We start from the raw sequence: 288358 nt of genomic DNA, 5'->3' as shown, positions 1-288358 counted from the left end.
TTCCACTTAGAAAATGAAGACTCTCTTGGGAAAGGTTAGTCTCATCCTCTTTCGTTTGGGGGGGGGGGGGTTGTGTAAGAAAATGCCTCCTTGGCATGGTTACCCCCTGACGTTTTGCCTTTGCTGATGCCAAGTTATGATTTGAAAGTGTGCTGAGGCCTGCTAACCAGGCCCCAGCACCAGTGTTCTTTCCCTAACCTGTACCTTTGTCTCCACAATTGGCACACCCTGGCATCCAGGTAAGTCCCTTGTAACTTGTACCCCTGGTACCAAGGGCCCTGATGCCAGGGAAGGTCTCTAAGGGCTGCAGCATGTCTTATGCCACCCTGGGGACCCCTCACTCAGCACAGACACACTGCTTGCCAGCTTGTGTGTGCTGGTGGGGAGAAAATGACTAAGTCGATATGGCACTCCCCTCAGGGTGCCATGCCAACCTCACACTGCCCATGGCATAGATAAGTCACCCCTTTAGCAGGCCTTACAGCCCTAAGGCAGGGTGCACTATACCATAGGTGAGGGCATAAGTGCATGAGCACTATGCCCCTACAGTGTCTAAGCAAAACCTTAGACATTGTAAGTGCAGGGTAGCCATAAGAGTATATGGTCTGGGAGTCTGTCATACACGAACTCCACAGCACCATAATGGCTACACTGAAAACTGGGAAGTTTGGTATCAAACTTCTCAGCACAATAAATGCACACTGATACCAATGTACATTTTATTGTGAAATACACCCCAGAGGGCATCTTAGAGATGCCCCCTGAAAACATACCCGACTTCCGGTGTGGGCTGACTAGTTTTGCCAGCCTGCCACACACCAGACATGTTGCTGGCCACATGGGGAGAGTGCCTTTGTCACTCTGTGGCTAGTAACAAAGCCTGTACTGGGTGGAGGTGCTTCTCACCTCCCCCTGCAGGAGCTGTAACACCTGGCGGTGAGCCTCAAAGGCTCACCCCCTTTGCTACAACGCCACAGGGCATTCCAGCTAGTGGAGATGCCGCCCCCTCCGGCCACAGCCCCACTTTTGGCAGCAAGGCCGGAGGAGATAATGAGAAAAACAAGGAGGAGTCACTGGCCAGTCAGGACAACCCCTAAGGTGTCCTGAGCTGAGGTGACTCTGACTTTTAGAAATCCTCCATCTTGCAGATGGAGGATTCCCCCAATAGGATTAGGGATGTGCCCCCCCTTCAGGGAGGAGGCACAAAGAGGGTGTAGCCACCGTCAGGGCTAGTAGCCATTGGCTACTAACCCCCAGACCTAAACACACCCCTAAGTTGAGTATTTAGGGGCCCCCAGAACCTAGGAAAACAGATTCCTGCAACCTAATATGAAGAAGGACTGCTGACCTGAAGCCCTGCAGAGAAGACGGAGACACCAACTGCTTTGGCCTAAGCCCTCCCGGCATGTCTCCCCACTTAGAGAGAAACTGCAACAGCGACGCGCTTCCCAGGGTCCAGCGACCCTTGAAGCCTCAGAGGACTACCCTGCATCTAAAAGGACCAAGAACTCCCGAGGACAGCGGCCCTGTTCCAAAGAAACCAAAACTTGCAACAAAGAAACAACTTTAAAAGGACTCCACGTTTCCTGCCGGAAGTGTGAGACATTCCACTCTGCACCTGACACCCCCGGCTCGACCTGCGGAGAAACAACACTACAGGGAGGACTCCCCGGCGACTGCAAGCCCGTGAGTAGACAGAGTTGACCCCCCTGAGCCCCCACAGCGACGCCTGCAGAGGGACCCCAGAGGCTCCCCCTGACCGCGACTGCCTGCTTCAAAGAACCCGACGCCTGGTAAAGACACTGCACCCGCAGCCCCCAGGACCTGAAGGATCCGACCTCCAGTGCAGAAGCGACACCCAGGTGGCCCTCTCCCTTGCCCAGGTGGTGGCTATCCCGAGGAGCCCCCCCCTTGCCTGCCTGCTTCGCTGAAGAGACCCCTGGGTCTCCCATTGAAACCAATTGCAAACCCGACGCCTGTTTGCACTCTGTATCCGGCTGCCCCTGTGCCGCTGAGGGTGTACTTTTTGTGCTGACTTGTTTCCCCCCCGGTGCCCTACAAAACCCCCCTGGTCTGCCCTCCGAAGTCGCGGGTACCTACCTGCTGGCAGACTGGAACCGGGGCACCCCCCTTCTCCATTGAAGTCTATGCGTTTTGGGCACCACTTTGACCTCTGCACCTGACCGGCCCTGAGCTGCTGGTGTGGTAACTTTGGGGTTGCCCTGAACCCCCAACAGTGGGCTACCTTGGACCAAACATTGAACCCTGTAGGCGTTTTACTTACCTGCATAACCAACCAATACTTACCTCCCCCAGGAACTGTTGAAATTTGCACTGTGTCTAGTTTTAAAATAGCTTATTGCCATTTTTGTCAAAACTGTACATGCTATTTTGCTGATTCAAAGTTCCTATGATACCTGAGTGACGTACCTTTCATTTAAAATATTGATTGTAAATCTTGAACCTGTGGTTCTTAAAATAAACTAAGAAAAGATATTTTGCTATATAAAAACCTATTGGCCTGGAATTGTCTTTGAGTGTGTGTTCCTCATTTATTGCCTGTGTGTGTACAACAAATGCTTAACACTACCCTCTGATAAGCCTACTGCTCGACCACACTACCACAAAATAGAGCATTAGAATTATCTCTTTTTGCCACTATCTTACCTCTACGGGGAACCCTTGGACTCTGTGCATGCTATTTCTTACTTTGAAATAGTACATACAGAGCCAACTTCCTACAGTCTGTTTGTGAATTCATTCTAGGCAGTCACACAAAGGAAGCTGAAGTGTGTCCTGAATATCCTGATGGGTCTTCCTGGGCTAGAGTAGTGGGAGGAGCTGATGCTTGCACCTGAATAGGGCTGTGCCCGTCCTTACACAACGCAGTCTCCAAGCCCCTAGAGTGTGTCTGAGGCCATGGCAGGAAAGCAGGGACTTGTGCACTACAAAGACTTTTCTTTGAAGTTTGCCTATTTCAAAGGTAGAAATGGGTATAAGTACTGGACCTCTGACCCTAAATGTTAGAACACTTCTGGACTGAGGACATTCTGCCAGGAAGAAGAGCTGGAAGCCGGAGGTGGGACTGTCACTCTGCCTGTTGCCTTGTTCTACTGACCTGCTTCTTGCTGCTTCTGTCATGGGAGTGAAAGGACTGGATGTTGCTTTCAACATCAGACTTTCCAAGGTTCTCCAAGGGCTTGAACTAAGCTTGCCTCCTGTTAAGAAGTGTCAGGGAGATTAGAGGCATGACTTGCCAAGTGGTGCCAACTCCACACCCTGGGCCCTTGGAAGTGTAAGCTAGTAACCTGAAAGAGACGTTCCATGCACCAATGCACCACAGCGGAACAATCTAACAGAGCCTGTCCCGCGGCTGGAGAATTGATGCATCACCTGTCTCCCTGCAGCTCCATCAACACAGTGCATCTGTATTTTCTATGCACCGTTCCCGGGACATCAATTTCTCATTGACCCCTTACTGCAATAAGGAACCGAGGCTGCGTTTCCGGAAATCAACACATATCATTTTCTGTAAGAAAAGAATCAATGCACCACCTCACCCTGCCAGGAAAGGACTGATGCATCACCTCTCCTACGAGGAAAGAATCAACACATCACCTCCCCTGTACAGTAAAGAACCGATGCATCACTTTGCTTTTCAGCACCTCACCTCCCCTGCAGTCTTTGTTTTTGAAGCATCCCAGGTACGTTGTGCTAAAAAGATACAACCATTGATTCCTAAGGATTAAGACTCATTGAAACCTTTAAAAAGTTATATCTTTATTTGAGTCGTTTTGGTCCTGTTTTATTCAGATAAATATTAGCTATTTTTCTAGACTTGTGTAGAGTACTTATGTGGTGTTTTCACTGTGTTACTGTGTGTGTGTACAAATTCTTTACACATTACCTTAGAGATAAGCCTGACTGCTCGTGCCGAGCTACAAAGCAGGACGCAGGGGTTATCTTAGCTGTGTGGCTCCCTTACCCTGAATAGAATGAGGGTCCCTATCTGGACAGGTTACATACTACTGCCAACTAGAGACCCCATTTCTAACAGTTATAGAATAATGTATACAAGTAAATCATTTGCCCTGTCTGGAGCCTGCTTGATTGGAGGTGTCAGTGTCTGACACTCCCACCACACTTTCAGGTTCAAGTGTCCCCTCCCACTCCAGTGGAGTGGGAGGAGGATGTTTGGAGAGACCACCACCTATGCTACAAGCGCCAGCCATCCTGCAGGTCACCTTAGTACAAAACTTTAGGCCATAGCAATGTATCCTTATTTCAGGTATGGCTCTTTGGGTGACACCAAGAAAGTTCACTTTTACCAGAATACTTTTCCAAATTTTTATTTTCTGGGCACGTGTACAGAAAAGAGTGATTTGCCAAACAGCTGGTTCATGTGTGCTGCAAACTCCTATATCAACAACTCCGGCTTCTTATCAGAAAATCTAACTTTTTGCTACCATGCCGCTAATGTCCTTATTACCATCATCCTTGGACATGGTGTTGTAAGGAAATATAAATGTCACTGCCATTAATCACACAGGAACACACCTACCTTCCAGAACCATCCAAGGCTTCTGAGTTGTGGCCATACCCTGTATTTCTAAACATCTTGGATCTTTCGTCATCATTCTACATCCATAATGAAACCTTTTTCTAGCTGTAATTTTGTAATTGGAAATCCCATCAGTGCGATTTTCAAATAGTAAATTTCCTAATTGTCAATTGGCAGGAATAGCTAATAGTGGAATACTCTCCTTGATACATCTCATTATGCACTTTCCAAATAGTGAATTCCATTTAATCGCCATTTGGAAATCACAAACAGAAAATGTTGTATATATGGCGCTATGGCCCACATTACAACCCTGGCGGTAAATGCCACTTACCAGCGTGCCGAAGACCGCCAACATACCGCTGCTCCAGCGGAATTCCGCTACAGTTATTACGACCCACAGCTCGGAATCCGCCATAATACAGACACCCACACAAGTCCGCCACACCAAAGGTCAGTAATAAACTGTCGATAACAAAACCAACACCGTCAAGCCAACAGGAATACGCCCACAGTATCACGACCCATAAATCCATGCGGCGGTCTTTCAACCGCGGTATTCCATTGGCGGCGCACACCGCTGCGCTCAAAATACACACACATTTACAAAACACAACCACATTGGACAAATCAAAAGACACACACCTGACACACATACACACAAACCCAATCCAATATAAAACACACACCCACATTACCCACAAACCCTTACAATGAACATTTATGAAGAAGCAGAGAGACAGAAAAGCAAAGACCACACTAGCATCCAGATGCACACAACACCATCACTCATACACCATCCATGCTGAAAACACCTCACAACCCAAAACATCACCCCACACATCAACTCACACATCACTCACACCACATCATGGCACCTCAATGACACCCCAGGTTCTCTGAGGAGGAGCTCAGGGTCATGGTGGAGGAAATCGTCCGGGTAGAGCCACAGCTATTCGGATCACAGGTGCAGCACACCTCCATTGCAAGGAAGATGGAGCTATGGCGCAGAATCGTCGACAGGGTCAACGCAGTGGAACAGCACCCCAGAACACGGGATGACATCAGGAAGAGGTGGAATGACCTACGGGGGAAGGTGCGTTCCGTGGTCTCCAGACACCAGATTGCTGTACAGAGGACTGGCGGTAGACCACCACATCCTTCCCTACAACTAACAACATGGGAGGCCTCGCAGGAGTAGCAGGAGGACTGGACTCTGGTAAGTCAAAGCTTTACTATTACATCCCCCACCATACCTGCATGCCATCACATACTCCCACCCTCGCCCTCACCGCCATCACTCCAACACCTCACATATGCCCCACTATCACATCCCACCCATCCCAACACCAAGCCCTGCATGCAGCACAAAACATGGACACCCATCAACAAAGCATGTCCACTACAGATACCCATACAGACCCCAAAACAAATATCACACAAGGACCAAGACAAGAATGCAAGCACTGGAGTACAGGGTCACTCACCCATTGCACACGATGGCACACACCGATGCAATAATCATGCCTTTACACCCCTGCAGGACCCCAACACAACGTCACCGGACAGGAGGTGCCAGACATGTCCAGTCCCCCCACAGAAGAGACCCACAGTGATGACAGCAGCTCTTCACAACTGGATCAAGATGACCAGCCCGGCCCATCAAGGACCTCGGGACAGTTGGTTCCCCTGACACTGGCACAAGCCACCACAGAGCCTCCACCCTCAGGAAACACCAGCACAGCACCCACACAGCTGACCCATCGCTGTGTCCCCAGGACACGTCAATCAGCAGTGTGTCCACCACTACAGGGAACCCAGGCAAACCCACCAACCCAAGAAAATCAGCGACCTGGGGGCCGTGGCAGTGGGCACACGGTTCAGGGGTCTGAGGCTCAGGAAAACAGGGAAACTGGGAGGACTGCTGTGCGACAGAGGGAGGACAGGCCAAGGGAACCCACTCTCCACTAGGCCCTCTCCAACATCATGGGAGCTTACCATCTTTCCCAGGAGATGATGGCAACGGTACTGGCCATGTTTCAGGAGACCCAGCGGCTGCAGGAGGAACACTATCTGGGGAGCAGGGAGGACCTGAAGTCCATTAACAACACCCTGGTCACCATTGCAGGGGTGCTGCAAGACCTTGTCAACACCAGGAGGGACACTGTGGCACAACAAAGGGCCCCTGACTCTAGCCTGGACGATGCACAGCCCTCCACCTTCGCTGGCGCTAGTGGACAGGAGGTACCGCCACAGGAACACGACACCAGCACCCCACCCTCTGCAGATGGAGATCCACCCCGCAAACAGTCCCTGAGATCCAGGAACAAGACAGAGAACATTGCCAAGACCCCCACCAGGAAATGAGACCCCCCTGAATGTCACTGTTCTGTCCCACTTTGTCACTCTGTCAATCCTTAAACTGCCACTGCTCCACTTCCTATGCCCCTTTGGACAATGCACCTGTGAAACAAATAGACTGGTCTCTGCCTTGGACATTCCTCCACCATCACCCCTGCCCATTTTACAACCCCCTCCACTTATTTGCACAGAAATAAACACACTTCTATCACAAAACAATCTGGAGTCAGTCTGTGCTTTCACAAACGTGTAATTATAATAACCATGGAATTTAGCAATGTCAATTTAATTGTTCACATACTGATGTAACACAGCTGTAGGGCTGGAGGAAATATAGCAGAGGGCACAAAGTGGGACCCACATCTGTGAAATGGAAATGCAAAGTGACATGTCAGGGTCCATACACTGAGTGAAAATGACAGACTTATGCTAGCTCCAACAATAGTATGAGATGCGGGAGGCAGTAACATCTTCTTACCAATGTCTCACTGGAAGTATTGCATGATTATGTTTTTTCTGTTGTCGATATCCTCTTCTTCTGCCTCCTCTTCTTCACTGTCCACAGGCTCCACAGCTGCCACAAGACCACCAGCTGGACCATCCTCCTGCAGAAAAGGCACCTGCTGTTGTAAAGCCAGGTTGTGCAGCATACAGCAGGCCACGATGATCTAGCACACCTTCTTTGGTGAGTAGTAGAGAGAACCACCTGTCATATGGAGGCACCGGAACCTGGACTTCAGGAGGCCGAACGTGCGTTCAATCACTCACCTAGATCGCCCATGTGCCTCATTGTAGCGTTCCTCTGCCCTTGTCCTGGGATTTCTCACTGGGGACAGTAGCTATGACAGGTTGGGGTAACCTGAGTCACCTGCAAATGTCGAGGGACAACTGTTAGACACACACCAACCCATAGGGACAACCCCATACCCAGACAACTATTCACACTGTATAGGGTCCTTGTCCTCACCTATTAGCCACGCACGGTGCCTCTGGAGTTGCCCTATCACATAAGGGATGCTGCTATTCCTCAGAATGTAAGCGTCATGCACTGAGCCAGGAAATTTGGCATTCACATGGGAGATGTACTAGTCGGCCAAACACACCATCTTCACATTCAATGAATGGTAGCTCTTCCGGTTTCTGTACACCTGTTCACTCCTGCGGGGGGTACCAAGGCCACATGTGTACCATTAATGGCACCAATGATGTTGGGGATATGTCCCAGGGCATAGAAGTCACCTTTCACTGTGGGCAAATCCTCCACCTGAGGGAACACGATGTAGCTGCGCATGTGTTTCAGCAGGGCAGACAACACTCTGGACAACACGGTAGAGAACATTGGCTGGGACATCCTTGATGCAAGGGTCACAGTTGTTTGAAAGGAACCACTTGCCAGGATATGGAGGACAGACAGAACCTGCACTAGAAGGGGGATTCCTGTGGGATGACGGATAGCTGACATCTGGTCTGGCTCCAACTGGGCACACAGTTCATGGATTGTTGCACGATCAACTCTGTAGGTGACTATTACGTGTCTTTCTTCCATTGTCGACAGGTCCACCAGCGGTCTGTACAGCGGAGGATGCCGCCATCTCATCACCTGCCCAAGCAGACGTGCACTATGGATGAGAACAGCGAGCAGAGAGTCAGCCAACACTGAGGTATGACAACATGTCATTTGCACAGATTTATTAATCCGCAATGTGCCTGTTACTGTGTGTATTCAAGGCCTACATTGGTGTGACGCAGTTCATATTAATGCCATGTGGCCCTCTGAAATGGCGGCTGCCAGACCTGTAAAGTGGGACAAGGGGATATGAGGTAACTGCGCTGGCGTTGTACACCGTCGCTGTAGGCGGTCGAATACCGCTGCGCAATCCAGCATTGGTTAACATTGGACCCTATGGGTCAGAGGAGCCAATGATGATGTACGCCGGTGGTGACGGTATGCACAGCCGCGGACGTGACCGCAATTTTGTGTCTGTTCACTCACTTGATACCTGACCTTCAACAGGAGAGGACCTACACTGCAAGTGACCTCAGTCTGGAAGCGACAACGGCTCATGTGTCTTGGGAAAGGGCCCCTGCCTTCACTTCGGAGGAGTTGGAGAAACTTGTGGATGGGGTACTCCCACAGTACACACAACTGTACGGTCCTCCAGACAAACAGGTGAGTACACTGTGAGCATGCTGCATGGGCAATGCCTGTTTGGAGTGGTGTGGATGGAAGATACATGGGGGGGACTGACGCCTGCATGTGCGGACGGTGAGTGTATGTGTATCAGGGCAAGGGTGGGAACGGGGGGCAATGAGTGTGACGGTCCGGACGGGTAAAGATTTTCCTTTTCCCCTGTACTATTCCTCTAGGTCAGCGCCCACCAGAAGAAGGCTATTTGGCGTGCCATCTCCAAGGACCTCCGGACACTGGGGGTCCACCACAGACGGGGCACACACTGCCGGAAAAGATGGGAGGACCTTCGCCGCTGGAGCAAGAAGACGGCGGAGGCCCAGCTGGGGATGGCCTCCCAACGTGGGAGGGGTGCCTGTTGCACCATGACCCCCTAGATGTTCTGGATCCTGGCGGTGGCGTATCTGGAGTTGGATGGGGGCTTGAGGGCATCACAGCAGCCACAAGGGGGTGAGTACACTATCATTCAGCTGACTCTGCGCGCATTACGAGGTGTCTGGGTGGGGGAGGTGGGCAGTGGGTTTCCCTAGGCCAGGGCGATCTTGGTAGGCAAGATCCCTCGTGAGGCAGGCTCAGTGGCACCCCAACCCCACTAGTGGTTAGTGCCATCTACACCTAGTCAGGCTCCTGTGACTTCCACGTGTGCATCAATCGGGCTTAGGCCTTGTACCCCATGGGCATGTGATTAATCTAGGAACTATAAGTGCATGGCTTAGTGCAGAGGGCTGCTGTGTCTGTATTGTCCGCCAACGGTAGAGGTGTTGCATTCAGGGAACATGTCTTTCTTCTGTCTTCCCCCCACTTTTTGTGGTCTCCCTGTTCTTGTGTGCAATAGCATCATCAGACGGAGGAACATTGGCACCGGAGCAGGAGGGAGCTGCATCCCACTTGGCCCTGGAGGGCGAAACAACAGAATCTGAAGCCACCAGTGGGAAGGAGGGCGAGGGGAGCTCCACAGCAGGAACAGGAGCAGACAGCAGTGACAGCGACTCCTCCTCTGATGGGAGCTCCCTTGCGGTGGCGGGCCCCTCTGTGCCCCCCGCATCAACAGGTACAGCCGCCTCCCCCCCTACCAGCACCGCCCCCTCCCAGCAGCCCCTCAGCGTGTGTCCCATACCAGCTCACCCAGGAGGGTGGGCATCTCCTTTGCCCCAGGCACCTCAGGCCCTGCCCCAGTCAGCCCTGCTGCCCTCAGTGAGGAGGCTATTGACCTCCTGAGATCCCTCACTGTTGGGCAGTCTACCATTCTGAATGCCATCCAGGGTGCAACAAACAAATGCATACCTGGAGGGCATTCATTCTGGCCAGGCAGCCCAACAGAGAGCATTTCAGGCTCTGGCCTCAGCACTGATGGCAGCCATTGCCCCTGTGTCCAGCCTCCCCCCTCCAACTTCCTCCACCCAGACCCAATCCCCTGTACCTCAGCCTATCCCAAGCACACCATCAGACCAGCATGCACACACATCAACACACAAGGGTGGCTCAGGCAAACATAAGCATCACACATCCCACAGGCACTCACACAAGCATCATACCCATGCACACATACCAACATCTACTGCCTCCACTGTGTCCCCCTCCTCCACGTCTCCCTCCTCCCTCCCAGTCTTGTCTCCACTCACACCTGCATGCACTACATCCTCAGCCACTACCTCCATCACCAGCACGCCCATCACCACACACAGCTCACATGCACTCACCACCCCCACTACCATTCACACATCCCCTGTGTCCTCTCCCAGTGTGTCTGTGAGCCCTCCTCCCAAACTACACAAACGCAGGGACACACCCTCCCAACAGCCATCCACCTCACAACAGCCTCCAGCCCATGCACCTTCACCCAAATTCAGCAGACGTACACCTCCTGCAACCACTACCTCTACCTCCACTACCAAACCCCCTCCATCTACCCATCCCAGTGTGTCTAAAATACTTTTCCTGGCTAATATTGACCTCTGCCCTAGACCTCCCCCCCAGTCCTTCCCCTAGTGCCAGGCTTTCCAGGTCCCAGCCCAGCACCTCAGCCGCCACATCCCCAGGCACAGTGGTGCCAGCAACTGCAGGGTCATGGAGTGCGCCAACAATGAGGGTTGCCAGTGTGACACGGAGCGAGGGCAAGGACATTCTGCCACCTGCCAAGGTGAAAAAGGTGCCCACATCCCAGAGGGAGAAGCCGAAAACACCTGCCATCAAGGGGTCAGCGAAAAACGAAGTGCGATAGTGGCAAGACAGCTGCGCCACCATCAAAGGTGCGCAATGACAAAAACTGAAGGGCAGGTCAGGAGAGGGCATGGTGGCACCGACTGAGGGACCAGTGTCACACCTTCTGTCCACGTCGCTGCCAACCTGTACAGCGGAGAACACTGCCACCTGCACCACCACTTGCACCGGCACAGACCCCACCGCCAGCATCGCCGCCACAAACCCCGCTGCCAGCACTGCTGCCACAGACCCCGAAGCCAGCACCGCCGCCAGAGACCCCGCCGCCAGCACCCCACCACAGACCCCGCAGCCAGCACTGCGGCCACAGACCCCGCAGCCAGCACCGCCGCACCGCCGCACAGACCCCGCCGCCAGCACCGCCGCCACAGACCCCGCCGCAAGCACTGCCGCGACTGACACCGCCGTAAGAACCGCCAGCGGCCACGCAACATCCTCAGCCAATGGCACCACCACAGACATGGCTACCATCCCCAGTGGTCAGTCGTCGGAGGCTGGTGGTGAGCTCCAGGACCCTGGGCAGCTTCCATGAAGCAACACTGTCATCACAGTTGTCACCTGCATATGGAATGCGAAGCCGCAGCAGTGTGGGGTATGTCGCTGCCTCCATGGTGTATCATGCTACCTGTACCTCTGCAATCTCGTTCACACACACCAAGGTGAGGGAATTGTACCGGCCACACTGCATGTGGAGCACTCTGGGCACCAGGACCCCTCCAGAACCAGTGGAGTATCTCATCCACTACCTCAGTCCTTGGCAGGATGAAGCACTCTGGGCACAAAGCACCATCCAGAACAAGTGGAGAAAGGCATCCACTACCTCAGTCCTTGGCAGGATGATGCACTCTGGGCACAAAGCTCCCTCCAGAACCAGTGGAGAAAGGCATCCACTACCTCAGTCCTTGGCAGGATGAAGCACTCTGGGCACCAAACCCCCTCCAGAACCAGTAGAGTATCTCATCCACTACCTCAGTCCTTGGCAGGATGAAGCACTCTGGGCACAAAGCCCCCTCCAGAACCAGTGGAGTATCTCATCCACTACCTCAGTCCTTGGCAAGATGAAGCACTCTGCGAACCAAGCCCTCTCCAGAACCAGTGGAGTATCTCATCCGCTACCTCAGTCCTTGGCAGGATGAAGCACTCTGGGCACCAAGCCCACTCCAGAACCAGTGGAGTATCTCATCCACTACCTCAGTCCTTGGCAGGATGAAGCACTCTGGGCACCAAGTCCCCTCCAGAACCAGTGGAGAAAGGCATCCACTACTTCAGACCTTGGCAGGATGAAGCACTCTGGGCACCAAGCCCCCTCCAGAACTAGTAGAGTATCTCATCCACTACCTCAGTCCTTGGCAGGATGAAGCACTCTGGGCACAAAACCCCCTCCAGAACCAGTGGAGACTGTTATCCACTTGAGAGACTGTGGCTTTGCACTCCCCAGGATAAAGCAGTGGGCAAACCACCCACTGGAGTGACTTGAGAGACTGTGGCTGTGCACTTCCCAGGATAAAGCAGTGGGCAAACCACCCACTGAAAAGACTTGAGAGACTGTGGCTTTGCACTCCCCAGGATAAAGCAGTGGGCAAACCACCCATTGGAGAGACTTGAGAAACTGTGGCTTTGCACTCCCCAGGATAAAGCAGTGGGCAACCCACCCACTGGAGAGACTTGAGAGACTGTGGCTTTGCACTCCCCAGGATAAAGCAGTGGGCAAACCACCCACTGAAAAGACTTGAGAGACTGTGGCTTTGCATTCCCCAGGATAAAGCAGTTGCAAACCACCCACTGGAGAGACTTGAGAGACTGTGGCTTTGCACTCCCCACGATACATCAATGGGCATGGAGCCCCCTCGTGGAGCAGTGGCGTTGTGCGTTCATCAGGCTGAGGTGCCCCCCTCCCCCTGAGGTGCTTGTATATTTTCTATGTGATGCCGCTCCGGTGTTCTCTCTGTTTGGAGTCAGGTATCATGTGTGGGCCTCGACTATGTATTTTGGGCCCAGTGGTCCACGGACAATGATTGGTGCACTATCCGGAATTGTGTAGTTGGTGTACATATTTGTATATACTGGATTTTGACTTTTGACTAATGGATTTTTATTGATTACAATTGTTGCAATCATTTCCATTTGTCCTTGTGTTATTCAAGGGGGCGTGGGGAGGTGAATATGTAATGTTGCAGCATGTATTTGTGTGTATGGTGTTGTGGGTGAGGGTGGGGTGGGGGTGTTGCGTGTTGTGTGTGTGTGTCACTCTCTTTTCCCTCCTCCTCCCCTGTGTTGTAGGTGCAGTACTCACCGTGGTCGTCGCCGCCGTCGTTGGAGCTCCTGATAGAGGAGCAGGAAGACCATCGCCGGCAGGATTTGCAATTCGGGCTCCATGGCGTCCTGGTTCCTCGTGGGGTGTGGAGAGGTGAGTGTTTCCCTTCTGTGTACTGTTTCCACCGTGTTTTTTTATTCGCGTTGGTTCTGCCCCGGAAAAGCTGGCGGATAGCCGTGTTGTGATAGGGTGGGCGGTACATTGTCTTCCGCCTGTCTGTTGGCGGTGTCTGCCGCGCTGTTTGTTTGTACCGCCATGGTGGTCGGAGTGTTAAAGTGGCTGTCTATGTTGGCGGTTTCCGCCACGGTCATAATCCCATTTTTTTCCGCCGGACTGTTTGAGGTATTACTGCCGCTTTAACACCGACCGCCAGGGTTGAAATGAGGTCCCACGTCCCTTAGAGAACCTTTAACTGTAATATGACCGTCTTCCTCCAAAAACAGCATGCCATATTTCTTACGCTACTGCCTATATTTTCACAACTTTGGAAACAAGATAAGGAAAACGTTTAAGGACCTCAGTTTTTGCTAAATTGAAGCTCTGTATCACAGTTTGCTTTGCAAAATAAAAAATCAAATTAAGCTCTTGACAATCTTCACCTTTGTACAAATTACCAATCATGTGTGGTTTTGGAAATCTACAATAACACATTATTATCTTTTCTGTTGGTCACCCTTTGTTTTCTCTGTGGCTGGACCTTTGTCAGGTGTCACTATTTATGTAGTATCCTAGTGCCAAGGAAACCTTGGTGAATGTGTGCTGACAAATGTCAATTTGTGTAAAGTAATGCATAGTGAGGAATAGAGGAGGCCATGCAAAAGCTAATCTAGAAAAACAGAGGGAAGCACAAATGTACATCAGAAATATCTGCTTCATTCAGTAGAACTTATTTTCTGAAAGATTTTTTCACAAATGAACAATTTATTCAAATCCAAAACTAATATTTGTATTTAGACTGTTCTTATTCCTAGTTATGAATATTCCTCAAGTCTCAAAAAAGTGAACAATTGAGCTGATTGTAGATTGCATTCCAATATGTTCATCAGTCTTTCCTCCCTTGATGGAGCTGCAAAGTGTTTCCATCCTCATGGGTTACTGAGTGAAGTGGAAGGTTTTAGATTTAGAAACATGCTCCAAACTCAGGGGCATATAGTTGCTAATATTGCACTCAGTGCAGCGAGTGATGTTGATGCCCAGAATTGTGTGAAACAGAGAGAGCAGGACAGTGACATATTATCAGAGATATGGTGCAGTTCCTTTCTCTACTAATATTAGGACACATGTGGCACCTTAGCGCCAATGCACAGATACATGGGTACAGGGAAAAGGTACCTTTGTTGTGGCCGGGATAGTTCTTTGTGCAAGAAGGGGTACTTTCCTGCAGAAAAACTTTCCTTTGAGGCTAATTCATCTTTGTAAATGTACAGTACAATGCAACATACATGCAAAGAGGAAATAATGAGGAGAAATAAAGATATTCCTAATTGTTACTCCAGTATCAGGTAGGCCTGCCAATTTGGTGCCAGACCCTGTTTACTATTCTTCGTAAATTTGAGTTTGTGTCAAAATATATGGGTAGATCCAAGTGAACGTCCATGGTTTACCCAAGGAACTCCTTTCAGACTCAAGGCATAGTGCTGCCTTGCATTACTTTTCTTACAAAACCACCTAAAGGCACCCTAAACAGGATTTGCTTAGCTTTGAAAATCTGAAATGAAATGTGCACTGGGGCTGTTTCAAATAAGTGGTGCGATCCTGATATAAAGCTTAATAAATCTGGTATATTGTTTGATGAATGTCTCAGCACATATGCATAAAGCACTGCATAGAGTGTGCAGGTGGTTCCAGCCTGAATATTGCAGAACCACATCAAGATATCATCTGGAAAAGAGGCCTTTGTAAAACCTGTCCAGCTAATCAATGTACTGCATTCCAATTCTTTGCTAACACACGAGAGCTTTATTGAATAACTCTGTTCTATATTAATTTTACTTTTCCTGTAAGCCTTGACTTACAGTAAAATTGCATCAGCACAGCACAGGCCTTCAGGACTAAGGGGACGCTAGATTAAATTTAGTGTGCAAGTTTTCCTATTTGAAAAAAGAAAATTCTACTCTGCTGTAGCTCTGTGTCATTTTTAATCAGGCTACCGAGCCAACAAGGAGACAACGTGGGAAACCTCTAGTGCTGGATTTTAGCAGATTTAATATCTGCTTGATCTGTAACAGTGGCATTGATATTTAACGTTTTAATTGATTTACTTATACATTATACATTCTGATTCACGCCTCCTTTAACATTTTGGAGGAGTTGAGGAATACAGGATTAAATGTATGTATATTGAGATTTATATTTCTAAGCAAATTGGTCTGGTGCTGAGTGTGCACTTCCGATCCATCTTATACCCATCATGGTGCAATCTCTAAATACCACAGGGAAACCTCTGGAGAGTCTTTTACAATCCTTACAACTAGATTTATTTGTTCCACTTGTACAGAACATGTATTGTTCTTCATTCCTTATTATGGAATGCCATCTAGCTTCCAACAGCTGACACATCCTTTGCTGAGTTAGACATTCTGCTTTTCAAGCCTAGTTGTTTTATGGTGAGCCATACATTGAGATGATTATGACTAGTTATTGTTGTCACCCTATATTTGTGTTTTCTCAATATACAGACATTATCAAGGAGATAGAGTATGAAGGTTCTTTAGCCAACTTCAATATATATGATCCATTTGAGTTAATTGAACTCTGCCATAGCTGATCAGAAGCCCAGCTCCAATAGCACAAGGGTTATGCATGTGGCTAGCTCCCCCACCATGTAAAACTCCTAGCTACAGAAACATCAACCAAAAAACATCCTGGCCCTGGGAGAGAGGAATGTTCTTCACAGAGATCTACAACAACTTGTCGTGAATGCTAGAGATGCCTGGAAGCTACAAAGCCAATCCACCTGCTCTTGACCAAGACATCACCATAAGGACATACATTGTGAGGCCCATGTATGAGACAGGCAAGACTGCCCAAGTGGCAGCAGAGATGAAAGACTACAACTTGCCCTGGCTGGCATCAGGAAGACAAGATGAACACAGTCTTGACAGAAAAGACTGGTTCCAGGAAGAATACTGCTGTATTCTGGACACCACACACACTCAGGGAGTAGCACTGATGCTAATGCCAGCAGCCAACAGAACTTTGATTGGATAGGTAGCTCACAGTTCCAGAATCATCCAGCAACCTTCCAAACAAAGAAAAAGAGGCTAAACATGAATGTCATCCAGTGCTATGCACCTACAAATTTCAGCAAAGAAGAGAAAAAGGAACAATTTTACAACAGGCTCTTGTCCAACCTGGAGAAATGCCCTGAGAGAGACATCATCATACTGCCGGAAGACATCAGTGCTAAAACTGGAAGTGACAACACCAGGTGTGAAGAAGGAATGGGCAACCATGGCCTTAGAGGCATGAATGAGAATGGTGAAAGGCTTCCAGATCTCTGCCCCCGGAACGGTCTGGTGACAGATGACTGTATTCTCACACACAATAACACAAAGGCGACATTGGTGTCATAAGACCATTCAACAGAAAATCGGATCAACCATGACTGCATAACCAATAGGTTCCAGAGGCCCCTGTGGGATGTGAGAGCGATAAGTGGAGTGCATGAGGCGTCAGACCATGATCTAGTTGTGGCCATGCTGAAGTTAAAGCTGAGGAAAGCATGGATGGAACAGACAAATCAACACCAGCTATAACACTACCCTCCTCAAAAATTCACAGAAATGGAGTGAATACTCAGTCACCATCAGCAACAAGTTTCAAGTCCTGCAAGAACCAGAGGATGAAAGAGACCCAGTAAAAAGTCATTTGGAGAAGATCAAAGAAACAATGACATCAACCTGCCAGTAGATATCGGGTCCCAAGCATAAAGAATCGATCTCCACTAACACTCTCTGCAAAATCCAAGAGAGAAAGGAAAAGAAAGCATAAAATAAACACCAGTCAAACAAGACCAGAAAAAACAAAAGCTCAGGGCAAGTACACCAAAACCAACAAGGAAGGACAGAGAAACTTAAAAGCAGACAAGGGGAGGTTCATCAATGGTTTTGTAAGAGAAGCCCAGGAAGCAGCAAACCATGGAAACTTTAAAAAACTTTATGACATCATGAGGAAACTCTCTAGAAGAGACAGCAAGCCAGAAAAACCTGTTGAAGACAAAACTGGGAAGACAATAATTGGTAATGAAGGCCAACACTGAAAATAGGTGGAGCACTTTGAAGAACTGGTGAATCAGACCTTGCCAAAGACTACAAAAGACATATACCCAGCCAACAAGGACTTGCCAATTGACTGCAGCAGACCAACCAAGGAAGAAATATGGCAAGACATCTCACCTCTGAGAAATGGGAAGGCAGCAGGACCTGACAACATTCTGAGGGCAGACATTGAAACATCAGTAGACATGCTCTACCTTATGTTTGAAAAGATCTAGGAAGGGGGAAGGTGCCCTCAAACTGAAAGGAGGGATATCTCATCAAGATCCCCAAGACAGGTGACCTGAGTAACTGCGCAAACTACAGAGGGATAACACTTCTATCAGCTCCAGGCAAAGTATTTTATAGAGCCATCTTTAACGGGATGTAGGAACAAGTCAATGTTCAGTTGAGAGACAAGCAAGCTGGCGTCTGCAACAATAGATATTTGCAAGGACCAGATTGCATTACTGTGCATCATTATTGAGCAGTCGATGGATTTGAACTCCGCCCTCTATGTCAACTTCTTTCACTGTAAAAAGAGATTTGACTGTGTCTACAGAGAGACCCTTTGGAAACTCCTCCTCCCCTTCCTCCCCTATGGTATGCTAGATAAACTTGTAAGAGTCATCAGGAACTCTTAGGAAGGGATGACCTGCAAGAAGTAGATGGATGACAGCTCATAGAAGCCTTCCAAGTGAGAACTGGGGCCCACTAGGATTGTTTGTTCTTGTATTTTCTTGTCCTGCTGGCCGTAGACTGGATCATGAAGACATCCACAGCAGGGAGAATAAATGGGATCCGGTGAACAACTTGGATGCAGCTCGATGGCCTGGACTTTGCAGAAGACCTAACCCTACTCTTCCATACCCACCAGCAGATGCAACAGAGGAACAACATTGTGGCAGCCACATCAGCACAACTTGACCGCAACATCCATAGAGGAAAAACTAAGATCCTGAATGCTAACTCAGCCAGCACAGCTTTAGTCATTCTTGCAGGTGATGCACTAAAAGAGGTTGAGGGTCACCTACCGGGGTACTGTCATAGACAAGCAGGGCAGTATAGACGCCAATGTCAAGGAACGAATCAGCAAAGCAAAGGCTACCTTCATTCAGTTAAAAAAGATCTGGAACTCTAATGGCATAACATTGGAAACCCTGATCAGGGTTTTTAACACCAACTTTAAATTGGTTGTTTTGTATAGAGCAGACACTTAGAGGACAAAAGTGGCCACCATCAACAAAGTTCAGGCCTTCATCAACAGCTGTCTGAGGAAAATCCTCTAAATCCGCTGGCCAAACACCATCAGCAATAATGACCTATGGCAGCAGACTTCCCAAATCCCTGCCCATATAGAAAAGGCACTGGGGCAAGATCGGTCACAGCCCATGTCAAGCACCATCAGGCAAGCCCTGACCTAGAATCCACAAGGGATCCACACAAGGTCCAGAAAAGTCTGATTTGACTATGGTCGGTCACTATCGCTAGTGGCATAGTGAAAAACAAAATGATGGACTGGAATGTATCACAAGGTAACTACCAAGGGCTGAGATTAATTAGAGAATTCTACCTTTCAGTTTTTTTCTTTCTTAGTGAGATGAAATAAATCCAATGGGTATGCTCAGATGGAGGTCAAGTGGCGCATTTCAATCTTAACCTGTTCTCTGGATTTTTAAAACACAACAAGGCTGTAGCTAGCCTGGAGCTGTGAGTGTTTCTTTTTTTACAGAGGGGACATGGCCTCAGGGATCAGATGGAACTGTTTCTTTTTTGATCAGTACGAAGTCTGAGTTGCACTTGATAGATTCCTGCATGTAATAACTTGTCAATCAATCAATCATGGATTTGTTAAGTGCGACTAATCATCCATAGGGTCTCAAGGTGCTGTGAGCAAAAACTAGACAATGGACCATAATGCTTCATCCCAGAAGCATTAACAATGGCTAAGATTATTTCAAGCAATCTATCCATTGCTTTTATGCTATTCTCAGTGAACCACATTTAACTACATCATTTACAAGTTGCTGAGTTACCAGACTCCTGGTTATTGGCAATTTGAGCACATCTTTTTACCTATAATGGTCCCCTGATGAAAGTTATGTGCAGTGAGTGACATGACAAATATGTGTTGGAGGGCAAGAGCTGTGCTTGGCATGGTGGATCTTTTTCTGACAGTGCTGTACCAAACATGTCTCAGGGTGAGAAAGACAGGTTTTAGTCAAAAGGAAAATGCAGGTAGCTGGAAGCAGCCTGGGTCCATCTATTACAGCATTTTTATTTTGTCTTTTTTAAATAATCAAAAAATGCAAAACATTAAGAATATGCTTGCGTATATGATTCAAGTTGTTAACCCCAATATCAATAATTCTTCAGATTGCTCAGGTGAATACATTGATTGTCTAAAGCATCCGTCCTTGAGAGAATGTGAGCCAAGTAAGAGTTGAAACCGAGCATTATAGTTCTACCTGCTATCCCCTGGTGTCAGTTCCAGGCAACACCAAAGAGAGTCAAACCAGATGCCACCAAATTCCAGCCACTGGCAGTAGTGCTAAGCTGCCAAGAAGTGCAAAATAAAGTCAGCCCAGGCATGGCAAAATCATGGCCTATGGTCATAGTGCTAAGCCACGAGTAGACACCAAGAACTGTAGTCAAAACAGAAAAAGAACACATTGCATATGGTCTGTGGAACGAGGAAGTGGACCCTGAAGTTGGCTGAAGTGATATATAGGTGTACCTGTAGGAGGAATGCAATACATTAACAGAAGGGCAAGTGAGGGAGTATGAGGTGAGAGAACAGGAGTCATGGGAAAAGGAGAGTTGAGGCTATAGACTAATGCCCAGCATACAAAATGCATTCTGCTAAGATAATTGAATATAGGGTAAGTATGGGTGAACTTTTAATTGTGGCGGAGTAATTGGAGTGATTTCAATAATTTTGCCTTACTCCTGTGACTGGAATTTACCAAACATTACGTGATTACACCTGCTCACGCGATTTTGAGTAATGTGAGGCAAAATATTTTCTTAAGAACACAGTAAAAATGGATGATGCTTTTCCTCTCGAGTTGCATTTTGTGCTACTTTCTAAGGGCAAAATCGATCCTCTGGTCAGTTTCAGATGCAATGGAGCATTTTTTACCAGGAAAGTAGTGATAAAGACAGATTATGTCCCTCTGGCAAATCTGCATAATTTTGCTGTAATTTCACATAATTATGAAACAACAAATTGTGGCAGTTACACCGCTCCCAATATAGGGTCCATCCAAAAGTGGCAGAGGGGCTACCTGTGACATTCACTGATTACAAGCAGCCTGGATAACTGTTGATAGGGCCCACCTAGTTTTGAGAGAGGAGATATTGGTCTATAAACAGATGTAGCTTAAATGTGTACAATGTTAGAGATGTTCTTTACAAGACACTTTCTGAAAGGGGAAAATATGGATTATTCCTTATAGGCCTTGAAGATAGTGTCTCTTTTGGGAACCCCCTAGTGGTGTGAATTACTACTTAAGGAGCAGTGGTTCTGGCCCTAGGCCTTTGTACACCGAAATAAGGAGCAACCATTTAAGTCAGATAATTTTACTAGAAGATGCCTGGGAGGTGGAAAGTTCTGAGAGATGATCTACATGCTACATGCAATACCCCACAGTAGCAATTAACCTCCTAAATGTTTTTATGATGATTCAAGCTTGTGAGCTGGATCTTTCCAGCATGTTCCTTAACCACATATATTATTTTATAACCTGAGATTTTGTAGATAAAACATAGTGTTACGAGATGTGTTTCCCTGGGGCCAGCTGCACCAACAGTCACAACCTTCTCTTTTTCCGGGCCTTTAACCCAGAAGAGGCACAAGCCGGAAGTCAGGCATTGCAAAGAGGGACTTGGGCGGCATGCACGCCAGCTTGAGCTAGGAGGAGGAGCCCAGGGACGCCCTAAAGCATGGATAGATGACAGAGGAGGTGGGTGTGTACACGGATCCTGACTCGGGCCAGGAAATGAGAGGGAGTGCCACAGAGAGTGTTGGTTGGGCATGCAAAAGGAATGGGAGATACACAGAGAAAAGGGAGCATGCATGGGGGAAAATTACCTCACAGGGTGAAACCACTGCCTTATTAAACACGTGGTGCCTTATAGAAGGATTTATTTTGAAAACATAGGGGGTCATTACGACCTTGGCGGGCGGCTACCGCTGCCCGCCAAGCGGTAACCGCCGTGTGGCCGCCAATGCGGCCACACTCCCGCGGCCCCCATTACGACATCCCCGCTGGGCCAGCAGGCGCAAACCAAGTTTGCGCCCGCCGGCCCAGCGGGGATGAGGCCGCAACATAGGAGCCGGCTCCTAATGGAGCCGGCAGTGTTGCGGCCGTGCGACGGGTGCAGTAGCACCCGTCGCGCTTTTCACTGTCTACTATGCAGACAGTGAAAAGCTGTCCGGGGCCCTGTTAGGGGGCCCATGCACTGCCCATGCCAGTGGCATGGGCAGTGCAGGGGCCCCCAGGGGCCCCAGGACACCCCTTACCGCCAGCCTCTTCCTGGCGGTGCAAACCGCCAGAAACAGGCTGGCGGTAGGGGTGTCATAATCTCCAGGGCAGCGCTGCTTATCACCGCCCGGGCTAAAACGGCGGGAAACCGCCGGCCCCGGCGGTGCGACCTAATGACCCCCATAGCGTCTTGCCAAGCACTTTTCCAGATATTTTTTTCTCTTTTGTACAACTTGAACGCTAAATACCTCAATACAGAAGATGAGAGAAACAGTTGGTTTTCTTTGTCAAGCTTTGAGTTTCTTTTTGGCTAAGCACCTTGTTTTCCTTTCAATAATTCTTTTTTATCCTCTCACCCTATGAAAGAGGTATGTCAGGGCCACTTATACTAACCACACCTAAATAGACAACTGCCTACTTCCACCTAAAAAACTTACCTGAGATCTCCTTTCTATTGAGGATGCCAGTGGATGGGATTCCAGGGCGACCTAAAGGGAGGCGAATAACAGGTCATTAAAGAAGAGAACTTGAACAATTAACTTAAAGGACCCATTAACACAAAATGAAACCCATAAAACATCATCTGTATAGTCTTAATTCATGAGCCATGCGACACATAGACCACCACAACAGGTGCAATAAGGCTCTTAAGGTTCTTAAAATGCTTTCTTTTGCTGCACATTTAGGAAATCCAGAAGACCTTTACTAACCTTGTTGTCAATTTCTATGAGAGCAGATTTTGTAAAAAAATATACAGATGTGTCAGCATACGAAAGGTTGATTGTCATTGACTTTGCTCCTTTCAATTATAAGGGCCATTGGAATTATGCGGCAGGAAGAACCAAATTACATGGCAATAAGGGCTCATTTAGTTGGCATAATGTGGCACTTTTTGTGAAAGTATTACTTCATTATTTTGTCATTGTTTCAAATGGTAACACTATCTGGGCAAATATTTCACTTGATTTGTACTAGTTTACCAGCAATAAGCTACTGAAAGGTGATCAATCAGTCTTTGTGAATTGCCTGACACTGTGTAGGAATACATGTCCGCAGATTATGTAGCAGACGATGGATTATGTAGCAAACGCGCCAAATTCATTTTTAGAGGTAAAGCACCGCAGCAGCAGTTTTGCAAAATTCCAGTGGTCCTGCTTATGACCTACTCATTTACAGAACTGGAAGGTAGTCAAAAACAGTATCTAATTAGTGCAGGTGGTTGCGGTGGCTGGCACTCTTTTTTGAGGATCAGGACTTATTTTTCATCATCAGACTTTGGGGGTTATTACAACTTTGGAGGAGGTGTTAATCCGTCCCAAAAGTGATGGTAAAGTGACGGATATACCACCAGGCGTATTACGAGTCCATTATGGGGGTCATTACAACATTGGCGGTAAAAGGCGCTTACCGCCGTGCAGAAGACCGCCAATACACCGCAGCGGCATTCCGCCACAGCTATTATGACCCACATCTTGGAATCCGCCGAAATTCAGACACCCACACAACACCGCCACACCAAAGGTCAGTGTAAAGAAATGGCTCCCTGTTGCAGTTACCCCCCACTTTTTGCCTGATACTGATGCTGACTTGACTGAGAAGTGTGCTGGGACCCTGCTAACCAGGCCCCAGCACCAGTGTTCTTTCACCTAAAATGTACCATTGTTTCCACAATTGGCACACCCTGGCATCCAGATAAGTCCCTTGTAACTGGTACCTCTGGTACCAAGGGCCCTGATGCCAGGGAAGGTCTCTAAGGGCTGCAGCATGTATTATGCCACCCTAGACACCCCTCACTCAGCACAGACACACTGCTTACAAGCCTGTGTGTGCTATTGAGAACAAAATGAGTAAGTCGACATGGCACTCCCCTCAGGGTGCCATGCCAGCCTCTCACTGCCTATGCAGTATAGGTAAGACACCCCTCTAGCAGGCCTTACAGCCCCAAGGCAGGGTGCACTATACCATAGGTGAGGGTACCAGTGCATGAGCACTGTACCCCTACAGTGTCTAAGCAAAACCTTAGACATTGTAAGTGCAGGGTAGCCATGAGAGTATATGGTCTGGGAGTCTGTTTTACACGAACTCCACAGCACCATAATGGCTACACTGAAAACTGGGAAGTTTGGTATCAAACTTCTCAGCACAATAAATGCACACTGATGCCAGTGTACATTTTATTGTAAAATACACCACAGAGGGCACCTTAGAGGTGCCCCCTGAAACTTAACCAACTATCTGTGTAGGCTGACTGGTTCCAGCAGCCTGCCACACTAGAAACATGTTGCTGGCCCTATGGGGAGAGTGCCTTTGTCACTCTGAGGCCAGTAACAAAGCCTGCACTGGGTGGAGATGCTAACACCTCCCCCAGGCAGGAGCTGTAACACCTGGCGGTGAGCCTCAAAGGCTCACCCCTTTGTCACAGCCCAGCAGGGCACTCCAGCTTAGTGGAGTTGCCCACCCCCTCCGGCCACGGCCCCCACTTTTGGCGGCAAGGCTGGAGGGAACAAAGAAAGCAACAAGGAGGAGTCACTGGCCAGTCAGGACAGCCCCTAAGGTGTCCTGAGCTGAGGTGACTCTAACTTTTAGAAATCCTCCATCTTGCAGATGGAGGATTCCCCCAATAGGATTAGGGATGTGACCCCCTCCCCTTGGGAGGAGGCACAAAGAGGGTGTACCCACCCTCAGGGCTAGTAGCCATTGGCTACTAACCCCCCAGACCTAAACACGCCCTTAAATTTAGTATTTAAGGGCTCTCCCTGAACCTAGAAATCAGATTCCTGCAACAACAAGAAGAAGGACTGCCTAGCTGAAAACCCCTGCAGAGGAAGACCAGAAGACAACAACTGCCTTGGCTCCAGAAACTCACCGGCCTGTCTCCTGCCTTCCAAAGAACTCTGCTCCAGCGACGCCTTCCAAAGGGACCAGCGACCTCTGCATCCTCTGAGGACTTCCCTGCTTCGACGACGACAAGAAACTCCCGAGGACAGCGGACCTGCTCCAAAAAGACTGCAACTTTGTTTCAAGAAGCAGCTTTAAAGAACCCTGCAACTCCCCGCAAGAAGCGTGAGACTTGCAACACTGCACCCGGCGACCCCGACTCGGCTGGTGGAGAACCAACACCTCAGGGAGGACCCCCGGACTACTCTACGACTGTGAGTACCAAAACCTGTCCCCCCTGAGCCCCCACAGCGCCGCCTGCAGAGGGAATCCCGAGGCTTCCCCTGACCGCGACTCTCTGAAACCTAAATCCCGACGCCTGGAAAAGACCCTGCACCCGCAGCCCCCAGGACCTGAAGGACCGGACTTTCACTGCAGAAGTGACCCCCAGGAGTTCCTCTCCCTTGCCCAAGTGGAGGTTTCCCCGAGGAAGCCCCCCCTTGCCTGCCTGCAGCACTGAAGAGATCCCTTGATCTCTCATTGACTTCCATTGCGAACCCGACGCTTGTTCTAACACTGCACCCGGCCGCCCCCGCGCCGCTGAGGGTGAAATTTCTGTGTGGGCTTGTGTCCCCCCCCGGTGCCCTACAAAACCCCCCTGGTCTGCCCTCCGAAGACGCGGGTACTTACCTGCAAGCAGACAGGAACCGGGGCACCCCCTTCTCTCCATTGAAGCCTATGCGTTTTGGGCACCACTTTGAACTCTGCACCTGACCGGCCCTGAGCTGCTGGTGTGGTAACTTTGGGGTTGCTCTGAACCCCCAACGGTGGGCTACCTTGGACCAAGAACTGAACCCTGTAAGTGTCTTACTTACCTGGTAAAACTAACAAAAACTTACCTCCCCCAGGAACTGTGAAAATTGCACTGTGTCCACTTTTGAAATAGCTATTTGTGAATAACTTGAAAAGTATACATGCAATTGAAATGATTCAAAGTTCCTAATGTACTTACCTGCAATACCTTTCAAACAATATATTACATGTTAAATTTGAACCTGTGGTTCTTAAAATAAACTAAGAAAAGATATTTTTCTATAACAAAACCTATTGGCTGGATTTGTCTCTGAGTGTGTGTACCTCATTTATTGTCTATGTGTATGTACAACAAATGCTTAACACTACTCCTTGGATAAGCCTACTGCTCGACCACACTACCACAAAATAGAGCATTAGTATTATCTATTTTTACCACTATTTTACCTCTAAGGGGAACCCTTGGACTCTGTGCATGCTATTCCTTACTTTGAAATAGCACATACAGAGCCAACTTCCTACATTGGTGGATCAGCGGTGGGGTACAAGACTTTGCATTTGCTGGACTACTCAGCCAATACCTGATCACACGACAAATTCCAAAATTGTCATGAGAAATTGATTTTTGCAATTTGAAAAGTTTTCTAAATTCTTAAAAGACCTGCTAGGGCCTTGTGTTAGATACTGTTTAGCATTTCTTTTAGAGTTTAAAAGTTTGTCAAAGTTTGAATTAGATTCTAGAACCAGTTTTAGATTCTTAAAAAGTATTCCAACTTTTAGAAGCAAAATGTCTAGCACAGATGTGACTGTGGTGGAACTCGACACCACACCTTACCTCCATCTTAAAATGAGGGAGCTAAGGTCACTCTGTAAAATAAAGAAAATAACAATGGGCCCCAGACCTTCCAAACTACAGCTCCAGGAGCTGTTGGCAGAATTTGCAAAGGCCAACCCCTCTGAGGATGGCAACACAGAGGATGAAGATAGTGACTTGGAGGAAAATTCCCCCCTACCAGTCCTATTTAGGGAGAACAGGGTCTCTCAAACCCTGACTCCAAAAATAGTAGTCAGAAATGCTGGCTCCCTCACAGGAGGGTCCAGCCTCTCTGAAATCACTGAAGGTAACTCCAGTGAAGAGGACATCCAGTTAGCCAGGATGGCCAAAAGATTGGCTTTGGAAAAACAGATCCTAGCCATAGAAAGGGAAAGACAAGAGATGGGCCTAGGACCCATCAATGGTGGCAGCAACATAAATAGGGTCAGAGATTCTCCTGACATGTTGAAAATCCCCAAAGGGATTGTAACAAAATATGAAGATGGTGATGACATCACCAAATGGTTCACAGCTTTTGAGAGGGCTTGTGTAACCAGAAAAGTGAACAAATCTCACTGGGGTGCTCTCCTTTGGGAAATGTTCACAGGAAAGTGTAGGGATAGACTCCTCACACTCTCTAAAAAAGATGCAGAATCTTATGACCTCATGAAGGGTACCCTGATTGAGGGCTTTGGATTCTCCACTGAGGAGTATAGAATTAGATTCAGGGGCGCTCAAAAATCCTCGAGCCAGACCTGGGTTGATTATGTTGACTACTCAGTGAAAACACTGGATGGTTGGGTAACTGGAAATGAAGTGTATGACTATGTTGGGCTTTATAATTTGTTTATGAAAGAACACATTTTAAGTAACTGCTTCAATGAAAAGTTGCATCAGTATCTGGTAGACCTAGGTCCAATTTCTCCCCAAGAATTGGGAAAGAAGGCAGACCACTGGGTCAAGACTAGGGTAACCAAAACTTCCACTGGGGGTGACCAAAAGAAAGGGGTTACAAAGCCTCCCCAGGAGAAAGTGGGTGACACTAGAAACAAAGAAAAAGAGTCCCCTGTAGGCCCCCAAAAACCAGACCAGGTGGGTGGGCCCAGAGACACAACCCAAAACAAAGGTGGGTACCAGGGTAAGAGCTGGGATGCCACTAAGGCATGGTGCCATAACTGTAAACAGACAGGGCACCACACCAAGGACACTTCTTGTCCCAAAAACAAACCCCCTAGCAAAATCCCAGGGGTGACCAGTGTAGCCATTGGGGATGACTCCTCAGATGAGGAGGTCTTCATAGCCTTCAACTGGAAAAAGGGCCCAACAGGTGAGTTGGAGATTCCAGAGGGAAGTAGACACTTCCACCACCTACAGGTGAATGGAATCCCAGCCACTGCCCTGAGAGACACTTGTGCCAGTCACACTATTGTGCATGACAGGCTGGTGTTCTCAAACCAGTACATCCCAGGTGAGATGGCCAGAGTAAGAGTTAGCCCAGACAGGGTCACTAATAGGCCTGTGGCTTTTGTGCCCATAGAAGTGGGTGGAACTTTTAGCTGGAGAAGGGTGGTAGTCAGTACAGACCTCCCCCTTGATTGTCTCCTTGGAAATGACTACCCAGAGATTAGTCAGAGCCTAAGAGAAGAACTGGTCCAGGGCCAGTCCTCTCCCAAGGATTCTGGAGTGCCTGCCTCTGCAGTAAATGCAAGTAGGCCCCAGAAGAAAAAGAAAAGGAAACAGAGTAGGAAAGGTGGACAACCTTTAGCCAAGGTTCCAGCAAGCCAAGGAGATTCTGCTCCAGTAGAGGAGAACTCCAAAAGTGGTTCTGATAAAGTCCAACCTGACCCACAAGAAGTCCTGGCTAGTCAGGCAACTGTTAAGCCTGAGTGGGTGGCTCCTCAGCTAACAGAAGAAAGAGTGGAAGAAGGGTGTTTACTACAAGATGTGGTAACCCCCCACTCTAATACAGCAGACAGGCACCCTGAACCCAAAGAAGCCTGTAACTTAGCCCCTTCCCTTGTAGGTGAAGAGCTAAAGGTGTGGTTCTGGGCACTGACAGCTGTCAGTGGCCTCTGCTGGGTGTTAGCCTTTATGGCTGCACTATCCTTGGCATGGTGGTCTGACCCCATGCCAAATAACAAGTTAGGCCCCTTGACCCTGTTGGTCATGGTGGGGTTACTCCAGCTCTGGGTAACCTCTTTGGGTAAGCTAGGGGTGACCCTGGCTAAGATAAGATTAGCAGAGGTAGATACCTCTAACCCAAAAATAGAGAGAATGGGTGAAGACATAAAAAGCACAGACAAGAGGCAGTTCAGACTAGGTTCTATCACTGTGGAAGTGGCTCAGTTCCCCAGAGGGAATGACCTGAACAAGAGGATGTAAGGCAGAGTAGGCCCTGCAACAAACCAGCCTATTTCCTCTACTCTTCCTCGCCTGACAGACTAGGAAGACTCTCCCAGCTTTGGCTGAGTCTCCTGGCCTGTGGGCTGGGGGGGGCTTGTGTAAAGAAATGGCTCCCTGTTGCAGTTACCCCCCACTTTTTGCCTGATACTGATGCTGACTTGACTGAGAAGTGTGCTGGGACCCTGCTAACCAGGCCCCAGCACCAGTGTTCTTTCACCTAAAATGTACCATTGTTTCCACAATTGGCACACCCTGGCATCCAGATAAGTCCCTTGTAACTGGTACCTCTGGTACCAAGGGCCCTGATGCCAGGGAAGGTCTCTAAGGGCTGCAGCATGTATTATGCCACCCTAGACACCCCTCACTCAGCACAGACACACTGCTTACAAGCCTGTGTGTGCTAGTGAGAACAAAATGAGTAAGTCGACATGGCACTCCCCTCAGGGTGCCATGCCAGCCTCTCACTGCCTATGCAGTATAGGTAAGACACCCCTCTAGCAGGCCTTACAGCCCCAAGGCAGGGTGCACTATACCATAGGTGAGGGTACCAGTGCATGAGCACTGTACCCCTACAGTGTCTAAGCAAAACCTTAGACATTGTAAGTGCAGGGTAGCCATGAGAGTATATGGTCTGGGAGTCTGTTTTACACGAACTCCACAGCACCATAATGGCTACACTGAAAACTGGGAAGTTTGGTATCAAACTTCTCAGCACAATAAATGCACACTGATGCCAGTGTACATTTTATTGTAAAATACACCACAGAGGGCACCTTAGAGGTGCCCCCTGAAACATAACCAACTATCTGTGTAGGCTGACTGGTTCCAGCAGCCTGCCACACTAGAGACATGTTGCTGGCCCCATGGGGAGAGTGCCTTTGTCACTCTGAGGCCAGTAACAAAGCCTGCACTGGGTGGAGATGCTAACACCTCCCCCAGGCAGGAGCTGTAACACCTGGCGGTGAGCCTCAAAGGCTCACCCCTTTGTCACAGCCCAGCAGGGCACTCCAGCTTAGTGGAGTTGCCCGCCCCCTCCGGCCACGGCCCCCACTTTTGGCGGCAAGGCTGGAGGGAACAAAGAAAGCAACAAGGAGGAGTCACTGGCCAGTCAGGACAGCCCCTAAGGTGTCCTGAGCTGAGGTGACTCTAACTTTTAGAAATCCTCCATCTTGCAGATGGAGGATTCCCCCAATAGGATTAGGGATGTGACCCCCTCCCCTTGGGAGGAGGCACAAAGAGGGTGTACCCACCCTCAGGGCTTGTAGCCATTGGCTACTAACCCCCCAGACCTAAACACGCCCTTAAATTTAGTATTTAAGGGCTCTCCCTGAACCTAGAAATCAGATTCCTGCAACAACAAGAAGAAGGACTGCCTAGCTGAAAACCCCTGCAGAGGAAGACCAGAAGACAACAACTGCCTTGGCTCCAGAAACTCACCGGCCTGTCTCCTGCCTTCCAAAGAACTCTGCTCCAGCGACGCCTTCCAAAGGGACCAGCGACCTCTGCATCCTCTGAGGACTTCCCTGCTTCGACGACGACAAGAAACTCCCGAGGACAGCGGACCTGCTCCAAAAAGACTGCAACTTTGTTTCAAGAAGCAGCTTTAAAGAACCCTGCAACTCCCCGCAAGAAGCGTGAGACTTGCAACACTGCACCCGGCGACCCCGACTCGGCTGGTGGAGAACCAACACCTCAGGGAGGACCCCCGGACTACTCTACGACTGTGAGTACCAAAACCTGTCCCCCCTGAGCCCCCACAGCGCCGCCTGCAGAGGGAATCCCGAGGCTTCCCCTGACCGCGACTCTCTGAAACCTAAGTCCCGACGCCTGGAAAAGACCCTGCACCCGTAGCCCCCAGGACCTGAAGGACCGGACTTTCACTGCAGAAGTGACCCCCAGGAGTCCCTCTCCCTTGCCCAAGTGGAGGTTTCCCCGAGGAAGCCCCCCCTTGCCTGCCTGCAGCGCTGAAGAGATCCCTTGATCTCTCATTGACTTCCATTGCGAACCCGACGCTTGTTCTAACACTGCACCCGGCCGCCCCCGCGCCGCTGAGGGTGAAATTTCTGTGTGGGCTTGTGTCCCCCCCCGGTGCCCTACAAAACCCCCCTCGTCTGCCCTCCGAAGACGCGGGTACTTACCTGCAAGCAGACCGGAACCGGGGCACCCCCTTCTCTCCATTGAAGCCTATGCGTTTTGGGCACCACTTTGAACTCTGCACCTGACCGGCCCTGAGCTGCTGGTGTGGTAACTTTGGGGTTGCTCTGAACCCCCAACGGTGGGCTACCTTGGACCAAGAACTGAACCCTGTAAGTGTCTTACTTACCTGGTAAAACTAACAAAAACTTACCTCCCCCAGGAACTGTGAAAATTGCACTGTGTCCACTTTTGAAATAGCTATTTGTGAATAACTTGAAAAGTATACATGCAATTGAAATGATTCAACGTTCCTAATGTACTTACCTGCAATACCTTTCAAACAAGATATTACATGTTAAATTTGAACCTGTGGTTCTTAAAATAAACTAAGAAAAGATATTTTTCTATAACAAAACCTATTGGCTGGATTTGTCTCTGAGTGTGTGTACCTCATTTATTGTCTATGTGTATGTACAACAAATGCTTAACACTACTCCTTGGATAAGCCTACTGCTCGACCACACTACCACAAAATAGAGCATTAGTATTATCTATTTTTACCACTATTTTACCTCTAAGGGGAACCCTTGGACTCTGTGCATGCTATTCCTTACTTTGAAATAGCACATACAGAGCCAACTTCCTACATTGGTGGATCAGCGGTGGGGTACAAGACTTTGCATTTGCTGGACTACTCAGCCAATACCTGATCACACGACAAATTCCAAAATTGTCATTAGAAATTGATTTTTGCAATTTGAAAAGTTTTCTAAATTCTTAAAAGACCTGCTAGGGCCTTGTGTTAGATACTGTTTAGCATTTCTTTTAGAGTTTAAAAGTTTGTAAAAGTTTGAATTAGATTCTAGAACCAGTTTTAGATTCTTAAAAAGTATTCCAACTTTTAGAAGCAAAATGTCTAGCACAGATGTGACTGTGGTGGAACTCGACACCACACCTTACCTCCATCTTAAAATGAGGGAGCTAAGGTCACTCTGTAAAATAAAGAAAATAACAATGGGCCCCAGACCTTCCAAACTACAGCTCCAGGAGCTGTTGGCAAAATTTGCAAAGGCCAACCCCTCTGAGGATGGCAACACAGAGGATGAAGATAGTGACTTGGAGGAAAATTCCCCCCTACCAGTCCTATTTAGGGAGAACAGGGTCTCTCAAACCCTGACTCCAAAAATAGTAGTCAGAAATGCTGGCTCCCTCACAGGAGGGTCCAGCCTCTCTGAAATCACTGAAGGTAACTCCAGTGAAGAGGACATCCAGTTAGCCAGGATGGCCAAAAGATTGGCTTTGGAAAAACAGATCCTAGCCATAGAAAGGGAAAGACAAGAGATGGGCCTAGGACCCATCAATGGTGGCAGCAACATAAATAGGGTCAGAGATTCTCCTGACATGTTGAAAATCCCCAAAGGGATTGTAACAAAATATGAAGATGGTGATGACATCACCAAATGGTTCACAGCTTTTGAGAGGGCTTGTGTAACCAGAAAAGTGAACAAATCTCACTGGGGTGCTCTCCTTTGGGAAATGTTCACAGGAAAGTGTAGGGATAGACTCCTCACACTCTCTAAAAAAGATGCAGAATCTTATGACCTCATGAAGGGTACCCTGATTGAGGGCTTTGGATTCTCCACTGAGGAGTATAGAATTAGATTCAGGGGGGCTCAAAAATCCTCGAGCCAGACCTGGGTTGATTATGTTGACTACTCAGTGAAAACACTGGATGGTTGGGTAACTGGAAATGAAGTGTATGACTATGTTGGGCTTTATAATTTGTTTATGAAAGAACACATTTTAAGTAACTGCTTCAATGAAAAGTTGCATCAGTATCTGGTAGACCTAGGTCCAATTTCTCCCCAAGAATTGGGAAAGAAGGCAGACCACTGGGTCAAAACTAGGGTAACCAAAACTTCCACTGGGGGTGACCAAAAGAAAGGGGTTACAAAGCCTCCCCAGGAGAAAGTGGGTGACACTAGAAACAAAGAAAAAGAGTCCCCTGTAGGCCCCCAAAAACCAGACCAGGTGGGTGGGCCCAGAGACACAACCCAAAACAAAGGTGGGTACCAGGGTAAGAGCTGGGATGCCACTAAGGCATGGTGCCATAACTGTAAACAGACAGGGCACCACACCAAGGACACTTCTTGTCCCAAAAACAAACCCCCTAGCAAAATCCCAGGGGTGACCAGTGTAGCCATTGGGGATGACTCCTCAGATGAGGAGGTCTTCATAGCCTTCAACTGGAAAAAGGGCCCAACAGGTGAGTTGGAGATTCCAGAGGGAAGTAGACACTTCCACCACCTACAGGTGAATGGAATCCCAGCCACTGCCCTGAGAGACACTTGTGCCAGTCACACTATTGTGCATGACAGGCTGGTGTTCTCAAACCAGTACATCCCAGGTGAGATGGCCAGAGTAAGAGTTAGCCCAGACAGGGTCACTAATAGGCCTGTGGCTTTTGTGCCCATAGAAGTGGGTGGAACTTTTAGCTGGAGAAGGGTGGTAGTCAGTACAGACCTCCCCCTTGATTGTCTCCTTGGAAATGACTACCCAGAGGTTAGTCAGAGCCTAAGAGAAGAACTGGTCCAGGGCCAGTCCTCTCCCAAGGATTCTGGAGTGCCTGCCTCTGCAGTAAATGCAAGTAGGCCCCAGAAGAAAAAGAAAAGGAAACAGAGTAGGAAAGGTGGACAACCTTTAGCCAAGGTTCCAGCAAGCCAAGGAGATTCTGCTCCAGTAGAGGAGAACTCCAAAAGTGGCTCTGATAAAGTCCAACCTGACCCACAAGAAGTCCTGGCTAGTCAGGCAACTGTTAAGCCTGAGTGGGTGGCTCCTCAGCTAACAGAAGAAAGAGTGGAAGAAGGGTGTTTACTACAAGATGTGGTAACCCCCCACTCTAATACAGCAGACAGGCACCCTGAACCCAAAGAAGCCTGTAACTTAGCCCCTTCCCTTGTAGGTGAAGAGCTAAAGGTGTGGTTCTGGGCACTGACAGCTGTCAGTGGCCTCTGCTGGGTGTTAGCCTTTATGGCTGCACTATCCTTGGCATGGTGGTCTGACCCCATGCCAAATAACAAGTTAGGCCCCCTGACCCTGTTGGTCATGGTGGGGTTACTCCAGCTCTGGGTAACCTCTTTGGGTAAGCTAGGGGTGACCCTGGCTAAGATAAGATTAGCAGAGGTAGATACCTCTAACCCAAAAATAGAGAGAATGGGTGAAGACATAAAAAGCACAGACAAGAGGCAGTACAGACTAGGTCCTATCACTGTGGAAGTGGGTCAGTTCCCCAGAGGGAATGACCTGAACAGGAGGATGTAAGGCAGAGTAGGCCCTGCAACAAACCAGCCTATTTCCTCTACTCTTCCTCGCCTGACAGACTAGGAAGACTCTCCCAGCTTTGGCTGAGTCTCCTGGCCTGTGGGCTGGGGGGGGCTTGTGTAAAGAAATGGCTCCCTGTTGCAGTTACCCCCCACTTTTTGCCTGATACTGATGCTGACTTGACTGAGAAGTGTGCTGGGACCCTGCTAACCAGGCCCCAGCACCAGTGTTCTTTCACCTAAAATGTACCATTGTTTCCACAATTGGCACACCCTGGCATCCAGATAAGTCCCTTGTAACTGGTACCTCTGGTACCAAGGGCCCTGATGCCAGGGAAGGTCTCTAAGGGCTGCAGCATGTATTATGCCACCCTAGACACCCCTCACTCAGCACAGACACACTGCTTACAAGCCTGTGTGTGCTAGTGAGAACAAAATGAGTAAGTCGACATGGCACTCCCCTCAGGGTGCCATGCCAGCCTCTCACTGCCTATGCAGTATAGGTAAGACACCCCTCTAGCAGGCCTTACAGCCCCAAGGCAGGGTGCACTATACCATAGGTGAGGGTACCAGTGCATGAGCACTGTACCCCTACAGTGTCTAAGCAAAACCTTAGACATTGTAAGTGCAGGGTAGCCATGAGAGTATATGGTCTGGGAGTCTGTTTTACACGAACTCCACAGCACCATAATGGCTACACTGAAAACTGGGAAGTTTGGTATCAAACTTCTCAGCACAATAAATGCACACTGATGCCAGTGTACATTTTATTGTAAAATACACCACAGAGGGCACCTTAGAGGTGCCCCCTGAAACTTAACCAACTATCTGTGTAGGCTGACTGGTTCCAGCAGCCTGCCACACTAGAGACATGTTGCTGGCCCCATGGGGAGAGTGCCTTTGTCACTCTGAGGCCAGTAACAAAGCCTGCACTGGGTGGAGATGCTAACACCTCCCCCAGGCAGGAGCTGTAACACCTGGCGGTGAGCCTCAAAGGCTCACCCCTTTGTCACAGCCCAGCAGGGCACTCCAGCTTAGTGGAGTTGCCCGCCCCCTCCGGCCACGGCCCCCACTTTTGGCGGCAAGGCTGGAGGGAACAAAGAAAGCAACAAGGAGGAGTCACTGGCCAGTCAGGACAGCCCCTAAGGTGTCCTGAGCTGAGGTGACTCTAACTTTTAGAAATCCTCCATCTTGCAGATGGAGGATTCCCCCAATAGGATTAGGGATGTGACCCCCTCCCCTTGGGAGGAGGCACAAAGAGGGTGTACCCACCCTCAGGGCTAGTAGCCATTGGCTACTAACCCCCCAGACCTAAACACGCCCTTAAATTTAGTATTTAAGGGCTCTCCCTGAACCTAGAAATCAGATCCCTGCAACAACAAGAAGAAGGACTGCCTAGCTGAAAACCCCTGCAGAGGAAGACCAGAAGACAACAACTGCCTTGGCTCCAGAAACTCACCGGCCTGTCTCCTGCCTTCCAAAGAACTCTGCTCCAGCGACACCTTCCAAAGGGACCAGCGACCTCTGCATCCTCTGAGGACTGCCCTGCTTCGACGACGACAAGAAACTCCCGAGGACAGCGGACCTGCTCCAAAAAGACTGCAACTTTGTTTCAAGAAGCAGCTTTAAAGAACCCTGCAACTCCCCGCAAGAAGCGTGAGACTTGCAACACTGCACCCGGCGACCCCGACTCGGCTGGTGGAGAACCAACACCTCAGGGAGGACCCCCGGACTACTCTACGACTGTGAGTACCAAAACCTGTCCCCCCTGAGCCCCCACAGCGCCGCCTGCAGAGGGAATCCCGAGGCTTCCCCTGACCGCGACTCTCTGAAACCTAAGTCCCGACGCCTGGAAAAGACCCTGCACCCGCAGCCCCCAGGACCTGAAGGACTGGACTTTCACTGCAGAAGTGACCCCCAGGAGTCCCTCTCCCTTGCCCAAGTGGAGGTTTCCCCGAGGAAGCACCCCCTTGCCTGCCTGCAGCGCTGAAGAGATCCCTTGATCTCTCATTGACTTCCATTGCGAACCCGACGCTTGTTCTAACACTGCACCCGGCCGCCCCCGCGCCGCTGAGGGTGAAATTTCTGTGTGGGCTTGTGTCCCCCCCCGGTGCCCTACAAAACCCCCCTGGTCTGCCCTCCGAAGACGCGGGTACTTACCTGCAAGCAGACCGGAACCGGGGCACCCCCTTCTCTCCATTGAAGCCTATGCGTTTTGGGCACCACTTTGAACTCTGCACCTGACCGGCCCTGAGCTGCTGGTGTGGTAACTTTGGGGTTGCTCTGAACCCCCAACGGTGGGCTACCTTGGACCAAGAACTGAACCCTGTAAGTGTCTTACTTACCTGGTAAAACTAACAAAAACTTACCTCCCCCAGGAACTGTGAAAATTGCACTGTGTCCACTTTTGAAATAGCTATTTGTGAATAACTTGAAAAGTATACATGCAATTGAAATGATTCAAAGTTCCTAATGTACTTACCTGCAATACCTTTCAAACAAGATATTACATGTTAAATTTGAACCTGTGGTTCTTAAAATAAACTAAGAAAAGATATTTTTCTATAACAAAACCTATTGGCTGGATTTGTCTCTGAGTGTGTGTACCTCATTTATTGTCTATGTGTATGTACAACAAATGCTTAACACTACTCCTTGGATAAGCCTACTGCTCGACCACACTACCACAAAATAGAGCATTAGTATTATCTATTTTTACCACTATTTTACCTCTAAGGGGAACCCTTGGACTCTGTGCATGCTATTCCTTACTTTGAAATAGCACATACAGAGCCAACTTCCTACAGTCAGTGATAAACTGGCGGAAACAAATCCTCCACCTCCACGCCAACAGAAACACGCCCATGCTATTACGACCCACGAATCCACGCGGTGGTCTTTCAACCGCGGTATTCCATTGGCAGTACACACCACCGCGCTCCAAATACACACACATCTACAAAACACCGCCACATCGGACAATTCCAAATACACACACCTCATACACACACCACTCCCACACACCCAATACAATATAAAACACACACCCACATCACCCACAAACCCCTACGACCAAAAATTAGACACGAAGGAGACAGAGAGACAGCACAGAATAGACAACCCCACTACACAGAGGCACACAACACCATCACCCATACAACATCCACGCGCAAAACACCACACACCACTACACTCACCACAACCATCACCACATACACCACCCCACACATCACACACACCATCCCATGGCACGCCAAAGACACCCCCGCTTCTCCGAGGAGGAGCTCAGGGTCATGGTGGAGGAAATCGTCCGGGTAGAGCCACAGCTATTTGGCTCACAGGTACAGCACACATCAATAGCCAGGAAGATGGAGTTATGGCGCAGAATAGTCGACAGGGTGAACGCCGTGGGACAGCACCCAAGAAATAGGGAGGACATCAGGAAGAGGTTGAACGACCTATGGGGGAAGGTGCGTTCAACGGTCTCCAGGCACAACATCCCGGAACAGCAGACTGGCGGCGGACCCCCACCGTCTCCCCCACAACTAACAACATAGGAGGAGCAAGTCTTGACCATCTTGCATCCTGAGGGCCTCGCAGGAGTCGGTGGAGGATGGGACACTGGTAAGTCAATTCGTAACTATCATATCCCCCACCCTACCTGCATGCTATCACACACCCCACCCTCACACCCTCCCCTATCACTACAACACCTCACTAATGTACCCATGACACCAACCACCCATCCCAACCCCAAGCCCTGCATGACACAACTAAGCATGGACACCCCTCACGAAAGCATGCCCACTGCACATACCCAGTACACCCCCCCAACCATCACCACACAAACTCACACACCGGAATGCTTGCACTGGGGTACACAAACACCCACCCATTGCACACCATGACACACACACATGCAATAATCATGCTCTTATGCCCCTGCAGGAACACAAAGGACCGTCACCACACCAGAGGGTCCAGACAACACCACTCCACCCCCAGAAGAGGCCCACAGTGACGAGAGCAGCTCTGCCCTACTGGATCCTGATGACCAGCCCGGACCATCGTGGGCCTCGGGACAGTCGGTTCCCCTTGCACAGGCACAGCCCAACACTGACCTTCCACCTTCTGGTAACACCAGACCAGCACCCACCCAGTGGGCCCAAACCTCTCTACCCAGGACAGGTCAATCAGCGGTGTGTCCACCACTACAGGGCACCCAGGCTAACCCACCACCCCAACAACAACAGGGACCTGGGGGCAGTAGTAGTGGGCACACGGTCCAGGGGACGGAGGCACAGGAACACAGGGGAACTGGGAGGGCTGCTGTGCGACAGGGGGCGGACAGGCCAAGGGAACCCACTCTCCATGAGGCCCTATCCTCCATCATGGGAGCATCAGCTCCACCCTGGGCACCATCGTAGGGGTGCTGAAGGACATACAGACGACCTTGAGGGACACCGTGGCACTCCAAGGGGCCCCTGACACTAGCCAGGACGATGAAATGCCCACCACCTCCGCCGGCGCTAGTGGAGAGGACGCCCCACCACAGGACCACCACACCAGCACCCCACCCCCTGCAGATGGAGAACCACCACGCAAGCGGTCCCTGAGATCCACGAACGGGACAGAGCAAGATGGCAAGACCCCCGCCAGGAAATGAGACCACCCTGATTGTCCCCCCACCGTCCCACTTTGTTACCCTGTCCATACTTAAACTGCACCAGCTCCACTTCCTATGCCCAGATGGGCAGTGCACCTGTGAAACTAATAGACTGGACTCTGCCATGGACATTCCTCCACCATCACCCATCACCATTTTCCAACCCCCTCCCATTTCTGAGCACTTCAATAAACACCCTTGAAGCACAAAACAATCTGGAGTCAGTCTGTGATTCAGTAAAAATGTATTATCAATGACAGTGTCATAATGGGTGTACCATTCTAAAGCTAACATACCTATGTCACACATTACAAGCCCTTGAAGGATGCAAGCAGTTGACACGTAGGTAACCACACCTGTGAAACCGTAATGGAAGGATACAACTCAGTTACCAAATGTTGACTCAAATCGAAAAACAGGATAGAAGTAGACATGTGAAAGTTAATGTAATGCTAAAAATGAAAATGTTCTCACCTGTGTTTCATTGGAAATATTGCTGTATGACTGACTCCCTGTTGTCGTTGTCTTCTTCATCAGCTGCATCCTCATCACTGTCCACAGGCTCCACAGGCTCCATAGCTGCTACAACACCGTCATCTGGATCATCCTCCTGCAGAAAAGGCACCTGGCGTTGCAAAGCCAAATTATGGAGCAGGCGATGATGATGTCGCACACCTTCCTTGGTGAGTAGAATAGGGATCCACCTGTCATATGGAGGCACCTGAACCTGGCCTTCAGGAGGCCGAAGGTGCGTTCGATCACCCTCCTAGTCCGCCCATGGGCCTCATTGTAGCGTTCCTCTGCCCTGGTCCTGGGATTCCTCACTGGGGTCAATAGCCACGAAAGGTTGGGGTAACCAGAGTCCCCCAATAGCCATACACGGTGCCTCTGGAGTTGACCCATCATATCAGAGATGCTGCTATTCCGCAGGATGTAGGCGTCATGCACTGAGCCAGGGAACATAGCATTTACCTGCGAGATGTACTGGTCTGCCAAACAGACCATCTGGGCATTTATGGAATGATAAGTCTTTCTGTTCCTGTACACCTGTTCACCCTGTGGGGGGGGACCAGAGCTACATGGGTACCATCAATAGCACCTATGACGTTGGGGATATGACCAAGGGCATAGAAGTCACCTTTCACTGTAGGCAAATCCTCCAACTCAGGGAAAATTATGTATCTCCTTACGTGTTTCAGCAGGGCAGACAACACTCTGGACAACACATTGGAAAACATAGGCTGGGACATCCCTGATGCCATGGCCACAGTTGTCTGAAAAGACCCACTTGCAAGGAAATGGAGCACTGACAGCACCTGCACGTCAGGGGGGATTCCAGTCGGATGGCGGGTTGGTGACCTCAGGTCTGGCTCCAACTGGGTACATGGTTCCTGGATTGTGGCATGGTCAAACCGGTAGGTTACAATGACATGTCGCTCTTCCATTGTCAACAGGTCCACCAGCGGTCGGTACACCGGAGGATTCCGCCATCTTCTCATATGTCCCAGCAGACGGTGCCTACGAAGGACAACAGTGAAGAACCAGTCATTATTCATCCAGGTATGTACCCACAGTCACACACAAGACTACACCACTCACAAAACCCTTCCTGTATGTGTGTTGAGTGTAGGCCTAGCTATGTGTGACGCAGAAGTAAATGGAGCCATGTGGGCCCCTGAAATGGCGGCTGCCTGACCTCTAAAGTGGGACAATGGGATTGTGGGGTAACAGCGCTGGTGTCACACACCGTCGCGGTAGGCGGTCGTAGACCGCGGCGCAATGCTGCATTGGTTAACATTGGACCCTATGGGTCCCAGGAGCCAATGAACAGGTGCGCTGGCGGTGATGATGCGCACTGCTGCGGACGTCACCGCCGCGGACGTCACCGCCATTTTCTATCTGTTCAATCACTAGATACCTGACCTTCGACAGGAGAGGACCTACACTGCTAGTGCTGCTGTGACCTCGGTCTGGAAGCGACGATGGCTGCTGCGTCTGGGGAAAGGGCCCCTGCCTTCACTGCACAGGAGTTGGAGAAACTGGTAGACGGGGTCCTCCAGACCAACAGGTTAGTACACAGGGAGCACGTTGGATGGGCTAGGCCTGGGTGGAGAGGGCTGGTTGGAAGAGGGAAGGGGGCAGAGTCCATCGAACATTAATGCATGGGAATGTATGGGCCACATGGCCAGAGTAGGGAGGGGGCCACTCACAACGACGGTGCAGTTGGTAATGACTGTTCCTCTTTCCTTGTGCATGTCATGTAGGTCAGAGCCCACCAGAAGAGGGACATTTATCGTGCCATCGCCAAGGAGGTCCGGACCCTGGGGGCCCACCAGAGACGGGGCACCCACTGCCATAAGAGATGGGAGGACATTCGCCGCTGCAGCAAGAAGACGGCGGAGGCTCAGCTGGGGATGGCCTCCCAACGTGGGAGGGGTGCCCGTCGCACCATGACCCCCCTGATGTTCCGGATCCTGGCGGTGGCCTACCTGGAGTTGGATGGGCGCTTGAGGGCATCACAGCAGACACAAGGGGGTGAGTACAACCTCATTCTGCGGACTTTGCGTGCAGTGGAGGTGTCTGGGTGGTGGAGGTGGGCTGTGGGTGTCCCTAGGCCAGGGCGAGTTCGGTAGGCAAAGCCCCTCCGTAATGTAGGCCATGTGGCACTCTACCCCACCTCAGCAGAGTGCCAAGTCAAGGTATAGTTGCCCCATGGGCATCCATGTGCGCCGATGTCCACCATTGCCATATAGGCCATATCCCAGAAATTGCATGTGCAGAGGGCAGGAGCACGGCGTAATGCAGGGGGCTGCTGCGTTTGTCTCTTTCTTCTGTCTCCCCCCCTTTGTCTGCTCTCCCTGTCCTTTTGTACATCAGCATCAACAGGCGGCGGTAGAGTGGCACCGGAGCACGAGGGAGCTGCATCCCACATGGCCATGGAGGGCCACACCACGGACTCTGAATGCACCAGTGGGACGGAGGGCGAGGGGAGCTTCACGTCGGCCAACGGATCACCAAGCAGCGACACAGACTCATTCGACGATGTGGGTTCCCTTGTGGTGGCGGCACCATCTGTGCCCCCCACCTCTACAGGTATAGCTGCCACCATCCCTACCAGCACCGCCCTCCCAGCACCCCTCAGTGTTCGCCCCATGCACGCTCACCCAGGAGGGTGGGCATCACCTTCGCCCCAGGCACCTCAGGCCCTGCCCCAGTTACCCCTGCTGCCCTCAGTGAGGAGGCCATTGACCTCCTCAGGTCACTCACTGTTGGGCAGTCTACCATTGTGAATGCCATCCAGGGTGTAGAACGAGAGTTGCAACACGGTAATGCATTCCTGGAGGGCATTCATTCTGGTCAGGCTGTCCTTCAGCGAACCCTGCAATCTTTGGCCTCAGCATTGATGGCAGCAATTGTCCCTGTGTCTAGCCTCCCCCCTCCAACTTCCTCCACCCAGACCCAATCTCCTGTACCCCAGCCCATCCCAAGCACACCTACAGACCAGCATGCACACAAGTCAACACACACAAGTAGCTCAAGCAAACATAGGCACCACACACACCACAAGCACTCACGCAAGCCTCAGCCACATACAGAGACAACAACATCCACTGCCTCCACTGTGTCCCCCTCCTCCTCTTCTCCCTCCTCCCTCCCAGTCTCGTCTACACACACACCTGCATGCACCACATCTATAGGCACCATGAATCGCACCAGGACACCCAGCACCACAAGCCGCTCACCTGCACTCACCACCTCCACTGCCATTTACACGTCCCCTGTGTCCTCTTCCAGTGTGTCTGTGACGCCCCCTCCCAAACTACACAAACGCCGCCAATCACTCACCCAACATCCATCCACCTCACAACAGCCTCCAGTACATGCACCTGCACCCAAAACACCTAAAGTTACACCTCCGACAACCACCTCCTCTTCCTCCACTCCCAGACCCCCTCCAGCTACCCATCCCAGTGTTCGTCAGAAACTGTCCCTCTGTAAAGTTAACCTTTTTGCCCCCACCCACCCTCCCCTCCAATTCATCAGTCCCGTCGTAGCACCTCAGCCAAAAAGCCTCCAATACCAGTGGTGCCTGTTCAAGGTTTTTGGAGTGCACCGGCCACCAGGGCAGGCAGTAGGACCCGGAGCCAAGGCACTGGCAGCCCACCCCTGTAAAGGCTCCAAAATTGGAGAGTGGATGACGGGACCGTGTTAAGACTCCTGGTGGGAAAACAACTGACATGGGTTCCAAGGGGATTGGAGAGTCAACTGTGACTCCACCAAAGGTGGGGAGGGGCCAGAGGAAGTCTGCCCAGCCTGTTGTGAGTGTCACGGTGGAGAAGTTCACCATCATTTTTGGCGGTCGAGACACAACCGCCAGCACCGTCGTTACTGGTCCACAGACCACCGCCATAGTCACAGCCCAGGAGGGCCCAAGTATCGTCACTGGTCAGGAGACCACCGCCACCGCCGGAATCAGTGCCCAGGAGGGCCCAGGTATCGTCACTGGTCAGGAGACCACCGACAGAGTCACAGCCCAGGAGGGCCCCACTATCGTCACTGGTCAGGAGACCACCGCCAGAGTCACAGCCCAGGATGGCCCAAGTATCGTCACTGGTCAGGAGACCACCGCCGGAGTCAGTGCCCAGGAGGGCCCAGGTATCGTCACTTGTCAGGAGACCACCGCCGGAGTCAGTGCCCAGGAGGGCCCCACTATCGTCACTGGTCAGGAGACCACCGCCAGAGTCACAGCCCAGGAGGGCCCCACTATCGTCACTGGTCAGGAGACCACCGCCGGAGTCAGTGCCCTGGAGGGCCCCGGCTGCCACAGCCCCGCTGGGCAATGATGAAACGTCATGCCACACACCAATGTCCAGTGTAGAAGACGTCATGCCACACACCAATGTCCAGTGTATAGAACGTCATGCCACACACCAATGTCCTTATCAGAACCGCCATGGCAAAGCACCGCTGAACAGTCCAGAGACCGCCATGGCAAAGCACCGCTGAACAGGGCAAAGACCGCCATGGCAAAGCACCGCTGAACAGGGCAAAGACCGCCATGGCAAAGCACCGCTGAACAGTGCAGAGACCGCCATGGCAAAGCACCGCTGAACAAGGCAAAGACCGCCACGGCAAAGCACCGCTGAACAGTCCAGAGACCGCCATGGCAAAGCACCGCTGAACAGGGCAAAGACCGCCACGGCAAAGCACCGCTGAACAGTCCAGAGACCGCCATGGCAAAGCACCGCTGAACAGGGCAAAGACCGCCACGGCAAAGCACCGCTGAACAGTCCAGAGACCGCCATGGCAAAGCACCGCTGAACAGGGCAAAGATCACCATGGCAAAGCACCGCTGAACAGGGCAATGCACCGGGTAGGAAAGAATGGGCCGCCACATCAGGCATCCTTAACCCATGTGCAGCTGGGACAGTGACAGGACACTACCTTTCACGGGGCGACTCATCCAGTCTGGGCACCAGTCCCCCCCAGTACCAGTAGGGACCTGCTTCAACTTGAGAGACTGTGGCTTAGCACTCCCCAGGATGGTACAGTGGGCAAACCACCCACTGGAGAGACTTGAGAGACTGTGGCTTTGCACTCCCCAGGATGGCACAGTGGGCAACCCACCCACTGTAGAGACTTGAGAGACTGTGGCTTTGCATGCCCCAGGATGGCACAGTGGGCAACCCACCCACTGTAGAGACTTGAGAGACTGTGGCTTTGCACTCCCCAGGATACATCAATGGGCATGGAGCCCCGTCGTGGATCTGGCTTTGCAGTCATCTGGCTGAGGTGCCCCCCCTTCCCCCTGAGGTGCCTGTAGTATTTCTATCTGATGCCCCGGCAGTGTTCTCTCCGATTGTGGTCAGGTATCATTTGTGGGCCTCGCCCATGTATTTTTGGACTGATGGTGCACGGACATTGTTATGTACATATCTGCACTACTTCACGTATTGTATATAATTATGACTGATTTTCAAATATACATCTGTATATTTTTGTATGACATGTATCTTGCCACATTACAAGGTTTGACCAAATTTCGCATTGTCTTTTCATTCTTCCGGGGGGATTGTGGGTTGTTACTGTGATTTTTGTGAATGCATTGGTGTGTATGTTGTAATATGCGAGGGTGGGGGTGGGGGTGTTTGGTGGGTGTCCCCCTAACTTTTGCCTCCCCCCTCCCCCATGTCGTGGGTGCAGTACTCACTGTTGTCTGCGGCGCCTACGTAGCTGTTGGTCGTAGGAGAGCAGAAACACAAGGGCAGGGAGTATTTGGAGTTCCGGCTCCATGGATTCCTCGTTTCTCGTGGGATATGTTAAGGTGAGCGTTTTTCCATTGCAAAAGCTGTTTCCGCCGTCTTTTTATCCACGGTGAATCCGCCCCGGAAAAGGTGGCGGATTGGCGGGTTGTAATAGTGTGGGCGGTACATTGTCTTCCGCCTGTCTGTAGGCGGTTACTGCCGCGCTGCTTGTCTGTACCGCCGTGGCGGGAGAAGTGTTAAAGTGGCTGTCTTTGTTGGTGGTTTCCGCCAGGGTCATAATTCCCTTTTTTGGTCTGCCGGCCTGTTTGCGGTATTTCCGCTGCTTTAACACCGTCCGCCAGGGTTGTAATGACCCCCTATATCCTATGGAACTCGTAATACGTCTGGTGGTATATCCGTCACTTTACCGTCACTTTTGGGATGGATTAACACCTCCTCCAAAGTTGTAATAACCCCCTTTGACTCAAAGTCAGAAAGGCAGAAAAGGGAGAAATGAGGAGGAAGAGAACAATTGATAAACAATGACAAAGGAAAATGAATATGGATGCAAAAGAACCTGCGTAAGTGATAAAAAGAGGCAGAAAGTATAGGGTGGTTGGAGAAAGGGTAATAGGGTGTAATAACAACTAGAAAGCCTTTGTAACCCCAGCATTCAGCAGTTTCGGTGATAGGCTCCACATTTAGGCTTGTGCATTTTTTATATACAAATTAAGTACCTGTGAGGTAACAAGCATCAATTTGCTACCCTGGGGATCTTTCCTGAAAAACCTTCTTATTGCCAAGGGCCCCATTCCTGAGATGGTGAAATGGTGGTGTTGCTCTATGCTAGTAATATGTTTACTGCCATAAAGTTAAGACAGTCACAAAAATCCATACCCGTGTATGTGGGATAACTTATTCCAGAATGGTTCTGTTAGTTGTGTGATTGTGCTGGGAATCGGTCATCATTTGTAACAACAACCTCGAAAGTCATTGATACTTAGGCCTGAGAGTTACTCCAGAATCATCATTATTTCAGGGAAACAATCTTTCCTCGGCAACGATCTATTTACTTTGGGCAATCCATTTTCAAATCCAACAGTAAAGGTTTACTCAAGCGGAAAAGTGATAAATAGATGAGAATGTTATTAAGTTTTAATCTATACGTTTTACAGTCTGTCTCTAGTTTAACCACTAGAGGCAATTAGAGGAGTGAAGTGCTTGTAAAAGCGAGGAAACATTAAAGGAGATAAAGCTTGAAAAAATGGCATTGTTGATTAATCAATTACTTTTTTATACTATCGCAATACAATTACACGTTGCTTTAGCAGTGCATTGACTCTCCCAAGCCACTTTGTATACAAGAGCTATTTTTACTTGCTAGCAGTCTATGTTTACTACTTCATGCTGAAAATAAACAAGGTTTGATTTATGATCAGTCGATGGATGGGTTGGTTTATTTTAAATACATTTTGATGCTTGGTCAGTCTAGTCTAGGGGATTATTTTCATCCTTTAATGCCATTCTCTCTCTTACACACACGTGCACACATACACACACACTCACACACACAGGAAGAATTAATGAATTAATTTGCTTAATGGGCAGCGTAAAGACATATGAAAACATAGATACTTTGTTGCAGTTCAAGAGACTGAGATAGAAAAGAGAGAAAGGAGGAAGAGAAATATGGAAAAAACGATATAGGAGCGGGTAGAACAAGAGCCTGGAGGTGTGGGATGGAGAGGAATTGTAAGTAGCAGGGGAACAAAGAGACAGGAGGTGGACTCAAGGCTGGGCAGAGTTGGAAGGCAACAACCTCGGCATTCAACGCTGCTTGAGTCCTCTCCTAAAACAAACATTGTGCCCCTAAGCATGTTATTCTTTTTTTTTTTTTTTTTTTTTTTTTTAAATTAAGCGCTGTTAGGCTTTGGTTACATAGACTGTCTCAATGATGCGGGGCACGTACATTATTAACCCTGCCCAGTATTTTTATGTTTTTAAGTGCAGCCTCTTGCTTTAACCCTCACTTCTTTTGTTACTTCTGGTGAAAGGTGCAGTCGTGTTCCAACATGAAATGATACAAAATGGACACAGTTACAAACATTCCATTCTACCAACAACAATTAAGTGCAGTTACGTTTCAACCCACGAGCAAGTTAAACTTGTTAATATAGATTTTCAGCACATCCTAGACTTTTGCAGAGAAAATACAAAAAAATATCATTTTTATTCAAATGGTTGCACTTGTTTCTGGTACAATAGAAATACCTTTTAGTTTAATCGTCCAGTGGCCAACATAGTGGCCAGCCTAACAATACCAAAGATTGATTTTATGAAGGGTAGTAAAGCTCACAAATAAAAATAAAAATATTACTCAGGTGAAATCCTGAGTTGCCAAGACCTTAAGGGCCATATTTACTAATATTTGGTGAAACGCCACTCAGCAAGACAACTTGCTGTGCTGTATCAGCTAAACTACGCAGAAATGGGCCATATTTACTTAAATAAGGGGCATTCCTGCTCTCCCTCTACAATGCCATAGTAAATGCAGCCTACCATCAACATAGGCACCCTTGCGCCATGATGCAAGGATGCTTACGTTACAGGCAGGATTTCTTGTGTGCAGAAAGGGACACCTTCTTGCACAAAAACAGTCTTCTCAGGCTCTTTCCGCTTACAATGTGTGCTGCAGAATGCAGAAGACACAGAAAGAATAAAATGAGGAGAAATAAACATATTTCTCCTTGTTATGTCTCACCTGGGAAAACAGCATTATGACATATTCCCAGGTATACTAGTTATAGTATGTCTGGGAATGCGCTAGAAATCATAGGTGGATGCGTGTGCACACACATTCTACACCCATGCAACGCCTTCCCAAAGCAGAGTAATGCAAGGCAGAGATTTGCGCTGCCTTGCCTTACTCCAAATGTACCATGCCATACAGAGTCTTACAAGATGGTTCTTGGTGACAGAGTAAGTCTGACTTAAGGGCTTGATTGGCCTTGCATCACCTTGTCAGATGCTATGGTGACGCAAGCACTTAGTAAAATTAGGCCTAACTGTTAAACATATTTAACAGTATGTCAATAAATTAAATGTAATTTCGAAAATCTACAATCAGGTAAGTTAACACACTTATAAAACTTGCAAACTTGCTTTACTACAAGTCATATCTAGGTGCCGTTCTACTAATTGCCTGTAATTAAGTGCTACGAAACTTTTTTGTACATGAGCTCTCTATGAATAAAAAGAGTACAATACATACAATGCAATGTTAATGAGAGAGAATTCAAACAGATGAGATTTAAGACATCTTTGAAACGCTATTAACTATGTTTGCTTTGTGTGTATGGGTGGCTGAGAGGTTGATAAATATACACTAAGGGCCTGATTTATAAATTAGCGTATAAATTACTCTGTCAACAACAGTGACAGATATCTCATCCGCCAAAATGTAAAACCCATTGGATATAATGATATTTAGATTTCTGCAGAAGGGATACCCGTCACTGATGTAACGGAGTAACTCACCTGCCAATATCTAATTCACGCCCTAAGTCAGTAGTCACCCAATATGAAAAGTCTGAATTTCGTGACACCTCTCCTTTCTGAGGAGCCACACCTGGGTATATTTCCTAAGCCGCAAGAAGTGATTCTTGCCTCCATGGAGAAAGGAAAACATTTCTATCCCCTCCCCTGGGATATGCCTACAGAGGTATATGGACATCTGGATTCAGATGAACCTGCAGGAGAAACATTTACCCCTCCAGGGTATGTAGAAGGGGCACCCTGTCCAAAATCCCCAAAACCAGCCCTCGCAAAAATCTTGTTTTAAAAAAAAATTAATTTGTATTTATTATGAGATATTATAATATAGATCATAGTACTGTATCCTATAATTATCATTATAATAATGCGTAACCCATTGAACATGGATGCTATTAGAAGAAAGAAAATATGAAGACCAAATATTATTCATCACACATTTATAATTGATTAGTTGAGCTCTGTATTTGCCTTGCAGATCTTTTAATTATATTTAATAGCCAATTAACCTAGTTCCCCTCATACCAGCTGTGAGCAGGAGGGTTCTAAGTTAAATGTCCCAACAGTAATTGTCCCTCAGCCTCTGGGTTCTCTCTCTGACCGTCAACAGGAGCAGCTTATATTTTTTCTTCTTTGCACCTATATGAAGCTGATGGGGCCCTCTTTTTCCAAACCCAAATTTTGCATTGTCAGACCTAAAAAAGTTCTTTCATTAAAAGCATTCAGAAATGCTAGTATGGGTGGGGCAGGTTGGAATCAAATAAAATGATGATGCTCCAGATGATTCATTTTTATTGGTCCATGTTACCGGTGAAAATATCTTTTAAATTCTTTAAACTTCTTAATACCACATTGGTAAAGTTCCTTTGGAATGGACAGAAAGCACGTATATCTTTATCCTCACTATGTAATCCTAAAGAAATAGGTGGAGTTAACTTCCCTAATCTGCACCAATATCATTCCTCATTTTTACTAAGGCACATTTTACCTTATATCTACTCTTCTAGGGAACATTTTTTGCCAGTCTGGTACAAATTGGAAAATACTATCATTTCCTTATTTCTTTTTCATTCATTAGCTCATTTGTTACATTCTCCCAGAAAACATACATCTCCCACTGTCACACACTCTATTTCGATCATCTTTCCTATTTTTACCAAACCTTTATCACCATTACGTTCCTTTCTGGATTCCTCCATTTGGCATAATAAGAATATCAAATTATTAAATTGTTCTCTTTTTTGGAAAGAATGGATAGATAAAGGATTTTTACAAGTCAAGCATTTATTCCATAATATGCAACCCCTCTCTCCTTCTAATATTCAATCTAAATGTAATCTTTCAGCCACTGATATATCTAAATATCAATCTCTAATTACTCTTCTCACACAACAAATGCATACCTTATCATGGGACACACCAACTTCAACTTCTTTACAGTTTCCTTCTTCTACCCACACCAAGGCCTCCTATTTATATAAATATCTTCACTATCAGCTCCCAAGCCAACCCAAGCATAAAATAGAGATTATGTGGGAATCGGATCTACAATGTTCTTTTTCTGTCCAAATATGAAACTGTATTTGGTCAAAATCCAGCGGTTCAGGCTGTAGTCATGTCTGAAGGTCCTACTGGAATTAACATGGAAAACACAACTTTTTTGACCCCCCTTTTTCTCGACTCCCGATTGACGGATCACCCCAAAATTTTCCATGTGCAGCAAGAATCACCGGGGCACTTCTTCTGAAAGGTTTTGTGATGGTTAGCTAAAAGTGCCAAAGATATAGGCAATACAAAAAAAACTTTTACCATAGAAACATGGTCCTAACTATAAATACTTACAGGCGACCAAATAACTCTAACTGCTGAATTTCTATCTATATTTAGTTAAAAAAAAAAAAAAAGGTTTCATGGACATTATAGTTAGGTTCTGAATTTACTCGTACGAAACAATAGAAATTCAGTAGTTAGAGTCATTTCAAGTAACTATTACTCCCACCCTAAGTTAAATTAATTGTAATGGTTTTTTTAATTCTGTTTCCTAACTATAACATCCCAGTAACCTTTTTTTCAGTGAATTTCTATGTTTTTTAACAAGTAATTTTAATTACTATACATTAATCCAGCCACTGCCTGCAGCCAGGCCCTGCGGGGAACCCCCCATAATAATCCAACCTTGCATCGTGTATGGCTAAAGGCTGTGCACTGTGGGAGTTGGCCACAGTGTCTGTCTCTCTGGGTGTGAGAATAGGTGTAAGAGCGTGTCCCTGGGTGTGAGAATACATGTGAGTATGCCTGTCTGGATGTGAAAGTGGGTGCATGAGTGTCTGAGTGGGTCTGTGAGTGGCAGCATCAGTGTCTAAGTAGGTCTGTGAATATGTGCGTGAGGGCCTGAGTGGGTGAATGAGTGTCTGAGGGAGTCTGTGAGTGGGTGTGTGAGTGTCCGAGCGTGTGCAAATGTCTTAGTGAGCCTGTGAGTGGGTGCATGAGGGTCTGAGTGGGTCTGTGACCGGGTGTGTGGGTGTCTGAGTGCATCTCTGAGTAGATGCGTGAGTGTCTGAGTGGGTCTGAAAGTGGGTATATGACTCTCTAAGTGGGTCTGTGAATGGGTGAAAGAGTGTCTGAGCATTTCTATGAGTGAATGATTTACTGTAAGAATGAATCTGAGAATTTTGTACAAATCTTTTTGCCGATATTTTTGAATTTGTTGCAGCATTACACAGTGGGCAGTTCTGAGCGTCGTGACATAATCGCGAATATTGCACAGCATGAAGAAAGATCATTTTAAGGTCATAATTTGACCCTTCAAAACCCGTATATCACAGCCCTACGCTTAGGGTAACTTCACCCTGACCCCTTATTCCACCTTTCATTTTATTTTCTAGCCCCTGGGACCATGTCTGGGTGTGAGAATAGGTGTAAGAGCGTGTCCCTGGGTGTGAGAATACATGTGAGTATGCCTGTCTGGATGTGAAAGTGGGTGCATGAGTGTCTGAGTGGGTCTGTGAATGGCAGCATCAGTGTCTAAGTAGGTCTGTGAATATGTGCGTGAGGACCTGAGTGGGTGCATGAGTGTCTGAGGGAGTCTGTGAGTGGGTGTGTGAGTGTCCGAGCGTGTGCAAATGTCTTAGTGAGCCTGTGAGTGGGTGCATGAGGGTCTGAGTGGGTCTGTGACCGGGGGTGTCTGAGTGCATCTCTGAGTAGATGCGTGAGTGTCTGAGTGGGTCTGAAAGTGGGTATATGACTCTCTAAGTGGGTCTGTGAATGGGTGAAAGAGTGTCTGAGCATTTCTATGAGTGAATGATTTACTGTAAGAATGAATCTGAGAATTTTGTACAAATCTTTTCGCCTATATTTTTGAATTTGTTGCAGCATTACACAGTGGGCAGTTCTGAGCGTCGTGACATAAGCGCGAATATTGCACAGCATGAAGAAAGATCATTTTAAGGTCATAATTTGACCCTTCAAAACCCGTATATCACAGCCCTACGCTTAGGGTAACTTCACCCTGACCCCTTATTCCACCTTTCATTTTATTTTCTAGCCCCTGGGACCATGTCCCATTACCTAAAATGGCAGCCGTAATTTCCTGGTCAGGTAATGGCTAGCTAATCACAGCATTTGTGTTGGCAAGTGCATTCGCGAATATGCCTCGATCGCTGAGAAAATGTCACAATGGATCCGGGGCCTTAGATATACAAATTTATTTCCCCTTTAATATCTCAATAACTACGGAATGGATTTACACCAAATATTCAAAAGCATAATCTGCATTTTGAAGCCAAACTTTCTGTCAAATTTGGTGTAATTCCGTCCAGCAGTTCAAGCTGTAGTCATTTTCAAAACTCCTATGATAATTAAAATGGTTAAATGCATGTTTCTTCATCCCCCTTTTTCACAGCCCCCGCTTGACAGATCACCCTGAAATTTCCCATGCCCATCAAGAATCACTGGCATAGTTTTAGTAGATAATTTGGGGAAGATTCGTGCCAAAGATATAGGCAAGTCAAAAAACGCTTTTTCTAACTAAATATGGTTCTTAGTGTAACTATCTACTGGTGACTGCCAGTAGGTAATGTATATTCATTATGTAGTGGCGGTCACCACTAGGTAGATATAGTTAGGACCTTGTTTCTATAGAAAAAGCTTTTTTTTACTTGCCTATATCTTTGGCGCCAGTTGATGAATCTTCACAAATTTTTCCAAAAATATTTGCCAGTCACATCAGCTGCTGTTTGAACATTTTCAGGGTGATCAGTGAAGTGGGGATCTAGAAAAAGGCGGTGGTCCCAAATTGCTTTTTCTCCATTCATTTTTAACACAATAGCTCTGAAACTAATGGACAGAATTATTCAAAATTTGGCAGAATGGTAGGTCCTGGTCCGAAAAGCGAAATGTTTATTATCTGGTTTTCTTGTAATTGAATGGAAACAAATTGGTATATATAGGGACGCGGATCCGTTGAGACCCATATGTGTGGCATCATGACTAGAGCACCAGAAGCAGTACTGTGATTAGGTGGACGCAAGCTGTTCAGAAAGTTGTGGCTGCCATTTTATCAACCGGCAACGGTCCTGGGGGATGGATGTTAACTGAAAAATGAAAAGAAGGGGTCAGGGTAGAGGTACCCTGACCCCATGGGGTAATGAATGGGTTTGTGAGGTATCCATGATGAGTTTAAAAGGGTTAAAACCCCCTTTTGTTTTGATGGTCATTGAGTTGCTACTCTGTCGCAACACTTTGTGCAGCCCACCCAGTGTAACGTAGAGGCAGGGTCCTGAATCCTGCGATAAAGAAATATATACATAGATATATAGATATATATATATATGTATATATATATATATATATATATATATATATATATATAGACAGACTCACTGATGCACACACTGTCAGACCCACTCAGACACTCACTCATCCACACTCACAGACCCACTCACACACATACTCACAGACCCACTGAGACACTTAGATACCTACTCACAGACCAAGTCAATAACTCATGCACCCACTCACAGACCCACTGACACTTATACATCCACTCGCAGACCCACTCAGACTCTTATGCACTTACTCACAGACCCACTCAGACCCTCAAGCACCCAGTTGCAGACCCAGTGACATTCATACACCTGCTCACAGACCAAATCAGATACTCACACATTCACTCACATACCCACTCACACACCCCCTTTCCCCTTCACAGACCCACTCAGACACTCACATACACACTCAAAGACCCACTCAGACACTCAGAAACACACTCAGAGATCCAGTCACACAGTTATGCACCCAATCACACACCTACTGACACTTATACACCCACTCAGAGACCCACTGAGATCCTCATGCACCCATACACAAACCCAGTGACACTCACACACCCACTGAGAGATGCACTCAGATGCTCACACACCCACTCACAGACCCATTCGACACTCACACACCTACTCACAGACACACTCAGACACTTAGATACCCACTCACAGGCCCAGTCACACACTCATGCACCCACTCACAGACCCACTCAGACACAGAGATATCCACTCACAGGCTAGTTGCACCCTCATGCACCCACTGACAGACCCACTGCCACTTTCACCCCTACTCACAGGCCCCCTGAGACCCTCATGCACCTACTCACAGACCCACTCAGACCCGTAAACACACCCTCACAGACCTGTAAACCCCACACCCATCCGTAAACACCCACTCACAGACCCAGTGACACTGACATACCCTCTCAGACACTTACAAACCCACCCACAGACCTACTCAGACACTCACACAATTCATACTCTCATCTACCCAGGCACAGACCCACTCAGACACTCACACACCAGGTAGTAGACCCAGTCAAACACTTGTGCAGCCACCCAGACAACCACTCAGGCACTCATTTTCCAATTCACAGACCCATTCATATTCTGAGACACCCACTCACAGACCCAGTCACACTCTCTCACACCCACTCACAGACCCTCGCAGACCCATTTACAGACCGAGAAATACACTTGTACACCCACCTATAAGTCACTAATGTATCCACACAAAAACTTAGTGACGCACTCATGCACCTGTTCCAGACCTAGTGACACTCATGTACCAACTGAAAGGCCCACTCAGACACTTACACACACATCAAGCTAGAGACATAGTTATGCATGAACTAAGAGAGTTATTCAGACAGTTAGATAGAGATACACTAGCAGTCACTCACAGGGGTGGAGCTAGTTATACACCCACTCATACTCTCATACACCCACTCAAAGATACACTTTCCCACTTGTCCATCTATTAATATACCCAATTATATTTCTACTGAGGTATTCAGAAATGTAGTGGCTCCTGGGAAGTGAAAACAAAGACATATGAAAAATCTATTGGATGTTTATTTGCACTTTTACTTGGAGAATCTGTGACGGAGTCACGACTCCTTTTAGTTATAAAATAAATCAGATTTGCTTTTAAATTTAATTAGTGTTTCAGATATAGGCAGTCATTATGAATACGGCGGTGTGGGTCGCCATGCCGGCAGTGGCGGGAAATTCCGCCAGCCGGCATGGAGGCCCACACCGCCACATAATTAACCCATGGAGGGCCACCATAGGCGGCCCTCACTCACCGCCAGGCTGCCTCCGTCAGGCAGCCTGGAAGTGGTTGGCATCATCATCCGACAGGGCAGCGATGCTGCCCCTCGGATAATGATCTTTCAGCCTCCAGCCTTTTCCTGGTGGGTTTCCCGCCAGGGAAAGGCTGGCAGAAGGGGTGGACCAGGGCACCCCCTGGGAGCCCTATCGTGCAGGTCAGATCTGCGCGACGGGTGCAGCTTCACCCGCCGCACAGAGGCAGTGGTGGCAGCTCCAGGTGGAGCCGTCTTCAATGTCACAGCCAGGCATTCCTCTAGGCCCAGAGGAATGTTCATTATATGGCTGGCGGGGTTCAGGGGGCGCTGGCGGTCACGGAGAAGACCGCCGTGTTCATAATGAGGGCCATAGTATGGCTCTAAGAAGAGCCTTTGTGTTTGTTTGGTTGAAATGATTAGTACATATATAAGAGGATGCAGAGTTTTAAGTTGCTCAGAAACACCCTGTTGCCTTCATCTGTGAAGTGAACATCATCTTTTCTATATATCTCATCTGTATCAAAGTGGAGGTTCTCATTGTAGATTGAGCCCATATTATGGTTTTTATTAACATGTTTCCTGGCTTTGTTTATTTGTGGACAGAATTCAGTAGACCAGTTCCATTTCTGCCTCTGCAACATGTTAGAGAACATAAAGGCGGAACGAGGAAAAAGATGCATTAATTGAAAAAAGGGATCCTTCAATAGGATTTCCAGTCCTACTCCAGTCAGTGTGCTGAGGTCATTCCACCACAGTGCACAATTATGAGATGAGGGGGTTGGCAATCTCTAATGCTTTCAGCCAATGGAAGCAACTGCTGCCACTTTAACCCACTTTGGCCAACCCAAGTAATATCCACATTAGGCAAACCCTGTTATTGCCACTCATTCTAGCAAACTCACTAGCCAAATAAACATTGCTGTGACCTACATTCCACACTCTGAACATTTTGAAAGGAAGGAGCAGTAGCACACAGCAGAAGGCTGCAGCTGAGTGATGGAATTTACTAAATATAAGGTGGTTAAAATAGAGGGAGCAGTGGATTAAAAAAATAATACTTTTGATTGGATAATGCTTGTAGATTGGTACATAAAAATAGGTTGTGGTGTAAAATATTCAGTCAGACAATCACTGATTGGTTCTTGTATTTTTTTAAATAAGTAATTCCCTTTTGGATATGCTTACACTCTGTAATAGTCAACCATACCTGCCACAGCACACATTGAAGCTATTCTGTTGGTAGGAAAAAAATGCAAACTTTTGAACTACTTTCACAGTACAGTACATTGTTCTAAAGGAGGTTACTAAGGTAACTGAGGTGAAAGAGTGATGGGGAAGGTGAACTGTTAAAGGACACATACATTTGAAACAAGATATGTTTTCTTATACAGAGAACAATAAGTAATCATTTTTCCAATTCACTGATATCACAGGTTGTGAAATGTTGAAGAAATTGTAAAAAGAAATAATGTGAAATATATTTTTATACCTCGACTGGAGCTGTGACTCAGTTGCAATGTTACACGGTCGGCTACGCTGGAGGCTGACTCCAGGAATTCACAGTGGCAGATTGGGCCTCTTACCAAAAAAGACAAGAAAGGATTAACAACCACTAACCATTCAGATGTGGCATAAAATAAAGAAAAGATGAAACACAGTTTGTGATTAGTAATTAGGACAGTATCTGTGACCGTGAAGGTCAACAATTTGCCATTACTGGTTGCTTGGTCTAAGAGTAGATACCATTCTTATTCTGAGTTTTCATTGTTATGACAAAAAAAAGACTAGAAGTGATATTGTTACAGCACTTAATCTATCAAAAAAAGCTATAAACAGGTATGTAAATTACCGCATTCGTTTTACACCAAGCGGTGTTTGTAAATAAAAGTCATATAAGTGTATATGATATACATAATAGTCTTTTATGTTGGGTATAGGCAGAGAGGTTTTGATAATTTTATTTATATATGTAGTAATGTCTGTATTGTTTTAGAGAATGAATGACAGTACAAGATTTACAACCATGCTTTAATAATGCTAATTATTTTTTGTGTGTTCCTGAACGTGCAAGTTGAATTGGTATTTAAAAACACTTAGAAATACTTATAGTTCCATTTTATGTACATAGATGTTATATCTGAACTAGAATGTACATTAGTTATGGGAAAGATGGTATGTGCTTATAATGAACGACATATAGGGCCTTACTTACAATGCCAATGCTGCAAAGCAGTGCAGCAAGAGCTTTGTATTGTTGCCCTGTCCCACTTCAAAATGTCAGAAATGTATACAAGATACAGTGAAATTCATCCTTGAAAGAATGCAGCAATTCCTGGGTAGAGATAATGCAAACAAGTTTTCAGGATGGTGCATGGCTGGCTGTGTTGGGGGGATGAATTTTTTTGTGGAGGAAATGATACCATCCTAGACAAAAGCAGTCATGAAAGTCATTCTCCTATTTCTTTGTGTGCTGCAGAATGTAGCTGAGATGGAAAGAAGAAAAGAGGGGGCCAGTTAAATATAAACAACAAAATAGATAAAAAGCTGGTGTTAAGACGGCTTTAACATAATAAGAGTCTGATTGATTCAGTAAAACACTATGGGGCAGATTTAAGAGCCGCTACTGCCACCTTAGCACTGCCATAGCATAATTGTTTTGAAGTTAAGGCGGTGCTAAAGTGCCTTTTTCCCTGTGTCATATTTACAAAGTGGCACAATGCATGCATTGCACCACTTTGTAAACCCTTGTGCTACATTATGCATGTGCCAGCCCGTTAGTGGGGCCAAAATAATGGCGCATGGAAATCCAAGAGATTTGCTTGCAACATTTCTTTGGCACTTTTAAAGCCTGCTCAGAGCATGTGTTAAAAGGGGGCATATCATTATATATATATAATGGGCCCCTATGTAGTCTGCAGGAAGAGCGCTACTCCTGCAGAGTTAATCAATAGCGTAAAATTTTTTACATTATTGCCCCCTACTCTGCACCATTGTGCACCGTATTTCAAATACGGCACACACATGGTGGCAGTAGGGGGGTGATGAGAGGCGCAAGGAAAGTGGAGCTGCACTAGGTGCAGCACCACTTTTCTTAAACCTGCCCCTCTATATAGTAATATGTACAACTAGCACATATAACACCCTTATAAATACACTGATACGCCCACTTGTAATATAATCCAAAAAGTAAAAAATGAATGCATACATTTATATGTGCAATCAAACTCCCAGGCATATTGATACACATGCTCACATACCCAAAGTTACAGTTGTATATAAACTAATATACCTAGAGAAACACTAATGCTGGTGAGAAGATGCTGAAGAGTACATTGATACAAACTGTACTGCATATGATAAAAAAGAGATTTGTACTGTTATTTAAACAGAAAACTAGACATGTACAGTGGTGCATTTTTTTAATAATTACATTGATATGGTTATAATGTAAAATTGAGTAGTATATGATGAGAAGGTATACATTTTTTTATTTTTTTGTATTTTAGAGGTCTATTCCTTTTTTACAAGACATAACGAAAATGCCAAAAAAAACACAAGAACAAAAGAGTCAGACCACAACTAAGAAGTCGAAGAAAGAAGCTAAAAGCTCAACCAGAAGGGAGGAACTGTTCAAAGAAATTAGAGTGAGAATATTTTGTGCCAGGGTAATTCAGAATCTCATTGAAAATTTAAAGAGACACAGAAGGAGAAAAGAAGTAGTGAAACAAAATAAATGTGTTGAGGCTGTAGTTGATAAGCTGTTTGCCTTCAAGAGGAAACTTTTCATTTTGATTACTAATAGAATGAGAACACTGGATAAAATGGTGTTGGGTATGAAGAGTTGCAGCAAAATAAAAATAATTGTTAATAAAAACTAATGGCTGTAAAATCTTCAGTGGAGAATGGAAACATGTGTATAGTACAGGGCCTATCTTTAATGAAGAAGGCTATTTCCAAGAAAACACATTAGTACATGTAGTTGATTCAACTGGTCGACGTTATGAGGTTGAGGATGAGAGTCCTATTAAAAAAGAGGAGATTGGAAATATGGAAGAGGTGATAGCTGAAGAGGTTCAGGGAATGCATGGACAGGGCCCTAGTTACAAATGGAATTGTAGAGGTATTTGTAGCATTCTATTGATTTATTACAAACCTTTGTGCGTGACTTTCCATGTAGAAGTCTGAAGAGAAAAAGAAATATTTTGCAAGGATTAGATCCATGTAAACCAAGAAGGCATACCAATTTAACAAAGACATTCATTAGCATGTTTATTCGAAAAAGTGTGCCAAAGCACCTTTCATCACTTTAGAATGGTGGCAGTTCACCATTCAAAATTCCGAAGTTTAGTTAGGAGACTTTACTATGTGGAGACTGCAGCATTATGTTTAGGAGAGATGAATTGCGTGCTTTTGCATGGTACCATAAAAGAGGTAGAAAACATTTATGAGAATGTGCAGTTTTGGTTCTTTGAGAAGATTCTAGGGAGAACGAGGAATTGGTAGGCACAGAAGAAGAGAGAACAACTTTTGCTACTGAGAATTTTGCACAAGAGATAAAGAAGTTCAATACAACTTTGTCTGAAAAGCCAAATTATGGCCCTCATTACAACATTGGCGGTATTGACCGCCTACCGCCACGGCGACAGCAGCCAACATACAGTTGCCGTGGCTACCAGCCGACCACCTGCATTATGACCGTAGACGGAATTCCGCCAGAAGGCTGGTGGAATACGGTCGACAGTCATGGGGCGGACGGCGGTAAGGTGGCACTGCTGTCAGCAACAGCACCACGCCAGCAAAACACCGCTGACCGTATCACGAACAATGATACGGCCTAGCGGTGTTTTGCTGGCGGACGCTTCCTCTGGCAGCAGTGCTGCATCCCGTCTCCTGCCGGAGGACACCCTGCAAGCAGGTAAATCGGATTCTCCGACAGGAGAGGGGGTGGTGTGTGCATGTGTGGGGATGTTGTGTGTGTGTGTGGGGGGGGTGTGTGTCTGTTTTTGTATGCCTGCATGTGGGTGTGAGTTGCATTGAATGAGTCCGTGAATGACTGAATGTGTGCGTACGTGTATGTTGTGAATGGGTGTGTGTGAGACAATGTATGTTGTGTGTGTTGTGGTGTGTGGGTATGTATGTGTGCATGTGTGGGTGGATGTGGGTATGCGTGTGTCTATGAGTGTGTATGTGTGCACATGTGGGTGTGTAAATGTGCGGGAGCCTCGGGAAGGGAAGAGGGAGATTGGGGAGGAGAAGGCGGAAGATGAGGGAGAGGGGGGCGCGGGAGACCCCTATCAGTGCCAGGGAAAGAATTCCCTGGTACTGATAGTGCCTACCACCATGGTTTTCGTGGCGGTAGGCTTGCCACGAAAAACCATGGCGGTAGGTGGGGTCATAATCCAGAGGGTGGGAACGTGATGGCGGCCGGGCTGGAGACCAAAGTCTACAGCTCGGCGGCTGTTACCACCCTGGCGGACAGAGTGGTACATTGGCGGTTTGGCTTCAGCCAAACTGCCAATGTCATAATTTGGGAAAAGGTACTGCCAGCCTGTTGGCAGTACCTTTCTCCAAATTACCGCCGACCGCCAGGGTCGTAATGAGGGCCTATGGCTGCATTTGCTGTAGACGCATTCGTTATAAAAGTCAAATATGAAATGTAGACATAGGGCCTGATTGCAAAATTGGGACCGCCAAACTTGCAGGGAGAACGTCACCGCCATGGGGGTGGCTTTTCCCCCCTGCTCTATTACAAGATTTCCACTGGTCTGACCTGCAGAAACCTTGAAATAGAGTGGTCCTGCCCATCAGGCCGGCAGGAACAGTGCTACGAGAAAGGAGCCTTAAAGGAGCTGAGTGCTATCTCGTAGCACATAACGGACCAACCAGTACCATCAGTATGAACACTGTAAAGTAGACAGTGAGAATTTCGATGATGTAGGGCAGGGGGGACCCTGCACTGGCCATGCTCTAACAATGGGCAGTGCAAGGGCCCCCCTGCCGGCCCCAGCACTTGTTCTCTGCCAGCCTTTTCATGGTGGGGAAACTGCCATGGAAAGGCTGGCGGAGAACAAGGTTTTAATCAGCAGAGCAGCACTGAGTTCAGCGCCACCCTGGCTGATTACAACCAGGATTGCCATCAGCCCGTCAGCATCTTGGATCCTGGTGGAGACAGCAGTCTGTAGGCAGATCCACCCGCGAAACTCGTAATGTGGCCACAGCCATGGTGGTGTGACCACCACTGTGTGTCTTGCAGTCTTGTGAAAGCCAGACTTTTAATCAGGCCCATATTTTACTAAACATAAGGGGAAAACAGGGAAAAGTGGCAAGAACTTGTTGCTTATTAATTTTCAGAGGAGAATTGTGACGTGTCCAATCTGGAAGTTATATGTGAGTACTGCTATGATAAGTTAGGGGACGAGAAAACATCAGCTAGAGCAGTGTATAATAGTTCAGAACTTATGAGTATTCCAGAACCACTATGAGACTTAAATGTGTATGATTCTATCCTTATACAAACTGTACATCCATTTTAAGCGATTATATGATTGGAACCAAAAACAGGTAAAATGCATCCAACAGAGTTATTGAAAGGCCTTAAAGGAATAGTAGTATATTTCTCATTAGGCTTAAAAAAAAATTGAAACTGTAGGAACAGACAAAGACAATGAAGAGCCACTTATTAACAATTTGGCAAGAGTTGGTTTATGTTAATAAAGTTTAACAAGCCACATTATACCTGCTACAAAATAATGTTTATTACAAAAATGTTAATGTTGAGCCTAATATACCAAACATTGATTATGATGTCAGTTCGCTATTAAGTGGACAAATAGAAAAAGAGGGCCAGTCAAATCGGTAAAAATTCATGAGCACTACAGCATCCATCCATTACATTCTAAGGAAGCCATTGGTGATGCTATCAACTTATTTTAAATTAAGCAAGCAAATGGAGCTCCTATGAGTGTGTGGGAAAAGAGTTTAGAGGCTCGACAATATCCCTACTTGTTTCCACTGGAGTAGGAGGTCGGTATGATGAACTGTCCATACAAATACCAGCAGCTGAATACCGATCAACACGGATTCAGAGTATCCAAGATTCAGACAATGTATCCCATAAACATTTAACCTTCTGTTTAAGAGTGACTTGTCAGGACGCTCATATGCAGTGAATCACAATTTCAAAACAGGAGTTAATCTTCACAAAATGTCTGCATGAGATTAAGTTAACAAAGTGCAAGTAAAGGATCAGAACTTAGAATACAACTTGATTCACGTAAAGGCCTGCTAAAGTGGCACTAATGAATACTGGTACCATTGTCATGGAGAACTGAAGAGTATGCTGAGAAACCTATGACCACCAACCTGTTTTTTTGACACTGAGATGTGTATGGTATACATGGGATGATCTTTTTCAGTTCTTGAAAGAAGCAAACTCCAATCTAAAAGATATCAACTTGAAGGCAGCTAGATACCTAGGCTCATAAGATCCTGCTAATGTTGTATATTTCAACTTCAGGTTCCAAGCTATGCTTGCGTTTATCTATAACAGAAACAATCCTCCTCTTGGAGAAGTAAGTGATTTCTTTGGGCAGAAAGAGTACCAGGAAAGAGGTGCTCCTCACGTTCACATGCTACTATTGATAAAAGACGCACCCATATTTGGAGCAGAAAGTGATCAGTCTGTGTTGCCTTTTGAACAACAGTATTTCACAGTGCTATTCCAAAACAGAGTGGTGAAAAAGGTCTCAGAGAGCAAGTTTTACATTTTCAAACACAAAGATGTGGGAAGTACTGTCGTCGTCCATACAGGTCCAAAGAACATTTTTATACAAAGTGTTGATTTGGATTTTCAAGACCTGTCATTTAAAAAAGAAGAGTGAACAGCTTTTTGTCTTCAGTGAGACATAAACTAAGATGGAAATCACCAAAGAATACATACAACTTAAACAGAAGTTAAGACTCCAAATGTATTACTGACTACAATACTGTGATTTTAAAAATGCGGAATGCTAACATGGACATTCAGGTGGTCATTATGAGTTTGGCGGTCACACTGCCGCCAGAGTAGACCACCATATCATGACCATGACGGTGGTCCAGATGGAACCCAGCCAATACACCACTAGTACTGCCAGTGGGGATGGACCGCCGTGGCAGGCGGTAGGCATCTCCAGACTGGCAGAGACCATGTTTCCGCCAAGCATATTCTGAGGTTGCACACCGGCAGCATTTCCGGAGAGGTTGCACCACCATGGAAAGCCTGGCGGAAACTAACAATATAAAAGGAGACAATCACCTTCAGGAGCACAGACATGTCTGCAGCCGCAATGGAACCTGAACTTGAAGTCTTCCTACTGCTCGTGCTTGCCGTACAAGTGCAGAACCAGAGACTTCGATGAAGACAACAACCATAAGTACATCTCCCTAGCACACACTGCAGGGAAGGCTATTAGTACACACCTACACACAACACACACACGAGGCATGGCTAGCGATGGTCACACACACATGCAAACAAACACCTGTACCAACACACACACAAACAACACACACCACAGCCAACATGCACATGCCATACACACCACACCGCCCACACATACACATCACCGCCACTGTCAAATACATTCATACACAACACCGCCTAGTCACACAGCGACAACACCATCACAACCACACTAACGCATTGGCAGAGAGGTACACTGCACACCTCCACAGGACAACACATACTGGCAGCAACACATAACAACAGCACACAACTAATCCAAACCAAAACACTGCCTGGGCCCCGTGGGCTGCAGCTTCCCCACTCTCCAGTCCCCTTCTCCTTTGCCCGATGATGCTGATGCATACAAAGACAGAGGAGGAGAAGAAGGGAGGGTGGGAGAGAAAGAAAGGGTGGAATGGGTCAATACCTACACATCATTCACACAGAGTGACAAAAAAAAATTCTGCTTGTATGCCTTGGTATGGCATGCCTTTACATTGACATGCATAACTGTGGGAAATCATAGGGGAAACAAAAGCTATGTTGAAAAAAAAATACTAATATGGGGGCATTGGCACTCATTTACTTGATGAAGAGTCTAAAAATGCACAGCTCATAGTACTGGGCACATTCCCATGGTCGTTTACATAGACATATCCTGTACTCTTTATTCAACCGAATCCTGCAAGGTAAGGAAGCATGCCCACAAACACATTAACAATGTGGTCAGTCATTTCTTGGCCCTCTGCAGCCATCTACACATTCAGTAAAAGGCAGCTGATTGAAAAATCACAAATTACCTCTGACATAGTGGTAGAGTAATACCTGAACACCTCAGGTATATTGATACTTACGGAAGAAGCTGGTCTTTCAAAATATGTGAAGGGTGTCCAGACAAACCCAAACATGGAATGCGTCCCCTCATAAGTCACTGTCTGCGTGGTACTGGCACACATAATCAATACAAATCCTGCCAGGGTGGATGAGACCCATAGTCCATGTGCATCTACCAATGATCTACACTACATCTTACCACTAGAAGGCAATCCAAACCCATACAAGCTAAATGTTAGCGAGGTGTGAGTGAGTACTTACCCCCTTGTGGATGCTGTGCTGCCACAACCAAAACGCAGGCCATTGGGCGTGTCAGGGTCCAATGGGCACCCATCCCTTGTTGGGAGGATGTCCCCAGCTGGGCCGCAACAGTCTTAAGGGCCCAACGTCTCAGGTCCTCCCACAGGTTTCTGCAGTGGGTGCTCTGCTGGCTTTGGACCCCCAGGTCCGCATTTGCTTGGCGATGGCACGCCAAATCCCCTTCTTCTGATGGGCGCTGACCTGCATGGGTGACAGAGACAGAAGGAGAAAGTCATGTAGAGTGACATTACAGCAACAGCAGTGAACTTCACACATCAGACACATCTCATGCCCACACTAACATGTCTTAACACCACAAAAGCACCTACTCCTTTGCAACCACCATGCATCTGTCCATTTGCATTGTCACAACACCTTCCAGCCTCACACACCACTATCATACATGACAGTAACATTAGACTCATCTGCTGCTCCGGTGCCCCATACAACTGTCCATACAGGGGTAGGACCCCATAAACTAGCTTCTCCAACTCTGGAAGAGAGACACATCATCCAGACGTATCGTCTGAACCATCAGACCATCATGGAACTTTGTACCCAGTTGGAGCCGGATCTCATGCCTGCCATGCATAATCCCTATGCCATCCCTCCCTCAGTACAGGTCTTATCTGTGCTACACTTCCTTGCCTCAGGTCATTCCAGATTACAGTGGGCTTGGCAGCAGGGATGTCACAGCTGATGTTCAGTCTTGTGTTGAAGGATGTACTGTGTGCTTTACTCAAACACCTGGACAGCTACATCAGATTCCCCCAAATGTGTGGATTTGCCCAATGTTAAAGCTGACTTCTATGATATGGGACATGTCCCTCATTTGATAGGAGCAATAGATGGCACCTGCATTGCTTTGGTTCCTCCCAGGGCCAATGCACAAGTGTACAAGAACAGGAAAAAATGACTCCATAATTGTCCAGGTAGTGTGTCTCGCTGACCAGTATATCACCCAAGTAATGGCCAAGTTTCCTGGATCTGTGCATGAATACTATATTCTGAGGAACAGCAATGTCCCATACACGATGGCACAACTAAAGAGAGAGGGCCTGGCTCATAGGTATGTATCCAATAATATGTGTGCAACTGTAATGTCACCTCTCTTCACATTCTGCCCTGTGTCTCTACCGGTATTGTGATGGGTCCATCCTTTGTGTACATAGGTGACTCTGGCTATCCTAACCTTCCATGGCTGCTGACAGCAGTGAGATACCCGACAACAGATGGGGAAAACTGTTTCAATGAGGCCCACAGCAGGATAAGGCCTATCAGAGAGAGGGCCTTTGGGCTACTGAAGGCCAGATTCCGGTGTCTACACATCTCTGGAGGTACGCTGCTCTACAGACCACTAAAGGTCTGCCAGATCTTTGCTGCCTGCTGCATGCTGCTCTATCTGGCCCTGAGACATCACACACCATTACTGGATGTTGAGCAGGTGGCAGCTGGAACCAGTGGCTGATGGTGCTGTTGAAAGTGATGAGGAGGCAGATGAGGATGCAGCTGACTCTAGAACAGAGTTGATTCACCAATACTTCCAATGGAAATCAGATATGTGTTAACTGTATTGTATGTGAACTGTACTCCTGTCTGCCTTGTGACATTGCTCCTCCTGATGTGTGCCATCAGTGGAGGTGTTAAGTACAGCTAGCTCTCTGTGTGGGTTTGGGGTGAAGACATATTGCCCATCAGGGGTGGTGTTACTGTTCAAATGTCAGAGCTAGGTTTACTATGCTGTTGGCTAGCATCACATCTGCAAAGGATTGGGCATGTTGTATGTTCCCAGTAATACTATGTCAACTGCAAATGGACTGCCAACCAAAGTAGTGTTATCAATATTGCTACTTATCCTTACTGTACACAGTGGACGAATATGGAACCTAACTTATACTGACAGTGGGACGTGGCTTTAGTTGGGAAATGTCAGCTATGAGTGATCGACCAACGGAACTGAATGTCTTGCGAATGTGGTCATGCCATGGTAATATGTGTTAACATTCCACTTTCCAATTCGCACTAATGAGGACTACAATGTATTGCATGTGTGTTGAATGGGCAACATTGACTCCTATTGTGATGGTTGTCCCAGTTTTGGTCTATTTGCAGGTCAGTTAGGTGGTGCTACTCTGGTTCCTGGTTTGACTTGTGGCTCCCTGAGCCACCCTTTCACAATAAGTCTGTTCTACTATTATACTTGCTGCACATTGCTCCCCCTTCGGTCCATCTTACAGACGTTTGCTGGTCAATGGGTTAACTGAAATGACATATTGTACTACTGAAAATCGTACTTGTTACAATAAAGATGCTTACGCAGTAGCTGTGTTCAATGGAGTTAAATGTGATTCTCAAGTGCAATGGATGATGAGTGGGGTCATGGTGGATTAAATCATCACAGCAGTTGGCCCAGCTGTAGCTAGTACAGGTCCAGTATCCAAGGGCCAAGGGAAAATGGAGACATGACAATGACCAGTCAAAAGGGTCCCATCCGCCAAGGATGTAATCAGGCCCTATATATATTTCAGCTTGAAAATACTTTTCTATGGAAAAATGATGTCTTATGAAGCATGTGACATATTGAGCTCAGCAAGATTGTTCTCAAAATCAAAAGGTATTGTCTGGGTAAGTCTGGGTCCATCTACTATAAGAAACAGAGTACTGGAGCATTCCCTGAAATCCAGTACCTATCAGAGTTTGACCCAGAAAATACATATATTGTAATATCCAATATGTTGGATACATACTATCCAAGAAGAAAACAAGTGCCTTTATGAAATTCTTCAAAACTACAGTTCTAGAAATAATCTAACCGAGAACATAGATGAAGGAAAATATGCAGTTCATGGATGTGATGGATGCTTAGTGAAACATAAAAGACAAAATGTAATTAACCACTGAAAACTTAGCTATCAAACTCCTGAGAAAATATAGTTTTTCTATTTAACAGTTCTTAAACTGTTCAAACCTTGGTGTACTGAATTAGAATTACTTAAAGATTATAACTGCTATGAAGATTCTTTCAATGTTGTCAGAGATAAATTCAGTATCCCATGTTCAAAACGTACTTGCAAATGTTAAATGACAAGAGGAAGAAATGATTGCTGCTGAGGTAGCTAAGGATTGTTCTCAAAGCAGCCAAAGTTCAGCACCTTCAAGTCAGGATCCTCTTGGAAAACCTATTATTGAAAATTAAGCTGCAATGGCTATGAATGAAGAAGAAACTGCCATGGAACAAGCTAGACAGGAATCTGTAGATCTTGAACAATTAGTTGGACAACTCAGCAATTAAAAGAAATAGATATACACTAAAGTAAACGATAAAATAGAATATAGATTATGACATAAGAAAAACAAATGCTATTGCTCATCATTTGAGCCAATACTAGTATTAATTAGTGGTCAGGATGGTACTGGAAAAAGCTTTTTAATCAAAGTTGTCTCTACTTACAGAAAACTACAGATTCAAATTTATCATTTGTAGTGGCAGCACCTACTGGATTAGCTGCACACAATATCAAAGGAATACATTTACATAGATTACTAATGCTACTAGTTGAACGTGAGAATAAACTGGAATACCAGAAATTATTTGGTGAAGCTTGTCATGAAGTAGCAAGAGTTTTGAAAGAAAATTAAGTTTTTGATTATTGATGAGGTAAGCATGGTTTCAAATTGAATGTTTGCTTTTGCCCACCTGCGAATGCAAGAGATTTTAAAACTGAATACGACTTCTTGTTTGGACGAAAACATTTAATTGTTTTTGGAGACCTACTACAACTTACTCCTGTAAAATGACAGCCTGTTTTTAAAACTCTTTCACATGAAGAGACTCAAAAGTCATTTGTCAATACTTTCAATAAAAGGAACTTGTGCAAAAATATGCGTCAAGATTTTTACATGGAGTATGGCAACATACTAACGGACATTAGAGTAGGAGTTCTGACACAGAAGAGAAAGCACATGCTGGAAAGTCGACACTTTAAGAAACTCTTTTCCTCTACGAAGACAGTAGCAGAGCTAAAGTATGGGTTTTGTAAAGAGGGAAAAATATATAGTTTGTTTCATACCTACACTTCAAGAGTATGCTGCATTTAATGATGAATTACTAAAACTGAGAATTAATTCATTTTGGAGATTACTGCTATTGACAAAATGGAACACCAAAGAGTAACTGTACTGCTGAGTGAAACATTAGAAGATAAATTGAAGTCTTTGGAGGAAACTGTATCCAGGACCGTTGGACCAGAAAAGTGTTTATGTGTTTATAGAAACTGTAGAGTAATTTTAAGACATAATTTAGATGTAGAAGAAGGATTGGTAAATGGTGCATTGGTACAGTTGTTGATTTAATTAATTTTCCTAATCGTGATCAGATTGAATTCTTAGCTATAAAGTTTGATCAGGTAATTGCATGAAGTAAATTGGGCAATGTGTTGTACACATTTTGCTTGTATGTCCGACAAAAAAAGATTCTAGTTTGTTTTATGTATGTTGCAACAATTTACAAGTCTCAAGGCTTAAGTGTTGATGCTGCATTTATTAATTTGGAAATACAGTTCTTAAAGAAGGAATGTCATATGTGGCACTGTCACGAGTTTGAACCTTAGCTGGTTTGTTTCTGATTGATTTTGAAGAGAAGAAGATTAGTGTAGATGCAAATTGCATGAATGAATACAACTGATTAAGAAGTAAATATGCTCCTCGTTTAGGACAGTATCCTGTTTATGAAAAAAGAGTATTATGTCTTGAGTGGAAGATGAAAAAAGAATTTTCAAAAATTATAGAAAAGAAAGAAAGCAAAGGTAAAGAAAAAGAAAAAGGTGTGAAACAAATCTGTAAAAAGCTAGAGATATTGTAGGCTAGCAATGGAATATCTTTGGCTATCATCTTCCATAGAGGCCTTAATATGACTTCTGGACATTATACTGTATATTTAAAGATGCACACTGGATGGACAGAATGCAACCATAGCAAACTGCATTTCAAGCAAAAACTACCTTTCAAACTTCCTAATTCTTGTTTATTTTTTCTTCAACCAACGTTCTAAGATGGATGAGTGGTATAATATTGGCTACAGTGTCACTCCTATGCAGATCATTACTACTTAAAACATCATTCGGCCTAACAAGGGTGATGTCCTCAAAATGATGTGAAAAGTGTTTTGTGCATGAAATGTAATCAAATAGTTTTCAGGAAACAGGCAGCTATGCATTCTTCTCTATACATTGACTATCACTAGTTAAGATATTATTTGGCCTTTCAAGGGTGATGTCAAGAAAAGCTATGGAAATATTAAATGGGGATGAATATTTTCATAATATTTATATGGAAAATACCTACACAGTCTGTCTATATAAATATTAACTCTTTAAGGGAATATGTTGCCCATTCAGACTGATTTATACAAAAGAAAATGAAAAGCTCTAATGCTGGATTAAATCTGTTTATACTTTTGTACCAGGTATAATAATAATCAACAGTAACACTTCTTTGGAGTAAAATACTGTGAAGTTACAACTCTGATGCATATTAATGTTAATTTTAAATAACGTGTTATGTGTTGTTTTTTTAAGTCCATATGACTGCCCCCCCAAACATTGTACAGTTATGAGCAGTTATACATACTTCTTTTATAGCAGAAAAAGTATAGCAGCTGAGAGCAGTGGATAAGGGAACACAAAATGTCTACATAATGTGTGAAATTGTCATATAAAAAACAAAAGCTGGTTGTGTTTTGTTAATGATAATATATTTTCTATTACAGGTTAATAAGTTTTAATAGATATAATAATTATATCAAACTTTAACTAATATTTGTCTTCTTCCTCTTTAAATACAGGTAAAAGGGCAATTTTGTAGCAGTTTCAGATGTTGCTTCATTACTAGATAATCCATACATATACTTATGCACCCAGCCAATCACCCTTACAGGCACTCATGTACCCATTAACTCACCCATTCAGCCCCTCATGCACCCATTCCCTTACCCATACAGCCATTCTTTTGTATTTGAATTTTATCATCTATAAAGCACAATATATAATCTATAATCTATAGGTGTCAAAGCGCTACCTGCAGAAAACCTCTGAAAAAGGAGACCCTTCCACCAAAGTTAAGGGTGAGAAAACTTGCAAGTTTTAAGTAGCTTGCGGAATGCAATGTAAGTGTCCACTCCTGCTATGTGATCCAGTAGTTTGTTCCAGAGTTTAGCTGCTGTTACAGATATAGCGCGGCCACCCCACCTGGTCTTCTGAAATCTAGGCACTAAGAACATTTTCTGACCTGAGGATCTCAATTGTCTACTAGGACAGTACCAATGAAAAGTTGATCTCAGAGCCAAAGATCCTTGCCGCTGCAAGGCCTCATGTACAATGCAAAGAGATTTAAACTCAATGTGTTTAATGATTGGAAGCCAGTGAAAGGCTCATAGACCTGCAGTAACTGAGGCAGATTTAGGCATATCCAACACCATCCTCGCCACCATATTCTGAATCATCTGCAGTTTCCTTAATGAATCTTCCAAGGGGATGAATGGAAAACATTTTTTAAGAATATTAATAATGCAGAAACAAGAGCTGGTAGTCTTACTCACCTGCCTGTCAAAAGAGAGCAAATTGCCAAATATCACACCTAAATTCTTCTCTGATTCTACTGGAACGGGAAGCGGGCCACATGACTGAGGCCACCATTTTTCTGACCATGTTGAGACTTGTCCTCTAAAGAACAAGACCTCTGTTTTATCATGTTTAACTTTAGACAGTTTTCCTTCATCCAGCTCTCAATGTTAGTCATGCACTGTTTAAACCTATCAGCTACCACTGGTATTTCCTCAGAAGTGGATACCAAAATCCGAGTGTCATCAGCATAGGACCGTACTTGGAATCAAGCTGAGCAAATCAAGGTAACCAGGGGAGCAACATATAGGTTAAACAGTGTGGGACTGAGTGATGACCCCTGTGGAACTCCACAAGGAGCCAATATGGTGCAGATCTGAAAGAACCACAGCTGAACGTCTTTGTTCTGCCTGTTGGAAAAGAGCTGCACCCTAACAGTCATTCATACAGCCAATCATGCACCCACTCACTCACTCATACATCCACTCTGACATGCAGTCACTCACACGTTTTTAAAGTAAAAGAGATGGTTCTAACAAGAACCGTTTTGTGTTTTTCAAATGATTTTGTGGTTTTTTTTTGTACTTAATAAACAATTTTTGAATTTTTTTGGTGTTTGGTATTTTTTGCACAAAATGAACATGTCTTGCAATGGCAAGTAGGCAATAATCACTAAAAGTGAAATACCTTAATTTGGAAAACAAATCAATATTTATGTGCATTTATTATTTACACAAGTGTAGGTTAGGGACTGCTTGCTCTCCTACACTTAGAGTAACACTGCATTTTGGTCAAATACACCAACTTTTGCAATCTCTGGAATTGTAGGTGGCACAGAGGAAACATAAGCAGTGCTGAATGATGTCCCCAGCTGGTTGCTTGATGATATTCCTTTTTCTGTCTCCAGCCTCTTAATTTCCACTCTTGCCAATCGAGTGGAACACATACTGCTAAGGTACTTGTACATACTAGATTTACCACAGCTGTATTTCCTCTCACTGCCCCTTGAAAACACCTACTGGCATATGTTGCATGTAACTTTATGGGCAATTACTTTTTTTGGTCCTCCGAGATACAGAAGACTTCCCACACTGTGCTCTCCCTTTTCTTCTTTGCAGGCTGTTCTTCTTCTTCATCTTCCATCAAGATATTCTGTTCTTCCTCTTACACATTTTGTGAAGGAGATGCCATTTCATTGTCTAAAATCCAAAGTGAAAGAAGGCCAAATCCAGTCAGCAACTCTCCCAGGAACAGTGTGCACGTGTGCTGCCATACCCAAAATGATGGGAAAAAGAGGTGGGACCTTTTGATATTATTGATAGAAGGTGTTCCACCAATCAGAATCAATATTTCCTATGTCACATGGGGTGCGTGACCCATCTGCGGTGCCGTTGCATACAGGTCGAGGCTCCATAAATTATAGTAAAACAACTTTAGAAATAAATAATTTTCTTGACAGTAGTATTTATTTATCACTATTAGTAAATCTCTTTAGATAAAGTAAACTTCAGAAAAGTGTGTTATGGTATTTTCATTTTGTTTAAATGGCCGGAGTCACATACCCGACCCAGTTCTAGAAATACGTGCCTGCAAGATACGCAGTGGCATGGCAACTTCTCCATTTTCTCTAAAACCATCCAAAAACTCAAATTTCTTTATTTTCCCAATATATTTATAAAGAGTTGAGAAAACATGTTCTTAAAATGTAAATGTTCAAACAGTCTATATACAGTTTTTTGTACTAGTCAAAGTATGCCAGAGTCGCATACCCATCACATGGATTTGCGACGGGTACACGACTTCCAAAATTAAAAAAAAAAAAGAAAATCTATAATATATATATATTTATACTCTGAATACAAATGTTTAAAAATCATTAAGCTCTTTCCATTGTTACAACACAATTGATAGAATAATTAAATTGGTTTGATTATCATATTGTCATTATATTAATTTATGTTAAAAAAAACTTGTAAATGAATAAAAAAACAATGATTTCATGGATGTTATACCTATGGGTACAGGGACGTCATAGTTAGGAAATAGAATTTAAAAAACGTAGAAATGCACTAAAAAAACAAAGGTTACAGGGAGGTTATAGTTTGGAAATAGATTAAAAAATATATAGAAATTTACTGAAAAAAATAAAGGTTACAGGGACGTTATAGATAGAAAATAGAATTAAAAAAACCTTAGAAATTCACTGAAAAAACAAAGATTATGATAACATGATAGCTGGGTCACATTACAGACATACAAAACCAGTGAAATTCAGCAGTTAGAATTACCTGAACTAACTGTAATTTACACCCGCACAATGCACTGCTTATGATCTTACATACTACATCCCTCATGATATCGTCCGTGACATCACTGATGACATCTCAAATAACATCACTGATTACATCATCCCCCTGAGTGTTAGTAGTTCTATGGATGTGTGATTGGGTATGTCACAAATGCCCTGGGGAGGTGGTGGTCCCTGGGGCTGCAGTGGGGCTGTGCAGCCCCCCTGAATACAATTAGACAAATGCCCTGGGGAGGTGGTGGTCGTCAGGGCTCCAGGGGGGCCATACAGCCCCACCCACATTACTTACAATTTAGTGCCCCAGGGAGGTGGCGGTCCCCCGGGGTGGTGGAGAGTTCCGATCACACCTCCGAGCAATAATTAAAGCATTTTACCTGGGGAGGTGGTGGTCCCAGGGACATCGGGGCCCAGGCAGGAGACCCCTTTGTCCAATCCTTATTTTTCATGGTGCCCCTGGGACCTGGCCCACCTGGGGACTTTTAAAAACACAAGCAAGAGAGCCCACGTTTGTTTTTTTTATTTTTTTTGCTGCAAATTAGTGAATTTTGTGACTTTCCTGCAAAAGACCTTTGCTGCCCTCTGGAACCCCACCACCAAAGCTAAGGGGTTATGGTGTCACTACCCAGGCCCCTTTTCCTTTTTTTTCCACATTTTTCAGTGGGATTCAGCTGAAACTGAGTCCCAAGGTCCTGCAAACACCTCCTGGCTTAAAGTGCTGGCAGCTAATCAGAGCTGTGCATTTCCTTGCACGAGCTATTCATTATTCGCACATATATCGCAGAGGATCCACGTCCCTAAATACAAAATGTATTTTCCCTTTAATATCTCAGAAACTACTGAACTAATTTACACCAAAAAAGTGAAAGCATATTATGTTTACTGAAAGATAGCTTTCTACCAAATTTGGTTTAATTCTGTCCAGTACTTCAGGCTGTTGACTTGTTCAAAAGCCCTATGGAAATTAACATGGGAAATGTAATTTTTTGACTACCCCCTTTTTCTTTGCTCCTGCTTGATGGATCACCCCAAAACTTGCACAACAAGAGCCACTGGGGCACTTTTTTTGTGAAGATTCATCAGACAGTGCCAAAGATATAGGCAAGACAAAAACGCTTTTTCTCTAGAAACATGGTCCTGTTTGTGTGTATTTATGTAATATCTATCTATCTATCTATCTATCGATTTATCTATCTATCTATCTACCTATCTATCTATCTATCTATTCACTTAAAAAACAAAGGTTACAGGGATGTTATATTTAGGTTCTGAATTTGCTCCCACAAAACCATAGAAATTCAGCAGTTATAGTTAGAGTTATATCAAGCAACTATAACTTGCCCTCTAAGGTAATTATAACTCGTTCCCCCACCATAAACAGTTCTTTCTTTATTAATTTGACTGCTAATGCTTCATCATTGGTTTTGTATGTCTGAAATGTGACCTAACTATGACATTATTGTAACCTTTGTTTTTTTCAGTGAATATACGTATATATGTGTACATGTGTGTATATATATATATGTATATATATATATATATATATTTATATATATATATATATATATATATATATATATATATATATATATATATATTTATATGTCTAGATGTGTGTACATGGGTGTGTGTGTGTGTGTAGATATATAAATATATTATATATATATATATATATATATATATATATATATATATATATATATACATATATATATGTATGTACATATATATGTTACCTACTGGCAGTCGCCAGTAGGTAGTTATAATTTGGACCTTGTTTTCAAAGGAAGAGCACTTTTTGTTTTGTCAAGAACCTTGGCACAGCGTGACGAGTCTACATTATAGGGCATTCCTTGCAGGAGCAATGAATAATAAATTAAGTTTTTCAGTGGGTGCCATGGTACCCACCGGGACACATACACCGTTTGTTTTTTGGGTGGGGTGGTGGAGGGAACTCCAATGCCACCGCAGTTCCTGCTATCTCCCCTGCCAGCACCCATCCTGTCCAAGGCAGAAGCTGACTTCATTGCTTTGGTCTCGTCGGGGGAGCAGGTTATTTTTCTGCTCCTGCCCTGGGTGGGAGAAAAGTTGTGTTCCCTACTTGGGAGATAGTGGGCAGGGAATACATTTGCATTCCCTGCCCCCATGATCCAAAGCAGTGAGCACAGCAGTGTCCTGGTGGATTTAGCCTTGGGCCTAAAAAAGGCTCTGTGGAGGAGCTACATGCCCCACTTCCCATTGAAAGTAAAGCAGATCCAGAGGAAGGAGTCCCCAGAGCCTAAAAAAGCCTCAGGAAGGGGTTGCACCCTCATCCCAAAAGAAAAATGTGGTGCTGACCACCAACCACTGGCCTTAGCCTACAGCAGAGGACATAAAATAGAAAAGGGCAGACCACAACGATTTTTTTTATAGTTGTGCCACAGAGTACTGTTAAAATAATGTTTTTGGCTCCTGCAAATCTTTCTGGAAGCCCCTCATCAGGCCTAGGGAGTAGGGACTCCCTCCCCACTGGAACTATTACATTTTGGAACTCCATAACCATTACTAATCGTATGTTAATCTGACTACCGATATGTTAATCTGTATGATAATGTGTGTCAGCGTACCTCTAGTACAAAGCCACAATTTTATTTCTTCATTAGCTTATAGATTGTTCCAGTTTATTCACATGTATTTCCTTTACACTGGCCTAATTACAAGTAGGCTGCTACTACTCAAAGTATTTGCAGACATAGGGCATGATTTATCAACCTCTGCTGCAACTCAGCCAGACACCTTTTTGCTCTTTATCTGTGCGCTGGTGCACTTGTGGCTGCAAAATGCCAATGCAGGCACTCTTGCACCATGATGGAAGGGTGCCTGCATTACCGGCAGGATTGATTTTGTGCAGGAAGGGACATCGTCCTACACAAAAAACAATCATCAAAGGCATTTTCCTCTTTTTATGTGTGCTGCAAAATGCAGCACATGTAGAAAGAGAAAACAACAAGGAGAAATAAGGATATTTCTCTTTTTTACACTGCATCTGGTAAGGTGTAGGATTTTGACACATTACCAGGTTAACTAGTGCTAGTAAATCTGGAAATGCAACAAAAATCATTGGTGTATGTATATCAACACCCATACTCCACCCATGAAATGCCTTCCCAATGCAGAGTAATGTAAGACAGTGACTTGCACTGCCTTGCATTATTTCAGTTTTACTATAACATACGAGCCACCTTGTATGACCTCAAGGCTTGTGTTGCCTTGCATCAATCAACTGGCGTGATGCAAGGGCAATATAAGGCCTTGCTAAATCTGGCCCATAATGTTGAATTCAAATGTGTTTTTCTGTTTTTCCTCTCTTTTTTGGTGGCTGGCTACTTTACTAAGAAGAGTAGCTCATTGCTTGGCTTTAGAAAGTTAGTTTAGAGAAAATAACGGGAGACTTGTGATTCACACCCTGTGTGGGAATGGGAAAGATCCCGACACCAGTTTATTTAAGTCTTCCAGGACCTGCTGTGTTTGCCTTTGTCTGATGATTGGAACAAGGGTACTATACTTGCTCCCAGGAGACATTGCAACCTGAATGCGCAACATGTTTTATTTGTGCCTTAGAATAGTTGTTAGGAGATCCTGTATTGACTTTGTGGCAGGAAGACTTTCCCCAACTCTGCTACTTGAGATCTCAAATTCATAGCTGCTAGAGTTAAACTCGAACATTTCTACCCTTTACACTGAACCAAATCTTGGTTCATTTCAGGCTGACACCTTCTGCTTAGGATTTCCCCTAGCTATTTCTGATGCCTTTTTTAATAGGGAAATTCCTTTAGGAAACTTATGCAATCTTTATTTTACATTTTGTACCTTGGGATGATTTATATTGTCTGTTACTTTGAATATCTAGGAGGATTATATAAAAGTACTGATTTTTATGCTTATATGACTGATTTATTTACTGGATGAATTAAGCTTATAACTGACTAAATTGCTGTTACTTCTTCATGGGTTTTACTGTATTTTGAGTCTGATGTTCAGATGTAGGCTTCCAGAACACAAAGGTCCATGCAACCAGTGGCAAAATCTATTTGTGGTTACACCAGAGCTGGAAGGTATAGAAAATGGCCCTGAATCACCCAGAATATGTTTTTTTTTTTTTTGCTGGACAGGAGATTGAATCCCCAAGTCCTAAATTGGCTGCCTCCACATCTTTGTTGATGAGGTGGCAGTCAATCAAATCTTATCTTGAGGTCTGTCAGTTCTTCAGATCTTTTGTCGCATGCTATTTAGATGCAATTTGAAACTTAATATATCAAAAACTATTGAACAGACTTACACCAAATCACAAAATGCACATTTTCTAGGCTCAGATTGTGGTTCTAAAAATTCTGGACCCATGTAATTTACTTTGCCACAGCAGTACGATTTTAGTATCAAAAGACCGATAATGACTAGTACACTAAGCATGAGCATTTTCGCTCAATTCCAGCAGCGTTTTTACCTCGAAATCGCCATTTTCGTCCTGCACTCGTGGCTCCCATTTTTAAAAGTTGCCCTCACATAGGCTTATAATACAGTCAGATTTGATTCCAAGGACACGTACACCTTGATTGACTTTTCTCTGACCTGGGCAAGCTGGAACCATTGCCTCAGGCCAAACCTGTTTGGTCAGTCCCTCTCCCAGTGGCCAAATCAGATAGCATCAAGGCACACCATGCCATAAAACCCTTATTATCGCTCACACACCCTGCCTAATCTTGCTCACACCTGCACCTGCTCTTTTCTTCTTCTTACTTTACGAGGGGGAGGTGCCCGTTTTTATTGGGGGTCCACACTTATCTGATGTAAAATACTAGGCCTTTGCCGGGTAATTTATTATGGGTTGGATGACATGAAATATGAGGTTTCATCATGACACTGTTTTTTCCTTTGTAGTGAAAACATGTGAATGACCAACCAAAATGTCAAGAATGTTTGCCTGAAGCTTAAAAAACTGTATATAAGGAAACCTGATTTTGCAATGACAGACAGTCTCCTGAGAACATACAAACCGTGCTGTTGTACTTCTAGGACGCTTGTTACTTGGTTGCAGCCAATAAATTCAATCTTTGACTTCACCTAGAAGACTCTGAGTTTCTGTGGTCTGAATCAGAAAAGTACCCGAGGTCTTTGGGTGTACCCTGGCACCGCTGGGTTACCGGATCAGTACCGGTTCTGAAAAACCCAGTACCTCAGTTGGCGCCCAACGTGGGGCGATACCAGCGGTACCGGTCCAAGCCTGAGGTCCGTGGGGAGCTTCGTGTGAAAATTCTGGAGGAAGGCCGCCACTTCATCGACCCCTGCATGTCGACGTGGTCCGAAAGTCTTTGCTGCGAGGTTCCCCGCTTCCCGACGGCTACGAAGGACTGCTGCCCTGGCTGTCGCCCTGATTTGGACCCTTGATGTTTGGTAGAGCGAAACGATTCGACGAGTCTTCTGGTGTCGTCATCGATATTTTCAGTTAAGTATCAGTGGAGCGTCTCCCAGTCCTTAGTTGGACACTTGGTTTGGTCCTTAGTTGGACATTTGGTTTGGTATCCCTTCGGGATCACTTTGATTTGAAACTTGCAAGTACCAAAGCCGAAGGACTCGTGTATTCACGAGACTATCGTAAACGATAATCCTTTGAAGTTTGAAGCTAGACTAGTGAGCGAAGATGCCTGGTCTTAGCAGACTTGGAAATTTGTTTTGTCTTGGTTGTAAAAGGGACTACCGGTTGGAGGACTCATGTCCGGTTCCTCCGATTGGAACTCCAACCTATGAACTATATGTGAAGCACGGAGTAGGCCCCATCACATATAATGAAGTATGGATCAGTTACACCAGAAAAGATGGTGTTTTAAAATGGCCCCAAAATGGTAGCTTTGACACAGAAATCTTAGATAACCTCGAAATTAGACTTTTTAAGAAGAAAGCCCGGCCGGCAATGTTTGATTCTTTCCGCTTATGGCGTAAGGAAGCCAAGCAAAAGGAAATTAAATTAGCTAAGAAAATAAGAGAGAAAAAGGTATTTCGATTATGCAAGCTGCTATACAGTTTAAAGATAACGAAGTAGAACAGTTGAATGAGCAGTTGCATAGGCAACATAAAATGACAGTAGATAAATGCTATCCAGTTTTGCCGCCTCTTCAGCAAGATGCAGCAAAAGACTCTGAAAAAGATCCCCTAATGTCGCATTTGCTAAGTTCGCCACCACCCTATGCACAGAATGCCACGGCACCTCCGCAACCTCTAGTTGCACAACCATTGGTTGCATTGCCTCCTGCTCCTCCACAGCACCCACCAGCTATTCTTCAGTTGGTTCCTATTCCTCCGGTGCAGCCTCCTCAAGGGCCACCGGCTTTGACATCTGCTCTGCCTTTACTTCCTACAACTTTGACTACTATGGCGACTACCACTCCTGGTATTGTTTCTGACACTGCTTCTGTCTCTGCCTTGTCTCATTCTGTTTTTCCTCCTGTTCATTTGTCAACCTCTCCCTCTATCCGTCAGAGAATGACAAACACTGTGACTAGTCTTTTACCCCCTCTCTTTGGGTCATTAGCTACGACCCCAGTTTCAGAGCGTAAACAATTGCGTAGCCAATTGCCTGATGGTATGGAGAAAGAGACACTGAATTATTTGGCGCATAAATGGGTTACTGAACCAGCGAGATATGAACTAGAGTCTGTTATGGATGTCTTCCATCAGTGGGAAGAACCGAAACAGAGATACGTCTTTGAAAAAATGTGTACTTTTCTTTCTGAGGATTTAGAGGAAAATGGTTTGGAGCCCAATCCGCCTAAGTTGTGTCGTGTACGGTTCGATTTTGCGACAGGTTTGATTGTGGGTTCAGATGTCGAGAAAGCAGTTGCGATGTTATTGTCGTTTAGGACTGAAGGTGTTTCCAGGTTATTGTTTAAATATGATTCTTCTGCTAAAAAGAAAGGGAAACAGTACCCCATGAGAGAAGTTCCCCCACAGTGGAGGGAAGGGGACCCAAATGCTAATCCACCTGTCCTGCCTCATTTCCAGCGTGTATGGGTACACGTTCCATGTAAGCGAGCTGAAGTTTTAGCCCTTAAGCAGAGATTGCCTGATCCCCGTAAGAATCCTACAGGGTATTACAAGGAATTGTCACAGACTGCGGGGTCTTGCATTATGAATTTAGCTGACATAGACATGTTGTTTGGGAATGTTGTCCACAGCCTTTATGGGGAAAGATTCGCCATACAGACCATGCTCAAAAGTTAGGTGACACATGGGCTAATATTGCTGCTGCAGATGCCCGACAAATTGGTGGTGCTAAACCTGAGCCTTTAGTGACAGAGCTTCCTGGTAGGATTATTGATTACATGAAAACTATAATGCCTGCCATGCGTGTAAACTGGGATAGATTGTCTGCATGTAAGCAAAAGAAAGAAGAAACGGTATCAGATTTCTTCACCAGGTTTGAAGAAACGTTTGTGGACCACAGTGGTCAAGATATGAGCACGGAAGGTGGTCAACGTTTGTTCGTCGATAAATTTGTGCATAATCTGCTTCCTGAGTTGTGTAAAAAGTTGAAAGACTCAGAAAGTTCTTGTGCAGTTTCCTCTTCAGCACAGATATTGGCTACTGCACAGTACTACGAAAATAGAGATAAAGATGAGAGAGATAGAGTAGAAAAGAAAACAAAAGAATTGAAAACGAAGGTTCTGTTACAACAAGCGTACCCGCCACGTGGTGGTTAGAATAGTGGTGCACAGAACAACTATCAGAATAACTATCAGCCCCAACCGTTTCAGAGAAACTCGCAAAGAGCCGAGTATGCTCAACCACGTATCCCAGTAGGTCCCAATCAGTGTTCATATTGCAAGGAAGAGGGTCATTTCAAGTATAGTTGCCCTGCTTTGCTACAGCGCGCAAATGGTACTTCCGGTTTAAGAGGTCGAGGTGTTCCACAAGCACCTAGAGGAAGAGGACGTGGATATGTTCCCCAGAGCGCGCGCCCATTCCTCCCTCAAAACTCAATGAACAGATTTGATCAACAGGTTAATGCATCTGGTAGGACGGCTCAGTACTATACTGATGATTACTATACAGAGGATGAGCATTTGGACAGTAATGATTGCTAGGACAGCCATAGACAAAGAGAGGGAGTTGTTTCAGTTCCAGTAGATCAGAGTGGGCCTTATGTTAAGGTGATTGCATCAGGTGTGTCAGAACCTTTTCTGTTGGATACTGGTGCTACCAAGAGTTCTATTATGCACTCAAAACTCCCTGGCGCACCTTTGTCTGGCGAAACAAATGTATCAGTAGGGTTTTCCGGCGCCCCAGTTAGAAATCCGATTTCTAACCCTATATCTCTTTCTGTTGGACCTTGTAAATTTGGAACACCCCTTATTTTGACGACAGGTTGTGGCGAGAACTTGTTAGGATTAGATCTGTTAAAGAGATTGTATGCGACATTGTATTGCTCTCCTTCTGGAGTGCAACTCACATTGGGTAAGAAAGTGGTTTCACCAATGTATTTGTCAAAGGACAGATTTCCACCAGAATTTTCGTCTCTTCTTAATACTCTTTGGGCTACTGGACCTAATGATGTAGGTCTTTTGGAAATTCAGCCATATGTGATAACATTAAAAGCCAATGTTAAAATGCCACGTATTCCCCAATACAAGATCTCTAGTGAAGGGGAAAAAGCGTTGTTGGCAATTATTCGTGATCTGATTGAGAAGGATGTAATTGAAGAGACAAGAGGCAACGTTTGCAATAGTCCTGTTTTGCCTGTCTTGAAGCATACTGACCCTACTCAGCCACCTGTTTATAGGTTTGTAATTGATCTTAGAGAGGTGAACAAAATAGTTGTGCCACAGTTTCCAGTCGTCCCCGATATCACTGCTTGTTGACAATGATTCCAGCTTCAGCCACTTGGTTTTCAGTAATAGACCTGAAAAATGCTTTCTTCAGCATCCCTATTGCAGAAGAGAGCAGGGACATTTTTGGCTTCAATTTGGGAGGACGAAGCTTCAGATTTAAGAGAGCTCCTCAAGGCTATTGTGAAAGTCCATCTATCTATAGTCAGGCTTTGAAAGCACAACTTGACACTCTTATGTTACCTGATGGCGCCACTCTCATTCAATATGTCGATGATTTGCTAGTTGCCGCAGATACTAAGGAGATCTGCAAAGAAGCAACATTGTCATTATTGCGTCATTTGTCTGATTTACACCACAAAGTGTCCCTTTCAAAGTTACAGTATTGTCAAAAAGAAGTGACCTATTTAGGTCATCTCTTTTCGAAGGAGGGAAGGCAACTGACCCCAGAGAGAATCAGGGCTGTTGCAGCAATGAGTGTTCCAAGAACACAAAGAGAAGTGCGTGCTTTCTTGGGTATTACATCATATTGCAGACAATGGATACCTAATTTTTCGGTAATAGCCAAACCCTTGGTGGCATTAACTTGTAAAGATACACCAAATCCCGTCCCATGGTCTGAAGATTGTCAGAAAAGTTTTGTCGAATTACGTGATGCATTATGTTCAGCTCCTGTATTGGGTACCCCCAACTACAGCAAGCCTTTTACATTGTATGTCCATGAGAAAGAAGATTGTGCGTTAGCAGTTTTGACACAACAGTTTGGAGACAGGGAGCGTCCATGCGCCTATTTCTCTTCAACCTTAGACCCAGTAGCTAAGGCACTACCGAGCTGCTTAAGAGCGGCAGCGGCAGCTGCTGTTTCTATCCGACAGTCTGCTGGTTTAGTGATGAATAACACATTAATTGTAATGGTTCCACATGCAGTGGACACGTTGTTAAACAGACCTAAGACACAGCATTTAACTAGTGCTCGATTGTCAGGTTACGAGTTGACATTGTTAGCAAGCCATGTACATATAAAAAGATGCACTACACTTAACCCAGCTACGTTATTGCCAATTGTGACGGAGTTAGATACTTCTGAACAACATGATTGTCTCCATAGAACAGAAGAAGAAACGAAAGGGAGAATAGACCTTCTGGACACTCCCATTGCAAAGAGTGATGGTACTTTGTGGGTGGATGGTTCATGCTTTAAGCTCCCGAATGGTGACACGACTGCGGCGTATGCTGTGACAACTTTGTGTACGATTGTTGAAGCTGCACGTATCCCACATAATTCAGCCCAAGCAGCTGAGTTAATAGCCCTAACAAGAGCATGTACAGTATCAAAAGGAATGAAAGTGACGATCTATACCGATAGCCAATATGCGTTTGGTGTGGCCCATAGTTTTGGGCGTTTGTGGAAGGAACGTGGGTTCCTGACCTCGCATGGAACTAAAATACAGCATGGTCAGTTGGTAAATGAGCTCCTTGATTCACTTACTTTACCGTTGCAAGTTGCGATTGTGAAGTGTAGCGCACATAAAAAGGTGACTGATGATGTTGGTCGTGGGAATGCATTTGCTGACGAGGTCGCAAAAGAAACGGCAAGGAATGTGATGAGCCGAATGTATGTCGCGGGCCCTGCAAGATGGATTGGTGATGTTGGAATGTGTGAAGACACGATAGAAAGCGTGAAATCGATTCAAGCTGAAGCCACAGAGAGAGAATTGAGTGTGTGGAGAGAAAGTACGGGTAAATTGGATGCGAATGGTTGTTGGGTCGAGTTGTCAGAACATCAAAGATGGTTGCTACCTGATGCGTATGTGCTTGCAGTAGTTACAATGGCTCATGGAATGGCTCACATCAGTGTGAAAGGGATTTGTAAGTTGTTGGCCCCAGTATGGCAAAATGCAGGAATTCCCAAGTGCGCAGAAAATGTGGTTAAAAATTGCATGATATGCCTGAAACACAACCCTGGTAGAGGAACCCCAACTCCAGCTGGTCATTTTGCACCTCCTACGTATCCGTTTGAGGTTTTGCAGCTAGATTTCATCCACATGGAGAGGTGCAACAACTTAAAATACGTACTCGTTGTTGTTTGTGCCTTTTCAAGATGGGTGGAAGCCTATCCCCTAAAAGACAATACTGCGCTATCCACAGCCAAAGCCCTTGTGAAAGAGTTCTTCCCTAGATTCGGAATGCCGAGAATGATCTGGAGTGACAATGGAAGTGAATTTGTGGGTCAAGTGATGAAGAAAGTATGCGAAGGGCTAGGCATAAACCAAAAGTTTCACGCTGCAAATCACCCCCAATCAGCTGGATTAGTGGAGTGCTATAATGGCACTCTAAAGCTAAAATTGGCCAAGATACAAGCGAGCTCTGGTCTCAAATGGCCTGACGCTCTACCCTTAGCACTCCTATCAACCAGAATGACTGTGCATTCACGAGTGAAACTTAGTCCTTATGAAATAGTCTTCGCCGCCCGGCCAATATATGGGGAGTGCCTAGGCCCAAGAAGTTTAGCGAGATAGAGCATCCTGTTTTGCTTGACTATCTGTATGAATTGACGGCTAAATTGTGTGTCTTACATCAACAGGTCCACGACACCCTGCCTCCGGTCTCTGAATCTCCAGGTCATCCCATTGAGCCTGGATCCTGGGTTTTAATAAACAACTTTCAGCGAACCAAAAACGAGCAGCCCAGGTGGACCGGACCGCACCTCGTTCTTCTCTCCACAAGATCAGCTGTTCGAGTAGAAGGGAAGAAACACTGGATCCATGGGACCCATTGCAAAAGGGTACCCCTACCTCTGCCATAAGACCGGTGGGTCCAGGAAGGTGTCGCCGACTCAGAGACTGAAACCGTGCCACGTTTTCTGCCTTTCAGCGATGCACGAATAAAAGGAACACTCACTGAGAAAGAAAGTGATGACATTTTACAATCAGCAGTATCACCGTCAGTTCAATTGGACACTACAGAACCTGAACTCTGTTTTCAGGACCACACGATACCTGGGACTAACCGTTATAATCTACGACCAAGAATAAAGGACAAATAAAACAGTTTACTTTTCTTCCCTTTAGCAAAGTTCTCCAATATGGAAAATTATTTTTGAATGACTTTTTGCTTTTTTGTGTGTTTTTTTAACCTCCATCCGGGTTCAGCTGTAGGATCGTGGCTGAAAAGACTTAGGGGGGTAGCCTATGGACACGAGGTCTACAGGTCTGGTTTGTTCTAGGGCGGCCTGGAACATTCAGAACACTCCTAAGTGAAGTAAACCAACCGCCACGAACGGCAACGGTTAGAGGATGGAATCTTTCCAAAATGGAGAACATGTTGAAAGACTGAGTTTCAAGAAGAGAATATGTGAAACGATAACCAGGAAACGGTTTTTGCTGCTGTGCATTTTTATGTTATTTAGTATACTTATGTTTTTTATAGGATATATTTTATTCTGTTTTAACGTGATATTGGCACCCACTACCTCGTCTACACCTCCTCCTTCCACTGTTTCCCCACATTCTTTTCAACTCCTCCCTAAACATGAATCTGCTAGGAGACTAGAGTTCATTAATAACTCCTTCATCCAGCTTTTGCACCAACACCAACTAGTGATAAATACAACTAACTGTTGGGTTTGTGGCATTATGCCTCACACAGCAGATAAAGGTATCCCTTATCTGATCCTGCCTTTCAGCCACAATGGTTCTGTGTGGGCATTCAGAACGATATTCATCTATGCACACTACCCCCTACGTTTTGCGGAAGACAACCCTAAGAAAGATGCTTTAGTTAAAGGTATCATAGACATGATGAAGGACAATATCTTCTACGAGACTATCCCCAGAGATGAGACAATGGCATATATAGGATGGAACATGACCGGATATGAAGCCACAATGAGTGAGAAACAGCAAGCTAAGATATCTTCCCTGATTTGGGTTGTACCCCATCAGGGTCACCTGTGTCTGCAAGGTACTGGCAAGAATCCCAGAGCTCAGCTAGGGGAAAGCGTCTGCACTGAGACATATGTCTTCGCATCTCAGACCTCCCCTCCGCTCTTGGCAGCTAAGGGTACCTATTTCATCTGCCATGATAGAGCCTTTACATGGTTGCCCCCTAACTTTTCGGGCACATGCTTCGTTTCGTTCCTGTTGCCCCCTACCTACACAGCAGTGGCAGATTACCACAAGACAAGGATAGTTAGAGGCGTCTTCAGTGAAGAAGACACTGCAGGACAAGAATTTGGGGACTTCGTAAAGGGTTTTCTGCCGTTCTGGGGACAAATAAGTAACAGCAGGAGCATAAGGCAATTGATAAGAGTGGTTGAATCCACCGTGGCTGAAACCGCTGGTGCCCTTGGTAACTTGACTGCTGAGCTCCAGTCGGATCGTCTTATGACCCTTCAGAACAGGGTCGCATTAGATGTCATACTTGCAGACCAGGGTGGAGTATGTACATTGATCCAATCGAGTTGCTGTGTTTTTGTCCCAGATAACGCTCCAACAGTATACCAGGCCATCTCCAAACTGCATAGAATTTCCGAATCTATTCATTTAGATAAAGGAGATTGGTCATTAATGGGATGGTTCTGGGAACTGATATCAGCATGGGGATGGAAGATTCTGATGGTCATTGGGATGATCTTGGCCATTCTTTTCCTGTTCTGTCTATGCGTGCAGTGTGCTCCTGCGATATGTGGTTTCTGTGTTACATCATGCATAAGGAAACCTGCACCAAGAGACGAGCTAAATACTAGGATGATGTTACAGCAACATCTCAACGACTTTAGAAACATAGACCTGGACTCAGATTAGCATGAGAATAGGTTTATTGCCTATGTAAGGGCAAAAGGAGGGTTTGTGGTTCTAAAAATTCTGGACCCATGTAATTTACTTTGCCACAGCAGTACGATTTTAGTATCAAAAGACCGATAATGACTAGTACACTAAGCATGAGCATTTTCGCTCAATTCCAGCAGCGTTTTCACCTCGAAATCGCCATTTTCGTCCTGCACTCGTGGCTCCTATTTTTAAAAGTTGCCCTCACATAGGCTTATAATACAGTCAGATTTGATTCCAAGGACACGTACACCTTGATTGACTTTTCTCTGACCTGGGCAAGCTGGAACCATTGCCTCAGGCCAAACCTGTTTGGTCAGTCCCTCTCCCAGTGGCCGAATCAGATAGCATCAAGGCACACCATGCCATAAAACCCTTATTATCGCTCACACACCCTGCCTAATCTTGCTCACACCTGCACCTGCTCTTTTCTTCTTCTTACTTTACGAGGGGGAGGTCCCCTTTTTTATTGGGGGTCCACACTTATCTGATGTAAAATACTAGGCCTTTGCGGGTAATTTATTATGGGTTGGATGACATGAAATATGAGGTTTCATCATGACACTGTTTTTTTCTTTGTAGTGAAAACATGTGAATGACCAACCAAAATGTCAAGAATGTTTGCCTGAAGCTTAAAAAACTGTATATAAGGAAACCTGATTTTGCATTGACAGACAGTCTCCTGAGAACATACAAACCGTGCCGTTGTACTTCTAGGACGCTTGTTACTTGGTTGCAGCCAATAAATTCGATCTTTGACTTCACCTAGAAGACTCTGAGTTTCTGTGGTCTGAATCAGGAAAGTACCCGAGGTCTTTGGGTGTACCCTGGCACCGCTGGGTTACCGGATGAGTACCGGTTCTGAAAAACCCAGTACCTCAAGATACAGCTTTCTGCAAAATTTGGTGTAATTCTGTCCAGCCGTTTTTGCAGTATAGCTCTTTAATTTTCCTCTGGAAAATTGCATGGGGAAAATGAGTTTTGTGACCCCCCTTTTTCTCCGCCAACGCTTGACTGATCACTATCAAGCTATCCAAGAAGGAGGTGAATCAAACAAGAATTATTTTGGGAAAGTTTTGTGGCGATTCGTTAAAGTGCGCCAAAGTTACTATTAAACCAAAAAATTAATTTCCTATGAAAATGTAGTCCTTATTTTGTCAGCCGTGGCAATAGGAAAGGCACAGTAGTTCACACCTGCATTCAAAAATATGATTTGGAAATTTCCACAGATTTCTATTTCTCTATTGTACTGACTTATGACAAATATTTCGCACCGGTTTCAGGATGCTTTGTTAGCTTATAAAATCATGTGTTCCCGGTGTATATGATTTACCTCGGTGCGGAGTAAGTAGATGGATGCATATTTTCTTACTGTGGACCAGTCTACTTCTGCTTCTGGACGGACGCATAATTTCCTGTCCGTGCTGCCCCGACAGAGACCGACACAGGCTTTTGACAGACACTAGGCATGGTCGCCCACCTCGATCCCTCAATCTCATCTCATAGTGAGCAGGGGAGCAGCAGCCGCTCCATCAGTCACTCATGCCTGCGATGACAGCCCCTCCTCGTTCTGGTTAGCGGGGTTCATCTTCCACTCATGCCATTAACTCTCCACAAGCACATTCGTCACAATTATGTGGTAAAATTTCCCAGTAATTGCCAAGAGTAAAGTTCTCCATAGCCTGTGTGGGTATCGATGTCAGCTGCACGTACACGTGTCCCCAGGGGATTCTCTGTCCACGTGGAAAAGGCAAAGGAATCAAAAGGCCGGAACAGCTGCAGCTTGTCAGCCTCTTGAAAAGCAATTTCCCCTAACAATATATGACAGTATTAGACATACTGTACAGGACTTTCAGCCTCCCTCGCCAACCAATACGCCTGAGTACAGCCGTCTATCTTGCGCCTGCCACTTGCAGGACTTTCCTCATCCGTCAACATCATCGCTGTGAGAAGTGGAGACGGTGCAAATGGCTGAACATCCATCAAGGAAGAGAAAAGTGCTGGTTTTTGGGCAATATATTCGCCCAGTGTTGGTGATTAATGAATTGTGGGGGGAAGGGGTGAGAGGACTCACACTCTCTGGATACGAAGCAAGGACGTTGATTCCAGACAAGTGTCTGTTATTCTCTTTGCATCTCTCACAAAAGGGGAGGGTGTGAGGGGGGATTCTTGCAGCTTAATGAATGTCTATGGTAAGCTACAAGATGGCGCCCAGAGACGTTAATTTTGGGCTGTCTGTGTCAGGCAGGTATTCCACTGGCTTTTGTCCTTAGATCCCCATTACCACATTATATGAGTGAATCCTCAATTTCCGCCTGGTCCAAAGGTTCGGATTCCAGTCTTGAAGTTTGGCTTACTTTTTAAACTCTTCGCATAGAGACATTAATGCACTGCTTAACGGATTCCTGAACTCTTCAATCCTGTCATTTGTCTGTTGTGCTTCTGTACGCTGCACGTGCCTCCTGCTCAGCACTTCTGTGTGACGAGGTAGATGCCACGTCGTGTCGCGCAGTGCCCTTCAGTTGTGTGGACTGCAATGCTGCCCCAGAGGGAGGACGTGAGGAGAAGCAGGAACGTGAACTTCTCCTTCTGGAGCAGTCTTCCCATACTTATGCTTCTGCAACTAACGAATAACGAGTTGTTGCTCTTATACCTCTATTGTCATGATCGGTGCCTGCTTACAAGGGAGCATTCTTGTTAGAACTTATGCGACAAACCAACAAACTATGAAAGCAGGGCAAAAAATATACCATATTTGTGTATCCATCGCTAGATAGTCTGAAGGTTCAGCGCACAAGCGTAACAAAGGACCCCGCAGCCCCTGCGGTCTGGGAAGGCCCCCCGAGCTCCAAGAGACCCCCTCAGCACAGCGCCCTGGCCCGAGAGCTCATGAGTGAGTGGGGTCCTCCATGTTCCTTCCAGGGGGGGAGATGGACTCCAGTTTCGCAACGCCACTGGTTCAGCTCAGTTTCCTCAGATGAAAGTGAAATAAACCTTGTGTTTGTGGGGAATCTGTGGGTCTCTTTCGCGAAACCACAAAGAAGTAATGAGTGGGACATCAAATTACTAACAAAATACCCTGAGACTATCTTGAGCGTGTATCTGTTTAAAACGTGCTCTTTTATTGATGATGTAAACACGTTAATGGGTAATTTGGGATACGTTTTTATATCTTATGTTTCAGGGAGGAAACATTGCCCAATGTTTATGTTTACTAACACCTCATAGGGATAGGGAGCATGTGAAAGCTGTCCGAGTCTGGTTTCAAAGGTTTCTGGTGGGTGGCAAATTAGCGTTTAAGACAAGTACACAAACTCTCACTAGGTGAAGCCAACCAGCCATGAGAAAGCTGTAGGTGGGAAAATGTGAAACTTGAAAGAAAGAAGAAGAATAGTTAAGCACAAAGGGTCTGATCTGAGGGTTGACTGGGTGCAGCACCACTTTTTTTGCACCCTTCGTGCCCCACTAACAGCATGCGATGCACCATGGCAGTAGTTAGGGGACTAACGTCAACATATATTACGCTAGTTCAGAGCTTTGCAGGATTAGCGTAAAAAATGTTGACGCTAATCCTGCAAAGCTCATTGTGGCCCATTGTAAAAAGTGGTGTGCCTCCTTTTAACGCCTCCTATGAGCAGGCTTTAAAACTGCAGAAAAAAATGCACTTTTTTTTGTCTCCCCTAATGGGGGAATGCCCCCTTTGCATACATTGTGCCTGGTGCAGGCATAATATAGTGCTCAGTGGCGCAATGCATGCATTGCGCCACTTTGTTAATTTGGTGCGACGATTAGCATAAATAAATTACATGAATTTGGCGCAAGGAGGCGCTAGGGACACTTAAATCTGCCTCAAAAATGTTTAGTCAAAGCTCAACCCCTCTGGGAGCCATCTTTAGAGCAATGCTACCAGTGAAAACACACCTGGCTCTGAACTCGGGGGGGGGGGTGCTGTGTTGAGGAGGAATGACTTATGGGTTTAAAGTACCAGCTGCTGAGTTCTTTGTGTGTCCAGGCAACAATAAAAATGTCAAGCTTTTGCTGGTGATTAATGTTCCCGCTGAGGAGAGATCAGAGTTTTGTCCAGTGGCAGTTTTGACTCATCATAAAGTAGCCCAGAGGGTTAATATATCTGCAGCAAAGAATGTATACCATGTAGATCACAGAACTATATTTTATGTGGACAGCTCAGTGGGTTACTCCTTTTGTCACAGGGGTCCTTTTGTCACTTGCACTTCATGAATTACAACCCTAATGTAGCACAGTGATCTATGAATTGTCATCTAATACCTGCATGCCAACTGCATGGTATAGGTTACAACATTATGTTTTACCTCAGTCTTTCATTATCTTAATTTTGCTTAACAGAGTCAGTTACGGTAGAAATACATTCTTATTAGTAAAGTCCGCCCAAACCACTGTAATACATTTTAAATCCTGAGTTTGTGCATATTCAGATCAAACATTCTTAAAATATACTGACTACAAGTATGGATATGGATGACGTGATTCCTACACTTTGTAATCCTGATTGTTGTATGTAACATTTTCTATAGACTGATTTATACATGTACAATTCACTGCCCCTGTGTAATGTGTGTGATGTAAAGTACTCTGAAATCCTACACTGGTGTGAGTAGCACTATAAAATAAATTAAATGCATGTGGGAGAGGGGTTGTGGATAGATGAGGGGCATTGTTGGAGAGTAGTTGTAAGGAAATCATTGTAGTAAAAGGTCATTGGAGGGTGCCAAAAAAAAAAGTTACACCCAACATCACTAGTGGTAAAGCCATGCTGGTTTCTGAGGCTAACCTACAAACCTGGAAAGGTCCAAGTCCTTGACCTTCCCCATCAATCTGTGCCCAAATTGATGGACATGAATTTTGGTGTTTCATGGAAAGAACACACATTTAGTACTAGATAAAGCTAATGTCCCAGAGGACAGAAACATTTTCAAAAATAACTCTATCTCAGCCAAGCTCCACATCTTCCTGAAGCCATAAAATAAACAAGCTGCAAGCAACAGCCAATCAATAAATGGTTCTGAAAATAGACGCCTTCAATATATACAACAGAGAACTGTTAAGGCACCAATCCAGCCCCGGATCAACATGAAAAACGCGAGTTACAGCCAAGCATTGAAGATATCTGAACATATAGGCTTCAAATCGAGCCGCCTATCCCCAACATATCAGAGGCAGTAGCCATGCAATTGCACCACATTTCCATGAAGCAGCTTCAGAGGTTGCAGGAGAAAAAATATTTGGAATTTGCACAATAATTCAGGGAGATGGTCGATTACTAGGCAATGGACAGTGCCACTGATCTCTAGTAAGGCTTTACCAGAGGATTTTGTGTTAAGCATTTCAGGGCACCAACAATGAGGATAAATAATTGACACAACTCAAAATAAATCCAACACCACTTTGTACGAATAGAGCTTATTTTACCTGCAGTTTGCTAGGACTAGTGTCACCAGTCCAGGGGAGACTGAGGGTGCTTAGGCACTAAAATGAACTGAATTGCATCAGTACAATGAAAGTTATAGGTTTTAGAAGTAAAATTAAATCACAGCAAAAATGGGCATTTAAATGTTATGGTGAAGTCAATTAAGAAAACCCACCAGTGACAAACGACCACTTCGGGATTGAGTGACATGGAACCCTTGCAGGGTTAAGAAGGTATGGGTCGTAGGACCAGGCCCCAGTAGTCAGTTCAGATTTACCTAGCCTGGTGTCCAGGTGTAGAGTTGTCCATGCTGTCCGTATGCTGTCCGTAGTGCTGAGCGGGACTTGAGATGGTGCTGATTTTATCACTTACACAACTTTGCAGAAAACAAGATGCAAAAACTCAGCAGGTGCAGGGTTGTCAATGTCAGATGCAGGCTGTACAGAGGGCCCTGCAGTTGCACCATCAAGAGTGGGGGTCAGTTACCGGGCTGGCAACCAACAAACCTTGACAGTGGTAAAGGTGAAGATAAGCTTTGGTAATTTCGCAGGGTCCAGGGGAATGACTTAGAGCCCTGAAACTTTGAGGCAGGTGAGACTCCAACTCCCAGAAGAAGACACTGGACCACCTGTATTTGGGCAATCCCACAGAGGGTCCGATGGCCGGTGAATCTTTGGACCCTGTGAGTGTTTTCACCTGCAGTTTTCTGGGACAAGTGTCACTAGTCCAGGGGAGACTGAGGGTGCTTCTGGCATCCAGAGGGGTCCCTCTGGTTGGGAGTGCAGAGTTTGGCCCAAGAAAGAGAGTCATTTATGCAATTCCCTGTCTATTGCCTCAGGGTCAGAGTATCTATCTTTCGCTTTGTTGCAGTGGGCAAAGACCAGTTGTCGGCATCACAGGGCTCCTCTTGGTCCTTCTTCCAAGTCAGTTTTTCAGATCTGAGATTCTGGTGTCAGGAGTGTCCCTTAATTCCTGGATTTATGGGAGTTAGGGGTGTGGAGGCTTGTGGCCAATGGGCAGCTAGCTCCTGTAGCTAATCTACCCCTGAGGTGATCACATCCTGTGGGGTGGGTCACCTTTTTCTAGTCAGGACCCTCTATTCTGCCACTCTTAAAATGGAAGAAATCAAAATGTAGTGCACAGACCGGGCTGCTCACACTGGAGGTATGGTCAGACTTCTTGGGGTGCGCACTGCCCTGCATGGGTAATTTCTCACCTGTCTATGAGCAAAATGCATGGGGGAGGGGTGTGTCCTCCTCTGGTGGACAGCAAGATGCCTTAAGGGGTTGTTAGACCTTTGCTGGTCACCACTCTGAAGTTCTAATTCACTATCCCAGCTGTGGGGTGTGGGAGGTGTGACGTCCTTCCTGCCTCAGCCTTAGTCGCTGACTCCCGGGAGTATCCACACTACCTGGCAGGAGGTCAGAACCCTATGTTAGTGGTAGCAGGCACAGGAAAGTGTGGCCTGACCCGCCAGCGCACAAAGAAGTTGTGGCAATCAGGTAGTTAACCTCTAATGTGCCACAAGGGCATTTGCCAGCCATCCCTCAAAACTAGATTTGTGTCGGGATGAGAAAGCACATATGAGAAAGCACATTGTTTGGCACCAAACTCCAGAGATCTGGGTGGTACCATAATGAAGCTAGCAACCTGGGTCTACCTGGGTAAAAGTTCCATGTTATGAGATGGACCGGCTATCACTTATAGTGTACTTTAAAGGGAAAGACACTATAGAGACATGTAAGATTGTGCTTGCTTGCCTGTACCCTAAATATAATGTACCCTGCCTCCTGGGCTGAAGAGGCATTGCCTAGGTGTGTCTGACATATATGAAAGGCAGTGCATGGGACTATGCCAATCAAGGTGACGGCACAGTTTAGATTGAGCAGTTTGCACTGCTCCTACAGTCTGCAATGGCATCACTGCTATCAATAGCTTGTTTGGGTCACTCAGGGTGGCACTACATGTGTGCCAGCCCTGGGGACCCTTTTACCACATATACCCAGGGTACCATTTACTAGTGGCTTACAGGGAGGTAACGTCTTTGACAATTAGAGAATTACCAAGTCAGTTTTAGGAGAAAGCACAATAACTGGGACCTGGTTAGCAGGCTTCAGTGCACTAACAGAATCATAAGATTATATGACGGAACACCAAATTAAAAACAACTACTAACCTTAACAACGAGGTCGGAACACCGACCTCGTCCTTACTACTAATGATTTTACCACGAATGCCTTAACAACGATATTTTGTTGTAAAGGCATTCCTGATAAAATCATTAGCAATAGGCACCATTCACCCTACATCCCTCACCCCACCCCCCCAACCCCACCCCAAAACCTAAAACCCGCTAACCCCCCACCCACTCCCCAAAACCAAAAACGCCCCACCCCCCAACCCCACCCTAAAACCTAAAACCCCCTGACTACCCACCCACTCCCCAAAACCAAAAACACCCCACCCCCCAACCCTACCCTAAAACCTAAAAACCCCCACCCACTCCCCAAAACCAAAAACACCCCACCCCCCCAACCCCACCCCAAAACCTAAAACCCCCTGACCCCCCACCCACTACCCAAAACAAAAAACGCCCCACCCCCCCAACCCCACCCCAAAACCTAAAAACCCCTGACCCCCCACCCCCTCCCCAAAATCAAAAACGCCCCACCCCCCAACCCCACCCCAAAACCTAAAAACCCCTAACCCCCCACCCCCTCCCCAAAACCAAAAACGCCCCACCCCCCCAACCCCACCCCAAAACCTAAAACCCCCTAACCCCCACCCCCTCCCCAAAACCAAAAACGCCCCACCCCCCAACCCCACCCCAAAACCTAAAACCCCCTGACCCCCCACCCCAAAACCTAAACCCACCACTTACCTTCGCCAACTCCCTTCTTTGTACCTTAACCACGCATGTTCGTTGTTCAGAACATACGTAGTTAAGGCACAAAAATAAGAAGTCGTGGTTAAAAAAAGCGTTGTTACGCTTTCGTTAACCACGACTTTCGTAATAAAAAAGTCGTAAAAAAGGATGTTTCCCGAATCATAAGCATCATCATTGGGGCAAAAAGTGAGGGTGACCATACATAAAGGGGCACTTTCCTACAATAAGAAGGGGGACAAGAGAGGAAAAAGGTCATTTCACAAAGGTAGGGGAAAGTTAGGGGGCAGTATGGGCTAAGTTGGGGACCAAAGTAGGGTCTCATGGTATCTCAGAAAGTAAGTAGGCAAATGAGCAGATCAGATGCGACTGGTGACCTTTTTTGCCATTGACAGTCAGGCTATCAGATGTCAATTAGAGGGCCATTGAAGCACACCATGATGCCCTCAGCAGGGTTTCAAAGCGTTAAATAGTGCTACATATGACATTCAGCTATGCTGGTGCACAATGCTTGAATCCTGGTAAATGGCTCTTTGATAGCAACAATGAAGTGCATTATAGTAATTGTTAAATTTATAAGAAAGTGTGTTCTCTCAAGAGTTTAATGCTACATGTCTGCCATTTCTAAGTGCCGTAAAAAAACAGCAATGACAGCCATGTCAAGTTTCAGCGAGGTGCCCGGCTCGGAAGAAGACCGACAAACATGAACTTCAGAACAATAGGTAGAAGTTTAACCACGTTAAGAGGTGGGGCGGATTTATTTTATGTCTGACTGCTTCTCAGACGTAAACTTGTACACTGCTTAATTTGTAACATGCCTAAGCGCAGGGAGCCTATGTTTTTCATAAGAGCCCGCTGCCAGTCATTACAGAATGCTAGGGTTGCTAAGTACCAATGCTGTATGGCATTGAATATGCCTCATGCCTCTGTCTTGCAGCATTCTACACATCCTTTCTTTGACTTTCTCTGACTTTTGCAGTTTCTTTTTCATACCTACTTTCTCTTATTGCTTACTCCTTCTTTCTCCCTTTTCCTTCCTTCTCTCTCTTGCTTTCGGTGAGAATATGGTGACGAAAAATACGTTCCAGTTTCCAAAACTGATTGCTTGTACGCACCACGCTCCACCACAAGAACATATTAAGCACTGGACTCACCCTCTATGGCCGTGACTCAAGTTAGGCGAAGTGATATTAACACAAGTTTGAATTCATTAATTTCGCTCCGACTAATTATTAGTGGTAGGATTTTTGCACCCGGTTTTACTGGGTGTGGAAGACCCTTACCTGTTTTTTCCGGCCAGTAATTGCAGTTGGAAAATGGCATGCGTCGTTGGCTACAACAGCCGCCAAGCCACATTCCGTGTTTTTTTTTTTTTAACACGAGGAGCATACATTGCTCGTCCCAATAGAAAGAAGCTTCCCCCTCTCTCTCTTACCTTCCCATCACAGCCACCTTTCCAAAGACCGCACATACATTTACCACCTCCTCGGAGTGGTAGTAAATGTATGCAGTAAAACCCATGGAATGGCGAATGCCATGTTGTTTTACTGCAAGAAAATTGGTCCCACATGGTAATTTCCTATTTCATTATTTCCTATTTTATTCATAATTGCATGGTCTGCAATTTTACTGGATAGTAAATGTAAAACTGCATGAGGTTTTACCATCTTTTCAGCATCGTGCACATTGTGATATGGGCCGTAGTGTGTGGACTTCTGCCTGACTTTCGGGGAGAGAGACTAAGGTAGGGGACTGTGCCCAAGCCCGGGGGCCCAAAATAAGTGGTCTGCAAAACCACCCTCCATATCTGAGGGGCCTCCTTCCACAGTAACGGAAGGCAAAGGACTGGCAGAAAATTACCTGAGACACATGGTTTTGCATTATGAGAAACAATTCTCAGGCTGTATTTGTTACAAAACAAATATCAGTATTTCAAAACAATTTTTTTGTTCAATCCTTGACGTGTTTGGCCACCCATCCGGTCCTTAGAGGACTGCAAGACTAGTGTACTTTAGTGCTGCCCACCGGACCCCATAAATATAGACACTGTACAAGGCGAACTTCTGCAGCCCCCTCACAGAGAGAGGAGCTATGGTGCAGCAAGTCAGATGAGCCTGAAATCAGCCATACCAGAGCAACCCCCATGGGACCCTTTGGGAGATGGGCCTGGGGAACCAGGCCTGATCCTGGCTCCCTGACACAAGGTCCATTTCCCCACAAACCTCAGGGACTGTGGCATAAAGTACCCGTTGTGCCAAGGACAATCGCTGTAGGGGGCATCCCTGGTCCTGCCTTACAATCCATAGTACTTCTGCCCCCACTTGATCAAAAGTTAAAACAGGATGTATCTGCAATTTGCCTGCCTTCTTGTTCCCGCTGCCAAGGTGCCTGCCAGACGTGTGGCCAAACCTGACTCCCGTAATACAATAAATATGGCAAAACAGCTGCTTAGCCTAAGGACACATGGAATGTAATGACTAAAAACGCTAAACACAATTACACACCCCATACATTGACCTTGGGATGGATAGGTGGGTTTACAGATACCTCCTGGGTACAGCCGGTCATGTCAACAGTCGGCAGAGACCCAGAACTCCACAAAGCTGAGTGGGTGTCCCCAGTTGCCCACGCTTAAATGCCTCTAACCTGGCCCTTGGCTGACTGTCCAGGTAACCCTGCTGACCCCCGGCGGCCAATGAGTGGCGAGCGCGCCTTGCATGAAATCACGCACAATTTATAAGAGACCAATGGCCAAATTTCCGTTGGCGCCCTCCTCCCCCAGGCTTCAGATCCAGATTGGGAAGTTAGATAAAGCTTTACCCGGCTCAGATCATAGACGTCGGTTTATTCACGAGGACTAGCTATCCCCTATTTCTACACTCACCTTTATAATATGATGAGTGTGAAAGGAAGGATGAGAGGCGTATTGACCATATCTTAAAGGGGTAACCCGGACTGTGTGAATGTACAAAAAGTATGCGAATAGAAAAGAAGTGTTTGTGATTTGTAACAAAAATAATAAATCTGGAGAGGTAAACTGTGGAGAAGCATCTGATTGAGATCTTTGTTAAGAAAATGAAATGCTTGGAATTCAGCTGCCCGGCCCCTTTAAAGACAGTGCTTCTTAAAATAATACTTTTCTTCCCACAACGGTGTGAAGGAAGGAGCAACCTGCTTATTTATTCCCTCTTTGATTACTCGGGTCTGCCTCACTGGAGCAGCTCCATATACATTTAAAATATCAATCTCATCTGCCCATAGAGCTATTGATTTATCAGCTTCTGCTCTGTGTCACCCTATCGAATGTCTTCTGAGATCTGCCAAATCTGCCCAGTGCGCGCGTTGCCTCCATCGGCCCCCCCGAGCCTGAATGTCAGCTCGTCTATTGATCGCCAAGAAGCGTTTGCTCTTCCAGTCTACTGGTTTTTTCTCCCCAGTTCATATTATAGACGTGTTTGATTCCTAATTGACACTTGGACATGAATGGCAGAGCAAAATATCCCCTCCCGCCGGACGCGTCTGGGAAGTGAAGAAGGTGGAGGGAAAGAAGAGGTGGGAAGGAACGTGAAAAAAACGAGGGAAGTAGAAGAAGGACTACAGAAACAATAGAAGAGAAAAAAGATTAAGTAAGGAGAGGGATGGAGGGCTTCCATGAGAAAGAAGAAAGGAAAAGGAAATGAAAAAAAGCAATGGGAGGATAAAGAGTAAAAATGGAAAAAACAAGAAAGATGGTGAAAAGAATGGAAGGGCTCCATAGAGTACGAAGAAGGGAGTTGAAGGGATGAAAGCAATGGAGTCTGGAAGGAAAGGAGAAAGGATGACGGAAGGAAGAAAAAAGGAATTCAGGAAGGAATGTATGGAGAAGGGAGAGACAAAGACGTTAAGGAAGGCATAAAGGATCGAAGGGGGATAGAAGAGACAAGGAGATGGAACAAAATTATAGATGAAGTTGGATGAGAAAATAAGAAACACAACATAAATAAATAGAGGTGGATTGAGATGGATGAGAGGAGGAAAGGAAGAAGTCACAAACATTCACAAAAATTAGAATAAAAATTTAAGGGAGAAGAAAATAAAAGTGAGAATTACATTTAGAGAATAGGTATGAAAGATGGCAGAATAGTAGAAATGGAAACAGGTGGAGAAGAATACACAGGGAATGCAAAAGGGAAAGGAAGACAAAGAGACCGAAAAGTAACAATTGCAAAAAAGGCATGTGATGAAAAATGGAAGGGAGGAGACAGAGGGGTGAGCAGAGAACTTACAGAATTATAGATGGGTAACGGAATAACTGGGATGCTTTTTTACCGAGAGCGTCTGAATGACATAAAGAACACAGTGAGAGTGAAACTCGAACTAAACACGACGCCACTAACAACCTGAGATGAAAATCACTCCCTCTCTCCACGATTATCGAAGAATAATTTTAGGTTATGTTGTGGCGTTCCAAATCCTCACCCCTGCTTACATCAGCTGTGCACTGACAGGAGTTATGACAGCCATAGACAACATGATTTCACCTGCCGGATCCCCTATAGGTACAGGACATAGAAATACATAAACTTGGAGTCTTGTCAATTTTGGCATCTTCCCTCCTCATCCCCAATGAAAAATAAATACCTGACATTCTGATATTGTTTCACACCCCTCACCCCACACAAGTCTGTTTACATACATGCAATATTATAACAATATGGGCTGATATTACATGAGTGTAAATCCCTTTCATTGGGCAGGAATGTGATCTTCCTAGGAGGAGTTTCACTGGAAAGTTTGTGAATGCTCATAAACTCATACAATTGTGGGCATTCACAAACTTGTTTTGGATGCATTTCCGCCTTGAAAATGATAAGAGATTTCCCCCTGCCACGGGCAGGAGCAACTCTGTTTTAGGGTGGAAATGAGAAAGACAGACTCACAAAATTACAGGGCTGTAGGACAAGGGGTTTTGCAGCAAGGAAAATATGTTCCCCTTTTAGAAAAATAGAAACATTGCCTGTGGAAATATACTCTCGGTAGACATTTATTCCAGCATTCTTGGCAAAATATAAAATTGCTATCTGTAACTTATCATGTTTGTAAGTACTATGAGTAGCTGTCCCAGGAGTATTCCTCAAATTCTTTGAGGATTCCGGTAAGGAATCTTCCGCAGCAGGCCTGGGATTTGCGGGGAGAATCAGGCCTTAGGAGTGCATTTATTACATGACATGTGCAACAGGTCTGCAAGGGAACAACCAATATCTGCAGGCACCTCTGACCCCTGGTGAACAGCAGACTCCTGCAGACTCTTAACCATCATGTCTGTTACTGAATATACAGACCGTCGTTCAGCCACAGTGTAACAATCCTCCAGGAGGGCACGAATCCAAGTGCAGTGGCTGATATGCCAAAGCATTCTCCTTGTGGCTACTAGTGGTAGGTCCATCCTAATCAACTGCACCTACATTGTAGAAAAGAAAGATCCCTTATCAAGTAAGAGATGAAAAGGTTCTCAATCATAGGGGATAATGCAAGTACTCAATACTGTAGTATGTAAGGTCTGTGTGGTCTAGAGGTTTATGATGCTGATTTTACAGTACCTATTTTCTGCTCACTGTGTACAACCTGTAGAATTCCATCTGTAAGGAGTGGATGCTGTTATATCTCCAGTGAGAGAGACAAAATGTGCACATAGGACCAATGACTGCATCCCAAGACATTCTCATTCCATGTATGGCATCACCCAAACCACGCCATTGCATCCATCCTCCCAAATTAACCATTAATACCAGCACAGTGCCCTTATCAAAATTAACTCTGACTAAGTGTTCTAGCCCCATCCTCCCAATGCCAGAGACCAGCTCAGATACCAGGACCCTTAAGGCACCATTATGATGAAAGAGTCAGAATATGAAGAGTGATCCGGTGAGCCTACAGTCACTCATACTATAGAGGGTCATAGAGAATGGAAATGACACAAGTAAATGCTGACACTTATTAATCCCTCTCCAGAACATTATTTTGTGAAAACAAAACTGGATGCAGACATAACTATCCCACCTCTATCAAAGTGTTTAAAGGAGCTCTATCTGCAGCGTGGTCCTGTCCAAGTTCATTTGGTCCTACTTGGGCCAAGTGGAGGTTGACATCAGGATTTAAACCTGACCAACACAGGGCACCAGTTGCAGCTTGAAGAGACTCGAACTTCTGTTTGGCAACCACAAACTCGATAATCCCGCATAATGAGTTTTGTAATTATCCCAGCCCCTTATACTCAGAACATGCAGCACCTATGACATAAAAGCTACACCTAAAAAGAGGAGAGCCAGATGCGAGGAGAAGGGCCATCATTAAAACAGTCACTTCCAACCCATCAATAGAGGGGTGGATACACCCATCACTGCAAAATACCAGGCCCATGTAAAACCTCCAGGGTCAAAGAAGAAAAGCGGATGTACAAGAAGGTGTTTAGCATCCCAGAGCACAGGCAGTTAATTATTAAACACAAGTCCCAAACATGATCCAGCTAACCCACATTCGTATATGGATATTGTTATGTCCAACAAATATTGCTGTTTTATAGTCACTAATACATATACTGAATATGAGTTGGTAATTATTGGTTGGTCTAATCGTTTCTGTGTCCCTAAACCACTAAATTGTTTATACATTTTTTCCAATGAACAAATATGTGTGAGGCAAACTACACATTGGACACACTGTCCTGCATACACTGTGGTGGAACTTAAACTGGGTGTGACACAGACCAGAACAGTGCTATACAAATGTGCTGTTTCAAGTGCAGGCCTGAATCTGAGCCTGCACAGGTAAAAGTGCCTTTGTGAAAGGTAAACCAGCTGTTTGAAGTTGTTTTGCAAGTGGCTGAGCTGGCATTCCTTTCAGGAAAGGCCAGGGATATCCCTTCAGGTATGTGTGGTTTGTGACTGCACTTGCTTATTTAGTGATGCCTAGGGGTTCTATGGGGCCTCTGTTACCTCTGCCCAATCGGTATCCTTGGGGCAAAGGGATGTCCTGGATGTACCTCGCCTCATATGTGGGGCATAGTCAGTGTGCCTTCTGACAAGTGTATTCCCTCTGCACCAGCATCTGTAATACAACATAGGTGCAAAAGCAACATCCCCATGCAAAGAACGACATGCTCCTTAGTTATCATGCCACCATATTCATATTACAGAAGGGGTAACACAAATATCTGCAGCCCCAAGGGTACAAAATGCAGGTTTAACAAAAGGTTGTGGCTCGGGGGCACTTTGTATAACATGAACCAAGTTGCCCACAACCCCAGTCACCAAAAGACCTGTCCTGTGTTACACCCCGACCTACAACATTCCTGTTTTTTCATTTCAAACTTTTTTTTGCTTTGAGCTCCCCGAAGAAAAATGTTTTGAAGTTGGGAACCCTCCATAAGTTTATGGCAAAACGTGGGGGAGTGGGAGGGACAGGACTGCTTGCAGAGGGTGGGGCCTATGAGGTCATTTTGGGGGTACATTCCTTTAGCTCAAGATTCATACTGAATGGGAGACTTGTAAAAGAACAAATACATCAAAAAATTAACCAAAAAACACTACTTCCTGTAATTGGGGTGTGTAAGTCTCTTACACCTGGGCCCGAATTCAACCCACCTGCTGCAAAAATAATAGCTGTGGTCCTGGGTAGCAGGCCATCTCCTCTGCCTCTTTCACCCCTTACCCACCAGGCCTGATGATCACTCAAATCTTTCAAAATCTCTGTCCAGTTCAGAAAACAAGGTTCTCGCACATGTTGTCCATCTCTTTGCAGCTATGGTTTCCTCAACTCTAAGCTTAGAAAGGAAAATGAGCTCTCCTGTCTCTTTTGTAAAGTAAGACAGTTATAATTGTGATATATTGGGCACCTCACACTTCTGGGCCCCATGCCACAGCTCCTGCTTCACTAATGAGAAAATATCCTTTTAACAGACTTATACAGATATTTGCACTAGGTAAAATTTCCTTACCTATCATTAAAATATATTATTTGCAAACATTTATGTTTATCTTAAATACTACATCATTTTGTGACAGCCTAAATTTTCCTTATATTATATTATACTTGGGACCACTGAAAGTGTGCAGTTCTGCAGCAGTGGAATTTTCTGCATAATTAAGGATTTTCCACATTTGCTACATAATCCGTTATCCGGTGCATAAACCAAGGATTAAAAAAAAAATGTCTCTAGCTCAAACTGATCAAAACATACTAAAACGTGGGAACATGATCCTGCACAGTGGAATGACCTTTCCAAAGAATTATTGGTCATCCTTTAATTGCTTATTGCTGTGTTTTGGTGCATAACTGGTACACATAAGAGTACATCTTTTACTACGTGTAAAAATGTGAAAAAATTAAGCAATACTATCACAAACTTTTGTTGTATTACGCTGCATAATTTGCCTTTTTTCCAATTAATTCAGTTAAACCTGCTGCATAATTTGGCCCTCCACTGACAAATAATTCCACTGGTCCTGCTTATACTATGTAAAATACAATGTTAAAATACTAACACATATTCACTGTGCTTTAGGTTACAGGCTGGAACCCTATAGCATTATAAATATAGCAGTCACTATTCGGAACCAGGATTCAATTCTGTGACTCTCAGATCTCCCAAACAGACATCTGAAGTGTTTGAATTTAAAAATTGATGCTCCATAACGTAAAAGAGTGCATGTCCCACCAATTAGTACAATTTATATTTTTAACATACGTGCATTATTTATATGTAGATGTCTAAAGATGAAAAAGCCACAAAATACTTGTAGTTCTTTTTAGCCACCTCTCTAACACCCCCACCACAGTGCTTAGGACCACAAATGTCATCCTTTCTATGCACTTCCAATGCTGTATGTAAATTAAAATAGACAGTAAACGTGACAAATAAACAAAGTCATGCTTCCAGGCGATCTTCATTTAACAATACTTACTGAGGCATTTGTATCGCCCTCCCCAGGAACACAGCCATGGGCTTCCAGGGGGCACCCCTCACCCCCCAGTTTGAAGACCTCTAATTTTGAGTGACCTACACCACACCATGCTATGGCAAGAATATTAGGAACTACAAAGATCTATGATTGGAAAGAGAGTGAACTTCTCACAGGGGAGGAGAAGAGTGGCGTATTTCCATGGTCCACAAGCATATTTCCTTGAGTGTGTATAGTGTTTCCCTTGTTTCTAGAGTGTGGATTGAGTGGTAAGGACTCCTCTTCAAGCAGTGCAACTGAAAGGGGATTTACTCGTTAGAGCTCATTTTCATTGTCTTTTGGCAGCTCGTTTGGAGACAATGAGCTGTGCTACCGATCAACCCTAGGCCCTGGACAAGAAAAGAGGTAAGCAACTTGAAGCAACGGAATTCTGCTCACTGTTGGAATTTTGTTGTTTTCTTATGTGTTTTGGAGGGCAAAGCTGGTGAATTAATTTATTTGGTTGACTTGCTGACCCTCATGTATTATTCATTTTAACAAAATCGGAGCTTTGGAGATTTTCTATTAAGTGAACATGCCCAGGGACAACTTGAGGATTTTGGGGGCCCCTAGCACAATGTATTTTGGTGGCCCCTGTTCCGAACAGTTTTGAATTTATGGTCCAATTTCAGCTTTTTCATGTCCTCTTGGGCCAGGTCACTGGCAGTGCGAAGGCACACATCCAAATTCTAAATGTGTTTACATCTAACATTAGCAATTGTGACATGTGTTTTCAATATTGTAACACAACAGCAGCTAATTAATATTACTGCAAGTAACCTGCTACACCTTCACATTTCTCATATGTGAGGCCCAGTTTTGATCACAAAGAACTGTTTTTAGATGTTGCATCATACAAACAAAACATATCTCTGGAAAATGTCTATAATAGACTCTCACACATCACCTACATTACGAAAAAAATTGAGGAAATCGGTATTTAAAACAACATGTTGAATATTTATTGAAGCTCATCAGGGCGACATTCTCTGCAAAACAGAGCTGGCTTTATCAAAGGGCTTCCTGAAAAGGCTGGGGCCCTGGGCCAAAGTCCACTTTGCCTATGCCCTAAAACATCTCTGAACATGCTCATGCAAAGGTAATATTCACAGCCACTGGAATTATGCGGCGGAGGAAGACCAAATGCAGCAGACTTGACTAAATTATGTGGGGAAAAAAAGGCAAATTTTGTGGCTTGATGCAGCACACTTTGTGATAGATATACAGGGAAAGAGATTCCCTCAGTTGCAAGAGCTCATTTCCAATACAGATGAGGGGACAACATATTTCACACTACAATGGGCCGATACTATGCTTCCTCACAATGTGTATTATAAAAGGGATCTCACAGGCATTTGTGATTACCAACTGTATACAGAAAGGCGTATGAAGAACCGTAAATGAAACAGGTACATCTCTGCTTCTGCTCTTTTTTTGTAAAAAGAAAAAAAAAACACCCCTTTCTCACAATAACACCCACAAATCTCAGGTAAATACGGATATTCTTTTTTAAAATTAAACCGAATAGAACTGTTTACATGATGTAAAAGACAACAGAGTCCACACCTGAAATGTGAAGAGCTATGACAGTATTGTGTACTGAAAACATGAGATGTCTTGAGATGCCTTGTTCTGTCCCGTCTCAAACAAAGCAATGCTCCATAATAAGAAAATTAAAGAGTGAGAATTATTTCACAAATGACACTGATCATCGTTTCGAGGTATGGCATGAAACTGCAGTAACATGAAAACGCTTTGCTTGCCTCATTCGAGGATCCTTCTATATCCATAAAAATGAATAATGGAGGTCGTATGTGCACACTTCCGAGATTTGTCATTCTCCCTTGGGAGCCCAAAAATGTGGATTTCTGATAATTTGAGCACTTTCCTGCAACACAGTATGTTGGCACATTGAATATTAATGGACAGTGATTTCACACACTTCCTACGCAGGGTTGTCTTTGAGCCATTGCATTTTCACAAGATTTCGGAAAGAAGGGCTGGGGAAAATGAGGCTTGAATAATGAATCTCTCGCTGTGTGGTTTACGCCTTAAAGCAAATCTTTATCTGTTTTAAATTGAAGCCAGTCGCTGTTTTAACTGTTATTTGGGGAAGATGTTCTGTTTGTGGAATTTGTGTGTATTTTGTTGTTACCAAAAGAGCATAGCTTGACTGTGCCACTGCCTCTGTGAAAGACAAGGTGAAGGGTGGTCATTGTCTGTCATCACAATGTGGTGGTCACATTTTGAATAACATTTGAAATTATTTCATATAATCCCTGTACTGCAAAGCATACGAGTGGTGTGCACCTTTAGATATAACATTTAATCAACGGTTTATAAATATATATTTGAGACTAATGTTTCAAGGGTATTATTTTGAATAATCATATTGAAATCCTCACATGTAGTGTTCAGAATTCATTTAATCTGGAAGTATATTTATGTTTTATTAACTTGGCTGGAGTGAAGACCTACACATATAATTTTCTTTTTTCACTTAACTTTCAATGTGGAGCGTTTTTTCTTAAATGCTCCTTTCCCGATGCAGGTGTTAGGAACAGAGAGGCGAATCAACAAGAAGCTTATTGAGTGTGAGAGATAAGAAAGTCTGTGATGAGCTATGGAAAGAGGAAGAGAGGAGTGTTCTGGAAGTTTGGCAGTCCTAACTCTTTTGAAATTGCTGAGACGGAAGAGTATCAAGAATGGATGAACCAGGGGTTTGGAAAATGCAACTACCAATTAAATATAATTGGGGTTTCAACTCAGAAGCTTCCACTGTGATGTCATCATCTTGAGAAACTGTGATTTAAGGAAGGTTTATTTAGTGAGAGATTGAGATTGTTTTTTTCCCTTAGAGCTGAACAGACCCTTCTGAGAAACAAACCTCATATTTTCTATGTGGCTTCATGCCACCGCACATCTCTTAACAAAATATTCTACTGAATTTCTGTTAGCAGACCTTTCTCAAATACTTTTTAGAATTAGAATAGTCAGGTTTTAGGTTGAATGATTAGGCAGGAGAATTTGGTTTTGGTGACCAAGAACCACATGTTTTTATTTTTATTTTCTGCATTACGGACATTGAGGTTTTAATCTTGTATATGCTGAATGGGTTAACATTGTGCGACGCTTTAATTCTCCTTGGGTGATTTTATTTATTTGCACTATGGTTTTGAGACTAATTTATGTAAGGTTGGCTTTGAGTCTGTAATGAAGCTCTTTTGGCCCTGTGAATTGACTCCGAATGTGAAGTAGGAGAGATAGACAAGTTAGACCTGGAGGAGGGGTGGCTATAATTCACAAGAAGGCCTATAATTGCCGAATTGAATCTCTTCATTTTCCTGCCTGTGAAACACTTTTGTTCTCCCACACACTCACTCCTAAATTTACCTTATCTGGGGCCTTGCGCTATAAACCAACTGGCTATGCGGGCAACTTGTGCACTTCCATTCCTGATTTGTTAGCTCCTTTTGTGCTCCAATTTGCTACTTTTGTGCTGCTGGGGGTTCTCAATATTCATTTGTACTTTAGGATGTAGCCTTATTGACAATTTAGGTATTTACAATCTTACCTTGTGCAATACACTTCCAACTCATGAAGCAGGCCACTTTCTAGATCCAATTTTTTACTAGCATTCAGGATTTAACAACCTCTTTAACTATTACTTTGGCCTGGTCTGATCATAAAGCGGATCCTTTTACCATCAAAGTTCCCACTTCTCCTGGGGCTTTGTTGTCTAATGTCCCTATGATGACAAGAAAGTGATCTAAACTGAATGCGGTCACCTTGAACCATCAGCTGTTTATTACAAAAACAGCCCTGAATTATTTAGTTGGCCTTGACCAGGGCTTGATTGATAGCTGGTTACAGAATGCATTGTATGTGGTTTGCCAAGGACCACTAGACACTCAGCAAAAACCATTCCACCAGCCCCCTGATGTAATGACACAGAGACTGGAGAAAAAACACTGGAAAGCGTTGGAGAGAAGCTGGAAGAAATCCTATGATGCTGATTCGAAAGCCCTTAATCGGAAAGTGATTTCCCATTGCCATTGACTTTGTAAAAAGATGTGCGCAATTTTTTATGCCAAGAAAATTAGCATGGTTCAGAGCTGCCCGTGGATTCTTTTTGATGTCGTTAAAGAGCTCTTGGATCCCAGCCAAATGTTTCCCACACCATTACTCTCTCAAGTCCAGTGTGAGGAACTGGCTTTGTTCTTTTCCAGAAAGGTTGGCAATATTCAATTGCAGCTGATTAATAATCTTAAGGCTAGTTCAACAACACCCAACCTCAGAAATATAGGTAATGAAGCCACTGCCAGTGGTAATCTGTTGACCAGGGCTTTCCCTGTCTAAACCCTTGCAGGAGAAATTAGAGCATGGACTTGATGTTACCTCCTTTTTGAGCATTTTGTAATTGGTCAAATCCGGATCGCCATTAGACTCCATCCCCGTCACAAGTTTGTCTTCCTACACATGGAATTACTTCACGTCGTAGTGATCCTCCTCAATTTTTCTCTTCAAGAGGGTCAACTTCATGGTGCTTCCACTTCTAAAGAAACCTAATCTTTGCCTGAATATATGGTCAAACTATCGGCCCGCTCTCTCTGCTGTCCTGTCTTTCAAAGGTATTGGAGAAACATGTAAATGCCTTGTTAACAGTGGAAAATTCGAACTTCCTCCACTCATCAAAATCAGGCTTTAGGTCAGGACATAGTAAGGAATGGGCCATCCTTGGAGTCCCTGAATATCCTAGAAATCTCCTGGAAGTTGATAGGACTGTGGCACTCATTTTCCTTGATCTGACCGCTGCTTTTGTCACTGTGTCTCACCCCATTCTGATTGAGAGACTGTCAGCACTGAGTTTGGCGGGCTCTGCACTGTCCTGACTAACTTAGTTTCTCCACAATCCTTCCTTTCAGGTGCGCTCGGCTAATGCCATGTCCACTAGGCAGCTTCTTATAGCTGGGGTTCTGCAGGGCTCTGTGCTCAACCCCTAGCTCTTTTACATCTACCTTTGTCCGTTGGGTGATGTGGTGGAGAACTGTGGTCTGACCCTTTTTTGCCTATGCTGATGATTCTCAGATTGTGTTCTCACTGTAATTGGCCCAGGAAAAGGGTCTGTCTAACCTCAACCTTGGTTTGAGGTCAATTGCAACCTGGATGAGTAATAACCAATCTTAAGTTGAATGGAGAAAAGTCAGAGGTGATGATTTTGGACAAGAACCCTCACTTTTTTGGGGGCCCCCAGCAATGATCATCAATGCAGGGTCCCCCTCCCATTCCATCCTTTAAAGTTAAGAATTTGGGCTCCTTATAGGATGCTAATCTATCATTGAAACCTCAGATTATGAAGGTGGCTAGTAGCTGTTTTGTCAGACTTAAGTGGCTTAAGAAGATCATTTGGTTTCTTCCGTTGTCTGCTCAAAAGATATTAATATAAGCTCTAATCATGTCCAGATTGGATTATGGTAACATCCTCTATCCTGGTGCCAATCAGTACTCCTTTCACCACCTGCAGACAGTTCAGAATGTGACAGCACACCTTCTGTTTCATCTTCCAAAATTTGCATCAGCATGCCCTCTCCTGCAAGATGTGCACTGGTTGACGATTGAATAAGCACATTCATTTTAAGCATTTTAAGGTACTATGCTATGTATATAAAGGCAAAGCAGGGGCCGGTCCTCGTTACATACGGGAATTGACCTTGCCTTATTCACCATCATGTCTACTCAGATCCCAGTTCCTGGATGGGATTGGGATCTGAGTCCTAAGATTTTGCCTGGCTCAGAGAAGGGGTCGCTCTTCTTCAGTTCTGGGCCCTAAGGTTTGGAACTCCCTGCCTCCCACCTTACGGAATTGTCCCACACTGCTTGCCGTCCGCAAGAGGTTGAAGAGATCGCTATTCTATCCCATTACCCTCACCTTTTTAGAGTACCTGTGGCTCTACAAAATTATATTACTTTTTACATTACATTATATTACAATGTTATTATGTGGCACTTTTGGCTGTACACAAATTGTTCAATAAATTTGAAAACTCTTACTCTTTACCCCTTGGAATTGAAAAGCAAAGATTCATTAGATCCACAGAAATAGTGAAAGGGCCTCAGCCGCAATCAGAGCTCTCCCTGGTCCGTGTTCAGTTGCACTACAACCTAGACACCGAATTTTATCTGTGCATATGTGGTCCCTTTTATTCAATTAACTAAAGATCCAACACAAGGAGCAGTCCACCTATTAGACCTAAATTGGAGGTCCACACACCGATCCTGGTTCCTTTGTCTGATCATTTTCCTTCCCTCTGTCTATGGCAGGACAAACTGCTTGGCATAGTGAGTAGGGCAAAACTGCTATCAGCGCCCATTGGCATATACAAGATAATACCAATTTGTGCATCCTAATACAAAATACTGTACAGAGGATCAACATTATTATCGAGGAGGCAGTTCAAATGTGAATTCTTGGATAGTTTCGATAATGGGTGCATTAATATCTGAATGGGTGATGAGGCAGAGAAAGAAGCCGTCCACCCCATGGTTTAACTAACACTTTATTGAGAAAACTGTAGGTTGATGGAAAATGGCTAGAGAAAATTTTACAATAACTATTTGGCAGCTATTAAAACCATCATTAAATGTTACAAAAGGTGCCGGATAACTGTTTCACAACAAAAACTGAGAGTAGTCATAACCCTGTGAAAGAGATGTATGCAATTATACAGGGTCTGGTCAAGTATGGGGACACTTCCTTTTAATGAGATATCCAATAATAAATGCAACCAGGTGGTGGGCTTTATTAAGAAACTAAAAGAAATATACTGCAGATTTCTGTGAGAAAACAATTGCTTCAGTCCACTACAAATCACTCAGATGGAAGTAGGCCCACTTTTGAGCAGCTCCCTAACTGAGTTTGAGTTGCTGAATGCAGATTGGTTGCAACCTCTTATATTAAAGATCAATTCTGGTCTCTGGAAGATCCTGCAAGGCCAGAAGTTCAGAAAAGAGCAGGTGTGATCCTTTTTTCCCATATTTCTCAGTGTAGTGAGTCCCTCAGTATCCACCGCAGAGATGCTGAATGCTTGGAATCAGGTAATTCAAGTAATTCCCCTCCTAAACAAACCCAACCTAGATCAAGCCCTGCCTGAAAATTAACAGCCTATCTTTCTTCTCCGATTTGATGGCAAAAGTGGTGGAGAAAATTTGAATAACCTGCTTGTGAAATTCTTGGATGACCACTTCTTGCTTGATGTATCCCAAAATGGCTTTAGGCAACTTCACAGTACAGAAACATTCCTGGTCAAAGTGAATGAATAACTCAGGCAACGAGAGGATGAGAAAGATTCAACTGTGCTAATTTTACTAGATCTTAGCACTCCCTTCGATACCTTCCCCCACGAGTTGCTCTTGGATAGACTGTTCGGTATCGAGGTACTGGATAAAAATTTGGGCTGATTTCAATTCTTTTTAAAGAATTACTCCTTTCAGGTGATGTCTCCACCTTTTACCTCTTCTGAATGGCAATTTGGGATCCCTCAATCCTCAGCTTTGAGTTCCACTCAATTCAATACATATAGCAAACCACTTGCAGAAGTTGTGAGATCTTTTGGGTATTCTCTAGTATTTTATACTGTTGATGCCCAGATTATCATATCTTTTTTCTGCCATGAAAGAGTAAGGTTCATAACCCACATTTCTGCTACGGCAGAAAGGATACACTAAAACTGTTTGAAGCAAAATGCTAACAAAACAGAAATCCTACTGCCGGAAAAAACACTCTTGAGAATGGGGTGTACACTGGGGGCTTAATATGCTGAGTCAATCATCCGAACCAATGGTAAACTGAAGAACCTGGGAGTCTGGGTGAATAACAAGCTCTCTTTTGAACTACAAACTAAAGCTTTGACATCCTGCTGCTATGACTTATCAAGAAGCTTAAGAAAAATCTTGGACTTTTTTTTACCCCATCAGAAGGAAAGATAATCATTCAGACATTGATCATCTTGCGTTTAGATTACTGCAACATTTTGCCCTGGGCACTACAGGTTTCATGACAAAGAGTCTGCAGATAATCCAGAATGTGGCTTCCAGTCTGTTATGCCAGATACCAAGAACTCGTTCTGTGTCTCAGCAACGATTCTCTTTACATTGACTCCCAGTGGAGAAGTGCATTAATTTCAAGGAGCTATGTGTGGCTTACCACATTTTTAATAATGCACCTGCACCCAGACTTTCTCCTCTGCTCCATTCTTACTTGCAAATCAGAGAGATAAGATTTGCAGATCTCAACCTAACTGTGACTCCATGCTTCAAGATGGCTAGACGGTGAGGTAGGTCCATCAGTGTCTTGGGACCTGGGCTCTGGAATAAACTTCCCACTCACCTAAGGAATGTTTCCAGTCATCTCAGTGTCAGAAAATAGCTGGAGGCAGCTCTGTTTTAGGCAGCAGAACCTACCTAGCTTTAACAGACAGGAGGCTGGCAATTTTTTTATGTTACTAGAACACTGTGTTATAGTGCACTGTTATTTAGAGACAACACATTTTCTTTTGTAATGGCCACTATATTTGCACAAACATATAGTTTTATTGATGAAACTATATTGCACACAGATGATAATGCGTGGAGATCGGGTTTCAGTGAATATTTATAATTTTGCATCTCTAAGTAAAGTGTCTTCATTTGTTTTTATCCTTTCGAGCCAGGTTTTGAGACAGTGAATGTCACTGGTTGAGCAGAAATTTAGGTCGAGTTGAATGTCTTAGTTGTATTGGTTGATCTTTAATTTGTTTTGTGAGTATGAAAGCAAGGGGTAAAAATATGAACTCCTCCTTGTGTGCTACAGAAAAATGACACTCTACAGCCTTTCCTTTCAAACTCCCTAAACCCAAGCAAGATTGTGACATAATTTGCTTTACTTTTCCTTCTCTGACTACAATGCAAGATGAATTTGTTAGCACCAAGCCCCATGTTAAACAAATAAGGAGGAATTTGTCAGAAGGCATAACATGATATTTGACCTCTGTCTTTGAAGCACAGCAAAAGTTACAAGATAAATACTGAATTTTAAAGCATCTTTACTTATTGCTTGAATGTTCATGACTTAGTTCGTGACCCAGAGGCTTAACCGCCCCCCCCCCCCACTTGACAATGTGAAATCGAATGGATCCAGAATTGAATTTCAAAAACACGCAGCACCAGCAAAAACAGCAGGGTGCCAGGACTCTCACTTGAAAAAAAGTACAATCTTTGTTCCAGAAAGCATTTCAAACCCTTTCAGCGACACTGTCACCTCTGGATGGAGTCAACATGCCTCCCCGTCTTTACTCTACCACACCTAAAATGCATCCTTCGTTACAATTGAAGGCTTGAAGAAGTTCAACCAGATCCCAACTACATTGAAGGAACTACACATGCTACATCTCCAGGCCCATTGCATCTAAATATCGTTTATATGACATGTAAGCTATCATAAACGGAACTCCAAAAAAACTAGCCAACAAACCAATCAGTAGTCAGTGTCACACTAGGAGCCAGACGTTGCCAGGCTGGAGAGCAAGAAGTTCAAGAAAAAAAGAGGACACACCTTCTCTGTCTATGCGCCCAGGCTTTGGAAAAACTTCCTGCTCACATCAGAACCGCTGCAACCCTCTGGCAATTCATAAAAAAGATCAATCTACACAAAAACATTACACCCTCCACACACACACACACACACACTTAGGAACTGACGTCTTACATGCCTCAGTGTAAAAGATCTTGAACAGAACCCGTAGTTCCTGGACTGCTGGTCAATACTGAGTTGCTCTCTAGCCAGGTTTGAATTATATAAATACTAGTACACACATTACATATATCTGAAACCCTTGGATGATTACACCGTCTGTATAGGAAAATGAACATCCTCTTCTCTGTTATACTCGAACTTAAAATAAGCTCATACAAGCATAAATCAATTACTACCATAAAGCAGAATCTAATGAAAATACCCTTTCAGACTGAGAAAATTAAATATGAATATGTGGGCAAATATCCGAAATATGTTTATTCCTTTATACAATGCACTTCGAAATTTAACAAGTCAAATCAATGCATCAAGCAATGTGTCACAAACCATATAGGTGTGATGGCCATGAATTAAAAACATTAATACTCTTAGGCAAATGCTACAGTTCCAGAATTATATATTTATCAAGTGCTCCCTGCCAGTGTAACTCATAAATGAATCCACAGGTTTAACCTTTTAATGATCATGTAATCTTTTTGTACATTATTATCACTATTGGTTATTGGTCCTCCAAAGTTTTAAGGCCTAACTCTTATCAATGAAACACTCATACCCATTTGCAATGAATGTGCATGTGCCAGTCACGCTGGTATTTAATATCTGATGAGAATGAGTCCTAAGAATGCCTCTCCCGTCGCTTCCGTTTCCTTTTGCATTCCAATGTGTGTATCAATGTTGCACAAAGATAACACTTACCTAGAGGTAAAATGAGGATTTCCTTCCATCAGAACTGGAGTTCACCACATCATATTTGCATTATAGCGTTTGGCTTAACAATTCCTTCATCAAGACTATGTGGTTAACAATGTCTGTAGTGCAGCAGCATGTAATAACTGCAAAGATGGCACCAGTGCTTAACGTCATGTCTGCTGATGTAGCGATAGGTCATGTTTCAACACCTAACACAAGCAGAGATCATGACATGCCTGAAGAAACAGCACCAGTGCCTTCTTGGACCTGAGGAGGTGCAAGGGCTTGCTTCAGCATGTCATGCCACAAGAGACTCTTGTCAGTATGAGGTAGAACGGCATTATGGCTGGTTTAGTAGTACCAGAACATTCTTGAATAAAACGAAGTCAGGTGAGGACGGCGCAGTATATGCTGCAACGTATAGTAATTTCTTAAAGAGGACCATGCCATTTCTGCAGAAGTTGTCCAATTTTATGTGTGTGTACCTTATGTTAAAACAATGCATTGAAGGGCATTAGCATGCTATGAAAATATGATGTAATTTCTGCAGATATGGCAACACTATGTCAATGGTGTCGATGATGTGGTTGAGCATATGTACTCTTTCATCATCCTCTGTTGTCTTCCTCTCTGGAACACTACCCGCTTAACCCTCAGTTCCACTCAGGGCAAGCTATTTCGTGAATTTTTACTCTATTTCTGCTCACTGGTCATATATTAAAAGGGTGGTGAATCCCAGCTACCTCCATAAGATCCCGACACCATCCTCATACATTCACCATGTTTCTATCTTAGCATTGTACCTCATTATTTGCGGTGACCGTCTTCCATTTCTTCAACCCATAGGTGACTATTGCCTGCTCCAAAATTACTGTTGTTATTCAGCATCCTTATCCCTGTGTTTGTAGAACCCCACTTTCATGCCTTTCTTCACTAATACCTGCATCTCACTTTCTCCTGAGCAGATCTTCTCTGAACTAGAGCCATACTCCCTTAATTGCTCTTCCAAATCGCTCCAGTTTTCAGTTTTGGCTTTCTCTCACTGTCTAATGTTGCACCTTTCCGACCAGCATGGTTGGTGCCAACTTCTGAGCTGTTTTCTCTGGCATGTGGGATTCACTACTGTAGTCCTTGGTCTACCCTTTTTTATTTGGTAGACTTCTGAGGAGGCTCTTTTATATTTGCTCCTGGAGTAAGCCACATTGGTTTTTGTCCATTGGTCACAATGTGGCACCCTTTCCTACAGTCCTTCAGCCCTCACGTCTAGTATTACTCCAAGTCCTGAACGTTATCTTGCTGACATGCCTAACTTAATCTCTTTAACTTTCTAGTCTTGTGCTCTGCACCTGGATGGTGACTGGCAATCAAATATTTCCCCGGGCTCTCCCACACCTCGAACACTCATATTTAGCTCCTTCTGCAGGGCTCATCTTTCACCTGCAGGTAACACATTAGGTTTTCCAGCTTATTGCCTTTTACACCACCTTGTTGACCTTGCTTTATGCAGTCTTGACTGTAATGGGAAATCCCACAAGCTGTTCGGGCTCTAAAACACCTCATGACCTTTCAAAAAGCAAAGGTTACTCTTTTTGGGTAGTTAACTAGATTGTGCACTTTATTGTTATTAGTTAGTGTGTTTATTTATGCACAGAGTAGCATTCCTCAGTAGGTGTATAACACCCCCCCCCCCAACCACGCAGCCTCAAAACCCTCTCTTCCTTTATTTTATGGCTATTTTATTTTTGCAACAAGGTCTTTTGCTGCTTTATAGCTGTCATTGTTTGTATGTTTACGAGTCCCTGTCTTGCTGGTCTTTGTCTTGCTAGACTTCTTTCTGTGAGAAGATGTCTTTTTACACCAGATCTGTTCCCCTATCCTTTTGTTCATCATCACCTGCTGCAGCATCCTACAATGGGGATGCGAGTAGCCTAACCACATGAGCTTTCAAGTTTACTCTTGCAAATATCCCCTTGGCAGAAATGCTACTGTACTTCTCATACTCGGCGTTCAAGTATAAATGCTGGAGCCACTGATTGCAAGGGATTGACAGGTGCAGCTGACCTATCACCACACCGGCTGTGTCTCTTTTTCTTATCTCCTTTCATAGATTAAACTAACAAGAGGTGGAAATGCTTCTATGCAGATTTCAGCGTCCTGGCCAACTAATTCAGGGAGAACTACTCTTTACTGCTCTAGAGCTAGATGCAGTGATATAAGAACGGCTTATACAGTGGGTTATCAATCAATCATGGGCTACCCTAATCAAGGAATTTGTATATATATGAGGTGGCCAGTCTAAGTGAAATTACAGGTCCCTTTAATTGGGGGGGGGGGCATATTTTGCAAAAAACAAATTCTGCATAAACGGCCCACGTTTGAGATGGGGGTCTGTAAAATATTCGAATCCGCAGTAGGGGTGTTGTGAATGCTTCTAGGTGGCACATGTCCTGCTTTCATGGCACTGAAAAGCCATTCTTGGCCCTAGCTCGTTCAATATCTCAGAAAAGTGGGGGCTATTGTGACTGCACCCTGTAAACACTGGTCTTCAAATTCTGTACTCCCTCTCATCTTTCACTTCTTCTGACATACCCCTAAGGAGCTAGACACGCTATTTTCCTCATTTCACAACTGCTTATAATAATGTATTTCTTACTTTAATTTGACGTAAACTCAACAGGATCAAAATATCTCCTTTACATCCCGCACTATAGCGAAAATATGAATCTTTCTATGATCCTTGTGTTGTAAGTGGCTGGCTCAAAAGTCCAGGAATCGATTTCGATCTGACTGGCAAAGCTAAAATAAATCAGACCTCAGCTGTAAGGCTACTCTTTCTTTATATAGCCAGCATCTCAAACATTACACAGGTGCCTGTGTTGTATTGCGATTTAATGAACTGTGCCTCGCTCAGTCTGTGCATGGGAGTCTTACAGCTGTCAGATTCCATGGCCCATATTTATAATTTTTGATGCAAATCTGCGCTAGCACAGATTTGCGTCAAAAAGTATAACGCCGGCTACCACATTCCAACACGCCAGCCGGGTGCCTTATTTATGGAATGACAGTACCCGGCGCTGCGGCCTGGTTAGTGTAAAAATAAATGACGGTAACCGGGCAGCCGAGGCATAGGGAAGACTAGGGGCTGTGCGCCAAAGAATGGTGCAAGTCAGGTTAGAGTCAAAAATATTGTCTCTAACTTGACTAGCGTCATTTTTTGACGCACAACCCCCATGGAAATGACTCCTGTCTTAGCAAAGAGAGGAGTCATGTCCCCCTGCCCAATGGCCACGCCCAGGGGACTCCTGTCCCCTGGGCATGGCCTTTGGGCACAGTGGCATGTAGGGGGGCCCAAGTTATGCCCCCCATGCCACTTCTACGTAAAAAAAAAAATACTTACCTCTACTTACCATAGATGGGTCCCCCATCCCTGGGTGTCCTCCAGGGGAGGGGGAGGGTGGCGGGGGGGGCCTTGGGGGCAGGAAAGGGCACCTGTGGTCTGCTTCCATGGTCAGAGACCATGGAAATGAGCCCACAGGTCCCTTAATGCCTGTCCAGACCCAGGCATTAAAAAAATCACACTAAACTGGTTTAGAGTAATTTTCTAAGGCCCTCCCCTGCCCTTGCACCATTTTTGCAATGGAGTATAAATAAGGCACATATGCCTTTGAGTCATTTTTTGCCCGGGAATTCCTACCTTGCATGCCATTAACGCAAGGTGGGTTTCCCCGGTAAAAAAATGACTTAAACTCCCTAAATTTGGAACTATACGGGTCTAGCCGCCAAAGTATAAATATGAAGTTAAGTTTGTGCTGAATTTGCGTAAAAAAAATGACGCAAATCGGCACAACGAGAGTATAAATATGCCCCCATGTGTTTGAAGGTGAACGTTCTTTGGTGGTCAGTTGGACACTAGACTACAAGAGAGCGCCCGCCCCGAGCTGGTGTCTAAGAATAATGATCCGTTACTCCTTGCAAGTGCGGCGTATATTTATCTCCTTTACAGTAGCATGCTGCTGAGTATATTACCTCTAAAACATTTTCAATCTCATTAAGAATCTGCAGCACAAAGCCACTGATAATACTTAAGCTTAACTTATTCTGTAATTCTCCACCGCAGCTAACATCGTTTCACTCTAATTTGACCCACACGTAATCATCTGACCCTTCAGAAAGTCTTGCAGTAGTGGAATTTCCTTCTCAGTGGAGACTGATGTGTTCTGGAACTATTTCCAGCTAGAGTAATAATAATTAACAAATCTCAAATTCTAGAAAGCATTAACTTAGGGCCAGATGTAGCAAACTTTTGCGAGTCGCAAATGGCCCGAATCGCTATTTGCGACTCTGCAAAATCGGAAATGGGATGTAAAAGTCCCATTTCCGACTCGCAAAAAGCGATGCGAGCCGTTACCGACTCGCAAAATTTGCGACCCCATTTTTTGACCCGCAAATAGGAAGTCGCAATTTGTGTGTCGCAAACCATATGCAATAGCAACTCGCAAATTGCGACTAGTCGCAAAAAGCCCAGTATGCATGTCCAATTTACCACTAACTCAGAGCAGGGGGTAACCATTACCAAAGTATAAAAGGAGACCCAGAAGGCATCTGGGTTACTCAAGATGGCGGAGATATACCTGATAGGAGTGAGGAGGAGAGCCCACGCAGCCCAGCAGAGGAGGAGGAGGAGCCAGAGACAGGAGAAGATTTACAGAACAAGGCAGACACTCTTCCAGCAAACTGAGGAGGAAATCTATGATAAATACAGACTTAGCAGCGCAGCTATACTAGATTTAATAGATTTACTCAAACCACAGCTAGAACGCCAGACTCTGCGTGGCTGCGCCATCCCTACGCATGTGCAGGTGCTATGCTCACTGCACCTCTTGGCCTCGGGGAGCTATCAGGGGGTCATTGCTGTGGCAGGTGGGGTATCCCAAAGTGCACTATCAAGGTTCCTCAGGGCATTCCTAGATGCCTTACTCACACACATGTCCCGATACATATACCTACCCAGGAATGAGGCAGAAATCAACAGCACAAAGTTGGACTTTTACCGGATTGCCAACTTTCCCCATGTCATAGGGTGTGTAGATGGGACACATATTCAAATATGCCCCCCTGCAAACCTGGAATATCTGTTCCGCAATAGAAAGTGTACCCACTCACTCAATATTCAGGTTGTTTGTGACGCCCATTATGTTATCACTGACATTGTAGCTAAATTTCCAGGCAGTACTCATGACTCCTACATTTTTAGGCACAGTGGGATACACCAATGCCTGGAACGTGGAGAGTTTGGAGACGGATACCTCTTAGGTAGAGCTGCATACACCTTGTAGACATGCACACAGATCAATGTGCACACCAACCAGGACTTTCTAACAGTGTACTTTTTGTGCCCAACAGGTGACAGTGCATATGCACTACGGCCATGGATACTGACTCCGTACTTAACACCCAGCAATGAATGTGAGAGGCGATACAACAGTGCACATAAGAGGACCAGGAACCTGATTGAAAGAACCTTTGGATTGCTGAAAGCACGGTTCAGATGCCTTCACCGAAGTGGAGGTGCCCTCCAGTATACCCCCATAACGGCATTCAAAATAGTTGTCGCATGCGCTATCCTGCACAACATTGCCACCCGACGTGGGCTACCACTCACCCCTGCAGACCCAGATTCTGAGGATGAAGAGCAAGAGCAACCACATCGCCATCATGGGGATAGGAGCATTGCAAATCAAGGCAGACTGAGACGGGAACACATTGCAACCCAATACTTTGGAAGGTACGTGCCAACTTCTACCATACTCACCAATTGAACAAACACTCCATTTGTTAAGTGGAACAATTAAATTATTTAATATGTGCAAAAACCAAACTACATACAATGAAAAACTGTTCCGGGACTTCAAAAAGTCCACCTGGCATGGGACACATTGCCATCATGTGCCCCAACATCAGGGACAGTGGTTAGTTCACAGCCTACGGCGGCCTCTGCCAGCCTGGCTGGTACCAGGTTGCTCAGCAGTGCTCTGCCTCGTACTCCCACTCCGTAGCACCATGGTGTCACCAGCAGAGACACTGCTGACAGTGGAGCCCTCCTCACTGTCTTGTGGGGTGTCCCCTGTACCCCTGGACACCTGCCGTGCCTCCATGAGGTCTATCGCATGGGTGATCCGGCCCAGGCCCCTTGCCACATCACCCGCAAAGTGGCCCATTTCAACCTGGAGGCCGACTGTTGTCCTTGACAGCCCAGTTGTGTTCACTGCCAGTCTGCAAATAGAGGAGGCCATCCTGTCCAGCCTTTGGAGCAGCTGGCGGTCCCTGCGCCGCGCACCCTCACTCTGCGTAAGCAGTCCAGCCACCAGTTCACGCATTGACAGAGCTAGGTCACCAGTGTTGTTGCCAATTACCTCCACTTGTGCATGAACCTGCTGCATGCTGTTTGCATGGTTCCTTTCGAAGCGCTGCAGAACCCCACTAATCCGCCCTAACTGTTGATTCTGCAGGCGCTAACCCCGTAGCAGTTGTGCCTCCGTCGGTGTGGTGGAAGGAAGCCCTGACTCTGCCTGCAGCCCTGCTCTCCTCATCCTGCGTCGCCTGCACAGCGGTGGAGGCCTTGTGATGTGTGATGTGGCACTCCTGGTTGTTGCTGGTGCAGGCTCCGAGACCACTGTTGCAGCGGGTGTCGCCATAGAGGGGATGGTGTTGGTGGTGTAGGTGGGAGTGGTGGCTGCTCCTGTTGTCGCCTCATGGGGCTGGCTGACCATTGGCACCTGGCTGCTGTGGCTGGTGGTGGTGTCTTGTGGGAGACCTGTGGGACATGGGGAAAACACTGTCAGTGTCTACTATCTGTTGCACACTTCCTAATAAACATTTGCCTATTAACTGCCTACTTGACTACATTGCCCATAATGCATCATGCTGGTATATGCTACTCTGAAATGGAGCTATCTTGGTTGTGCATGCCCCTGTGTACATGGTGGGTGGGGGTATGGCATTGATGGGGGTACAGGCATATCACATGGTACTCACCGGTTGATGATCTGGGCTCAGAGGTGTCCAGTTCTCCAAATCCAGTTACTGACTCCGGCTCCAGGGTCTCCTCCACCCTTTCCTCCAGGGGTGTGGGTGGTGGTATGGAAGATGGTCCCCCTCCTGTGCCTCTCATCTCCCGGAGCCTTTCTGCCACCCTCTCCTTGGTCCGGGAGCGGAGGTCGTACCACCTCTTCTTTAGTTCATCCACACTCCTGTGGCTGACCCCCAGGGAGTTTACCTTCTCCTGAATTTCCTGCCAAATTCGTTTTTTGGCAGAGTCTGGCACATTGAGGGCTGCCTTCCCAAAAAGCTCATCATGGTGCTGACAGCACTCCTCTGTGAGCACCTCCAGCTCCTTCTCTGCAAACTTCAGCTTTCTCTTCCTGGGAGTGTCATCCATGGTTGCTGTTGCTCTGTTAGCTGTGCTGCAGTTAAAAAGGGTGTGGTCCTCCCTCCTCCCAGGTGTATTTGTAAACTTCCTGGCTGTGATGTCATCATCATGTGCCAGGAAGTGTTTTCCTGAATGTTCTGGAGTGGTTTCTGGAGTGTTCTGCAGCACCTGCATTCAATTTTCAGCACAGTCGCAATTTGCGACACCCACTCGCAAATTGCAAGTCCGTTTTTTGCGCGGTCGCAAAAAGCGACCTCGCAAACAGCGGACTCGCTATCTGCGGTGCGACTCCGGGTGTGAGTCGCAATTTGTCCCCGCAAATTATACCTGCATTCCAGTTAGCGACACGCAAATTGCGAGTCGCACATGCTCGCAAATTGCGAGTCGCTAATTTTTTTGTACCTACATCTGGCCCTAAATGCCTAAGTCCACTTACATAAGAAAATAATACAGACACTCCTAGAAACAAAAAAAGGGTAGGTATAGGCATGTTCAACAATATCTATTTTCACATTTTTTCAGAACACTTAATAAGTGTATCAGCCACTTTTTTTCACACAATGCTTAACCCCTTCGCTGCCAGACCTTTTCCCCCTCAGATGCCAGGCCTTTTTTTGGCTATTTGGAGCAGTTCGCGTTTAGGCCCTCATAACTTTTTGTCCACATAAGCTACCCATGCCAAATTTGCATCCTTTTTTCCAACATCCTAGGGATTCTAGAGGTACCCAGAGTTTGTGGGTTCCCCTGAAGGAGACCAATAAATTAACCAAAATACTGAAAAAAAATGTTTTGTTTTATAAAAAATTGGAAAAAGTACTGCAGAAGAAGGCTTGTGGTTTTTTTCTCTGAAAATGGCATCAACAAAGAGTTTGCAGTGCTAAAATTACCACCTTCCCAGCTTTCTGGAACAGGCAGACTTGAATCAGAAAACCACATTTTCAACACAGTTTTGGCATTTTACTAGGACATACCCCATTTTTACAATTGTTTGTGCTTTTAGCCTCCTTCCAGTTAGTGACAGAAATGGGTATGAAACCAATGCTGGATCCCAGACAGCTTAACATTTCTGAAAAGTAGACAACATTTTGAATTTGCCAAGGGGTCATTTGTGTAGATCTTACAAGGTTTTCTACAGAAAATAACAGCTGAAATAAAAAAATATTGAAAATGAGGTGAAAAAACCAGCCATTTTTCTCCACGTTTTACTCTGTAACTTTTCCCTGCAATGCCAGATTTTTGAAAGCAATATACCGTTCTATCTGCTCGACTCTTCTGCTTGTGGGGATATATAGGGCGTGTAGGTTCATCAAGAACCCTAGGTACCCAGAGCCAGTAAATGAGCTGCACCTTGCAATGGGTTTTCATTGCATACCGGGTATACAGCAATTCATTTGGTGAAATATAAAGATTGAAAAATAGGTATCAAGGAAACCTTTGTATTTCCAAAATGGGCAGAAGATAAGGTGTTGAGAATCAGTGGTTGATTGCACTTCCCTGAATTCCAGGGTCCTCATACTAACATGTAAATTAAAGGGCATTTCTCAATAGATATCTTTTTTCCACACTGTCTTGCATTTGGAAGGAACAAATGCAGAGAAAGACAAGGGGCAATAACGCTTGTTCTGCTATTATGTGCTCCCCCAGGTTCCCTGATAAAAATTGTATCTCACTTGCGTGGGTAGCCCTAATGCTTGCGACAGGAAATGCAACATGGCACATCACATTTTTACATTGAAAACTGATGTGTTTTTTGGAAAGTGCCTGGCTGTGGATTTTGATCTCTTGCTCAGCTGGCACCTAGGGAAACCTACCAAACCTGTGCATTTTCTAAAACTAGAAACCTGTAGGAATCCAAGATGGGGTGACTTGTGGGGCTCTCACCAGGTTCTGTTACCCAGAATCCTTTGCAAACCTCAACATTTGGATACAAATACACATTTTCCTCACATTCCGGTGACAGTAAGTTCTGGAATCTGAGAGGAGCCACAAATTTCCTTCCACCCAGCGTTCCCCCAAGTCTCCAGATAAAAATAGCACCTCACTTGTGTGGGTAGGCCTAGGGCCCGTGACAGGAAATGCCCCAAAGCACAACGTGGACACATCACATTTTCACAAAGAAAATAGAGCTGTTTTTTTTTGCAAAGTGCCTAGCTGTGGGTTTTGGCCTCTAGCACAGCCAGCACCTAGCAAACCTACCAAACCGGTGCATTTTTGAAAACTAGACACCTATGGGAAATTCAAGATGGGGTGACGTGTTGGGCTCTTACCAGGTTCTGTTACCCAGAATCCTTTGAAACCTCAAAATTTGGCTAAAAAACACTTTTTCCTCAAATGTTGGTGGCGGAAAGTTCTGGAATCTGAGAGGAGCCACAGATTTCCTTCCACTCAGCATTGCTCTAAGTCTTCCAATAAAAATGGTACCTCACTTGTGTGGGTAGGGCTAGGGCTTGCAACAGGAAATGCCCCAAAACACTACGTGGACACATCACATTTTCCCAAAGGAAACAGCTGTTTTTTGCAAAGTGCCTAGCTGTGGATTTTGGCCTCTAGCTCCGCTGGCACCTAGGGAAACCTACCAAACCTGTGCCTTTTTTTAAACTAGACACCAAGGGGAATACAAGATGGGGTAACTTGTGGGGCTCTCACCTAGGGGAATATAAGATGGGGTAACTTGTGGGGTGCCCCAAAACACTAAGTGGAAACATCAAAATTATCAAATACAAAACTACCTGTTTTTGCAGGGGGACACCTGCGTTTTTGGTCCTGAGCTCAGCAGCCAGATAGGGAAACCTACCAAACCCAAACATTTCTGAAAACTAGACACACAAGGGAGTCCACGGAGGTGTGCCTTGCCTGGATCCCCCAGTGTTTTCCTACCCAGAATCCTCAGCAAACCTCAAAATGTGGCCCAAAAAACACTTTTTCTCACATTTTGTTGACAGAAAGGTTTGAAACCTGAGAGGAGCCACAAATTTCCTTCCACCCAGCATTCCTCCAAGTCTCCAGATAAAAATGATACCTAACTTGTGTGGGTCAACCAGGTGCCTGCAACAGAAAAAGGCCAAAAACCTGTAGAGATTGAGGGGATAGCACAGCGAGTTGATAAGCACATATTTTTGTTTTATACATCTTTAGGCATACTCTGCTTTGGGGACCCAAACAAGTGAGGTATCGTTTTACTTGGGAGGGAAATGCTGGGTGGTAGGAAATTTGGGCCGGAGCGGTGATCCTACAAAGAAAAGTGAGTTTAGTGTTTGACCTATTTCAAAATCCCATCAGCGCTCGCCCGGCCAGAAGCATTACTGACTTTGCGCCAAATTTTTCAGTCTGTGGAAAGTTAGGATCTAAACTTTGCCGTTTTTGTATTTCTGTGAGTGCGCTCTTTAGCATCTATTAGCACCGGTAGTTAAAGGGAACATAGGTGCCCCTCCCCCCAAACACAGGTAGTTTTGTAATAGATCATTTTGATGTGTCCACGTACTTCTGTGATGTTCCAAACACTAAAGTTGTGAAAAGAAACACACTTAGGTTATGTTAAAAAGACCCCTCACCCACCAACCAAGTTGGTGGCATGCTTCATCATCCGGGTCTGACCCGAGACACCTAGCGAGTCACCGGTGTGCTGTGATGCCTGATTACTGCAGAGCAGGTTTTGTCATTTTTACCACACATACTGGTTGGATTTGACACGAGGGTGAGTGATGGTTCAGTAGATCAAATTTTATTCACAAGAGATTTCACAAAAATGAAATGCACTGTTAATGACTGAAAGGCCAAAAAACTGAACCAATGACTCACAACTTGTGAGCTGTAAAGCCACAACAAGGCACCAACTGCTTTATAATCCATTCACACACGTTTCACACATGACATGCACAAGACCATTAACACCGCCAGTCATGGGCCCAGCACATTACAACACTCGCATTGACAGACAGCTCCACTGAAGGGCCCATCACTTATATTTGCCCACATGCTTGATACAACAATCACACCAGCTGATGGAGGTGTGTGGGCTGGCGTGTTGCTGGCACCGTCAGCCAAGCACCACTCCACGAACACCCCCAGCCAAGTGCCACCACTTGCACAACGCCTGCCAAGCGCCACCCCATGCACACTGCCAGCCAAGCACCACTCAACGCACACCGCCAGTGAAGCACCGCCCCATGCACACCGCCAGCCAAGCACCACTCCACACACAAAGAAACCACTAACTAATTATAAATAAGAACAAAACTACAAACACAAAAGTTCTAACTGAATACATGACAGAAATGCCAACCATGCAACTGAACATATGAAAATATAAAACAGGCAGTTTACGGTCTCTGTATTTCACAGAATTCATTTTTGGTGTTGTAACTCCTCAAACAGCCGGCCACACACAGCCCAGGCTTTGAAGGGCAATCGGGGTAATGCATCCAGCTCTCCCTCCGGATATATCTTCGGGTGCAGACTCTAGGGCCCATATTTATACTTTTTTTGTGCCACATTTGCATCACTTTTTGATGGAAAACCTGTGCAAACTTACAAAATACACTTGTATTTTGTAAGTTAGCGCCGCTTTTACGTAAATAAATGACACAAATGCGGCCCAAAAAAAGTATAAATATGGGCCTACATTTCCTAGTGGGCAAGTCTTTTTTGGGAGTGGGAGGATGTGATCAGGAAAGTGGTGATCTTTCAATCTAGCCACATCCTCCACCACTGCTACTCTAGGAACTCTTGCCTGTTCCACCACAATAAGGCTTTCCATCACTGACTCCTGAAATTTAACAAATTTCATCCTTGACTCAGGGGACCAATCCTTGAACAGAATAAAAGCATTAAAAGTTGCCAAATGAACCAAATGGATGGCCAACTTTTTATACCACACGTAAGACTTACGAAGAGCAGTGTAAGGTTCCAACCTCGGATCTACTCTATCAACACCACCCATGTGCTTATTGTAGTCCTTCGGCAACCTGACCCCAAACTGTCACAGGGGAAGTTCTCTCAACATGGATGGTAGTTAGCATGTACACATCCCTTCTGTCTGAAAATTTCAGAGCTAGCAGCTCATCATTCCGCAAGCCACTGCTCTGTATCCCTCTCAAGTTTTTTACAGACAAGCTAACTTTGATAGCCTTTCGGTTAGAAAGGATTGTGCCACAAACAACAGGGTCCGCTCTAAACAACTCCTTGAACAACTGCACTCTAGTGTTTAAATTATCTATGTACAAATGGTGACCTTTGTTAAACAGTCGTCTACCAAGTTCCCACACAATTTTCTCGCTAACTCCAAAAATGGGCTGACAACCAGGGGGGTCAATACTAGAATCCCTACCAGTGTAGACCAGGAAATTATACACGTATCCTGTACTACATTCTGACAGCATATACAATTTATTTCCATACCATGCCCTCTTACTAGGACTGTACTGCTTAAAAACCAAACTCCCCTTAAACAGGACCAAAGACTCGTCCACACGTATTTCTTTGCCTGTAACATAGACCTCTAAAAACCAATATACAAAATGATCAAGGACAGGCCTAATCTTACAAAGATGGTCACAATCAGGGTGATCTCATGGCAAGGCTAAAGCATTGTCAACAAAATGCACCATCAGAAGAAAAAGCAAATAGCGATTACCAGTCATGGTTGCAGGGAATATAGCCATTGCCATCAAGGGACTAGTAGACCAATAGGGAGCCAGGGACATCTTCCTTATCAACCCCATCAAAAAAGTCAAACCCAATAACTTTTTAATCTCTTCCAGATTTGTGGAAATCCATTGGGTAGCTTTAGGCTGAGGCCTAAGTCTGGCAGCGTTGCCCCTCAAATATTGCTCCACATACAAATTAGTCTGCTCAACAATCTCTTCCAAAAATACATTTTCCATAAACAACTCAAAGAAATTGACAGGCAAAAAGTTTTCCGTATTTACTCTATACCCTGGGAGACCAGTAAAGGCAGGCAACTGTGGCTGCTGCATGTTTGGGGCAACCTAGGTGTCAGGTCTTCCAAAGGGAAACCTTTCAGCCCCAGGCAGCTGCACTATTGGCACATCAGTGTCCTCCTCTAAAACAGGCCCTTCATCTGCACTCAGAGTGGCCTCCTCATCAGAAGATTCCTCTCGGACAGAAAACTCCATGCCAGAATCTTTCACTTCCTCCTCGGCCTCAGATGCAGAGTCAGTGTCATAATCATAGTCAGAAGATGACTCAAAAGACATGACAACAACCTGCTGAGCGGTCACTCTGCATCTAGCCACGATTCTTTCTAACAACAAATGGATTGGCAACAACAACCAGCACTGTCTAAAATAAGTAATAAACAAAGTGTGGCTTTATCACAAAGAGTTATGTACTAAAAAACTATACCACTCACTTGCATGAAAAAGCTAGACTCACCATCAACTACTATTGCACAGACATAGCAATCACCAATGATATCCCACTAAAAAGAAAAAAAGAAAAGCAAATTAGAAATAAGACAACACAAATATCATTGTGCACAAATCTAAGGACAATTTCACACACAAACCTGCATTTAGTACCCCACCTACAAACATGTCATTCATGCATGTCAACAATACTCTTTTGGAATAAATTGCTTTTACTTACCTAAAACATGCAACTACGCAAACCACAGGTCAACTACTGCCCAAACTGCAAGGATCCACAGCAAATGAAGCAAAAGCTTTGAACTAGAACAAAAAGAAGAAATAAACTGGTATAATCACAAATACAAATACTTCGCCAGTAGACAAACACCCCGCCACCAAGAAGTTACAAAATTTCCCTGGTACCTAAGTGGACTCTGACCCCCTTGGGGGCAGATGGGCCTAAAAAAATAGACCAATCTGCCCCCAAGTGGGGCAGAAACGGCCAAAAGTTCTGTGCCGCTTTTGGGGTGTGACCCTTGCCAAAGGTGGCCCCCACAGCACAACAAAAAAACAAAGGGGAACAAAAACAAAAATTCCCTGACATCTTGGTGGCTTCTGCCCCCCTTTGGGGGCAGATGGGGCTAAGAAAAATAGACCTATCTGCCCCAAAGGAGGGCAGAAATGGCCAACACTAATGTCCCACCGTTGTGGGGGGTGACCCTTGCCCAAGAGGTGCCCCAAGACACAAAAATCACACACACAACAGAATCCCTAGGGCCTAGTGGGTTTTTACCCCTTGTCAAGATCGGCCCAAAACATGCCCGATCTAGCCTCGAGGGGGCCGAAACATATTAAAAAATATTGCCCTAAAACATTATTTGAACAGGATCCCTGGTGTCTAGTGGGTTTCGATCCCTTGCCCAAGGAGTCGCTCCCCAAAATAAACAGAAAACAGTCCCTGGTGTCTAGTGGGTAGATTCCTGCTGCATGATCGCAGGCCTTTCCCACGATCGTGGAGCAGGAACCCACTCAAAACAGGCACAGGGGGAGAGGACTGTGTCTGTTTTCCACCTCCAACCACCCCCAGGAGAAGGACTCACTTTTGATGCGTCCTCTCTCCTAACGCGCTGGAAGCAAATGGCTTCCAGTGTGACCCCGGAAGTATTTGATGACATCGGCCTGCTGTGAGTGCACTGACGTCATCAGATTGCCGAAGGTGGAGTCGGAGTGGAAGGGGAAGCGATTCCCCTTCCATACCTGAATGGGGGGGTGTGGGAGGGAGGCCCACGGGGGGAACGCTAGTGCTCCCCCGTGGGGCCGGTGCAGGACGAGCTGGTCTCATCCCTAGCACATGGGAACCGTGTGGGAGGACGAGGTCACCTCGCCTCAGGCACTGTACAGGTTAAAGCACGTCTTCAGGCCTACACATCCCATCCAACACCTGCAATGTAGGTCTAACTACAAATGACACACTCTCAACCAGGAACCTCATCTGAAGTGTTACGCTTTATAAATTCAACAATACAGTACAAAGCAGTGGCGCCATACAGCAGTCAAAAATGGGTGTTAGATCTGACGCCTTAGTGTGGTCTTCCCCCAACTTTTTGTCTGCCTCCCTCCATTATTTGAAACTTGTTTTTGCTGGTTTTAGGACTCTTCACACTTTTCCACTGCTGACCAGTGCTAAAGTACTTGTGCTCCCTCCCCTAAATATGGTAACATTGGCTCCTACCGAACTGGTAGATTTGATTTACCTATAAGTCCCTCGTAAAATGCACTATTTGTGTCCAAGGCCTGTAAATTAAATGCTACAAGTGGGCCTGCAGCACTGATTGTGTCACCCACATAAGTAGCCCCTTAACCATATCTCAGGTCTGCCATTGAAAGACCTGCATGTGCAGTTTCACTGCTACCTCGACTTGGCATCTAAAACTACTTGCAAAGCCTTAAACCTCCATTTTATTACATGTAAGACACCCCTAAGGTAGGCCCTGAGTAGCCCATAGGGCAGGGTTCTATGCAAGCAAATGGCAGGACATGTACTTATAAGTTTTACATGTCCTTGTTGTGAAAAACTCCCAAAGTCCTTTTTTCACTTTTTTGAACCTGCTCCTCCCATAGGCTAGCATTGGAAATTCCCTTATAATATATTTTAAGTTGTAATTTCTCATCTGAAAGGAGTGGCATTGTCATGTTTGATGTGGTTGGGATGGTAGTGAGAAATCCTGCTTACGGTGAAGTTGTATTTAACATTACTATTTTAGAAATACCAATTTTAGACAGTTGGCATTTCTCTGCACTTACTGCTCTCTGTGTCTTACAGCCTGTGTCCAATCCTCAGCTGGCCTGTGCTATGCTGGTTGACAGCTTTCCTTGTGCATTCCACCCAGACAGCCATGAACACAGGACACTCAGCTGCATCTGAATTCATCTGAGCGGGAAGGGTGGAGGGTCTCTCACATTTCAAATGCTAGTGGCCTAACCCCATACAAAGGACTATTAAGCCCCCACAGATCCCCTGGCAGACAGGGCTAGGTTGAAAGGGGGGCTGGTGTACTTCAAAACCACTCTTTGAAGTCTCCTCCACTTCAAAGGCACATTTGGGTATATATACTGGGACTTTGTCTCCCTAAAATCATGAAGTCCTCGGCCTACAACTATCAGAAGGACTGCAATACTGCTAAAAGGACTCATTTGGACTACATTTCTGGAAGGACTGTTCTCCTGCTTGTTGCCCTGTTGCCTGCTGCTCCCTAACTCTGCTGGAAGGGCTTTGCCTTCCTCCCACAAGTAATCTCTAAGGGCTTGTCAGATTGCCTCCTGTCTCATAGGCATGAAAGACTTTATCTGAGAGAGAAAATCCACCACGCCAGAACAATTTACACAACCCCTGCAGAATCGACTCAGCGCCTGTCTTGCGGCTGAAAAACTGATGCAGCGGCTGTAGAATCGACAGAGCACCTGTTTAATCATCACAGCGCATTTGGATTTTCCACGCATTGTCTCTGGCCATAATCAAACCCTGCACCGTAGTAAGGAACCAAGGCTGTGTCCCCGTAAATTGATGCATCACCTTGCCTGCGAGGAAAGAATAAACGCATAACCTCCGCCGCACAGGAAAAATTGATGAATTACCTAACTTTCCGACACCTCATCTCCTCTATGCCTCCGAAGCATCTTTATTTTTGACGCATCCCAGGTACTTTGTGCTAAAGAGATACATCTGGTAATTCCTATGGATTAAGATTTAGTTAAACTTCTAAAAAGAGATAACTTGGCTTGTATATATTGGACTTTTGTCATGTTGGTCTTGTTTTGTTCAGATAAATATTATCTATTTTTCTAAACTGGTGTAGAGTACTTTTTGTGGTGTTGTCACTGTGTTACTGTATGAGTTATTGCACAATTACTTTACACATTACCTTCAAATTTAGGCCTACCTTCTCTGTGCCAAGCTACCAAATGGTGTGCACAGAATAATTTAGGCTGTGTTGAGACTTACCCTGACCAGGATTGTAGTTCCTACTTGGACAGGGTGCCCACCTCTGCAACAGGAGACCCAATTTATATCAATGTGACAGCCTCCCCCATCAGTGTGAAGCCTATGAGGAGCTATGTTGTTGCAAGTTCAGCCCTTCTTTTTTTTATACACTCATCTTAAAAGCTGTGGAAATGTTGATTTTACCCTACTCCCTTCCATAGCTGAAAATAAACTGCTGCTGATCAGTCATAAAACAGCTTTTTTCTGACAGGTTAAAGGTGACTCTGTCATATTAAAAAAAATCTGATCTGAAGACAAAACGGTCCATTTCTTAAGATAAAGTGCATGAAGTTTAAAAAAAGCTCTAATTTGCTTAAAGCATGTTAAAGAAGGATGGCTGTATCAATACAAAATAGATCTGTTTTGTTCGACCGTCAACATGTTTCTTTTAAAATATTTTTAAAATTCTATATTTTAACAATTATTTTATTGTTAGTTTTTTCATACTTTTTCAAGCATGCTATTAGGAATTCTAAGATGAATTACAACTATTATCAAATATAAAACTAATGTATAAAATATAATTCGCTGTATCATTTTAATGATCTATTTTGGAAACATGGGACATATTGTTTTGTATGTCCTGTACATTTCCATGCTTCACTACTCTGGAAGTCACTGCTCGAGCCACTCTATCTCCATTTTGGTTTGCTCTATATTTTTGTTTTTTGTTAACTTCATAGTTAGCGTAGCCACCGTGTCATGGGTTCCAGAGTAAGAAACGAGTTAGCCCCCTGGCTAGTGTTTGAAACACAAAACACAGCAATGATCAGGATTCAGCAGGTCCCCCAGGCCTGTAGACCGTGGTGCCACTGCACATGCTGCACCATTGGAAGCTCAGTCCCTACGTTACTGCGGTCAGTAGGACACCTAGAAACTGGTGAAAACCCAAACATCCCATGAGTAAAAGGGAACATATCAGAGGTTAGGAACAATTTAAGACGGAGGGATTGTGTTTTGCTCAGGTCTGGACCGGGCGGACTCAGTCGTCCTTCCCCCGTGTCTTTTGTCAATGTCACTGCGTTGCTCGATGAAGCTCAGAACACGGAAGGTCCTGCACGTTATCTGCTAGGAGAAGAAAATGAGAGGAGCCCCTTGGGAAGCTGTGAAACGGAACAACCTCCAGCGTGCTCTCGCCAAGGTAAAGGATGATACTCCTGTCAGTCATGTTACATCAGGCTGTCAGACAGAGCTGCCACCAATTAGCTCTGCTAACCTCACTTAATTTGACATCTTCGACAAAGCTGAGCCTCTATCAGGCGGCGTCACAAAGGAAGAAGAAAGTGTAATGCAAAAATAATATCGTGAACCACCAAAGGACAGACAAATGTTGCTTTCTCATGTAACATGCCCAATTGTTTTACTTTGTTTTGCGAGGCATTGAATTGCGGCTTCTGAGATGGCTTGTTTTGTAGTGCACACTGAGTGATGAGACTTATCCTGGGTTTTTATTTCAATTTCAAACTGAGGCTACTATGATCTTGGTTGGATAGAAAGGGCCTAGTCACAAAGGCATTTTGGAGTACATAAAGTAGTACTCCTGTAGTACTCTTGTACAGACTCCTAGATGACTTTGTGAATTGGCCCTATACCATTTGAAGGAGATGATGCTTTATAGATTAGGCAACCATCGCCCCACCCTTAGACCTTCATCACAAATTCAGGTATAAATTATGATAATTATCAATCCCTTTCAGTTTTATCTTGAAATACACCAGCATGTCAAATCAGCTGAATTTTATGGTTGGACGAGGCCAGTAAAATAGTAAAAAACATGCAAAATGTGGAGAGTTAAAAACCTTTTCTGCACTGTTTCCTCGTTCTCCTCTCACAAATAATAATAACAGTATGGTGAATATCCCACCCTATTCCTCTCAACTTTTACTTGAGGCCTTAGATTCTCAAGATCTACTCTTTGTAGTTGAGGGGCTTGTAGCGTTGCGCGTTAGGGGCTCCCGTGCGGCTACCGCAATAAACACGCTTGGAGCCAGGTGTGCGTTTACTCCGTTTATTTCTCCGTCACAGTCCCCGACTGCCTTTCTCGCTCTTCCCCTCCTCCCTTTATGCCCTCCCCCTCCCGTCACTGGTGCAGACCACCTTGCCCTCGTCCAGTAGGGGTCTCCCTCCGGACACCCCTCTCCTACTTGCTGTCTTTGGTGTTGACCACATCCGTTGTCAACACTACATCCCTCCCCAACGGGGAAGAGATGAAGATTTTAAACATTTTATTAAATTAAAAAAAAGGTTAGCTTAGACAGCTCAAAATCTCTAACTTTGTAAGTATGTACGACTCTGGTCATAACAGTATGAAACAGTGATCAGTCACATGCGAAGTCCGCATACCGCCGTGAAGGCCCAGGATTGTGCCGTAGTGAGTATCTCTTTGCGCCCGACCGCCCTGATGTCTGTGTTTCTTCTCTGCTTGGTTCGGACGCTTCTGCTTCAGTTGCTTGTGCTTGTCTTTGTTCTGTCGTTGGTCTGTTTCTTGGTTGTTCTTGACCTAGTCCTGGTCCATCTGGGGTGATGCTCCAATCGTTTAGTTCTATGTCTGACTCGGTTCTTGTCTCTCGGCTGGGTGTCTGTGGTGTTAGACGCTTGAAGAAAACTACGTTCCTGGTTACTTGTTCTTGGCCTCTCTGGGCTGTCACCATCGTGCCTTTTATGGTGACCACCATCCATGGTTTAACTTCGAAAGGTAGTCGGAACTTGCTGGCTGGATGGCGGTCTTTCACTAGCACCGTGTCTCCCACTTGCAACGTTGTGTGCTTGGCTCCTCGTTTCTGGGAGGCATACTTGTTCGTGGCATTCCTCCTAGTTGTTGATTTGCTGGCTGGTTGTGTGCTTGCTGCCCAGGAGGGGTGATGTGGGATGGCATCTACTACTGTCCTGCCGAAACAAAGCCGGCTGGGTGTGACTCCTGTGGTGGCATGTGGTGTTACTCTGTACTCCCTCAGGAACACATATATTGCTCTCTCAATGTCTCTGGCTTCTGCCACGGCTATTCGGATAACTTTATTGAGTGTCCTCACGAACCTCTCTACCTCGCCGTTCGCTTGTGGCCACCGCGGGGTGATGCGTCTGTGTTTTGTGTTTGTGGATTCCAGGAACTGTGCCCACTCGCGGCTATTGAACGGGGGTCCGTTGTCTGTGCGAATTTCACTGAAGAAACCGTGAGTGGCCATGATTTTTTCTACTTTGGGAATGACTGCTTGTGCTGACGTTGATTTTACTACTTCCACCTCCGGATACCGTGAAAAGTCATCTATCATAATGAGCATGTGCGACCCGTCTGGTAGGTGGCCAAAATCGGCACTCACTCTCTGCCATGGTGCCATCGGGTCTTGTTCAGTTATGATGGGCGCAGGGGGATCTGGGTTCCCACTGGCTTGGCAGGCCATGCACTTTTGGACTGTGTCTTCCACTAGTTTGTCTAAACCTGGAAACCAAACTTTGTTCCTGATGCGGGTTTTTGATTTGACAACCCCTTGATGTGCTTCGTGTGCCAACGATACTACTCTGTCGGTGAGGCTGGTTGGTATGACTAGACGGAGACCCCTGAGCAGGCAGCCTTCGTTGCTTACTGACAGTTCTTGGTGCACGTTGAATAGTGCGTGCAAACAAGCTTGAGCTTGTTGCGTGCGGAATGAGTCTGGTCTTTGGAGGGCTCTCCATTCTCCTGAGCGGGTTGCCGCTATGGCCAGTTGCAGACACTCGTCTTGCTTGGTTGCTTCCACTACCTCTTGGAGCGGTATGGGTGCTGGTCGTGCTCTTTCTACTATCAGCCTCACATATTCTTCTGTGTCTTTGGCTTCCTCTATTTCTTTCGGGGTGGCTGGGCGGGCGTGCCTGGATAGGAAATCCGCTGGGTTCTTCGTTCCGGGCTGATATGTGAGCGCGAAGTCATACTCTTGTAGTTGCAGGATCCACTTTTCAATTCGTGGGGGTGGTTTGGATGACGACCCTTTGAACAGTGGAAGTAGTGGTTTGTGGTCTGTCACTACTGAAAATGGCTTTCCATAAAGGTACAGGTGGAAGTGTCGGCATCCCCAGTGGATGGCGATGGCTTCCCTTTCGATTTGGGAGTACCTTTGTTCCGTGGGTGTGAGCGTGTGGCTTGCGAACGCGATGGGGGCCCATTCGCCACAGTCTTGTTGTTGTCCCAGCACTGCTCCTAGCCCTGTGGGGCTTGCGTCTACTACGAGTTGTGACTGACGTCGGGGGTCGAAGAATGCCAAAGTGGTGTCTGCTGAGAGCGCTTCTTTGGTGGCCTGGAACGCGGTCTCTTGCTCGTTCTCCCACACCCACGGGTGTGCGGATTGTGTGAGCTTTCTCAGGGGCGCTGTGATGTCGGCCAGATTTTTCATGAATCTCCCACAATATGTAACCATTCCCAAGAAACTCCTTACCCCTGTGACTGTCGTTGGTGCTGGGGCGTCTTGGATGTCTTTGACCTTCTGTGGGTCCGGTCCGACTCCTTGCTTTGAGAATCGGTATCCGAAGAAGGAGATTTCTTCTTTGAGGAACTCACACTTGTCTCTGTGGAGTGTCAACCCTTTGGTCTGAAGTCTCACGAAAACAGCTCGTAGTCGTTTCATGTGCATTTCGATGGTCGGGGCATGGACTAAAATGTCGTCACTGACGTTTAACACACCTGGGAGGCCATGTAGGACATCCTTGATTACTTGCTGGAAGATTTCCGCGGCACTGGATATGCCAAAGTTCAGTCTTTTGTAGCGCCATAGGCCGTTGTGTGTGGAAAATGTGGTGATGGGCCTCGAGTCGGGGTGCAGCATGATCTGGTGGTATCCCGATCGGAGATCCATTTTTGAGAACCAACAGGACCCTGTCAATTCGCTCAGGATGTCATCGATTGTGGGGGTGAGGTGGCGCTCTCGTTTTATTGCGAGATTTGGTACACGCATGTCCACACAAATTCTGACCGCGTCGGGTTGTTTGGCCTTCTTTGCGACCACGATCGGGGACACCCATGGTGTTGGCCCTGTGACCCTTTCGATGATTCCTGCGTGTTCCAGCATGTGAAGCTCTTGTTCCACCTTGGGGCGGAGGTGGAAGGCAACTCGGCGGTGTCTTAGTGCTGTTGGGGTGACCGATTCGTCAATGTGGAGTCGTAGAGGGGGCTCTTTGAGGCACCCAATTCCGTCAAAAAGGGTCTGGAACTCTTTTGTGAGTTGGAGTAATGTATGTGCATGTATGCTGAAAGCAAAATGTACCGGTTCTAGGTCCTGGGCCGTTTGGCAACCCAGGAGGAACCCTGTCCCGTCTTTTGATACATATATTTTCGTAGGTTTAGTGGCGTCGTCATGGCTGACCTCGGTGGTAAATGTCCCTGCTATGTGTAGCGGTTGGCTGTGTCCGAACGCGAACACTTGGACGTTTGTGGGTCTTAGCGGTGGCCGTGGTTTGGGTAGGGTGTCGTACACATCTGAGGCCATTAGGTTTATTGATGCTCCGGTATCCACCAATGCTGGTACTTGCATGCCTTGGAGTGTAATTGTGCATGTGGGGAGACGCCGGCCTTTTATGGTGTGTATAATGTGTACCACGTGCGATTCGTTGTCGGTGTCGCTCTCTGAGTCGGGGTCCCAGGTGGTGTTCACCATTTTGATTGTGGTTTTAGGGGCTGCTGGGTGCTGTTTTGGAGTTGACCTGCACACTTTCGCGAAATGATTCATCTTCCCACACGCACTGCACATTTTCCCCCACGCTGGGCAGGTCGTTGGGTGTGGCGCTAGTCCTCCGCACCATTTGCACTTCCTGCTTTTGGGTTTGTCTTTGTATGTTTCTTTTCGTCGCGTGGACTCCTTTGTCACTGCATTTGCTGTTTCCACGTTCGTTTGGGCTGTTGAGGGCTGTTCCATATGTGCTGCGCGAGCTCGTGCTAGCTCTTGTGATCGTTCTAGCGTTAGTATGTCTTTCATCGTCATATTGGGCTGTTGTAATATGCGTTCTCTGAGTTTTGATGAGGAGCAGCCTTGGATGAACTGGGCTCTGACTTCGTCATTTTCATCAGGCAGTGTGCAGGTGCTCGCTAGCTCTTTTAGTCTGGTGTAGAACACGTCCACTGACTCATCAGTAATCTGTCGAGCCGGGCGCAAAAGAAACCTTTCGTAGTCTGCGTTTGCATACGGTTCGAAATGTGCCGTGATTGCTGCCTTTAGAGTGTCGCACGTGCGAGGTGTGGCCTCGGTGACGGTCTTGAAGATTTTATGAATGTCTGCTCCCCCTATATGGAGAAGGAGTGGTCTTTTCCTTTCTGCCTGTATGCCCAGAGCTTCGAAGTACGTTTCTAGGCGTTCCACCCAGACTCTCCATTTCGCTGCTTGGGTGGGGGGGGCACCTGTGACTTGAAATGGCTCTATGGGTGGTATTCCGGCCATGCTGGCTAGCGGGGTGTTGCAGGGGGTGTTATGCACTGCCTGCTTTCTCTTTTGACTTTTTCGCCAGTGTCCTTTTTGTACTGCCAGTGTGAAAGTTCAGGAATTTTTTTTTTTTTTTTTTTGTTGCCCTGTGTTAGAGATTTTTTTTTTTTTTCCTGCTCGTTTCTGACTTGTTCTGTTCTCTGTTCATTTTTCTTGCAGAGCTGCGCAGCGGGCGTTTGGGGTTTGGTGTTGCTGGAGGGCTTCCAGGCACGTGCGCGGTGATTTATAGTGCAGAGTTGTGCAGCGGAGCGTTCGAGCGTCGCTCTGAGCGTCTCACCTGGTGTGCTGCCTGTTCACCGATTACGCTCTGGGGCCTGCAGGAGGACGTTTCTGCGGTCGGCGCATGGCTTGTTGCAGGCTGTGGAACGCGCGTTCGTCCTTTTGAGCGGCACCTCGCGTCAGTGTTGGCGTCATGCAGCGCCGTGCCGACGCTTCTGTGTGACTCCAGAGGGCTCTTCGATCGCCGAAACCCAGCGGGGGAGAGGTTTCTCACGGCGGTGAGCGTTTTCTTTGTTGTTTTTTTTTTTTTTTTTTTGACCGCCGTCTCGGAGAACGGAGATCTTGGTGTGGACCAATTTCTCCTAGGTGTCGTGGCAGGTGGGTATCGTTACTACCCTCGTCGCCAATTGTAGCGTCGCGCGTTAGGGGCTCCCGTGCGGCTACCGCAATAAACACGCTTGGAGCCAGGTGTGCGTTTACTCCGTTTATTTCTCCGTCACAGTCCCCGACTGCCTTTCCCGCTCTTCCCCTCCTCCCTTTATGCCCTCCCCCTCCCGTCACTGGTGCAGACCACCTTGCCCTCGTCCAGTAGGGGTCTCCCTCCGGACCCCCCTCTCCTACTTGCTCTCTTTGGCGTGGACCACATCCGTTGTCAACACTACAGGGCTGTGGGGATGTCGGCCCCAGTAGTGAATTACACAGATAAATAAGAGGCCCATGTGTTCAAAATGAGGTAGAATTGAGCTTGTAAAGACAACTGTATTCGTGTTCGTAAGGCATGGAAGACCGCGTGGATGTGCGCTTGCCGCAGGCAATGTGTTCTTTCATTATAAGAGAAATCAGCAGTAAAAACCGGCTCTGAAAACCATAACACAGGCCCGCAAAGCCCCCCAAAATGGCTGACACACTGACCTGTCAATGCCGCCCTCCGGGCACTGCCTGATTGCCCTCTGGGACAGACTTATTCTGGCTAGCAGCCCCTTTCACTTTTCTTCTAGCCCTTTTCTTGATGCGACAACAGATAGCAAGAACTGTTCGAGGAGTCGGAAAGATTCCAAGTGAGTCGCCGTTTGAGTTGTTTATTTAGAATGGGTGGATGAACGATCAACCTGTTCTGTACCGAAGGCAGGGAAGGTTACTGCAGGTTTGAAGAAGATAGTCATATTTCTAAAAGGAAATGAAAACATCAGCAGGAAGGGATTTTCGCGAAGGAATATGGCTTTAATGAGAGGTTTCACTATGAGGCTAAATGTGGGGAGGCTTGGGTTAGAGTTGAAAATACGTTTTAATGCAAAGGGAGCTGAACATCGGATCCATCCTCCCGGCAGAAATAGTAAACACTATCAAAATAACCAAGGCAGAATAATGTGCAGGATTAGAATGATTAATAATCGAGGGGAAGAAGGGCTTATGGACCAAGAGAAAATGAAAGAAGAAAATAAGCACTAGCAAAGCCAATTGGTCTGGTGTTGGTCAGCATGTTGTCTTTGTCAAAGCGTGTTTTGTTTGGCCATGTTGTTTTGCAAACGTATGTTTGGAGAGGATGTTAGTACCTTGTGAATCTAAAAAACAAAAACGATGAAAGAAAAATTATTTTTTGGTCTCAAAAAGCACATATTGCCAAAGGCAACTGCTTTGAATGGATGTGCTCCTTGTAAAAGAGCATACTACCAGTATTAGGAGTGAAGTTAGCCAATGGCTGAATATGATGACCCGCTGCTTCATGCTGTATGCTGTAGTGGGCATAAGAAAAATGTGAATGACACAATAAGAGGGCAAGAGATCAAGACAGAGAGATGAATGCCAAAGTAAGTAAAAATACTATAGAACTGATTTTAGTCAAAACAAAAGATGTTGGCTAGTGTTTATCTAACCGGCAGACATTTGCCTGGTGTTCTTTACCAGAAATCAACTCAGTGTTTCTGTGCATCTTAGTAGGTACACTTTGCTAACTACTCACTCTATTCTATTATTGTCATCATCATTTGGTCACATTTGGTTTTGAAACAGAGATGGGTGTTGAGCCACCAAAGTAGTGCATCATTTGATTTTAAAAAAGTCCAGGGGCCTAGATTTTTTGCAAATACCAAGGCTGTTTAGTCTTGATTTAAACTCATGTCTTTTCTTCTGCCGTCCCACACTTCGTGGATCTATATCTCACTCTTGAAAGTTATTTTTCACCCTTACCCTCTAACTTTGTTGCTTGTTTCTTCAATCTTTCCTCTTCCTTGTTTTGAACTTTTTCTGCCTGATTAAAAATAAGTCCTGATGCCCATTGCCTGCAGCCACTGACACAAATTAAGACCTTCACCCAAGTCTTTGGAGACCACGTCTGATGTATTTATTTCTGACCATCCCTCTTCAATAGCTATGCACTAATTCTGAGGTCCTCACACGTCTGAGTGCATATTGTGCTCCTGGAAATACAGGCACCACAGGGTATGGGTTTTCCAACTCACACACTTGAACACCATTCTGGTTCTGGACAACAGAATGGGGGGTATCTTGGTAATTGCGCATTTTCCCCTTTCTCATATATGTAAGTGCACAATATGCACAGTTTGCCAACACAATATGCAAAAGGGTTTACCTGATAAAAAAAATGTGCAGCCAAATTCCATCAAAGTGGTCAATTAGTCCTTAAGTCATAAGAAGGATTCAGGAGAAAGTTTGAGTTTGCTCGTGAATTGGTATTCCCAGGGTCATTAGGATGAGAGTTGTTGTGGAGGCTAGTTGCCTCAGTAATTTAAAAGTAATTACTTTTCTAAGCAAACAGGGAGCCAGGATATTTCTTTTGTGTTAGAACTTCTCACACCGTTCATTGTTTTTTCCTTAATTAGGTCACTTTTTCTTCCAGTTTCCTGATGTTGGCTTAGCAGGTCTTCACTCATCTGAGTCTTATATTGAGGGGCGTCTTACTTTGGATCACAGCATATAGCACGCAGTTACAACTGTGATGCGGGCCAGTAGTCTAGCTGGCAGTGGATGTGGAGCATGACTGTCATGGGTTTTTACTGCGGGATGGGAATTCTATTAAATTCTGCTCTTTTTTGATGTTATGCAAAACAACAAGGTAATAGAATTAATTCTTGAATTAATCACAGTCACTGACGATTGTTCGGGACAGAACTTTGGACCGTCATTTTGAGCCCACTGTACTGTTCTATACAGAAAGCAACACATGCCAATTTATTTTTGGCCATGCTCCAATAGAAACAATCCAGCCTGAGCTGTCTTGGCTGGTACTCGCCAGGTGGGGAAACAAGCAACCCCAGACTGATTTTGAGCTACTTAGGACTCATCAATGAGGAACAGCTTGAGACATTTGCCACTGTCAACACAGGACCCACTATGGGGCATGCCTTTCACACTCAGGGCATAACCTGCAAAAACAACTAGGTAATTGAAGAAATGGCTGAAAATCTCAGCCACTAGCAATTGCTTGCCCTGCATTGCAGACCATTGTTTCATCCACTGTGCCATTCCAGACTGCGACCCGCCTTATTCAAACCAGCCTTGAGCATGCGTCAAGAGATAGTGTCTAGCCCGAACTGCAAGACATTTAGGGACAGATTTACAAGGCCCTTGCGCCCCTTAGCATCACATTTGCAGCAAGATTTTTGCTGCAAATGTGATGCTAACGGGCCTGTATTCTAGAGCCATATTTGCAAGGTGGCGCAAACTAGGTTTGCACCACTTTATAAAACCCAATTTTTCAACACAATTTTGGCATTTTACTGGGACATACCCCATTTTTAAGATTTTTTGTGCTTTCAGCCTCCTTCCAGTCAGTGACAGAAATGGGCATGAAACCAACGCTGGATCCCAGAAATTTTTGAAAAGTAGACAAAAATCTGAATTCAGCAAGGGGTAATTTGTGTAGATCCTATAAGGGTGTCCTACAGAAAATAACAACTGAAAAAGAAAAATATTGAAATTGAGGTGAAAAAAACATAAATTTTTCTCTACGTTTTACTCTGTAACTTTTTCCAGCAATGTCAGATTTTCGAAAGCAATATACCATTACGTCTGCTGGACTCTTCTGGTTACGGGGATATATAGGGCTTATAGGTTCATCAAGAACTCTAGGTACCCAGAGCCAATAAATGACCTGCACCCTGCAGTGGGTTTTCAATCTATGCCGGGTATCCAGCAATTCATTTGCTGAAATATAAAGAGTAAAAAATAGCTATCAAGAAAACCTTTGTATTGCCAAAATGGGCACAAGATAAGGTGTTGAGAAGCAGTGGTTATTTGCACATCTCTGAATTCCGGGGTGCCCATACTAGCATGTGAATTACAGGGCATTTCTCAAATAGACGTCTTTTTTACACACTGTCTTACATTTGGAAGGAAAAAATGTAGAGAAAGACAAGGGGCAATAACACTTGTTTTGCTATTCTATGTTCCCCCAAGTCTCCCGATAAAAAAGATACCTCACTTGTGTGGGTAGGCCTAGCGCCCGCGACAGGATATGCCCCAAAACACAACGTGGACACATCACAGAAAACAGAGCTGTTTTTAGCAAAGTGCCTACCTGTAGATTTTGGCCTCTAGCTCAGCCGCCACCTAGGGAAATCTACCAAACCTGTGCATTTCTGAAAACTAGAGACCTAGGGGAATCCAAGATGGGGTTACTTGTGTGGCTCGGACCAGGTTCTGTTACCCAGAATCCTTTGCAAACCTCACAATTTGGCTAAAAAAACACATGTTCCTCATATTTCTGTGGCAGAAAGTTCTGGAATCTGAGAGGAGCCACAAATTTCCTTCCACCCAGCGTTCCCCCACGTCTCCCGATAAAAATGATACCTCACTTGTGTGGGTAGGCCTAGCGCCCGCGACAGGAAACGCCCCAAAGCGCACGTGGACACATCCAAATTTTTGAAGGAAAACAGAGGTGTTTTTTGCAAAGTGCCTACCTGTAGATTTTGACCCGTAGCTCTGCCGCCACCTAGGGAAACCTACCAAACCTGTGCATTTCTGAAAACTAGAGACCTAGGGGAATCCAAGATGGGGTGACTTGTGTGGCTCGGACCAGGTTCTGTTACCCAGAATCCTTTGCAAACCTCAAAATTTGGCTAAAAAAACACATGTTCCTAACATTTCTGTGGCAGAAAGTTCTGGAATCTGAGAGGAGCCACAAATTTCCTTCCACCCAGCGTTCCCCCATGTCTCCCGATAAAAATGATACCTCACTTGTGTGGGTAGGCCTAGCGCCGGCGACAGAAAACGCCCCAAAGCGCAACGTGGACACATCCAAATTTGTGAAGGAAAACAGAGGTGTTTTTTGCAAAGTGCCTACCTGTAGATTTTGGCCTGTAGCTCAGCCGCCACCTAGGGAAACCAACCAAACCTGTGCATTCCTGAAAACTAGAGACCTAGGGGAATCCAAGATGGGGTGACTTGTGTGGCTCGGACCAGGTTCTGTTACCCAGAATCCTTTGCAAACCTAAAAATTTGGCTAAAAAAACACATGTTCCTCACATTTCTGTGGCAGAAAGTTCTGGAATCTTAGAGGAGCCACGAATTTCCTTCCACCCAGCGTTCTCCCACGTCTCCCGATAAAAATGATACCTCACTTGTGTGGGTAGGCCTAGCGCCGGCGACAGGAAACGCCCCAAAGCGCACGTGGACACATCCAAATTTTTTAAGGAAAACAGAGGTGTTTTTTGCAAAGTGCCTACCTGTAGATTTTGACCCGTAGCTCTGCCGCCACCTAGGGAAACCTACCAAACCTGTGCATTTCTGAAAACTAGAGACCTAGGGGAATCCAAGATGGGGTGACTTGTGTGGCTCGGACCAGGTTCTGTTACCCAGAATCCTTTGCAAACCTCAAAATTTGGCTAAAAAAACACATGTTCCTAACATTTCTGTGGCAGAAAGTTCTGGAATCTGAGAGGAGCCACAAATTTCCTTCCACCCAGCGTTCCCCCATGTCTCCCGATAAAAATGATACCTCACTTGTGTGGGTAGGCCTAGCGCCGGCGACAGAAAACGCCCCAAAGCGCAACGTGGACACGTCCAAATTTGTGGAGGAAAACAGAGGTGTTTTTTGCAAAGTGCCTACCTGCAGATTTTGGCCTGTAGCTCAGCCGCCACCTAGGGAAACCTACCAAACCTGTGCATTTCTGAAAACTAGAGCCCTAGGGGAATCCAAGATGGGGTGACTTGTGTGGCTCGGACCAGGTTCTGTTACCCAGAATCCATTGCAAACCTCAAAATTTGGCAAAAAAAACACATGTTCCTCACATTTCTGTGGCAGAAAGTTCTGGAATCTGAGAGGAGCCACAAATTTCCTTCCACCCAGCATTCCCCCACGTCTCCCGATAAAAATGATACCTCACTTGTGTGGGTAGGCCTAGCGCCCGCGACAGGAAGCGCCCCAAAGCGCAACGTGGACACAGCCAAATTTTTGAAAGAAAACAGAGGTGTTTTTTGCAAAGTGCCTACCTGTAGATTTTGGCCTGTAGCTCAGCCGCCACCTAGGGAAACCAACCAAACCTGTGCATTCCTGAAAACTAGAGACCTAGGGGAATCCAAGATGGGGTGACTTGTGTGGCTCGGACCAGGTTCTGTTACCCAGAATCCTTTGCAAACCTCAAAATTTGGCTAAAAAAACACATGTTCCTCACATTTCTGTGGCAGAAAGTTCTGGAATCTTAGAGGAGCCACGAATTTCCTTCCACCCAGCGTTCCCCCACGTCTCCCGATAATAATGATACCTCACTTGTGTGGGTAGGCCTAGCGCCCGTGACAGGAAATGCCCCAAAGCGCAACGTGGACACAGCCAAATTTTTGAAGGAAAACAGAGGTGTTTTTTGCAAAGTGTCTATCTGTAGATTTTGGCCTGCAGCTCAGCCGCCACCTAGGGAAACCTACCAAACCTGTGCATTTCTGAAAACTAGAGACCTAGGGGAATCCAAGATGGGTTGACTTGTGTGGCTCGGACCAGGTTCTGTTACCCAGAATCCTTTGCAAACCTCAAAATTTGGCTAAAAAAACACATGTTCCTCACATTTCTGTGGCAGAACGTTCTGGAATCTGAGAGGAGCCACAAATTTCCTTCCACCCAGGGTTCCCCCACGTCTCCCGATAAAAATGATACCTCACTTGTGTGGGTAGGCCTAGCGCCCGCGACAGGAAACGCCCCAAAGCGCAACGTGGACACATCCAAATTTTTGAAGGAAAACAGAGGTGTTTTTTGCAAAGTGCCTACCTGTAGATTTTGGCTTGTAGCTCAGCCGCCACCTAGGGAAACCTACCAAACCTGTGCATTTCTGAAAACTAGAGACCTAGGGGAATCCAAGATGGGGTGACTTGTGTGGCTCGGACCAGGTTCTGTTACCCAGAATCCTTTGCAAACCTCAAAATTTGGCTAAAAAAACACATGTTCCTCACATTTCTGTGGCAGAAAGTTCTGGAATCTTAGAGGAGCCACGAATTTCCTTCCACCCAGCGTTCCCCCACGTCTCCCGATAAAAATGATACCTCACTTGTGTGGATAGGCCTAGCGCCCGTGACAGAAAACGCCCCAAAGCGCAACGTGGACACATCCAAATTTGTGAAGGAAAACAGAGGTGTTTTTTGCAAAGTGCCTACCTGTAGATTTTGTCCTGTAGCTCAGCCGCCACCTAGGGAAACCTACCAAACCTGTGCATTTCTGAAAACTAAAGACCTAGGGGAATCCAAGATGGGGTGACTTGTGTGGCTCGGACCAGGTTCTGTTACCCAGAATCCTTTGCAAACCTCAAAATTTGGCTAAAAAAACACATGTTCCTCACATTTCTGTGGCAGAAAGTTCTGGAATCTGAGAGGAGCCACAAATTTCCTTCCACCCAGCGTTCCCCCATGTCTCCCGATAAAAATGATACCTCACTTGTGTGGGTAGGCCTAGCGCCGGCGACAGAAAACGCCCCAAAGCGCAACGTGGACACATCCATATTTGTGAAGGAAAACAGAGGTGTTTTTTGCAAAGTGCCTACCTGTAGATTTTGGCCTGTAGCTCAGCCGCCACCTAGGGAAACCTACCAAACCTGTGCATTTCTGAAAACTAGAGCCCTAGGGGAATCCAAGATGGGGTGACTTGTGTGGCTCGGACCAGGTTCTGTTACCCAGAATCCATTGCAAACCTCAAAATTTGGCTAAAAAAACACATGTTCCTCACATTTCTGTGGCAGAAAGTTCTGGAATCTGAGAGGAGCCACAAATTTCCTTCCACCCAGCATTCCCCCACGTCTCCCGATAAAAATGATACCTCACTTGTGTGGGTAGGCCTAGCGCCGGCGACAGAAAACGCCCCAAAGCGCAACGTGGACACATCCAAATTTGTGAAGGAAAACAGAGGTGTTTTTTGCAAAGTGCCTACCTGTAGATTTTGGCCTGTAGCTCAGCCGCCACCTAGGGAAACCTACCAAATCTGTGCATTTCTGAAAACTAGAGCCCTAGGGGAATCCAAGATGGGGTGACTTGTGTGGCTCGGACCAGGTTCTGTTACCCAGAATCCATTGCAAACCTCAGAATTTGGCTAAAAAAACACATGTTCCTCACATTTCTGTGGCAGAAAGTTCTGGAATCTGAGAGGAGCCACAAATTTCCTTCCACCCAGCATTCCCCCACGTCTCCCGATAAAAATGATACCTCACTTGTGTGGGTAGGCCTAGCGCCCGCGACAGGAAGCGCCCCAAAGAGCAACGTGGACACAGCCAAATTTTTGAAGGAAAACAGAGGTGTTTTTTGCAAAGTGCCTACCTGTAGATTTTGGCCTGTAGCTCAGCCGCCACCTAGGGAAACCTACCAAACCTGTGCATTCCTGAAAACTAGAGACCTAGGGGAATCCAAGATGGGGTGACTTGTGTGGCTCGGACCAGGTTCTGTTACCCAGAATCCTTTGCAAACCTCAAAATTTGGCTAAAAAAACACATGTTCCTCACATTTCTGTGGCAGAAAGTTCTGGAATCTGAGAGGAGCCACAAATTTCCTTACACCCAGAGTTCCCCCACGTCTCCCGATAAAAATGATACCTCACTTGTGTGGGTAGGCCTTGCGCCGGCGACAGAAAACGCCCCAAAGCGCAACGTGGACACATCCATATTTGTGAAGGAAAACAGAGGTGTTTTTTGCAAAGTGCCTACCTGTAGATTTTGGCCTGTAGCTCAGCCGCCACCTAGGGAAACCTACCAAACCTGTGCATTTCTGAAAACTAGAGCCCTAGGGGAATCCAAGATGGGGTGACTTGTGTGGCTCGGACCAGGTTCTGTTACCCAGAATCCATTGCAAACCTCAAAATTTGGCTAAAAAAACACATGTTCCTCACATTTCTGTGGCAGAAAGTTCTGGAATCTGAGAGGAGCCACAAATTTCCTTCCACCCAGCATTCCCCCACGTCTCCCGATAAAAATGATACCTCACTTGTGTGGGTAGGCCTAGCGCCGGCGACAGAAAACGCCCCAAAGCGCAACGTGGACACATCCAAATTTGTGAAGGAAAACAGAGGTGTTTTTTGCAAAGTGCCTACCTGTAGATTTTGGCCTGTAGCTCAGCCGCCACCTAGGGAAACCTACCAAACCTGTGCATTTCTGAAAACTAGAGCCCTAGGGGAATCCAAGATGGGGTGACTTGTGTGGCTCGGACCAGGTTCTGTTACCCAGAATCCATTGCAAACCTCAAAATTTGGCTAAAAAAACACATGTTCCTCACATTTCTGTGGCAGAAAGTTCTGGAATCTGAGAGGAGCCACAAATTTCCTTCCACCCAGCATTCCCCCACGTCTCCCGATAAAAATGATACCTCACTTGTGTGGGTAGGCCTAGCGCCCGCGACAGGAAGCGCCCCAAAGAGCAACGTGGACACAGCCAAATTTTTGAAGGAAAACAGAGGTGTTTTTTGCAAAGTGCCTACCTGTAGATTTTGGCCTGTAGCTCAGCCGCCACCTAGGGAAACCTACCAAACCTGTGCATTCCTGAAAACTAGAGACCTAGGGGAATCCAAGATGGGGTGACTTGTGTGGCTCGGACCAGGTTCTGTTACCCAGAATCCTTTGCAAACCTCAAAATTTGGCTAAAAAAACACATGTTCCTCACATTTCTGTGGCAGAAAGTTCTGGAATCTGAGAGGAGCCACAAATTTCCTTACACCCAGAGTTCCCCCACGTCTCCCGATAAAAATGATACCTCACTTGTGTGGGTAGGCCTAGCGCCGGCGACAGAAAACGCCCCAAAGCGCAACGTGGACACATCCATATTTGTGAAGGAAAACAGAGGTGTTTTTTGCAAAGTGCCTACCTGTAGATTTTGGCCTGTAGCTCAGCCGCCACCTAGGGAAACCTACCAAACCTGTGCATTTCTGAAAACTAGAGCCCTAGGGGAATCCAAGATGGGGTGACTTGTGTGGCTCGGACCAGGTTCTGTTACCCAGAATCCATTGCAAACCTCAAAATTTGGCTAAAAAAACACATGTTCCTCACATTTCTGTGGCAGAAAGTTCTGGAATCTGAGAAGAGCCACAAATTTCCTTCCACCCAGCATTCCCCCACGTCTCCCGATAAAAATGATACCTCACTTGTGTGGGTAGGCCTAGCGCCGGCGACAGAAAACGCCCCAAAGCGCAACGTGGACACATCCAAATTTGTGAAGGAAAACAGAGGTGTTTTTTGCAAAGTGCCTACCTGTAGATTTTGGCCTGTAGCTCAGCAGCCACCTAGGGAAACCTACCAAACCTGTGCATTTCTGAAAACTAGAGCCCTAGGGGAATCCAAGATGGGGTGACTTGTGTGGCTCGGACCAGGTTCTGTTACCCAGAATCCATTGCAAACCTCAAAATTTGGCTAAAAAAACACATGTTCCTCACATTTCTGTGGCAGAAAGTTCTGGAATCTGAGAGGAGCCACAAATTTCCTTCCACCCAGCATTCCCCCACGTCTCCCGATAAAAATGATACCTCACTTGTGTGGGTAGGCCTAGCGCCCGCGACAGGAAGCGCCCCAAAGCGCAACGTGGACACAGCCAAATTTTTGAAGGAAAACAGAGGTGTTTTTTTGCAAAGTGCCTACCTGTAGATTTTGGCCTGTAGCTCAGCCGCCACCTAGGGAAACCAACCAAACCTGTGCATTCCTGAAAACTAGAGACCTAGGGGAATCCAAGATGGGGTGACTTGTGTGGCTCGGACCAGGTTCTGTTACCCAGAATCCTTGGCAAACCTCAAAATTTGGCTAAAAAAACACATGTTCCTCACATTTCTGTGGCAGAAAGTTCTGGAATCTTAGAGGAGCCACGAATTTCCTTCCACCAAGCGTTCCCCCACGTCTCCCGATAAAAATGATACCTCACTTGTGTGGGTAGGCCTAGCGCCCGTGACAGGAAATGCCCCAAAGCGCAACGTGGACACAGCCAAATTTTTGAAGGAAAACAGAGGTGTTTTTTGCAAAGTGTCTATCTGTAGATTTTGGCCTGTAGCTCAGCCGCCACCTAGGGAAACCTACCAAACCTGTGCATTTCTGAAAACTAGAGACCTAGGGGAATCCAAGATGGGGTGACTTGTGTGGCTCGGACCAGGTTCTGTTACCCAGAATCCTTTGCAAACCTCAAAATTTGGCTAAAAAAACACATGTTCCTCACATTTCTGTGGCAGAACGTTCTGGAATCTGAGAGGAGCCACAAATTTCCTTCCACCCAGGGTTCCCCCACGTCTCCCGATAAAAATGATACCTCACTTGTGTGGGTAGGCCTAGCGCCCGCGACAGGAAACGCCCCAAAGCGCAACGTGGACACATCCAAATTTTTGAAGGAAAACAGAGGTGTTTTTTGCAAAGTGCCTACCTGTAGATTTTGGCTTGTAGCTCAGCCGCCACCTAGGGAAACCTACCAAACCTGTGCATTTCTGAAAACTAGAGACCTAGGGGAATCTAAGATGGGGTGACTTGTGTGGCTCGGACCAGGTTCTGTTACCCAGAATCCTTTGCAAACCTCAAAATTTGGCTAAAAAAACACATGTTCCTCACATTTCTGTGGCAGAAAGTTCTGGAATCTTAGAGGAGCCACGAATTTCCTTCCACCCAGCGTTCCCCCACGTCTCCCGATAAAAATGATACCTCACTTGTGTGGGTAGGCCTAGCGCCCGTGACAGGAAATGCCCCAAAGCGCAACGTGGACACAGCCAAATTTTTGAAGGAAAACAGAGGTGTTTTTTGCAAAGTGTCTATCTGTAGATTTTGGCCTGTAGCTCAGCCGCCACCTAGGGAAACCTACCAAACCTGTGCATTTCTGAAAACTAGAGCCCTAGGGGAATCCAAGATGGGGTGACTTGTGTGGCTCGGACCAGGTTCTGTTACCCAGAATCCATTGCAAACCTCAAAATTTGGCTAAAAAAACACATGTTCCTCACATTTCTGTGGCAGAAAGTTCTGGAATCTGAGAGGAGCCACAAATTTCCTTCCACCCAGCATTCCCCCACGTCTCCCGATAAAAATGATACCTCACTTGTGTGGGTAGGCCTAGCGCCCGCGACAGGAAGCGCCCCAAAGCGCAACGTGGACACAGCCAAATTTTTGAAGGAAAACAGAGGTGTTTTTTTGCAAAGTGCCTACCTGTAGATTTTGGCCTGTAGCTCAGCCGCCACCTAGGGAAACCAACCAAACCTGTGCATTCCTGAAAACTAGAGACCTAGGGGAATCCAAGATGGGGTGACTTGTGTGGCTCGGACCAGGTTCTGTTACCCAGAATCCTTGGCAAACCTCAAAATTTGGCTAAAAAAACACATGTTCCTCACATTTCTGTGGCAGAAAGTTCTGGAATCTTAGAGGAGCCACGAATTTCCTTCCACCCAGCGTTCCCCCACGTCTCCCGATAAAAATGATACCTCACTTGTGTGGGTAGGCCTAGCGCCCGTGACAGGAAATGCCCCAAAGCGCAACGTGGACACAGCCAAATTTTTGAAGGAAAACAGAGGTGTTTTTTGCAAAGTGTCTATCTGTAGATTTTGGCCTGTAGCTCAGCCGCCACCTAGGGAAACCTACCAAACCTGTGCATTTCTGAAAACTAGAGACCTAGGGGAATCCAAGATGGGGTGACTTGTGTGGCTCGGACCAGGTTCTGTTACCCAGAATCCTTTGCAAACCTCAAAATTTGGCTAAAAAAACACATGTTCCTCACATTTCTGTGGCAGAACGTTCTGGAATCTGAGAGGAGCCACAAATTTCCTTCCACCCAGGGTTCCCCCACGTCTCCCGATAAAAATGATACCTCACTTGTGTGGGTAGGCCTAGCGCCCGCGACAGGAAACGCCCCAAAGCGCAACGTGGACACATCCAAATTTTTGAAGGAAAACAGAGGTGTTTTTTGCAAAGTGCCTACCTGTAGATTTTGGCTTGTAGCTCAGCCGCCACCTAGGGAAACCTACCAAACCTGTGCATTTCTGAAAACTAGAGACCTAGGGGAATCTAAGATGGGGTGACTTGTGTGGCTCGGACCAGGTTCTGTTACCCAGAATCCTTTGCAAACCTCAAAATTTGGCTAAAAAAACACATGTTCCTCACATTTCTGTGGCAGAAAGTTCTGGAATCTTAGAGGAGCCACGAATTTCCTTCCACCCAGCGTTCCCCCACGTCTCCCGATAAAAATGATACCTCACTTGTGTGGGTAGGCCTAGCGCCCGTGACAGGAAATGCCCCAAAGCGCAACGTGGACACAGCCAAATTTTTGAAGGAAAACAGAGGTGTTTTTTGCAAAGTGTCTATCTGTAGATTTTGGCCTGTAGCTCAGCCGCCACCTAGGGAAACCTACCAAACCTGTGCATTTCTGAAAACTAGAGACCTAGGGGAATCCAAGATGGGGTGACTTGTGTGGCTCGGACCAGGTTCTGTTACCCAGAATCCTTTGCAAACCTCAAAATTTGGCTAAAAAAACACATGTTCCTCACATTTCTGTGGCAGAACGTTCTGGAATCTGAGAGGAGCCAGAAATTTCCTTCTACCCAGCGTTCCCCCACGTCTCCCGATAAAAATGATACCTCACTTGTGTGGGTAGGCCTAGCGCCCACGACAGGATACGCCCCAAAGCGCAACGTGGACACATCCAAATTTTTGAAGGAAAACAGAGGTGTTTTTTGCAAAGTGCCTACCTGTAGATTTTGGCTTGTAGCTCAGCCGCCACCTAGGGAAACCTACCAAACCTGTGCATTTCTGAAAACTAGAGACCTCGGGGAATCCAAGATGGGGTGACTTGTGTGGCTCGGACCAGGTTCTGGTACCCAGAATCCTTTGCAAACCTCAAAATCTGGCTAAAAAAACACATGTTCCTCACATTTCTGTGGCAGAAAGTTCTGGAATCTGAGAGGAGCCACAAATTTCCTTCCACCCAGCGTTCACCCACGTCTCCCGATAAAAATGATACCTCACTTGTGTGGGTAGGCCTAGCGCCCGCGACAGGAAACGCCCCAAAGCGCAACGTGGACACATCCAAATTTTTGAAGGAAAACAGAGGTGTTTTTTGCAAAGTGCCTACCTGTAGATTTTGGCTTGTAGCTCAGCCGCCACCTAGGGAAACCTACCAAACCTGTGCATTTCTGAAAACTAGAGACCTAGGGGAATCCAAGATGGGGTGACTTGTGTGGCTCGGACCAGGTTCTGTTACCCAGAATCCTTTGCAAACCTCAAAATTTGGCTAAAAAAACACATGTTCCTCACATTTCTGTGGCAGAAAGTTCTGGAATCTGAGAGGAGCCACAAATTTCCTTTCACCCTGCATTCCCCCACGTCTCCCGATAAAAATGATACCTCACTTGTGTGGGTAGGCCTAGCGCCCGCGACAGGAAACACCCCAAAGCGCAACGTGGACACAGCCAAATCTTTGAAGGAAAACAGAGGTGTTTTTTGCAAAGTGCCTACCTGTAGATTTTGACCTGTAGCTCTGCCGCCACCTAGGGAAACCTACCAAACCTGTGCATTTCTGAAAACTAGAGACCTAGGGGAATCCAAGATGGGGTGACTTGTGTGGCTCGGACCAGGTTCTGTTACCCAGAATCCTTTGCAAACCTCAAAATTTGGCTAAAAAAACACATGTTCCTAACATTTCTGTGGCAGAAAGTTTTGGAATCTGAGAGGAGCCACAAATTTCCTTCCACCCAGCGTTCCCCCCCGTCTCCCGATAAAAATTATACCTCACTTGTGTGGGTAGGCCTAGCGCCGGCGACAGAAAACGCCCCAAAGCGCAACGTGGACACATCCAAATTTGTGAAGGAAAACAGAGGTGTTTTTTGCAAAGTGCCTACCTGTAGATTTTGGCCTGTAGCTCAGCCGCCACCTAGGGAAACCTACCAAACCTGTGCATTTCTGAAAACTAAAGACCTAGGGGAATCCAAGATGGGGTGACTTGTGTGGCTCGGACCAGGTTCTGTTACCCAGAATTCATTGCAAACCTCAAAATTTGGCTAAAAAAACACATGTTCCTCACATTTCTGTGGCAGAAAGTTCTGGAATCTGAGAGGAGCCACAAATTTCCTTCCACCCAGCATTCCCCCACGTCTCCCGATAAAAATGATACCTCACTTGTGTGGGTAGGCCTAGCGCCCGCGACAGGAAGCGCCCCAAAGAGCAACGTGGACACAGCCAAATTTTTGAAGGAAAACAGAGGTGTTTTTTGCAAAGTGCCTACCTGTAGATTTTGGCCTGTAGCTCAGCCGCCACCTAGGGAAACCTACCAAACCTGTGCATTCCTGAAAACTAGAGACCTTGGGGAATCCAAGATGGGGTGACTTGTGTGGCTCGGACCAGGTTCTGTTACCCAGAATCCTTTGCAAACCTCAAAATTTGGCAAAAAAAAACACATGTTCCTCACATTTCTGTGGCAGAAAGTTCTGGAATCTGAGAGGAGCCACAAATTTCCTTACACCCAGAGTTACCCCACGTCTCCCGATAAAAATGATACCTCACTTGTGTGGGTAGGCCTAGCGCCCGCGACAGGAAACGCCCCAAAGAGCAACGTGGACACATCCAAATTTTTGAAGGAAAACAGAGGTGTTTTTTGCAAAGTGCCTACCTGTAGATTTTGGCTTGTAGTTCAGCCGCCACCTAGGGAAACCTACCAAACCTGTGCATTTCTGAAAACTAGAGAGCTAGGGGAATCCAAGATGGGGTGACTTGTGTAGCTCGGACCAGGTTCTGTTACCCAGAATCCTTTGCAAACCTCAAAATTTGGCTAAAAAAACACATGTTCCTCACATTTCTGTGGCAGAAAGTTCTGGAATCTTAGAGGAGCCATAAATTTCCTTCCACCCAGCGTTCCCCCACGTCTCCCGATAAAAATGATACCTCACTTGTGTGGGTAGGCCTAGCGCCCGTGACAGGAAATGCCCCAAAGCGCAACGTGGACACAGCCAAATTTTTGAAGGAAAACAGAGGTGTTTTTTGTAAAGTGCCTAACTGTAGATTTTGGCTTGTAACTCAGCCGCCACCTAGGGAAACCTACCAAACCTGTGCATTTCTGAAAACTAGAGACCTAGGGGAATCCAAGATGGGGTGACTTGTGTGGCTCGGACCAGGTTCTGTTACCCAGAATCCTTTGCAAACCTCAAAATTTGGCTTAAAAAACACATGTTCCTCACATTTCTGTGGCAGAAAGTTCTGGAATCTGAGAGGAGCCACAAATTTCCTTCCACCCAGCGTTCCCCCACGTCTCCTGATAAAAATGATACCTCACTTGTGTGGGTAGGCCTAGCGCCCGCGACAGGAAACGCCCCAAAGCGCAACGTGGACACATCCACATTTCTGAAGGAAAACAGAGGTGTTTTTTGCAAAGTGCCTACCTGTAGATTTTGGCTTGTAGCTCAGCCGCCACCTAGGGAAACCTACCAAACCTGTGCATTTCTGAAAACTAGAGACCTAGGGGAATCCAAGATGGGGTGACTTGTGTGGCTCGGACCAGGTTCTGTTACCCAGAATCCTTTGCAAACCTCAAAATTTGGCTAAAAAAACAAATGTTTCTCACATTTCTGTGGCAGAAAGTTCTGGAATCTGAGAGGAGCCACAAATTTCCTTTCACCCAGCGTTCCCCCAGGTCTCCCTATAAAAATGATACCTCACTTGTGTGGGTAGGCCTAGCGCCCGCGACAGGAGACACCCCAAAACACAACGTGGACACTTCAGATTTTTTCATTGAAAACAGTGCCTACCTGTAGATTTTGTCCTCTAGCTCAGCCGGCACCTAGGGAAACCTACCAAACCTGTGCATTTTTGAAAACTAGAGACCTAGGGGAATCCAAGATGGGGTGACTTGCGGGGCTCTGACCAGGTTCTGTTACCCAGAATCCTTTGCAAACCTCAAATTCTGTCTAAAAAAACGTATTTTCCACACATTTCTGTGGCAGAAAGTTCTGGAATCTGAGAGGAGCCACAAATTTCCTTCCACCCAGCATTCCCCCACGTCTCCCGATAAAAATGATACCTCACTTGTGTGGGTAGGCCTAGCGCCGGCGACAGAAAACGCCCCAAAGCGCAACGTGGACACATCCAAATTTGTGAAGGAAAACAGAGGTGTTTTTTGCAAAGTGCCTACCTGTAGATTTTGGCCTGTAGCTCAGCCGCCACCTAGGGAAACCTACCCAACCTGTGCATTTCTGAAAACTAGAGCCCTAGGGGAATCCAAGATGGGGTGACTTGTGTGGCTCGGACCAGGTTCTGTTACCCAGAATCCATTGCAAACCTCAAAATTTGGCTAAAAAAACACATGTTCCTCACATTTCTGTGGCAGAAAGTTCTGGAATCTGAGAGGAGCCACAAATTTCCTTCCACCCAGCATTCCCCCACGTCTCCCGATAAAAATGATACCTCACTTGTGTGGGTAGGCCTAGCGCCCGCGACAGGAAGCGCCCCAAAGAGCAACGTGGACACAGCCAAATTTTTGAAGGAAAACAGAGGTGTTTTTTGCAAAGTGCCTACCTGTAGATTTTGGCCTGTAGCTCAGCCGCCACCTAGGGAAACCTACCAAACCTGTGCATTCCTGAAAACTAGAGACCTAGGGGAATCCAAGATGGGGTGACTTGTGTGGCTCGGACCAGGTTCTGTTACCCAGAATCCTTTGCAAACCTCAAAATTTGGCTAAAAAAACACATGTTCCTCACATTTCTGTGGCAGAAAGTTCTGGAATCTGAGAGGAGCCACAAATTTCCTTACACCCAGAGTTCCCCCACGTCTCCCGATAAAAATGATACCTCACTTGTGTGGGTAGGCCTAGCGCCGGCGACAGAAAACGCCCCAAAGCGCAACGTGGACACATCCATATTTGTGAAGGAAAACAGAGGTGTTTTTTGCAAAGTGCCTACCTGTAGATTTTGGCCTGTAGCTCAGCCGCCACCTAGGGAAACCTACCAAACCTGTGCATTTCTGAAAACTAGAGCCCTAGGGGAATCCAAGATGGGGTGACTTGTGTGGCTCGGACCAGGTTCTGTTACCCAGAATCCATTGCAAACCTCAAAATTTGGCTAAAAAAACACATGTTCCTCACATTTCTGTGGCAGAAAGTTCTGGAATCTGAGAGGAGCCACAAATTTCCTTCCACCCAGCATTCCCCCACGTCTCCCGATAAAAATGATACCTCACTTGTGTGGGTAGGCCTAGCGCCGGCGACAGAAAACGCCCCAAAGCGCAACGTGGACACATCCAAATTTGTGAAGGAAAACAGAGGTGTTTTTTGCAAAGTGCCTACCTGTAGATTTTGGCCTGTAGCTCAGCCGCCACCTAGGGAAACCTACCAAACCTGTGCATTTCTGAAAACTAGAGCCCTAGGGGAATCCAAGATGGGGTGACTTGTGTGGCTCGGACCAGGTTCTGTTACCCAGAATCCATTGCAAACCTCAAAATTTGGCTAAAAAAACACATGTTCCTCACATTTCTGTGGCTGAAAGTTCTGGAATCTGAGAGGAGCCACAAATTTCCTTCCACCCAGCATTCCCCCACGTCTCCCGATAAAAATGATACCTCACTTGTGTGGGTAGGCCTAGCGCCCGCGACAGGAAGCGCCCCAAAGCGCAACGTGGACACAGCCAAATTTTTGAAGGAAAACAGAGGTGTTTTTTTGCAAAGTGCCTACCTGTAGATTTTGGCCTGTAGCTCAGCCGCCACCTAGGGAAACCAACCAAACCTGTGCATTCCTGAAAACTAGAGACCTAGGGGAATCCAAGATGGGGTGACTTGTGTGGCTCGGACCAGGTTCTGTTACCCAGAATCCTTGGCAAACCTCAAAATTTGGCTAAAAAAACACATGTTCCTCACATTTCTGTGGCAGAAAGTTCTGGAATCTTAGAGGAGCCACGAATTTCCTTCCACCCAGCGTTCCCCCACGTCTCCCGATAAAAATGATACCTCACTTGTGTGGGTAGGCCTAGCGCCCGTGACAGGAAATGCCCCAAAGCGCAACGTGGACACAGCCAAATTTTTGAAGGAAAACAGAGGTGTTTTTTGCAAAGTGCCTATCTGTAGATTTTGGCCTGTAGCTCAGCCGCCACCTAGGGAAACCTACCAAACCTGTGCATTTCTGAAAACTAGAGACCTAGGGGAATCCAAGATGGGGTGACTTGTGTGGCTCGGACCAGGTTCTGTTACCCAGAATCCTTTGCAAACCTCAAAATTTGGCTAAAAAAACACATGTTCCTCACATTTCTGTGGCAGAACGTTCTGGAATCTGAGAGGAGCCACAAATTTCCTTCCACCCAGGGTTCCCCCACGTCTCCCGATAAAAATGATACCTCACTTGTGTGGGTAGGCCTAGCGCCCGCGACAGGAAACGCCCCAAAGCGCAACGTGGACACATCCAAATTTTTGAAGGAAAACAGAGGTGTTTTTTGCAAAGTGCCTACCTGTAGATTTTGGCTTGTAGCTCAGCCGCCACCTAGGGAAACCTACCAAACCTGTGCATTTCTGAAAACTAGAGACCTAGGGGAATCTAAGATGGGGTGACTTGTGTGGCTCGGACCAGGTTCTGTTACCCAGAATCCTTTGCAAACCTCAAAATTTGGCTAAAAAAACACATGTTCCTCACATTTCTGTGGCAGAAAGTTCTGGAATCTTAGAGGAGCCACGAATTTCCTTCCACCCAGCGTTCCCCCACGTCTCCCGATAAAAATGATACCTCACTTGTGTGGGTAGGCCTAGCGCCCGTGACAGGAAATGCCCCAAAGCGCAACGTGGACACAGCCAAATTTTTGAAGGAAAACAGAGGTGTTTTTTGCAAAGTGTCTATCTGTAGATTTTGGCCTGTAGCTCAGCCGCCACCTAGGGAAACCTACCAAACCTGTGCATTTCTGAAAACTAGAGACCTAGGGGAATCCAAGATGGGGTGACTTGTGTGGCTCGGACCAGGTTCTGTTACCCAGAATCCTTTGCAAACCTCAAAATTTGGCTAAAAAAACACATGTTCCTCACATTTCTGTGGCAGAACGTTCTGGAATCTGAGAGGAGCCAGAAATTTCCTTCCACCCAGCGTTCCCCCACGTCTCCCGATAAAAATGATACCTCACTTGTGTGGGTAGGCCTAGCGCCCACGACAGGATACGCCCCAAAGCGCAACGTGGACACATCCAAATTTTTGAAGGAAAACAGAGGTGTTTTTTGCAAAGTGCCTACCTGTAGATTTTGGCTTGTAGCTCAGCCGCCACCTAGGGAAACCTACCAAACCTGTGCATTTCTGAAAACTAGAGACCTCGGGGAATCCAAGATGGGGTGACTTGTGTGGCTCGGACCAGGTTCTGGTACCCAGAATCCTTTGCAAACCTCAAAATCTGGCTAAAAAAACACATGTTCCTCACATTTCTGTGGCAGAAAGTTCTGGAATCTGAGAGGAGCCACAAATTTCCTTCCACCCAGCGTTCACCCACGTCTCCCGATAAAAATGATACCTCACTTGTGTGGGTAGGCCTAGCGCCCGCGACAGGAAACGCCCCAAAGCGCAACGTGGACACATCCAAATTTTTGAAGGAAAACAGAGGTGTTTTTTGCAAAGTGCCTACCTGTAGATTTTGGCTTGTAGCTCAGCCGCCACCTAGGGAAACCTACCAAACCTGTGCATTTCTGAAAACTAGAGACCTAGGGGAATCCAAGATGGGGTGACTTGTGTGGCTCGGACCAGGTTCTGTTACCCAGAATCCTTTGCAAACCTCAAAATTTGGCTAAAAAAACACATGTTCCTCACATTTCTGTGGCAGAAAGTTCTGGAATCTGAGAGGAGCCACAAATTTCCTTTCACCCTGCATTCCCCCACGTCTCCCGATAAAAATGATACCTCACTTGTGTGGGTAGGCCGAGCGCCCGCGACAGGAAACACCCCAAAGCGCAACGTGGACACAGCCAAATCTTTGAAGGAAAACAGAGGTGTTTTTTGCAAAGTGCCTACCTGTAGATTTTGACCTGTAGCTCTGCCGCCACCTAGGGAAACCTACCAAACCTGTGCATTTCTGAAAACTAGAGACCTAGGGGAATCCAAGATGGGGTGACTTGTGTGGCTCGGACCAGGTTCTGTTACCCAGAATCCTTTGCAAACCTCAAAATTTGGCTAAAAAAACACATGTTCCTAACATTTCTGTGGCAGAAAGTTTTGGAATCTGAGAGGAGCCACAAATTTCCTTCCACCCAGCGTTCCCCCCCGTCTCCCGATAAAAATTATACCTCACTTGTGTGGGTAGGCCTAGCGCCGGCGACAGAAAACGCCCCAAAGCGCAACGTGGACACATCCAAATTTGTGAAGGAAAACAGAGGTGTTTTTTGCAAAGTGCCTACCTGTAGATTTTGGCCTGTAGCTCAGCCGCCACCTAGGGAAACCTACCAAACCTGTGTATTTCTGAAAACTAAAGACCTAGGGGAATCCAAGATGGGGTGACTTGTGTGGCTCGGACCAGGTTCTGTTACCCAGAATTCATTGCAAACCTCAAAATTTGGCTAAAAAAACACATGTTCCTCACATTTCTGTGGCAGAAAGTTCTGGAATCTGAGAGGAGCCACAAATTTCCTTCCACCCAGCATTCCCCCACGTCTCCCGATTAAAATGATACCTCACTTGTGTGGGTAGGCCTAGCGCCCGCGACAGGAAGCGCCCCAAAGAGCAACGTGGACACAGCCAAATTTTTGAAGGAAAACAGAGGTGTTTTTTGCAAAGTGCCTACCTGTAGATTTTGGCCTGTAGCTCAGCCGCCACCTAGGGAAACCTACCAAACCTGTGCATTCCTGAAAACTAGAGACCTTGGGGAATCCAAGATGGGGTGACTTGTGTGGCTCGGACCAGGTTCTGTTACCCAGAATCCTTTGCAAACCTCAAAATTTGGCTAAAAAAACACATGTTCCTCACATTTCTGTGGCAGAAAGTTCTGGAATCTGAGAGGAGCCACAAATTTCCTTACACCCAGAGTTCCCCCACGTCTCCCGATAAAAATGATACCTCACTTGTGTGGGTAGGCCTAGCGCCCGCGACAGGAAACGCCCCAAAGAGCAACGTGGACACATCCAAATTTTTGAAGGAAAACAGAGGTGTTTTTTGCAAAGTGCCTACCTGTAGATTTTGGCTTGTAGTTCAGCCGCCACCTAGGGAAACCTACCAAACCTGTGCATTTCTGAAAACTAGAGAGCTAGGGGAATCCAAGATGGGGTGACTTGTGTAGCTCGGACCAGGTTCTGTTACCCAGAATCCTTTGCAAACCTCAAAATTTGGCTAAAAAAACACATGTTCCTCACATTTCTGTGGCAGAAAGTTCTGGAATCTTAGAGGAGCCATAAATTTCCTTCCACCCAGCGTTCCCCCACGTCTCCCGATAAAAATGATACCTCACTTGTGTGGGTAGGCCTAGCGCCCGTGACAGGAAATGCCCCAAAGCGCAACGTGGACACAGCCAAATTTTTGAAGGAAAACAGAGGTGTTTTTTGTAAAGTGCCTACCTGTAGATTTTGGCTTGTAACTCAGCCGCCACCTAGGGAAACCTACCAAACCTGTGCATTTCTGAAAACTAGAGACCTAGGGGAATCCAAGATGGGGTGACTTGTGTGGCTCGGACCAGGTTCTGTTACCCAGAATCCTTTGCAAACCTCAAAATTTGGCTTAAAAAACACATGTTCCTCACATTTCTGTGGCAGAAAGTTCTGGAATCTGAGAGGAGCCACAAATTTCCTTCCACCCAGCGTTCCCCCACGTCTCCTGATAAAAATGATACCTCACTTGTGTGGGTAGGCCTAGCGCCCGCGACAGGAAACGCCCCAAAGCGCAACGTGGACACATCCACATTTCTGAAGGAAAACAGAGGTGTTTTTTGCAAAGTGCCTACCTGTAGATTTTGGCTTGTAGCTCAGCCGCCACCTAGGGAAACCTACCAAACCTGTGCATTTCTGAAAACTAGAGACCTAGGGGAATCCAAGATGGGGTGACTTGTGTGGCTCGGACCAGGTTCTGTTACCCAGAATCCTTTGCAAACCTCAAAATTTGGCTAAAAAAACAAATGTTTCTCACATTTCTGTGGCAGAAAGTTCTGGAATCTGAGAGGAGCCACAAATTTCCTTTCACCCAGCGTTCCCCCACGTCTCCCTATAAAAATGATACCTCACTTGTGTGGGTAGGCCTAGCGCCCGTGACAGGAGACACCCCAAAACACAACGTGGACACTTCAGATTTTTTCATTGAAAACAGTGCCTACCTGTAGATTTTGGCCTCTAGCTCAGCCGGCACCTAGGGAAACCTACCAAACCTGTGCATTTTTGAAAACTAGAGACCTAGGGGAATCCAAGATGGGGTGACTTGCGGGGCTCTGACCAGGTTCTGTTACCCAGAATCCTTTGCAAACCTCAAATTCTGTCTAAAAAAACGTATTTTCCACACATTTCGGTGACAGAAAGTTCTGGAATCTGAGTGGAGCCACAAATTTCCTTCCACCCAGCGTTCCCTCAAGTCTCCCGATAAAAATGATACCTCACTTGTGTGGGTGGGCCAGGTGCCTGCAACAGAATAAGGCCCAAAACTTGTAGAGATAGAGGGGATAGCACAGCAAGTTTATAAGGACATATTCTTTTATACATCTTTAGACTGACTCTGCTTTGGGGACCCACATAAGTGAGGTGTCATTTTACTTGGGCGACTGAGGGGAACACTGGGGAGTAGGAATTTTGTGCTGGAGTGGTGATCCTACGAAGAAAAGTAAGGAAAATATGCTTTTTTAAGCACATTTTGAGGTTTACAGAGGAGTCTGGGTAAGAAAATGTTGGGGGATCCACGCAAGCCACACCTCCCTGGACTCCTTGGGGTGTCTAGTTTTAAAAAATGTCTGGGTTTGGTAGGTTTCCCTAGATGAAGGCCGCACACAGGACCAAAAACATAGGTGCCCTCTCCCCCCAAACACAAGAAGTTTTGTAATATATCGTTTTGATGTGCCCACATACGTCCGTGATGTGCCAAACACTAAAATTTTGAAAAGAAACACACTTAGGTTATGTGAAAAAGACCCCTCACCCACCAACCAAGTTGGTGGCATGCTTCATCATCGGGGTCCCACCTGAGGTACCTAGCGTATCACAGGTGTGCTGCGACGCCTGATTACAGCGGAGCAGGTTTTGTCATTTTTACCACACATACTGGTTGGATTTGGCACGAGGGTGAGTGATGGTTCAGTCGATCAAATTTTACTAACAAGAGCTTTCACAAAAATGAAATGCACTGTTAGTAACTGAAAGGCAAAAAACTGAACCAATGACTCACAGCTCGTGAGCTGTAAAGCCACGACAAGGCACCAACCGCTTTACAGTCCATTCACACAACTTTCATACATGACACACACAAGGCCATTCACACCGCCAGCCACAGGCCCAGCACATTACAACACTCACATCAACAGACAGCGCTACGCAAGGGCCCATCACTTACATAAGCCCACATGCCTGATACAACAATCACACCAGCTGATGGGAGTGTGTGGACTGGTGTTTGGCTGGCAGTGTGTTGCAGTAGCCAACAGCAAGTCAATATGTACACTCTCAGCCAAGCCCCACTCCACACACAATGGCATCATTTTTTTTTTTTTTTTTTAAACAGAGGAACCCCTAACTAAGTAGAAAGAATTACAAAACTACAAACACAAAAGCTCTAACTAAGAACATGACAGAAATGCTAACCATCAAACTAAACACATGAAAATACAAAACAGACATGAGTTTACACTCATGGTTGTTCCCAGAAATTCTTCTGGGTGTGGTAATTCTTAAAACAAGCACCGACACACAGCCCAGGCTTTGAAGGACAATCTGGGCAGTACATTCGAGTCTCCCTCCGGATACCTCTTCAAAAACACACTCTACATTTCTTAGCTGGAAAGTCTTTTTTGGGTGTGGGAGGAATGTGCTCAGCAAAGTGGCGATCTTTCAATCTAGCCACATCGTCCACCACTGCTTCTCTAGGAACTCTGGCCTGTTCCACCACAATAAGGCTCTCTATCACTGACTCCTAAATTTTCACAAATGTCATCTTTGACTCTGGAGACCTATCCCTAAACACTATAAAAGCATTGAAGGTTGCTAAGTGGAAGAGGTGAAGTGCTAACTTCTTATACCAAACGTAAGACTTACGAATAGCAGTATAAGGTTCCAACCTCTGGTCAACTCTATCTACACCTCCCATGTGCTTATTATAATCTAAAATTGCACTTCCGCAATCTGGCCCCAAACAGTCACAGGGGAAGTACTCTCATCATGGATGGTACTTAGCATGTAGACATCCCTCTTGTCTGAAAATTTCAAAGCTAGCAGCTCCTCGTTCCGCAAGGCACAGCACTGTCCTCTCTCAAGTTTTTTACAGACAAGCTCCCTTGGATAGCCTTTCCGGTTAGAACGGATTGTGCCACAAGCAACTGTGTCCACTCTAAACAATTCCTTGAACAATTGCACACCAGTGTAGAAGTTATCTACATACAAATGGTGACCTTTGTTGAACAGTCGTCTACCAAGATCCCACACAATTTTCTCAGTAACTCCAAAAGTGGGAGGACAACCAGGGGGGTCAATATTAGAATCCCTACCAGTGTACACACGGAAACTATACACATATCCTGTCCTACTTTCAAACAGCATATACAATTTAGTTCCATATCATGCCCTTTTGCTAGGATGTACTGCCTAAAAACCAAACGACCCTTGAAGAGGACCAAAGACTCGTCCACACTTAACTCTTTGCCTGGAACATAGACCTCCGAAAACCGATCTACAAAATGATCAAGGACAGGCCTAATCTTAAAAAGACGGTCAGAATCTGGGTGATCTCGTGGCAAGGCTAATGCATTGTCAACAAAATGCAGCATCCTAAGAAGAAGCAAATACCGATTACGACTCATGGTCGCTGGAAATATAGCTGTTGCCATCAAGGGACTAGAAGACCAATAAGAAGCCAGTGACGGCTTCCTTATCAACCCCATCAAAAAAGTCAAACCCCAAAACTTTTTTAACTCCTCCAAATTTGTGGGAATCCACTGGGCAGCTCTAGAGTGTGGCCTAAGTCTAGCAGCGTTGTCCCTCAAATGCTGCTCCGCATACAAATTAGTCTGCTCAACAATCTCTTCCAAAAACATATCGTCCATGAATAACTCAAAGAAATTGATAGGCATAAAGTTCTCTGTATTGGCGTTACACCCCGGGAGACCAGTAAAGGCAGGCAATTCTGGCTGCTCCATGTTTGGGGCAACCCAGACATCAGGTCTTATAACGGGAAACCTTTCAGCCCCAGGTTGCTGCACTTTTGGCACATCAATGTCCTCCTCTAAAACAGGCCCTTCATCTGCACTGAGTGTGGCTTCATCATCAGAAGATTCCCCTCCAACAGAAACATCACTGCCAGAATCTCTGACTTCCTCCTCTGCCTCAGATGCAGAGTCCGTCTCATAGTCATGATCAGACTGTGACTCAAAAAGCATACCAATCACCTGCTGAGCGGTCATCCTGCGGCTAGCCATGATCTCTCCTGCTAAAATTAACTGGACAAATTCACCACCAACAACCAGCACTGTGTAAGACAAGTAACAAAGTGTAGCTTTGTTAGTAAGAGTTATAAACTCAAAAACTGTACCGCTCACTTGCCTGAAAAAGCTTGATTCACCAGCAACTACACAGAAATCACCAATGATATCCCACTAAAAATAAAGAAAGAAAGGCAAATTAGAAATAAGACAAAACAAATATCATTGTGCACAAACCTAAGGACAATTTCACACACAATCCTGCATTTAGTACACCCCCTACAAACATGTCATTCATGCATGGCAACAATACTCCTTTGGAGTAAATTGTTTTTACTTACCTAAAACATGCAACTGTGCAAACTGCAGGTCAACCACCGCCAAAACCGCAAGGAGCCAGAGCAAATAAAGCAAAAGCTTTGAACTAGAACAAAAAGGAGGAAAACATTTTTTATCACAAATGCAAAGACTTCTTCAGTTGACAAACACCCCACCATCAAACATTTAGAAATTGGTGCCTAAGTGGATTCTGCCATAGGGGCAGATGGGCCTACTACAAAAATAGGCCTGTCTGCCCCAAGGAAGCCAGAAAATACCTTTAGTAGTGTGTCCCCATGGAGAGCGACCCTTGCCAAAGGGGACAGCCCTAAAAAAAAAAAAAAAAAAAAAAAAAACACACACAACACTATCCCTGGTGCCTAAGTGGCTTCTGCCCCCCTTGGGGGCAGGTGGACCTAAGAAAATAGGCCCATCTGCCCCCAGGGGGTGTAGAAATGGCCAACAGGTCAATGCCTCCCTTGGGGGGGTGCCCCGTGACCAAGGGGACGCCCCCCACAAAAATAAACAAATAAAAAAAAATCCCTGGCGTTCTAGTGGTTTCTGCCCCCCTTGGGGGCAGACCAGCCTGGGGGCAGACCAGCCTAAAAATAATAGGCTGATCTGTCTCCAAGGGGTGCAGAAATGGCCTGGGTACATGTGCCCCCAAAGTGGGGGGGCGACCCTTGCCCAAGGCCCCCCCCATCCACTAACACACACACACACACACACACACACTATCCCTAGTGTCTACGTGTCTTCTGCCCCCCTTGGGGGCAGGTGGGTCTAAAAAAATAGGCCCATCTGCCCCCAGGGGGTGTAGAAATGGCCAACAGGTCAATGCCCCCCCACAAAAATAAACAAATAAAAAAAAATCCCTGGCGTTCTAGTGGTTTCTGCCCCCCTTGGGGCAGACCAGCCTAAAAATAATAGGCTGATCTGTCTCCAAGGGGTGCAGAAATGGCCTGGGTACATGTGCCCCCAAAGTGGGGGGGCGACCCTTGCCCAAGGCCCCCCCATCCACTAACACACACACACACACACACACACACTATCCCTGGTGTCTAAGTGGCTTCTGCCCCCCTTGGGGGCAGGTGGGCCTAACAAAATAGGCCCATCTGCCCCCAGGGGGTGTAGAAATGGCCAAGAGGTCAATGCCCCCCCACAAAAATAAACAAATAAAAAAAAATCCCTGGCGTTCTAGTGGTTTCTGCCCCCCTTGGGGGCAGACCAGCCTAAAAATAATAGGCTGATCTGTCTCCAAGGGGTGCAGAAATGGCCTGGGTACATGTGCCCCCAAAGTGGGGGGCGACCCTTGCCCAAGGCCCCCCCCATCCACTAACACACACACACACACACTATCCCTGGTGTCTAAGTGGCTTCTGCCCCCCTTGGGGGCAGGTGGGCCTAGAAAAATAGGCCCATCTGCCCCCAGGGGGGGCAGAAATGGCCAACAGGTCCCGTGCCCAAGGGGACGCCCCCCCACAAAAATAAACACATTTAAAAAAATCCCTGGCATTCTAGTGGTTTCTGCCCCCCTTGGGGCAGATCAGCCTAAAAATAATAGGCTGATCTGCCCTCAAGGGGGGCAGAAATGGCCCTAAAAGACATGCCCCCCAAAGGGGAGCGACCCTTGCCCAAGGGGGCGCCCTCCCATCCACTACACACACAATCCCTGGTGCCTAAGTGGCTTCTGCCCCCCTTGGGGGCAGATGGACCTAAAAAAAATAGGCCGATCTGCCCCCAAGGGGGGCAGAAAAGGCCAACAGTTCTCTGCCCCCTTGGGGGGGGCGCCCCTTGCCCAAGGGGGCACCCCCCCTCACATAAATGCACATAAAAATATAAATCCCTGGTGATCTAGTGTTTTCTGCCCCCCTTGGGGGCAGATCTGGCTAAAAAGTAGCCAATCTGCCCCCAAGGGGGGCAGAAATGGCCGTAACTAATTGCCCCCCAAAGGGGAGCGACCCTTGCCCAAGGGGCCGCTCCCCGCCAACAAGAAACAGGAAAGTAAACAAAAAAAAGAAATCCCTGGTGTCTAGTGGGCATTCCTGCTGCCCGATCGCAATGCGATCGGGCAGCAGGAATGCTCAAAGAGACACCGGGGGAAAGGAAAAGCCTTTCCTTTCCCCCGGTGCCTCTTTAGCCCAAACCCCCCACCCACCGGGAAGAGGAACTCACCTCTTCACTCCACGCCGCACAGGAAGCAAATGGCTTCCTGTGCGGCGATATCCCCATAATGAAGTCAGCGCGCGATCGCGCGCTGATGTCATTATAGGGGGGTGGGGGGGTCGGGGGTGGAAGGGGAAGGGCTTCCCCTTCCATCCCTGACTTTGGGGGTGGGGGGAAGCACACAGAGGGAGCGAGAGCGCTCCCTCTGGGCTGTGTGCCGAGGACGTAGTGGTTACGTCCTCAGCACAGCAGCACTGTGCCGCAGGACATAACCACTACGTCCGCGGCACAGAAGGGGTTATAAGACGGTACTAAAACATATCATTATGCAGTTAGGAAAGCTAGAGTTTGCTACTTGTCCACTAAGATTGATATGGTGTCAAACTCATCTAAAGAGCTGTTCAACTTAGTGAACCGCCTGATGAAGCCAAAAATCAGTCAGGCCCTCCTCCTTCTGAGGCTCGGTGCAAAATGCTTGCCAATTTCTTTCTGAAAATGGTAAATACCATCGTCCTTAGACTCTCAGGGGATTGTGGCATAATCAGACTTTCGCAGATGCTACTTGTAGTTGGTGCAGCTAAGGAGAAACTAACTGCCTTTCCATAAATTAGCCTGAAGGTCATGAAAGAGACTATAAATTCAGTTAAATCAGGCTCCCCCACAGGACCCAGCTCATCCAGTTATAATAAATAAAGGGAGAAGAGTAGTGATCTCCACCTTGACAAATATGTTCAACTATTAATTATGGTCCTGAATTATTCTCTCATCAGCCTGGGAACACACCATTCTGGAACCCCTGTTGAAAAAGCCATCCTCCAATTTCCTACAGTTTGAATATCATAGACTAGTCTCCCTCCTTCCAGGAATCAGTAAAGTCCTGGGGAAGTTTGCAAATAAGAATCTCTCTTTATTTCATGAAACAAATGACATTGTGTGTCCTTTCGAGACTGTCTTCAGACCGGGAAGCAGTACAGAAACCACTCTGCTTACAGCTACTGAGGAATAGAGAAATCCTGGATCATGGTGTTTCAGTGGCACTGAGTCTAATTGATCTGAGTGCAGCCTTTGACACCTGTCCTTAATCAAAGGCTGGATGAGGCTGGTACCTCTAGGATGGTGCTCAAATGACTTGGCTCTTTTAAAAAAAATAGAACTTTTCAAGCGTGTGAAGAAACCACGTTGTTTAAAACTCACTTCCTAAAATGTGGGGCTCCTCAAGGTTCGCAATGAAGTCCAAATCTATTTAACTTGTATGTTCTTCTGCTGTGAGAGGTTTTTCAAGCTTATGGCCTTTCAATTGTGCCCTACGCAGATAACACACAAATTGTAATCTCCCTCTTTCCCCATATAGAAAAGACGTCTAACCAACCTAATGAGTGCTGAAAGTAGGTAGTAGACAGGGTGTCTGTGAGCAGTCTCAAATTAAACAGGGAGGAGACAGAAGTGCCAGTGGTTCTAAATAATCCTGCTCGTTGGCTGGAATTGGGTTGGGTGGACAATCTTGACCTACAGCCCATCCCTAAATCAGAGGTGAAGATCCTAGGTTTTTAGGTCAACAGCAAACTTTCTAGGGAGGTCCAGGTCAGGAAATTAGCATCAAACTTTTTTCAACCTACTGAGAAAATTGTTAAGATGGTCACAGGAACCTTCATGTAGAGTGGTCATGCAGGGTCGGGTAATATCACAGCCAGATTAAGGAAACTCTCTATATCTAGGGAGTCCCAAATCGGTTGTGAAAAGACTCCAGGTAATCCAAAACACTGCAGCCCGGATCCTACTAAAGGTTTCCAAGTACCAGTCGGCCACAGTGATCTTGCCAACCTAACACTGGATTCCAATGCAGAAAGGAATCCAGGTTAAGTCACTTTGTCTTGCTCATTGAGCATTGCACAAGAAGGGGACTTGGCTGATGCAGAAATTATTAAGGCCCTACTAGAACATTGCACTCCACTAAAGAGCATCTGTTTGGTTTGTGTCTCTAAGGTCAAGAAGACTGGGGAGAGGCTCATTTGCATTCCTTGCTCCCAACTTCTCAAATGTTCTGACTTGGAACTGAGATTTAAAAAATGCCTGAAGACTGCTCTTTTCAGTTAACTTGTACGCTCAGGGCCCGGCAACTGACGTATTGCCTCTAGCGCTGGGAGGCTTTTCTGGGTAGCCATGCGCTCTAGAAATAAAAATATATATATATATTATGATCTACATCTTTCTTTTGTATATACATGCCAATTTATGCAAACACCTATATTTTATGTGTGTTGATGTCAGTGTATTTAGACTAAACGTGAGTGAGTGATTGGAGTTATTAAAAACATGTATTTTTCACAGAGAGGCAGCTTGACTAATGTTTTTCAATAATGGGTACTCATTTGGTGTGTTTCAAAACACTGGTGGAAATTTCAACAAAAGCCTGAGGACACTAAGGTTTTGCGTTTGTGGAAAAGGATTATGAGTGTCATAGAGACAGCTGTTTTATTTAGAGCTGAAATGAAAAAGAATCATTTTTCTAATCCTATTTAATTCACAAGCCTGAAACATGGCAAATGGTCCCTTACAGATTATGCGATGCAAGGTAAAATCAGTTGGCCCCACATTCTTTGCAGTGTTCAGGTGGCCCGATTGGAAAGATGCTGTGATAATCATGATATGGTTGAGAGTGGAACTAGAGCTCTCGGCTCAGGTTATGATAGAATCATCCAGTGATGACTCTCTCCAGGACTCTGGTCTCAGACGACCTTCCAAGTTCATGCCTCCCACTTCCTCTATGCCCTGTGAGGTCCTGGCTTTCGAAAAAGCAGTTACCTCTGACGTTACGAAGATAAGACCAGAGCACAGATTTATCAACATACCTAAAGCTGAGAATGACGCACTCCGAGACCTATCCGCTGATACCAATATCACCATCAAACCAGCGGACAAGGGAGGTGCGATTGTTGTGTTGAACACAGCGGATTACAGACAGGAATGTCTTCGCCTTTTAGGTGATTCCACTTACTACGCGCGGATTGATCAGGATCCTACAGCTAGTTTGCAAATAGAGATCCGTGGTATGATAGAGGAGGCCTATAGTAATACTTGGATATCTCAGAAAGAAGCAGAATTTCTGGACACTGAGGATCCGCGTATTCCATATTTTTATTGTCTCCCGAAAATCCATAAGGGCAGATCTCCCCCCCCTGGACGCCCGATAGTCTCAGGGATCGGTTCCGTCCTTGAACCACTATCCATATTTTGTGACCACTTTTTACGACCTCTTGTACAACAATCTACTACTTATCTTAGAGACACCAAAGATGTCCTTAATCTTATTGAGTCCATCAACTCAACAGTCCACGTTCATGCCCTCATTACCCTTGACGTTGAGGCTTTATACACTAATATCCCGCAGGCAGCTACACTGAAGGTAGTTGAGACATCCCTTTTGACTGCTAGTCTAAATTCTATGACTCCAGTTCACTTCATCATGCATTGTGCTAGCCTAGCCATGACTAAGAATTTTTTCCAGTTTGAGGACAAACTCTTCCACCAGATTCGCGGTACTTCTATGGGAAGTACTTTTGCCCCGAGCCTGGCCTGCATGTATATGTATGATTTTGAGAAACGTTTCATCCTGCCTGAGTCCAACCCCTTTTTTGACAACATTAAACTATGGCGTCGATACATAGACGACATTCTTGTCATATGGCACGGCCCCACATCTGAAGTAGACTCATTCACCACATGGATAAATGGTCTGGACCCCTTTCTGAACTTTACATCTTCCATCTCTACTACAGAGATCTCGTTCTTAGACCTACTGATTAGTATTGAGGAAGGTCAACTGAGAACTCGAACCTTCCATAAAGTGACGGATCGGAACAGCTTGTTATTATATGACAGCCACCATCCAAAGGCGTTAAGGGACAATTTACTGTATGGGCAGTTTTTACGCCTTCGACGGAACTGTAGTAACCTGCAACAATTTACTATTCAAGCAACTGATTTACAGACCAGACTACATGACCGTAATTACCCGATGAGGGTTATTAACACAGCCTACAAGCGAGCCAAATACAGTGACAGAGAATCCCTACTACAGTTGACTCCTAAATCCACGGAAACCAAACTTACCTGTGTATCTACATTTACACCACTCTCCAATGCAGTCAAAAAAATAATTAACAAAAGATGGTCGGTCCTCTGCAGTGGAGGCGAGAACATCCCCAAGCCTGTTTTTGCTTTTAAACGAACTTCCAATATTAAAGATATGCTGGTACATACTCGACCAAGACCCACCATAACTCCGACCAGTCAAAGGTCACTTTGGGACCTCCCTCCAGTTAAGGGTCATTTCCCCTGTGGAAATTGCAATGTTTGTTCTCTAACCAAACGGGTCGATACCCTTGAACTAGAACCCTCACTAACATGGCGATTGATGAAACATACCAATTGCAATACTCGCAACTGTATCTACCTGATCACGTGTCCATGTAATCTGCGATACGTAGGGATGACCACACGATCTGTGAAAGTAAGGATAAACGAACACCGCAGCAACATTCGCTGTGGACGCGCCACGACGAAACTAAGCATCCACTTTATTGAATCTAATCATACACCAGATGACATGTGGTGGGTAGTACTACAGACCTGTGCCCTGACAGGTACTCGCCCTCTCTTTGAGCTTGAACAACGTTGGGTATACAGACTTAATACCCACCGTCGAGGATTGAATGATGACATACCTTGGTTCAATCTCTCTATGTAGTTGGTTGTTGACAAATCCAGGCTAAACCCCCCCCCCCCCCCCCCCCCCCCTGGTCTTGACTGATGCATTATGACTATTGACAGAGTCCCTGATCACAACACACAGTTGTGATTTTTATTTTTCCACGCTTTCTAAAAGAAGCCTTCTTGTAGTTATACAAGGAGTTGATGACCGTTGTCCTCATAAGTCACGTGGGTGGCGAGTCACCAATTTATTCTCAGAATGTGTGACTGGTATATTTATCTGCTTTTCTGGTGATTATTCACCAGTCTAAGATGGCCGCCGCAGTGGTTAAGACTACAGCGACCTCATAGGTGAAGTCCTTTCTCCCTTTTGAGATCTCTCTTACCAAGCTTGACATGGTTGCTTGGTAACAAATTGATTTATTGCTCAACGCGCGCTCTGCGCGCGGGTTATTTATACTTCGAGTTCTTAGGCTCGTCTCATATTCGGGAACGCAGCCGCGGGGGTAGGTGTCTCATTGCACGCCGGTAACCTCACAAGTAAGTGCTCCAGGTCCGTTTAGAACGTTATGGACGCGATACTTAGGGATATTGTTCCCGTTCATGTCCCTTAGCAGCCTGGCTGGGGATTGTTGTTTGTCTAGCTACTCGGAACAGTAATCGGCTTGTTATCCATTATGTAACATTTATCCCCCTACCACCTGGGCTTTGTGTTATTTACATTTTAAGGTGATTGTGCATATAATAGGAAGGTAGCCAGTACAGATAGTATATCCTGGCCCCCCTATCACTGCCATTCACACTGATTACTGAGTGTCCTTCACACATTTGCTCTCTGACCTTTAGTAATTCTAGGACTTGTTTCTCTTGTTGTAGTTCTTTCCCTGAAGGTTGTCTATTTACAGACCTCTTGGACATATACCCAATACTAGGGTTATTATCACTATCATCTTGTAACTAATGATGAGATATTTGTAGTTATACTGCTCTATTTCGGCTTTATTATATGCGTATAGATGTATGCTACATTTTATCTGTACCCAGTGTTGCACCACTTACTACATAATGAATTTCTGCTTACTTCCAGTGACCAGGTTATAGATCTTATTGATGATTTAGTAACGGAGACATTTTGTCCTTTTGTCATTGCTTATGCTTATCTTGCAATTAGATTCATTGTGAACCGGGCAACAGGCCTGCGTGATCCCATGAAACACTTCCTCTAAATAGAGATGGTAAGCCCTCCTATATATCACGAGCATGGGTTGCTACCATCCACTTTATCACTATGAGTTGCACAGTTTGTCACTATTTTTCACTTTGCATTTATATGTACTACTCCCTGAGCGTAGATGAAGTAGTTATGCAATTTATTAATCTCATTTTTCTCCCTGTATCTAGGGTGACTAATAGGAAAGGGAAGCCAGTCCGGTTTACCTCTAGTAAGTGACCAATGACGTCTTGACTGTGAGCGTTAGGTTGCAGGAGCTGATGAATTTTCCTTTGTTTTCAATTGGAGAAGTCCAATGAATAAATAGGTCCTGAAGAAGCGTCAAGGGATCCTGTTGGACCATGAGAGACGCGAAACATGTCGACCGTATATTGACCTTATACTGAGGGACTTCGGATAATTACCGTCTTCCTTTGTCTTGATTTTTGTACGAGTGTCTGAGCATTACCTCTTGTTTCACTCCCTTGCTACTTTTTTAATCTTGACCAATTCCCAACAGCGAACAATAAATTATTTAGTGAGGGTTTTGAGCCAATTTTATCTTCTTCTTGTCTTTTTTCTTTCCTCTTTTTCGGACCCACACGTGGTTCCGCGGCTTCATCATTAACTAAAAGATCTCCGGCAAAGAGCCCCCCTTCGGGGGGTGCCCGTCAGGCATTGCAGTGCCGGCCTGACGAGGAGCTGTCCTATGATGAAGCATGACACCAAATGTGGTGTGTGAGGACTTGTGCTCCTGATTATCAGGACTTCTCCCCTTTCCCGTTCACCAGTTTTGGAACAGTGTATTATATTATATTATCAGTTTGACTGGAGGGTGTACACTGGACCACAAAATCCTCCGATCCCTTCTCTTTATTTGAAGTATTTAGAACAGCAGGCCTGCTGTGGGATTACTGATTAGATAATTTCTCTGAGATCCTCGATATGGATAATTTCCAAGGTCTCAGCTTCGACGATGATATTGTGTCTGCTATTTTGCAGACCCCCTCCATTCTTACCAGCGATGGTGCAGGACCATCTGGTCCCACCAAGGAAGAATGGGACAAACTGTCCTCACTCAAACGTGACTTAATAAAAACAGTTCTACATGGGACCATTATGACCGAATACCTCAGAGCCAATATAGCTCCCAATGGACTACTTGTGTCCAACATGCCCAGGATCTTCCTACAGGACCTTGTCTTTAGGAAGGACTGGGCCCAGATTGCATGGAAGTGCACTCGGGACTGGCTAGTCCTGATCATTAACACATCTAGACGACTAGCAGAGTCCATGGCTATACAGATCACTTTTATGGAGAATACACTTAAAACCACAATCTCTATAGCAGCATTTAAGAGCCGATTAGCAGAAATCAATACTGATTTAAATGAAACAAAAGAGTTTCTAACACAACAGAAGATTACTAAGTTACAGAAAGATATCAACAAGTTCAATAGAGAGAAGGTCTACCCTTATATCAAGGAAGACTACACGACAGACACGCCTTCCGTCTCATCAGATGAATCTTCATCTGGTAGAAGACCTCGCAAATTCAGTCAGAGCTCATCCTCTGATGGATGGAGCACTGAAGACGAGAGACCACAACCTTATTACAACTTCCCACAATACCATCCAGGTCACCCGATGGCTTGGCAACATCCCTTTCCTTTTTATCAACCACGCCCCATGCCACCATATATGCCTTTTTTAGGCCAGGGCAGGGGCAGAGGAAGAGGCAGAAGACGAGGAAGAGGCAGGAGAGTTCATTGGTCACAGGAAGAACCACAGATGGTCACAAGGAGCCAGGGCAAGACCCCCCCAACCAAGATCTAGTGGTGAATTTGTCCTCCAGGCCTCTCTCCCTTTATGAAACAAGGGCACTGAATAAAGGATTGGGGTATGTCCCCACCCCTAAAACCGACATTTTCCGTTTGCAATGTGAACTCTCTCGGTTCTTCAGAAAAATTCGTCTCCAATTCTTTTTCAAAGACAGATCCAGTGATGACTCTCTCCAGGACTCTGGTCTCAGACGACCTTCCAAGTTCATGCCTCCCACTTCCTCTATGCCCTGTGAGGTCCTGGCTTTCGAAAAAGCAGTTACCTCTGACGTTACGAAGATAAGACCAGAGCACAGATTTATCAACATACCTAAAGCTGAGAATGACGCACTCCGAGACCTATCCGCTGATACCAATATCACCATCAAACCAGCGGACAAGGGAGGTGCGATTGTTGTGTTGAACACAGCGGATTACAGACAGGAATGTCTTCGCCTTTTAGGTGATTCCACTTACTACGCGCGGATTGATCAGGATCCTACAGCTAGTTTGCAAATAGAGATCCGTGGTATGATAGAGGAGGCCTATAGTAATACTTGGATATCTCAGAAAGAAGCAGAATTTCTGGACACTGAGGATCCGCGTATTCCATATTTTTATTGTCTCCCGAAAATCCATAAGGGCAGATCTCCCCCCCCTGGACGCCCGATAGTCTCAGGGATCGGTTCCGTCCTTGAACCACTATCCATATTTTGTGACCACTTTTTACGACCTCTTGTACAACAATCTACTACTTATCTTAGAGACACCAAAGATGTCCTTAATCTTATTGAGTCCATCAACTCAACAGTCCACGTTCATGCCCTCATTACCCTTGACGTTGAGGCTTTATACACTAATATCCCGCAGGCAGCTACACTGAAGGTAGTTGAGACATCCCTTTTGACTGCTAGTCTAAATTCTATGACTCCAGTTCACTTCATCATGCATTGTGCTAGCCTAGCCATGACTAAGAATTTTTTCCAGTTTGAGGACAAACTCTTCCACCAGATTCGCGGTACTTCTATGGGAAGTACTTTTGCCCCGAGCCTGGCCTGCATGTATATGTATGATTTTGAGAAACGTTTCATCCTGCCTGAGTCCAACCCCTTTTTTGACAACATTAAACTATGGCGTCGATACATAGACGACATTCTTGTCATATGGCACGGCCCCACATCTGAAGTAGACTCATTCACCACATGGATAAATGGTCTGGACCCCTTTCTGAACTTTACATCTTCCATCTCTACTACAGAGATCTCGTTCTTAGACCTACTGATTAGTATTGAGGAAGGTCAACTGAGAACTCGAACCTTCCATAAAGTGACGGATCGGAACAGCTTGTTATTATATGACAGCCACCATCCAAAGGCGTTAAGGGACAATTTACCGTATGGGCAGTTTTTACGCCTTCGACGGAACTGTAGTAACCTGCAACAATTTACTATTCAAGCAACTGATTTACAGACCAGACTACATGACCGTAATTACCCGATGAGGGTTATTAACACAGCCTACAAGCGAGCCAAATACAGTGACAGAGAATCCCTACTACAGTTGACTCCTAAATCCACGGAAACCAAACTTACCTGTGTATCTACATTTACACCACTCTCCAATGCAGTCAAAAAAATAATTAACAAAAGATGGTCGGTCCTCTGCAGTGGAGGCGAGAACATCCCCAAGCCTGTTTTTGCTTTTAAACGAACTTCCAATATTAAAGATATGCTGGTACATACTCGACCAAGACCCACCATAACTCCGACCAGTCAAAGGTCACTTTGGGACCTCCCTCCAGTTAAGGGTCATTTCCCCTGTGGAAATTGCAATGTTTGTTCTCTAACCAAACGGGTCGATACCCTTGAACTAGAACCCTCACTAACATGGCGATTGATGAAACATACCAATTGCAATACTCGCAACTGTATCTACCTGATCACGTGTCCATGTAATCTGCGATACGTAGGGATGACCACACGATCTGTGAAAGTAAGGATAAACGAACACCGCAGCAACATTCGCTGTGGACGCGCCACGACGAAACTAAGCATCCACTTTATTGAATCTAATCATACACCAGATGACATGTGGTGGGTAGTACTACAGACCTGTGCCCTGACAGGTACTCGCCCTCTCTTTGAGCTTGAACAACGTTGGGTATACAGACTTAATACCCACCGTCGAGGATTGAATGATGACATACCTTGGTTCAATCTCTCTATGTAGTTGGTTGTTGACAAATCCAGGCTAAACCCCCCCCCCCCCCCCCCCCCCCCTGGTCTTGACTGATGCATTATGACTATTGACAGAGTCCCTGATCACAACACACAGTTGTGATTTTTATTTTTCCACGCTTTCTAAAAGAAGCCTTCTTGTAGTTATACAAGGAGTTGATGACCGTTGTCCTCATAAGTCACGTGGGTGGCGAGTCACCAATTTATTCTCAGAATGTGTGACTGGTATATTTATCTGCTTTTCTGGTGATTATTCACCAGTCTAAGATGGCCGCCGCAGTGGTTAAGACTACAGCGACCTCATAGGTGAAGTCCTTTCTCCCTTTTGAGATCTCTCTTACCAAGCTTGACATGGTTGCTTGGTAACAAATTGATTTATTGCTCAACGCGCGCTCTGCGCGCGGGTTATTTATACTTCGAGTTCTTAGGCTCGTCTCATATTCGGGAACGCAGCCGCGGGGGTAGGTGTCTCATTGCACGCCGGTAACCTCACAAGTAAGTGCTCCAGGTCCGTTTAGAACGTTATGGACGCGATACTTAGGGATATTGTTCCCGTTCATGTCCCTTAGCAGCCTGGCTGGGGATTGTTGTTTGTCTAGCTACTCGGAACAGTAATCGGCTTGTTATCCATTATGTAACATTTATCCCCCTACCACCTGGGCTTTGTGTTATTTACATTTTAAGGTGATTGTGCATATAATAGGAAGGTAGCCAGTACAGATAGTATATCCTGGCCCCCCTATCACTGCCATTCACACTGATTACTGAGTGTCCTTCACACATTTGCTCTCTGACCTTTAGTAATTCTAGGACTTGTTTCTCTTGTTGTAGTTCTTTCCCTGAAGGTTGTCTATTTACAGACCTCTTGGACATATACCCAATACTAGGGTTATTATCACTATCATCTTGTAACTAATGATGAGATATTTGTAGTTATACTGCTCTATTTCGGCTTTATTATATGCGTATAGATGTATGCTACATTTTATCTGTACCCAGTGTTGCACCACTTACTACATAATGAATTTCTGCTTACTTCCAGTGACCAGGTTATAGATCTTATTGATGATTTAGTAACGGAGACATTTTGTCCTTTTGTCATTGCTTATGCTTATCTTGCAATTAGATTCATTGTGAACCGGGCAACAGGCCTGCGTGATCCCATGAAACACTTCCTCTAAATAGAGATGGTAAGCCCTCCTATATATCACGAGCATGGGTTGCTACCATCCACTTTATCACTATGAGTTGCACAGTTTGTCACTATTTTTCACTTTGCATTTATATGTACTACTCCCTGAGCGTAGATGAAGTAGTTATGCAATTTATTAATCTCATTTTTCTCCCTGTATCTAGGGTGACTAATAGGAAAGGGAAGCCAGTCCGGTTTACCTCTAGTAAGTGACCAATGACGTCTTGACTGTGAGCGTTAGGTTGCAGGAGCTGATGAATTTTCCTTTGTTTTCAATTGGAGAAGTCCAATGAATAAATAGGTCCTGAAGAAGCGTCAAGGGATCCTGTTGGACCATGAGAGACGCGAAACATGTCGACCGTATATTGACCTTATACTGAGGGACTTCGGATAATTACCGTCTTCCTTTGTCTTGATTTTTGTACGAGTGTCTGAGCATTACCTCTTGTTTCACTCCCTTGCTACTTTTTTAATCTTGACCAATTCCCAACAGCGAACAATAAATTATTTAGTGAGGGTTTTGAGCCAATTTTATCTTCTTCTTGTCTTTTTTCTTTCCTCTTTTTCGGACCCACACGTGGTTCCGCGGCTTCATCATTAACTAAAAGATCTCCGGCAAAGAGCCCCCCTTCGGGGGGTGCCCGTCAGGCATTGCAGTGCCGGCCTGACGAGGAGCTGTCCTATGATGAAGCATGACACCAAATGTGGTGTGTGAGGACTTGTGCTCCTGATTATCAGGACTTCTCCCCTTTCCCGTTCACCAGTTTTGGAACAGTGTATTATATTATATTATCAGTTTGACTGGAGGGTGTACACTGGACCACAAAATCCTCCGATCCCTTCTCTTTATTTGAAGTATTTAGAACAGCAGGCCTGCTGTGGGATTACTGATTAGATAATTTCTCTGAGATCCTCGATATGGATAATTTCCAAGGTCTCAGCTTCGACGATGATATTGTGTCTGCTATTTTGCAGACCCCCTCCATTCTTACCAGCGATGGTGCAGGACCATCTGGTCCCACCAAGGAAGAATGGGACAAACTGTCCTCACTCAAACGTGACTTAATAAAAACAGTTCTACATGGGACCATTATGACCGAATACCTCAGAGCCAATATAGCTCCCAATGGACTACTTGTGTCCAACATGCCCAGGATCTTCCTACAGGACCTTGTCTTTAGGAAGGACTGGGCCCAGATTGCATGGAAGTGCACTCGGGACTGGCTAGTCCTGATCATTAACACATCTAGACGACTAGCAGAGTCCATGGCTATACAGATCACTTTTATGGAGAATACACTTAAAACCACAATCTCTATAGCAGCATTTAAGAGCCGATTAGCAGAAATCAATACTGATTTAAATGAAACAAAAGAGTTTCTAACACAACAGAAGATTACTAAGTTACAGAAAGATATCAACAAGTTCAATAGAGAGAAGGTCTACCCTTATATCAAGGAAGACTACACGACAGACACGCCTTCCGTCTCATCAGATGAATCTTCATCTGGTAGAAGACCTCGCAAATTCAGTCAGAGCTCATCCTCTGATGGATGGAGCACTGAAGACGAGAGACCACAACCTTATTACAACTTCCCACAATACCATCCAGGTCACCCGATGGCTTGGCAACATCCCTTTCCTTTTTATCAACCACGCCCCATGCCACCATATATGCCTTTTTTAGGCCAGGGCAGGGGCAGAGGAAGAGGCAGAAGACGAGGAAGAGGCAGGAGAGTTCATTGGTCACAGGAAGAACCACAGATGGTCACAAGGAGCCAGGGCAAGACCCCCCCAACCAAGATCTAGTGGTGAATTTGTCCTCCAGGCCTCTCTCCCTTTATGAAACAAGGGCACTGAATAAAGGATTGGGGTATGTCCCCACCCCTAAAACCGACATTTTCCGTTTGCAATGTGAACTCTCTCGGTTCTTCAGAAAAATTCGTCTCCAATTCTTTTTCAAAGACAGATCCAGTGATGACTCTCTCCAGGACTCTGGTCTCAGACGACCTTCCAAGTTCATGCCTCCCACTTCCTCTATGCCCTGTGAGGTCCTGGCTTTCGAAAAAGCAGTTACCTCTGACGTTACGAAGATAAGACCAGAGCACAGATTTATCAACATACCTAAAGCTGAGAATGACGCACTCCGAGACCTATCCGCTGATACCAATATCACCATCAAACCAGCGGACAAGGGAGGTGCGATTGTTGTGTTGAACACAGCGGATTACAGACAGGAATGTCTTCGCCTTTTAGGTGATTCCACTTACTACGCGCGGATTGATCAGGATCCTACAGCTAGTTTGCAAATAGAGATCCGTGGTATGATAGAGGAGGCCTATAGTAATACTTGGATATCTCAGAAAGAAGCAGAATTTCTGGACACTGAGGATCCGCGTATTCCATATTTTTATTGTCTCCCGAAAATCCATAAGGGCAGATCTCCCCCCCCTGGACGCCCGATAGTCTCAGGGATCGGTTCCGTCCTTGAACCACTATCCATATTTTGTGACCACTTTTTACGACCTCTTGTACAACAATCTACTACTTATCTTAGAGACACCAAAGATGTCCTTAATCTTATTGAGTCCATCAACTCAACAGTCCACGTTCATGCCCTCATTACCCTTGACGTTGAGGCTTTATACACTAATATCCCGCAGGCAGCTACACTGAAGGTAGTTGAGACATCCCTTTTGACTGCTAGTCTAAATTCTATGACTCCAGTTCACTTCATCATGCATTGTGCTAGCCTAGCCATGACTAAGAATTTTTTCCAGTTTGAGGACAAACTCTTCCACCAGATTCGCGGTACTTCTATGGGAAGTACTTTTGCCCCGAGCCTGGCCTGCATGTATATGTATGATTTTGAGAAACGTTTCATCCTGCCTGAGTCCAACCCCTTTTTTGACAACATTAAACTATGGCGTCGATACATAGACGACATTCTTGTCATATGGCACGGCCCCACATCTGAAGTAGACTCATTCACCACATGGATAAATGGTCTGGACCCCTTTCTGAACTTTACATCTTCCATCTCTACTACAGAGATCTCGTTCTTAGACCTACTGATTAGTATTGAGGAAGGTCAACTGAGAACTCGAACCTTCCATAAAGTGACGGATCGGAACAGCTTGTTATTATATGACAGCCACCATCCAAAGGCGTTAAGGGACAATTTACCGTATGGGCAGTTTTTACGCCTTCGACGGAACTGTAGTAACCTGCAACAATTTACTATTCAAGCAACTGATTTACAGACCAGACTACATGACCGTAATTACCCGATGAGGGTTATTAACACAGCCTACAAGCGAGCCAAATACAGTGACAGAGAATCCCTACTACAGTTGACTCCTAAATCCACGGAAACCAAACTTACCTGTGTATCTACATTTACACCACTCTCCAATGCAGTCAAAAAAATAATTAACAAAAGATGGTCGGTCCTCTGCAGTGGAGGCGAGAACATCCACAAGCCTGTTTTTGCTTTTAAACGAACTTCCAATATTAAAGATATGCTGGTACATACTCGACCAAGACCCACCATAACTCCGACCAGTCAAAGGTCACTTTGGGACCTCCCTCCAGTTAAGGGTCATTTCCCCTGTGGAAATTGCAATGTTTGTTCTCTAACCAAACGGGTCGATACCCTTGAACTAGAACCCTCACTAACATGGCGATTGATGAAACATACCAATTGCAATACTCGCAACTGTATCTACCTGATCACGTGTCCATGTAATCTGCGATACGTAGGGATGACCACACGATCTGTGAAAGTAAGGATAAACGAACACCGCAGCAACATTCGCTGTGGACGCGCCACGACGAAACTAAGCATCCACTTTATTGAATCTAATCATACACCAGATGACATGTGGTGGGTAGTACTACAGACCTGTGCCCTGACAGGTACTCGCCCTCTCTTTGAGCTTGAACAACGTTGGGTATACAGACTTAATACCCACCGTCGAGGATTGAATGATGACATACCTTGGTTCAATCTCTCTATGTAGTTGGTTGTTGACAAATCCAGGCTAAACCCCCCCCCCCCCCCCCCCCCCTGGTCTTGACTGATGCATTATGACTATTGACAGAGTCCCTGATCACAACACACAGTTGTGATTTTTATTTTTCCACGCTTTCTAAAAGAAGCCTTCTTGTAGTTATACAAGGAGTTGATGACCGTTGTCCTCATAAGTCACGTGGGTGGCGAGTCACCAATTTATTCTCAGAATGTGTGACTGGTATATTTATCTGCTTTTCTGGTGATTATTCACCAGTCTAAGATGGCCGCCGCAGTGGTTAAGACTACAGCGACCTCATAGGTGAAGTCCTTTCTCCCTTTTGAGATCTCTCTTACCAAGCTTGACATGGTTGCTTGGTAACAAATTGATTTATTGCTCAACGCGCGCTCTGCGCGCGGGTTATTTATACTTCGAGTTCTTAGGCTCGTCTCATATTCGGGAACGCAGCCGCGGGGGTAGGTGTCTCATTGCACGCCGGTAACCTCACAAGTAAGTGCTCCAGGTCCGTTTAGAACGTTATGGACGCGATACTTAGGGATATTGTTCCCGTTCATGTCCCTTAGCAGCCTGGCTGGGGATTGTTGTTTGTCTAGCTACTCGGAACAGTAATCGGCTTGTTATCCATTATGTAACATTTATCCCCCTACCACCTGGGCTTTGTGTTATTTACATTTTAAGGTGATTGTGCATATAATAGGAAGGTAGCCAGTACAGATAGTATATCCTGGCCCCCCTATCACTGCCATTCACACTGATTACTGAGTGTCCTTCACACATTTGCTCTCTGACCTTTAGTAATTCTAGGACTTGTTTCTCTTGTTGTAGTTCTTTCCCTGAAGGTTGTCTATTTACAGACCTCTTGGACATATACCCAATACTAGGGTTATTATCACTATCATCTTGTAACTAATGATGAGATATTTGTAGTTATACTGCTCTATTTCGGCTTTATTATATGCGTATAGATGTATGCTACATTTTATCTGTACCCAGTGTTGCACCACTTACTACATAATGAATTTCTGCTTACTTCCAGTGACCAGGTTATAGATCTTATTGATGATTTAGTAACGGAGACATTTTGTCCTTTTGTCATTGCTTATGCTTATCTTGCAATTAGATTCATTGTGAACCGGGCAACAGGCCTGCGTGATCCCATGAAACACTTCCTCTAAATAGAGATGGTAAGCCCTCCTATATATCACGAGCATGGGTTGCTACCATCCACTTTATCACTATGAGTTGCACAGTTTGTCACTATTTTTCACTTTGCATTTATATGTACTACTCCCTGAGCGTAGATGAAGTAGTTATGCAATTTATTAATCTCATTTTTCTCCCTGTATCTAGGGTGACTAATAGGAAAGGGAAGCCAGTCCGGTTTACCTCTAGTAAGTGACCAATGACGTCTTGACTGTGAGCGTTAGGTTGCAGGAGCTGATGAATTTTCCTTTGTTTTCAATTGGAGAAGTCCAATGAATAAATAGGTCCTGAAGAAGCGTCAAGGGATCCTGTTGGACCATGAGAGACGCGAAACATGTCGACCGTATATTGACCTTATACTGAGGGACTTCGGATAATTACCGTCTTCCTTTGTCTTGATTTTTGTACGAGTGTCTGAGCATTACCTCTTGTTTCACTCCCTTGCTACTTTTTTAATCTTGACCAATTCCCAACAGCGAACAATAAATTATTTAGTGAGGGTTTTGAGCCAATTTTATCTTCTTCTTGTCTTTTTTCTTTCCTCTTTTTCGGACCCACACGTGGTTCCGCGGCTTCATCATTAACTAAAAGATCTCCGGCAAAGAGCCCCCCTTCGGGGGGTGCCCGTCAGGCATTGCAGTGCCGGCCTGACGAGGAGCTGTCCTATGATGAAGCATGACACCAAATGTGGTGTGTGAGGACTTGTGCTCCTGATTATCAGGACTTCTCCCCTTTCCCGTTCACCAGTTTTGGAACAGTGTATTATATTATATTATCAGTATGATAGAAGGGAACCTGGTTTGAAATACCTTCTGATGAACCTTAGTCTCTAAATGTTCTTGCCCTTATGAGGATCAGAAGACACAGTGACAGGAGCAGTGGCTGGAGAAAGCACACAATGAATAGAAACAGGCCTGTTTAACAGGTGCACTGTTAAAACCCATAGCTAAAATTGGGACTGCCCAAACCTTTGGTCTAGTCTGAAACAAACTATGTCTAAGGAGAGATCTCCTTGTAGAGCTTACAGTAGAAGGGTCCATAAAATACACGGTTGATGGGGTGTTAGATTGGTAAAAAAAACAGAAGTACAAGGGTCTAAAAATTGCATTCCGTCACCGCTGGCACAGGCTGCGGCTAGTGCTGCCCAGTGCCCCCTCTGGTGCTGCCCTTGCCGCACGCGTGCTCCACTCTAGCTGAGCCTGCTCAGCTCAATCTCAACCGAAAATTGGAAGCAGGTGTGGGTGGACTAGCACTGCAGCATCAAATTCTCTCTCCTGCTTTATTGGAATACTGTTTACATGTGGTGTTAAGTGACGCTTTGACAACAGCTGTAGCTTACTGTTAGCTGCCTCCTGGGTGTCAATGTCACCCACCCAGACTGCACACCGTCAGTGAATGAGTGTAAGTGTCTCAGTGCTTACAAATGAATGGCCTACGACTATCATTACAAGCACTGGCTCAAATTGGTAGTAGACAGAGAGGATAACTAGGGATATGGTTGGGTGCTATTAGGCGGCAGATTGATGTCACTTTGAGGTAGTTAACTTATGGGAATATTTGCAGCCTGGCATGGCACTCAGACAGTCTCTCATGAAAATAACATTCTCACTTGGCATGACTAGAAGATCGGTAGGTTGCATTATTTTCCCCTTCCAGATCTTTATCACAAATAACATCTTGTTAAAAAAAATAGACAAACATCACTATTTACCACACAAGAAAACATGCACATCTTTGAGCAACTGACTTTTCAAAAATAGATCTATGTTCACATTTAAAGTGAAATAAATCTCTCATTTTAGGGAAGACCTATTTACCAGTTTAGCGCTTGAATGGCAGCTTTCCAAGTGTTTTCAGATGCTACCTTGAGAGAAAGCCAAAGAAAAGCCACGATTACCCTAGAAATCTTAAAATGTTGATGAATGGTAGCAAACTACTCTGATGTTAAGTATGTGCAAAATTATTTTATAAGGTTTAATAACATCTGGGTTCAGCCACTTGGTATGCAAAAGAGGTCTGCAAAATACAGATCTGAACTGAGATGTCGAATACAAAACATATTATCATGTAATTTCTATATTTTTAAGGTAAGTCCAAATTGGAAGCCCTTACAATATAGAGTTGACTAATCAAAGGCCAGCGTTCATACTTCCCAGTTATGATTATTTTATCTTGGGCCTTAACTCTAACCCAGAGCTCAATGATTCATTTGACCTTTAAGCTTAGTTCTGATGCCCAGAAACTACAACGACCAATTCCTCACGGCCGAAAAAATGGAGGCTGGGCATTGCAAAGATCCAAAGATGTGTAAAGCTCTCAACTCTTGTTTGAGAGTAGGACCAAATCACATGCACCTTAGGAAATGCCCGAAAATTGAACTATACATACTTGCTTATTAACAATATCCTGGGTGGGGAGTGGAGTGCATAAGTTACAGGTTTCTTCCTTACATGGCTGGATGGGATGTCCCGCTACATCATGTATGCTCCTCTGACTGCACAGTACCTGTCTGAACTATGAAGTCCCTAAAATTTTACAAGCAGTGCATTACAAAATCCCAACAAATTTAGCAGGATTTTCACTGAAGTGTCTGCTGGATGCCCTGCACTGAGGTTTTTTCTTTTCCTTTGGGGCCTTTACTCTAGACTAACTACCTGCAGTTGATTTGGCCCTTTGGCATGACGGTCCTTAATACGTAAACCAACAAGGGGAGGCGTATAGGTCGATGAACCTTTTGATTCGTATAGGGTGTTCTTACCTTAGTCTTGACACAGTATCAATAATCAATACACAATAATCAATAATCATTAGTCAAATTTATAATCAATGGAGTCAGTAAATTTCACACACCATGACTCTTCAGCCATGAATAACCACACCTTTAGGTATAAGTTTAGTAAGTTTAGTTCCTATTCGTTAATGATACTAAGTCATGAATTTTAATTATCAACTCTAATCAAAACAATTCTAATAACCCTGGTTAATCAGCAAGTCGCAAAAGAAGTGATCTAATCAAAGCTTGAATCAAAAGACATTCTAAGGCATCAACACAAGACATTAATAAAACCCAATTCAGTAAAACTATGACATCCATCAAGTTCAGCAAGATAGTCTGTCAACCATTTGTCCCTGTAATTTGTCGGTCATCACGTGAGTAAGCTCAGCTAACATCAATTAGCATCAGCATGTGTGGCTTCATGCAAAACAGTTTAGAACACAAATTTGGAAAACATCTACCTAAAGAAAAGTATTAAGTCAGGGCAGTTGATACCTAGAAAGGCATGAAAATGCAATTCAGTCATTGTCATATCTACCTATCCACAGTATGGGTCAACAAGCAGAAGCAGAATCTCCTCGATATCGTCTCACAAAATCAGGATAAGTCTGAAGTCTTTTCCCTCTGTCATGTTGTTATATCAAAGTTCTCCAAACCATCCCTCAATTTCCAATTGGTCAGTTAATCGTACGTTATTACTCTATCCAATAATTTTTCTTTACCAAATCTATGAATTCTAATATTTCACAGTTCACATGTCATTGATTGGTCTGCTTTACGATGTTCTGATCATCCGGCTCGTCAGGTATGAATTTTGTTGCATCTTCGTCTCCAGTCAGTGTTTTTGTTCCTGTCCTAGGAAAGAACCCTTTGCACAACTTACACACATTTAGTTACTTTACAAGAGACCTCATCTCCTGTCCGTCGGTTCTTGTAGAAAGGTTCTGCTAAGCATTTTATTAAAACAATAAGCATTTCATAGTTAGTTCACTCTGTCAGCATTTTTCATTAAACACTAAGGAATACAACGTTTGCCTGAGGCCTGGCAAAACTAGGCCAAGACACTTGCTAAGTTAAGGCCTACAATTAATAAGCGCAAATTTAATTATTAACCCTTAATATGACATATTACTACATGAATCTAATACATTTTCAATATTTCATGTAGATTAATCATTATTTAGTAAATTTTGTGAACATTGATGGCCATTATTCGAGGTCACAATTTCAAACGTGCACATTATTTTTCTATGTTCTTCATTTTTCTACATAAGCCATTATTCAAAATACGTAAACATTCATTAAAAATTTCTAATTGAGACATCTGCATTAGCAATCCCTCCTCTGATGACTAAATATGTAATCACACCAAATTTTCCACCCACAATTTGTACAATTCTATCCCTTCAACATTTTGTCTTCTTGAACTTTCCCTATAGATTCTTTCCCCATTTCTTTCTTCCCTCCTCTGATTATTTTTAGACCTTTTTAATTTAATTATTTAGCATAATTTACAAAATCCCCATATTCCTAATAAGCAATCTATGACAATTAATATTCCCTGTATGCTTTTCAATAGCATCCCATTCCAAATGCTACTAAGCCAATTTCCCACTAAAGCAAACCTCAAACCAACTTTTTCCCAAGCACCTGGTTCTTTCAACTCCTTCAAATCACTACTTGCGTTAGTCAGATTAGTAAGTACATCTTTTATCTCTTTACTGTTACTAGGAATGTATGAGAAGTTATGCCTAGACTTAATAATTTTACAGACTTCAGCATTTTCCGCTAAACAAATGTCTAAAGCAAGACGATTTTGAAGAGTCATAGCTCTATCCGCAGCCAATTCAGTATCTATCAGGAGTATAGCCCCTCAAAAATTTGTCAGCATGTTATCCACAATAGTAGACAACTTTTGAATCTTAATTGAATTCAGGATGACTCCCTCTGAAGGAATCACCGCACCAAATATATCTCCCAATATCGCAGAAGAGGTTTCCCTCCTCTGTCTCTTACGATGTAATTCTGTCAATTTCGGAAACTTTTTCAAATCCTCCATCTGGTAAATCTTTGGGAATACTTTCCCCAAATAACATGTCCCATACCATCCTCTTGGAAGACGGTAATAAGCATTAAGTCCACAAATATAGTAGATCCCCGGAATCGCAGGGTCCTGCCCATTCAACATAATTGTCCATTTATTCTGAAACAAAAACGCATGCCTACATTCACTCGTACCCCCAAATAAAGTGTCAGTGGGTGATTTAGGCCTAAATCTGCAAAGCTTCCCTACATATAATGCATTAGAAGCCAATTTTCTTGGCGTTCTAATTGCAGTGTAAGCATAATCATTTTAATGAGTCCTCTTCTCTAATCCTTTTTCCAATCTCTCCTTAAGTGCCTTTCTCCTGTCATCAGTGTGATCTAAGAAGCTCTTCTCTACAGGTGTAGGCAAGCCTGTGAGGTAATTCCTATCAGCATAAGCGTCCCAAATATTAGTGTAGGTTCAAAGAATCCTCTATCTAATTCTATGTTATTATCCTTAGCTACTCTACTCAAATACCTAATAATAGGAACAAACAAAAACACAACATCGTGATTGGAGTAAAAATATTGGATGTACCCTTGATTATAGAATCTTGTTAGTAACAGACTACAACTTATCCATAGGTTATTGGAAGACTGTGGTAAGTGACTCCTTCCTCGACTGATGAAGGAATCTGCGTACACACAAAACAATCCTTTGCATCCATCGTCTCAACATACTCACTCAATAAGCGATAGAAAACATTAGAAGAAAGCTCTCCTTGAGCATTAGTAAAGTCATGCAAATACTTCTCATCAAACTTAAATCTTTCGAAAGCCGTTAATGTAGTATTCTCAAAAGCAGAAGTATGGTTGGCTCCTTTTGCGTCAAGAACAGGCATACCCACAATCAACACTATAAACAATATCCCACACACAATTGCCAAGCCAATGCTCATATATTTACAGCGCCTAACATCCCTAATTTGCTTATCTACATCAGCCATGATCTGTAAAGAATCAGAAAGCAGAAGTATTTTTAGAAAAGTGCAGCAAAATCAAAAATAGACAATTCTTTCAGCAGTTCAGCTTCACTTCCAGGAACCCTTCTCCTTGTCAAAATCGGTTAGCGGCTTTGTCAAAATCAGTTTCAAATGTCAAATCAGGTTATCAATGTCTTTTCCAGTTATTTTATCAGTCTCTTTCTTAAAAAATATTTCTCAGATTGTTTCCACAGTTCAGTTCATCAATCTTCTTCAAGTCACTTCAAAATACTGACTCAGAACTTCCCTATCAAAACAAAAAACATAAACTGATGTTCCATTAGTTTGTAGTTGCCTATGCCCATTCAGGACCTTCGACTTGCTATTCTCTTTCTTTTGAACTTTCGATCGCCATTCAGCTCTCCTTCACTCAGTTCTTCTTTTCTCATGGTATCTACTTCTTGCTCTATTGTTTGATCGACAATCACCTCTTTCCTTTTCTCCACTTGCAAATTTGGCCACTTATCTCCTTTTTGTGTACCTTCTGTTAGTATTCTCTTCAGGATTGGACTCAAACCTTTTTCTTTTTCTGTGGTGTTTTCTCTTGATAGACTTGCAACATGTGCAGGAGGAGTCAGATCACTTTGACTTTGATCCCGCTCAACTCCCTCCCCTTCTTGGTCTGGCACTTGCCCTGTTTGTCTCTCAGAACCGTCTGCTTCTGGGAGAGCCCTCTCAGTACTTGACTCTTGTGCTGGTTCAGTTGCAATAGGTTCCTCTGCACCCTCCTGGAGGTCTTCACGTTTGTCTCTCACAGGGTTGATAGAAACTTCCTCAACGAGCTCAGGTTCAGCTTCAGTTCTTTCTTGCTCCTTTTCCGGTTGTGGTGATGTAATTTGTCTCACAGTTGAAGTTACTCTCAACAATGCTTTTTCATGAGCCAGTTGACAGGCCACTTTCTTCGTGTAACTCGCGTGAATCCAGTTCAGAATTCCTGTAAACTTCACAGCTGTCGTAGTCATTACGATCTCCTGGTATTGTCCCCGCCAACGAGGCTCCAAACACATCTTGTGTACATGCTTGTGGACAATAACCCAGTCACCGGCCCTCAGGTTGTGTCCTGGAACGTGGATTGGCGGCAGTGTGGTGGCCTCCACCTGCTGAGAGAAAGAACGAACCACATCAGCCAGACCTTTGCAGTAGTCCAACACCATATCATCTGTTATGTTGACAAGTGCATTTACTGGAACTGCTGGCGATATTGAAGTGTGTTCCTCTATCTGATTCTAAAGAGATCGGAAATCTGAAACGTGGTATCAGTTCCCTAAGCAACAATTTTGCTACTGTGAGACTATCATTTCTCCTTGTAGGGTACGCTTCAATCCAATGACAAAAAATGCACACTATCACCAACACATATTTCAGACCTCCACATGCAGGCATCTCAATAAAACTCAATTGCATTCTGCTGAATGGATCTTTTGCTCTTCCAATGTGGCTCAAATTCACCACGGTCCCTTTCCCCGCATTTAATTGCTGACAAATGACACATCGATGGCATACTGCTTCAGCTGCTTGTCTAATCTTGGGATTAAACGAGTCAATTTTGAAGAGACATACCGTGGCACACCTCCTAATGTGTGCCTGACCATGATAGTACTTCGCCATCTGGGACAACAAGCTATTTGGCAAAACCATCTGACCCTCCTCAGATACCCACAACTCATCCTGTCTTTGAACACATTTCCTTTTGATCCATGCTCGTTTCTCTTCTTTATCCACATTGCTCTGCAAATTGTTCAACTCTTCTAATGTGTTGATCACTTTTATTGCAAAGCTCGTACATGTAGTGTCTTCTTCAAACATCAATTCCCACTTGTCCTTGGACGATGTACAGTTCAATACACAAACCCTTGCGACTTGATCCGCATATCCATTTCCCAAGGACACATAGGCCCTCATCACAACCCTGGCGGTCGGTGATAAAGTGCCCGTAATACCACCAACAGGCCAGCGGTAATAACTGTGAAATTATGACCACAGCGGAAACCGCTCAGACAGACAGCCACTTTAACACGCCGACCGCCAGGGCAGAATCAACAGGCACCACGGCGATAACCGCCTACAGCCATGCAGAAGACAATGTCCCGCCCACTGTATTATGTGACACCAATCCGCCACCTTTTACGGGCCGGTACCAATGACATCAAAAGCCTGTTGAAAACACTGCACAGAAGGGAAACGACTCACCTCTGGAGACTCAGGGAACAACCACAACACCATGGAGCCCGAGTTGCATATATTCCCCATGCTCTTCTACAGTATGTGCTGCTCCACTACGAACACCAACGCCGGCAAAGATGATCACGGTGAGTACTGCCGCATAGCACACGGGGGGAAGAGAGTGACACACACACTCAACACGCAACACTCCCACCCCCAACACCATACACACAAGCAGATGCAGTAACATAACATATTCACCCTGTACACCTCAGGAATAATGCAAGGACAACTACAATAGAGTAAAAAGAGTGTAACAAGATAAATATAATAGGAATACGTGCATCCAAATCAAAAAGTATATACATATTCACAAATCCAGGGACACTGCCCAGTCCTCAATATTCGTGGGTCACAGGGCCACATCATAAAGTCCAAGGCCCCACCTCACTCCTACAACAACACAGAGAGAACACTGCAGGGGCATCAGGTTGAAAATAGCCAGACACCTCAGGAAGATGGTACAATGCCACTGGTCCTGGAGGGGGCAACATGCCCTGTGCTCTGTCCTGGGTAGTGCAATGCCACAGTTACACAAGTGGGTGACTTGCCCACTGGCTCTGGAGGGGGCATTTTGCCCTGTGCTTGGTCCTGGGGAGTGCAAGGCCACAGTCTCCCAAGTGGGTGAGTTGTCCACATGCTCTGGAGGGGGCATTGTGCCCAGTGAGCTTCATCCTGGGGAGGATGGGGTGAGTGGATGTCTTCTCCACTGGTTCTGGAGGGGGCATCATGCCCAGTGAGCTTCATCCTGGGGAGGATGGGGTGAGTGGATGTCTTCTTCACTGGTTCTGAAGGGGGCATCTTGTCCAGTGATGCAGATCTTGGGGAGTGCAAGGCCACAGTCTCTCAGCTGAGAGTCAGACCCACAGGATTTCCAGGGGCCAGGCAGCACAACAGCCCATGGAAGCAGGACTACACACTGTCCTCCGGCAGTGACCGCTGCTCAGTGGTGGCAGTGTTGGTGCTGCTGGTGGAGCTGGCAGTGTTGTGGGGAAGCTCCAGCCCATCCCCTGCAGCCTCGGATGGCTGCCCACTGGGGCAGGTGGCGTTGCTGGTCAATGCTGGAGAGGAAAACCTTTTTAGGGACATTGGGGCGGGAAAAGGGATATGGTTTGGGAGTGGAGAAAGAGGGAGTGGTGGTAGAAGGTGTCAGTCTGCTGTGTTTGGGTGCAGGTTCATGGGCTGGATGCTGTTGTGAGGTGGATGGCTGATGGGTGTCTGAGTGCTTGCGTTTGTGTACCTTGGGAGGAGGGGGCACAGACACAGTGGGAGAGGACACAGGGGACTTGTGCATGGATGTGGGTGTGGTGGCTGCCAGTGAAGTGTGCACTGGTGGTAGTGGATGAGGATGTAGTGCATGCAGATGTAAGTGGAGACGAAACTGGGAGGGAGGCGGACGAGGAGGAGGAGGGGGCCACAGTGGATGCAATAGATGTTGGTATGTCTGCTTCTGGATGGTGTTTGTGTGAGTGCCTGTGCAATGAAGTGTGGTGTTTGTGTTTGCAATGTCCGCTCTTGTGTGCTATCCTGGGTGCCTGCTCGTCTGACTGTGTGCTTGAGATAGGTTGGGGTTGAGGGGAATGGGATTAGGAAGAGGAAGTTGGAGGGTGGGAACAGGGAAAATGGCTGCCATCAGAGAGGAGGCCAGAGCCTGGATTGATCTCTGTTGGGCCGCCAAATGAATGTGAATTCCCTCCAGAAATGCGTTGGACTGTTGCATTTGGGCTACCAGCCCCTGGATGGCATTCACACTGGTTGACTGCCCAACAGAGATAGATCACAGGAGGTCAATAGCCTCCTCACTCAGGGCAGCAGGGCTAACTGGGGCAGGGCCTGAGGTGCCTGGGGCGAAGGAGATGCCCACCCTTCTGGGTGAGCGGGCACTGGAAACTCGCTGAGGGGCTGCTGGGAGGGCGGTGCTGGTACGGGGGTGGTGGCTGTACCTGTTGCTGGGGTGGGCACAGAGGTGTCCACCACCACCAGGGAGTTTCCATCGGAGGAGGTATCTGTTTCAGAACTGTCCCCTCCAGTCTCCGCTGTGGTGCTCCCCTCACCCTCCATCCCACTGGTGCACTCACCATTGGTGGATTCGGCCTCCTGGGTCCGGTGGGAGGCAGCTCCCTCCGTCACCTGTGCCTCTGCTCCTCCTTCAGATGATGCTAATGCACATAAGGACTCAGTGACAAAACAAAAAGGGGGGGAGAGACAAAGGATGCACTTGGTCAATGGCAGCAACAACACCACCATTGGTGTACACAACACACTCACAGCCCTACGCATTAGGCAATGCACTACCAATCACAATGCTAGCCACCAGCCCATGGATAGGGACACCTAACGCAAATTGCAGCATACCAGAGACCCACAGACCCCTGCCCAGTAGTGGATGCCTACTAGCTTGGTTGGAGGACTTTCACATCAGAACCCTGCCCAACATGGGACCTACTCTGCAATGCCAGGCCTGGCCTAGGAGCACTCAGAAGGACCCCACCCCCTTCCTGGATACCACCCCACAAGGGGAAAGTTGTAAATTAGGGCACTGTACTCACCCCCTTGTGGGAGCTGTGATGCCCCCAAGCACCCATCGAGCTCCGGATAGGCCACCGCCAGTATGTGGGCCATCAGGGGGTAAGGGTTCGACGGGCGCCCCTTCCTCATTGGGAGGCCATCCCCAGCTGGGCCTCCGCAGTCTTCCGCGCCCAGCGTCTCAGGTCCTCCCACCGTTTCCAACAGTGGGTGCTCTGCCTGCCGTAGACCCCCAGGGTCCACACATCCTTTTGGTGGGCACTGACCTGCAGGGAAATAGACACAGGGAAAAGTATTAGTCCGACGGACCTGCCTGTTACCCTTATGGCCCACCATGCCCCTTCACATCGCCATTAGCACAGACATGGCCCAGAATTCATGCTGCATGCTGCCCAGGGCCCATCCACCCCCCCCCCACATAAGGCCTTCACACACAGCACTCCATGCATTCATGCCCCATCCATTGTGCTCACAGTGTACTCACCTGTTGGTCTGGAGGCCCATACAGCAGTCGGTACTGGGGTAGGACCTCATCCACCAGTTGCTCCAACTCTGCTGAGGTGAAGGCAGGGGCCCTTTCCCCAGTAACACGAGCCATGGTCGGTTCCAGACACAGGTCACAGCAGCACTTGCAGTGTAGGACCTCTCCTGTTGAAGGTCAGGTAGTAAGTGAGTGAACAGATAGAAAATGGCGGTCACGTCCACGGCGGTGCGTACCTTCACCGCCGGCATACATCACCATTGGCCACTGTACCCCACAGGGTCCAATGAAAACCAATGACGAGTTGCATGCCGGTTCTCGACCTCCTCCCTCAACGGCACACAACGTCAGCAGAATTACCTCATTTCCACTTGTCCCACCATACAGGACAGGCAGACGCCATTTCGGGGGGGTGCAAGCCATGGATCCTAACTGCGCCACAGTATACAAATTCACTATTTGGACATATCCCACCCAAATAATGTTACAATCACATTATGCATTGAACTGTAGTGGTTGGAATGTACAGATACTGACCAGCTGCTCACACTTTTACCCCATAGATTGCAACTGCTGCGGATGAATAGAAGATGGAGACGTACCCTATGTACAGACCCCTGGTGAACTTGGCAACAATGGAGGACAGGCACATTATCCTCATCTATAGAATTGACAGGGCCACAGTCACAGAGCTGGGTGCCCAATTGGAGCCTGACCTAATATCTGCTATGTGTCACCCCACCGGGATCCCCCCTCCTGTGCAAGTGCTATCAGTGCTCCATTTCCTGGCAACTGGTTCTTTTCAAATGTAAGTGGGCTTGGCAGCATCAATGTCACAGCCAATGTTCTCAGTAGTGCTGACCAGAGTGTTGTCTGTCCTGATTAAACACATTTGCAGCTACATCGGTTTCCCCCAGGTGGAGGATTTGGCCACAGTGAAAGTTGACTTCTATTCAATAGTACATATCCCCAACATCATTGGGACAATAGAAGGAACACATATTGCATTTGTCCCCCCCACCCGGCGAAATTAACAGGTGTTCAGAAATCGAAAGAGTTTTCACTCCATGAATGTCTAGATGTTGTGCCTGGTGGACCAGTACATCTCCCACATCAATGCAAAGTATCCTGGGTCTGTGCATGATGCCTTTATCCTGAGGAGTAGCAGCATCCCAAACGTGAGGGCCCAACTCCAGAGGCACAGGATGTGGCTAATAGGTCCCCACCTGGGTTCCCACCCAGTGGATGTTGGTGTATGTGTATGGTGTGAGCCATATGCCATAGTGTGTGGCAAACAGTTGTCCTGTGATATTTGCAGGTGATTCTGGTTACCCCAACCTCTCATGGCTACTGACCCCTGTGAGGAATGCCAGGACAAGGGCAGAGGAACGTTACAATGAGGCACATGGTTGAAAAAGAAGGATTATAGGAACGATCTTAGGCCTCCTGAAGGCCGGGTTTCGGTGCCTCCATCTAACAGGTGGATCCCTGTGCTACTCACCTAAGAAGGTCTGCCAGATCATCTCAAGGTCTGCCAGATCATCTGCTATCTGTTGCACAACCTTGCCTTGTGCTGCATTGTGCCTTTTCTGCAGGAGGAGGAGGCTGGAGATGGCCGTGTGGCAGCAGTAGATCCTGTGGACAGTGAAGGTGAGGAGGCAGAGGATGAGGATGAGGACAACAGAAGTGCAATTATTCATCAATACTTCCAATGAGACACAGGTAAGACAGTTCTAATACACATATAATTGACAGTTTGATGTGTGACATTGTCACTGGCAGGCTGTGTATTCCTACTTCTATGCCCACTCACTGTACCCTTTGGCATCTCTTTTTGCAGATGTTTGTGCCCCACTATTGCTCCTGGTGTGTTCAGTGCAGCCAACTGCACGTCTTTCCTATGTAAACATTACTGTACAGTTTGCAATGTTTGAACCTGGTGAAACGAATACATTTTGAAAACATTTGACATACACCATACTTGTATTTTCTCAAAGTGTGTTTATTGCAGTACTCTGAAGAATATGAGGAAGTGCAATGGGCTGGGGTGATGATGGAGGAAAGTCCAAGATAGAGTCCAGTCTATTTGTTCACAGGGCCTGTCCTCCCCCTGTCACACAGCAGTCCTTCTACCTTCCCTGTTGTCCTGTGCCTCTGTCCCCTGAACTGTGTGCCCACTGCCACTGACCCCAGGTCCCTGATTGTCCTGGGTTTGTGGGGTGGCCTGGTGTCCCTGTAGTGGTGGACACACTGCTGATTGATGTGTCCTGGGGACAGAGGTATGGGCTTGCTGTGTGGGTGCTGTGGTGGTGTTTCCTGAGGGGGGAGGCTCTCTGGTGGTGCGAGAGTGTGCCTGGGTAACCGACTGTCCGGAGGTCCCTGATGGGCCATGTTGGTCATCCAGATCCAGGCGAGCAGAGCTGCTGTCATCACTGTGGGCCTCTTCTGTAGGTGGACTGGATGTTGCTGGCACCTCTTCGCCGGTGACATTCGGAAGGTTACCTGTGGGGATGTAAATGCAGTGTTATTGCTTCTGCTTGTGACATATTGTAATGGGTGTGTTGTCCTCTATGGTTGTTATTGCCCTGGCAGCTTTGCCTTGTGTGAGTTGTTATTTGGTGGGCTAGCTGATTGTCTCTAGTGTGCATGCTGTGGTGATAGGTGTCCATGCAGGTCTGTGAGGGGTGTCCATGCATTGGTGTTACTTGCAGGGCTTGGCATTGGGATGAGTGGGTTGTGGTGGTGGAGTGTGTGGGAGGTGGTGGAGTGATGGTTGTGGGGGTGAGGGTGGGGGTGTTTGATGGCATGCAGGTAGAGGGGTGATAGTAATAGGGAATTGACTTACCAGAGTCCAGTCCTCCTGCTACTTCTGCCAGGCCCTCAGGATGCATGATTGCCAAGACTTGCTCCTCCCATGTTGTTAGTTGTGGGGGAGGAGGTGGGGTCCACCGCCAGTCCTCTATACTGCAAGTTGGTGTCTTGCTGCAATGGAATGCACCTTCCCCCGTAGGTCGTTCCACCTCTTCCTGATGTCATCCCTTGTTCTGGGTGCTGTCCCACGACGTTGACCATGTCTACGATCCTCCACTATAGCTCCATCTTCCTAGCAATTGATATATGCTGGACCTGTGAAACAAATAGCTGTGGCTCTACCCGGATGATTCCGTTCACCATGACTCTTAGCTCCACCTCAGAGAGCCTGGGGTGTCTTTGTGGTGCCATGAGTGTAGTGGGAGTGGTGTGTGTGAAGGCGTGTAGGGTGATGTGTTGGGGTGTGTGTTGTAAGGTGAGTGGGTGATGTATAGGTGGTGTGTGTGGGTCTGGCCTTGTCAGTAGTCGTGATGTCAGTCTGTTAGCAATGGTTTTAGGTGTAAAGGATTGCGAGTAATGTGTGTGCGTGTTTTATAGTGGTGAGTGTGTGTGTGTGTGTGTGGGTGTGGCGTGTGTATGTGTGTCAGGTGTGTGTAGTTTGAATTGACCAATGTAGTGTTATTTTGTTAGTTTGAGTGTATTTTGAGCGCGGAAGTATGTAACCAATGGTTTACCTCCACCGAATGTCTGCCATGGTGATTCATGGGTGATAATGATGTGGGAGTAGTTCTGTTGGTGTAACAGTGTGGGTTTTGATACCACCAGTTTATCACTGACCTTTGGGCTGCCGGACTTGTGTGTGTGGCTGTATAATGATGGATTGGTATGTGTGTGTCATAATATGGTTGGCGGATATTTCCGCCACCGCGGTATGTTGGCGGCAGTCGGCCTGGCGGGAAGTCGGATTTTCCGCCAATGTCATAATGAGGGCCATAGTCCTGTGGCTTTAGATGTGCACTGCATTTCACCACGGCAACCTCTTCAGGCAGTTGAATTGCATATAACAACTCCTTTATTCTTTCACCATTTCTCACTGGTGACCCAGTAGAGGTCTAGAAACCTCTCTGTGACCACAATTGACCAAAAACATGAACTATTCCGAATTTGTATTGGCTATCTGTATAGATAGTGACTCTCAATTGAGGAGAAACAATGCACGCTCTAGTAAGAGTGACCAATTTTGCTTCCTGAGCAGAATACACTCCTCGAAGCCAGGAAGCTTATATGGTACCTGTAATTGTGCACACTGCATCAGCTGCTCTCAGTGTCCCTGTACTGTCTCTAAGACAAGAACCATCGACAAAAACAATTTGGTCATTTTCCTCCAATCGGGGATTTCTAATGTCAGGTCTCAGTTTCGTGCACAACTCAGTTACTTCGAGACAACCATGTTCAACATCTTCCTCTTTCTCAATTTCAGTAGTACCACTAGGAAGCGAAGTTGCCGGGTTCAGCACTGTACATCTTTTCAGTGTCACGTTTGGAGCACCCAAAATGCTTGTCTCATATCTAATCAATCTAGCACCATTCAAATATTGTTTTTTTTGTCCTTGTCAGTAAAACCTCAATCGAGTGAGGGACCATTAGAGTGAGGGGATAGCCCATCACTACTCCTTCACACTGTAAAAGACTCTGACCAACTGCGGCAACAGCTCACAAACAACCTGGTAAGGCTGCTGCAACTGGGTCCAAGGTAGCTTAAAAATATGCTACAGGGCGATGAGCACCTCCATGGACCTACGTCAAGACAGACCATGAACATGCATCACCCTCATGACAAAAAAATGTGAATGGCTTTGTGTAGTCAGGCATACCCAACGCTGGAGCTCTGCACAAACTCTCTCTCAATTCAGTGAACGATTTCATCTGATCTTCATCTAATGCTATGGGGTCTGTCGTATCCTTATGGGTCAACTTCTGCAATGGTTTTGAGATTTCCGAGAAATTCAGAATCCATTGGCGACAATAACCTACCATTCCCAGGAACATCCTAACATCTCTCTGTGAAGTTAGGGGATACATCTGCAGTATCATTGTGATCCTTTCTCTGGATATTTTCCTCGACCCTCTCTCAATCTGGTGTCCCAAATACTTTACTACCTACTGGCAGTACTGCAACTTCATTGGTTACACTTTGTGACCAAACTTTCCCAAATTATTCAATAGGGCAATTGAGTGATAATTACACTCGTCCCTTATCCTGGATGCAATCAACAAATCATCAATATACTGCACCAGAGTCGATTGGAAAGGTAACTCTAATGACTCCAAATTCATTTTCAAGATCTGATTAAACAAGGATGGAGACTCTCTGTACCCTTGAGGAAGTCTACATCAGCAGTAGACTCGATCTAGGAATTTGAAACTAAAAAGAAATTGACTATCCCCATGAAGAGGCACAGAAAAGAACGCTTGTGATAAATCAATCACTGTGAACCACTCTGCATCGCATGGTATCTGGAACATTAGTTCGGCTTGGTTGGGCACTACGGAACAACACTTTTCTCAAATCCTGAACAATTCGGACTTTCCCACATGGCTTCTTCAACCCCATTATCGGTGAATTACATAGGCTGCTTAACACCTCTTTAAAAACTCCCTGCTTCACAAAATCTGCAATTATCTGAGCGACCTTTATCAGTACATCTTGTGTCATACTGGGGAAGCTGCGGAAACTCTGCATTCGGCCTTAAAGTGACCTTAATTGGCTCCAGTCCTTTGATTAAACCCACTTCTTTCCCTGTCAAATCCCAAACATTTTCTTGAACCTTTCCCTGCAAATCAGAGTGGAGCTCATTTACTATGAACATCAGGAAAAATTCTATCAAGGGATACTCTTCCTTTGTAGTCTCACACTCAGGTTCTGGAGCTGGATCTTCCTCATCATCGTTATTTGTCTGGATCTCAATTCCATTGGTTCAACAAGTAATCAGACACCTAGTTTTACACAACAAGTCCCTTCCCAGGAGGGATACTGGACTCCAGTCACAGACTACAAACTTATGCAGTCCCTGGAAGTTGCCAATCTCAGCTTGCACCGGATCTGTAATTGGGTTTGTCAAATACTGATTCGCTACCCCCATATCCTGAACTGTTCGACCTGAAAGGGGCAAATTTGGAATTTCTGCACTTCTCACTGTAGAGCGTGTAGCTCCTGTGTCTACCAAAAATTAAACTTTATGACCCATCACCTTCCCTCTCTGGTCTACTTCCAAGTAGGCTGCAAGCACACATGGCTCGTCATCCGAACTACCATCCACCCAGTCACCAATTAATTCATTGTCACTGTGTAATGGGAATCGGTGTACTGCATTACTACTTCTGTCTTGTTTCTTACCTGTGACCTGTTGAGTAAGCATCATCTGTTGCTGCTCCATCGGGGCTTGAGGGATCTGCATTTGCTGTCTAGGTACCATGGTAACCTGCAGCTGCATCGGCTGCAACTGTGACACTTGTGTAAGGGGCATTTGCACCTGTTGCATAGGCTGAAAATTCTGCATTTGATTCACATTATTCTGGAAATTTGAATTAGGACCTCTGATTCTCGGTCCTCTCATAGTCTGAAATGCATTGGCATCAATATTTTGCTGAACAACACCCTCCTGCACCATTGTTGGACATTCCAGCTTCCAGTGTCCCACGGCCCACAGATGTGACATGGCAATAACTTCTTCATTCCTTGCACATCACTCTGAACCACAACAGTGTTCAAATCCGGACCACAGATCACACTGCCTCTGCGACCTCTACCTCTCATTTGAGACTGGAACATGACATTTCCCTGCTGCTGTGGCATCTGTTGCACAAAAGTCCCCTGTACTCCTGTTTGAGCTGCCTTACCATTGCCTTCTCGTTCAACTTTTTCTGCTTCAACTCAATCTCGTCACTACAGTATTTTGCATCAATCGGCTTTGTCTGCCAGCAAATCATATGACCCTTAATCATCTGACCTATCTCAGGTCTCAGTCCTTCCACAAACCTAAACATGAAATGCAGCATGTCTTTTGGTTCAATTGCTTCATTGCCACTGTACTCCTTGAATGCCTTCAACAACCTCTCATAGTACACATGTATTGACTCCAACTCCTGCACTGTCCTGTCAATTCTCTGCCAATCAATGTTTTTGGGTGAAATCCTCGCTTTCAGGAACTCAATCACATTATAGTAATGTTTCATTACCTCAGGAGATGGTGCACCTGTATTCTTAACCCTCTCTGTCTCACTTGTCAGCCAGTCCACGGCTCTTTTACACTTGACCCACAAGTCTGCCGGAACCACTATCTCCTGTAAGGTATTCAAATCTTCCCTCAAACATTTCAAGAGCTTCACAAATCTGTCTGTCTGCTGATACCACTCAACCAGCTTTTCCCTCAGCTTTGGATAATCATTTGTGAATGACAAAATATCACTCTTACTCCAAGGGACATGAACAAATTGTCCCCCTGGAATCTCTCTCTTTGGTAAAATCTTTACTGGATCCTTGCTCTGTTGTACATTCTCAGTCACTTCTATAGAGTCTTATTTCTTTTTATCTTTCTTCTTTGCCCATCTGCCTTCCCACTTTTCTAATGCTCCCCAAACCTGAACACTCTGCAATAATTCTTTAAGGTGTGCCTTCATTCCAGCTGACCTCATGTGTTCAAAATCCTTTGCCTCAAAATCTAACCTGTAGCTTCTCTTTAGATGCTTCGTTTTCTCAATGTCTATGTCATACTTCTCTGCCAAGTCTGCTAACCTCTGATGTACCTTGCTCACTTCTTTTGTAATTCTCGGGCATAAGTATCTCAATTCTGCCTCTGTGTAAGAATCTAATCTATTCACCTCCATTGTTCCCTCACAAAGTTCATTAGCTTCCATGCTTAGTCTGACACAATTAATCTGCTCCTCACTTTTAGAAGTATTCTGTGGGGTATTCAGCTTGTCCAACCATTCGGTCAGTTGCTGAGCTGTCACTCCTTGTAACGAAATGTTATTTGCGCTCATCGGTGGTACTGCACTTGATGCCTGTGGTGTCAATAATTTCAAACTCTGTCCTGCACTAGGTCCTTTTACAGTATCTGGAAGTGCAACAAGTGGACTGAGATCTTACAATGATCTTGACCCATCAATAGTCTGACCCATAGAAGAGACTACCTGCACTTGTACATTTGGTCCCCTCCTCACTAGACTCTGGGACATCTCCCCTTGCTCATTCGTAAATGGTTTCTTCTACGTAAATAATGGTACTGCTGTACTAACAGTAATCAGCAGCGATATTGCATCTGGGGCTGCTCTAGCCCCTGAACATTGTGGGAGAGTAACTCCCATGCTCAGATTCATAACTGGTGTCAAGTCCGACTGTGTTCCCGTCATTGGCATAAACCTCGGCATTTCCTGCGGCTGTACCTGGGGCAACAAAATCGGAGTTGGCTCAGTCAGAACCAACAGTGGTCTTGGAACCATTTGCTCCACAGATACCACTAAGTTCGAAGTTGTCTTTAAGACAGGCTATCAGGATAGGTTCTCTGTATGGGTGGCGGATGCGTCTGTGCCTGAACTACTGGAGTAGTCAACACATTAGGTCCTTGCACCACACCCTGCATTTGACTAGTATTAACCTGTATTGGACTCACTGTCCACCTTGCCTGTGCCGGGGCTGTTGGATCAGCACTAGTACTCGGACCATCATCGTGAACTGTATACAGTGGTGGTATGTCTCTCAGTATCTGTGTAACAAGGTACTCAGTATCAGAGTCTTCCTGCACTATAGATGACTTTCTCATTTCCTTGCTTTCAGACGAACCCTTTCTAGACTTCCTTGCTGTGTTCTTTCCATCTGTCTCATCTTCCTGCATAATCACTGGAACATCCTGCAAGGTCACTGCTCTCCATTTCTTTTGCTCCTAATCCCATCTTGCCTCTGCTAGTGACTTCTCTACCTTTCTCACTCTCTGGTCACATTTCATTTGATTGCTGTCTAGCTACCAGTTCCCAAACTGCTAATGCCTCAAACTGTGCTGGTCTCGGAAGGGGCTTTGATTCATATAGCACCATCCACAATTGTTCAAAAATTCTCACATTAAACGTCCCATTCTCATGAAACGCTAAGCTTCCATTTTTCTCTGCCAGCTTGCACCACTGCTTCAACCAAAGACATGGCACGACACCTCGCTCCTCCATTACAATGTAAGCCTGAGTATTCTCTGGCGGTGTAGGTTCTCCTACCCTCGCTATAATGTAAGTATCTCTATTTAGAGCATGCCTTGAAAAACTTCATATCTTCTACTTTTGAGTATTCAAAATCAAATCAGGAAATTACTTTTACTCCCAAGATGTCTTTTACCCACGTTCTCAACCAATTGCCTCTCACGGATGGCTGCCAATCCGTGGTGACCCTTCACTCTAACCAACGTCTCCCAGGGCAGCTCCAGTGGTGTCACACTCACAGACACTGCGGCTGACAAAGTCGTGCGGTTCGTCTTCCTAAACCCCAATTCACACAAATAATGCTAAATATTGTGAGCACTAACCAAAACCCAATAACCAAAAACAAATCTGCTGGTTTCCTACAGGAAGGTAACACCATCGCTTCAGAAACCTTACGGATTTTCACTGATGGCCCTTTCGCTCATGCAGCTATTCCTCTTTCTCGGTCTCCCAGATTCGCAAGCAAAATTCGGCCCGCAAATTTTACTATCAACTGATCAATGGGTCTGTCCTGGTGCACATAGAACTCGCCAAATCTCAGTCTAAATTTTTCTCTCGCCCACTTATTAACACACTGACTTGTTGACCATGCCCGATCAACCACTTTTTCAATATAATCCGGAGTCTTAGACCACGCAGGGTCTGTACATTAACAACCACGTGGACAATTTTGGAGCACAAAGTGCCACACACATATGAAGTTCGACGATTTCCCTACTATCATACTACAGAGTAATCCACTCCTACTAAAACTTCATCTGGAGTACGCAGACTCCCTAAATTCCCTCACATACATCACAATTTACCTGCGATTTGCATAAGCTGTGCAAGCGTAACCTATCTCTCTCACTATATCACTGGAACGCTGGGAACATACCCAACACTACTAGCAGGATCCAGGATCTCGAAAAGTCATTTCTATCATTAAGGCAACATCATTCCCTCTACAAATGCCATTTTGAACAAACAAAATCCAAAATTCAATAATTCTGAATTCTCGAACGGATCAATCTCCAATGTAATACCATAACCAGGAACACCAGTCCATCCATTTCCTGTAAATACCTATCACTCTGTACCGAACACCTATGGTAAGCCCCTATAGACAATAACCATCAGTCTGCTACCATAACTGTTGGCGCGTCGGTCCTTAATAAGTAAACTTACAAGGGGACGCGTATAGGTCGATGAACCTTTTGATTCGTATAGGGTGATCTTACCATGGCTTTGACTTATAATTAGTAATCAACACACAATAATCAATAACCATTAGCCAAATCTATAATCAATGGAGTCAGTAAATGTCAAACACCATGACTCTTCAGCCACCTTTAGGTATAAGTTTAGTAAGTTTATTTCCTAATCGTTAACAATACTAAGTCATGAATTTTAATCATCATCTCTAATCAAAACAATTCTGATAACACTTGTTAATCAGCAAGTCACAGAAGACATGATCTAATCAAAGCTTGAATCAAAAGACATTCAAAGGCATCAACACAAGACATTAATAAAACCCAATTCAGTAAAACTATGACATCCATCAAGTTCGGCAAGATAGTCTGTCAACCATTTGTCCCTGTAATTTGTCAGTGGTCACGTTAGTAACCTCAGCTAACACCAATTAGCATAAGCATGTTGGGCTTCATGCAAAACATTTTAGAACACACATTTGGAAAACATCTACCTAAAGGAAACTATTAAGTCAGCACAGTTGGTACCTAGAAAGAAAAGGCATGAAATTGCAATTCAGTCATTGTCATATCTCCCTATCCACAGTATGGGTCAGCAAGCAGAATCAGTCTTCGACTTCAGGTCATCAGTCGATCAGCAAAACATCAGGCTCTCAAAGAGTATGAGCCCAATGACAGAATCTCGAATATCCTCTCCTCGATATTGCCTCACAAAATCAGGATAAGTCTGAAGTCTTTTCCCTCTGTCACGTTGTTATATCAAAGTTCCCCAAAGAATCCCTCAATTTCCAATTGGTCAATTAAGCATACATTATTACTCAATCCAATAATGTCCCTTTACCAAATCTATGAATACTAATTTTTCACAGTTCACATGTCGTTGATTGGTCTGCTTTACAATGTTCTTATCATCCGGCTTGTCAGGTATCAATTTTGTTGCTTCTTCGTCTCCAGTCAGTGTCTGCATTGTTCACGTCCTGCACACTTTACACACATTTATTTACTTTATAAGAGACCTCATCTCCTATCCGTTGGTTCTCAAAGAAAGCTTCTGCTAAGCATTTTATTTATTAAACAATGAGCATTTCACAGTTAGTTCACTCTGTCAGCATTTTTCATTAAATAGTAAGGAATACAACTTTTGCATGAGCCCTGGAAAAACTAGACCAAGACACTCGCTAAGTTAAGGCCTACATTTAACAAGCAAGAATTTAATTCATAACCCTTAATATGACATATTACTATATTAATCTAATACAGTTTAAATATTTCATGTGGATTAATCATTACTTAGTACATTTCGTGAACACTGGTGGCCATTCTTTGAGGTCACAATTTCAAACGTGCACATTATTTTTCTATGTTATTCATTTTTCTACATAAGTACTTATTCAAAATACGTAAACATTCATTAAAAATGTCTAATTAAGACATCTGCGTTAGCAGGCCCTTAGATATAATTTCGGTCTTCCGACACTACGACCACCAGTTGTCATTCTGGATCAACTGAAATAGCTGCACTAGTGATTGCCAATGGAGGTTCCAACAACAAGCTAATTTTCATATTTCCATATTGTGTGGTAGGCTTTGCAATCAGTGGTGTAACAAAAACTTAAAGCCCCCCCTGTAAACTTCCTGTAAGGCTCCCCCTCCCCCTGGACCCTGTCAGGAGCCTGCCGCCCATGCACAGTGTACTGTGCTGAGGGGGCCCCCTAGATCTCAGGGACCCCAAGCACTGCAGGGGCCTTTTTTGCACCCTTGCTTGCAATGCCATCGGTCTTACCTTCCACTTTATGAACGATTCTTTAGCATCAGGAGCCTTCTAGGCATCTATTCTTACACTCTCTACAAATGAAGTGGAGAGGCCAAAGATCCGAAATCAGAGTAACCTTCGAGCTAGATGTAAGAAACATTTTTACACTCGCAAACATCCTGATTCAACGGAATTGGGCTGTTTGCAAATGCAAAAAAGCCTTTTCTAATGTACAACGCCCAGATTGTAATTTGGTAACATATTACCAAACGGCAATTTGGGTTTGCAAACCGGTATTTGGAAGGGGTATGTGCAAATGTTTTGTAACTGAAATGCTGTCACAAAACATTCACATTTTACCGCCAATTCAAAGTAGGTGTTAATCTATTTGTAAATGGGAAGGGGTCACTTTGGGATCTTTTCCCTTTGAAAATGGATGAATACATATTTTTTAAGAGCAGACAGTGGTCCAAGGGACCACTGTGTACTCTTAAAAATAAAAATTAAACTTTCGATTTTTTATTTTTTAACGCATCCCATTTTCCTCTAAGGGAAACAGGCTGCATTAAAAAAACAAGAATTTGCAATGCAATGGGTCTCGCGTTTGCATGAGCTCGATCAATTAGCATTGTAAACTCCTAACCGGACTTTTCTTGTCACATAAATTGTAAATGAAAATAAAACAGTTTCACATAACTAACTGTACTTTTCTTGCCATATAAAGTGAAAAGTAAAAGTTTCACATTATCAAGCCGACGGCCACCGTCAGTGCAAGGCAGACTCACAAAGGGAAATAAAACTTCACTTGTAGTGAAACATATCAGGAACAGTGCAATTATCCGTGTAAGCGGCAAAAGTGCAATTATCTACCCAACCGGCAAAAGTGCAAATAACTATGTAACGGGGGCGATGTCGTGCAAAGCGCTCGACTTCTGCCAAAGGTTTCCTGCTATGCTACGAATCGTGTGGAAAACAAAATGCACAACCTCAGAGACCCTGTTGATATAGATCATTGACAGGCAAAATTAAAGTGGGCTGTTAAGATGTAGGCTGGGTGGTCGAGGGTTGTTATAACAGTGTATGTAGATATTAATGGTCACCCTCAAACAGTAGCTAATACGTGTAGCAAAGTGGCAGTATTATGTGGTATGACTGGGGAGTCTTACCATGTAATAATAGCATGTTATCCAGAAGTGGACCTCAGGTTCATACTAATAAACCTTAGCTCAGTCCTGGTATAGTGGCAAAGAGCAGTCAGGATACTTAGAGGAACATGTGTAAAGCATTTCACAACACCAACGTGAACAATAAGTACATGACACCACTCGAAAGAAATCCAACATCTATTTAGAAAAATAAAGCAGATATTGATCTAAATTAATGCACCCAAGCAATTGTTTTTTTCTCACAGACAACCAGAGTTGTGAAATTTTAAAGCATTTGAAAATAGAGTGCTTTTAATAGTCAAATGGCTCGCATTAAAGAGAATGAGGATAATCACGGTGTGCAATTGGTGAACTGTAGGGTGAGATTAGGGGAAACCCCTTGGAGTTAAGGCCTTGTGGGCCCCTAGACCAAGTCTCAACAGTCAGTTTCTAGTTACCTTGCCCAGGGTATTGCGGTGCCAAGGTGTTCTGTCTGTCCCTGGTCCTGACAGGATCCGCTGGCGCCATCAAATTGCAGCACTTGACAAAAAAAAGCACACTTCGAGATGGACTCACACTCTACCCTCGGGAAGTAAAGGCCTTCAGGGTCCCAGGACCTAGATTACACAGGTTGAACTGTGCCACCACGTCCGGCAGCTCCGGGGGCAGAGTTGGCCTTACAGCTGTCAATCACGGGAACTGGCTACGCAAAAGATGCTTTGCTGCTGCTCTCGAAGTCGCCTCCTTCAGGAAGCAGATTCTCAGGAGTGGAGTTGTGGCTGACATTGGTGACTATGCTGGGCAACTGCTCTGGAGTCGCTGATGTCCGAGAAGCCTTCGGTTACCCAGCTGGAAACAGACAAGCCTTGGGAGCGGCAAAAGTAGCCCATGGTTATTTTGGCGGCTGGAGGTTGCCTAGAATGGGGTAGCGTCTCAAAACTTGTTGAGAGTCTCACTGCCTCTCCCGGGGTACAGGTAAACAACTTTCTTAGGGCTCACTCTAGAGGGGCCCATTGAGTTGTACTTCTGAGGACACAGCATGATGATTCGTCTGTAGGTTGCAGGTGACTGGTACCAACAGTTAGGGGAGTCTGCTTTAGTTTCTAGTGTCCACTGAAATCTCTCTTGCTGGGAGCAACAAGTTTTCACCATGTCCATACGTCGATCACACAGCTACAGTATGTCCTCTCCTTCGGGCACTTAAGTGTCCTATCTTTCCTCTGCGGCAGAGTCCAAAGTCCTGTTGTCGGTGACGGCATCTTCTTTGTGCCTCTTCTCTGATTCAAAGTCAGAACTGAGGCTCTGTTGCCAGGGGAACCCCCCAATCCTTGTATAGGGGGAGTTAAGGTTGGGGAACAGTGGCCAGTGGGCTACTGGTCCCTGCAGCTAGCCCGCCCCTGAAGTGACGACTTCCTGCTGGAGTACATCACTTTTCTACCTAGAATCCACTATTCCTAAGGTTTACCAACATGGCAGAACCTTCCCTTGGCTGTACAGACGGCCTATCCCAGCCTAAAGGTGTGGCTAGCCTTTTGGATGTGTCCCCTCCTGAATAGCGCATTTTCCCACCTACCAGCTTTGTCAGGGGAGGAAGGGCTTTGTCCCCGAGTGGGGGAACAAGAGATCACACATCAAGGGTGTTGAAGCCTTTGAGGCTCATCACCTTCATTACTGTAACCACTAGCCATCCTGGGAGGGAGGAGGTGTGACCTCCTTCCTGCCCAGGTCCTTTGTCTCTGTCCTGGAGGAAGTGTTAGCATGACCAGCAGGAGGGCAAACTCTTGTCTTGGCAACAAATGGCTCAGGAGAGCCCGCTAAGGCAGGGGAAAGCTGGTATCTTGGGGGCATCCTCTGTGGACGCCACCAGGGAACATGCTAGCTTACCCTGGGCATGAGAATCGTGTTGAGGTTTAAAAAAAACACAGTGTTTGATACCAAACCTGTGGAAATCATCCGGGACATCATTGAGCTGAATATCTGGTGACTGCCCATGTTATCCTATGGACAGCCAGTCACTTGTGATGGCATTACATTTTAAATGCAATCACAGGGTCATATATGCTTGTGCATATATGTCCACACTCATAATACTGTGCATCCTGCCTCCTGTGCTGAGTGTGGCCTGCCTGTTTTATGGTAGTGAAGGGACTCTGTCAGCACTTTGTGTGGGCAAAGTCAAACTGAAGCAGACAAGCTGCTCATGCAGGCTGAGGTGGTAGCTCTGTAGGCATTGCTTTTACTTGGGTCACACAGGGTGGCACAATCCGTGCTACAGCCGTGGTGACCCCATTTTCATCTCTGCCTTGGGTACAACAGGTACCAATTACTAGGGCCTTACATGGGTGGTAAAGTCCTTGCCAGATGGGTTTGACAAATCTCAGTACAATTTAAGGGAAAGAGCCCTTGTACTGGGGTCTGGTTAGCAGGTTTAAGTACACTTCCAGGTCAAAAGCAACAAAATCCAGCAGCAAAAAGGGAAGGGTGACCATCCAAAAGGGGGTTTTACAACATGACCCACAGATAGCGGGAAGGGTTTCTCAATGTGAGCATAGGGGTTGTTCATCGGTTGGGGAGTATAGTGCAGGAAAGTATCCTCTTTTTGGCATGCTTACCCCCACAATTTGCCTGCTATCAGTGTGCTTATACTATGTTCACTGGGATCTTGCTAATCAGGACCCCAGTCATTGTGCTCTCTCACTATACATTTGGTTGCCTAGGACTTTTGTGCGCTCCACAATTGGCATACTGGTGCCCCCTTATGAGTACCTAGTAAATGGTACTTAGGTACCCAGGGCAATGGGACACCAGGGGTTCCCCATGGGCTACAGCCAGCATGTGTTGTGCCACCCATGGGAGCCCATGCAAAATGTGTCTGAAGGCCTGCCATTGCAGCCTGCTTGAAAAGATGCATGCACCATTTCGCCCCAGGTCACTGCACCCGGTCACTGTAAGTCACCCCTGTGGTAGTCCCTTCTAGCCCAGAGGGCAGGGGGCAGGTCCCTTAGTATGAGGGCACCCCTGCATGAGCAGAGGTACCCCTATGAACTCCAGTTCCATTGCACTGGACTTTGTAAGCGCAGGGAACCCATTTTACACGTGTACTGGACATGAGTCCAGCTACATAATGATAACTCCGAACCTGAGCATGTGTGGTATCAAACATGTTGGAATCATATGCCAATACTGCTGCTAGTATATGTTGTATCACTCCATGCACTTAGAGGACCCCCAGTATTGCTTCTACCAGTCTTGAAGGGCTTTCCAGGCAGCCCGCATTGCTGCAACCCCTCAGACAGGTTTCTGCCCTTCTGCTGATTGACCAGCTCAGGTAGAGGCAGGCAGAACAAAGGATTTCCTGTGGGAAAGGGAGGCAACACCCTCTCCCTTGTAAATAGGTGATAAAAGGCTTGGGAGGAGTAGCCTCCCCAAGTCACCAGTTTGCTTTGAAGGCCACATTTGGTGCCCTTCTCACATGAACCAGTTTGTTCCAGTCCAGAGACTCCCAGTCCCTACTCTGATGCGAAACTGGACAAAGGATAGGGGAGTGACCACTCACCTATCCATCACCACTGGGGTGGTGCCCAGAGCTCCTCCAGGTGGCCACTTGATTCTGGCATCTTGAAACAAAGATGTGCAGAGGCTCCTGTTAGCATCTGAGTGGCCAGGTCAGGCGGGTGACATTAGAGACCCCTCCTGATGACCAAGCCCCCTTTTAGAGCTATTTAGGGATTCCCCTGAGCCTGGGTCCCCAAATTCGATGTGCAAGACTCCACCAGGACTCCTCTGCATTGTTTACTTCCACTTCTGGCCACTGGAACTGGAACTGGACTCTTCAGGAACCAAAAAGACTGCAGCTCCAACGACGACTTTGCTTTTCAACATTGCTTCCCCAGCTCCTTCCAGCAACTGCAAAATTTCCCTGGGTGTGCATCCTCTGAGGTTGGTGAGACTTCAGCCTGCACCAAGAAGCAAGAAGGAATCTCTCTTGGAGTGAAGGAATCAGTCCCCTGCATCTGCAGGAACCGACAGTAAGGACGTCCGGCTGCATGTATCTACTCTCTTCTAGAACTGTGTGGATCTTGGAACCACAGGTGGTGATCTGGAGTGGTCCCCTTGGTCCTCTCTGCCCGCTGGCCAGGTTGGGAGATAGTGAGCCCTTGCCTGTTCTTGCAGGACAGTACCCTTGTGCACAATGACTCTTGCAGCTACCAAGGCTTGTTGTCTCCTGCTCTAAGGGATCTTCAGGCTCTGAGTAGCCCCAGCCTCCAGCACTACATCCTGCCAAGAACAGTCTCCTCTCTCCTGATTCAGCGATGTGGGACTCCTCTCCAGGTGTATTGGTTAGGCCTCACTGTGACTTACTGTGCCTGCTGCCAGTGGATTGCCTATGGGGGCTTCAACTGCTTCTGTTAGCTCTCCCAATTGCTGAGGGTCACCCCGGACTCCCTTCCAAGGGTCGAGTCCCATGGATCTTGCTGGTCTTCTTCAGCCTTGTAACTCTTCTTTTGCTCCTTTTGCATTTGCCAAGGATTATTGGTGGTTCTCTACTGTGGCATTCCATGAGCTTTGCATGTCTCAGAGATAAGTCTTGGCTGCTCATCCACAGCTACCTCTAGAGAGCCTGGCTTCCTAGACACTGCCTACATTCACTAATAGTGGTCGTCTGGACCTGGTATATGGTGCCAACACCATAGGTGTCCATCACACATCAGGCCAACTTCCTGCACATAGGAGTAAAAAACAAAAAAAGTCCTCAGAGCACACAATAGTTGAAGAAGGAAATACTGTGATTTTAAATAAAGCAGGATGTGAGTTTTCTTAGTAAGAAACATGGGAGAGGGTGTGCATGGATATTAAGAATCAGGGGATCAAAATAATAACTTGGAATGTGAAAGGGACAAGATACAGGAGGAAACAAGGTTTGGTGGCAGAATATCTAAAGGATAGTGGGGCTGAGTTAATAAGGCTCAAGGAACTCCACCTAGAGTGCCCAGGCTGTAGACTCTATTTTAATTAATTGAGCTGAGTACAGGAAGTTGTTCGCTCTGAGCAATTTAGAAATATTTGAGGGGTAGCTATTGTGATTAAGAAATACTCTGGGATCAAGTTCATAATATATGCCACTGATTGCACCGGAAGATGGCTAGCGTCTACGTTATTGATGGAAGCAACATATTTAATGTGCCCTTACACTATGGCCCAAACTGCGATTATTGCACATCACTATGGCTCTTTTCTACACCCTTATTGGTTGGGGGATGTGTCAATGTAGTTTTAAACCCAGTGCTGGAGAGAACGAATAGAGTGAAATACATGAACTCCCCTAAAATGCATCGTCGGCCTAGAGATATAATGAAAGATCTAAACTTTGTTGATATTTGGCAAAGGCTGGAAATTATGTCTAAATGCTTCACTTTTTTATAGTAAAAAGTATGGGCCCCATTCTAGAATAGATTATTTTCTTCTATATTGGGCATTATATGATTATATAGAGTTGGTGGCTCATTTTCCAGCTATATTAATGGACCACTCCCTGCTACGCCTAACGTTGTGTTTGCCTGGGAGCCCATAGCTGAGAAGGTGGACATTAAATAGGGTTTTACTTTTGGAGGAGTCCATTAGGTTAGAAATGTTAAAGGAGACAGATGGCTTTTTGCTCTCAACAAGGAAAAAGCTAGTCAGATAATAATATGGGATGCATATAAGGCTTATCTTAGGGGAGTGATATGTAAACTGTCTGCTTGGTGAAATCAGGAAATGCGTAAGACAGAGAAGGTACTCGAAGAAAGTATTGTGAGAAAGGAAGGTGGATTACAAAGTGCATAATGAATGATCCTTTTAAGCAGGGAAATCTCTGCCTAGAATTAGTGGAAGCTCAAACAACATATGTGGGTTAGAAATACAGGCCTGATAGTGGGCTAGCAAGATGCAGCACTTTGCCTATGGAGAGCACTGTAGTTCCCTCCTACCATGGAAAACAAAGACTGACAAAAGTAGAAATTTCATAAGTGCTCTAGTAGACTCAAACACAGGGAGAGTACTTGGCACCAACAAGGTGATCGAAAGTATGTTTTGCAGTATATGTGAATGTTAGACAGAGAATACAAGCACCCAGATGGGCAGATCATCAAGAATTGGCTAGCAAAGATTCTCCAGTTCTATCCGAGATGCAGATTAATGCCATAGATCACCAAAGAAGTGGTGCGTACATAGATTATGAATATTAAGGGAGTAAAGGTAGCTGGACCCGATGGGCTTCCAGATAAACTATATAAGGTGGTGGTAGATGTACTTGTACAACCATTAAAGGTACTGTTTAGTATGATTTATCAGGAGGGAGAAACGGCCCTCCCTTCTTGGTTTGAGGATACAATTTTATTGGTCCTAAAACTGGCAAAATACCCTACTAAAGCGGAATCCTACAAGCCAATATCCTTATTAAATACTAATTATGAGATCTTTACAGGAATATTGGCTAGTAGGATAGCAAGTGAATGTAGGGCCATTATGCATCAAGATAAGAAGGGCTTCATTCCTGGGCGGCACCAAAATTAGTTAACTCACCATCTTATTGGTGCCATAGATCAAGCTATGGCTTACTAAGCCCCACTAATTGTTGCAGAGTTAAAAGCTGCAAAGGCATTTGATAGGTTTAATCGGGACTACCTTTGGGTAATAAATAAAAGGTTTGGATTTAGCCACAAGATAATTAGAATAATACAGAGTTTGTGTAAATCTCCAGTCTCAACAGTATTAGTAAATGGGGATTTGGCAGACAGTTTTGAGATAACAGAGGCACTAGTCAATGCTGCCTTCTTCCCCCCTCTTGTTTAACTTGTATATAGAGCCCTTTGCACAGCACATCAGGTCGGACCCCACTATCACCCCGTTTGGTGTCCCCAGGCTTGAGGTTAAGTTGCCATTATATGCAGATGTCATCCTTCCGTATACTAGCACATCTTTGAATTCCTAATGTGATAGGGTGTGCAGTAGGGTTTAGCCGGATCTCAGGATGCAAAATTAGTGAAGATAAAACTGAGAAAGCCTTACTTCTGCAATTAATCCTTTTCAGTTATTAGTTATAACAGTAAATGCTCAGAAATAAGAACACTTCTTAAAGTGTTTGTCGCCTACTCATATATAACCAAGGCCAGAGTGAAAGGGGTTAATTGATTGTGACTTACGAGTTCCTCCAATTGCTTCTCCCTCTATCACCACTCCTTCTGGCACCCTTATTAAAACGGTAATTTGCTTCCAAAGCACACATCTGGCATTTTTTAGGTTCTATCAATGTATATCAATATATGAATAATTATCAATGATATCAATGAAAACCCTTATATCTTCTTTGGAACACAATCTTGGACCCAAAAAGCCTCTCTCCCGGATCTTCCCTTGAAGGCTCATCTGGCTTTTTTTTTTTCTTTCCATAAATCTGTTTATTGTTATTTTTTGTTAGTTTACATTTCTCATCTTATCTCAGTTAGTGTTTAATACATTGCAGTATAATGTTTTTTTTTTTTACATATTTGTTGCATATTTTTATTACCACAGTTTCTTATTTGTGTGACATTTGCTTCGTTTTGTCTTTGCAATTGTTTTGTTGTTAATCACATTTGCAATTCTTGCAGAAGTGATAATGTTTTGGCCGGAGTGCTAGATTGCAGTGTTTGGTTGAGAGATGTATGAAGGGCAACCATTATGTTTTTCGTATAGATTAACTTTAAAATGAGGAAGGATGAAAAAAGAAAGGAACTTGTGTAACAATAACTTTAACTCTAGCCGATGTCCATATCTATGCGGTTGATTAAAATTTCGCTGCTTTCATGCCTGGTTGGGGATTTCTAGTGACGATTCAGTTTTAAGGTGGCGGGGTTGGGGTGTTTCGTGAGAGTCGCTACTTATACCCTTCTTGATTCTCAATGTCCTAGTTTGTTCAGTTACGCTGTGTGTTTTATTCTCTTACGTGGTGTGGTCCTCTCATTTGTGATTTTTAATTTAGTGGTGGTCTGATCTCTCCCTTGTCGGGTGTGATTCGGTGCTATGTAGTTGGGTTAGGAGGTCCTCCCAGTCAACAGATATCAGGTGCTGACGTAGCCCTAGGGTTTCTTCACGTTTGAGTGCTATGTGCTCTGCTCCCGCCCACAACCTGAGTGAGCGTCTCCAAGCTTGTATCGGTAGGGGGTCTGGAGATTTCCATCTTTGGGTCACCAGCCGTTTCGCGACAATTACTCCCAGATCTATGAAGCGTGTTTCTGCTTTGTGTTGCTTGCTTCTGGGGAATAGTCCCAGGATGCAAGTCTCCCACGTAAAGGGTAATTGTTGTGTAATGCATGTGGCTAGGTTGTCAGTCACCTCCTTCCAGTAGGAGCCTAGGTAAGGACAGGACCAGATCATGTGCAGCATGTCTGCTCCAATTTCACGACATCTAGGACAGGCTGCGTCCTGGCGGTTAAAATATTTGTTTACGCGTGCAGGTGTGAGGTAGGCTCTGTTCACAATATAATACTGGATTAGCTTAAATCGCGAGTTGCGTGGTATGTTAAGGTGGCCTGAGATGGCAGTTCTCCATTTTGTTATCGCGATGGGTTCGCCCGAGTCTGTTTCCCATGTCATACGTAATGTGTCGTTTTCAGTGGCAGTTTGGATTCTCATGGCATCTGCTAACCAGCTGACCTGATGTTGGCCGCAGCCCACCACTTGCAGGTATTGAATCAGCAGGTGGGTGGGTGTAAGTGTTGTGATGTCTCCCAACCTGGAACTCAAAGATCCCACCAGTGAGCAATATAGGAGGAATTGGCCGGGCGGAAGCCCCATTTCTTGGAGCTTGGCAAACGGTAATAGTTGGTTGTCGTCATATATGTCACCAAGTGTGTATAATTCTAGCTCATGCCATGTGCGCAGTTCTGTGTCTGATGTGACCCTAGTGCCCCTTGGTGTGCCCGCCAGTGCTAGTGCTGATGCGAATGGAATCAACGGCTTCGTAAGGAGGAGTGATCTATGATAGCATTTATGTGCTGTTCTAAGGAACATTTGTCGAGGGGTTTGCAGGTGTGTGATCGGGTGGAAGAAATGCTGTATTTGTTGGAGTGAGTATGGGCTTGTCTCTGTTGCTGTATTGGTCAGTTGTTTACCAGCCAGCCATCTGGATATCCATTGGAGTTGGGCTGCTAGGTAATAGTGTTCCAGGTTGGGGACCGCAAGCCCACCCTTGTCAGTCAGTAGGTACAGTTTTTTAAGGGCTACTCTACAGCGACCCTTATTCCATATAAATTCTCTCAGCCCTGTTTCCAGTGTCTTAAAGAAGGCGGGGGAGACATAATGTGGTAGGTTGGAGAAGAAATATAAGAGTCGCAGGAGCACCACCATTTTTAGGAGTGCTATCCTACCCGCCACTGATAGTGGCAGTGTTCTCCAGAAGGTCATTTGGGATCTGACTGAGGATGTTGCTTTTACTAGATTACCCTCGAATATATCTTCTTCGCTATGGTAGATCCTAATGCCCAAGTATCTAAAGGTGTTTGGCTGCCAGAGAACTGGGCTTTCAGCTAGGGTGAGTCTTGGGTTTGATAGGCCTGGGTCGAATGGGAAGAGGCTCGACTTAGACCAATTGACCCTAAGTCCTGATAACTGCGCAAATTGCCGCAAGAGTGTCCCAACCCTCTGCGGGATTTGCATGATGTCTCTAAAGTATAGCAGAAGGTTGTCAGCATATAGCGACACTATGTGTAAGCCGTCTCCCAAAGGTATTCCCCAGTTGGATCCCTCTTCGCGTAGAGTGGCCGCTAGAGGCTCCATTGCGAGTGAGAATAGTAACAGTGAAAGGGGGCAGCCTTGTCTGGTGCCTCTGCCCACCCGGATTGGTTCTGATATCTCAGGGCCCAGACCCACCCTTATCGTTGGTCTGGTGTATAGTAGTTTAGTTAGGCGGGTAAAAAATGGTCCCATGCCGTATTTTTGCAGCACCTTGAACAAGTAAGACCATTCCAGAGAATCGAAAGCTTTCTCTAGGTGGAGGACCAGGCAGCCCGCCCGCGTCCAGGCCTGTCTGGCATATTCCATAACCCGGAACAGTCTTCTGATATCTTGGGAGGTGTCTCTGGCTGGTACAAATCCATTTTGGTCAGGATGTATCAGTTCTGGGACGCTTGGTGCCAGTCTTGTTGCTAATATCTTGGCTAGTATTTTGTAATCAGTGTTTAGCATTGCTAGCGGTCTGTATGAGCCCATATCTGTTGGGTCTCTTCCAGGTTTAGGAAGAGAGACAAGTAATGCCTCCCTTTGTGTATCCGACAGGTGGCCCTTTTGCTCGGCTGTCTCGTATACCCGAAGTAATTTAGGCACCAGATGTATGGTAAATGCTTTCTAGAAGTCTGCAGGTAGCCCATCTGGGCCTGGCTGCTTGCCTGGGTTGAGGTCCTTGATACTGGCTTTGATTTCCTTTAGGTCAAGAGGTGCCTCGAGATTTTCAATCTGGTTGTTTTTTAGTTTTGGGAGTTTCACTTTGGCAAGAAATTCCACACTGGAGTCTTCTCCAGGGGTTATCCTTGAGGTGTAGAGGGTTGTATAGTGTCTTGTAAATTCGGTTTGTATCTCTGCAGGCGTGTATACTATTTCCCCTGTGTGTGAGCGGATTTCCATTATTGGTTTTCTCTCACAGTCCCATCGTATCAGCCAGGCGAGCAATTTGCCTGCCTTATCCGTTGATGCATGGGTTCTCGCGGAGTGTGCAGTGTAGTTTAGACATCTCAGACACTCTAGTAGTGTCTGGTGATCTGTGTGCAACGCTGCTAGTCTCGTCTTTTCAGTTTGGTTATTAGTGATTTCATCTTCTGATTGTGGTAAAACCCGCTCTATTTGGGCCAAATCGCGTTCGATGGTTTCGCGCATGTTGCATTTAGGGTTCCTAGGCAGTGCCCTCGGATAAAGACTTTAAATGCATCCCATTCGATTAGTCCAGAGGTGGCCGTGCCTTCATTTTGTTCAAAATATTCTAGAATTGCAGTGCTTAATGATGCTCTAAAATCAGCATCTTCTAGGAGTTCTGGCCTCAGTTTCCACGTGGGGATAGGTGGGTGGGAAGATCCCCAGCGCAGCTGCGCTGTTAAGGGGTTATGATCCGAGTGTGTGCGTCCCATGTACACCGGGTTCTCTACTACTGGGGCGAGGTTCGCGGTGCAGAATATGTAGTCTAATCGTACGTGTAAGGAGTGCGGGGCAGAGTAGAAGAAGTAGGTTCTGTCCTCTCTGTGTTTTTGTCTCCATACATCTATTAATTGCCATTGTTGAGTCCAGTTTACCAGGCCTCGTGAGGCAGCCACCACTGGGGATGTTGGCAGTGGTGGAAAGGAGCGGTCTAGTTCTATGTCTTGCACGCTGTTGAAGTCTCCCCCAAGTATCCATGGGAGTGTGCTCCAGTGTGCCAGGTGGCGTGTTAGGGTGTGTAGGAAGGTAGTTTGTTCTGTGTTTGGGGCATATATGGAGCCCAATATGATTGTACGTCCTGCCAGTTTCCCTTTGACGAGAACATATCTACCCTGCGGGTCTATGATTTGTTCTTCCATCGCAAAGGGGATGCCCGCCCTTATCCAGATAATCGTACCCCTGGCATAAGCAGAGTGTCCTGACGCATATAATTGCCCTCTCCAGCGCTGGCACAATCGGAGGATTTCCTGGTCTATTAGATGTGTCTCTTGTAGGAGTGCTATTTGAACTGAGTGTCTTTTAAGGTAGGAGTAGATGGCATATCGCCGTTTGGGGGTATGTATACCTCTTACGTTCCAGGTAATTGTTGTGTATGTAGCCATGTGTGAAGTGTTAGGTCTTTCTTTCCCCTCGCCCACCTGTGTTTCCTGCACTGTGCTATTTCGTTAACTTTCCATTCCCAGTTGGAGTTTAAAAAGGTTATGTATGGACATCGGCAAAAACAAAACTCGGTTAATACTATCAGAGCAGTTAAACAACGGGTCACCGCCCAAACATTGCAACAAAGACAAGGACGTGCAGATGCATGTCTATGCATTTCTGGACTCCACTGGTAGGAGTGTAGAGGTAGGCCAGGTATGCCGGGAGATGGTGTAGTCTTTGGCTTTGTAGTCCGGCTAAGACGGATAACTAAGATGATCGGTGGGGGCGCAGGAGGGACCCCCGGTATATATGTGTGTCAGGGAGAAGAACCAACAACAATGCGAAAAAAGGAGGAGGGGGGGGTAGTTCCGTGACCAAATCCTGCCACTGTCATCAAGTGTGCGTTTATAGTTTCTCTTGGATTGACATGGGCATCTCTTTGCTGTGTTGGCTGCTTGCACGCCCATCGGGGCGCCCTGTGTGCGTGCCTCAGGTTGAGTGTCTCTTATTAGATAGTGTGATTTACATTGTACAGGAGTTTTTAGAAGATTTCGTCCGCAGTGGCCGGTGTCACAGGGGGTCCCTCGATAGGGCCCGATTCCGATAAACAATCCGGTGTGGGGGGACGGTCGCTGGTTGTTTGTGAGATTTCTGTGTCTGAGCCAGTGTTCAGGGGAGATGTGGCCATTGCTGTGGCGGTGTGTATCGCCACTCTTCTTTCTTGAATTAGTTGTTCCAGGTCTGGGGCACATTTGGTTAGTTCCGTACGGGTTGTGTTTCTCTTTCGGTCCCGCTTGTTTCGGCCGCGCCTGACCCGAGGTGTTTGTTCGGTTTGTTCCGGCGTATCACCTGTTGACAGTCCTGTCGATTCGAGCCATTCCCATGTTGCCTCGGGGGTGGAAAAAAAGTGCGTTTTGTCCTTAGCCACTACACGAAGTTTGGCTGGGAACATCAGTGAGTAGTTTAGGCCCAGTGATCGCAACTTACGTTTCACAGGAAGATAAGAGGCCCGATCCCTCTGCACTGTTAGGGTGTAGTCTGGAAACAATAGTATTTGCATGCCGTCTATTTTGGGTGACGGCGCTGCTCTTACTGTTCGTAGTATAATGTCTCTGTCCGCGTAGTGGAGGAGACGTATTATAAATGGGCGTGGAGCGCTCCCCGTGGTCTAGCACGGGTCGGGACCCGGTGAGCGTGCTCCACAGAAAAAAAATGGGTGAGCGTTCCATCTGGTACCAACTCTCGCAGCGAAGTCTCCGAATAGGACGTCGGATCTCACCCTTCCGTGCCCTCTGGTAGATTTACCACTCTTATATTGTTCCTTCTGGATCGGCCCTCCGCGTCCTCTGCTCGCCGCTCCAGTTCTGCCACTCTGGCTCGTATGTCTTCCATTCCTGTTTTCAGCTGGGTGGTCGCAGGTGTTAGTTCCTGTATTGTGGTTTCGATCTCCTTGGTTCTGTCTGACAGTTTGCGGTGGTCCGCTTGTGGGAGAGTGAGATCACTCGCTACTCTGTCTATCTTGGCTTCTAGGGACGTGCGAGCGCGCTCCAGGGAGTCTTCGATGCGCTCCACCGCAGCAAGTACCGCATCTAATTTTTGGTTATCTTGGGTTGAGAGGTCTTGTGTTTTCCAGATCCAGCTCCAGAGCGGAGCCGTCTAACTCCAGCCATGGTTTAGTTTGTTGGGAGGCTAGTTTAGTTTCTGGTCGTCCCCCTATATTCAGACCGTTGACGCGCATACTACATACTGCGGACTAATGTTCATTGGCAAGTTGTTGTGGGGGTATGCTGTGCGTTATTAGTTCCCGGTTATTTGGTGAAGGGTTTCCGTATTATTAGACTTTTCTGGGTCTTTGGCGTGGATTCCCGTTTTTAGGTAGGCCTGTGGGAGATTGCTTTTGGCAGAGACGTCTCTGTAGTGTTTCGTTTGTCTTTCGAGTGTAGTGAGTTACGTGGCTTCAGTGCTGTAACTTCCTCGCTGGAGTCTTGTGCTTGATTCGAGGGAGGTTGGGCCCGCTTGTCGGGGTGTTGAGATTGTGTCCCCACGACAGCACGTGCAGCCCTGTTGGTTAACGCCTCCTCTTGAGTTTCCACCACAAAGGGGATCTCGCGTCGTCTTAGGTCCACTTTTATTCACACGTTTGGGCCTTTTAGTGGATGGCCACCAATTTCGGCTTTCTGGGTTCAGCTGCCTCACCCCCACAGAGTGTGGGATAAGCGGGGAAGAGAGGGGCCAATGGGTGTCTTTTGGCGTGGACGCAATAGCTTTGTTGAGGGCCTGTGTTCGTTTTCCTTTTGTTTTTTCTCCCTCTTCCCCTCGCCGTCCGCCCCTCCCCTATATGAAGTTGGTGTCCAGGGGGGGCCTCCCAGCCTCTGTACGCCCTTGCAGTAGGGCCCTTCGTTCCTCCCCACAAGACCGTCGCTTCATTCAGGGCCCAGTTGGTGTCCCCAAGGGCCGGCCGCAACAGAGCACATGGAGAAGAGGGGGGCCCCGGATATTGCTCTCAGTCGTCACCGCCCTGACTGGGCGCCCCGTTGTCCTCTATTTTGTGCTAAAAGAGGGGGGGGGACGCTCCTCTCACTGTTTGTATTAAGGAATGCACGGCAGGGAGGCCAGCAGCAGCTCGATCTTCACATGCGGCTCCGGCCGCGCCTGTCGTTTCCCTTCGTTCGCGCTCTCCTCCTCGCTGTTCCGACCTGCCGCGGGGCCCGCACGGCCGCGGGAGCCTCCAGGAGTCAGGTCTGCCGGGAGAGCGGCCCAGGGAGTTCCGATACCTCTCCCGAGCTCAGGCGATTAGTGCAGGGGCCCGCATTTTTCCCGCGCCCCCACCTAGATGTTATTTTTGCCAGCTGCGGCGCGGAGCTCTTCTAGCTCACGCCCGCCATGTTAGGTGGCTTGGCCACGCCCCCTCCGAAGGCTCACCTGGCTTTAAAGCAATATACCTTCTACCTCTCTCTAAAGTTAGTGATGGAGTGACTGAACTTTCCAGAGAATCTCTCACTCTCTTACCCTTTGAACTAAATTGCTTCGTAACGGTTGAACTTGGTGGAAATAAGGTCAAGAACTCTCCAAAAAATACATTTCCTTTACTCTTTTCTGTTGCCCACCTGGACCTGCCAGTTCTACTACCACTCTTTTAATAGATTTTGTATCATCTATTATCCTCGACCCAACAATGTTGTTCTTCTTGGTGACTTAATTGGTTGGGCAGATGAAGATTCCCCCCCAATAACTCTCACCAGGGTGAAATAAGTTTGAAAGGTGTCAAAGAAGTGCTCTACAAAGAAGCATGACTTCTCTTAGAGAGGCTCAAAGTTCCTTGCAGTTCTTTCATTACTTGTTCACTTCATACTCATAGGTTGCCCATACCCAAACAGAGAACATTCAAAGTGTTTTTCTCATTTCTGAGCTCTGTCACAGACTAGGCCCTAGTGATCTTCAAAACATATGTGTGTCCTAATAGCCTTCCCCCTTCCTTTAATCCTCAACTGCTCATCTTATCACAGTTCCCTCATTTTCTCTTTCTTCAGCTGGTGGATGAATATCTTCCACCATTGCTGCTAGACTTTAAAATTCCCTCTTTCCCAAAATTACTTCTCTGATGACATCTCACTTTTTCTAAAGCTCTTAAGAACTGGATTTTCAGTGCTGGCATTTAACTGAGCCTTCTCTAGCATTAGCTTATTATCTTCTGCAGCGTCAGGATAGCTCTTGTACAAATACTCATGGTATAGTATAGGAATTAAGGGGCATAGCCCATGAGGCCCATTGCAACTGGGCTGAATTTCACCTGCTATCTTCCCCCACCCCAGAGTTACAGAGTGCATGTGTAACTCCGTTGGAGAAGAGTAATCTTTTACTGAGTAGAAATCTACGGATCCTAAATGGTCTTGCTTTGCACACAGAAAATTCATAAATATAGACATGTCAGAGAAAAGAGAGGCAGTAGATTGGTAAATTGTAGATTCATTTAAAAGAAACAGGGGACAAAATTGATAAATAACTTTGAGTTCAGAGTTTTGTTTTTTATGCTCTTGTGAATTTGAGCCAATAATAACTCTTGGTTCAAAGGGGAACAATTATTACCCATATTTATTTTATTTAATCATACGCAGCAGCAACAGAAACAAAGGAGAATTCCTCAAGCGAGCCTATATACAATTATCTCTGCACAAATACATAAATGACAAACTTATACAACAAAAAGTGCATATAATATAAAAACAAATGTCCTACTCCAACATTTGAATAATTGATCACCACAAAACAATACACGTAGTGATCACAAATAACATGGTACCAAAGGTCTTGCACCCAGCTGTATACTCCCTCAAAAACTTATTTGAAAAGGGTAGTAAGTAGTGCTTTACAATTTCATTGAAAATCAATTCTCTTTTTCAGACTCCTTGGACCCATTCAAAATGTGTCGACGTGTTTCGGCCTAACAAATTATGGCCTCATCAGGACTGTTGGACTCACCGAAAACACTGTCTAGCGCTGTACGGAAGAGCGCTGACTACCGCAGACCGGCACAATCTAGGAAAATGTCGCGTTAATAAATTGCTGGCCTATAAGACGAGTAACTTAAGTAAATGGCACTCGTGAATTGAGCCCTACAATTTAGGTGCTTGCTCCATAGAAGGAGAGAATGATGCCATTGTTCTCCAACAGTCCTGATGAGGTCATAATTTGTTACTTACTACCCTTTTCAAATAAGTTTTTGAGGTAGTATACAGCTGGGTGCAAGACCTTTGGTACCATGTTATTTGTGATCACTACGTGTATTGTTTTGTGGTGATCAATTTTTCAAATGTTGGAGTAGGACATTTGTTTTTATATTATATGCACTTTTTGTTGTATAAGTTTGTCATTTATGTATTTGTGCAGAGATAATTGTATATAGGCTCGCTTGAGGAATTCTCCTTTGTTTCTGTTGCTGCTGCGTATGATTAAATAAAATAAATATGGGTAATAATTGTTCCCCTTTGAACCAAGAGTTATTATTGGTTTAGGCATAATTATTTGAATTTATCCCTTTCCTGCTAATATTTTGTGTGTATAGAGTTCAGTTGGTATCCTAAGCAGGTGAGGGTTATAGGATACTCCCCCCTTTTCTTTGCTAGTAGACTTGTGAATTTGAGTGCATTTCTATTCTGGCCGGACTTATAGGCTCCTTCATCAGGTGCCGCTGAGTTTTGGACAAGCTGGGTCTCTGAAATATTATCTTAGGAAATCCCAAGTACATTGTAATGCACTAGCTTAGTTTGGACAGCATGAAGATGTCAGCTGTAGAGACTCTATTGGCAAATAAAAGAAACTGGAAAAGTCTCTTAAGTAACCCCAGATGAAAAAATGAGAAAATGAGACGTGTCCTTTGTTGGTGGAGGCAGCGTTAGTTCTGAGTCTAATTTGATTTCTACATTTTTACCATTTGGGGATCGAGAAGTGTGTGGGCCCTCTGAACGTGAACAAATATTTTTAGTCTATAATGGAGCCTTACAATGTGGGTCAAGATTCCTGTTCAACTCCTGTTCAAGTCTGTTGAAATACTTTCATGAGGCTACTCCTTGAAGGCATGATTAAAAGCCGTCTGTGGTGGCACCCAGATCACTACCACTCTCCAAAGTAATACAAGTGTCACCAATCGCATAACTATGTGGGTATCACATGCACACACATATTAGCTTTTGGGTATTCATTCATAGCAGGTATAGGTGCCTGAACTACCTCAGCAACTGACACTTCAAAGTGACATCATTAGCATATGCCGGGCGTGAGAGGATATGTTAATGCAACATCAAGTCTGCAATGGGAAAGGCACTAATTGACATCTGGTACAATTCATATACCAGTTCCTCTACTGCTTGGGACACTGATATTTGGAACATATTCTTCTGCACACCAGGGGGCATATTTATACTCCGTCTGTGCCGGATATGCGTCAAACATTTTGACGCACATTCGGTGCAAACCTTGCCCCATATTTAAACTTTGATGCCCGCGGACGTCAAAATCCCACTGTGTGCGTCATTTTCTGGATGCGGGAAACTGCCTTAAGTTAATGAAATGCAAGTTAGGCGTTCCCGTCCCAAAAATGACACAAACACCTGTTCGTCGTATTTATGCTACCGCGCAAAAATCCCGCACGGCCGGAAGGCGGAATCGGAAAGTGACGCACAGCCCGATTTGTGTAAAAAATTAACGCCTGGGTCAGGGCAGGCGTTAAAATGGGGCAAACAGACCTGTATTTAATCAAAACACACAGAAGCAACAGCAGAGCAGAAAAAGGAAGACATGGAGGTGCTTCTCATCCAGACGCAGAGCACAGCAACAACAACAGCAGCTTCCACAACACCAGCAGGGACCCCAAAGGCAACACAGAAGGCAGGAGAGGATATTCCGCACCAGGACAACCCTTCATGGCCTCAGGGAACATGACATCATCCAGAGGTACAGGTTGAACTGGCAAGCCATTCAGCAGCTGCTGCGCAACATTGAGCCACAGTTGGCACCCAGCTTGCAGACACCCCGCACCATCCCACCAGAAACCAAGCTGCTAGCTGTACTACACATGTTGGCAAGTGGCTCCTTTCAAACCACTGGCACCCTGGTTGCTGGGATCTCACAGCCATCATTCTCCGCCTTCCTGCCCAAGGTACTGGACGCCATCGTCAGACTCACACCCCACCACATCTGCTTCCCAAACACACAGCAGAAGCAGCAGGAGACAAAGCAGGCGTTTTACCCCATTAATGGATTTCCACACATCCTTGGTGCCATTGACTGCACACATGTACGCCTTGTGCCACCTGCTGCAACTGAACATCTATACCGCAACAGGAAGCACACACACTCTGTCAATGTGCAGGCCATTGTGGATCACCAGGGAATGATCACCAACATAGTGGCAAAGTATCCTGGGAGTGTACATGATTCATTCATCTTCCGTCACTGTACCATCAATCAACACTTCCAGGATAGACGATATGGAAATGGACTACTTGTTGGTAAGTACAGAAACCTACTCATATACACACTGCACAGCAACCCTCTAGGACAAATAACACATACACCATGACAGCGACATGTGAACAGGAACACACTGAGGTTGTGACACCGCTATGCATGTTTGATAGGTCTGCAGTGTCTCACATGTGAAATTAATGTACAGTCAAATGTTAAGACGTCAATGATCACAACATATGGAGAGGTTTGGCTAATTGTCGCCTTGCAAAATTTAAGCGTCTCCCTGATGTTTAAATTAATCCATTACATATGTCTAAAGGTATGGGATGTCCAGGGTACATAGATGCTAACGTGTTACCACCACTGTCAAATTGAATCTGTGTATGGAACTATCATCTCACCCACAGTGAAGACACAGGAACACCTGTATCACAAGTCACAATGCTAGGGAGTACACACTGTACTGCAACTCCCAAAACATACTGCTGACAACCTGTCAGCAGGCAAACACTTGTTCAGCTAAGGAAACAACTGAATGTTGATGGTACATCCTAGAAGCCTAGGAATCAACACAATAACACAAACGAGTCACAGACAACACAAGACAACTACTGCCATGCAAGGTGATATTAATGGGGCAAGCTACATCAACATGATCTCAATCATTTTCTCTTTCAGCTGATCAGGGGTATGGGATCTAGCCATGGATTATGACACCGTTTGGCAACCCAAGCACTGCAGCAGAGCGTGCCTACAATGAGGCACATAGGAGGACACGCACCATAGTTGAGAGGACCTTTGACATCCTGAAGTCGAGATTCAGGTGCCTCAACATCACTGGTGGCAGCATCCTATACTCACCAGAAATGGTCTGCAAGATCATTTTAACATGTGCCATCCTGCACAACATTTGTGTATGAAGGAACATTCCCCTATTAGAACCAGAGCCACAAATGCCTGAAGAGGAGGAAGAGGAGGGTGGTGGCCTGCAACATGAGGGGGAGCAACCAAACACAGCTGGTGGATTACGTAGGCGCCAACATATTGTCAATTTCTTTTGAAACAACTCACCATCACCACTGTATCCATATATGTAAATAAACACCTATAATAATCACCATATCATGGTCTGGGTAATCATTTTTTCTCACCTTTATCTCTAACTATCAGAATAAGAGTGTAGCCTCATGGAGTATTGCTGATATACCGATCAGGACACAGAAATTTCCAAAGCAATTGTGATGCGTATAATTCAACAGTCACATTCACACACACTGTAAATGACATATATCCTGTACATTTCACCTTTGGAGGGCAATAGCAGAGGACCACACATATTTCCCACATACACGTTGGCAACATGGTTCAACACAGCATATGGCAGCATATGGCACACAACAAAGGCCCCATCAGTCAATAAGGGGAAGAAATGCCTCATACATGAGGCAGTGGATGTGCTATTGCATTGGTAACAGGAATGTATGACCAGACCCTTGACAGCAGCAGCAGTAAGTCGTACAGCACCTATCTTTGCAAGGACTATCTGTGATTAGAATTCCATATAAGCAGAACATAGAGAGCACAAGTGCCACACCTATGACAAGCATTGCGCACATGACATTCCATGTACATGTCAGCCCATGTCCTAAGTCCTGACACACCCATGTTCCTGGTCTCACCCCACCTGTCTTAAGAGGTCCCTGGAATGGTAATATGTGCACCCAGAAATTCCCTCCTCTACACACACAGACTAACAATATTAATCCAGTGTGCTTCACCCTTTAGTATGGTATGCCATAGTCATTGTACATCTGTCTGCATGGACGTCAGGTTAAATAATGCACTGGCTTGTAGTCTCTAAGCCCTGTTTTCACCTGTAGTTTGCTTCCCATGTGAAAGGTACTGTTGGCCATTTGAACTCAAATCTCACCTACAGGATTTGTGAGAAACTGATGCAGCACACACCTGTGAGCACATCCATGCAGACCAGCCATTTGAACATGCACTGCCCTTGCAGATGCTTGGAACAGCATAGAAGCTGCCATTTTGTTGATTACACTGTTATGCATTGCTAGAAAAATAAGCTGTGTAACACAGCCCTTGGGTTTATGTGTCACCTTCCAAAACACAGCACAAACGCAGTTTTCCATGTCAACTGTCTTGTTTTTCCTCCGACCAGTCTTAGTCAGAACACTGAGTATGTACCTTGTGAAATTGCTGGATCCTGATTGACCCTGCATCCTGTCAGCCTGACTGGCACCTGTCTGTGCGTTACCCTAAAGGTTCCTTGTGGCTACATATGTATCATACTTGCTTTCCCAACCCTCACATTCCTCTGGGGGTATTTTGTCAGGTGGTTCTTCAATGCATACTCAAATAAGTTACTTAGCATAATCTGCTTATTTATCATACCATAATTGGGAACTTGTCTCCAAATACCCAAGTCATGGCCTGTCTCTTGTCTGGGTCTCATGTATGCATGACCGACAAAGTGTGACAGTGTACCATGGCCGTATGCAGGGATTGGGTATGGTGCCTCCAGCAGAACCATCAATGTCAGATAATGTGCATGAAAAGTCCACACATGTTAGGACCATGACAGTTCACACGCTGAATCACATTGCTCACAACATATTGATGGGCTGTGCGTGGTGAATAGCTGCAAGATTAATCAACACAGAGGCTATGATGTGCCCAGATGCAGTGGGAACTTTACAGGCCAACCTGTGTACAAATGTTGTAATGACACCTGCCGGTACAAGACTCCTGAGATATGATCTCACTCAGCACACCAAGGTTGCCAGTCTCATAACACGTCTGCAGTGACAGGGTGGGACCATCCCATGTATGTTTTTATATCCTCATTGGCTTTACTTCCATTGATCTCAGAAGGATATTCAGTAGATACAGGAATAGCTGCCACTGAGTCATGACTAGACCTGGACGTAACTGTGACAACATAGACCCCTAAAAATATTCAGGTTCAACATTGGACCACACACATGAACCAGACACCTCTGTGCAATTGATCACTGGAAATATGTGGCCACATGCTGCTTGGTCTGTTAGTCCACCACTGCCACAGGAGAGTTGTGGCTCAGTCATATGACCACAACTGTGGCGTGATATTACAATTGTGGTTCATCTTTGGCTTCCCATGTCAATAACACGGTACCCACTTAGTCTGTACAAGTGCCTGACTCATGGTGGGTTCACCAACAAGTGCCTAGGAAGCAGTATCCAAATTTCCAGGACACGTGATGGGCAAGTTTTGGACCATTGACATGAAAAAGCATCTGCTATCTATCCGCTGCATGCTTTGTCATTTGTGGTGTTTACGTTACACAAAAACTAGAAAGTACACACAGCAGATGTTGCTACATGTATGACTAACACATGTCCTCTCTCATTTCCACACTGACTTGCATCTGAGGGTTGGACACATTGCCTCCACATTCATACAAGCATATTTGCAATGATGCATCTTGTGATGCTCACACAGTGGGTCAACAACAATATTAGTAGCCAATGCACACACATTGAGCCATAGGCATTGAGGCATTGTACTTATGTGTGTCACCTTGCTATCCTCTCCTGACGCCAAACATGCCAAATTTGTGCAATACAGATATGTAGGCCACACGTTTGGCCATCTAGTGCATCAGTCAAGAGTGAAAATCCTGTACATGAAGTAGCGGATCATGTTCCGCAGTAGTATGATGTGTCACATGTGCCCATACACCGTCATGACCAAAGTGGGTGCAATCAGCCTATCTCAGTATTGTCACAACTGTAATATAACATTAAAATGGTAAAATGACCCAAACCCAGTTAATGCCTGAAATTTTGCCGAATACGCGCCAAAAAATGACGCTTATGGCCGAAAAACGACACACAATGCCCTGAAATAACCATTGCCCCTGAGCTGTATCTTCCACACTGTACCTCAGAAAATTGGTTAAGTGTAAAACTATTTCCAAATATATGGATGCGGGCTAAAATTTACTCCTGTGCATCGAAAAAAATGACATGCAGACTGTATACGTCAAAATATTTTGACGCCTGACGATAAAAACACCCGCCATTTTAGGCAGGAAGTGATGTAATAGGATATTCTGTTTACAGATTATGTACAGTGTGTGTACTTTCACTTTGCAGTCTGTGATATTTCCTGACTGTGTGGCTGTGTTCAGAGTTTTGTCTGTTAAAATTGTGCTTTTGTCTCCTGTGTGGTCTTTTTTTGTCTTTTTGTGAATAAAAACTTGTTGTAGTATCCTGTCTGAGTGTTTTTTGTGCTCATTTGTGTTGTAAAGTATTGTCTTTGTTTTGTTGGGAATCTATTGTGGGTAGTGATAGTTTGGGTATAGTTGGGCTGCGCTAGTTGTTTATTTGAAGTTTTTCCTGTTCTACATTCCCCCTATTCTCCTTTGTTCCCCTTAATCCCCTATTTCTCTGTTGCTGCAAAGATGTTGGGTAGGCCTCGTCTTGGCAAGATGGGAGAGGAGGAGCTGTGTGGATTTATATGGCTGGTGTGCCATTTCCTACCCCTAATGATTGAGGCAGGAGGGCGGGTGATACAGGGGTATCACACTGAGGCACGGAGGCTCAGGTGGGCAAAGGTGTTGCATCAGCTGCAACAAATTTATAGGACACCAAGAAACGGCCACCAGGTGAAGCACTGCTGGGCTGACCTTATCTCCAGGGGCAAGATCTGCTGGACCACCTGGGGATTGTGATTGGTGGCCCTGATGGTGAGTACAAATCATGTAAATGTGCACGTTTAAATGCCCTGTAGTGACATCAGCTGATTTTTACAATATCTGCCGGCAATGTTGTTGAGTGTGTGGAATGTTACTGAAACATACAGGGTCATATAACTACTTTGTTAAGGACCACAATTGCTGTTAGGAAGCAATAGCTCCGCAAACTTACTGAATACATTTGCATTATGTAAGTTAGTGCCACCTTTGTGTCAAACAGCAACACAAATCAGGAGCCAATTATGCATAGATATAGGCCGCAGTTGCCTGTGAGGTATAGAAATTTCCAAATAATTACCATCATTTGTTGACACAACAGCTAGACTGACTTTTGAAACACTACATGAGGCTGAAAATGAGTGCAGGCTTCATGTCAATTGATGATAGCAATGTGGCCCGAACATTTGTCTCATGTGTGTCTGGAGAGTGTGTAAGGAAACTGATCATGGAAATTCCAAAAATCTTAGGGACTATTGTGTCCCTCCTTCATTTCGGATACATGTCTGATCCGGATTTGAACACATAGGGAACAAGTTCTAGCTGCACTCAGCTAACATCTTAGACTGGTATTTGGAGTTTGTTGTGCCACAATTCGATTAGGGATGGCTGGCCAAAGGTATGCACATGGGTTCATATCTTTATGGTTGGCGCAACTCATCATAGCTGTGCCACATCAAATGAAGAAAATGTAACAACATGAGGGCTAACAACTGTCCCTGCCACTCTGTACATTGTACCTGTGTGTCATAAATTTGTCATGGTTACAATGGCTGGTTGACTGGTAATGCAGTCCTCACGGAAAGTGGCTTTGGATGTCTCTCTTGGAGACACATGATGAGACGAATACACTCCATTATTATGTCTGCTCACTAATGAAGGAGCATGTTTGCCACCACATGATAGTTAGGGCCACTGCATGTGTGAAGATCTGTGTGTATCACTCACTGGAGACCCATGGTATGTACATGTTAACCGTGCTATATAGGATGCAGTATCATCATGTCTGAGAGGCTTTACTTTCTGATGTAATCTTACACATAGTATTTGTCTTTGGAATTGTTGTACAGTGCACAGACATTGAGCACATTTCTCCCTTCCATGCCTTACAGGTGGACCGGCACCCTACACTGTTGGCTAGGTGGCTCGATTCGAGGACCCAGACAACTCCAGTAAGTGTTGATGTGTGTGTTATGTGTTATGTTTGCTGGTGATGTGTGATGGACTCCTGTGTGTTGGGCACATAGCAAGGTGTGATGTGCTGGCCAATCATTTGTTTTGTTCCATGAGTGGAATATCATTTTATCACCATCTTTGAGTTGGCCAATCCTTATCCTATTGTCTTATTTAGGTATTCTAGGTCAGTCCTGTAGGCACCACAATGTGAATAGGGATGAGTCATGTGGATAAAACTTGAATCAGAAAGAGTCGCACTGGACCAAATTTGTGATTTAGTCAGCCAGTCAGACCCAAATTCTCCCAGAATGGGGCTGCCAAATGCTTACCCAAAGGCTTCTGTTTCCCAATTCACTAATGTACTTATTAAACTGTAGGTTTAACTTCAGAGCAACATGTAGCTCCACATGTAGTGTTACGAGTATGTGGTACTTGAGTGCAATGGCCTAGGTGTGCATGCAACTCATGGCCAGGGGTGTTCTTGCATCTCAGTGTTTGTTTTAAGTCATAGCTTACTGGTAGTAAATTATGTGGACAAAGGTCTGCATTTCCAAACATGAGTGGCGCTGGGATTGGTCAAGGGTTTGCTGTCTCCTATTTGGAGATCCTCCTTACCTGTGGTGTGTGTGCTGAGCCAAACACATGTCCAGTTTTCCCTAAGCTTCCTGGGTGTCCTTGTTGTTAGAAATTATTAGTTGTTAGTCCACCCTCCCACCCTCAAACACAGGCATAGGTTTGTGAATAGTGTACCTAGGACTGATGTTACAAGTTTGGTACACAGACATGTAAATCAGTGAATCTTTTGTCTGAACCTAGTATACACACTCATGTTTCGCACATGAGTACTATACTGGCAAGTCCATTTACAACTTGCAGATCATGTGGCCCTAGATTCCCATCCCGTACAATGACATTTGTAGCCCTGGCAGTGGTGGAGGATGTGCAGCATAATTGTTAGCTGACAACTGGCAGAACATAGATGCCAAAATCATGGCTGTTGTTACCCATCTTGTAGGGTTTGGTTGTGCTATGTGTGATAGGACCTTTGTAGGCTGGTTTGCCATGTACTTCCTCAGGGACAATCAATGATCTGTATGATGATATGAGCTGTTACAAGTACAATAGATGTATTGTCTGATTTTCCTCTTGTGCCATTTCACACAATGCAGTACCTAATGTTAGATTTTCTATTTGTCTTAACAGCTGCAAATATGACACCCATCCAGGTCAGGGAGTTTCAACGGCGGGCAATGAGGTACCAGCACATACTTCAAGTCGAGTCTGGGTACCGAAAAATGGCTCGCAGATATCGGCATGAACGAGCCTCCGGACCCTGGAGGGCATTTCCACAAGGCGGACCTTCTTTGCTCACCACAACCACCACCAGCAACACCACCACTACCACCCAGGTGGCACCACCAGCAGCTGGGACCGTTGCAGGAACATCCACAGCAACTGCTCCAGGCCCAAGCACAGCACCACCTGCAGGGCAGCCCACAGCCATGGACACTACACGGCCCCATACTTCCTCGGCTGGCACCCAGACCACCCCAGCTGCAGCCATTGACCCTGCTGCGTTTGCACAAATGCAGTGAAAATCGGACCATCTCCTTCGGAAGATGAGTTGACTGTGGCAGGAGGTGCGACAGGTCAACCGGCGGGTACGTTCGATCAAGAGGACCCTCCGGAGGGCCAACCTGTAGATGAATAGACGGTCAAGATTCCCTCCCCTCCCTCCTCTTTCCTGGTTCCTATACTTTGTGGGTTCGGGAGGCTTAGTGTTAGGTTAGTATAGGATGTTAGTTTAGTTATTGTTAGTGGGTGGGGGGTCCTGAATATTACTACTGTTTATTCTTAAGTGTGTGGGTGGGTGAGTGTTTTGGCAATGTTGGGGTTCTTGTGTGTTTACAAAAAAAAAATATATATATATATATATATATATATATATATATATATATATATATATATATATATATATTATATATTTGTTTAGTATAGGATAGTATGTGTTTAGGTTAGTATCTGCTGTCCTCCATGTGTCCCGTCTCATAAGGGGGATGGGGGGTTGATGTTTAGAACTTTTCGTTAAATGTGATAAGTAAGTTTAGCTTAGGTTGGTTAGGGACAGTTGTGGGTAATGAGTAGTTAGAGTAGATTAGGGTAGGTAAGGCTTTTCCCCGAGTTTTCACTTCTGTTTTTAATGTTTAATAAATATGTAGGTAACCCTTTATAATGCTTGTAGATCAGGGCCTGGCATGAGTGTACAGTGTTTCTTTTGTATTACATTTTGTGTCCTATGCTGCTAGCAAATCACAACTGAGCTGTAACATTGGCAGCTACCCCAAAGCTACCTTGCAAAGATTCAGCCATTCATTGCAACTACCAATCACAGTTACTATGCATCCCAAAGTGTTTGTTTTTTCGTAATGTATGTTTTCAATGTCACATACAGTGCTCCCAGATTTAGGATTGGGGACACTGTGTTATGTCTGACTGCAGTCTCATGTCCAAGGAAACCCTTATAAGGTGAGTATTAGTAAGCTCTCTTGTAGTATAGTGTACATAACTCACATAGATCATTTGTTACACTGTTCAGCATGATTACTTATTTGGATGTAAACTCATACACCTCCATTCATGCAGTTTGGTGAGTGTTCGCTCATATTTGTGGGAAATGTTACATATGTTAGTTTTGCATTGAAGCAACAATTTGAAGGCACTATTTTATGGTTTAGATATCCCTTGAGGAAGCGTTGATCTGTCCAACACAGCATTATGCTGTATAGTTTCGCTGTTCGTCAGATATTACCCTGAGGAAGGGCAGAGTATGGTAGAATCCAGGCCACTGTGCATAGTTATCAGCCCACATTATTTCAGGACAGTTATATTGACAATCTATGATATTTGACAGGAGGCAAAATTCAGTGATTGTTAGAAATTAAGTCTTTGGTTAACAGTCAGGTTACCCCCTGTTCAAGCAAGGACCCTCACTCTAGTCAGGGCAAAAGAGAATCACCCTCATCTAACCCCTGCTTACCCCCTTGGTAGCTTGGCAGAGCAGTAAGCTTAACTTCAGAGTGCCAGGTGTAAAGTATTTGTACCAACAAACACAGTAACTTAATGAAAACACTACAAAATGACACAACACCAGTTTAGAAAAATAGGAAATATTTATCTAAACAAAACAAGACCAAAACGAAAAACTCCAACACACACAAGTCAAGTTATGAATTTTTTAAGATTAAACTAAAAATAGCGCTTAGAAACAAAAATGCTTCGATGGGGTGTTAACACGGCGTCGTGATGGAGTCGTTCCCAACAAGCCGACACCAGCGGCGCCGGCCACGGAGTCGCGGAGACCCCCAAGTACAGTACCTTTGGTGAAGAGTGAAAACAAGTTGATGCACGAAGTCTGGGATCATGGTGTCTGTGCGAAACGTTGAATCCGCGCACTTTGAGTGGCGTCGGTCACGACGTGGTGTGGCGACTTCCACGGAGTCGCGGACTTCAGCGGGGCTGTAGCGGCGTCGGGCCTGCGAAGATCGTCGCGTTCCAGCAAAGATCACGGCGTCAGGTGCAGGCGGCGTCACCGGATTCAGCAGAGGCGTTGGTACAAAGTTGTCCAAAGTCGATTTCCTTGGATTTCCACCAGCTTTCCTTTCAAAGGCCCAGGGACTGGATAGGGAACCACTTTTCAGAGCAGGAGTCTCTCCAAAGACTCCAGGTGCTGGCACAGAGAAGTCTTTGCTGTCTCTGAGACTTCAAACAACAGGAGGCAAGCTCTAACTCAAGCCCTTGGAGATTTCTACACAAGATGGAAGGCACACAAAGTCCAGTCTTTGCCCTCTTACTCTGGCAGAAGCAGCAACTGCAGGATAGCTCCACAAAGCACAGTCACAGGCAGGGCAGCATTTCTCCTTAGCTGTTCAGCTCTTCTCCAGGCAGAGGTTCCTTCTTGTTTCCAGAAGTGTTCTAAAGTCTGTGGTTTTGGGTGCCCTTCTTATACCCAGTTTCTCCTTTGAAGTAGGCCTACTTCAAAGTAAAGTCCCTTTGGAATGTGAAATCCTGCCTTGCCCAGGCCAGGCCCCAGACACTCACCAGGGGGTTGGAGACTGCATTGTGTGAGGGCAGGCACAGCCCTTTCAGGTGCGAGTGACCACTCCTCCCCTCCCTCCTAGCACAGATGGCTCATCAGGATATGCAGGCTACACCCCAGCTCCCTTTGTGTCACTGTCTAGTGTGAGGTGCAACCAGCCCAACTGTCAAACTGACCCAGACAGGGAATCCACAAACAGGCAGAGTCACAGAAATGGTATGAACAAGAAAATGCTCACTTTCTAAAAGTGGCATTTTCAAGCGCACAATCTTAAAATCAACTTTACTAAAATATGTATTTTTAAATTGTGAGCTCAGAGACTCCAAACTCCACATGTCCATCTGCTCCCAAAGGGAATCTACACTTTAATCAGATTTAAAGGTAACCTCCATGTTAACCTATGAGAGGGACAGGCCTTGCAACAGTGAAAAACTAATTTAGCAATATTTCACTGTCAGGACATTTAAAACACATTACTATATGTCCTGCCTTAACCACACACTGCACCCTGCCCTTGGGGCTACCTAGGGCCTACCTTAGGGGTGTCTGACATGTAAGAAAAGGGAAGGTGTAGGCCTGGCAAGTGGGTACACTTGCCAAGTCGACTTTACAGGTAAAACTGCACACACGGACACTGCAATGGCAGGTCTGAGTCATGATTACAGAGCTACTTATGTGGGTGGCACAACCAGTGCTGCAGGCCCACTAGTAGCATTTGATTTACAGGCCCTGGCACCTCTAGTGCACTTTACTAGGGACTTACTGGTAAATCAAATATGCCAATCATGGATAAACCAATCACCTACACATTTTGTAAAGGAGCACTTGCACTTTAGCACTGGTTAGCAGTGGTAAAGTGCCCAGAGTAATAAAAACAGCAAAATCAGAGTCCAGCACACATCAACAACCTGGGGAACAGAGGCAAAAAGTTAAGGGAGACCACGCCAAGGATGAAAAGTCTAACAGTGATCTACTGCACGGTTGATTTGTCACATTACACAGAGACAAAGTGGTTGTGTAAGTGCAATTTATTGATAAGTGCTGTAGTGCTATATGTACATTGTCCATTATTGTGAGTCCATTATAGTGACATCTTCCATTGTGATCCTACACAAGTGCAAAATAACATGTCATTGAACGTGCTGGGGGGAAGTGTCAGACAGTGCAGAGGGACAGGACTTGCCAATGAGTTAGTGAGAGACAATCACTGGGCAGGCTGACAAGATAGACAGTGGTTTGCAGAACAGTGCTTGAGTACAGTTGTTGCAAGACTGGCATGTTTCAAAGCGCAGGACCTTGGTAATAGGTGGCCATGTGGCAGGGACTAGAGCTTCCGGGTACTTTTATGTGTGAAGTGATCTGTTCCTGGTCTTCATCATCTGATGTGTGTGTTGCCTCCGCTGCCCTTGGTGGTGGTGGTTGTGAAACGGCAACACACACCTCAGTGTGTGTAGACGTGGAGTCAGACATCCCAGTATCTGCTACCTGCGGAGGTCTTAAGGGCAGTACTGCTGCAAGGAGGATCTGCTGGTTCTTAAGAATAGCAGCCACATCTCGATGGTAGGCAGCCAGGTCGGCCCTGAAGGGTTCAATGTTGCATTCGTGCAGGCGTTGACAGGATTGCTATTGTAGGTGTTGGGTCAACTGTATTACAGCTGTGCTGATTTCCTTCAGCCTTTTTTCTACTTCCTGCAAGATAGTTGTTCGCCCTTGCATAGCTGCTGCCTGTTCTTCAGTTGACATCACCCTCTAGGCTGGCTGCCGTAGTTTGCATCCCCACCGCACCTCCGAGGCTCTGATTACAGTTCCCTCAAAGCTGGTGCAAGTGTCATCAGAGTCCTCAGCTGTATTGGAGCTGGCAGGTTGTAAAATTGGGGTGGTGGGTGGCATTGGCTGCTTGTTCTCTGCTCCTCCTTGTGACTGAAGGTGGGGTCTGGAGAATTCCAAGGACCTCTTGGAGGGTCTGGTGGCTGATGTTTCTCAGCTCGTCATCCGTGTCATCAGGGTAGTCCTGGACAGGCATATCCGCAGGAGATCCATCGTCCTCTGCAATGAAATACGGTACAATTCGTGTGTCAGTGTTGTGACATGCCTGCCTTGTGATGATTTTAACTTTGTGATCTTGGCTCCTATTCATTGATCCAGTCTTTCAGATGGACATTCTCCCAGGCCTATGCCCCACCTGCATGTCACATGTATTGAGGTCAGTTAGTGGACTTGTCAGCATCATCTCCTCCAGATGATGGTTTTGGCCAAATTGTGAATTGCCACCTTCTTGTCCTACTCAACCCTCCCCCTACTTCCATTCTCATGGTGAGACCTTTCACTGGCTGTGGGTGCTCTGATGGAACTAGCAGCACACTTAACAATCTGGACCTGCCCCAGTCTCTGATCTTTCACATCCACCTATATGTAGTTGAAATGTAGCGTATACTATGCATAGCATTGTTATGGCACGATATGGATGTCAGCATTGGTAATGTGTACAGCTGATGTTGGGGAATGTGTGGTCATTAGATTACCCTGATAGTGGTAGCAGTGTCCTATTTCCTCCTCTGACAGTGCAGGTGTATTCGTGTGACCAGTTACATGTGTCCTCCCCCTGAATGCTGTTGTCTGAGCAGTATGACATTTGGGATGTTGCATTGTGACCCAGGCAAAGGATGGACCCTGACATATGCAGCATGGGTTTGACCTTAGTACTTTGTACCTTCTAATGTTGATGACATTGGCTGATGTTTGCGGCAACTATGGGCATTCACATTTGACAGGACTGGAACATTTGTCTTGTTTCAGGGGATTGTTAATGTTGTCATCCTAAACCTTCTACTTTGGGTGTATATGATCGATGGGGATGTTACTGCCATTGGCTACTTGACCAGCACACACAGCGGAGGAGGTAGTGGCAAATGTTGTCAATAATACATTCCAGTTGTGGCTATGGCTAGAGGTTGTTAATTGGGCCCTAGTTAATGTAGGGAGTATAGTGGCTGACGTTTGACGGGATGTCAGTTTGTCGTTGTGCCCTTCCCTCCTGGCGTGGCTTTACCTTTGCTACATCATTGGCATGGCAGCATACCCCCATGGAAAAGTTGTTGGTGTGTAATGGTGTGCCCCAGGTTTTCTCTGAATGGGCCATGTCCCCGTGCCGTGCCCCTTTACCCATGCCACTCCATGTATATGATGACTTACGTGCATTGTGTAGTAGGTATCCCCCCCTCCGGTTGCAGTTAACATTAGTGCATTTTAATTCCCCATGCGACTTACCATGCATGTGCGTTGTCTCCTGGTAGTCTGCGCTGTCCTGTCCTTGAATCCCTGTGACGATCTCCTCAGGGATGACGGCTGCGACCATCTCCTCCATGTGGTCCAGGGCCTCCTGTGGTGCTGGACTCTACACTCCAGTCTGCAGTGCTGCCCTCCTGTTCCTTGCCATCTTTTCCTTGGTCCGGCGCTTGCAGTCATGCCAGCGTTTCTTGCACTCGATGACTGTTCTGCGTACTTCAGCCAGACTGTTAATCTTGTCAACAATTTGTTGCCATATTGCCTCTCTCCTACTGATTGGCAACTTTGAGGTGACAAACAGTTGGTGCTGGTGTTCCGTCACCTCCTTAACCAGAATTTCCTGCTCCTCTGCACTGAAGCAACACTTTCTTTTCTTTTTCTCCCTGTCGTGGGTCTTGTGTGGGTCCTCCTGGCTGGATCATGGTCTGTTGTCATCTTCCTGGGGTCTGTACAGGCATCTGGGATCCATTTTGGCTCTCCTCTGCCGAAATGGCTGTGTTTGCGGCGAGTTTTGACACTATTGCGCCAAAAAACGCCACATATCCGGTTTGCGGTGTCGTGAATTGGCTCACAGTCATTTCCGCTGCGTTAAAGTCGTGACGCTGCAGTGTATGTCAAAGAAAATGACTCACAACTGTGGTTTGCACCGCCGTGTGTCAAAGTATAAATTTGACACCCGCACGGCGCACAGAAATGGCGTTAGCTGGCGGTAATATTTTTGACGCAAAACTGCTTCGTCGCAGTTTTGCATCAAAAAGTATAAATATGGGCCCAAGTAACCATTGTACTCAGATTAAGGGTTCACCCGAACCTGGAGATGTCTGCATGTATCTCACTCAAAAACCTAAGAATTTGTGCAGTCATTCCATCTCCAGAGGACACCTCCTTGCCCTACTTAGAAATAGTGGTCAACTGCTTTGAAGCTCATTTTTCATGGATAAGCCCCATGTAAACCACCAAGACGGTCTTTTAAGAAAGGAAAAACGGTGGGCTCCTGCACTAATTACACTTATTTTCTTATTTTTTATATGCTATTTTAAGTATTTATTTTAGAAATTAAACATTGATTCTATGGCAGGGTTTTCACTGACTGACACAGGGCTGTTTTGCTCTGCTGCCCCATCTGCTAGTAAGCCATAGAGCAGTAACTGATGGGTGATGTTGTGAGAGTTTAAGCACTGATTAATACAAATTCCAAATTTTAGTCTAAACATAGTCTCCACCAAGATTCTGGCATATTCTAGAATGTTATTTGGGTCGTGCAGAACTACTAAATTCTGAACCTGCTGGTCTGCATGTCAATTGAAAACGCCTGCATTGAGGCATTTTATGGGACTGAAGCAAAAAAACAATTTTGTCAACTAACGTCAATGCAGACTAAATGATGGAATAAATTGAAAAGGACAGAGAAGTCCCGCGTCACATTGACGAGGCCAGATCTATAATCACTCTGCGGTGCGGATAGCAGAGGGCAGAAAAGTCCGCATCCTACACTTCTCAGAAACGTTCTTCCTTCCATCTGCGGAGCCCCTCCCTCCCTCCTCGCACACTCTCCGTGCCCTCTGAACTGGTGCAATGATCCGTTGCCTGTGATTAAATTAGCGTAAGTAATAAGATATCATACAACTGATTGATTTCTCCAGCAATAGTTATTAACCAGCTCAATTCAGAGGCGCGCAGGACTATTATTCTCAGCATTGATTCCCGAGCCGGGTGGCAGGAGCAGCGAGCCTCGTCCGAATGTGTGTGCGGGTTCCTGACTGAAGCCAAGCTCCGGTGCAGAGGTGTTTTAACGGGACCATGGGCTCTAAGGCAAATGAAAAAACAAGCACTGGCAAAGCCAGTGGGTCTGGTGTTGAATGCCAACCATTTGTCTTTGTCAGTGCTTGTTTTGTTTTGTTGCAGGTTTTAAAAAACGTTATCGTTGGGGAATCCAAGGGACCATCGTCAATTTTCTAATAAAAAAACTAAGGGCCAGATTTACAAGACATTAGTTTCTTTTTTTTTACACTAATGTGGCTCAACGAGGCAATTTCGACGTGCCCTTTTTACAAAGTGCTGCAATGCCTGTACTGTGCCACTTTGCCTCCCTATGTGCCACATTATGCCTGCGCCAGGTACAATGTATGCAAGGGGGGTGTTCTGGCATTAGGAAGCCCACAAAAATAGTGCAATGAAATCTGCAAGATTCAATTACGCCATTTTTGGCATCATTTTTTACATCAAAGGGCCTCCTTGCACTTCACTGCACTAGCATCAAAATATTTGGTGCTAGTAGAGCAAAGTGCTACATTAGTGTCAAAAATGTTGACGCTCTTGGCCTAACGTGCACCATGGTGTGCCATATTGTAAATACTGCACACCCATGGTGTTGTTAGGTGGTGGTGGGGAGTGCAAGAAATCTGGCGCATCAGTACTGATGCATGATATTCTTGTACATCTGGGCCTAAGTGGGCCTCATTTACGAGGACCTACTGGCACTCTGTGCCACCGGAGGGTCATTGTTTTTTTAAAGCTCTGGTGGTGCAGTGTGCCATCCCATATTTACAAGGCCACGCAAAGTAACCTTGTATGGCTTTTTATGGCCTTGTAAATCAGTGCCAGTTTCATGCACAAAACCGCATAAAAGGGGCATTCCATGGGTACTGCTGCTGTGAGTGTTCCCACCAACACCCATGGAACGCTAAGGAGTCTAAAGCATTCCCATTTTTTCAAGTCTGGGAATGCGTCAGACTCCCACGCCACCTCAGAGGTGTTGTAGAAGTGATACAATGGGGAGAAATAACCTTATTTCTCGCCATTATTTTCCTTTCTATGTGTGCTACATTCTGCAATACACATACAAAGAGGAAAGCACCTCATTTGATTGTTTTAGTGCAGGAAGGTGTCCCTTCTTGCACAAAAACAATCATCCCCACAGCGCAGTTATCCTAGCACCTTGGTACAAGGGTGCCTACATTGGGGTTAGGCAGCAATTTGGGTGTCAGAGCAGGGGGCGAGGACAGAAATGCACTGTATCTTGAAGAGACGGTGCATTTCTGCCCTTTCCTGGTGGTGCCAGGTGGCGCAGCAAGACACTTCCTGTGCTGCCCGACATCACAGGGCTTGTAAACAACCTCCTAAGTGTTTTAAAGCTATTATTGTCTTAGTAGTCCCCAACACTGAAGGTAATTACTTTGTGTGTGGTCGTGCCCTATGTGAAACGTAGGGTGCCATCATTCCCAGTGAAGTTAGCCAGGGTCTGAAAGGAGCTGATCCATTGTTCTATGCTGATGTGGGTGAAAGAAAAATGGGAATGACACAATAACAGACCAAAAGAAGGAGTGGGCTAGCTGGATTAGAATCCCCTATAAGTAAGTGTATTATACATAAATTCTAATAAACTCAAAAGGATCCAAAAATGGGCACTCATGTCCTGTTTGAGAGTAAATTGCAGTCACAATTAGGGTGCAAGTGGACCCTCACCACCCTTGGTATTGGTGCTGCTGCACCAATGACAACTATGCCCCTGGTGCATTGTAAGAGTTGGTTAAGTTCTACTACCTCCTAAAATGGATATAGAAATGTTTTGTGAGTCACAATTTGGAAGGGGTGTATTGTACGCGTCCCTTCAAAAAATGCAAACCGGTACGATAGATAGCAATGGTTTGCAATCAGAATTATGGTTGCAAAACATTGCTAAAGTTACAGACTCCTAAGATGGCGGTGGTAATACATGTGAAAAAGTGTAGGGATCCTCTTTGGGTGGTAGAGGTAGCGGGACTCTCACCGAAATGTTTTTAAAAAGTCCTTATTAAAGAAAAAAAAAGCAGCCCTATTTCATTTAAGGAAATCGGGGTGCCTTAAAAAGATAAAGGGGGTCATTCTGACCCTGGCGGGCGGCGGGAGCCGCCCGCCTGGAGGGAACCGCTGAATGACCGCACCGCGGTCAAAAGACCACGGCGGCCATTCTGGCTTTCCCGCTGGGCCGGCGGCCGACCGCCAGAAGGCTGCCCGCCGGCCCAGCGGGAAACCCCCCTCAACAATTCGGAGCCGGCGGAGTTGTAGGGGTGCGACGGGTGCAGTGGCACCCGTCGCGATTTTCAGTGTCTGCAAAGCAGACACTGAAAATCTTTATGGGGCCAGTGGCATGGGCAGTGCAGGGGCCGCCAGGGGCCCCACGACACCCCTTCCCGCCATCCTGTTCCTGGCGGTAAAAACCGCCAGGAACAGGATGGCGGGAAGGGGGTCGGAATCCCCATGGCGGCGCGAGGATTCCCTGGGCCAGGGGTAAACCGGCGGGAAACCGCTGGTTGCCCTTTTCTGACCGCAGCTTTACCGCCGCGGTCAGAATGGCCCAGGAAGCACCGCCAGCCTGTTGGCGGTGCTTCCGCGGTCCCCGGCCCTGAGTATTATTCATTAAGCAAATTGGTCTGAGACCCACTATGATATCTTATTTTGCAAACTGATTCATTTGTATATAGGACAGTTCAAGAAAGAAAGTAGTGGAAAGAAAAATCTATTTGTGACCACATTTTGCACGCGTCCCTTCAAAAAATGCAAACCGGTACGATAGATAGCAATGGTTTGCAATCAGAATTATGGTTGCAAAACATTGCTAAAGTTACAGACTCCTAAGATGGGGGTGGTAATACATGTGAAAAAGTGTAGGGATCCTCTTTGGGTGGTAGAGGTAGCGGGACTCTCACCGAAATGTTTTTAAAAAGTCCTTATTAAAGAAAAAAAAAGCAGCCCTATTTCATTTAAGGAAATCGGGGTGCCTTAAAAAGATAAAGGGGGTCATTCTGACCCTGGCGGGCGGCGGGAGCCGCCCGCCTGGCGGGAAGGGGGTCGGAATCCCCATGGCGGCGCGAGGATTCCCTGGGCCAGGGGTAAACCGGCGGGAAACCGCTGGTTGCCCTTTTCTGACCGCAGCTTTACCGCCGCGGTCAGAATGGCCCAGGAAGCACCGCCAGCCTGTTGGCGGTGCTTCCGCGGTCCCCGGCCCTGGCGAACAATCTCAGCTCAGGGAGGGTGGTCTACTGAGTCTTGCAGGCCACCATTCCTGGGATTGTGGCCATTCATACTAACTCACAAATTGCAACCTGCCTGAGTATTATTCATTAAGCAAATTGGTCTGAGACCCACTATGATATCTTATTTTGCAAACTGATTCATTTGTATATAGGACAGTTCAAGAAAGAAAGTAGTGGAAAGAAAAATCAATTTGTGACCACATTTTGCCACTAGTATCTCAGTTTCTTAGTATCTTTGAACATCTGTTCCAAAGTATCTTTTTCATTTTATTCCATACATACAGCTACAGCGTTACCAGAGGTGGCGTTTCTGTAAGTTGAGGAAGGCCTTAGGGCACCAGTTAGTTTCGTACCATATTTTACCATTCAGAAAACGTTCTTTTCCTAAGTGTTTGTGGAACTTTTCGAAGTTTGAGGAGGGAAAATACACCTAGTGTACGGCAGCTAAAGGCCCTGATGTACAGTGTCAGTACACATTTCTTATCTGAGTGCAGCATCCTTGACCAGCGGTTCTTAACCTGCGGTCCAGGGGCCCTTGGGAGTCCATGTAGCCTACGCAGGGACCCCGTGACTGTCTAGAAAATAAAGGGGGTCTTTATGACCCGGCGGTAGGTGTTACTGTGGCGGTAGTACCGCCAACAGGCTGGCGGTACATACCGCCATATTATGACATTGGCGGTTTGGCAAAAGCCAAACCTCCAACGTACCACACCGACTGCCATGGCGGTAACGACCGTCGGGCTGGAGACTACAGTCTTCAGCCCGGCGTCCGTTACTAGGCCACCCACGGTAATATGACCCCACTCACCACCATGGTTTCCGTGGCTTTTTTACCACCATGAAAACCTTGGCGGTAGGCACTATCAGTGCCAGGGAATTCCTTCCCTGGCACTGATAGAGGTCTCCCCACCCCATCCCACTCCTGAGAGTCCCCCGCACCCTCGCCCTCCCCTTTCACGCACAGACATATACACATGCATACACACACACATACCTACGTTCACCCACTTGTGCATACATCCATGCACACACATCCACACAAACTTACATACATACAAGCACCCACGCATTCACACATCACAACATACACGCACACTCACATCCATTCATGCACACACGCATTCCAAATGTCCCACACCCGCATGCGCGCACACAGAAACATACACACACACCCCCACACACACACAACGCCCCCAACCCCCCTCCCCTGTCGGAGCACCCGACTTACCTGCTTGCTGGGGGTCCTCCGGCAGGAGATGGGAGGCGGCACTGCTGCCAACAGCATTGTCCACCAGCAGAACACCGCCAGGCCGTATCATGGATCATGATACAGTCGGCGGCGGTCTACTGGTGTGGCGCTGCTGCTGGCAGCAGCGCCACCTTACTGCCGTCCACCGCCCTGACCGTAGCCAGAATTCCGCCATCCTTATGGAGGAATTCTGGCTAAGGTCATAATATGGCGGATGGTAGGTAGCCATAGCGACAGTCTTGTGGCAGCGTGTCATAATGAGGGCCTAAATATTATAAAACAGATTAAGGGCCTGAATATGAGTTCAGTGGACAGTTTAGGCCTTTAGGTGGAAAGGTTGCCGCCATATTGGCTACATCCATGTCGGGCCCATTAAGATTTTCCTGCTAGGTCGGCGGGCAGAAACCTGAGTTTCCACTCGCTGGCCTAGCGGGAATCACCCTAGACCATTGTCTCTCGCTCGTAATTGAGCCGGAGGCAATGCTGTAGGATGCAAGGTACACCAGCACCCTCGCAATGTTCACTGTCTGCAAAGCAGACAGTGAACATTGCGAGGGTGCTGGCCAGGGGGACCCCTGCACTGCCTTTGCCATGTGCATGGGCAGTGCAGGGGCTGCCCTGGGGTCCCCTGCACCTGTTCTCTGCCATTCTTTTCATGGAGGTGGTGTTGCCATGACATCGCTGGTGGAGAACGATGGCGTAATCCCCAGGACAGTGCTGCTTGCAGTGCTGCCCTGGCAGATTAGGACCGCCGCAACCAGCAGACCACCAGGATCTCTGATCCTGGCAGTTCAACTGCAGCACAATCGCTGTGGTGATAATGTGGCGCTCGGACTGCCACATCGGCAGCAGTCGAACCGCCACGCTAGTCTGGTGGTCAACTGACAGCTAGACTCATAATGACCACCTAAGTGTACATAAATAAAGAAGCAAAATGTAAAATTAACTACCTTAAAATGTTATTGTAAAAGAATTTGAAATTGAAGCATAAAAATTAACTTGGTAGCCTTAGATGGATGTGTAGGACAGTGCAAGTGCATTAAACAGAATATGGTATTGGCAATGGGTTGCCTTATTGAATGTAGAAAAGCTCCAAACTTCCCATTAGATTTTTTTATGTTTGTTTGGTAATGAAATAAAATATTTCCTCAGACTCCAGTAATGATTAAGTGGGGGCACCACAGAAGCCAAAAGGTTAAGAATTAGGTCTTGGTAGAACTATACTGCTCCTGCAGAGTTGGCAGAATTCGGGAGCTCTGTGCTACGCCTGTAACATGGAATTCCTGCTAAATTCCTCCATCTGGCATGTGGCGGGATTGTCTTTTTTTATCGCCTGTAAGACTTGTTTTTGTGTGCAAGAGTGACAAGATGTGCCGACCACTAGCGAGCACACAAGAGATGTGCTGGCTGCTTGCATAGCTTCTGGTTGCCAGAGAGCCTTCTGATGTCATTTTTATGATGCTGGGAGGCACGACTGTCCACTGCTACTTCCACGCATATTTTCTACGCGAGAAGCAGCTAAATCTACTCAAAAAAGCATTTTCAAGTGAATATTCAACTCCAACAACCGTGAAAAGCATTTTTTTATTTTAGTTTTTTTCCAACTGGAAGGAAATAGAGCAGATACTCCAACTTTCTCTTCCTGTTCAGCAGGCTCCTCCAGGTGCTTTGTCAACTCCTGGCCATTTTTCATTTGGAGTTCGAGGAGGAAGAATCACTCTCTTTGTCTGCATTTCCTGCTACATATATCCCATCGAATGTTAAGGACTTTGTTTTTGTGATATCACAAGTAAGTTGAAAAATCTTTGTATAAGGATGTTGTTTATTCGATAGAGGGTACGCACTGGTATTTAATTGTACTTCTATTAGATTTTTTATTTGATTGTGGTTTTGGTGGGTTGCCTGATATTTCAATAGGGGCCTAGTTATTATATTGCATCTATTTTTTCATCTTTTGTATGGGACAAAGGTTGCACAGTTCAGTAGATTTTCTCAATGTATCCTAAATGTGCACTATTCTTTTATTTTACTGTGTGGCCTAGTGTGCCCCCAGGCGATCCAGCGAGTACTAGTCATGGGTTTATGAAAAAACATTTTCCATGGAATATGTTGGTTTAAAACATAATTTAGGCCAGGGATGACATTGGATTGAATTAAAAGTGTTAGTTTACTTTTTTTTTTATATTTCCCATTTTTCTGAAAAATGCGTATTTTCGTAGGGCGAATACTTGATGCCTTGGAAGGATGTATGTTTTTGTAAAATTTATATAGCTCACTTAATTTTCATTTTTGGAATTGCTGAATTAATGATAGTGTTTTCTTCATTGTTACCATGCGTCCTTTGTCTGGCCAGTGTGTGTGTGTGTCACTTTGCCGTGGGCCACCATTTATCTTTGTTCTCCATGCCATCTGGCCGAGGCCATTTTCTGCAGTCAGTGTCCATAAGCTTGCATATGTTCTTTGTTGTCCATGTCTCCTTGCTTGTTGTTTGACCATGTGGCCAGCGACCAATTTGTGTAGCCTGCCAGTGTGCTTTTGCCATACACCTTCATGAGTTCTTTGTTCTTAAATGCCTCCTTACTTGCTGTTGTTGTTTTTTGACCATGTGGCCAATGGTCTTTTTGTGTAACCAGCCAATGTGATTTATTTAATAGGCCTTCAAGTGTTTTATGTTGTCCATGCCTCCTTGCTTGCTGTTGTTGGTTGACCACGTGGCTGGTGGCCATTTTGTGTAGGCAGTCAGTGTGCTTTTGCCTGAGCCCAGCATCTGTTCTTTGTTGTCCAATGCCTCCTTGCTTCCTGTTGTTGTTGTTGGTTGACAATGTGGCCTGCAGCCATTTTGTGTAGACAGTCAGTATGCTTTTGCCATAGGCCTGCATGTGTTCTTTGCTCTCCAATGCATCCTTGTTTCCTGTTGTTGTTGTTTGACCATGTGTCCGGCAGCCATTTTTGTGCAGCCCGCCAGAGTGATTTTGCCATAGGCCTGCATGTGCTCTTCTTTGTTGTCCCTGCTTTCTTGCTTGTTGTTTGACCATGTGGCCTTTGGACATTTTATGTAGCCAGCCAGTGTGCCTGCAAGCGTTCCTTGTTGTCCATGCTTCCTTGCTTGTCGTTGTTGGTTGACAATGTGTCTGGCGGCCAGTTTGTGCAGGCAGTCATTGTGTAAATCTTATTTTTTTAAGTTCTCCAACCTTTTTTCGAGGGAGCTTGATAGGAGAAGGCTGTGCCTTTTTGTTTTTGTTCATTTTTTTACTTTTCTCTGATATGAGTTTAATATGCTTGATGATCATTGTAGTATATGTAGGAACAGTGTTTAAAAATATATGCATTTTTTCAATTTTTCACCTGCATCTCCTTGCCTCCCAAATCCCAATGGGTTTCTCATAGTCTCATAATACACCAACTTTTTTATTTTTTTTATTTATGTATTTATTTATTTATTACATTTTGTAATTGTTTTATTTGTATACATTTTTTAAAACTGTCAGGTTTTCTTGTTTACATTGTTAATTTTTTTTTACATTTTCCCTCCATCCACATCCTGCCTGCCTAAGTGCCTGCCACACACCAGCATCAATTTTTCAGGGATTATTAAATTTTTTAAGGACTATTCCATTTTCTCCCAGACCCCACGGCTGCCATAGACAGAATTGTTCCATTTTCCCCTGAACCCCCGGCTGACATAGGTGCACATCAGCATCCATTTTCCAGGGGTTATTCCATTTTCCCCTGGACCCCACACCCACCATTAGCAGGGTTAGTCGGTTACTACCTGGACCCCAAGCCAGCCATAGGTGCACAACAGTAATAATTTTTTAAGGATATTAACATTTCCCCTGGGTCATCCAGACTGCCGCAAATGTCACCCCTTAGGTGCGATAAAGCAAAAATGTACATATATATGCTGTTATCCTGATTGAAAATGAAATATTATGTTATGGTAGTGTTGCTTGACTTTGGAATGGATACACTACTGTTGTTAAATATTTGGTGTAATAAGTAACCATGCTAAATTATAATGTCTGTACTATGAATGAACTGCAAAAATGACACATTTCACTAAATGTGTTTCTTGCTTGTTTGCTTTTAGGTGCCCATGAGAAGTCACCCACAAAGTACAGCCTGGAAGAAGTCCCGCACGAAGTGACGTGGCCACAAAAGTGGAGTCATCCAGTCTCTTCAGGGTGTGCAGCTAAGTGTCACTGCCTGACAGGGCTTGAAGATGGCTACAGAGAAAGGTGCTGCCAAGAAAGTGACCAGTGAGGAGGAGAAGAGGAAGCAGATTTCCACCACTGGCGCGCCACCCCAAACATTTTTCAGGAAACATGTGCCTGCTGCACCGTCCTCTGGGCAGCAAGCTGGGAGCAGAACTCCAGTATAAACTGCACCACCCCAAACTAAGGCAAAGGTCAATTCTCTCAGCAAGGCAGCCACTGCAATCATGGCTATGAGCATAGAGTCTGAATTGGAGTTGTCTCAGCCACAAACTAGTTCCAACTTTGGCAGGAAACTGAGCAAAGTGGACAACAGGATCCCCAGCCAGAACCAGGTATAGTTCTTCCTGAAGTAGGAGCAGAACAGGCGATTGGGCTTCCTGCTGAGCAAGACGTACCAGTTCCTGAACCATTGGCTCCCTGATCTCCAGCAAAAAAAAGGAAGGGCACTCCACCTTGTTCTCCAAGTCCCCCTCTGATGATCTGGACATGGATTTGACCCCGACTGAGTTCAAGACCCACCACGAGAGACAAGAGAAGAGGAAATTTATTGAAAGCCTTAGAATTATGGAGGGGAGGAGAAGGAAGACAAGCCATTCATTGTCATGGAAGCTGGCTGAGAGGACACCAAAATATCCCCTTCTATTAAACCTGTTCCAAGTGATGTGGCACTGGTACCACCACCACTGTCAGCTTCCATAATCTCCGACACACTCACATACCTACATTTTTTCCAGCATTGGCAGTGGCACCAGTGGCCCACTAAAAAAGTTCTCCCCAGTTTGAGTTTTCTTTGTAATTAGAAAGCAGGAGGATAACTTGCAATATGCTCCATTTGCCATGCTTGTGTTTGTCGAGGTAAGCCTGGTTCACACTGTGGTACTAGAGGCCAAATGACTCATAGGAAAAAAACATTACATAATCCGGATGGAGGTGTACCCTAATAATTGTTGCAGGTGGTGGTGGTGATGAGAGAAGGGAATCAGCTCTGATCACAGTGGGAGGTGAAGGTGTTGAGGAAGAAGAGGGTGACAGCTTTACACAACCCAGCCCCGTCCCGAGCACTGCACCAGTATCACCTGCCTCAGCAACCTCAAAATGGCACAAGAGTTAGATGGAGACAGCACACAATACTGTGAGTGCCCCTAGAAGTGCATTGAGTCTACCACTTTCTAGATCTCTCTGGAAGTCATCTGTACCAGTGCAACCAGAAAAGAAAAAAATCCAGGCTACTATTATGGCCATGTTTAGGCAGGAATGGTCCTATGAATGCAACCACCAAAAGGCTTGTTTGTACATTGGGAAGCATGCTAAAATGTTAGTCCTTGCCCTCCACCCTTTTTCTTTTGTGGAAGGAGTGGCATTTTTAGAATTTATGGGAGCCATCTGCCCGAAATGGAAGGTTCCCAGTCGAACATATTTTGCCAGTGTTGCTGTTCAAGCGCTCCATCAAAATGTGCTGCAATTGGTTGGATAGGCTTTGTAGTAGAGTGCTGTTCATACTATCTACCTGACGACAGACATGTGGACCAGTTGTCAAGCAACTGATTACATATGTATCACTGCACACTGGATCTCGTTTGTTGGGGTTAGACAATAAGTCTCAGTGATGGCAGAACTTTTAAGGGCATTCTGAGGCATGCAACAGTAGCCATATTTGTCATTGAGAATAGCTGGAAACATCTTCGAAGACATTAATAACACGGTGTTTGAATGGCTGCGAACCAGAGGTCTCTGAATTGGATTTGTTGTCAAGATCAATGGCAGTAATATAGTTAAGGCCATGGCAGATGGTGGCTATTTCAGGGTACTGTGTTTGGCACATTGCAACAACCTGTTTGTACAGGACTTTCTAAAAAAAAGAAGACATGGTTAGCAACATACTGACCACCTACAGAAGCATGTGCACTCATTTCAGCCAATCTTTTAAAGCCCAGAAGCAGGTGAGGATTATTCAGTGTGCTAATGGAGTACTAGTTAAAGCCCTCATACAGGAGGTGCCAACGTGTTCAACTCAACCTATTACATGTTGCAACATCTGTTTGAGCAGTACAAACCAATCAATGACTATGTCATTCAAATAGGAGGGGATTCAGTTGGGAAAAGCATGACCATGACAGTCGTCTAATGGAACCTAGTCAAATGCCTGACACAGATGCTACTTCCTTTTAAGGTTTTCACATGGGAAGTAAGCAAGGAGGACATTATAATGAGCCAAGCTATCTTGTTGCTGCATCTGCTACAGGACCAGTTAAAAAGTTGTTGCAAAGGATTACCAGTGTGAACAGTAACAGAGAATTGTATGAGCTGTTTGGGAACTTAATCCTTGTCTTGGCTCTTAATCCAAGGCAGCAAAGAGAAATTGTGTCCTCCAAAGAGTACATCTGGACAAAATACTTGATCCACCACACAAGACAATACTGCCCACTTTCATTCCTTTTTAAGTAGGGGCTGCTTCACTATACAAGACATGGAATGCTAAGCAAGTGAGAGACTTGGAAGAGGAATGGCTGAAAGTTAGAGTCCTGGACCAGAGGTTTTGGTGTGCAGACTCTAGCCTCGACAGAGGGTAGTGCTATTGTCTCGCAGAAGCCAACACCAGCAACAAGAACACCGTCAACAACAGCAAAAAAAAAAATGGACACAGCCTCTGTAATTGCTTGGTTTTAAGTGGCAAGTCTTAAGTCAATTGCAGAGGCGAAGGCAAAAGAAGTACAGCAAGTGGCAACACCAATGACCATTCAGAGGATGTTCCAGGACTATGTGAAGCAACACTTCATACCACACAATTACACTGTTCCTGAAATCACAGTAGGAGGAGGATAAGGGTGATTGGTCAGACTTAAGTGTGTTAGCTGACCAACTTCTGTGGTGACCACCTGAGTTTGAGGTCAAACTCTAGTTCTCAACTGAGTAGGCTACAGTAGAACTAATTGGAAACAACTAGAGGAACATTATGGCCCTCATTACAACATTGGCAATAAAAGCCGCTTACCGCCGTGCAGAAGACCGCCAATACACCGCCGCGGCAGTGGAATTCTGCCACGGTTATTATGACCCACAGCTCGGAATCTGCCAAAATTGAGACACCCACACAAGTCCACCACACCAAAGGTCAGTGATAAACTGGTGAAAACAAAACCTCCACCGTCACGCCAACAGAAATAAGCCCACACTATCACGACCCACGAATCCAAGCGGTGGTCTTTCAACCGCGGTATTCCATTGGCGGTACACACTGCTGCGCTCAAAATACACACACCTTTACAAAACACTACCACATTGGACAATTCCAAAAACACACACCTGATACACATACACACACCACTCCCACACACCCAATACAATATAAAACACCCACCCACATCACCCACAAACCCCTACGACCACAATTGCGACAGAAGGCCAGAGAGAGACACCACAATCTACAACCAAGCATCCACAGGCACACAATACCATCACCCACATAACATCCACGCACCTCACACAACACACCACTAAATATCACCCCACACATCACAACACACACCACCCCTCACATCACCCACACCACCCTATGGCACAGCAAAGACACCCCTGGTTCTCTGAGGAGGAGCTCAGGGTCATGGTGGAGGAAATCATCTGGGTAGAGCCACAGCTATTTGGATCACAGGTGCAGCACACCTCCATAGCTAGGAAGATGGAGCTATGGCGAAGAATAGTGGACAGGGTCAACGCAGTGGGACAGCATCCAAGAAATAGGGATGACATCAGGAAGAGGTGGAATGAGGGAAGGTGCGTTCCGTGGTATCAAGACACCACATTGCGGTTCAGAGGACTGGCGGCGGACCCCCACCTCCTCCCCCACAACTAACAACATGGGAGATGCAAGTCTTGGCTATTCTGAATCCTGAGGGCCTCGCAGGAGTATCTGGAGGAATGGACTCTGGTAAGTCAAAGGTGAACTACTATATCCCCCACCCTACCTGCATGCCATCACATATCCCCACCCTCGCCCTCACCCCCATCACTCCAACTCCTCACAAATGTCCCAATATCACAAACCACACATCCAAACACCAAGCCCTGCATGCAACAACAAAGCATGGACACCCATCCCCAATGCATGGCCACTGCACATACCCATACACCCCCCTAAACCATCATCACACAAGGTCCCACACAGGAATGCAAGCACTGGGGTACACGGTCACCCACCCGTTGCACACCATGGCACACACAGATGCAATATTCATGCTTTTACACCCCTGCAGGACCCCTACCCAATGTCACTGCACAGGAGGGTCCAGACATGTCCACACCACCAACAGAAGAGGCGCACAGTGATGACAGCAGCTCTGTCCAACTGGATCTAGACAACCAGCCCGGCCCATCTGGGACCTCGGGACAGTCGGTTCGCCTCACACTGGCACAGGCCACTACAGAGCTTCCCCCCCTCTGGAAACACCAGCACAGCACCCACCCAGTGGGCCCATACCTCTGTCCCCAGGACACGTCAAGCAGCAGTGTGTCCACCACTACAGGGAACCCAGGCTAACCCACCACCCCAACAACAACAGGGACCAGGGGGTAGTGGCGGTGGGCACACCGTTCAGGGGACAGAGGCCCAAGGAAACAGGGGAACTGGGAGGGCTGCTGTGCGACAGGGGGAGGACAGGTCCAGGGAAACCACTCTCCACGAGGCCCTCTCCAACATCATGGGAGCGTACCATCATTCCCAGGAGACGATGGCAACGGTACTAGCCAAGTTTCAGGAGACCCAGTGGCTGCAGGAGGAACAGTATTTGGGCTTCAGGGGGGAACTCAGATCCATCAATTTCACCCTGGGCACCATCGTAGGGGTGCTGAAGGAAGTCCTCAACACCAGGAGGGACACTGTGGCACAACAAGGGGCCCCTGACACTATCCTGGATGATCAACTGCCCACCACCTACGCTGGCGCTAGTGGACAGGAGGCACCGCCACAGGACCACCACACCAGCACCCCACCCCATGCAGAGGGAGAACCACCCATAAATGGTCCCTGAGATCCAGGACAAAGACAGAGAATGATGCCAAGACCCCCGCCAAGAAATGAGACCACCCTGAATGTCATTCTTTTGTCCCACCTTGTCACCCTGTCCATCCCTAAACTGCCCCAGCTCCACTTCCTATGCCCCTTTGGACAATGCACCTGTGAGACTAATAGACCTGACTCTGCCATGGACATTCCTCCACCATCACCCCTCACCATTTTACAACCCCCTCCAATATTGAGCACTTAAATAAACACCCTTAAATCACAAAACAATCTGGAGTCTCTCTGTGATTTCGAAAATGCGTATTAGCAATTACAGTGACAAAATGCTCTTTCAATTGTAATGTCAACATACCTATGTCACAAAGCTCTAGTCCATGAGGAAACAAAGCAGATGGGACCCACATCTGTGAAATCGTAAGGGAAAGTGACAACTCAGTGACCATACACTGGGTGAAAAGGACAGACAGTAGAGAGGTAGTAGTGTTAAAGTACATGTAGTAGGCAGGTTTGTCTTCTTACCTGTGTCTCACAGGAAGTATTGCAGGATCACAGAGTTCCTGTTGTCGATGTCCTCTTCTTCTGCTTCCTCATCTTCGCTGTCCACAAGCTCCACAGCTGCCACAACACCTCCATCTGGACCATCCTCCTGCAGAAAAGGCACCTGTCGTCGCAAAGCCAAGTTGTGAAGCATACAGCAGGCCACGATGATCTGGCACACCTTCTTTGGTGAGTAGAATAGGGAACCACCTGTCATATGGAGGCACCTGAACCTGGCCTTCAGGAAGCCGAAGGGGCGCTCTATAATCCTCCTAGTTCGCCCATGTGCCTCATTGTAGCCTTCCTCTGCCCTTTTCCTGGGATTCCTCACTGGGGTCAGTAGCCATGACAGGTTGGGGTAACGAGAGTCACCTGCAAATGGCGAGGGACAACTGTTAGACACACACTAACTCTTAGGGATATCCCCAGACCCAGACAACTATTCCCACTGATTTGGTTCCAGGTGCTCACCTAATAGCCACACACGCTGCCTCTGGAGTGGCCCCATCACATAAGGGATGCTGCTATTCCGCAGGATGTGAGCGTCATGCACTGAGCCAGGGAATTTGGCATTAACATGGGAGATGTACTGGTCTGCCAAACACACCATCTTCACATTCATCGAATAGTAACTCTTCCGGTTTCTGTACACATGTTCACTCCTGCGGGGGGACCAAGGCCACATGTGTCCCATCAATGGCACCTATGATGTTGGGGATATGTCCCAGGGCATAGAAGTCACCTTTCACTGTAGGCAAATCCTCCACCTGAGGGAAAACGATGTAGCTCCGCATGTGTTTCAGCAGGGCAGGCAACACTCTGGACAACATGTTGGAAAACATAGGCTGGGACATCCCTGATGCTATGGCCACTGTTGTTTGAAAAGACCCACTTGCAAGGAAATGGAGTACTGACAGCACCTGCACTTGAGGGGGCATTCCTGTGGGATGGCGGATAGCTGGCATCAGGTTTGGCTCCAGCTGGGCACACAGTTCCAGGATTGTGGCACGATCAAGCCTGTGGGTGATGATTACAATGTCTTTCCTCCATTGTCGACAGATCCACCAGTGGTCTGTACACCGGAGGATGCCGCCATCCCCTCACATGTCCCAGTGGACGGGGCCTATGAAGGACAAAAGCGAGCACCGAGTCAACCAACTCAGAGGTACGTAAACACAGCTTACTCAGAAAACCATTCATAACCCGAATTTTGCCTGTATGAGTGTTGAGCCAAGGCCTAGGTATGTGCGACACAGTTAAAAATAAAGCCATGTGGGCGCTTGAAATGGCGGCTGCCTGACCTGTAAAGTGGGACAATGGGATGTGAGGTAACTGCGCTGGCGTTGTACACCGTTGCGGTAGGCGGTCGAAGACCGCAGCGCAATTCTGCATTGGTTAACATTGGACCCTATGGGTTCCAGGAGCCAATGACGATGTACGCCCGCGATGACGGTACGCACCGCCACGGACGTGACCGCCAATTTCTATCTGTTCAATCACTCCATACCTGATCTTCGACAGGAGAGGACCTAGACTGCATATGCTGCTGTGACCTCGGTCTGGAAGAGACAATGGCTTGTGCGTCTGGGGAAAGGGCCCCTGCCTTCAGCACGGAGGAGTTGGAGAAACTCGTGGATGGGGTCCTCCCCCAGTAGGATACTCCCCCAGTACACGCTACTCTACGGACCTCCAGACAAACAGGTAAGTACACTGTGAGCATGCTGTATGGGCAATGCCTGTGTGGAGTGGTGTGGATGAAAGATAGGGGGGAGAAAATGATGCGTGCATGAAACGGTGAGTGCATGTGCCCCATGGCAAGGGTAGGGATGCGGACCAATGACTGTGATGGTGCAGTTGGTAATAACTTCTCTTTTTCCCCTGTACAATACATGTAGGTCAGCGCCCACCAGAGGAAGGATATTTGGCGTGCCATCGCCAAGGACGTCCAGACCCTGGGGGTCTACAACAGACGGAGCACCCACTGCCGGAAAAGATGGGAGGACATTCGCCGCTGGAGCAAGAAGACGGCGGAGGCCCAGCTGGGGATGGCCTCCCAACGTGGGAGGGTTGCCCGTCGCACCATGACCCCCCTGATGTTCAGGATCCTGGCGGTGGTGTATCCGGACTTGGATGGGCACTTGAGGGCATCACAGCAGCAACAAGGGGGTGAGTACACTGTCATTCTTCTGATTCAGCGCGCAGTGGAGGTATCTGGGTGGGGGAGGTGGGCTGTGGGTTTCCCTAGGCCAGGGCTAGTGTGCTAGTTAAGTCCCCTTTTTCAGGCAGACTCTGTGGCACCCCACTCCACTTGGGTACAGTGCCAACTACGCCTAGTCAGGCTCCTGTGACATCCATGCATGCAGATATCGGCCATGGCCTTGTAGGCCATGTCCCTGGGATTGAATAGTGTACCCCAAGAGCGTGGCGTAGTGCAGGGGGCTTCTGTGTCTGTCGTGTCCGCCAACGGTAGCGGTAATGCATGCACTCAACATGTCTTTCTTCTATCTCCCCCCCACTTTTTGTGGTCTACCTGTGCATGTGTGCATTAGCATCATCAGGCGGAGGAGCAGTGGCACCGGAGCAGGCGGGAGCTGCATCCCACATGGCCCTGGAGGGCGACACTACGCAGTCTGATTTCACCAGTGGGACGGAGGGCGAGGGGAGCTCCACGGCGGGGACAGGAGCTGACACCAGTGATACAGACTCGTCCTCTGATGGGAGCTCCCTTCTGGTGGTGGGCCCATCTGTGGCCCCTGCATTAACAGGCACAGCTGCCACCCCCCCTCCAGCACCGCCCTCCCAGCAGCCCCTCGGCCCTTGCCCCGTGCCCGCTCACCCAGGAGGGTGGGCATCTCCTTCGCCCTAGGCACCTCAGGCCCTGCCCCAGTCACCCCTGCTGCCCTCAGTGAGGAGGCCATTGACCTCCTCAGGTCCCTCACTGTTGGGCAGTCTACCATTTTGATTGCCATCCAGGGAGTACAGAGACAGTTGCAACAAACCAATACATTCCAGGGGGGCATTCATTCTGGTCAGGCAGCACTTCAGCAAGCTTTTCAGACTCTGGCCTCAGCACTGATGGCAGCCATTGTCCCTGTCTCTAGCCTCCCCACTCCAACTTCCTCCACCCAGACCCAATCCCCTGTACCTCTGCCTATCCCAAGCACACCATCAGACCAGCATGCACACACCTCAACACACAAAGGAAGATAAGGCAAACATGAGCACCACACATCCCACAGGCACTCACGCAAGCATCACACACATGCAGACACAGCAACATCCACTGCCTCCACTGTGTCCCCCTCCTCCTCGTCTCCCTCCTCCCTCCCAGTCTCGTCTCCACTCACAGCTGCATGCACCACATCTACAGCCACTACTTCCATCACCAGCACACACACCACCACACCCCGCTCACGTGCAGTCACCACCCCCACTACCATTCACACATCCCCTGTGTCCTCTCCCAGTGTGTCTGTGACGCCACCTCCCAAGGTACACAAATGCAGACACACACCCGCCCAACAGCCATCCACCTCACGACAGCCTCCAGCACGTGCACCTTCACCCAAAGTCACCAAACGTACACATCCTACAACCACAACCTCTTCCTCCACTCCCAAACCCCCTCCATCTACCTGTCCCAGTGTTCCTAAGAAACTTTTCCTGGCCACCCTTGACCTCTTTCCCTCACCTCCCCCACCCCATCAGTCTCCTAGGGCCTGACTCTCCAGGTCCCAACCTAGCACCTCAGCCACAACATCGGTGGGACCAGTGGTGCCAGTAGTCACCGGATTCTGGAGTCCACCAGGCAGCAGGGAAGCCAGTGTGGCAAAGAGCCACAGCACGGACAGTTCCCCACCTGTCAAGCATCAAAAGTTGGCCAGTGCCCGGCGTTATAGGGGGAAGACAACAGCCACCAAAGCCGCTCCCAGGGGTACAGGTGGGAGTGTGGAGTCAGCTGTGACACCTTCCAAGGTGGAGAAGGGGCTCAAGAAACCCGGCAATTCTGGGAAGATCAGCACGGCGGACAAGACCGCCATCAGCCCCGCTGCCCAGGAGCCGGCCAGCAGCAGCCCCGCTGGCCCAGACAGGACCGCCAGCAGCAGCCCCGCTGCCCCAGACAGGACCACCAGCAGCAGCCCCGGTGCTCCAGACAGGACCGCCAGCAGCAGCACCGCTGCCCCAGACAGGATCGACCAGCAGCAGCCCCGCTGCCCAGGAGGTGACCGCCAGCAGCCCCGCTGCCCCAGACAGGACCGCCACCAGCAGCCCCATTGCCCCAGACAGGACCGCCAGCAGCAGCCCCGCTGTCCAGGAGGCGACCGCCAGCAGCCCCTCTGCCCCAGACAGGACTGCCAGCAGCAGCCCCACTGCCCAGGAGGCGACCGCCAGCAGCCCCGCTGGCCCAGACAGGACCGCCAGCAGCAGCCCCTCTGCCCCAGACAGGACCACCAGCAGCAGCCCCGGTGCTCCAGACAGGACCGCCAGCAGCAGCACCGCTGCCCCAGACAGGATCGACCAGCAGCAACCCCGCTGCCCAGGAGGCGACCACCAGCAGCACCTCTGCCCCAGACAGGACTGCCAGCAGCAGCCCCACTGCCCAGGAGGCGACCGCCAGCAGCCCTGCTGCCCAAGACACAACCGCCAGCAGCTGAAGCGCTGCCTAGGAGGCGACCGCCAGCAGCCCCGCTGCCCAAGACACAACCGGCATGCAGCTGAAGCGCTGCCCAGGTGGCGACCGCCAGCAGCCCCACTGCCCAAGACATGACAGCCAGCAGCTGAAGTGCTGCCAAGGACACCGTCGCAACAAGCACCGCTGCCAAAGACACCACCGCCACAAGCACCGCTGCCAAGGACACCGCCGCCACAAGCACCGCTGCCAAGGACACCGCCGCCACAAGCACCGCTGCCAAAGACACCGCCACCACAAGCACCGCAGGCCCATGAGTGCCAAAAGCACTGACGCTACTGAGGCCGCCACGAGCAGGATGAAGCACTCTGGGCACAAAACCCTCTCCAGAACCAGTGGAGATTCACATCCACTACCTCTGTCCTTGGCAGGATGAAGCACTCTGGACACAAAGCCCCCCTCCAGAACCAGTGAAGATTCACATCCACTACCTCTGTCCTTGGCAGGATGAAGCACTCTGGGCACAAAGCCCCCTTCAGAACCAGTGGAGACTGTTATCCACTTGAGAGACTGTGGCTTTGCACTCCCAGGATTGGACAGTGGGCACACCACCCACTGTAGAGACTTGTGAGACTGTGGCTTTGCACTCCCCAGAATTGAACTGTGGGCAAACCACCCACTGTAGAGACTTGAGAGACTGTGGCTTTGCACTCCCCAGGATTGAACAGTGGGCAAACCACCCACTGTAGAGACTTGTGAGACTGTGGCTTTGCACTCCCCAGGATTGAACAGTGGGCAAACCACCCACTGTAGAGACTTGAGAGACTGTGGCTTTGCACTCCCCAGGATTGAACAGTGGGCAAACCACCCACTGTAGAGACTTGAGAGACTGTGGCTTTGCACTCCCCAGGATTGAACAGTGGGCAAACCACCCACTGTAGAGACTTGTGAGACTGTGGCTTTGCACTCCCCAGCATTGATCAGTGGGCATGGGGCCCCCTTGTGGATTTGGCGTCGTGCACTCAACCGGCTGAGGTGCCCACCCTTTCCCTTCCCCCTGAGGTGCCTGTTTTATTTCTGTCTGATGCCCCTGCAGTGTTCTCTCCGTCTTGTTCGGGTATCTTGTGTGGACCTCGCCCATGCAGTGTGGGTCCAGTGGTCCACGGACTTTAAGGGTGGAATACCTTGGACTAATATTCTTGGTGTATTTGTAAATAGTGTATGTATATTATTTGACTACTGAATTTTAATATATTACAATCGTTCACCTCATTTCCTTTTGTCTTTGCATTCTTCCAGGGGGGTTGGGGGGTGTAACTGTAATGTATCATGCTGTATTAGTGTGTGTGTTGTCGTGGGTGAGGGTGGGGGTGGGGGTGTTGCGTGTGTGTGTCATTATTTTTTCCCTCCCCTCTCCCCTGAGTCATAGGTGCCGTACTCACTGTGGTCTTCGCCGCCGGCGTTCGTGCTCCTGGTAGAAGAGCAAGAAAATAAAGGCTGGGAAAATGTTGAGCTCTGGTTCCATGTCGTCCTGGTTCCTTGAGGGGTGTGCAGAGGTGAGCGATTTCCCTTTGAAGTCCTGTTTCTGCCGTGTTTTTGTTCGCGGTGAATCCGCCCCGGAAAAGGTGACGGATTGGTAGGTTGTGATACTGTGGGCGGTACATTGTCCTCCGCCTGTCTGTTAGCGGTGACTGCCATGCTGTTTGTTTGTACCGCCGTGGCGGTTTTGTATGTGTCTGACTTATTCAGCCCCCACCATTTTTAGGGACTACTCAGCCAGGTTGGAGTTGGGCCAGTGTGCAGTGAAGAAGCCTCCACATTCCCTTCAATGACATTGGAGACAATGCCTACCTGCGTCCCATGCCTATCCTTCTTTTTTCTTCCTCTAGAAGGGCTGTCCCAGTAAAGATTATTTGATTTACAAGACCGCCAATGTGTTGCTTCCATCAAAGAGGCAACATAATTGTGTATCACTGTGCTTGGATTGGACAGGTAACTATTGCACAAATGAGTGCTATCTTATTGAGTAATTGTGAGTGATGATTGATGATTCATGTGGTGGCAGGCAGTGAGGAAGGCTGTTTAACTACTTTGTGAACTTGATTTTGATGATTTGGGATGTTTGACGCCTGATGGTTGATATTTCCAGAAGATGATAGGTCCTTTCACACTTAGCAAGATTTACTTGCAAGATCCACTCCTCGCTGTACTTTGTTTTCTAGTTCTTTAGAGACCAGAACAGTCCGTTTAGTTAACAGACACAAATGTTCATAAAATACTTAAATTAACTTTCTCATCTTGATCTTCAACAGCAGTGCACTGCAGGTCTAGCTCTTTCATTTGGGATGGGATGGAATAGGACTGATTCATTACTCAGAGTCAGGATGGAAGGACTCAAGGCAGGACTACCTCAACAGCCAGAAGAAGAAAGTTATCGACTTCAAGTTCAAAGGGAAACCAGCAAGATGATGACTGTAAGAGGCTTACTGAGCTCTGTGGACTGGAGAGAGGTGCTTTGATTTGAGAAATTCTGCTGTGTGTGCTCGCTGAAAGTTGAAACTCCTCTATTATGTGGTTGTGGTTGAGTGGGCTGTTGTAACTGGAGACAGACATGTGATATCACATCATCACATGATGCACACACTCTGCTAAATGCTATGGTGACAGTTGTGACATTGATCAACCTGGTACATGCAACTACTTGTCCATAATTAGTAGTAAAATTGTCCTCACTTCTTAGTTATTTGCACATAAGCCATAATGAATGATTGCAGTAGCATATGCTCTTACTCTGCCTCTGAGTCTGGGTACACCCCTAACGAAGCTTAACATGTGCCTTTCTCTTTAACTCTGCAATATTGTTTCTGGTTTACAATCTGCAGGTCTTCTCTTCTTCTGCACGAAAGGCAAAAGCCCCATAGCACTCCTAATACCCTTACCAAACAGGTTGAGCCAGGCACCCAAGATGGACATTCAGAGAAGAATGCAGATGCACCTCCCAATACAGTGTCACTTTTCTTTTAACAAACATAGGGCCAGATGTATCAAAATATTTTGCACTCGCAAACGGCGAAATCGGCCGTTTGCGAGTGCAAAATCGTGGTCTGCAATGCATCAAAGGCATTCGCAGACCACAAAATGAAAATCGCAAAAATTGCGTTTTTCTACGTTGCGACCTGGATTTTGTGAATCGCAATTTGCGATTTGCAAAATCCAGGTCACAAGGCAATTCTGCAAAAAATCGCAAATTGCGATTTTTCGCAGAATGGTATTTTGCTCATGCAAAATACCATTGTCTGCAACCAGGTGGTAACCTGGTGCAAAATTTTAAAATGAAGTAAAACTGCATTTTTACATTTAATATGTAAAGCACACATGCCCTTTTGGCATGTGTGTACTTTACATTGTAAAAAAAAAAAAATTGGGGTGCAGGAGAGGGGGCCTTAGGCCCCCAGCACCCTGGCCTTTTGCATTTCCCAAATTGCGATTTCTGGTTCAGAAATCGCAATTTAGGAAATGCAAAAAATTCACAGCTATGGGCCAACAGGCCCATAGCTGCGAATGGGGCCAGTATCGCAATTTGCGATTCGGTAATTGCATTTTCGATTTTTAAGAAATCGCAATTTCCGAATCGCAAATGTGATACATGGCCCTTTGCGAGTCGGTAAGTGCGATTTCTTAAAAATCACAATTACCGAATCGCAATGGGCCAGAATCATACATCTGGCCCAAAGTTTTTAGAATTGGGTTCACTTCTCCGTAGTTTGTATTTTTCAAACCTAGATGAAAGAACATTTAGATATATAACTTGGGTATCTGGGATGAAGGACTGTTTGCAATGCATTTAATTGAACTGTCATTCCTTAATTTCCTTCTACAACAGGGTTGATTATGATGACGTGCTGCTCATTGCCCTGATGAATATTATTGTTGCGTAATGTTTGTCTTTGTCACTCCTTTCCCCATCCCCTTTTCCATCCATTCATCAAAACTCTAACCCCCCTTCTCACAGGCTGTGTGATTTATTGAGGTGTGACTTAATTTGCACCATAATGGATCATACACTTGGTGGGACAGATATGGTGAAAGCAACACAAACTAACTGTAGGATCTTCTGTTACCTGAGCAATAGCTCACACCAGCTCCACTTATCCATCCATGCATAGAAGGTATCCATAGTTTAGTTATAAAATAATTTGTCAACATCATAATTCAGGCCTTCTGTTGTGCAAACTCTTTCACTGTGTCTACTCCTGGGTCTTCTCCTGAATTCAGGATTTGTAAGTTTAGTGTTAAATACTAGCTCCCATTGCTCAGAAGAAGTTAAGTTGCTAGTTTTTGTTGTAATATCAGGTCTTTGTGGTCAAAGTGGTACAATGATCTCAGCCGCTGCAAAGTTCTGATATAAATAATAACCCATTAACTTTGTGTTTTCTTTCGATCTAGTTGCCTGTGATGGATAAGCCTTCTGATTAATCCTACAGTTGGAATTCAAGTCGGTGGGAGTGGGACCTCGCTTGTGATGTCTTCCTTGTTAGTGCGCTAACCTGCTATTACTAACACCACCATTAAGAAGGATGCCTTGGGAAACCCTTCAGTAAGTTTTTGGAAGATTAAGAGAGGTAGCAGCCATCACTTCCTCTATTCAGGTTAAAGAGCTATGAAGTGAAGTGAACTAGTTTAGTTAGTTCTTCTACTGAAGATTAAGATGTTGTTCATCTAGGTTGTTGTAGACAACATAGGCATAGCCAATGACATACCCCTTAGTGGTTAATAATTACAGAGGGTAGTAGGACGAGGGTATAACTAACTAGTATACACTTTGATAAGCGGATTTTAAAAAATAGGCTGCGCTAAAAGGCAGTAGTGCAAAGTAAAACACACAAAAAAGATTTCAGGCATAAAGTAACAGAATAATTTCTCTTTAATTTTTCTTACTAAGAAAACCAACCCTCTCCACCCACAACTGGCCCACTTCTCTTCCCAAACAAAAATCACCCCATCCCCAACCAACGTCCAAAAGAATGATCAAAGTATGTTATGTGTTGCAATATTCCAAGAGTGTCTCATATTTCTTTCCCCCTGCTTCATTCCACACCTGATGCCCATGTTCAGTGGCATCTGGTGGTTTTATCTGCAGAGCAGCAGTATTTTTACTCAGTTCTTAATTACTTTTTGAACTACCAGCCTGCGCAAAGTAAAGCTTTATCTTTTGAATACTGTATATGACGGGGTCTTTTTACATACTTGGGGACAAGGATTTTAACTTTGTACTCTGCCAAGAACGGGTGCCATTTTCCTCCTGCCTTTGCGCAGTGAGGAGCTGCCATTTTGGGCTCTGGTCCAGCTGCGCTGTCTGCCGCCTCCCTGACCCCATATAAGAGTCATGATGCAACCAAAGGCAAACCCGTCTGCGCCCTTCCGAGCGCGGCCGGCACCAGGGGCCAGGGATGCTGCCCCTCCAAGTTTAGAGAAGAAAACATTCTCAGCTAGCCAAATCTATGCTCTTAGAAATCCTATTTTTGAATTTTTGCTGGCACTCCATCTTAGTCCTGCTACAGTTGTACCTGGTCTCCTCAGCCCGAAGGCATGCAGCCTCCAAGGATGAATAATGGGTTAATTAGCAAGCTTTTGTTAGTCGGTCCTTACCAGCCCATAAATTAGCTATCCATTCTCTGTTGAGCGACTATGCCCCAGAGACTTTATTCTTGACAAAATCCTGACTCCTTGAGGAATCCTCCCCAGATATTGCCCTGCCATCCCTCATGGCTACCCAAGAAGCCAGATAGATAGGACACATATCATGGGTGGGGGGATTGATATTATCTATAAGGATTCTATTGATTGTTCTTCTTAGTCTCTGTCTATTCCTGGATGTGAAAGTATGTATTTCTCTCCAGCAGTGAACCCTACGTTCACGTTCTCTGGAGTTTTAATCTATCGCCCTCCTGGTCCCTATGACCAGTTCATTCAAGCCCTTCCTGAACTGGTCTCTGACCTAGCTTGTAGTAAAACCAACTTTACCCTTCTCTGGGACTTCAGTATTCATATGGATGATGCGAGCAATGCCTCCACCAATACTCTTCTCATGGACCTTGCAGCGTTGGACTTCATTCAGCTGTTACAGTGGCCCGATGCATATTAAGGGCCACACCATTGATCTTGTCTTTAGCAACATTTCAGATCTGTCATCTCAGGCTCCCATCCCTCTGGTATGGTCTGACCATATTTTAATCTTGCCCAAACTCCCCATCCCCTCTTGCTACACACCTGCCAGCAAAAGCCAAACGGGTTGCCGCTTGCCCAAGTTGAATCTCAGTGAATGGACTTCCACTCTTGAAAATTCCAGACCTAACCTTTCGGATTACACCATAAATTTAGCGGATACATGTAATGAGCGGATCTTCAATTCACTGGGCACTGTACTACCGGTGGAGACCATTACCAGAGGTGTACGTCAGCTCTGCTGCTACAAATGGAGTGCAAATGCCTCGAAAGAAGGTGGAAAAAAAGAATGATAATTCCTCCATGCTAGAATATAGAAAAGCAATCAGAAACTTTCATGTATAATTAAGGTCTAGGCAGGCATCGTATTATGCTTCTAAAATAGAACAGTCCTTTAACTCTCATAAATACATTTTTCTAATCTTTAAAGAGGTTGTTCAGCTACCTTCTCATACTGGCCCCATAGACGCCTCTAGGAATCAAAGCGATAATCTGGCCTGTTTCTTTCAAAAGAAGATACTAGATATTTATTCAGCCTTCTCTGACTAGCCTGTTCAGGAAGGCGACTCTGTTGGTCAGGTTATGGCCCACAATTCCATAGCTTCGCTATCAGCTTTCCCTCTTTTTACTGAAGACTCAGTAATCAGTCTCCTACATTCCAAAAAATCCGGATTCCCCTTGGACCCAGCCCCCTCCTTTCATTCTGGCTATGGGTTCAGATATTATTGCCCCTGTATTGACTAACATCCTCAACGTGTCCTTGACAACAGGCCTCATCCCGTTGTACTGGAAACATGCTATTGTTAAGCCATTGCTTAAAAAGCTTCATCTTGATGCAGCTCTTTTTCACAACTATAGGCCGATCTCTCTACTTCCTACAGAATCCAAATTGATTGAAAAACATGTCATCAGACATCTTTACATCTTTCTTGAGGACTTCAAGATCCTTTATTATACTCTATTTTGCTTCAGGGCCCAACATAGTACTGCGACCTCCCTTTTTAGCAGTTGTGGGAGACGTAATACGACGGCTTGACTCAAGGGGTCTGTTTAATCTCTAAATGTCTCTGTTAGCTAGTTTCTTATGCCGACAACACTCAGCTGGTTTTCTCATTCTCCACCAATTCTAACAGAAGGATGGTTGACTGCAAATTCAAACTAAATGAAGACAAAACTGAGGTAATGCTAGGGAGGAATTGTCTCCTCCATAGAACTCCATCCCCAGTCCCTGAAAGGCTGGAAGACCTGCGTCCACCAAAAGAAAATATAAAGAGCTTGGTGTTTGTCTGGAAACCCCTTTTCACCATGGACTGCCAATCTAAAAAGTTTGCAGCCACCTGTTTTAGTCTACTGAGGCTTCTTAGGAAGGCCTTTAAAGTACTCATGTTTCTTACCAAAAAACTCATCATTCAAACCTTTATAATCTCACGCCTGGATTATGGTAATGTTGTCTATTTCAGCTCAACCCGATATGTGGTAAAAAGATTTCAAGTAGTGCAGAATGCTGCTGTGCACCTACTCATGAACCTTCCAAGACACCTGTCCGCGAAACCCTTCTTAGCCTGCTCACCTTTTGCCACCTTCACTGCCACTCCACTCACCAGCCCAGTGTCCACAGGTCTAAAGACCCCTGTCTGACATCTCACAATTGAAGTGTACTTACCTGGTGGGATAACACATATGAAGAGTGTGTGCAGTATAGGGAATGACATGACTACGAAGGCCAGGAGACACTGTTAATCCACTCTCCCAGCCCTGTGTCTTCTCCAAATACCCTTGTTTGTTAAATCCCAATTGTTGTGTACTCACCTGGGAGGATAATATCTGTATAGTATGTGTACCAGAGAGAGTGACTTGACTGCAGCTCACAGCAGGCACTGTATCTGTAACTCCAAACACCAGCACTGTGTTCTCTTGTCTAAAGACCACTTTGTCAATTCCCAAATTAAGTTTACTCACCTAGAGGGATAACAATTGTCAAGTAGTGAGAGTGATATATATATATAGAATGCATTTGTCAAATTTGTTTTGGTAGGCTGGGACAGAATTTAGGAAAGAATAAATGAGTGAAGTACTAGTAGGTGGTGACTGAGTGGACACTGGGAAATACGCCTTAATTTTGGTTTGTAATACATTGAAAACTTCGTAAATGTTGCATTAACTGAAACAGATGCACATTACACAGCAGTGTGGAATAGAACCATGCTGCAGTTAGGTCATGGGTGGCGAAATGCCATGGGCAGGGAGATGATGAATGCTGATGGGTGCAATATCTGCCTCACTCAACAAATATAGTGGGTATGCTTAATTTGTCAATATTCTAGCAATGTGACTTATCACCAACCATCCCTGCCACCACTGTACTCCCACCCCCAAATACCACCTCTGCCAACTCTTGCGCACTGGTGCTTCTGCTGGCCCCAGGACTGGTGGTCTCTGTGGCTGAAAAAATATTACACATTTTAGATGACCGATCCAGCTCCCTTATTATTTGTTTTTAATAAAATACAACTGCAATACCTCACTGCAGTTCAGTTAGCAGTATCTACTATCAAAATTATCACTATCACTTTGGGTCATTTGTTGCCCTTGGTTAACAATGTTAGAAAAGGCAGGTAATCAAGCCAACCAAAAACCTTTTGTAATGGAGAGGCAGAGCTATGATGACTCTGACTCACTAAAGCGCAGTGAAGGGTGGAATAAGGTTCAATGAATTACATATGTTCTTGGTTAGCAAATGCAATGGGGCCTCGTATTTTCCTGCCATGCTGCATTGTCATGGAAACTGATGGCCTACTGTTAAAATGAATGATAACAGAACATTGGGGAGGGTCCAGAAAGACCTGGGCCACTCTCTCATTTTAAGTGTTTGAGCATGAGCAAGAAAAAGAAAGCCTTCTCAACAAACATGCGTGGTGAATTATGGCTTACTTGAACCTGCAATCTTCATAGTAGAGTACCAAAAATCTGTTCTCTTGATCTCACAATTCCGCAAAATATGTAAGGGAAGAAGGAAAGCTTACTAACAAAACAGAAGAAAGCTACTGACTAGTACAGACAGAAGGAAGTCAGCTACAGAAACATGAAATTTAGAAAAAAAGGAAAATGCAGGGATAGTAAGAATTTAACAGTAGATAGATGATTTGTAAATAAGAAGACAAAATAAAAAATGAATTAAAGAAAAATTAACTTTATTCTAATAATGGAGAGAGGTAAAAGTTAGGTAAATAATGTTAATACCAGGACATACTGCTGCAATCAGAACCATCTGCTGTGGCGCTGGTGGTGATGGTTTTACCTGTCATGGTACTAGTGGTGACAGCCGCTTCTTCTCCAGCTTTAGATGTCCTCTTGCCTGGGGTGCAAATATGAGAAATAAAGAGTATAAAAAAAATAGATTAGATGTACAGTTGATCTCCAAAAATATATTTTGTCAGGCAAACGCAGAAGCATTGTACTATTCTAAATCAGATCATCTATAATACTATTTATTAATATTGAGTGGACCTATTCATAATATCCTAAACCTAAACCTATTCCTAGTTTCCTTAACCAAAAATACATTTGGAACTACTAATGCATTGCACAAATGATATTTGCTTCTGAACCCCCCTTTGATGAGCCAACTCGGTCTCTCTTTTCAATGCATAGATGCATACTACACATCACTGGGAGGTTGAGACTGTATGAGATACATGAAGAAAAGCACAGTTAACGCTAACTCATTGATATTACTGTCACTATCGTAGTCAGAGGACGGAGGAGTCTGCATGACTTCTTAAATAATCAGCCCAAGCAGCGCCAATGAGTCCAATTAGGTAACGACCAGAACCTGGCTAGCTGAACTTGTTTCACATACTATAGCTTTAAACCCTGTCGTACCTGGCTATACCAGCCATTAAAGGCCTGCTGCAGTGTTAAAGGCCCGAGCTGCAGAAGAGAGCCTTTAAAAAGGGAACAGGGCTTTAATAGCTGGTATAGCCACCTAAGGTGGGCTATAAAGCTATTAGAGTATTCCACCCCATCAGGGCAGAATGTTCTAATTAGTAAAACAAAGGGCCCATGGATCCTGAGGGGGTTGAAATCACTTTGGGCTCCATGATGCTTTTTTTCGCAAATGTTTCTGTGAATAACAAATGTTGGAATGTTGATGCTTCAGGCTTTTACCAGCCAATTGAAGCCCAGAGCTACTCTATTGTCTTCAATGGAGCACTCAAAACTCCAAATACTCATAATGTAAACTTAACTTGCCTCTGTGAGCAGCATGTGATTTGAAAAAAATATTAACATTTTAGAAAACAACAAATAAATAATTACACTCTGAGCCCCGCAAACTCATCACCCAGCAGGTCCTGTTCCCTGTCCAGCAGGTCAATCTAGCAGTGTGCCAGCTGCTGCATCTTGCTCTGAACCCCAGTGCACTGGGGTACTCACAAGCACACTCCCCCCCCACACCACCCAGTGCTCCGGTAGGGCAAACCCCCTCTCAGGCCTGCTACCTCCTGTGAGCACTGAGGGGAGGTGGAATTGCACATAAAAAAAGAGTGCCGCCACTTCTAACTCTGAAAAAATGGATGGCGTTGCACCCATTGATGTCCCAGAACAGCAAAGTGTATGACTTGTAGCAGCCACACCTGCACCGCCGCTTGCCTCCTGTTGCTTCTTCGACATGGCGCTCGGGTGAAAAAAAGTAGGAAGTAAAAAAAAGAATCAAAAAGGGAGAAGAACGAAAGGAAGTAAAAAGGGAAAACTAAAAAAGTACATAAAGGGGGTCATTCCGACCCCGGCGGGCAGCGGGTGCCGCCCGCCGGGCGGAAACCGCCCAAAGACCGCCCCGCGGTCCATTGACCGGGGGGGCCATTTCAAATTTCCCGCTGGGCTGGCGGGCGATCTCCAAAAGATCGCCCGCCGGCCCAGCGGTAAAGCCCCTGCAAAGAGGAAGCCGGCTCCGAATGGAGCCGGCGGATTTGCAGGGGTGCGACGGGTGCAGTGGCACCCGACGCAATTTTCACTGTCTGCTAAGCAGACAGTGAAAATCTTTGTGGGGCCCTGTTAGGGGGCCCCTACACTGCCCATGCCAGTAGCATGGGCAGTGCAGGGGCCCCCAGGGGCCCCACGACACCCGTTCCCGCCAGCCTCTTCCTGGCGGTGTAAACCGGCAGGAGCAGGCTGGCGGGAAGGGGGTCGGAATCCCCATGGCGGTTCCCCTTTTCTGACCACGGCTTTACCGCCGCGGTCAGAATGGCCCGGGAAGCACCGCCAGCCTGTTGGCGGTGCTTCCTCTGCCCTCCACCCTGGCGGTTTGAAACCGCCAGGGTCGGAATGAGGGCCAAAGTCATGGAAAAAGTTTTAAAAAAAGACAAAAATGTTAAATACCCAAACACAAAGGCACACACTCATAAAAAAGGTAAGTGAGGGGTGGATGAGGGGATATGTGTAGCTTTGGAATAGATTTTAAATGGATACAACAATAAGGCTCCGCATCATTCAGAAAACAGGATGCATGTAAAACAAAGTGGCCACACCCATGCGGTCTGTATGGTGCTGTTCAGGCTGATTTTTCAGAATGGAACGTGCTACTGGCCTGAAAAAGCAGAACGAGCCGACAGAAGAGCACTCTTCCGCCCACTTGTGGAGTTCTGCGGAATCTCGCAGAGTTTTTTTGAACTCTGTGGAATTCCACAGAGCAAAACTTGGTGAGCTCTGCTTAGGCCTATTAAGTGCCACTGTACTAGACCACATATGGATGACAACTGTCTCAGTGACGTTTTATAGTTATCAGTTAATGATATATTGTAAATTGTAATTGTTTTTATATAGCGTTTACTAACCCTGATGAGGCGTTGAATCGCTTTTTGTCGAGTAGCATGCTACTCCAGAACCCAAAAGAATTAGTGGTGGATTAGTGTAGGGAAGTATTAGTATTAGTGTAGGGAGTTATGATATTCAAATAGAAAAATGGAGGGCTAGAAGAGTGAAAAATCCAGAAAGTGCTAATTTGGGAGATCATAGTAGTAAAATTAAGTTTGAGATGACTAAAGGAGAGATGGAGGAGGGAACAGTCTGAATAAAGGGATTAGTGAGATCATAGTAATAAAATGAGGTTTGAGATGGGCCAAAGGGGAGATACATGAAGGAAAATTTATTAGGGTTGTTTGGGAGCTCATTGTACTAAACTGAGGTTTGGGGTGAACCATGATGGGTGGAGGAGGGAAGAGTCTAGGAACGGTTGTTTTGCAGCTGAGAGTGGAGATAGAGGAGAGATTGATAGAGGTGTTAAGGTTAGACAAAGTAATGCATTAGAGATAGTGTTTTTTACCTTTTATCTTGTTTACAGTAGGACTAAAGTAATAAATATATAGATACATGATTACATAAAAAGGGAATATATGTATAAGGAAGATAATAGATTGAGATTTAAAGTTGTATCATATAAACACAGACTTTCAAGTGTTGCATTTTTTTGGGATTAATTTAGTTGTGTACTTTTATAACATTATTTTTATCTTTTCTCAATAAATTAATAGTGAAATGCTTGTAGAAAAATAATTCAGGCAATATTTATATATTGTGAATATATATATATATATATATGCAGAACAGAAGAGAGAACTCTAGGTAGTTCCCAAGTTTAGGTGGAGAACAGCTCCAATAAGGAACACCCTTCAACACCGGCTACACTCTAGATTTGCTCACCTCAAATGTCTGTTTTTCTAGCGTTGTTTTTAAGTATAGTATTGACACAGTGCCTTCCATGCCGAGCTAGAAAACAACAGATTATTTTGTCATTTGTACAGCACAATCTTTAAGCATAGGATCGTCCCAGTGCCATCCTAACCGAGCTGTAAAATGACAAAAGCCTTTCACCACTCCAGGCACAGTATTACAGGTTTAGACTGGTAAAATACCACCCAAGACACCCTGGAATGAGCAAAAGCAACCCCTGACACGTGTTTCAATGTCATTACATCACATCAGAGTGGTTTAGCTATGTCCCGACACAAGGAGGCAACCGGTATAAGTCAAAAGAACACCCTCTCTGGGTATATAAATATAACTGTAAGTAATATACACATTTGTAAAGCAGGCCCAAAGAGTATGTATATATTTTAAGAAAAAAAGAAACAGTTATTATACGTATTTGCACAAAGAAATACACATTTCTAAATAAATTTACATAATCAAATTATAAATGTTTACATACACAGGAATATGCTGTACATTGCTGTTTCATTATGGTGGTTATGTAGGAAAGAGCTACATCTTGAGTAATCTTCTAAAAATAAGATAGTTATCTGTAGATTTCATATTTGGGGGTAATGAATTCCATAGTTTGGCTGCTTGAACAGAGAAAGATGTACCATTTATTGTCTTCTTCTTGTATGGTGGGGTTTTGAGGCGATGTGCCAATCTTGAGTGAAGGTTGCTTCGTTGAATGTTTTTGGTGATTTTATGCCTGGTGAAAAGCTGTTCTGTTCCATGTTTTGCTTTGTGGGTGATACAAAGCAGCTTGGATGTGGACCTTCTGGCAACCGGTAACCAATGTAGGACCCTCAAGGCAGGGGAGCTGTGGGCTTGTGGGTTTTCTGCCAGACTACTCCTACATGTACAGTTCTGAATGCATTGTAGTCTTTTCATAGTACATAGAGATGATCGAGTTTAGACAGTAGAGGAGAGATAGTGGCTTGGACCTTCTGTGAAATTCCTAGGTGAGGGAAGATGTGTTGCTGATTTTTCCTGGTGATGAAGTTTGATCTTGCTAATTTGTCCACTTAGGCATTCATTGTTAACTTATCTATGATCATTCCAAGGTTTCTTACTTAGGAGGTGGTCCCAGATCGTCAGCCAGGTGCAAAGTGGGTCATAATTTTTTCCAATCGCAAATTGTGAGTATTTCTGTTTTGGAAACATTCAGTTTGAGATGGCTCCATGTCATTCACTGATCAACAGATTTGAGGCAACTGAAGATTTGTGAGCTTCCAACGTCTTTGAGGCATTCTAGTTTAAGAAGTATTTGTGTGTCATCTTCATGGTTGCAGCATGTGAGCTGAAATTCATTGATCATTGCTGCTAATGACTTCATGTAGATGTTGAAAAGCATGGATGAGATGATTGAACCTTGAGGAACCCTCTGCTTTTGTGAAGTATGATTTGGATAAAAAAGGAGGAGTATGGATGACATTTGTTCTGTTTTGAAAGTAGGTTGTGATCCAGTTGAGAGTGGGCCCTGTATGCCGACTTCGTAGAGTCTTTTTATTATGGTGTCATGGTCAACCGTGTCAAAGGCAGGTGAGAGGTCCAAGAGAAGTAGTGAAGCAACTACATTGCGGTCTAATGTGTTTTTAAGGTCATCCCAGATGGCGATGAGGGCAGAATCTGTGGCTCTTCCTGGGCAGAATCAAGTTTGGTAGTCTGAAAGTATGGAGTTAGCTTCACTGAATTGTGACATCTGGGTGAATGCTGCTATTTCTATCAGTTTGCCCAGGAAAGGTCCATTTGTAATTGATCTGTAGTTGTTGTCGTCATGCAGGCCCAGGTATGTTTTCTTTAATAATGGGCATATGTATCCTTTTTTTAGGTCTTCTGGAAAGATTCATGCAGTTAAAGAATTATTGATCATTCTTCTTACTGATGTGGCAACAGAGGTAGATAAAAGAATGTTTGCTTTGCTTGCTTTGACCAGATCCATAAATTCACTTTGTTTGAAGGACTGCAGAGACTGGGTTGGCTTACACTTGAAGATGATTGTTGGAGACGGGTTAGTGCTGGTGGTTTTCCTTTGTTTTAACTTGGAGTCCAGTGTGTCTGTATTTGGTTGTGCAATGATTTGCCAGTTTGTCTGAGAATTCTTGAGTAATGGGCTAAGTTTCGTCTGTGCATTTAGGTTTGTGAAATTCAGCAAGAGTTTTATTAAAATTCTTTATTTGCAGATTTAGCATTTTGAATTCTGTCTGAATAGTACCTTTTTGTTTAGCTTTTTTATAGTTGATTGTATATTCTGTTAAGTTTGCATAGGTGAAGTATGTACTGAATGCTGTTTGTTTTGAGCCAGGTTCGTTGCGGCCTTCTGATTTGTTGGTTTATCTTTTTTGAGTTCTATATTTCTCCAAGATGATTGTTTTCTTTTGTCCCGTTTTGTTGTTCTGAGTGGCATTAGGATATCAAAAACTTCCTTTAGCCACTCAAAGTTTTTGAACAGAATTTATTGTGTCTAGATCTGTGTTGGCTGTTAGTTCTGTTTCTAAATATTCAAAGTTGAGTTTGTTCCATGGTCGATATATGTAAGATGGTCTTGGGTGTGTTGATTTGTGTTGTTTCATGTTGGAAAGCTACCAAACGGTGATCTGACCATGTGACTGGTGTGATCCTTTGAAAGGTAACTAGTTCTGGATTTGCCAAAATGACATCTAGGATGTGTGTGGGATTGTGTATGATCTGATGTAGGTTCAGTGTCACTAGGCCAGTGGTGATAGTTTTTGGATGGGGTATATTGAGTTTGTCAATCCAAATATTTAGTTCCTCAAGATATATAGGTTGGAGTACAGTGTTATAAGGTTTGAAACTGTGTCAGAAACACGTCTAGGAATGTTGAATTGCTTGGTGGTGGTCTGCAAAGGAGGAGGAAGTTGGTATTGGGTTGCATCTGGTGATGATGGCTTCACAACCTTGTATGGAAATGTAATCCATCTTGTTTAGATTTGTTGTTTGCTTGAATATATCAGCTAGTCCATATCCTCTTTTGCCTATAGGGTTTTGTGTCATGGTATAGAGGAACAGCTATATGCAACACTGGAGCCATGCCATCTACCAACCATGATTCAGTTATGAACAGTAATAGCCTCATTATGACTTTGGGGAGCCTAAAAGTGGCCCGCCAAAGCCGTGGGAGGATGCCACTGTCATACAGATGTGACCCCCCTGACATATTACAACCTCCCCGCCGGGCTGACTGGCGGGAACAATGTAATACGCGTTCCTGCCGGGCTGACCAGGGGGAACAGTGCTAGGATATTGGCCTTGGCGCCCTTAAGGGAGCCCATGCTGATATCCTACCACTCCAACACCCTCGGAATATGCTCTGACTGCCTTAGCAGACAGTGCGCATTCCCAAGGTATGGGCATGGGCAGTGCAGGCCCCACCCCCCTGTGGCCAGAGTACTGGCTTTCTGCCATCCTTTTCATAGAGGGATCCCTGCCATAAAAAGGCTGGCAGAAAGTGGAGTTGTAATCAGCCAGGTGGCACTGAGTTTAACACCATCCTGGCTGGTTACAACTCCACCGTCACCACATTAGGAACTATGATCCCGGCAGGAACAGCGGTCCCCTGATAGGTCCGCCTGCCAGGGTCTTAATGTGGTGGTCGGACCACCAGCCTCCTAATCAGGCCCTAAGTCAGGTTGTGTGTCAGTGAGTAGGTCGTAGATGTGGTGCTTATTTTTGGAGAGTGAGCAAGCATTTCTTAGTAGACAGTTTAGAGATTGTGTTTTGGTGGAGATGTGGCTTTGTTTTGTAGAAGAGTGAGAAGTCTATTTTGAACTTGTAGCAGGTGTATCATTTGTGCTATTAACTGTATGAGGGTCACAATAGTGTTTTTCTATATCATTTCTCGTCCAGCAGGCTTAGAAGACATTTTGTAGGGCCTATGCGTGTCGGTGGTGGGGAGGTGGTTGAGAGGGAGATGTTGAGTTTTTGTAGAGTAGCCTTGTTGTGTAATAGACATGGTGGATTGCATAGTTCTGAAGAGTTAGATGTTGCTTATTTTGTTTGTGTCTGTTTAGGGTGGTAGGAGTATGGGTTAGAGGTGGGAGTGGAGTATATAGGTCATAATCTAAGGCTCTATCTTGTGAAGTAGATGAGAGGAGGGTGAATGAGAATGGTTGTGTTGGTGTATTTGTTGTTGTTGGTGGTAAAGAAGGGGATTCGGATGTGTGTTATTTGTGTAGTCATAAGGGAGGGAGTGGGTGTGGTGTAAGTTACTAATTTGTGACAGAAAGTATTATGAAAGTGTGTGATTTTGATGTGCTGGTATGTGTGATTTGTTTTGGTGCAGTAGTGAGAGGAGATATTGATGTAGCACATTCTGAGAAGGATTTGTATGCAAAGTACTGCTGGTGAGTGGTATCTGAATTATACAAGGGGGTGATGTGTTTTGGAGAAGAGTGTATGTGGTGTGTAAGAGGAGAGTTTCAAGAGTTAGGAGTGTTTGTGTTAGATTTAATCACTGGAAGAGGTAATATGTGTGTTGAGGAGGAGTGTGAGGGGATTTTTTGGTTGTGTCCTTTTTGGTACAAAGAGTAGGAGGGTGCTGGTGGATGATATGATGGAAGGCTGAGTAAAGGTTTTGTGGTGAGAAAAGGGGGTCTCTTAGGAGGAAGCAGAGAACGGAGCTGATGTTTTGCATGAATAAGGATTGTGTGTCTGGATCCATTAATGTTATGTATACTGTGGTTTTGTGTTGTGTTGATGGTGTGTGGACCGAGTTGGTGGTACAGGACAGAGTTGTATTTAGTGTAAGAACAAAGGTGCCATAATGTTGTAGATGGGGTTGACATGTGTATAGGTGTGGTTTATGGGATTTTGTAGTGGTTGTTGAGACTTTGAAAACTGTATGAGGCCTTTTGTTGAACATGAGTAGAATGCCTTTGCTGCTTTCGTGTTTGATATTTGCAGATGTGGAAGGCTTAAGGTGGTATATGGTAATTGAAAAATTGGGCAGTTTCTCTGGCCTTAGGACTGGTCCGAACAGGCAACTGCCCTTGCCCTCTCCACACTTAGCCTCGACACCCGGCTGAAATGCCCTAACCCTAGACTTAAAAAACCCTATTGGCAGGTGGCACCCTAGCCCTAACGCTAACCAATCAGAGCACTAACCCTAAACCATAGAGCCACATGGGAGATCTTGTCCTATTAACTGATCACAGCCCTAGCCCTATTACCCAATCAAAAACCAAACCCTAAGCCCTTAGTCCAATAGAAGGCCTCGCCCAAACAGCCAATCAGAACACAAGATGGAACAACTAGTAAAAGCTTATACAAGAGGCTAGAGGTCTTAAGTACAGGCTGCTGGCTCCCTGGAAACAGACTGGCTCAATCCAAACTTTCTAGCTTCCTGATTCACCTCTTCAACATTTTTGACACTAGTCCAGCAATGCGTCACAACTGCGTCACAAATTTAAACACATTTGTGCTAACAGGCACCATGGTGCGCTGTATTACAAATACACTGCTACCATGCTGTTGTTGGTGGGGACAGAGCAAAGCAAGTAAACTGGCACATCAGAGCCGATCCGCCAGTTCCTTGTAAATGAGGCCCTGAAAGTAGTAGGTTCAAGGTTGTTTAACGGTAGAATGATTAGGAATCCTGGCTACTTAAAGGCAGTAAATCACACTTAAAAAGGAAATAGTTACAAGAACAAATGTTAAAGAATCCAGTTATACAAGTTTCTGGAAGTTATATAAATGTAATTCACTAACATTGGTTTATGAACACTAATACACAAATAAATGAAGTATATAGGATGAGTAGGATTTCCTATTGACTTTGAATGTGTTACTCCTTATGTCGCCAGGGCCCAAAACTGTGTGATGTCACTTCCTGTATTGTCATCAATGTCAGGCTATGTGAGGCCACCCATTGTGATGTAAATCGGAAAAAGTTGTGTGATATGGCTTTCTGTAACCCAAAAAGGTCGCAAGGAGAGTCTAAAGTCAATATTCCTATTTCAGTGATTTTTGTGAAAACGTTCGACTCTGGTGCTTTGCACAAAAATAGATTGCAAATATGATGATGACAGAAATAAGACAGGTAGCATGCACAGCAAAAGAGAATCATATTTATAGAGGTGAGGTAACTGGGCCCTCCGGTTATGTTGCAGACATTATTCTAGTCATTCAAGATTATGGTCCCTGCTGGTTTATGTTCATGTCAGCCACAGAGTACACCTTGCATTTGAAATGCCGAGGAAAAGTATTACATAACAAACAATCATGATTTACGACGAAACTACAAAAACATTGACTTACAAATGTATATCCTGTGTAGTGTCCAGCGGGAGGATACACTATAATTCTCATTCAAAACGGGCTAGGGTGTTACCAACTAATTATTTCCATGATTAGGGAAATGTAGAAAAGATTTACATTTCTTCTTCTTCATCCATTGGTCTATTCAAGTGTTATGACAGGTGTAACAGGGATTCTCTGACACTTCTTTCTCATTTTTTGCTAATTTTGGTGCACGCTTGCAAAAACAAAATACATTAAAACACATTAAAAAAGACATGCTTGCCAAGGCCAGGGTAGTTAGCTTTGCCAGGGCTTGTTATAAAAAGATTGAACATAGGGACATATTTACAAGAAAGTGACACATCGGTCCCAATGTACCACTTTTCTTGCATTGCCCCTGCCCCACCTAATGACACCATGATTGAGCCATATTTACAATAAAGTGCTCCATCGTAGTCATTAGGACCATCGCATCAAAAATGTTTGCGCTATTGTGTCGCTTTGCCACACCAGGGTAAGAAATGTTGACGCTAGTGCAGCAAAGCACAGGGAGGCCCACTGATGCTTCATTTTAACTCTTGCTTTGAGCAGGTGTTAAAAATGACAGAAAAAAGGGCACAGAGAAATGTAAATTTGTTCGAAATTTCACTGTGCCTTTTTTTCGTACCTCCCTGTGTCTGAAAGCCCCCTTGCATACATTATGCCTGGTGCACAAGGGTTTACAAAGTGGCGCAATGCAAGTATTGTGCCACTTTGTGAATACGGTGTGGGAGAAAGGCCTCTTTAACGCCGCCTTAGCGTAAAATAAATTATGCTAAGGAGGTGCTAGGAATTGGTAAATAGGCCCCTAAGTGTTTAGCTATGGTGTTAGTGTAGAATAAATAGTTGTGTCCCTGTTTATCACAGTCAGTGGCATTTCATGGTGCCTCGTTGATGGTCACGGTTCATGGGTCCTGAAAGTGACCTTCTCTCATCCATTTGCAGAACTCTTGAGTTGACGGTCCAACAAATTGCTAGAGAAAGTGGCTCTGAATAGGAAAGCACCCAGTCCCATAAGTAATTACACCTAAAGAGTATTGATTCTACTTCTTGTGTGTACATAAGACTTGTGATTGACAACTCGGAAAACTTAGCAGGAGATAGAACAGCACCCCAAGATTCTGCACAATCCTTATATTTTCCACCTGCTTCCCCTGACACCCAGGCAGGGCTGGGTAAATCACATATCGTGACCTTCAGTCTCAGTATGTGATAGCTGAGCATAAAGGTAGTCTAGTCCAATCATTTGACTTGCAATTATTCAAATGTGATATGAGTTTCTGGACATGATGTATTCCTAGATACCAGGATGTATTTTAATAGTCTTTAATCTCTATTGCAAATATATCTCCCTCTCCACTTAAAACATTATTTATCAAATGAAAACTCTGAACAGTAATGCTTTGTTTTGGAGCTTCTTTATTCCAGATGAATACTTTTCTTTAATTCCATGAGTTCTTTCAATCTTTCAAAAGCTCTCTTCTCCAGACAGAATATGCCTACAGCCTTGGTATCCTTTATATTCCCTATTCAGAGGTAGTTAAACACAGATAGCTCAGTGCTCTGTGGGGCCAAGGACAGTCAAGTCTGAGTCCTGGCAAAGTAAGACCTTACGGACAGGGCCACTGGAATTATGTGGCAGCAGAGGACCACATTTTGTGGAACGGTGAATTAAATTATGTAGGAAGAAAATGCAACATAGTCACATTTTGTGATGGTGTTACTTATTTTACCATTTGCGCACATGTTAACACTGTCTGGTCAAAGGGTTCGCCCCATCATTACCAATTTAATGCACAAATACAGCAATAAGCAACAGATATGTGACCAGTCCACCTTTGCCAATGGCCTTCAACAGTGCAGCAAAACATGATGCTACATTTTTATTAACTTGAGATCCATTTGAGCTATATTGTTTTTTGTTAAAATCTGCAGGTTACGCACCAGACAATGGATAAAAAACTTCAGTTGCCCTGGCTCTGTGTCTTTCGATTTCTACCATTCCCTGGCTGAAGACAATTAACCTGTACTTGTCGGCCTGCCAGTTGCCCACGTTGCAACGCAACGTCAGGGAAAGTCCCGTGTGACATGGCGGTAAGGTAAACAGTGGATATTTTTGTTTCAGTATGGTGCTCCCGTGCCTAAAATATTCTTTCATTCCACCTCAGTAACTAAATTATCACTGTTTGCTTTAAAATGTACCATATGAAACGTTTAAATTCTTTTAGACTATATTTATTCTAAATTTATACATTTGTCGAGCATATTATTTTATTTCATATGTATTAGGTTGTCTCCTTGGTTAAAGAGGCTATTCCTCTTGTCGACATTTCTTTAGATACTCTTCTTAGGCCACAACCCATTTAGATCCCCCTCCCACATACTTAAAGCACTGAGACAAAGCAAAGTAATTTGACACATTGTGCACAGTACATAAAGCAATTCACCGATACTTATATCTGTACTATTTCATATTACATTACACATCAGTTCTGCCAGCTAGTTGAGCTGGTTGAGCTAGTAGATCCTGACTTGGAGGGTATGTGTATTTCTGTCATGCTTAGTTCACTGTTATTGAACAGCCTGTGCACATCTTCTGCACTTATGCTTGAAGACTGGACATTCAACAGAGTGCAAACACGCCACCGAAATCTGGGACACCAGCTCCACCATCTCCCCCAACGTGACCTTCATCATGGAGACCTGGCTCACCCGTACGCTGGCCCGAGACATTGTCACTGCAAGTCCTAGCGGCTACAGGATGAAACACGGCAACCGCACCAACAGACGCAGAGGGGGAATCACCATCGTACACAAGGAATCAATCTCCTGCGCCATCACCAAAGACGACACCACGCCGATTATGAAACACATGAATTTCCAGTTTCAACCCAATGCCAAAACCATCATCAAAGACACCCTCGCAAACAGACCACCAGGACCACAAACCGGCCTCAGCTATGCCATTGCTAAATTTATCACCCTGCTCACCGTCGAATCGGAACATTACATCTTACTGGGAGACCTCAGCTTCCACCTAGATGACTCCACTGACACAAACATTACTGAACTACTGTAAAGACTAAACAATGTCGGGGTCAAGCAGATAGTCATCGATCCCACACACAAAGCAGGGCACACGCTAGACCGCATCTTCACATCTGGCAACAGAATCAGATACAGCCACACCTCAGAACTCACATGGACGGACCACTCCATCATACACTTCACCCTCACCAGTCTGCCGTGCACTACCCCTGACCAACACAGAGCTCCCTACTGGAGCTAGACCAAGATAATTCAGCAGCAATGGACCGAAGCCCTCAGCACCACCCAGCGCAACATAATCACCAACCTAGACTAGACAGTAGAGAATTTCAATGCCTGGATTACCAGTGCGGCCAACCAGGTCATCCCCACCAAACTTGCCAAAACGCACAGACACACCAAACAAGCCAGCTGGTACACACCTGAACTCAGCACATGAAAACACAAGTATAAAGAACTGGAAGCAGTTGGTGAACCAGTAGAAATGACACAATGACCACAAATCAGCCCTCAGCGACTACCATCGCCAGCTCAAAGACAAAAAAAAGGAGGGCTGGACACACCAGATCGAGATCAGCTCCAACCAAACCAACGAACTGTTCATCATTGTCAGAGAATTCACCTGACCATCAGCCACAAAGAACTCAATCCCTCCCTTACAGGTTCTCTGCGACGCCCTCACTGACCACTTCCACAACAAGATAGCAACCATTCACAGAAACTTTGAACCACATCCCTTCAACCTTTTCAGCAACCAATCAACCACAGCCACCAACCACTAACCACCAACTCACGGCATGGGAACAACTAAGTACACCGACAACAACACCCTGAAGAACTCCATCCACTAAGGAGCACCCACCGACCCAAGACCCCATCAACTCTTCAACCTTAAAAGCAATGAGATCAACCAATAGTTCCCCACCATCCTCAATGCCTCCATAGTCACAGCCAACTTTCCAGATGCATGGAAACACACGGGGACCCCTCCTCAAGAAACCTTTGTCCGACCACAGCGACCCACAGAACTACCGTCCTGTCTCCCTCCTCCTGTTCCCAAGCAAAGTCCTGGAAAAATCCAGCAACCTCCAAATCACTGATCATCTAGAAAGAAACAAACTGCTAGACTCTCCCAATCGGGCTTCAGAACCGAGCACCGAGACAGCTCTGATCACAGCAGCAAACAACATGTGAGCCCTATTTGACAGAGGAAAATCCCTCACCCTCATTCTCCAGGACCTCTCTGCAGCCTTTGACATCGTCTCGCACCACATACTCATCAATCGACTATGCCGGATAGGAATCACTGATGGAATCCTCCCTCATGGGACGCACCCAAAGAGTTCGCCTGCCTCCCTTCACCTCTCAACCAAAGCACACCATCTGTGGAGTACCGCAAGGCTCATTCATCAGCCAAACCCTTTTCAATATCTACATGAAACCACTCGCAGACATTGTCAGATCCCACTACATCAAAATCATCTCCTACGCCGACGACACACAGCCCATCCTCTCATTCTCAGTGGACCCCACAAAAATGAATAACAACTTCCACAACTGTAGGAGGAACGTCACAACATGATTAAATGACAACTGCCTCAAACTTAACACAGAAAAACCCGAAGTTCTGATCTTTGGCAGACACACTTCCCTTTGGATTGACTCCTGGAGGCCAGCACAGCTCAGACCTACCTCCACGCCATAAGACCAAACCCATAACATCAGAATCATCCTGGACAGTGAGCTCTTCATGAACATGAGGTCAACCCTGTTTCCTCAGCCTGCTTCCAGACGATCCACATGCTCCATAAAATCTGTAGGTGGCTCCCTATCAGCACAAGGAAAACTGTGACGCAGGACCTCATCACCAGCCGACTCTATGCCAGCACCACCACCACCAAACTCATTCAAGGACTACAGACAATCCAGAATGCAGCAGCCAGACTGATCCTCAGCTTGCCCAAGAGAACACATATCTCCCAGCACCTAAAAGACCTCTACAGGCTCCTTGTCCAGAAGAGATGCCACTTCAAGCTCATTACCCACACCTACAAAGCCCTCCACAACCAAGGACCAGCCTACATGAACCACCACCTGATCTTCCACCAACCAACCTGGAACCTCTGCTCTGCACACCTTGTCCTCAATTAGCCACCACACACCTGCCGCAGTCACTTCAAAGAACGCTCCTTCTCCCACCTCGCCGCCAAAGCCTGAAAAACCCTCCACCTCCACACTGCAACCTCACTGAACCTCTTCAGGAAGGACTGCAAGACCTGGCTCATCGAATGATTCCTGCAGCACAGCACCTGGGTACCTCCCGGGATGCTTAGTAGTGCTACATGATTGATTGAGACTGTTCTCGTGTGAATGTGATATACAGGTTTTGGGTGATTGGCTAGCACTTAGACCCATATTTATACTTTTTTAGTGCCGCATTTGTGTCATTTTTTTACGCAAAAGCGGCGCAAACTTGCAAAATACAATTGTTGAATCATCCCAAATAGTTGGAGAGGCTCAGTCATACATCCAATGTTCAAAGGAGGATCGTCCCCGTCCCCAAGGAATTTCCATCTGATAGCACCGTTGGACGTGGCTCTCAAATAATTTTCATCATTGCTGCTTCAAGACTTATTAGTGTCGGTGAATGAAACAGGCAGGATGCCCCTAAACCAGATGGGGTTTACAAAGAACCAATGGACACTCTCAAATCTGATGGTTGTAGGACTAATTATGAAAAGAGCGAATGACCCCCACAAGCTGCTGTATATGTGTTTTGTTGATATTGAAGGGGTGTTTGACCATGTGCCAAGGGACAAGCTGTGAGAAAAGTTTCAGCATTGGGGGATTCCATACAACGTCTTGAGGGCAATTAAGCTGCTTAAGATCAAGGTCAGAGACGGATCCTACCTGTCAAGGGAGATGAGAACAGTGATTTGTTTAAAATGGATGTGACAACTCCCCCCCTTTTATTCGTTCTGTTCATCATGGACCTCTCTCTAGCTCGTGATGAGCTGGCATCACATTCCCGAGCCTTGGTGATCTTTCCCTTTCAAATATCCTCTATGTAGATGATCTGCTTCTACTCAGCAATACTCAAGTAGGGCTATAAAGATTAATTAGCCACTTAGCGGACAATAATCAGTTACAAATACACCTCAAGAAAACCAAGGTCATTCCCAAAACTGGTGTATTTCAAAGCAGAGAGAAAATGGCTCTTATATAGGTCCACAATAGAAGGTAAAAACAGCTATGTCTATATAGAGGTCAAGCTAGACTGGAGGGCTATGTTTGCACCACAAAAAGAAGCCATCAAAGGAAAAGCGCTAGC

The sequence above is a fragment of the Pleurodeles waltl genome, chromosome 7 (assembly GCF_031143425.1).
Source record: "Pleurodeles waltl isolate 20211129_DDA chromosome 7, aPleWal1.hap1.20221129, whole genome shotgun sequence".
Lineage (NCBI taxonomy): Eukaryota > Metazoa > Chordata > Amphibia > Caudata > Salamandridae > Pleurodeles > Pleurodeles waltl.
This window is presented reverse-complemented; position numbering follows the sequence as displayed.